This window comes from Falco cherrug, chromosome Z, assembly GCF_023634085.1.
Source record: "Falco cherrug isolate bFalChe1 chromosome Z, bFalChe1.pri, whole genome shotgun sequence".
Taxonomy (NCBI): Eukaryota; Metazoa; Chordata; class Aves; order Falconiformes; family Falconidae; genus Falco; species Falco cherrug.
In genome coordinates, this window is record NC_073720.1 from 68,253,329 (window position 1) to 68,539,291 (window position 285,963).

Sequence of the window (285,963 nt, forward strand, 5' to 3'; positions counted from 1 at the left end):
GTGTCACACGCTGCAAAATGGAGAGTCTGCACTCAGTCGCTGCCTCGAGGAAGCGAGGGGAGAAAGAAATGCCTGGGCCCCTCAAGGAGGACACCCTCCCGGCTCCCAAAGTCCCACCACCTGCCCCACAGCCGCCCTGGGGGACGGTTCCCCGCATGGCTCACCTGTGCTGCTGCAAGCACAACCCGCAGTGCGCAGTTGCCTGATCCAGGCAGGGCCGGGGAAACACAGGCGATGGCTCTGGGGTGGACACTGAGAGCTACCGGCAGAAACACCCGAAGCACCACCCAGCATCAGGAGAAGCCTCGCTCTACCTTCAGACCTCGCAGGCACGCACTTGGCAGGAGGCCAGGCACGAGCCAGACTGGCCCAGGCTCTGCCGGCGCCCAAAGATAAGCGGTGAGGGATGTGAGGTCACAAGGCCATCACTCGCTGATGTCACAGTGGGTGACGCTGGGTGACATCAGCTTCCAGAACACGGTGATGTCACAGTGGGCCTTCCACCCCCATAGGCGCGCAGCATGAGGAGAGAAAAGAAAATAGCGTTTATTGTTTTCATCTTCTACATTCCTGTGTTGCTCCAGCTTGGACCCCTGTGACCTGCACCCCTGGCTGTGTGTCTCGTCCTTGCTCCTGACGCCCTGCACGGGTCTCCTGCAAGGGGGAGCGTGGTGGGACCAGTCAGCGTGTATTGCACACAGCTGGATGACGCCTCCTGCAGCTGGCTGCCTTTCCCTGTGCAGTGCCAGGATTGCCAGGGAGGAGCTGGGCGCTCAGTGGCCAGCCTTGGGCAAAAGTCTCCCACCTGGCTGGGTTGTGCCCCCACCCACAGGGAGAAGCCTAAAGCAGCATTCTTCTCCAGCCGCATCCGCTCCCGCTGGCACTTGCCCACGGTGCCAGGTCCCTCTCTGCTTACCACGTTTGCCATGCTTCTGGTAGTTGTTGCTCCCGGCCAACTGTGGCATTGGTGGTCCCCAAAAGCACCAGCAATGGAGCCCGATCCGCTCTATGCCGCAAGGAGTTGTAGTCGCTGTCCCACCGGAGTACGGTAGAAGGGGTGCAGACACTCTGCTCAAAACCCCAGGGAGCCAGGACGTATCAGCGTGTGGGCCGTGCTGTCCCACCATCCCTTCTTGCCTGTGTCTTTCATGGTCACCTCTATCCGTTGGTCTAGGCAGTTCTGTTTTGTTTTGGAAGAGCATTGCCCGTTGGTTTTAAGTCTGACTGCGTGAGAGTGAAGGATGCTCTGCCAGTCAGCCCCGTGGCTCTGCCCATTAAAATCTCCTGAGGCGGCAGCCCGTCTCTTCTCCTCACAACGCTTCTCGTCTACACCAATGGGAGAGGCAAACGCATGCAGACATTTCAGGCCAGTGTGCTCTGCACCAACGTTTTGCCAGTTTGGTTTTAAAGCCAGAGGGTTTCCTCTCTGCAGCTCCACTGGACTGGGGGTGATGGGCACACGGACACATAGGTTCTCTTTTGCCGGCACTGCTTGCCCAGTGAAATGGGTGCCCTTGTTGCTGCCTAGCGGTAGGGGAAGACTAAAGCCAGGCAGGAGTTCTCTCTGCAATTTGTTTTTGCCGCGGCTGTTTCATCTGCATGTTTAGAGGGACAGGCCTCCATCCGGAGAGCCTACCTGAAATGACAAAGTTGTATGCACAATGACAGCATGGAGGTATCTGAATAAAGGAAATCTGCACCTTTACAAATGCTCCCCACGGTTCCGGTGTGTGGCTATACTTGCCTCCTCCTTCTGTCTTCCATCATTTTGTTGAAGAGTTGTCCTAACCATAGGAAGACGTAAGGATTTGAAGGGTACTGTGCTAGCAAGCTTTGGTCGTTGACACCTTTGTTGCTGACAAAGGAAGGCCCCTTCTCGATTCTTCAAGCTACAGAAGTATCTGAGGAACTAAAAGCGTGTCAGAACTATACAGATCCTCAATTTATGGGGACTGTTTCAGAAGACAAAAATGCTGTTTGAAGTTGCTTAACTTTCCCAGTTCAGCTGCATCTTCAGGCACACCACCATTTTAATGGCTTAGGCGTCAGGTCATTGACTTCCTTAAAGCCTTCCGTAGCTCTCATTGCATTCCAAAATCCTGTTGAGAATGGACAGGTGCCAGAGAAAGAGGTGCACAAGCAAAATGTTGAGCAAAACCATGAAAAAGGGGGAGCAAAGGTATCCTGCCATGCAGTCGTGCCCCCCTGTGCTGGTGTGGGCCACTGGCTGGCTACCCGAGCAAGGGCAGGTCTCCCTGTTCTTCTCCTCGCTGCTCGAAGCTCCCAAAGCTGCTTTGCGTGCTGTTTGCAAGGAGCTGTAAATCAGTGCAGCCAGGCCCATGGCAGGGTGTTGCCTGCCTCCTGGGGCTGCTGTAGTACAGTCAGTGGGAAGTGACCAAGTGAAGCGTCGCTTGAAAGTGGGCTGGGACAGAGGAGGGGCTGTGTGTTTAAGCTGTGGGAGGAGAGTTTCCCTACCTGTCCATTACCATCTTCTGAGGACTACCTCCGAGGGAGAAATCCCTGGGCACGTGTCAGGAGTCCGAACAAGCCCGCTTCCTTCAGCCTTCAGTACCTAGTCTCAGGCAGCGCTGACCGAGCAGGTAGTTTAGCTCGTATTCAGTACAAACTGGAACTTCTAAAGCCCGGCATCTCTGGCTCTGCAGCGGAGGGCTGCTCTGAATGCCGTCTCAGCTCTTTCCCTGCACTGAACCTCTTCAGTGCCCAAGACGGCACCCAAGCTGTCACCTGGCCCGTTTCTGTGCCCGCATTGTTGCCATTCTGAAGGGCAGGATCCCTTAAGCATCCCTAGAAGGGTTCTGGCTCCTTCGGGGAGGAAAAAGTTAACACACCACAGACCCCCCGAATCATATCTCTGCTTGGATCACAGACATACGTGAGCATCTTTGGAGATGAAGATCTCTTGTGCTGCTGGCAATGGGACTGGCTGAGCCTGGCTTGCCGTGCCCAGACACCTCGTGTTTATAAGCAGGATGGGTTGCGTTTCTCTAGGGAGATTTGCTTTTCCACTGGGGACATCATTTACAGAGCCCTGCCATGCTTGGTTCAACGACTTGTCTCTGTCAGGCCGACATCTCTGTAAGATGAGCCTACTCCTTTGCAGCTGTGCATTTCCCTTTCCTACATGATACGTCACAAATCTGGAAATCCAGGTTGTAGACAGCTTAGAATCACAGCACGATAGACTCATTTAGGTTGGGAAAGACTTGTAAAGCTATTGAGTGCAACTGTAAACCAAACACTGCCATGTCCACCACTAAGCCATGTCCTGCAGTGGCCCATCTCCACCTCTTTTAAACACCTCCAGGGATGGTGCTCAACCACATCCGTGGGCAGCCTGTTGCCATGCTTGAGAACCCTTACAGTGATAAAATTTTCCGGCCTTTTGCTCTGGTGTTTGGGGAACACTATACCACTAGGTGTCACAGAAGGATCTCAACCAGGGACAGAAAGAAGGGGCAAAGAGAGGGAGCAGGGAGAGGAGGGAAGAGAAGAAAAGTGGAGGAAGGACGGGGGGAAGGAAGGGGAGAAGGAAGGAAGGGGAGAGGGAAGCAAGGAAGGAATGAAGTGAGGAAGGGAAGAAGGAATGAAGAGAGGAAGGAGAGAGAGAGGGAGCAAGAAAGGATCGAGCAAGCAAGCAAGCAAGCAAGCAAGCAAGCAAGCAAGCAAGCAGGGGACAGAATGTGAGGTCTGGGAGTCTTGAGAGTGGCCAGCCTACTCCCCATGGACAAGAGGTGCTCCCTCTCCTGAGGTGCAGATGGCCTTAGGTGGCTGCTGTCCCCAGCACAGGTCCACAGTGCAATCTGCACATTGCAGCTGTGATTCACACCAGAAGCCACTCTCTCTAATGCATACTGGCACACTGGTAATGAGGGATTCAATGACACTTGCCCCATTTATGAGAAATGGGGAAATGAGAAGCAATATCTGTCAAAGGGCGGATGGAAGCGGGAAGACCAGTAGCCTGTTTTGGACAGGGAAGGTGAAGCACAGAGGTTGGTAATGCTCTAGGAGGTGCTGTCACCTGTGAAATACTCTGCCTGACATGAAGACGGCTTTTAATGGCACCGGTAGAAACTCAGCATGACGCGGCAGCTGCCAGTGCCATTGCTCATCTTGAGCTGACCTAAGATGGCCAGCAATAAACAAGGACACCAAGTCAGAGCGCAAATGTCACTTGAGTGGCACATGCCAAATCACGTGTTGGAGTAAGGGCAAAGCTCAGAGGTGCTGGCATGCCCACGGGCATCCTGGAGAGCTGGGCTAGGCAGGCTCAGTGGGATTCCATGTTGGCTGCCTGCCAGTTTGGTAGGAACGGTGCAATAAGGTGTTCAGGGGGCGCAACGGCACTCTGCGAGGAAGACCCTGGGAGCAGCAACTGCATCACAGCGATAGGGAACAAACCAGCGTCACAGGACCCATGGGCGGAAAGCAGAGACCGACAGCAAAACTGTCTTTTTCCACTGACCTCCTTGATCAGGAGCGAGCGATCAAGAAGTAGTAAGTAGGATTTGCAAAGCTGTGGATTTTGGTCAGGCAGTAATAGGGGGATTGCGACCCCTGGGTCAATGACTTCTCAAGAATGAAGTGCGGAGACGCCACCTCTGGGTGCAATGAACAACTGCTGCCTAAGACAACTAGTCCTAGAGCCCGCAGGAGAGGAGGCCATACAGCATTTGCTCTGGCGTGGTGCATCACATGCATGCCAGCTGAAGAGGTTTTCTTAGCAGGGCTCTTGTCCAACGAGAGCTAGCGTCCAACTGGATTCAGCTGCATAGCAGGGTGGACAGGCCAGATGAAGGCCACCTTCAGGTGTTCTGGTAGTCCTGCTCAAGAATGGGGGAGAACAGGGAAAGACGTCCTGCTGGGTGCTGTTGGAAGACGTCTAAAGAACAATGCAATCACTGTCGCCCTGTCTCTGGATCTACTGCCTCTGTCCTTATGGATGATCTGAGCTTCTCAGACATCGGCTGGGAATATCATGGAGTGGACACAAAGAGGCCTAGGAAATCCTGAAATGTGTTGAAGATAACTTCTGGGTGCAGTTACTAAGGGAGCCGAGTTGGAAAGGTGCCCTCCTAGAGCTGTTGTTTGCAAGCAGAGAGGGAGTTGTCGGCAAAGTGGTGATTGGTGCTGCCTTGGTCACAGTGACCCCCAAGGAGTTGAGTTTCACACTGTTGGTGAGTGGCCAAGAACTGCCAGCAAAACTTCGACCCTGGATATGCAGAGAGCAGAGCTGGGGTGCTGAAGGAGCGAGCTAGTAAGGTCCCCTGGGCATCTGCTTTTGAAGGTATGGGCATCCAGGGGTGCTGGTTGCTTTTTAAGAGTCACCTCTTACGAGCGCAGGGTCAGGCAATTCCAAAGTGTCAGAAGCCAAGCGAGCCGGGCAGAAGGCCAGCTTCTCTGAGCACAGATCTTCATCTGGGAGTGAGGCAGAAAAAGAAACCGTGGGGACACTGGAAGGAAGGAAAGGAGACATGGGAGGACTAGAGACGCTATTTGCCACCGTAGGGAGACAATCCACGTGGCCCAAACTCAATTAGAGTTGAAGCTGGCCAGCACTGTGAAGGACAAGAAAAAGGCCTTTTTAAAAGATGTGAACAGCAAAAGGAGAAAGAGAGATAACATTGGTCTGGATAAGGTCGGTCAGCTCGCTCACAGATTGGGATGCAGACAAAGCCGAGACATGTCATGCCTCTTTTTGCCGCTGCCTTCAACACCGATGGCGGGCCCTGGGAGCCCCACAGCCCGGTGCTGGAAGACCTTGACAGGGAGGGGCGATAATAAGCTCCCATCTGACCCTGAGCTTGCCTGAGACTTGCTGCTGGTGCTGGATGCGCGTAAATCTACAGGGCCCGATGGGATTCAGCCCAGGGTACTGAAAGAGCTGGCCGATGTCATTGTGGGACCTCTCCGCAGTGTTTTTCAACAGTCTTGGAAGTCTGGAGAGGTCCCAGTTGACTGCAATGCAGCATTATCAAGTCGAATGGAGTAGTATGCACCATTAGCAAGTTTGCCGATGGTCCCAAACTGGGAGGTGCTGTTGACTCTCTCGAGGGGCAAGAGGCCTTGCAGAGGAATCCAGACAGACTGGAGCATTGGGCAATCATCAGTGGCATGACATGCATCCAGAGGCGGGCAACGCCGCTGGGGAAAAGGCTGGGAGGCATGTCCCGTGAGCAGTATCTGAGGATTCTGGGTTTGTCTGGTTTTGAGAGAAGAGGGCTGAGGGACAACCTCACTGCTCTCTGCAGCTTCCTGAGGAGGGGAAGTGGAGAGGGAGGTGCTGATCTCTTCTCCCTGTCATGCAGCGATACGCTCCCAGAACCACAGGGTCATGGCATGGTCAGTGTTGCAAGTGACCTTTGGAGATCGCCAGCCCAGGCACCTGATATAGCACGGTGCACAGAATTGCGTCCAGGCAGGTTTTGAATGTCTGCAGAGAAGGACACTCCTCCATCTCTCTGGGCAGCCTGTTCCAGTGCTCTGTCACCCTCAAGGTAAAGATATTTTTCCTCCTATTCCGATAGAATTCCCTGGGTTTCCGTTTGTGCCCATTGCCCCTTGTACCTGGGGGGAATAGCACAGAGCTGTGCCAGGGGAGGTCCAGACTTGAGATGAGGAAGCATTTCTTTGCTGAGAGGGTGGTCAAACACTGGAACAGGCTTCCTAGAGAGCTGGTTGATGCCCAAGCCTGTCAGTGCTCAAAAGGCCTTTGGAGAGTGCCCCGAATAACACGCCTTAAGCTTTGCTCATCCCTGCAGGAGTCAGGCAGTGGGATGAGATGATCGTTTTACCTTCCTTCCAAAGGAAATATTCTGTTCTGTTCTGTTCTGTGCTATTCTATCCTCCACTAGGTGAGGCTAGGCATGAGTTTGCGTGCATTGATGGCATTGGAGTTTCACACAGCTCGTGTATCATCATCATCATTGACGTCATTATGCTGTTTTTTATGTCCAGAATATATGCATTAATTATTGTTTAGCAGGTTTTTTACTCACATTTTTGTTCCCCCTGCCACACACTACCACCACTCTCCCAACTCTTACAGTATCAAGAAAACCGTTTTGCTGCAAAATCTCTCTTCAAGCTTCTGTTTACCACCAGAGTGTCTTCAGAATGAGAAACCACGGTAAGATCAGTGTAACTCTGGCACTTAGTTTTTTTTCTTTTTATCAGTGAGCATAACAATACATTTTTGTAACCCAAAATGTTAATACTGTTAATCCTTTTGCCTAAAACCCCAACATACGGTTTATGCATATATCAGGTACATAAATGTGCTTCTAGTCACATAGATGAGATTTAAGCTCTCCTTGTTAGATTTGAAACAACACAAAGAACATTTTTAAAACTTATTTAACTAAAATTATTGAACAAATGTCTGCCTTGCCAGAAGCAAGGCATATGTGATGCTTTATAAATATGTAAGTCATGTTCCTTGTGTTACAGTATTTTAAATCCTTCTTCCCTTTTTTTTACTGCATGGATTTCAGGTATCAGTGTACATCAAATTTCACCATGTTACTGCCCTGTCAATCAGTCTCATAAAGTCCTGGCACAGTGCTCTTGACAGCCCACATCCTTACTAGCCTGTCTAACTTAGCATCACCAGCAAAGTCACTAGTGTCACTCTTCACCCCCTTTTTTCACAAGGTTACCTTTAGGAATGTACTGGGTAGCCTGGGTCCTGGCACTGCAAACCTATGTTGGCAACTTTCCTCCACTGCAGGAGTCAACTGTTAACTCAGATTCCCTTCCTCCATTTCCCACCTGTTAATTATTTAACAGACTTTACTATTAATTCATTCTTGTAGGCTGAAGGCTTCTTTTAAGGCTTAAAGTTTCTTTTAAAAGCCTTTTGGGGACTTGGTGAGAAGCCTTTTGGAAGTCCTGCATATTATATTAACTAGAACTTCGTTGCTCACTAACCCCTTTAAAGTAACATCAAAAGACTTAAAAGGCTTTAAAAAGCCTTTCCCAGGTGAAGTAAACAAAACCAAAGTTTGCAGTGCATTTTAAAAAATCGTGTGACATGAGACAACCAAGAAGCAAGTTGTTACCATGTATGGTATGTGACCCAAAAATCACTGTTCAGACAGATGGGTCACCTACACTATGTTAATTACCTCTAATAAAAGGTTTTGTGTCTTAACTAAGGCTTGACCATCCCAGATTAATTAATTTTGCAGGCCAGGTAATGATAGATCTACATAATAACTACACAGTTGATGGACAGCAGGAATTCGGTCTTCTGTGGAAGCAATCTGTAAATGTGTTATGGTAATGTGATAAACACTTTGAATACATATAAAGTGTTTTGGTATCTAAAATAATGTATCTTCTTTAGTAACTTGGGTGTATACCATTTCAAGCTTTAACTGAGAGGAACTTCAATGTGTTCTGTGGGTTATCATGTAGCTTACGTAGCGTTGAGTTCTGGGCACAAATCAGAAGATGGGCACAGGGGTATAAAATGTAATATTGATGGTAGCGATGTAAGAAAAGAATGTGTAGGGCTTGAATTAATGGTGGTGAACAAAGGCTATTACTGCCAGAAAATGAGCAAGCATCAGTGAAGGGGGAAGACTTGCATGGTGCGTGGGCAGTCTTTTCTACAGCAGTTTCTGTGCTGAGAGAGCAGGAAAAGTGGGATTTTTTTCCACAGTAACTTACCATTGCTGTAATAATTTTACAGGTTAAAGTTTGAAACTCATGCTGATAAAGATCCTGGAGTACCAGACTGACTCCAGCAGGTGGATCCTGCTGATGTGAGTGCTGTGGAGACAGCTGTGCAGATGGAGAAAAGCAAAACCAATGTAAATGAATGGGATGCATTCCCTCTCACTTCCAGCTGCTGCCGTGGAAATTAACTGCCTTGCAGTCAGCCTCTGCCAGCTGCAGCTCAAGCAATCATGGAGGAAGATGAATTAGAAATAGAAAAATAGGATGGTGGCTGAATGTAACAAACCATCAACTGGTAACCCACCACAATAGCTGAACATGCAACAATTGCTAAAGAAAGCACAGTCTGCACGAGAATAGTCCTTTAGCTACGGCGGTGGGCTAGCAGGCCAAGTCAGCATCAAGTTTCCTCAGCTTCCCCTTAACTTTGCAGGATCAGACCTGAGCTGAATACTAGGCCACAAGCCATTCCCTGCCTGTTCTGAGCCGTAAGAGCTAGCCATGTTTAGGAAAGGAGGCAAAAAGAAATTAAGACTAACAGATCAGAAAGAGACTGTAGATAGGTAATAGGTAATGCCACTCTTTCTTCTGAACACATTTTTATTTCCTTTGCATTTGTACAGCACGTTTCCAGAGCCCACGTTTGCTAACCTGTCAGTGTTAGAAGGTTTTATGAGAAACCATACTTTCCCAAAAAATGGCTGTTTGGAAGTGTGAACCTTCTGGGAGCACTGACTGAAGTGTCCACGTAAAGAAACTGACATCCCACACAAACGATGCGAGTAAAACTCCTCCCGCAGGAATGCTGCACGTACTCTGCCGCGGGCAGTTGATGTGAACCTAAAATATATAAAAAATAAAATATATTTTTACAATCTAAAAGATATTAACAAAATGTGCTAAGGGGACACAGGCTGCACAACAGATTTGTGCGGGCTCCTTTTTTTGCCACCGCCCCCCTCCCGTGTCGGGAAGGGCAGCGTCGGGCAGACGCCCCCCGCCCCGCCCTGCGGCAGCCACGCCGGTGCCGCTCTCCCCTCGCACCGCCTGCGCTGGGGGCCGTAGGCTCGCCCCGGCGGCACGGGGGCGGCGGGTGGGCTCGTCTGAGCCGCCCGCTCCTCCCCGCGGGGTCTCGCCGTGCCCGGGACGGCTCCACGCCGCCCGCTGCCACGAGGCACTGCGCTCCCCGGCGCCGCTCCGCCGCCGACCCGCAGCAGCGGACGGGGGAGCGGCCGGCCCCGCCCGCCGGCTCGCCGCGCCCGGCTCGGGCAGGCCCGCCCGCCCCGCCGGGGCTCGCCGGCCGGAAGCTCCCGCCGCCCCGGGCGAAGGCCGCTCGGCAGCCGCGGGTGAGGCCGCCCGGGCGGGGCGGCGCAGGTGCCCGTGCCGAGGGCGGCCGAGCGGCGAGCGGGGCCGGGCGCGCAGCGGAGCGCGGGCTGCTCTCGGGCCGGGCCTCCCCGTGCGCTCTGCGGCGGCAGCGCCCTGTTCCTCCGCCCGGCGCCGGCCTCTTCCCGCCAGGTGAAGGAGCGGCGGCCGAGCGGGGTGGGCAGCGCCTGATGCCGGGCCCGGCGCCAGGCATGTCGAGGAGCGCCGGCTCAGAGGGCGGGCGGCCCGGCAGGTCCCCGCCGCCCCGCGGGGCCGGGGCCGGCTCCCCGCTCGCCCGGGACGCGGAGCCGGGGTCCGCCGCCCCCCTGCCGCCGCCGCCGCTCCCCCTGCAGCCCCCGTTCGGCCCCGCCGCCAGCCCCGGGGAGGGCCGGCGCGACCCGAGCGGGCCGGCCGAGCTCAAGCCGGTCCGGCGGTTCATCCCGGACTCGTGGAAGAAGTTCTTCAGAGGGAGACGCCGCAACGGCTCCAGCTGGGACAGCACGGCCTCCGACATCAGATACGTCTCGGACGGGGCCGAGTGCTCGCCGCCGGCCTCCCCGCACCCACCGCCGCCGGAGCGCAGGTCGGTGCCCGGCTCCTTCAGGGACCCTTTCGGAGGATCGGGCGGGAGCTACAGCTTGCGGCAGGAGGCCGAAGCCATGCTGCCCGCGGACCTCTTCGGGTCACTGGAGCGCCGCGCTGGCACCGGCCAGACGTACAGCGAGCGGGTGGAGGCCTACAACCAGCGGTACGCCTACATGAAGTCCTGGGCCGGACTGCTCAGGATCCTCGGCGTGGCAGAGCTGCTGCTGGGCGCCGCCGTCTTCGCCTGTGTCACGGCCTACGTACACAAGGATAACGAGTGGTACAACATGTTCGGGTACTCGCAGCCCTACGGCTACGGGGCTAGCAGCATCTACGGAGGCTACTCCTACAGTGGACCCAAAACGCCTTTCATCCTGGTAGTGGCGGGAATGGCGTGGGTAGTCACGATAGTGCTGCTGGTGCTGGGCATGTCGATGTACTACCGGACTATCCTCCTTGATTCCAGCTGGTGGCCTCTGACCGAGTTTGGAATTAATGTGGCCTTGTTTTTTCTGTACATGTCAGCTGCCATAGTGTATGTAAACGACACCAACCGAGGCGGGCTGTGCTATTACCAGTTGTTTAAGACACCAATAAATGCATCTTTTTGCCGTGTAGAGGGAGGTCAGACAGCAGCAATCATCTTCTTGTTTGCCACAGTGATAATCTATCTAATTAGTGCGGTGATTTCTCTAAAGTTATGGAGGCATGAAGGAGCTAGGAGGCACAGGGAATTAATGGAACAGGAGGTAAGTAATTAGTTACCGTTTTGTATCTGCTGGGTATGGTGTGATGGGGAGCAGCTGTAAGATCTTTCCATGCCACAGACAGAGTCTTAGCAATTGTCGTCTCTGGCATTTTTAAGATGTCTGATCCAAAATTTTGGACTTTTTTTTATTTTTTTAATTCACTTGAGTAAGGAGCTAGCTCGGTTCTCTTTGTGTACTCAGCTTTCTTCCTGCGTCAGCTGATGGAACTATTTCCTGGTGTGTGTTTTCCAAACAGAGGAAGAAATGAACAATGCACTTGTTCAGCTGTTCAGTAGGGTTAGGCTTAAAACCACCAAGCATTTATTTGAAAACCGTGCTTTCAGCACATTAAGTGCTAGTGTGAATATAAACATGAAATACTTACTGTTACTTTGCAAGCAAAACTTCAAGCTGCTTCTTTATGTCTTTTCAGCTTTCCTTACAGTAGTTAGCAGAAATTAATAGTTGTAACAGAATTGGCAAGATCTTGGTGTCTTAGATTTCAGTCAGTTTCATCTTTTGCACATCAAGTATTTTGCATTTCTGCTGGGCTTGCCCTTAATAGAAGCATGCAGTACCCACCTAGTTAATGATAAACTGTAATGGTAGAGAATTGCCACTCTCAACTAGAGAGTTCAAAGGAATTTGTGTAAAACCTCCTTCACGTGAGAACACCAGAAAAACCTTTTAACAAATGAATGAAACATAATATAGCATAAAAATTAATGTATGTGAAGTCTACATATGCCTAACTTAAGGAAGGGTCAGCATTTAAGTGATTTTAGTAGGAGAGAGTGCGCTTAAAGTTGTATTTCCTCTGCTCTTTGACTGCAGTCTCATTTGCAGTATTTTCATTTAACACTGGTTTCTGTTCCACCATCTTGCATAAAACTGAGATCCCTTTTGAAAAGTACATTGCAGCTCATTGAGAAAAGTTTTTTAACCAACTTTTCAGTATGTCCTTCAAGAGTGAGGTGAGTGCTGAAATTATATAGAAGGTGTTCAATCACTCTTCCCTGTTGCTATCCATGTTTTTTTATTCCAATTACTTAATATTTCTAAAGGGAATACTTTTATAATATATGGATTAGGCTGTGGAGAGTACTGTGCAAAACAGCTGCTGGTGGAGCTGCGGGTTAGTGTACTGTTGTATTTTATAAACAATGAATTAGGCTGCAGGGTGTCAGTGTGGGCAGGATTGTGAAATAATAAAGGAGACTGAGAAGTGGATGGATTATTTCCTGCAAGCAGTTCCTTACAGCTATGATCTGGGAGATCCTGTTTTTCTGGGGTTTGGGTGGTTATTTTAGTTCCACAGTTCTTAAACAGTCTTTAAAAAATCAATTGATCTGAAAATATTCCTTATACTAATTTTCTTCATACCTGAATATAAATGTAATTCTCTGTACAGCGTGCTTTTGAGAAAGTTTAGGTTTTAAAGAGTCAGTGCTTTTGCATACTATTTTTGCTGAAAATAAAACTTACAGTTCTTTCCATTTTTTGACAGATGAAAACACAGTCCTCTTTTCCGGAAAAGAAGGTAGGCAATAGGAATTTATTTTTCTGCTTACTGGTATTTCCAAATGGTTGTCTTTTTCTTGGGACTGTTTTGATTGACCTATTTATTTATTTACTTATTTGGCTTGGAAGAGATTAGGTTTAATTCTTTAACATAGCACAGGCAACAGTCTTCTACTTAGAAGATTCGGAAGTTTGTAAAGACGCTACTACTAGGTAGGCTAGGTTGTAAAATTTACTTTAAATACCAAATCTGATGACAGCCTCTGTATGTGCTTTTACCCTCTTTTATGAGGTGACAAGTTCTGTAGCATTTATCACAAGAGTTTGGCAGACATGGCTAGAGCAGCAGGTCATCTGAGGTGTTAGAGATTTTCGAGACTCTTTCCTCCTAGCTGGCTGCTTAACTTGGAGGAGAGCGAGTGGAAGCACAATGGTGGGTGCTCTGTGAGTTGCTCCTTCCTGTGTCTGAGTGTGCTTCAAAGACATTGTTGCCAGTTTTGAAGTATCAGCAATGTTAGTGCTTCTGCCTCACAAAGATGCAGTTGCTTACATTGTAAAGATTGCTTAGGATCTTAACAGCAGATGTTGATAATTCCCAGAGAATTTATGGTGTATTTATTTCATCCTTAAATGTCTCCTGATACCGTGAATTTCCTACCACTGTTTTCTCTGTTGCTTCATTACTGGATCAGGATCCTTTTTTATGTGTTCCAACAAGACTCCGCATGTTTTTATTTCTGGATCAAGGGATAAATTGTGCAAGAGGAAAGAAGGGGGAAAAGGGAACTCCAGACAACTGAGTGATTCTGGTTCATTCACAAACTAGAATGATATCCAAGGAAACTTCCTTAATATTTTATTCTTTTTTTAAATATATAATAAAAATCTTTCCAAGCCCCAAGAAATACTTACCGATCACTGGTACTGCTGTTAGGACGGATTGAAGATGGATGCTGTGTGGGAAACATTACTGTAGATGTTTACTTACTTTCTAATTATAGTAAGTGTTGTAAGAAATATCTATGATTTGCTTCTACGCTGCTTGTCAGTACTTGTATCTCTTTCTTCAAATGAGTTGGGTATTTTGTGCTTTATGTATATTGCAGGTGATGTAAAACTGAGTACATTAAGTACTGGTTTTTTCCTTTTAAAACAGTATGAAAGTGATGACAGACCGAGAGAAGAAGTCACTGACAGGCAGCTTAAATCTGTGGAAAGAAAACCAGAACTGCGTAATGGTCATATACCTGCAGGTCACATTCCTAAACCTATAGTGATGCCAGATTACTTAGCGTAAGTGACTTAACTTTGATGAACAAATTTAACGGAGAATGCTTGAGTTATGTTTTTCACTCATCATTTCTCATGTATACACTCGTGGTTTCTCTGTCACACATGTGCTGTGGGAACTTACAATTCTTTATTAAGCTAATGTTAAAAATAGAGAGGATGAGGGCTGGTATCAGTGGCATAGAACCGATACTATAAATAAAGAATCTTAAATTTAAAAAAAAAAACCCACAACATCCAAACCTCAAATGTTAAAGCAGAATGTTAGAATCTAGCAGGTACAGTAACTGCCAAGGGAGCAGAAGACCAGCACATAGACAATTTAGGAAAAAATAAAATAGATGGGAAATTACTTGTCTTTTTAGCCCCTGAAATTTGACTACTCTTGTACTTTCTAATTGCTAAATCTGTAACATGGTCCCTTTTAAAGGGTAGGCCTTCTATGGTGAAGTATGAGATCATATATTAATTTTTACACTATTCGCCATAGACTAGGGCACAAGCTGAAACACAGGTTTCACCTGAATATTAGGAAAACCTTTTTTCACTGTGAGGGTTAGCACAGGTAGCCCAGAGAGATTATGGAGTCTCCATTTTTGGAGATACTCAAAAGCTGTCTGGACAGTCCTGGGCAACGAGCTGTAGATGGCCCTGCTTGAATAGGGTCATTGGACCTTCCAGCTGCAGCAATTCTGTCACTGAAATTACAGAATCACACAATGCTTTACAGACATGCAGATTTCAGCAGGTTATGAGATTAGCAAATAATACAGAAATACACTATCAAGATGAAGTGTCCAGGTGTTTGTTGAAGTCTTATCTTTAAAACTAGTCCTTGAAAACCGGGGTTTTTTTGGCTGTTTCTCTTTGGGGTTTTTAGGAAATACCCAGCAATTCAAACAAATGAAATGCGAGACCGATACAAAGCAGTATTCAATGATCAGTTTGCTGAGTATAAAGAACTGTCTGTGGAAGTTCATGCTGTATTAAAAAAGTTTGACGAGCTGGATGCATTGCTGAGACAGCTTCCTCACCATCCTGAATGCATATATGTAAGTACCTGTGAAATGGGCTCATGGAAAACAGGTGTGGTATTAGGCAATTTCTGGCTGCCTTTAGGTAGGGCACAATGCCTTGTAATGCTGGGGGTGAATTGGTGGAGGAGAAAGTTTCCCTGAATATGTTATTTCTTGTTTGGTCATCAGTCCAAGGATACTAAATTGCAGTTAAGTTGTATGCATGTTTTTTTCTGTTGGTTTTTTTTTTGGGGGGGGGGGGGGGCGGCGGGGTACATGCTAGTAGCTTTCAAGTTTGAGTGAGTTACAGTTCATATACTTTCACTGTTTCTCAAGTACAAGGTTTACATCTAAAATGTCACAACTGGAATGGATTGATCAAATGAGATTTTAACTTCTGCCAAGTATTTTGTAGAATTTAAGTGAAAATATGGAGCACACTGGAAGTGTTTAAAATACGGTCTGTCTCTCATTAGGAGCAGGAAAGACTATCAAAAGTTCTGCAAGAATACAAGAAGAAGAAAAATGTGAGTGTTTTCATCTTTATGTTGCTAGTAAATACATAATGAATAAAGAGAGTGTAAATAGCAAACATGTCTGACACGAGGGAGAATTTGCTAGGTCAGGGTATCTGTAGCTACTACAGGGCTTTGTATATTTTGTCTTTGACAACTTTGGCAAAGTTAGGACAGAATCCGCTGTGCTCATGCCAACAACCTGTTTTAAGAATAGTGATTCCATTAGCAAGATGTGGGGGTGGGGGGAAGAAAACCCCACAGCTAGGCATTTTCATCTTCTGAGAGTATGTCTAATCTCTTGGCATTCAGCATTCAGACAACTGGGGCTTTTTTGGGGCTCCAGTTTGTTTATATTCAGTGACTTACATGACCAACAGATAAGTAAGCTAACAACAGAAAACAAGTCTTATCCTTGAAAAGAAGTTTGTTGGGTTTTTTTGTGGCATGGAACTTAGACTCTGAAAAAAGTAATTTTCAGTGTAATCCAAGAGGTTTTACATTGTCATTTTTAAATGCAGACATGGAATGTGTACCTGTGTTCCATTAAAAACATAATACATTATAAATACTTTTTTTATCATGGAATTCAAATTTTGTGCCCATGTTACCACTTTTTTAGGGGGAGGGATTTATTAGACATACTACAACGCAGAATATAATGTATGTATATTACATAAATATAAATTATAAAATCTAAATTATGTAATAGTATGACTTATTTGCAGATTTCTGTTTAAAACCAGCTCTGTTTACTAAGTAACTGCAGCATATAAAAGCAGAATCTCTTTTTTCCAGCCTTTCATGAAGGAATGGGAAACGGGAAATAAGAAATTGTAGCCAGGGAAGAAGAGTGATTTTGGAGACTTATTTATATACTGTCCTTAATCAAGAACATAATTGATGATAATAGGCTATTCTTGGAAGAGTCTGAAAGTGTAATACATTAATGTAAAGGGTTTTATGTTTTTGGCAGGATCCTGCATTTCTGGAGAAAAAGGAGCGTTGTGAATATCTAAAGAATAAGCTTTCTCACATAAAACAACAGATTCAGCACTATGATAAAGTTATGAATTGGAATGTAGAAACTTAGCTATGCCTTTGTGTATACTATTTTCTATTTTTTAAATCGATATGTGCATTTTAAACTATTTATTTACTGTCAGAACAGTACACCTATGGGGATTGCTTTATCACTTTGTCACTTATTCAGATGTTGTACACTACTGGTAGTTTTGTATGCATATCCAATTTTAAATCATTGTTATGAAGTTATCAGGTAAGTTTAGAAAACCTGTGCTAACATTCTGTTTTTATTAAACAGTACACAGCCTGGCTTTTTAAATACAAATACTTTATTTGAAAATACTGTATTTGCAAACTTGCAAAGCCCATTAGAGAAAGTAGTTCTAAATACCATGTCAAAAGTTTGCACAGAAATGCCATTAACAATTTCAGATTTTATTTATAGGTGGCATCTTCATGATATCAGAAAGAGTTGAGCTGTTTTGTCTGGCTGGGGTTTGGTGGAGTGCTCAATCATATTGAATAATTCTGGCAGTTGAAAATTAGTTTAAGAAGACTTTTTATACTGGATTTCTAAATGCTTTGCTGTATGTCAGAAATTATCTGGAATTTCGCCTAACAAGATGCAAAATAACTTCCTATTTACACAACTGTAGTGGGGCCAGGGGTCGTGGTAGTGGTGTTTGGGTTTGGGTTTTTTTTTCTTTAGAGGTGATGCAATGAATTTATACATGGCCTTAAAGCAGAGGTCCTCAAACTGTTTAACCAGGGGGCCGGCGCGGATGCAGTGGCAGGCAGCCATCTGCGGCTGCTTGGTTTTCCCCCCCCAACCCCCGGCGGGGGGTTCTGTAAATACCAGGGGCCGGATTGAGGAACCTGGGGGGGGGCGTATCTGGCCCGCGGGCCGTAGTTTGAGGACCCCTGCCTTAAAACAATAGAGATATAGGATGAGACTCAAGTTACTGTTGCCGTAGGCCAGTATGCTCTGCATACCTTTTCTGGGTCATCTCAGTAGGAATCCATGGGTTTAAAGGCAAAACACTTTATTCTTCATCAGCAAGTAACAGGACTTTTTGTCTAGGCAGCAGTTGTTTGTGTTGGGATTTGGAGAGTAAGTAGAGCAAAATTTATTCTCATTCAACGTATAAATTATTAGTATCCTTTATAAGGCCAGGTAAAGTGTTTTAATAGACATGCTTTCCAGAGCATATTTGCATAAATGCAATATACATTTTTATATTTTATCTTGGGGATAGATTTGCATATTCAAATGTTCCAATATGCCAGTAAACTTTCTCTTTGTATCCTTTTCAACATCTTTGTTTACTATTTTTACTTACTAAAATTGTTATAAGCATTGATAGTTTCTTTGTACAGTTTTCTACAACTGCAATTTGTCTGTTCTGAAATACATTTTAATTTGGAAAAAAACCACCATGGGTGCAGCCACATTATTCTGTTGCTTATAAAGGCATTTTGTTAGAAGAAGGTGCTCTGATTAAGGTTATTTCAAATTTTTGTTAGCAATTATTTTTTCCTTAAAAGAAAGTTTTCAACTTTTGCCTTAACTTAAAGGAAAGACATCAGGAAAGCTGTTTCCAGTTTAGAACAGTGATGGTAATACCACCGCCGTTCTTCCATACTGGAAATGCATTAATATACCTCCCTCTGGCAGTTATATCCCTTCTGATTTTTGAGCTCTTGTCATTCACACTACAGTCCTGATGGCTACCGAACCTGCTTTCATATTTATAAAGTCGACATTCCAGTTTTATCACCAACTTAGTTCCAAGAGCTTTAGTGGATGAAGTAAACACAAGGCACCATGGGAACACAGAGAGTTTGAAAACTTAGCACCTCTTCATTTGAAAGCCTTCAGTCTCATCTACCTGGAAGACATCTCAGTATTTTCATTAGTCTGAACCAGAGGACAGTCGCTGCTACCCCTTCTTCTCCCTTTCTGTTCCAGGTGCCTCTCTGTCTCTGGTTCATGTTTCTATTATTTGCAAAGAAGTGGTAAACCTGTCTACCTTATAAAAGATCTGGGCCAAGTGTTTTGTATCTATTGTGCTGTATACTTGTTAAACTTTGCTTTGTAAGAGAGGTCCTTGTTCAAATCCCTGCAATCTAAATGACCTCTTGCTACACCCAGGTTTCTCATTTTTTTTCTCGGTGGGAGTTCTGGGCATTGCATCAGTACCAGGAGAAGAAGATGAATCCAAGTTTAAGGATAAACTGATGTTTATGAAGTGCTTAAAAGAAGCTGACTGATGTTTTCATTGGAACATCACACCCCTAGTAGGTATTCCTTCCATAGGACACTGAGACCCAGCTCCAGGCTCCCTTTGACAGTGGTCTGAGTTTCAGACCATGTTTAAAGTCTTCATCTTTGCCATGTATCATGTACAACAGGAATCTTAAGACAAAACGTCCCTTCTAAAGATAAACCAAGTAGCAGTCTGTACATCCATCATGTGACAATAAGGGTCCTTGGACATTTCCCGACTTTTACCTAAAGGATGATGCACCTATGTTTAGTTAAGCGGTGCAGCATTCACTATTCAGTGCCACAAGTGTGGCTGAGTGGATTTTTCAGAGCTGGGGAGAGAAGATAGGAATACCCCCTTCTGCCAGCCTTTTGGGTTTCAAATCAGATTAGTGCAGTGGATGGCAGTGAGCCATGCTGAGCATGGAGCCCAAGGAGAAGGCATTTATTTACCTTTGCAGCTTAGGAAGTCCGGCAGGGCAACACATGGTGACCATTACAGTAAATCACTTGCTCAGTCCTGGATCTGTTATGGACATCAACAGTGCCAAGCAGGCACTGTTGGTGTATACAATTGTTGAGCTGGTTTTGTTCTAATCATATCAATGGAGGACTGAAAAGGGTCTTGTCAGCAGTGCTCCTAACGTGCCAAAGGAAAATACTCGTCAAAGAAACATTTTTATCTCTCAGAGGAATTGAGATTAATGAACTAAGAATCAACAGCTGGGAGCTGAAGCCAGTCAAATGCAAGACAGAAATTAGGAGGAAATTGAGTGAGAATTAGTTAAAAACTCCTACAAGGGACATATATACTGGAAGGAAAGGAGTATAAAACCACGAACAAAGGAGGGTGTGGTGTGCGCCTACTTGTCGCTTGCTTTAATAAATCAAATCTCATTTAATTGGACAGGTAAACTATAACAGGTTTGCATGGCAAGGTTTTGGCAGTCAGGGGGCTACAGGGTTGGCTTCTGTGAGAAGCTGCTAGAAGCTTCCTCCATATTTGATAGAGCTGGCTCCAGCCAGCTGCAAGATGGACCCACCTACGGCCAAGGCCAAGCCCAAGCCCATCAGCAATGGTGGTGGCACCTCTGGACACCATATTGAGGGGGAAAAAATCTGTGCAGCAATTGCAGCAGGAGAGTGAGAACATGTGAGAGCAACAGCTGTAGTTCTCATTAGTACTACTCTGATGTGAACGGTAATAAATGAAACTGGTTTTCCTAAGTTGCATCTGTTTTGACGGTGATGTTAATTGCAGAGTGATTTCTCCTTGTCCTTATCTCGGCCCACGACGTATTTGTTGTGTTTTCTCGCCCCGGCCCATCTGAGGAGGGCGGCGCGGCCGCGGCGGGCAGTGCCCAGCGCCCAGCCAGCCCAGCCCGCCACGCGCGGCGGCACTTCCGGGCTCGGAAGCGCCGGCGGCCGCCGCTCACCGGGGCCGCTGACAGGCCCAACTCCCCCGCGACGGTCCATTTCCCGCCCGGGCTGGGCGGGGGCGGCCTCAGAGAATGCTAAAGCGCAGGGCCGGTCCGACCCGCCGCTATCGGTGACAGCCACCGGACCGCGCCTCGCTCCCTCCCGTGAGGGCATGTCAGTCCCCGGGCTGCTGGTGAGTGCCGCCCTTCCTCCCGGAACCACCGCTCCGCGGCCCATGCGGCACCCGGGAGGGGTTAGCGGCGCACCGAGACTGAACGGCGCGGCCGCTGGTGGTTCCGGGTCGTCGCGGCGGGACGCTTGGGCCTGACAGCAAGGGCGGGCGACGTGCCCGGCCGGGTCCCCTCAGCGCTCCCAGCCGTCGGCGGCCCGCCCGGGGCCGGTCCCGCCTCACAGGCCCCTCACCCGCCGCGCGGCACTGTAAGGGGGCTTTTCTGAAGGCAGGCGTCGCGCCTCCTGAGCCGGAGGCAGCCCCAGCCGCCCATCCCAGCAGCAGAGCGAAGCCGCGGAGATGGAGGACGAGCCCGAACGGACCAAGCGCTGGGAAGGCGGTTACGAAAGGACGTGGTATGCTTTCCTTTTCCCTTCTCACTTTCTTATTGACGGAAGACAAGAAAAAATCTCCCTTCTGCTCAGTAACAGTCTGTTTTGCGTAGGGAGATTTTGAAGGAAGATGAATCTGGCTCGCTGAAAGCGACCATCGAGGACCTTCTTTTCAAGGCAAAGAGGAAAAGGTATGTGTTGCCTCGAGCTTGCTAATAATACTGGTCTGGTCAGTTGTAAGGACTTAATCATTCTTAAAACTGCAAGCTCTAGCTTGAGTAAGCAGGCTGGCAATGTATTTTTGTGTCCTTACCCTGTCAGAGCAGCCAAGATGCACGCTTCTTGCCTGCTACTTACTAATTGTGCCAGAAAAAAAGCAGTAACATCTATTTTGATCTTGAATCTTAAGGTTTGATGCAGGCTAAATAATCCAGATGTAGACTAGCTAAAGAGATGAGGTCTTGATCTGAAGAAACATGGTGCAGAGCACTGCAGTTGCCAATTTGCACTTTTTAGAGAAAATCCTTAAACTTTTTTTAATATAAAAATTGTGCTTCAAGCTGGGTTTTGGTATCGTGGCACCACATTTGTGTTTCAGATTGTGACAAAAGTCGCTAGATAAATCTAGATTTGTTTTATTTGAGGTTATGTAAAAATACTCAAATTTGGGTAATATTTTTAAATTCCCTTAAATCAGGTAGTAAGCAGTAGATTTTTGTTTTCTGAGAGGCATGAAATATGCTTGTAATTCAGTTGTCTTTTTTTAGTGTGTCTGTGGTTTGTTATTGCTTCATATTTGTTAGAAGTTTAGTATTAGATTTAGTTTAGGGCTTTTTGGACTTATAGGACAATTGGACTTTTGTTTTAGGAACCATTCACTCATTTGTATCTTACTGAAATCCTATTTTGTTTTATTAGACTCTGTGAACACCATGGACAAGTTCGACTTGGAATGGTATGCTAATGTCTTAACGCTTGTCTGCTGTGTGTCTAAAACTACTTGAATAGAGGTGGTGTGCCTGGTCTGAAATACACTTTTGCGGACTTAATGTGCTTGAGACCAAAGCTCGCATTTTTCTACCAAACTTTTTTTTTTAAAAAAAAAACATTCTTTGTTCATTGGCAGTGTGGGATATGAAGAGTGTTCAGAGGTGGAGGTTTGGCATGTTCACTGTATCATGGTATGTTGTGCAACAGCAGTGAGATCATCCACACTGTGTGGACATGCACTGTCCTTTTTTCTTGATGTGAAAAATGGGCATAATTTAAAATTAGTTGTAAACAACAACGTGGTACAACACTGAGCTCTTCAGATGAAGAGGCGAACGTGTGAACTGTGCATATTTTGTAGCTTGTCGTGAGAGGAAAAGAACAGTGTGCATTTCTCAGTATAGCTTTTTTCTTTCATTTTCAAGGAGAAGAGGAAAAATTGCATTATTTTTTCAGCTGCTGTTGATTGTATAGCTCAGTGTACTGCATTTTGCCTGCTTGGGGGAGTAAGTAGTTGTTTTTTAAAGTAAATGGCATAGTGAGCAGTTCATCTAAATATCTGTTCTGTTAGTGATTATCACTTATGGTGAAAATGCAGATGCGTCACCTTTACGTGGTTGTTGATGGATCAAGAACAATGGAGGACCAAGATTTAAAACCAGACAGACTTACTTGCACTTTGAAGGTATTTCTGTACTCAAAAGTTGTATCTTACTAATCCATTGTTTCTCTGTAAACCAGTTCCATCTTGCATTTAAAAGAATGGCAGTCTCCTGTGATGAGATCACATTCATAGCCTCATCTCTCTAATCTATACCTTTTTCCCCCTTTATTTCTGTTGCTAGTCTGTAATTTTCCTGTTTCTGAATAGTAAAATCAATGTGACATTAATTTGCCTTGCACAAGTACTTCAGTACAGGAAAAGCACTTTGTAAGAACATACAATGGAAAGACACATTATGAAAATGTGGAAATTAAGTTAAAGTGTTTCCTGTAATAAAGGATAAAAGAACAAACGTGCTTTCATGACACATCTAGCTTTTTTTTTTTGCCTTTTTTTTTTAATCTTACAGTTGTGTTTTTATGAATTCTAGTTTGAAATGGATGCTAGACAGGAGTTGAATTAGATTGCTGCTTCAGACTGTGAAGGACTTGACCATATGGTACAAGATGTACAGTTCATCTCAACACACTAAACGTTGAAACCCTGGAGTTTGATGATTTTGTATGGATTTGTGCTTTTTGGTGTAGCATAAACCTCTGTTTGAACCAATAGTAGTCTGGAACTTTATATGTTAAAGTGAAGACTTAAAATACATGTAGATGTGGCACTCAGGGACATGGTTTAGTGGTGGACTTGGCAGTGTTGGGTTAACAGTTGGGCCTGATCTTAAGGGTCCTTTCCAACCTAAACGATTCTGGTATTCTATGAGTAAAATAAGGGGTGGCTAGTTTCTGAAATTTACGTTGCATTGGTAACATGGGAGGAAGGAGAAAGAGGAGTATGGAAGGGCAACACTGAGAGGAGAATGGAAAGGAGAGGCTTATTTCCCCCTATTTTTTTCCCCAACTTTGTTTGTTGGTGGGGGGTTTTTTGTGATACTGGATGCTTTGCAAGCAAGGACTACTTAATGCATGTGGAATGAAACTGTATTTAGTTTTTAATGGCCTTAACTTTTCTTTATAGTTACTGGAATATTTTGTTGAAGAGTATTTTGATCAAAATCCTATTAGTCAGGTATGTACAGCCATGCAATAAACAACTGAAAACTATATTAAGGGTTAGCTTTAGTTTTACCCCTATCTAGTAAACTCTTTTCAGTTGATGTGTTCTTCCCACCCCTACTGGTTCTTCTTTCCTTCCACTCTATCAGTCTAGTGAAATTCTTGTTTCTCTGCCTGAACTAATGAAAATAAGAACCCATATATTCTCTTTTTCCTAAACATAAATTCTAATACAGAAGACCTGATTATATGTTTCTTTCAGGCGTTTAGAATTTGAAGGGGGTTTTTTTGTGCCTTGTGGCAAAAGTACTGGAATGTATGTTGACGGATGCATAGTGTTCTGCTGCTGTTTTACTCTTAGAGGAAAATTTTTATTATTAAGTAATTTTATCATGAAGAAGTCTTGGGCAAAATATAGCAAAAATTTAAATCAACTCATTTTTAAACTTGGTAAGAAAAGTTTTGCCTTTTTTTTTTTTTCTTCTCCAGATTGGCTTAATTGTAACCAAGAGTAAAAGAGCTGAAAAAATGACAGAACTCTCAGGTAGGGAGGTAGTATATTTTCTTAAAATTGGAGATGTTTTCATCTATTGCATTGACGTTGTAAGTTCTGCCTGGATGATACTGCTGAAAGTGAAGTAGGGTTAACATAGTATTTTTAATGTAAAGAGAAGTTATTGCAAGTTACATGAAACCAGAGTCTTTATTTTGATCTGTTTTGATCTAGAATTGTTATTGTGTGCTTGTTCATGATGAAGTCTTATGCAGGTTGCAACTAAAGTATTGTTTTGTTTCCCCTTATAGTTAATTTCTTATCCTGTTTGTTAATTTTGTATTTTATGACATCTGTCTTCTGATCAGATGTTAAAAAGCAGAGTTTCTTCAGTTCCTGCCTCTCTCACTAGCAATCCATGTGGCTTCAGAGATGAAGTCATAATTTCTTCTGTTTATTCACCTGTAAGACTGGAGCAACTTTACAGAGGAATCTGAGGATCAGTCAGTCTTTGAACAGTACTTTGAGAATAACAGAGGAAACTAAAGTCTGGTTTTGCTGAAATACTTTGTGAGACACTTCACATTCATGTTAAGCGTTTATTGATATGCAACAGGGACCTTATTCTTTTTGACCTCCTAAAGTTTCTGACAATTGAGTGCCTGTGGAGGAGATGTGTTTCTGTTAACATATTGTTTCATCCTTTTCTAAATTCTGATCAAAAGGTCAGTTTCTAAGGAGAAACACAGAGTTACAAGTCACAGTTTGAAAACTGTTGTACATTTAATAAAATGTGTAGTTTAAGTATTTTAATTCTCTTAACTTGTAATTTCAGGTGAATTGTTTTTTTTTCACTTACAGGTAACTCAAAAAAGCACATAACTGCTCTGCAGAAAGCAGTGGATATGAACTGCAGTGGAGAGCCGTCTCTATATAATTCCCTAAATTTGGCCATGCAGACTTTAAAGTTAGTGTGTACATGGAAGTTTTTTGTTTTCTTTGTTTTCCATAATCAGTATAATGCTGATTGTGAATTTTTGGAGGGGTAGAGACTGTATTTTTTACAAGTAGCATCTTGCATTGTGCTGACTTGAGTCTTAAAAGGCAGCTTTATGTCTTCTTACAATACAAACTGCTAAGAAGATAAATATGCTAGTAGTGCAGAAGTTAGTTTTCTAATGCAAGATGCTTCTATTTAGAGGTGTGATGCTTGTAAAAGGCAATAGTATTTAAAAACAAAGTAGATAGTTGTATATTGTGTATGAATATGGTGATTAAAGACCCCACAATTATTTTTTGACTAGCAGGCTAAGGTATGAGAGAGGGCAGAGTTAGGGGTTAGTGATAAGAGAACGGGAAAAGAAAAATGATTGAATCACAATATTGTGGGCCTTCTGGCATACTTTAGAAAGGTAAATTTCGGGGTAGGATAAGTTTAAAAAACTTTCTTTCTCTGTGAGGTATTGAGATGGAATAAAAATTTGTGTAAGACTTAAGTAATTGTAGCTAGAAACAGTGACAGAACAAAGCTAGCAGTTAATGTCAGAAAAAATTATGTGACTGATGTTTGGAAGAGTTTTCCATTAAGAACTAAAAGACAGTAGTTAATAATAGTGGATTCACATTTATAAACTGGTTAGAGATCTTTATTTTAAGAAGTTAGGAAGACTTACTGCAGTGTTGCTAGTTTGAATGTGAATTTGACCTGTGAGAGTATGGATAAGGTACAGGGATAACTTAAGCATTGAAATAAACAATCAGATAACAACTGCATAATCAAAATACTGTATTTTAGATACTGGAAAGGTTTGGCTTTTGGAAGGTGAAATTCTAGAGCTTAGAGAAGGATCTTACCACAGTCTTCTATGATTTGTAGGGGACTTCATATCATGTCATCTTCTGACTTACTATGTTAAAAGTCCTTGGAAACTTTAGCATACAAGTAGCTTAATGTACAGAATTAAATTAATTGCATACTTTCTTTAGGCACATGCCAGGACATACAAGCAGAGAGGTTTTGGTAGTCTTCAGCAGTCTGACAACATGCGATCCAGCCAACATCTATGATCTAATTAAGGTATAGAAGTGAAGTTTGACTGTATAATAGCATTGAACATCCAAGCTATTAGACCAAACCCAGACAGTTGCAGTGTCATCAACAATTAATTTTCATTTAAAACTTTGAACATTTTTACTGTTTTCTATTCTGCATATGAATTTGAGTATGCTTTTTTTTTTTTCCATTTGAAGTGTTTAAAAGCAGTTAAGATCAGAGTATCTGTCATCGGCCTAAGTGCTGAAGTTCGAGTTTGTACAGTACTTGCCCGAGAAACTGGTGGTATGTATCCAGAGTTCAGTAGTTAACACTATTAATACAAGTTTAAAGTTGAAAATAAGTCACTAATTTTGTCATATATTCATTAATGCATTTTGATATTTTAGGATGAATATTCTGTTGTGCTGGCAGAAGATGTAATGGTTTGTAATCTACAAAATGCACAGTATTGAGAGAAATTATTATCAGCTAGTAGCTGCATCTCCAGAGAGAAGAAATATATATATTTTAAAACCTAGTGTTCCATATATAAAGCAATGTGATGTGGAGCTTAATTAATTTAACATGTTCATATCTATTACTACAGTGGTAACTCTTACAATATCATTACTACAATGTAATGTTGGAGAAAATGCTGTGGGCTATCATATCTAATTACATTCTGGTGTTATTAACTTGTAATTTTCAGTAGCATTAACAGGACTTCTCTTAGAACAGGATTGGCTAAATTACTTAAGTTGTTTTCTGTCATATGGAGAATATGTTTGTATTCTTACCTGCTCATAATGTGAAAGTAAGGCATCTCTTTCTTTGTGACAGGAACATACCATGTTATTTTAGATGAAAGTCATTATAAGGAACTGCTGATGCATCATGTTAGTCCTCCACCTGCCAATTCAAGTTCTGAGTGCTCCCTTATTCGAATGGGTAAGATATCGTTTTGTTAAACTCCTAGCACAAGATTTGCACATCTTGTCTTTTTCGTTGCGTCTTCTGTGTTAAAGCCATACAAATAATTAGAAGCATATTAAAGACATTGCACAATTGGGTTTTCTTTAACTTACATTTTGCTAAATAGATATCAATTTTCTTGATGTTTTTCCTGCAAAGTAAAGTTAAGAATTAAATAAGACAAATTACTTGACTGCAGTTGGAAACTATAAAATGGAATGATACTGCTTGTACAGTAATTGGTATAAATGTAATGCTCAGAAATGAAGGACAAAAAACTATTTTGTTTCTCCCTGTTTTTTTTCCCCTGCAGAAAGCAATTATTATAACCTTAATTGCTATAACCTTAATTGCTATCTGCTTGTCCATGTGTAGCACATGAGGAGCACTGTTGTGGTGTTCTTTCAACAAATGGATTAGGTACCTTTTCTTCTGCTGATGTATTTTGCAATAAATTTAAGCCTAGAGTTAAACCTGAAGTTAAATCACAAAAGAAACTCTAATGCCACAAATTAGATCACTGGTTTCTCACTTTCATCCACCCATTTTCACAGATAAGAATGTATGTATTTTTATGTATAGATTTAAATAACTGAAGAGATTTATTAAAGTCTGAGTAGCAGTCAGAAAAATTAACTGCCCACTGGACGTGAGCTGAAAAAATAAATGGTAAAAAGAATTTTATCTGTTGCAGCCTCTGTGAAGTGGTATAGTCTCATCTGTCATATACTGCACTTGGAAGGGGAATATAAGCTTGGTGTCTGCATATAAAAATATTTTCACCTTAATTAGAAACCATTGTTCAACTGAACATTTGTGTAGTGCTTTTTTTGCTTTTCTGCTATTGCACAGCTTTTTCTTTTTAGCTGTTCTTCACAAATGTGTTTCCAGTTAGCTTCAGTTAATATGAAGTCTGAAAAGACTTTTTTTCAGTTGGAGGAAGTACAATGAAGGATTTGTTGGTGGATGTAGGTAGAGATCTTTAGGAAGAGTTTGATACCTACTAGGAGTGTATTACTTTTCCTGTAATAAGAAACACAGGGGGGGGAAAAAGAGGTAGGCCTTAATGTTTAGAATAAAATTTGAACGTCTCCATTGAAGTAAGAAGCTGAAAGATTACTTGCATGTTTAAAATTGATAATACAGGATGTTTTTCTCCTTAGGTTTTCCTCAGCATACTATTGCTTCTCTATCAGATCAAGATGCAAAGCCATCCTTTAGTATGGTGTAAGTAGAGTTGATTAGAATTCAGTGAACTGATCAGAATTCAGTAATAATATGTCATATTTAGAAAACTTTGTCAGTGAAAATGTAAAATAACATGAAAAAAATAGTCACCTCTTGTGACTTCTCGGTAGAAATCAGTATTTTCATTTACACATTCAGTGTGTGGCTATAGTAACCTTTATTAAATACACTTTTTAAAATGTACATGGACATTTTTTTGAAGATAATAAGTGGCTTTTAGTTGAGTTCTGCAGTGATTAGAACACAAGGGAGCCACAAGGTATTAAAGTAATTCCCAGTTCTACTTGCATTTCTTGATTCAAGTATTATTATCACTATAAAGATAAAGATGAGGGTGAAGGATATTATCTGGAATAAAGTATGTATCTGTCTACTAATGTGACCTTAAAGGGAAGTTTGAAATAGGGACTTCATTTGATTAGTGTACGAGTGCTGCTCTTGATGAAAGGAATCATGGTTTTCAGAGATGATAGCGCAGTCTGAATTTTCAGAAGGGAACAGTGTCCGCTGCTTGAAAGAATAAGCACTAATGTGCATCTTGGAAGTCATAAAGAATATTTGTGTGTGTGTGAGTAGAAATACTAATACTGTTATCGTTCATAACTTTGTTTTTTAAAGATACATTGACTCCTTTATGTGGGAAAATTCAGTCTTCATTCTGTTTCTGTGGGAAAATGTCGTTACTGATACTGACCATATCAGTTACTTTCTGACACTTCCATACATGTGGAATTGTTACCTGGAAGCTACTGAAACATTTGAAACTATTTGCTGTGAGAACTATGTAGTATTTGTAATTACGTATTATAATGGTACTGTTATCTCTTGGGTATTAAATTGTCTCTCTCTGCCCTAGGCAACTGGAAAACAACAGTGAGCCAGGTCTTACACTGGGTGGATATTTCTGTCCCCAGTGCAGAGCCAAATACTGTGAACTTCCTGTGGAATGCAAAATCTGTGGTGAGTAGCAAGAAAAGGTGAATAGACGAATTATGAACTAGAGATAAGAGAGGTAAGGGGTAGAAAAATTCAGCTGTACTTAGGAATTGAAAGCCAGCTCTGCTTTAAGAAACCTGCACTCCTGTGTCCTGGGATGTCAGCTTTTTACAAGAGACTTTCAGAACTATATCTGTAACAGTAAAGCTGTATCATATTCACTAGTGTATAATGTTATAAACTAAAAGCCCTAAAACAAAGGGGAGAAGAAGGGTGATTCACATGTGAATGGTAATAATTACCTCAAGAATCCTGATTTAACAGACACACCAGTGTTTCATACTCCTCAGTGCAAGGCCATGAGGATAGAGAGTGGTTTGGAGTAAAAGGACAGAAGTACCCTCTCACCTCCTGGAATATGTGGATGAAAGGTTTCAAAGTTGAACCCAAGGGCAGGCTGCATTGTGACACATGGAAGGCTTTAGAATTGTAAATGGAAGCCCTTTGGTCTTGCATATGTTAAAGGATGTGCAACCAATGGTACCTCTGCCCCTTAATGAGGGTGGGAGGTAGAATTAGCATTTTTTTATAGTATTAATATTGTCTGAGTGGAAGCTGTCCTCCTGTTAGCTTCTACAGGCTTATGACTAAAACATGATAGGTATTTTCAAGATGCGTGTATTTGGCAAAAGAGTAAACTAATTCTAGTTACGGGTCACGCTGTGTTAGTTTCATGTCAAGGTTTTCGTCTCAGTTTGAATTTCATTTCAGGAAGGTAATAGTGTAACTGGAGAAATCCTGTATATCAGCAACAGATTCTCCACAGCTGCAGCTGTCAGCATAACAAGAGCTCGGAAGTATACACTGTACGTGAATGAACAATGAAGAAGTTTGTGCCAGCCCATGCCCCAGCTAACCTGTTGTCATGGTTTATCTCCAGCCAGCAGCTAAGCACCATGCAGCTGCTCACTCATTTCCCCACGGTGGGATGGGGAGGAGAATTGGAAGGGTAAAAGTGAGAAAACTTGTGGGTTTAGATGAAGACAATTTAATATGTAAAGCAAGAGTCATGTGCACAAGCCAAGCAAAGTAAGGAATAATTCACTACTTCCCATCAGCAGCCATCTCCAGGAAAGCAGGGCTCCATCATGGATAACAGTTAATTGAGAAGGCAGATGCCATAACTGTGAATGTCACCCCTCTTCCTTCTTCCCCCAGCTTTTATTGCAGACCATGACATCATATGGTGTGGAGTATCCCTTGGGTCAGCTGGGGTCAGCTGTCCCACTGTGTCCCCTCCCAGATCCCTGTACACCTCCAGTCTCCTCGGTGGTGGGGTGGGGTGAGAAGCAGAAAAGGCCTTGGCTCTGTTTAAGTGCTGCTCAACAAGAAGGAAAACATCCTTGTCTTGTAAATGCTGTTTGTAGCAAAACATAGCCTTGTAGTAGCTACTATGAACACAATTAACTCTGTCCCAGCCAAAACTAGCAGACCTGTGTTTGCTGAAACAGGGCTAAGATGTGGTTTCAGCAGTATTTTAGCAGGCTGCAGTAGACCTTTGTAGTTGGCCACCATTTTAACTGGTGATGTGAAGCAGCAGAACCATTGTTGTATTAGAACCATTTTGTATTAGAAAAGGTTTTCAGTGAGTCCTCTCTTGTGATAAATTTGATGTTTCTGGTTTTGCAGGTCTTACACTAGTGTCTGCACCTCACCTGGCTCGGTCTTACCATCACTTGTTTCCTTTGGATGCCTTTCAGGAAGTTCCTCTGGAAGAGTATCAGGGGGAACGGTATGCAAATTATATTTGTGATAATGAGTGTGCTTGTGGGCCCTGTGGGGTTTTTTTTTCACGGAAGAATAGCCAGCAGCAGCTTCTTTGCTGCTGGAGACACTGTTGAATGCTCAGGTGGTTTGCAGCACCTCAGGCAATAAGAAATACTTGTATTTCCCATTAATAGTTACCCTGTGTGTTTAGTTGAATAGTTGAAATAATTGCCATAAATTGTTACTACGTATGAGATTTTTTTAAATTTACACACTCTTGTTATATTTTTCAGTTAAAATACACAATTTTGCTTTTAGGTATTGTCAGGGCTGCCAGACAGAAATAAAAGATCAAAATGTAAGTATGTTGAACTGCATTGGAATTTGCATTGAAGGGTGTTAGAAGTGGAGATCATTCTTCAGTATGGTCTTCTAAAGAACAGAAAAATATTTGTGGAAGTTTATCTCATGGTTGACTGGAGTTCTCTGTTACAGAGTCCATGCCTTTTGGACTGCAAAGTCTATAAAAGGGATTTCCTAGAGTTGTATAAATAAGCTTCCACTCTTAGCCATTTGGAAGCATGTACAGTGACTTGAGCTCAGCCCTTTGGACATACTTGCTATTAGAAATGTTATTTCAGTTGGGTTTCTGTGATGTTAGCAATATAGTCTGCTTACATTGTCTTGAAGACACAATTGTTGCCCTACTGTGGTGCTATGATAATTACAATTTTTTTCTAATTTGACTTGTTTTTTTTATCTTTCCCACACAGGTTTACATATGTAAAGTGTGCCAGAATGCATTTTGTGTGGAGTGTGATGTGTTTGTTCATGATTCTCTTCACTGCTGTCCTGGCTGCATTCATGAACGCCCTGCTCCCATATCTGTATGACATCATCTCTGGTTTTTAGGAACTGTCATATCTATATCAATCTTGCATGAAGCTATTCTGTTTATTCAGCCATAGCTTTCACTGAGTCAAAACAAGAAGGACCTGGATGATAACAGAAGGATGAACATTGGCATAGGAACAAACTTTAATTTTCATCTAATGTATTAATGATTTTGCTAGTGTTAATATTCTTGAATTATCTGTATCTGATTTATTTTCTTTGTTCTTGTCTGAAAAGCTCTGGCTTTGTTACTGTGACTACCATATATATTTGTAAATGTGAAAGTGATAAAACTGGTTTCTGTGATAACGTGGTGGTTCATCTTTTTTTCAATATTTGTGAAAAAAATAAGCCCTGAAAATATGTATCGATTGTTATAAGCATGTGTTTTTGATGAATGGTGGAGTTCTGTAGGTCAAAATATTTTTTGTAAGAATTTAACAAAGATGTTGAGCAATTAGTCAGGGGACATTTGAAATATTAATGTCAAGTATTGTGGTTATTCACCTTGGCCTTCAGTAAAGCAACTCAAATACAGCTATTACAAATGTGCTGAAAACACATTTTAGGTTTTTATGGGACAACTCAAAGCTGACTGAATTCTATAACTGCTACTTCTGCAGGTGTGTTTAAGTTTCACTTTCTTTTAGGAGTTTAAGGTTACTGAAGGGCAGTGCATTTGCCGAGGTGTAAGACCTCGGTTTATACAAACTATTGCTTGATGATCACAGTATTGAAGACAGTGATAGTGTCTTGATTCTGAGGCTAGAATGAATAGACAGAATTGCAAGTCATATTTTCTCCTTGGCTAAACCCCCGGAGCAACAGACAGTGAGATGGGGGTAGAAAGGCAGGCATGTGTCCTGATCTGAATATTGAGGAATGGAAATTGAGACAAGTGCAAGACATTCTGCCATTTTACAGCGTCTGTTCAAAGTGTGATTGCAGTTTGAACTTGTGAGAATGTCACATGCTAGACCTCAGTAAAATGAGGTTGTGATGGTACCGTGTCCAGAGCAGTACATCGCACTGGGTTTCTGAAGCCATCTTGTGACATTTGTAGTACATCCAGAGTTACTCAGTTGCTGATGTATCTCAATTTTTAAAACTGTGAGCTTTGTTGTCAGATTAGGAACAACAATAACCTGACCTAATCACTGAATTTTAAAAGTGCAAACAAACAAAAAGAGCAAACCTCTATCTTAAGCTTGTTCCCTGTTTCTCACAGTCACCACATATAAACAATACATGCTGCTTTTCAGTTTTCACAGGCAGTTTTCATTTCCAGTCCTTGAAATATGCAAATTTAAAATTGTGAACATAGCTCCTTCTCTGCTTTTTCTACTATTTATGTATGCAGTCTGGATAGAATGTGGTAAACGTGAAAAATTAGGTTTGGCATCTGTATTTCATTTTGTCCCAAGCCAAACATCCCTATAAACCCTTTGTGCTATCAGGTGATTTCAGTGCCCATAATTGTAAAGTGTCCTGCAAACTAGCAGAAAAAGGACATATTCATGGCTTTTGGTATGGTTTAGTACACCATTCCAAGCCAAAGGAACACCCTAAGCATCTGGCTTCTAGATACTCTGATACTGATGACACTGTTGATGTTTTCTGATAATTCCATCTTGAAAATCGGCATTTCTTAATGGAAAACCAGGTCTGTCAAATCAGTTTCAATCTGTTCTAGCTCTTCCTCTTGCTAGGTACCAAAATAAATAGAAGCTGTATAGAAGTTGTGGCCATATACCTCAGTCGTCTGCTGGCAGTCTGGGTAATAATTCAGCTTTGTACTTTCACATCCTTCTCACTGGATAGGAAGAGCAGTTCTAACTAGGTCCTGAAAAATGGCTATTGGGGTAGCATTTTTCTGATATGCAAAGAACACAGAAGCTGTGGCCTTTGTTTTTAAAGCAGCATGGAGGAAATGCTTCCTTCCTCTGCACTCTTCGACTGGGATTCACTGGATCTCAAGTCTCCTTTGCTTGTGGGAATCTACAACCTGCTTAATTCTTGTATTTTGTCATTTACTGTATCTGCTACCAGATTAGTCAATCAGAGAGGTTATTAGCAGGCCTGTTAGAAGTTCTTACACTTCCTGAAAATACTGCGTAATACAGTGTGGATCTGAAGTGTTGAGAAAAGAGACAAAAACATCCTGTGGTGGGTTGAGGACACAGCTGTGGCAAGAACTTTGATGCCAAAAGGCACAGTAAGTCTAGAGAGCGCACTGCCTTGCAGAGTGAAGATTTCAGAAAGGTGAGTGCCCTTGCTTTCCTTCCACTTTCTTTATTTCTTTGTATATTTTTATATATAAAGTATTAGATTGATTAAATTAATGTTTATAAAATAAATCTATAAATTTATTAAAAAGGAAATATGTATTTCTTTATTCCTTGCAGGAATAAAAATTACTGTCTGTGTTAATGGTCCTAACTGATTTCCAAGACTGAAAGTGCTGAGAGTATGTTAATTAAAATCAGAGTAAAAGGCATGTCTGGTTTTAGTCTTGCATAACAACTGCAAGTCCTGAAGAGCTTTTATGGCATCCTTGTGTATCTCATGCAATATTAGGAACAGTTCTATTTCTAGACTGTTGTGATGTAGCTTACGGGTGAAAAAATGCCCTAAAGTACTAACTGATGCATTGCTGGATTGTGCAGACTCCTGGCTGAAGCAACGGGAGTAGATTAATTTTTACTTTAAAGGTCATCAAGTTTGAATTAGAGTCACATTTCCATATTCAGGAAAAATAAATGTGGTGCCCATAGTGCAATTCATGATGGTAGTTTTTCAGAATATAGAACCTGAAGACTTTTACAGCTTTTGTAGCACTTTTTGCCTTGGGATTTGAGAACACTTAAATTGCTGAGTGCACATTTACCTGTTAGAGGGGAATGTGATTTTTGTAGCCAGTGAAAAAGTAAAAACAACAGGTTGAAGATTCTGGATTTGGAATTACTTTCTTAAGGATTAATTTGTTTAGTAAATGTAAATCTCTTTAAGATCCCTCAATTACTTTGGGAAACAAAGCAAAGCTGTTTGAAAGCGAGGGGAGCAGAATTTGACTATATGGAGCTGAACTGTAGACAGGTTTGCTGCGTTCTGAACCATCACATAGCAAAATATTTCCTATGGTTGTCTTACCAGAGTACTAATAACAACAAAAAGTTATTACTTCTACAAGATAAACTATATTTAAAAGACTAGTCTAAATACCAAACATTTAATAAAACCACTTTATCAGAGAGAAGTGTTGACAATGAGTTTGGCAATAAATTTCACTGCCAAATTAATTTCATGTTGTGATGATGAAATCCCAGTTCCTTTTCCTTACAGAAAGATTATGCAAATCCTGCTAGTCACTACCTATATTGAAAACAGTGGACATTTTAAAATACTGTAATAAAACATCTTGCTTTGGGGTTTTTTCTGTTTCTTACTTCTACTTCCATTGGCATTGTACATTTTCCCGCTTGTTTTTCTCCTAAATAAGGAGAAATTAAAAATGTGCTAGCAACATTCAGTCATGACTTTGAGATGGAAGAATTGAGAAATTAGAGGCATACTGGTTTACTGGGGTCTTTCTAGGTTTTTAAGCTACGGGATGAATCTCTTAAGATCTGCCAGTCACCTGTGTCATCCTGCTCACAAATCTCACCTGTTTATGTCTCTTCTTTCCCTCCATTCTGACTGTAAAGTCTTCTGGATACTTGCTATTGTTGTTGTAAGGGCAGTGGTCAATCACGGTTTGCGGAAGTCTCAATTTAGCTGATCAGCTTTAATAATACACCTGTTTATACCAACTTTACAGTTACCTTATCTCTTCTTAGTAAGGTGAAATCAAATGTTAATAACCTGTAGAAACCACATTATTAAGGTAGCAGGGGTGATGACTGTTGTCTAAAAACTGCAGGTAATATAATTTGATAGTTGTCTTTGTTCTTTCACAGAATGTCTGCCAAAGAGGACCCTGCTGTGGAGACGAATGATGAAACATGACCTGAATCCTTCTGCATTGCAAGCTTGTTTCCCACAGGTAGCCTTTAAGTTCTGCAAGTTTGCCAAAGACATGGAGGCAGAATTCCAAGAAGTCCGTGAGCAGCTGCAGAAGAGTTACAACCCTACCATGAGAAATGAACACGATAGATTAAAGTCCTTCTTGTCCTACATATCTCATTCATCATGGTCTTTGACCGAAATGGTAGCTGCTGGGTTTTGTGGCATCCTTGTTAAATCCAGTGGTTTGGCTGTGGATTAGTTTTATTTATTATGAAGGTTAGGTGTATCTCATACAAACAGCACAAAAATTTTCTCCCACTTCTGACTTTGTCCTGGGCAAAGAGGTGGGTAATATTTCAAAGTATGACTTACGTGTTCAGAAGTTGGAGAAGAACCCAGCATGCCAACAGTGAGAGCACAGAGGATGTGAGGCTTCAGTCTGTCGATGGATGGCCGTTCTATGCCAGAGGAACAAAGCTTGATTTGCTTGCCAGAACTGGGTTTTTCTTTACAGGTAATCGGAAGTGATGTTTGGACAATTTCTGATTTGATTTATAATACAGTGTGAGTCTACTTACAATACTTGAATGGATATAACATCGGGGGTTTTGTGCTGCTCAGCATTTTATGATGTATTGTATGCCCCATAAACACTTTCTTTCCCAGGCTGAAGAACATAGGCAGCTCAACTATTCCTCACGCTGAAGGTGTTCCACATTTTGTATCATCCTTGCTCCTGTTCCCTGCATGGTTTTCTGGTCTAATACGGTGGTTTTTGAGCTGAAGGGAGCTCAGTCACATGCACCGTTTAAGATGTGGATTAATCATAGTTTGTACAATGGCATAATTACACTTTTTTCTGCTTAGTTTTCTGCAACAGATGCTAGTTTTACAGATCTGATGTCTCTTCCTCTCCCCTAAAGGTGCAGATTGCTTTTTAAAGATTAGCATTATGTTTTCCCCACTCAGCCATAATGTATTGCATAATTGCTTTGATTTTGGATCCACCTTCTGGTGTATTTCCCCTGATTTAGAAAATGGTAATCTCCCTGAATTCTTCTGCAGTGAACATTTAATGCAAATATTGTAGAGGACATCACTTTGAGTCCTCTGCAATTGCATTGTCCCCTTTGAATCATTCTTTTACAGCCTGGTTAGCAGCTGGCTCTACAAACTCCCTTCACTGGCTTTTTGTTCCTGCTGTCTGGAAGGTTTAGATTGCTTTAGCTTGTTACTCTTGGAAAATTTGTTTTCAGCCTGCCTGATTTTATTTTCATACTTTATCTGCCAGAGCTTTTGAGCCTTCTATTTGCTTTGCTCAAAAGTTTCAGCTTTTTGTTCTAGATCTTCTTAATTTTTGTAATCTGATTTATTTTCCTATCGGGCATACTCCTTTCCTGTAACTTTCCGTAAGTCTTTTCTAATAGGTAGCATTTGCTGGTGCTGCACTTTCAGTAAAATATCTTTCAGGAAATTCTCAAATGCCTGGAAGAGAGTTGTTGGGAGTTTTTTCGATTGGGTTTGGTGGTTTTTTTGGTTGGTTGGTTTTATTTAGTCACCCATTTCAGCTTCCTTACCTTTACATAGTTCCTGTTTTTAAGTTTTAGCACAGCCTTAGTAGGTTCCCTGTTTCTGTGGGGAATGTTGCATCTAAGTAAATTACAATCATGTTACACAGTGACACTTCACTATGAGATTTCGAGCTCTTCTCAATACCAATTACATCATCTTGTAGACTGGCTAACCAGCTGCCCCATGAAATTACAACTGATAGCCTCTTAAAAAATTAAGTCATCTCTACTTTGCATTTCAAGGTGGTATCTGTGCATTTAACTTGGGGGATAACTGGAGTCACTGGGTACAATTCTGTTTCTTGCCACAGTACCTGTCCCATTTCTTTGAGCATTACGTAGTCAGTTTTGTTGTCCTGGTTGGTTAGCTGGGTAATATGGACCAAGAACTGTATTATTCCAATAGAGGCCTGAAATTCCACTCTGCAGAAAATCTCTGCTTTTTGTTAGTTTGATTTTGTTCTAAGATACCTGAAGTTCTGATACTCATTTTCCTTCTACCACCGTGTACTCAGTTTTCCCTGAATATTTTGTACTGGCATTACAGCATTTGAGTGACCTGTCTTTCTTCCATCATGTTTATGCTGACTATCAATATGTTAACTTAGGGACAGAAATTCTAGTTCTACCATCTTATTCCATTGGTTACTAGAATTACTCATTTGCTTGGCTTTTACAAATAAACTGACTAGCCAAATGCTAATTAAATGCCAAATTAAATGCCAAATTTAAAAAACAGCCAACAAAAAAGACAAGTTTATTCCATCAAGCCTATACAATTTCTCAGGTATCTCTGAAGTTTTAATTTGATAGAAAGATCTAACTTACGTTTTCAGTTTTGTATCTTGAGTCAAGTTTAGACCCAGAGTGATCCAACTGAAATGAAATTGAAATCTAAGTTCTGTAAACCTTTTTAGTTTAATTTGCTATAATCTAAGGAGAAGGCTTCCCTGAGCTACTAGTTTTGGACCAATGATATACACTGGTGAACTCATGGTCACATGGCTATAGTGTGAACAAGTGAAATACACAAATGTGTAATTATGTCAAAGATCTGTAACTCTCTACATGCAGGAAAGAAAAGTGAGTATGGTGGGGTTTTTTGTGATAGCTGTCAGAGAAACAGATGGTGATGATCCTTGGCAAGAACATGATAAATGGTTTCCTGAGTATGTCAACTGACTGTCCTAAAAATATTTCTGTATGTACAAAAAGGTTGATTTGTTCTGATATCTCTTTTTTTCCTCAGCAACAGTGTTGGACAGTAAAAAAAAACCAAAAACAAAACAACAGAAAAAAAAACCCAAAAAACCAACCCCACCGCATTTTTGTCTTCAAGGTCGTTATATTCAGACAATTGATTTCAGTAAATCTTTATTTTTGAGAACTGAAAAGTGTAAGTCTGCTACCCCTAACCTTATAAGTATTCTATATTTATTGTTTTACATACTTTCTAGAGTTCTCCTATGGGCTTTTCGGGGCTCAGAAATCTCAAAAAATCTGGACGCTAAAGCCATTAGTTGATGTAAGATGGGAGGACTGCAAATCCTGCTTGGAAAACGCCCTATTAGGTATCTTAAGAACATCAGCGCTATCTTCCTTTAGAACCGCTACTGTCTGCGAAGAGCCATTTCTTCTCATTAATAGTAACCTGTCACTAGTCAATTCTGTTTCAGAGAATTCTTTCGAAGTATTTACAAAAGTTGATACTTAGTACTAGCCCTGCTTATATATTATAGTTATTTCTTTCATTTAGCTGAAGATTGAAATAAAAATAGAACACAGAAGTATTAATTTTTAATTTTCTGCTTAGGAGAGGCATTTCACAGCTTCCTTTATCAAGGAGAATTTACCTACTGCAACAGGTGAAAACCCAGACTAGCCTGACTGTTAGCTTTTCAGTAGAAAATACTGTCTTCATATTTCTATTGTACATCAACCTTAAAAATGAAAGCCACTCCAGACTGTTGCACTTTTTTTCTTTAAGCAAGATTACAGAAAAGCTTGTTGGTTCTGTATTTCTCAATTTTTTAGCACAAGTTAACATTTCTTCTTTATAGGAGATAATTATAAAATGTACTGCTTAAGTAAATCTATCTCACTTGTATTTGCCTGTGTAAGAGAGGTGAAAAATCAGTAAAACCTAAAGGCTTTGAAAGAAAACCAGATTTTCATTGGTACTATAAATCAATAATATATTTATAATTCTCTGAAAGATATGGTTCTGTAGTAGTGTTTCTGCTTTGCTTTACCTGAGGAATTCACAATCTAAATCTGTCCCTGCTTTGCAGAACCTGATAGCAGGCTAAAGCTTTCCTAGCTAATCAAGTATCTTTGGTTGCAAAAATGATCTCATCTTGAACATATTTGAGGATGAAGTTTGGCTAGACTCTTAATACTCAGCCAGCAGAATCCCATGTGGAAGCCACTGCTCTTGTGAAAACCAGGTTCTTCTATACATGTTTGAAACATGTTTGTTAGCTATATAAACACAAGGCAAGCAAAAGATCCACTCTAACCCATGCAGGTGGGACAGAGGTTCAAGGTAGTCCTGGTATCTAATCAAAATCTTGCTTTAGCTTTATCTTTCAGTCAGGAGTGTTATGCAGCTGCAAAATCAGAATGGATAGCAAAAGCTGGAGAGGGAATCGAAATGGAATGACCCTGTCTGATGTGAAAGCCAGAGCAAAGAGTTGGAAGGAGGGTATGTTTTTAGAAAGGAGAAACCATTTGTTTGGTGACAATTTGTATATTCATCTGGTGTTACTAAAAGGACAATAATAGCACATATCTCAATTCTGTGGCATTTTGTTTTCTTTGATTTAGTAAGCATGTAATTCCAGCAACAGATAGAGGCCACCAAAGTAAACTCATGAAGAAACTGCATTGTTGCAGTTTTTATGCAGCTGGCATGTCATTAAGGGAAAGAAAATTATGTACATGACCATTTTTGAGATGCATAATTTCTTGCTTGCAGGAGAACATGATAGGGTACAGTGCTTCAGCTGTGCAGGTTGCTTACGGGAATGGAAAGAAGGTGAAGATCCTATGGAAGAATGTGCAAAACGCTTCCCTGAATGAGTGATGTTATCTTAAGACAATTTCCTGCTGTGCAATGCTTTTGCTGGTTTTTTTATTTATAATTTTTTTTTATACTACTTCACATGTATATGTCTGTCATATCATTTTCCTTTATTTTTGACATACATTTTAGTATATATAGTGACTTGATGACAAGAGTCCCATCTTGTAAGTAGGCTGACCATAAGGCAACACTGAAGAGCATATGGGATGGTACAGAATCACGAAGAGATTGTTAAACTCAGTATCTTACATCTGTGCAAAGCTGATCTGGTGTCTGACCTACAGTGGTTGTGTAAACTGGCATTGTATTTGTTTTGGTCTGTAGGCGTAGTATTCAGAATTGTAAACACAGTGGTATCTTACTCTACTACCCATTAATGTGCTTGCTAAAGTACCCTCTTTTATCAGTCTTCTCAGTCTGAGTTACCAAAATGCTTAAATGAGTTCAAAGTTCTAAATAATTTTTTTTTTTAAATGTATGGTATGTCAGCTTCACTGTATTTTTGTTCATGTCTCGTATGGGTTTGGAGCATCTTTACAAATCTTTCCTCATGTCTTATTTTTGCAGCAAAGTTTGCAGACTGTGGAGGTTTCCTGAAGCTTGAAAAGCTCTCACTATTAATCACATTGCAGGAACTGGCTGGAAAAACTTCTTTAGGACACTTAATAACATGCCTGCTTTGAAAGAACATATGTTCACAAATCAGATCAAAGCCATTGGATCAGCAGTGATGCCCTTTTGTCCAGTGTGTTTCTCAATTGCCTGGTTTTCTGACAATAGTAATGGTGTGTCTCCTGCTTGATGCAGAAGATCTTAAAGTGTCTGATATCATGAAGGAGCAACACCCCCAGTCTAGGAGTTTAAAATTATCTTGGCAAGGGTCTTGCCACTTCAACCAATTTTTCAAGACTAGAAAAGTTTGAAAGTGTTAGGGTTTGTTGGTTGGGGTTTTTTTCCCTTTCTTCTTGTATTATGAATTACACACCTGCATTGCGCATAAACATATATTGTAACATTTTCATCAGGATGGAACATGCCAGTCTCTCCTACAGCACGGTTATATTAATGTATAATATATAATCAAGAAATAGAAGACAGGACTAACGTAACTCTGAAAACCTGACTTGCTTTCCAAATAGTTACAAGTTGTACCCAACTGGTATCTTCTAAAGAAAAATGTAAAATTTTATTTGAAACCTACTTAAAATAAATTGTTTCTATTCTGTTGTTTGGCTTGCAATGAAATCACTTATAAAAGTAATAAAACCCCTTTATGAGCAGGACTGCACTAAAAATAGTATTATATGCTACATTTTAGTGGTGTTACGAACTGATAAAGGCCACTTTTTGTAACATAGTGCCAGATACTAACACAGGACTAGGGGACTGGGGCAGATGGCAGCTGTGTCTCTTAAGCAATGAACAGTGGCTCTTCAGCAAATTTAGCAGCTTTGTATCACTGTAAGCAATCTTAATTTACTTCAGGTAGACAATTAAGAAAAAGCTTTCAAAGTGGCTTAGGGAAGTTAAGATTATCTCTTTGTCTTTTTGCTCAATTATTTGTGAGAAAAGTGAGTTTCTGACACTTGACCACAGTAGGAAAAGAAAGTGAGTGCAGCCAAGTTGAGGCCTGTATTTAGCTCGTTTCCCTGAAAAGCAAACGACTGGCATGGACTAAATTACTGTTTAGTTTTGTAGCTGCAGCCTCTGCTCTACAAGAGTTAAGACTGTAAGAGCTGAAATCTAAGACCACACTTGGCATTACCTTTCCAGCCTGGTTTTTTCTGATTTTAGTAATGGTACTCAGAAATAAGCCCACAGCAAACCTTTTTCAGCCATTCATCCAACAGACAGGTATCTACAGAAGCTAAAAATAAGAACCGCCCCAAAATAAACCACAACCCTAAAATTCCAAGTTTGGAAAGTAAATCTTTATTACCATAAACAAAAAATGAGCCTTTCTGAATCCAGCTGTCATATTCAGGATTCTAATCAGACCCACAACATATCTCTTAATACGATGCCGTACTGTTTCCCAGGCCATCGCCACCAGTGACCACTGTAACATGCATTGCTGCCATAGCTCTATTAAAAAGAGTACATTGTAATTGCTTGTTCTGGTGGTGTCATTCGGACAAAAAGTCAGAGGGAATACAAGAGGTGATAAAATGAGAGATAAATTAAATCTACCATGTGGGGTTAAAGACTTAAATCTATCATGAGGTAAGAAGACTTAGAATTGCTGCAGGGAATTGAAAAATATTTTATTGCTGCATTGCTTTCTAAATACATTTGACTAGAGGTCTTCAAGAAATAGCTCATTTCAATACACATATAGTTACTAGTCTCAAGTTGGGTTTTTGTTATCAAGGACAAGTCAATGTTTAAGAAAATGTCAGAATTCATTGTCTTCATAATGATCTTCACCATCTACCATCAGTGTGTGATATACACCTCTCAGTGGGAAAGATTTGTACCTGGCTTTAAAAAAGAAGCAAATATTAGTATACAAGAGCTTTTTGTTTTTAAACAAACAAGAATTTACTCAGCTGCACAGAAATTACATGTCACAGAAAATCAGAAAAAGAAGTCCCCAAAAGAACGTAGTTTAGTTCTGTAAGGAACTGAAAAATACACTGGAGAATTGTAAACAAAGGATTTAAAATAAAATTACAGGCACTGAAGTAATGAAAACAGAATTGCTCCACGACATAAAACTGAAATGTTCATCTTGTCCCGAAAACAAAGTTTAGGTGCGCATCCTGCTATCCCATCCGTATAAAGATGCAGTTGCTTCTGAAGATGTGTACACATATGAAAAAACTGCATTTCACTTAATCTTTTCTTTTCAAACTAGCCCATAAACAAATAAGGTTAACTCTCTAATAATTCAAGTAAGCTGCGCTGTTAATCCTGATGTAGAGAAATGCTGTATCTAAACCTTTCACCACAGCAATAAAATACTCTCCTTCCTTCTAGCCAAGAAAAACTATTCCATGGCTGCTAAGCAAAGAAAGGATTAATACTGGCAGAAGTGGTGTTTGTAGACAGCCGTTAGAGCGGGTGGAAGTCCTGAAGCTCACAGGTTTTGCACAGAATTCAGAACTTGTTGAGAGCTTGTACAATGAATTGTAGTTTCAAATTTGTCAAGCAACGCTGTATCTTCATTTAATACAAAATTATGATACTCACAATCCCTCAAAGCAATGATGGATATTCAATTATTTTGCATGTGTTTGTCTCTCCAGTGCTGCTTCCATTCGACTTTGTTTTAAACCCTACAGGACAGAATTTAGTAAAATCTTGTTTTTACTACCATGGAAATAAAAAGTTTAATTGCAGAACAAAAACCTTTTTTTTAGTCTTTTACAAATCAAGAATAGCTTTTAATAGCTCTTTGGGGAAATCAGAATAAGCAGTTTAAAAAGGACAAAGCCAACTACACGTCTTCTTTATAATCTGTGGCTCTACAGAATAATTTCAAATATAAGCTTCCTGTTCAATTAGAAGCAAATTAAAGCAATCCACAATCATATATAATCTGAAATAAAAAAATCCAAAACTAGTCTTTTGAAAACACCCTATGGCAAAAACCTCCCTGATGTAAAGAGTTTAATTCCTCTTGTAATTTTCTTTCTTCAAATCAATACTCCACATCACAGATTTTTCACAACTACGCTGATAACTCCTGCTGGACCTCCACAATCACCTGGAACAGTTACTAATGAATGGTCTCTGCAAAAATGCCAAATCTGATCCTAAACTGACACTAGCACTCATACTCGAATACATAAAAGACTACTGAATAATAAACATAATCAGATTTATTCCACCTGTCTACAAAGACAAAACTGGTTGTTTCAGAATAACTATAAAGCACTGGCTATAAAAGCACCTCATGGGACCTCTCCAGTGGAACAAAAAACTAAACATTGACTATACACATGTGCTGGCTCATGTGACTCCTACTTAAGGACAAGAACACTTATACAAAATACCCTTAAATTTCACTATCATAAATTAGAACAAAAGATCTAAAAAGCAGCCCTCCCTGTCTAACGTCTTGCAGAAAACAGCACCAACAACACAAAAGCAAAACTTAAAAAGACACTTCAAGAAAACAGTTGCACATACCAGATAATACCCAGTGTGATAACCACTCATGTACCAGGCTATCAACATGCTCCCCAATGCTTCATCATCCTCAGAAGAGTCTGGTGTCATAGGTGGTGGAGGAGGAATCAACTAAGAAACGACAAAGGAAATGTCTCTTTCAACAGGGTATACCCCAGATTAGATAGCAACCAATTCTAAAAGATCAAAATGTAAAACTGAAAAATAGGAACATATCTTCAATGCATTCTCTGAAAAGGTGTCAAATAAGATGGCATTTTCTGAAAAAAATCTAATTTCCAAAGCTTGGGAGAAACAGAATTCCAGTAGCTTGACTGTACACAAAAAACTTTTATTAGGGGAAAATACTGATCTGCATCAGTGGAATGCTGTTATTTAAATGTAAGGTGAGGTTTCTTGAAATTAATTTTTCTCTTGGTATTCTTACCAACAGCTTCACTGTCACAAAAATGAGTGCAGACCTGACCTTGTGCATTAGATTATTTTAGTATTTGTAACTGAATGTATTATCAAATACCCGGAAAACACAGACTTTAACACAGAAATGAGTTCTAAAAACACAAGCAGTGAGCACATTTATTCAGAAAAATTGAGATCACCAATACTCATCTCTGACACTTTCTTCCTCATTCTCCTGTTACTTACTGGTGGTCCTACTGGTAAGGGTGGGGGCCAGCAAGATAACAATGATGGAAGTGCCTTGAATTTTGATCCAGGCTACATTGAAAAAAATTGAATAGTGCAAATTAAAAAGAAATTTCAGGCATTAGGATTTTAAGAGATTTGAAGCAATTCACATACCTTAAACTAAGGACAATACAACCCAGCAAATTTAATGAGACTGCAATAACACACAGTAGCTATTTCTGTGGAGCATTTCACGGCCAGAAAAATAAAAGTTACATTAAGTGTGTCACTGAGGTAAACAGTGCTGAAACAGGGTTCCAGCTAATACAAGCATTTAAAAAAGTTTTTCCTAAACAGAAGTCAGTGGTTGTACTCTCACATGAAGAAATGTATCTAATATTTCCCAAAGGCAAACGGGTAATTGCTCTGCTCCTGTGTGGCTGGGGGCACATGCCGACTAAATTCCATTATGCTTGCAAATGTCTTTAGATCTTTACGTGTCTTTAAAAAGATACAAATCTTTTGATAAGAGAGAAAAAAAGACAAAAGAAAACCTTATAAAGAAATATTGCACAAACAGTAAGATTTAGAAAACATAATGGTGCATTCAACCGCACTATCATTTAGATGCCTACAAACCAGGAAAACAGAAGAGTGTATCAATACCCCAGCCCTCATAATTCCACAGAGAAGCTACAGCTGAGAGCTTCCATGACATCTGGACATCACTTTTGTTGCCTTCAATGTCCTGGGCAGTGAAATATATCTTAGCTAGAAAAAGTGCTAGAAAATAAAAAAGCTAGAAAATCTTAAAACATCAACAGTGCTATCATTAACAGCACTATCACAGTCCAGAGACCACCACTCTTCTTTTAAGTTACAAGGCAATTGCAAAGTTAAGTGTTGGCTACAGAAAAGGCTTTCCTCACTAGCTAGCACTGCAAAAGGGCTACACATAGTAACCTGTGACCAGATTATTCTAAAATGACATACCAACAACTTCCAACATGTGTATTTGTATGTTCACTCTCAAAATGCTGTTATTTGCTTTCTAGACAATGATTAAGTATCATCCTATTGTCTCAGAATTTATAATAACATCAGGCCTAACAACAGTATATGAATTATTTCAGATAAGGCTGAGCTTACCCTTCCCAGGCCTGGGGTTGATGGTGGTGAGAGAAAATGAAAATTTTGAGGGGAGAATCTTGCTTTTGTGCAGTTGTTTTTGATTCGAGGTAACTGAGAAGATTTTTCACTTTCATCTGTTGAATATGGTGTTTCATTTTCATTCTAGAAGACACAGGCATTTTTATGGGACGCCCTAAACAAGGGTTTACAGCAAGCAATTTTAGTCTGAAAAAGCCTGGAAAACCCCACCCACATCCTTCCCTCTCTCTAGATAACCCACTTCTACTGAGGAAAGATCTTATAACCTCATAATCTTAACTGCTCACCATTTTAGCTATGTTATCTCTCACTCGTGAATTTCTTGTTGTCCCCTCCCTTTTTTCCATTCAGAGTTCCAGAAGTAAGGGGACTCTTTCATTCCCTTCATCAGATTGTGTCCTTTCACAATGGAATCGGGTATCGATTCTCACTCTGAACAACACAGTGGTACCAGAAATACTGGAAAAGTTGATTCTCCCACTTTCCTTTTCAGACAAACGAAAAAGTGTCCCTCACCTCCCCAAAATTCCCCATCCCATTTACTGTTTCATCACTGGCTGGAGGAAGTAGATCAGACAGGTTCTGCTCCTCCTGATTTCCGTATCCCGTGTAAGTAACAACACATGTGCCTCTCTTCTGATTGATGGAGGCAATAGTTGCTAGGTACACATTACCATCCTCAGACCAAACAGCATTGCAGCTGTCACCAACTTTCCACTGCAACAGAAGAGGTAAGTAAATAGTGACACCAGTGATCAGAGAGAAAGATGCCTTTTTCTAAACGGCATTTTTTCCCCAACCACAAGAGCGACTACTTCCCCTGCACCACCACCCCCAGAAGTTTTTCTGTTGTATTTAGCAAAATCGCTAAATGTAAACTATAAATAAGGTTAATAAGATTACCACCACCACCCCAGAACGTTACTCTCAAGGTGATTAAAAAGCTGCTTTTGAGTACCACAGAGAAGTACAACACGCAATACAAACATTGCTAGCGTCTACAGGTGAGGTGACCTGTTTCCAAGGCACTGCGTTGCTCTTCTTCCTATTCCTGTTCTTTTTATTGTTTTTTCTTTTCATCCTCAGGCGCTGCTCCTGCTTGTCCGAAGGCTCCGAACACTCACCATTCTTTAAAGCGTTCTTCGGGAAGAGAGAGGAGGGAAGCAATGAAAGGCAACCCAGCGGCGCCAGCCCAGGCCCCAGCCTCGCGCGGGCCGCCCCTTACCCTGAAGGAGGCCACCGCCTTGTCGTACGCCTTGATGAGGGCCGTGTCGTCCCACACATCCGAGTCGTCGCTCTGCAGAGGCCACAGACCGCTTTACCGCCGCTCCCAAAGCCCCGCTGCCGCTGTCCCTGCCCCCGCCCCGGCCCCGGCCGGCGCCCACCTGCCCGGTCCCACGCCGGTACACCACCTGCCCCGCCATGGCCGGCCGCTGCCCCGCGCTCACGCCATCTGCGCACGCGCCGAATCGTCACTTCCGGCGCGCCGCGCCACCGCCCCGCGGCGTCAGGGACCCTCCCGCACGCCCTCGGCCGCGGCAGACATCCCTCGGCCGGGTGGATCGCCGTGTTCGACCGAAGCGTTGCCGCGCGGGCCTGGCAGCGCGCCGGCCGAGCGCCAGCAAAAACACTTGCTCAGCTCATGGCCAAGTGCAGGTGTTAGGTTGCCCAGCCAGCCGCGCTCTCCTTCAGGTTCCCCGGGGGCCTGTTAACATCGACTGTGCTCCAGTCCAGCTCAAGCAAAGACCCCAGGTGCTCTCCTCCGGAGAAGCAGCTCTGCCTCAGTCACTGCATGCACACTGAGCCATGCCTGTAAGTGACCCCTGTGTTTTCTCACCCAAAGTTCTTATTCTTGAGGCTAGTTTACGCATTTTAGGGACAATGCAATTTCAACACCTGCAACTCATTAACTTCAAGCCTGCAGCTTCTCTGAAGTTAGTATCAGCAGCAGATTCACCACCAGTGACATGCACCAATGAAGTCTGCAGCTTTGACAGGCATCTTTCTATAGTGCTGACTTACCACTTCCATTGCTTGTAATAGGCATTTAAAGTTTTATTTATACTTGTATTGCACTGCATTTCTCCATTTGTGCTCTTGGTAACTTGTTGGAAATCAACTGATGATCAAGCATAACCATTTCACATTAGGCAGTATTTCATGCAACATTTTATTATAAAAATAATTTAACATAAGATCTACAGTTTAGACCTCTGTAAGATTAAGCACATTTTACAAGTATGTTCCATTCTCAATGAAGCTGTACTTCAATAATTAAGACAAGAAAATCATATGACAAAAAAAGACAAGAACTGGTCTAACTGTAGATTCAGAAATTCATTGTTACTGGAACCACTAAGTTAAAACCAACAAATGCAGCAAAAGCTGCAGTAGAGCTGTCACTTGTACTTTTCATATACATGCAGAACAGTGTAGTCAGTTTTGAAATAGCACACCAGACAATTAAGCCTACATTAACCAGAAAATACTAAACAGAAAAAACTAATGCTAGCTGAAGAGCTCTGCAATACAGACATTTAATCATTTAATAGCCAGACACTTCTACAAATTATCTTCTAGGCCCTTCTGCTTCATTGGTGCATTCTTATTTTTGCCATACAGACAGCTCATTTTGCTCCTGTCTGCATAGACTTCCTTTCATTAGCTGCTTTTTGTTTTTGCTGCATAATTTCAGAGTCTCTGTAAAGAAAAGAAAAAAAAAGTAGGATTTCAGACACCGGCTCACTGTTTTTCTAAGTAGGGTCTCCTCCTGCTTGTTTTTGCCCTTTACCAACCCCCATTTCAAGGGGAAAAGATTCATATACAACTTTTTAAGTTAGCCATGAGCATACACTGTTTCTATTACCCTTTTTTTTCAGTACAGTACCCCTTGAGGTAAACAAGTTACTTCATTAGTAGACCTTACATAATTATTTTAGTTTTAGGACACAATAGATCAAACATCTTCAAGAAAGTACTACACAATCATTTCCTGTTTGTTCCAAACAAAAAGCTGCTCAAAAGAAATAAAAGCTTTATGGGTCTTATGAAAAGTATGTCTCTTTAACAGCAGATATAGTAAAACATACATCCATAGTTTATGCTCTGGCATGTGAATGGACTGTCAATCAAAGCAAAGTACTTAAATGCTGTTTCAGCTATGACAGTGGATTCTTTCTGACCCATTTCCCCCTCCTATTTTGCCCAGCCATTTCAGTCAACTTTACTAGGTCTTACCTCTGTTTTCTCTGAGAAGCAGACAAGCTATCTTCTTTCCTTTTCCCTTTGTGGATCTCCTGAGTCTTTTTCAGGTTCTTTTGGCGGGCAAGTTCACGCTGGTTTCCACCTGTAAGATATTATACAGTTAATACAGGTGCTACCACTTTTTTTTTTAAACCCAGTTTGCCTGTGTAGAAGTGTATTATAAACGTGGTAAGTTTGGCTCAATCTGGAGAGTGGCATGGCAGTATCTTCCTTCACAGTCTCCCCCTCCAGTGCACAATGGGAAGTATGAAAGCTTTTAGTTCTGACATTTATGTTGCTACAGGTCATGTCCAAGAGATGACCAAAATCCATTCCATCAATAGCCCAGGCAAAATCACAACAGTAACTCATCCGAAGAGGAGCGATCCTCTATCTCAAACATATTCTAGCATCCCAATATAGCTTACAAATTAATTTTAGACTGAAAGAACAGCATTAAAGTAAGGGCAGCCTGAAAGAGTTCAGAAACTTTCTCACACTCTTCCCAAAGCCCTCTTAAGAAATCAAAAAGCAAATGGCTGCCAAGTTTTCTCTAGAAATATCTACCTGCTTTCAGTCTGTAATGCTGTCACACAAAGTCACTAACAGATTCCATCACATCCCATGGTCAAGCACCACAAACTTCTGAAGTCTTGCTCATACTTAGTAGTAGCAATTAGGGGCTTCGCATCTATTTGTAGAAAAAATACATTTCTGCAGATGCTACTTAGAAGATGACCAGGATACCTAACACATATGAGAACTTCGGCTTTACTTTTTACTGTATGAAGTCCTCAAAACTACTTAACACAGGGTTCACAATGTATTACTGGGCACTTGTGCCCCAGAAGCCCAGCCAGCACTATCAAATGCTAGAGTTGCCTTAATCTGGGAATCAAGAAAGCAGAGAAGACCACATAGTACACAAGCAGATGTATGCAAGTTTAAATAATTTTGCTCCAAGGCAGCTCACATGCATGCAGTATAGAGTTACAGCAGCTATGGAGCTTCAGCCCAAGATTTTGTTTAGCCACCCTATGCCACAGAACCCCTTGCAAAAGAGGTGGGGGAGCTGACAATCTTACCTTATAGCACAACCAAAACTCCAGTTCTTCATCAAAACACCTTGCTCAGAATAAAACAGCCTACCCCCTTCCCAAGTCAGGTGCATGCATGTGTCCCTCTGCAGGGTGGACAACCCTAATGCTGTTCACATGCAAGAATATTTTCATGCTTTTGAAGGAATTAGCAAACAAACATTCAGGAAGGTTCCTTCTATGCACTGTTACAGATTTTCTGTTCACAGCTTTCTTCCCCATGCATGCTTTTTAGATTTCATTGTTAACCAACATCTGCATTTTTCAACCTTCCTCATTTTAGGTATTTCTCTGTGTAGGAGCTCCCTTAACTTGGCAGCAAGGGCACAGTTACATTTTTTCTATCTACTTTGCTTGTCAAGTCCATTCAATTAGTTATGCTCAAATACTATTAAAGAGGTGACAAGATATTTATCATTTGAAATCAAGGGCAGCTCTTAAGCATGGCCTTAGCAAGTGCTTAGCCTCACTCTCAACTAGACATACAAAGACACAAAACCACATTACTGTTGCCAGTATAGAGGACACGTCTTCAGGGTACAACCAGCTTTCCCCTGGAATACAAACCCCCTGAACTGCTGGCAAGTTAGGTATGCAATACTTTTGATCAGACAACATTCCTAAGGGCATGACATCAAATCCAGCACAACACAACTGCTGCTCAGAGCAGAAGCTACTCTGCATCTAAACACTCAGGGTCTTCCAGGTAATGGCCACAGCCATCACAGTTACAAACTCTTTTGCATTCGCTGGCAATCTTTCCTTAATATCCATCTCTTTATGGCAGTTCTAACCTGCTGTAACCTGCCAGAGCTGGTTCACTTGCTTGGTATTTCTTCTTGCCCTGCTTCTTTTGGACTCCACATGTTCCCAATATGCTAGGTGTAATCACTTGTGCTGTTGAACAAACATGATCACATTTTTCTATGCTCAAAAATGAAAGATCCATCTCCCCATAATTTCTGTAGTACCTCTTTTCAGATTCTCTCAAGTCTAAAGACTCCCTATGTCATCTTTCAATCTTGAAGACAGAGATCTCTCCAATCTTCAGGTGCCCGTACTTTCAAGTATATGGAAACAGTTTCAGACTAGGTCAATTTTAAACAGCAACCTGTTGACAGGATCCACAGCTTTGTACTCACCCTGTTTCTCTGATAAAGGTACTTGCCATATCAACAAGTAGACAAAAGCAACCCTAGAGAAGCCAGGGTTCTGTGCATTCTTCACACCAGCATGTGTACTGTCTGGCAAGAGGTGCCAGAAGCCCAAATGAAAACAGCAAATTATGACTGCTGCTTCCTAAGGGCTACTCCTGCCTTGGAAGATATATTTCATCTGTGACAGGATGTCAAGTACTACCTTTTGAAAAAACTAAAGAGAACTCCTTCTCCTTAGCGTTCAGTGAGATCCTGTCCCCAGCTTCCATACAGAAGAGCCACTGTTTGTTCAGAAACTGAATTATACCAGCTATCTATCTCTAGCAGTACTGGTGATTACAACCTGATGAGTCATGAGCAGATGATACATTCCAGGCTATAAATGGTTCTTGGGACTTGTGGTGCTCAGGAGGCATCAAGGTCATGTGAACAAGCTAGCAGCAATGAAAGAGCTCTTGTGCTTAAAGAAATAAAGTATGGAAGTCAAACCACACTGCTATAGTCAGAATTCATAGAGCATTTACCCTCTGCCCTTAGCCTTATGCACTTTCCAAGCAAACATCATGCAGGGTGTCTGCAGAGTTATTCCATACACAGTAAGATTGTAATCTTAAGAACCGAACTAAATGGCATTACTGAAAAGCTTGGCTGCCACTCCTGCACAGGAAAGAAGAGCACACAGAAAAGTAGAGCAATACAGTATGCACACAAGGCATACAGAGCCAAACAACTATTTGGAAAAAAAAAAACCCTTGTACTATCTCTATTTCCAAGTCAACGCTTTCAAGGACTGTTTGGCCCCAGTACCTCAACTGGGATGCTGAATGAGTATCCCTAGCTCCAAGTGAGATGGTGTTGCCTCCTATATTCTGTCACTTCAACCTACATCTTCCAGGAAGGGTGGTCCAGTCCTGACAAAAGACAGTTCAGCTTCCTGTAATGTGAAACTCAAGCATGAACTGCCACATAAAGGCAAGTGCACCCTTCCTGCAGATACCTATGCCTGAGCATCCCTCCCCATTCTTGCCTGACTCTGCAAGACATGTGCTTTAGTTCAAATGTCCCTGCTCTTCCACCTCCAAGATCTAGCTGTTCTTGAAAAGAAAGATAAGCAAAAGACCTCTGAATAGCACTGAAACAAGCAGTAATCATCTCTACTGTAAGGAAGTCAAATAGAACGGCTGTAGGGATTGCCTACTGAGGTCATCATCCCTAGAGTTCTTTCTGAGCAGCAAAGGATGTAATCATATCAAAACTTAAGAGAAGAAGAAAAGTGCCTGCCACCATGTCCCAAAAATGGAAAGCAAAATTAAACAGAGCCATTTAATGCTAGAACAAAGCAATAATGGAAGACGAGTGACAAAAAACCCCATCCAATTCATCCAGCCATCACCATCTTCACAAATTTACTCAGTTTTCAGCTACCCTGAAATCTGGCAATGCAACAAGTACCATAAATTTATGAACTCAGAAGCACAGTAAGTAGTTGATACTAAGTAATCCATTCTTATTCTATTTTGCTATATATCCATTTTAAATCACAGGGTCTAGTCTAGGTCTGACTGACAACAAAGCACTGAAACTCTGATAACATGTATTAAAGCTAGGGCGAGACTGCATGGTAGCACACCAGAACTTCCACATCTCTAGTACTTAAGATACGGCATTAAACTTGGTTGTTGTAAGGTGAAATGCTATGCTCAAGTGTGGGACACTGATTCTTTTTAACCTTAAGCTAGCTATATGTATTTTATCTTCACGCCGAGCAGGAGAAAAAAATACCTAAGCCCTAAACCTTCCTCTTCTTCACATTCAAAGTCTGACCTGTGCACAAATACTTTAACAATGCAAATATTCACCTGCACTTCCAGCAGTATAGTGGCTTCAAAGCTATATATTTTTAAGTGTGAATGTAAAAAACACCTCCTCAATCAGAGGCAGGTTCTGTATGGCCAAGAATATGCAGAAGCCAAAACAGCAACCCCACCAGTTAGGTCCGAATATTCTAGATGTGGTTCACAGTTCTCCACCATTTTAGAGTAGATATACCAATGTTACTTTTGCATACAGTGACGATTAGCAAGTTCTGTTCCCCTTTCAACGACAGCTCCAACAACCACCATTTAAGGAACATAGAATTCAGTCTTTGGCAGTGATACAAAAGCCACTTTGTGACCAGACGGTAGCTAGGACTGAAACTGAGCGTTACTGATCTTCTAGCATATGACCATCTTCCTTCCTCCTCTCCACACCCCCACCATCATCCACCCCCCCCAACACAGCTACGCCAGGGGACGAGGTGCGGATGTTTTTACCGCCAGCCTAGGCGGGCGGTGAGATGTCAGAAGCCTCAGCGGCCCACCCACCTGCCGCCGAGTTTTGCCACAGGGGACGCCAAGTCCACAAGGCCCAAGACCCGACAGCGGCCCCAGACCGACCACCGCGCTGCCCTCGGCGTCGCACCCAGGCCTCGCATCCCTGCCGGCCAGGAGGCAGCCGGGCCGCCGCCGGGCCGGTGGAGCGGTCCAAGGCCCACCGCCCACACCGCTCCCCGGACAGGGCCCCAAAGCAGTCCCCTTGAGGCCCGCTGGCACTCACGGGTCATCGCGAGACGCTAGGGCCGCGCAGCACCGTTACTGCCGCCGCCCACCGGGCACCGCTCCCCACCGCCTGCCAAATCTTCCCAGCTGCCGCTACCCGCCGCCGCCCCCTATAAAGCCTCGCCGGCCCCTGACGTCATTGCGGCGCGCGGGAGGCGGTACACCGCCCGGCGGCCTGGGCCAATCAGCGGGCGGGGCGTTGCTGCCGCGCACCTGTGGAGGGCGCGGCCGTTCCTCTCCTTCCGCCCGCCCCGCGAGGCGGGTGTCGGGGCTGCGGAGGCGCCGGTGCCGGTGCCGGGCTGTCTCGTGTGGCCGCGGGAGGCGCGCTGCCGGTGGCGGGCGGCCGCTCCCCACGGGCAGTTTTCGGAGAATCAAGCTCCCGTGAAGCGGCGAGAGCTAGGAACCCCGCGGCGGGCGGGCCTGGCACGCTCGCTGTCGGAACGAGCAACGGCGGCAGTGCGACAATCCCACTGAGCTGTGGTCGGGGCGAGAGATTGCAAAGGCGGCCGCATCCGCGCGAGTAGTAGTTCCCGTGACACAGCGCGCGGCTTTCGGCCAGCGATCAAGTGGAAAAAGGAATCACTACAGCTCCTTGTCATTTACAACCACCAAAGCATAGTCATGCGGCTCGGTATTAGATCAGGTCACACGTGGTTAACCGAAACGGTCTGCTGAGATTTAGACAAAACACGTAGGTATCTACAATGAAAAAGCAAAGAATTTTAAAAAACGGAGAAAGAATGTTATAAACAGTTAACGAATCAAGGCCTTGGGAGAAGAAACAGACACCATAAATACAGCTAGCTGGGGCACAAGATGAGGAGAACCAAAGGGTTAATGAGACCAAACAGAAAATTACTGTAATTACGAGTGAACTATCCAATTCGCATACTAAAAAGTCCACCGTGGCGCACAGGAAGCCCCCTGCTAACAGAGCCCCTAGCCACAGAATACGAAAGGAGAATGCTGTTCCTTTAAGTGGAGCCGAGGCTCGGAAGAGACAGTGAGAATTAAGTGTGACTAAACGTCATTGTACACCAACGTTCAAAGCGTGTACTATGTTTTACCGTGCGTTTAGAAGGTCGCTAGCTTTGTGCTAGCAGAGCACCCAGCTCTGCGCAGACGTGCGATACACGATGGTGTCCCGGTTCTGTGTGTGGATCGGCTCTCGCTCACCGGTAGGGCTAACGAAACAATTGTACCACGCTGGAATTTTCAATTTTGAACCGAGCGGTTTGTGAGACAACAAAAGATTAAACAAAAAACCGAACCCAAACACTCTGCTGTTTTCCTTGGGCGTTACTCGTCTTTTCTAGCTTTGCTCGCTGAGAGCAGCGGTGTATTCTTCCATTTAGAGAATGCTTTTTTTTTCCCCCCTAAACACCGCCCAAGCCTTCCCGAAGGAAAGCACTTGTTCCCAGCCGCAGGAATCTCCCTTCTGCGTTTCAAATCGATCGTCGCGGGCAGAACCAGCGCCTGGGAAGCTGTCCTCGGTTTGCCCGAGTTACGGCCGCCCACGCCTTCGGAGCCGCGGAAGCACTACGCGGCCGGCCCTGCCGCCCGACCCGCGCCCCCCGCGGGCGGTCCCGCCGGCGCTCCCGTCACGCCGCCGCGCCGCACCCCCGCCGCGGGCGCTGCCCCCTCCCGCCCCTCCCGCCGCAGTCTGATGACGTTGCCGGCCGCGCCGGCCGCGCCGGCCAGTGACATGCCGTGAGGCGACCGCGATCGCGGCCTGCACCGGGCCGCGCGCCGCCGGCGCTATGTTCCGCCGAGCCCGCCTCCATGTGCGGCCCAACGTGCGACCCGCGGGCAGGGGCGCCGGCGGCGCGGCGGACCCGGAGCCTCAAAGCTCGAGCTCCCCGGCGGCTGCCGGAGCAGAGGCGGCGGCGGGAGCGGCGACCGAGCCCCCGGCGACCGAGCCCCCGCCGGCCTCGCAGCGGGCTGGGAGGTGAGTCCCCGCCAGGCCCCGCGGGAGCCCGGTGTGTGGGCAGCGGGGAGGGCCGTGCCGCGGGGCTCCCCCCGCGGGGTCCTGCCTGGGCCGCAGCCGCCGCCCGGCCCTGGATCCCCGGGAGTGGGACGGGTCTGGGGAGGTGGGGGGACCCGCTCGCGCTGCCCTTCGGAAGCCTCTTGGAAAGGTAGCAGTGACTAGCTGTCCAGTAACGCTTGTTGTCACGGTCTGTCACCTCCTCGTTGTCCGTGCTTTAGTCTGAAGTTGTCCTGAAGACCTCCTGAAGTAAGAGATGCTGCACTGCTCCGTGCCTGCTGAGAGTTGTGTATGCGGTACTCGGGCCGCGGCCTGTGGGTGCTTGACACAATTTCAGCCTGAACAAACCCTGCATTTCTTTGCTGCAGTTGCACTGCAGGTGTTTGAAGTAATATGTAAGTTAAGACTGCAAAGCAGGGGCCGAGTGTGACACTCGTTTTTTCTGGCACTGCAGCACCAGGAAGCTTCTCCACTTTGCTGTGTTCAGCAAAAATTCTTTGCACTATACATAACTGAATGACTTTAGTTTTGCATTTTTATAGAACTTCTTGTTTTGTATTCACTTCCTTACACGTTAGCAAGAGAGAACTTTCTGGCTTTTTCCTTTTTGATTGTTGAACAGGTTTTTGCTGCAATGGAAATGTATTGTGAGGTTGGTTCTAGGACTAGTCCTTCAGGACCTCCCTATTGCAAGTTAGCCCCAGCTGGCTATTAAGCTCCACACAGCTGCTTGCTTGCTTGCTTCTTCCCCCCACCCCCCCCCCAGTCCCTAGGTCAGATGGGCAGAGAATCAAAGGGTAAAAGTGCGAAACACTCATTAGTTGAGATAAAGACAGTTTAATAGGTAAAGCAAAAGCCGCATCCACAAGCAGAGCAAAACTGGGAATTCATTCACTGCTTCCCATCAGCAGGCCAGTGTTCATCCATCTCCAGGAAAGCAGGGCTTCCTGCATGTAGTGGTTACTTGGGAACAAACACTATCGCTCCATATGTCCTCCTTTTGTCCTTCTTCCTTCAGCTTTTATGCAAAGCATGACACCAGCTAGTCTGCAGTATCCCTTTGGTCAATTGGGGTTGGCTGCCCTGGCTATGCCCCCTCCCAACTTCTTGTGCACCTTCAGCCTCACTGATGGGGTGGGGTGAGAAAAGGCCTTGACACTGTGTAAACACTGCTTAGTGGTAGCTGAAATACAGGTGTGCTATCAGCACCGTTTTGGTTGGAAATCTGAAACATAGCAGTGTGTGACCCACTGTGAAGAAAATTAACTGTACCTGCCAAAAGCAGTACAGCCCAGTTCTTCAGGACACTTTCCCAGTCTGATAATTGCTCTTCAGAACAACCTGCTCACTTCTTAGAACTAGTTGGTTTTGCATCTAGCATCAGTACCTCTGTTGTTTCAGTTGAAATTTGTCCTTTATGGCATAATACAAAATAATCTTACAGTTTTATGTTTCCTGTGACTAGAAATTTAGCTATCAGACTAGTTGGCACAGCTTGCTTTTAGTAAACCCATGCTGCCTTTTATTCAACTTGTAATATGCATCTTTTATACTTAAATTTGTTTTGTGTTATACTATTAGGAAGTTTTCCTTTCAGATTTTATTTATAAAATTTATGTGTTACAGAGATCAGGTTACTGAATCTTTTGTTATTATAGAATCACTTAGGTTGGAAAAAAACTTTGGGTTCATCAAGTCCAACCATTAACCCAGCAGTGCCAAGTCCATCACTAATCCATGTCCCTAAGTACCGCATCTACATGTTCTTTTAAACACCTCCAGGGATGGTTATTGCACCACCTCCCTGGGCAGCCTGTTCCAGTGCTTCACCACACTTTCAGTGAAGGAAGTTTTCCTAATCTCCAATCTAAACCTCTCCTGGTGCAACTTGAAAGCTGTTTGCTCTTCTCCTGTCGCTTGTTATCTGGGAGAAGAGACCAACCCCCACCTGCCCACAGCCTCCTGTCAGGCAGCTGTAGAGAGCAGCAAGGTCCCCCCTGAGCCTCCAGACTAAACACCCGCAGCCCCCTCAGCGGCTCCCCACAAGACCTGTGCCCCAGCCCCTTCCCCAGCCCCGCTGCCCGTCTCTGGACACGCTGCAGCCCCTCTACGTCCCTCTTGCAGAGAGGGGCCCAGACCTGAACACAGGGTTCGAGGGGCGGCCTCAGCAGTGCCCAGTGCAGGGGGACGGTCACTGCCCTGGTCCTGCTGGCCACACTGCTGGGGACACCAGCCAGGGTGCTGCTGGCCGCCTGGGCCCCCTGGGCACACTGCTGGCTCCTGCCCAGCCGGCCGTCACCCAGCACCCCCAGGCCCTTTCCCACCAGGCCCTTTCCAGCCGCTCTGCCCCAGCCTGTAGCGCTGCGTGGGGCTGGTGTGACCCAAGGGCAGGACACAGCACTCCAGTATTTTTTCTTAAATTAAGGTATAATTGCTATTTTTTTTAATTATGTGGTACTGTTGCTGTTACAGCAGATTTATTAAAGACTTCGTGTTTGTAATTTAATGGGTTCTTCAGTGTAATCTAACTGCACATTTCAAAACTAGATAACAATGCTGTTCTGAAAGGGAGAGTATTCTAAGGGGTCTATTCATGTAGCTTGAGTAATAAACCTTTGCTATGGAAGTAACAGGCTCATAAAATATTTTCCTCAATAAATGTGGAAAATACCCAAGTATACAAATTCACATCCCACTGTTTTAAAGAAAAAGTGGAGCATTTGTAGGAAGTTTAAGACTGTGGTGGAAGCTGTTCACATTGAATGTAGCGTACAAACCTCTTCAGTTTTCCAATGCAGTGAAATGTATGGGATGTAGCTAGGAAAGAGCTTCTTTGGAGGAGTTTGGAAAATGATGCACTTTTAAGAGATTTATTGCAGAATAGGCAGTATTAGCTTCCTGGGGAGCTTTCTCTCTAGATAGTGCATTTTAAAGATTGGCTGTCTGGGTGTCTCGGAAGATTCAGGAAAAGTGAGTTTGAGGAATGACACTGTATTTGATTTTCTGAGTGCAGTAATTGGTGACATACAGCCCTTTGTGTTTGTTGTATGGTCTGCAAGAAAAGTAAAGGCAAATGTGAAAATATATTGCATATTTATACTTCCAACCTAAGGCATTCCTTCATAGCTGCTCAAACCTGTATCTGTAGTGTCAGTTAGTTTCCTTTGATTTGTTTTCTAAATGCTGAATGGATTTTGTTGGTTATGAGGGAAGTGAAAATTCTCTGAGCCTAAGATAATACTTTTTTACATACAGTTTCTGCTGAATTGTATTTAACTCTTCAGAAATCTGATGTAACACTGATTAAAAACTTCACAAAACACAGGTGGTATGGAGAAGATGAACAAAAAGTTACTTTCCACTGTCTCTTGCTGTATGGACTCCAGATATTGTTGAAAGGAACTTGGAAGGATCTCATTCAAAACACACAGACAGGCACCATGTAGTCAGGCTGCTGAACTCCTTACTGAGGGATGTTCTGTGTACTGAAAATGTATATGAACTCACAGTGTGGGGCAAATTGATTCAGCCATTTAACAGAGGCTACTAAATAAAAAAACATCATATGTGGCATTTGCCTGAGTCACAGATAGTAGCTGAAGAGGATTTGCAAAAGTTTCACTGTATGTTAATGCTTTCCTTCCATTACTTTAAAGTAATTTGCTTCTGACTCTTTGAAGATGACAAAGTGAACTGTGGGTGTGGTTGTCCTTATGCACAGAAACAAGGCAAAGTTCCAATGTAAAATGAAAAAAACTCTTTATGACTCAGTTATAATTCTGCTGCAGTCTTACTGTGAGCCATAGCCAAAGAGCCAAACACTGGAGTCTGCAAATTTGGGAAGATTATAAAGGTTGGCAATTTTGCTTGCACTTTAAAAATTATTTCTGTGTAAGGGATGGAAAAAATACTTAGACAAGAAAGCTTTCCAGGGAAACTAAAAATTGTTGCCTTTAAGTGGCTCCTTTTGATGTGTTCAGTGTGAGCAGCAGAACAACAGCAGCCAGTTTGCTGAATTTTTTTGGAATTCACAGTTCACGTATCATCTACTTGCAAATGTGGAAGAGGAATGTTCAGATTTATTGGAATAAGAATCATCAGACAACTTGTGGCATATAGCTTTATGGAACTGCTTTTGCCGCCTATGTTATATGGGTTATTTTTTTATTTACTACATTGTATATTTGGGATTCTCAGCTGAAAGTAGAGAGCTTTGCCAAATAAGCTCGGAGGAGGGGAAGGAAAGGAAGATGTGGGTTTAGCACTGTTGGTCAACTAGTTTGTAACCAGTAACCTTAATTAATAGTAATTAATATTAGAAATTAGTATACCAGTTCTTGCAGGTGATTAGTTTATGAGGAAGTACCAACTACAGGTTGACTCTAGCGTGGCTTCTTGTATATACCTATCTTTTTCTGTAGCACTGCATTTATTCTGATTGGTGCATAAACTTGTCTTGAAAGTAAGAGTTACAAATATGTCACTGTAAAGTACTACAGGATATTCTTTTAAATTTTCCAGCGATGACAAGGCTGATAGTTCAATTGATGCTGGAGAGGCTAGTAAACCTGCAGAGATGCCTACACAGAGAAGAAAACGGATCTGCACCATGCCCAATCTTGTCAAACCCAGAGCTGGACCTTCGTCTGCTCAGCGTTCTACATCAAAACCACAAAGACGAGCATCACAGACTCCTGATGGCAGTGCTCCACTTCAGAAGGATTCCTCTCCATCAGAAAAGAGTAGTGTTGAAAGCTCTTCAAAGTCTCTCATGCTGCCTGAAAAGAAAACACCCGTGCCACAAGTGCCACAGTTTTCCCCGCTAAAAAAAATGGTGAACAAAGAGCAAACTATAGGTGTAGCTGCTCAAAAAAATGATGATACCTTGCAGAAGAACATACCCTCCCCACTCAAGGAGAGACCAACACAGGAAAGGTCGAGAACACAGGAGGAAAAGCCACCTACGAAACCTGCTCCTGTAAAAGAGAAACAAATGTGTTCTGACCGTGAAAGGATCCTCAAAGCTCAGAAGTTAAGAGAAATGCTTAAAGAAGAGCTGAAGAAGGAGCGGATGGTAGGCCTCTGTGTTGAGCAGTGCTGATCTGTGAAGGGCAAAGATGTGTGATTCACTTAACATACAGTATCTCTTTGCAGTAGTGTTTTCTGATGATCATAATTTGCTTACTGCTGATAGTCTGTGATATAACTCTGTTTACAAGCAGTAGTAGTGCTGTGTTCCTTCATAATACAGATTTCACAAGAAATTGTTTATCTTTTCATATGTATAGACCTAGAAGCCTTTTTGACATGAGACTTGCTATTATATTATAGTCAACATTCCAATTAAAAAAAGATCACAGTTGGTAATGGGAAAGTGTGTAGAAAGAAGCCTGTGATTTGGGGTTTCTCATATCTTTTCAGCTTGGTTGTTGACAGAGTTCTGTAGTTTTGAATAACTTCTCACTTTTACTTGTGCCAAGTATTGAATTTCTCTGAGAGGTTAAGTCACTTCAGGGTCTGTGACATCCTTTCTAACAAAGGGACACTTTCAATATAAACTTATTTCAGTTGTTGGGGAAGGTAGATGGAAACAACAAAATTCCCCCGAGGGGGTACTATATAAACAAATAAAAATACTAATTTGTGAAATATAAAGTACTTTCAGGGTGAATTTATGGATATATTTTTCTTTTTATATGGAAGCAGTTGAAACACAGACCTCCGATATTTGAAGGACGTTCTCCACCAGATCGTTCTAAAATGACCATGAGAGACTTGATATACTATCTGCCAGAAAACAATCCTATGAAGTAAGTTTGTCTCTTTTTCTCTTTTCTTAGTTTAAATGATTTTTCTTTTTCTACCAATTTAATAATTGTGGGGGAAAAAAAAAAGAGTTTTTAAATCTGGATTATTAGCACAGGTGCAGTATTGTTGCAATAGTAACAAAAGCTTCTAGACATTTTCACATCTACTCAATCTTCACACAGGAACAAGAACGGAGATTAGTGTACTTGTTGAAACATAAAAATTTGAACCCATTCCCAGTGTTGATTTATATCTGTACAAATGCAGAATAATAGAAATTTTTTTTCTTTTTTTACTAGCGGCTGTGAAATTTTTTGTTAGGGCTGCTGGGGATGTTTTGACTGCCTGCCAAATCTAGTGGACTACAGGAAGCTAAGCATTTCTCCTTCTGAGGTGCTGAAGGGCAAAATGCACTCCAAGACCCATGAGGTCTCTACACTCCAGCTGGATGGATGTAGCTGCTACCTTTGCCTTTACAGGTTTCACCAGTAGGGAGGCCGAGTGAGCATCCCAGAGGTGCACATACACAGGGAGCACTAAGGTAACTGGCTGCACAGACTACCACAGATAGAGCAGGGCCTTTTTCCTGCAATTACCAAAACCAATCTGCTCTGGTTTCAGCTGAGATGGACTTGATTTTCTTCTTAGTAGCTGGTGCAGTGCTGTGTTTTGGATTTGGTGTGAAAACAATGTTGATAGCACACTGATTTTTAGTTATTGCTGGGAGATGTTTGTACTAGGTCAAGGACTCTATAGTTCCTCAGGCTTTGCTAGTGAGAGGGCTAGAGGGGCACAAGAAATTGGGAGAAAACACAGCTGGGTCAGCTGACCTAAAGTAGCGAAAGCGGTATTCCATACCATGGGTTGTCATGCCTGGTATATAAACTGGGGGCACTTGGCTGGGGTGGGTGGATCGTTGCTTAGGGAGTGGTGGGGCATCAGCCAGCAGGTGGTGAGAAGTTTTATTGTGTGTCACTAGTTGTCTTTTCTCTCTTCTTTGAAACCTTTGGATTTCATTCCTCTCCCTTCCCCCTCCTTTGGATTATAACCATTATTATTATTAATATTGTTATTGTTTTTATTTCAATTATTAAACTGTTCTTATGTTTTACATTCCTTTCTGATTCTCCTCCCCACTCCTCTGGGTGAGGGGGGGTGAGCGAGTGGCTGCATGGTGCTTAATTACCAGCTGGGGTTAAACCATGACACAACCACATAAACATAAGTACAGCTATCCAAGTCTAAGATTCTTCCTCTCAGCAGTGGATGAGTTTTCTGTTACTGTCTGTTACTGCCTGGTTGTTAATGTTTGTGTGCTTGCATGTTTTATTTATCCTTTTCCTTGTTATTTTTTCTTTTACAAAAAATAGCCCTTAAGCAGGTAATGAACAGATACTCTCACGTTCCCTGTACCCTCACACTGGATTACTGCTTAAATATTTTTTTTGTCCTTGCTTATACAACAAGAAAAGCAAAACTCATTAAGCAGTGATGTTTGTTCAGGTAGACTCAAGTCTAGGTGTGGTACAGAAAATGGAAAACCAGCTCTGTGTTTCTTTGTCCATTATCCACTAAAAGCAGGTCTTGTGGAATGAAGCAGAAATGTATCTATGCAAGCATTCATCTCTAGCTTTTTATAAAATTTTAGGTCTTCACTGGCAGAAGAAAAGAGAACAGAAAAAAATTCTGCACTGGGTCAAATGAAAGAGTAAGTCCTGGTGATGGAAGTACTTCTAGTTAAAAAGTTTTCTGATGTTAAAAACCCATGTTTCTGTGGTAATGCTAACAGTGTAGGTGTATTTCTTTTTAGATACTTAGTTTCAATATCAGAGCCCTTATTTATAACAAAGTGTAGTCTGGGATGGGAGGGTGGTTAAAGGACGTTTTGCTTTCAGTATTATGGTTTTTGATTTGTCAGTTTAGAATGCAAAGCAGATTCCAGAGTTTATGTACTGACTAACTTGTTGGAGGGTTGCAGTGCTGGTTCATTAAATTGTTGAAAGTCTGGCATACAGAACAGCAACCCAAAACACTAACAAAAGTAGTATTTTTGCTTGGTCTCTTAACATTGTAGACAGGAAGAGAAAAGTAGTCCTGATCATGAAGATGAGGAGGAGGAAGAAGCAGAGAATGGGGAGGACAGTCAGGACGGTCCACTTCTAGTTCCTCGTGTAAAAGTAGCAGAAGATGGCTCCATTATTCTGGATGAAGAAAGGTAACAAATTCCATGCCTGACTCATGGACAATATATACTACATTGCTGCTTAGTTTGTGAATAGAGAACAGGTACTTTGGGTGGGGACAAATGTGAGTGTATTTGTATTAAAGAGTTTAGCTATCCTAACTTGGGAAACAGTGCAGATATGTGACAAAATATATGCAGCATTTATCTGCATCTCAGTAGTGGTAAACTTTATGAGAAATGTTTTTGGAGAAGAAGATAAAGTGTCATCTTTGGTTAGAGTGAATGTATACTGAATATCTGTCAAACTTCAAAATGTCTTCTGTTTAATTAACTACTTTGTTTCTCACAGTTATATGTGTCTACTTATTGTAATTCATTTGTCAATATGATTTGCTCCAGCTTTGGATCTTGCATGTTGCTGGTTTTTCAGCTGTCACTCTTTCCAGTAACTTTGCTTAGAATGTGTGTTTGTAAAGGAATTAGATTGTCAAATTACTGAGTTCCCTAAGTGTGTTATTAACATGAGATTTAGGCCAAGCTGTAAGGATAGAGCAGTCCTGGTAAAACAATTTGGAAGTATCCTAAAAGGATACAGACAGGCTCTTGTGGTTTTGCAAAGTAATTTTCTTGAATGTTAAAAAGACAATCTTATCTTTTTAAAGATATTTAATTATGTCTATCTGTACTATATCTTATAAAAAGCAAAAAGCAAATTTATTTGCACAGGCAGAGTAGCATAATGATTTCTTTCTGCATTCTCCCAATAAAATACATGTTAATGTAATTATTAAACCTGATTACACAGTACAAACTCTTGGCTTTTGGGAGGGAGGAAAAATCTGAATAGCTGGCTTATAAACACTACTATGTGTCTTAGCAATATTTTCAGGTAAGTCTCTTTGTGTGTTTGCTTTTCCAGTTTAACTGTAGAAGTTCTAAGAACAAAAGGTCCATGTGTTGTAGAAGAAAATGATCCCATCTTTGAGCGTGGCTCTACAACTACGTATTCTAGCTTCAGGAAAAGTTTTTACTCCAAACCATGGTCAAATAAAGGTGAGTATACTATGAGTTTCAAGTTTTGAGCCAACAGAAAAATCCTAATTTTCCATCTGTACTTTGTAGTCAACAATTTTTATTTCCAGTGGTGTAGATGGATCTAGTTACATGTGATGTAGTCTCAAACCTCCAAATGCTTTAAAACAAGCTGAGCTCTGGTTTAGTGTGAAAATTGGCATGTTTAAACAATCCAGTGCCTTATGATATGCAGGCTGCCTGGAAATTTTTTCTGTCATGGATGTTTAGATGCTGTGTGAATGCTAGTCTGCCTTATCAAAAGCGTAATTTTGGATTCTGGTGCCCATATATTTGAGCTCTATATTGGACAGTTAGCACTTCCTAAGAGCTTCTTTACTTGGTTCTTCCATCATGGACAGGAATAAATTATATTAGCCATCTCAATGTGGGCTAATTTCAGTGTACGTGGACAGCTGTGTTTTTGTGAGTGGGTGGGTTATTTTTGTACTACGCCTGTGAACTGATTATTGTCTCTAGGCTGACAACACTGTACAAGACTTCTTACAATTGGAAGTGGGTTTTTTTACAACTGTAGATGGAAAGATTAGCTTCAGAATTCACTGTGCTGCTTTCGGAATGCACCTGTTTCCTGTTAACAAATAATAATGGAGATGCTATTTTTACACATGCTTTTTTTCTGACTTCTATTTGTGGTTGTGTTCATAATAAAAATAAACGTTGACAATTTGGAGTTGGTTAGCTTTGATTTACTAGCTTTACATAACATATTTCACATTCTGCAGTTTTATCATAGATTAGACAGTTTTTTTCTGTTAATACTTCATTCAGGAAATGTTATTAGAGGTATGCAGGTAAAATAACACACATAGTCCAGCTCAGCTGAACTTGTGACCACAGTAGATAACCTTAAAATTACTGGTCTGGTTGCATTAAGTTTGAAAGGTATGTTTATTTTAGACACCAAGAAGGAGGGTTAACTAAATACTTGTGTGTATCTTTTTTCCCACCCCACTCTAGAAACAGACATGTTCTTTTTAGCTATCAGTATGGTAGGAACAGACTTCTCCTTGATTGGACGGCTGTTTCCTCATAGAGCCAGAGCAGAAATTAAGGTAAAAATTAAAGCGCTCAATAAAGCAATTAAATGTCCGTTTTGACTTTTCTGTTTCTCATGTGCTATTCCTATGCTTCCTCTATTAATATTGGTAATTCTGATGGTAATTGGCTCTGTAGCACTGTTTTTTTAATACTTACTACCTCTTGGAAAAAAGTACCTGAAACATCAATATGCTGCGTTGAATTCTGATCAACATAACTAGTAAATCTAGTGTACCTAGCCACAGTTTGTCTTGATTTTATTTTAACTGAAGAATGTGATAAGTGTAAGTGGATGTTTGGTGATGGTCTTCTGTGTTGCCTCTTTTGTGTTGCGCAGTTCTGAAAATCTTCGATATTTCAAACCCTGCTTAGATTGGAAGGATAAAGATGTTGAAAATAAATAATTATGACTGGTGATGTCTATTGGTGACCCATTTTATATTTGAAAATTAATTACAAACTTTGTGTCCTTTGAGTGTTCTTTTACAGTTTCTAAAACTATAATTGTTAAAAATTAGTTTTAACAACTATAATTGGTAGAAAATTTTGTTGGATTGAAGGCTTATCTTGATCTGCCATTTTTCTACAATGTATTGTTGCATTCTTGCTTACTGAAAAGACAAATACACCTTTGCTTTTAGAACAAGTTCAAACGTGAGGAAAAAACTAATGGATGGAGGATAGACAAAGCTTTCAGTAAGTAAATATACCACGCTATCCTACAATGAAGTCACGTGGTAGTCATCTTTTTTTCATGGTAATTTTTTGTGCTTTGCCTTGCTTGAATTAATTGTAAGAAAAGGTTTTTGCTTATAGGTGAGTTCAAAAGCTGGGGGAGCTTGGGCTTTTATAACAAGCGTGGTTCACTGTAAAGACCTTTAGGTTTAATTTCTGGCTTTTCTATATAATAAATGAGATAAATGTAAACTTTCATATATATATTTAGTTGAAGATTATTCTGATTCATGTGAATTTCTAGCACAGTTACTTACTGTAAACTGCTCTGAGAATCTGTAGCAGCTTTGTGTGTTATTTGGATGAGCTACCTAAGTCCTAGAGCAGCTTGTTAGTATATTATTTGATACTGTGGTACAATTTGTGGTTTTTTCACTCCTTGAATTTTCTAAACTATTAAGCACTGTAACCTTTTTACTCTTTTTTTTAAAACCAAACCACCATAACCCATATACATATATATGATACAGAAAGTATTTGAAAAAATAATTTTCTATTTGAATTAATATAACCATTGGTTTTGAACATCATAACATGTACCTCTGATTATTTTACAAAGCAGAAACTTGGAAAAATTATCACCTTTGAAATCTCTTCTCTTTACTTTATTCTCATAGAAGAAAGGCGGCCCTTTGATTTTGAGTTCTTTGCCCAGTTGCTTGAGAAGGTCTTAGCAGATGAGGAAAAGAGAAAGCAAAAGACTGTTAAAAGCCAGAAGCCAAAGGAAAAGAAGCCATCAAGGCCTCGGAAGAAGCCAAAAGGTACTTCAAAGACTGTCTGAGATAGCATTACAGAGCAGTGGTCAATAATATGTTGCTAGCAGAAGAAAAATCACAGGGAATCTTATCCTTCCCTGTTCCAGAGAGGGCAAGAAGAGCTTGTCTTCATGGCATAACTTTTTCAGATGTGGTTTACTGATGGGTGGCATGGTAATAATTAGTTGCAGCCAGTTTCCTGAGGTGCATTTTCTCTGGGCAGAGTATGAGATCACACTGAGATTAGTGCTGTTTCACAGTCTGAAGCACTGATGTTTTTGACAGGATATTCTAATTTAATAGTTGATAAGTATCTTCATGAGTTGCTAATGAATTTGCTTTTAGAATCCCTGGGCCAAAACTGTATTTTTGGCAAGCTCTTTAAATTTTTCTTACATTTAAAACCCTCTTCTTTTAATGGGCTATTTCTCCTCTAATTATAGTTTGACTTCCTCAGTCTGAAAGGTATGATTCTTTTCAGGGAGTCTTATAAAAGTTGCTTTAGTTTTTTGGTCTGTTCAAAATAAAGATTATGTTTACTTACTATTGATCACCATATAGTGTATTACTTCGGTACCTGTGAGAGGACCTTTCAGAGATATGCTTAAATTAAACAGTTATACTGAGACCATTTCATAAACTCCCTGCTAATTCTGTGGGGTCGTTCACTTGTATGTTCCACAAGGACCCATTTTCTTGTAAGTGGTATTGTGGATCAAACAAGTGAACAATCTTTTTAAAGCAATGCTATCTAGGAAGCAGCATCATTGGTTTAATTCTTAAAATCACCATAGTTGCTGCTTTTCTAGAGCCTTGATTTTGGATTTAAGTAAAATGTCCCACTTATTAGGACTTAACCACATACAGAAATTCTGTTCATAGGCTTTAATAGTAGATTAAAGGTACTTTATATGTAAAGCTATGTGAGTATGCTTTTCTACTTCTCTTGCATTTGGATTTCTTAATTACAGGGGAACAAGCTCATGTAAGAGTAATAGAAAGGACAGGGAAAGGTTCTTGGTGGTTGATGCTCTGCATAAATATAAGATGAAGACAAAATGCCCTGAAAAAGGGAGAGGGGATAATTTTAGAAACTTGTTAAACCAAGAAGAGAACTTGTGAATTATTAGCTAAATAATAATTCAGCTTTCTTATGTAAATAAGAATGGTTAACTACAGTCTATTTATTGATCAAAATTACTTTTTCATGGCATACTTCCTGCAACCATCATCACCTCTTTCCACAGAGATACGGGAATTCTTTTCAGGAATAGCAATGCCTATTTTTTCTGGATCCAAAAGGGACTGTAAAAAAGTATAGGAACAAGAACATTTACTAAATTGGCTTTACATCCTATGTTGACTTCATGCTGGTGAAGTGTTGTACCATGTGCAGAATGTATTTTGTGTTTAGTGTTGAAGTTAGTCTATGCTGAAGCTTTTCTGTTGTCAGTGACTGACTTCTCATGGTTGCTCATATGTCTGGCAGTATATTGACAGAGATGTATGAATTCACAGGATGTTGCTAGTGGAAATACCTTTGCAATTTATGGCTCCTAATACTTCACCAGTCTATTAACCAGGAACTGTATTTTCTCAGCAGCAAAAGCTGCCAGCACAGAAGCTGCTAATGATCAAGATGATCTTCAGGAAGCCAGAATTTCTGATGCAGAAACAGAAGGAGATGCTGTGATGGCTGAGAAGGAAAATGAGGAATCTTTGAGCCTCTCTAAACAGGCAGAAGAACAGGTTTCATTAGAGCCAGCACTGGCAAAAGAGAAGAGGAAGAAAAAGAGAAAAGATGATCTTGAACAGGAAGTGGAGAATCTTCCAGAAGAAATGTCTGTCCCTGCAAAAATTGCCAAGGAAGGGAAGTCTTCTGAGAGAAGTAAGATGCAAAAATGCTCACTTTCAAATGTTCAAAAATAATTTTTTTATATAAAGACATTGTCTCCTGGTTTTGACTGGAATTAAATTAATTTTCCTCTCAGTAGCTGCTACAGTGCTGTGTTTTGGCTTTAGTATGAGAGTATTGTTGACGGCACACTGGTGTTTTTGGCTGTTGCTGGGTGATGTTTATACTCAGTCAAGGGCTTTTCAGTTCCTTGGGCCCTGCCAGCGAGAGGGCTGGAGGGGGGCAGGGGAAATGGGGAGGGGACACAGCCAGGGCAGGTGACATGAACCAGCCAGAGGGATATTCCATACCATATGACGTCATGCTGAGTATATAAATTAGGGGGGGGGGGTTGGTTGGGGCTGGCCAGCCAGTCGCTGCTGGGGGACTGGTGGGGCATCAGTCAGCAGGTGGTGAGCAATTGTATTGAGCATCACTTTTTTTTTTTCTTCTTTCTTTTTTCCATTTGGATTTATTCCTCACTCTCTCCTTCTCATTACAGTTGTTGTTATTATAATGTTGTGTTTTAATTATTAAATTGCTCTTATCTCAACCCACAAGTTTTACCTTTTTCCCTGAATCTCCTCCCCATCCCTGTGCAGGTGGGGAGTGAGCAAGTGGCTGCATGGTACTTAGTTGCCAGCTGGGGTTAAACCACAACACATTGCAAACTTAAAAATGAGAACTTGGGTTTTGATTTCTGCTTTCATACTAGATCTAAGCATATATTATTTTAGCTAAGAATAGTTCTCTTAAATCTTAATACTTAGGCATTTCTACTGCGTTTTTTTTGTCTTAAGTTAACTCTTGCTTCACTGTGGCTAGGATTTGAGAATTGTAATTCTAGGATATTGCCCAAAATGTCCAAATTGATTTAATTCTTATTCGTTAGCAGAAAAAAATGTAGTATGTGATGTAAACGGTGATGGTCATACTACCTGTGGAGAAGAACTGGGTGGTGTTATTGAAGGAAAACAAGGTGAGACTGCTGTTCCAGAGGAAGAGAGATCAGACTCCTGTTTACTAGTGGATGACATAATGGAGAGAGAAAGTGATGTCAATTTATGCAGGTAATGTTTACAATGGAAAGCTTAGGCAAAATAAAAAGTAATTTAGAGTTTTAATGTTGGTTTTGTTTATTTGTGCTTCTCATCATGTTAACTGGCACAGTATAGGCAGGTTTTTGGTTTCTGAGGACTGTCCTTGGTTTTAGTAAGCTGTTTTTAATTTATATTCCCAATATATTCACTGCCCTGATGGGCTGCTTTTGCAAAATGAATTTACATTAATATTAAAACCCCATCCAAAACTGCTTTCACTTTTCTTAGTGTTCGTGAAGACTATCGGCTTATCCTAACTCCTAATATTTCTCTTAAAACACTCCTTAGTAATGTTGCTAAGTAGGGTTGCTATACATTTGGAATTTATATCTGTTCCTAATAAGATGGCCCTTGTGGGAAGGGAATATTGCTTGGACTTCATTTGTGCAGAACCAGGGTCGGAGGCAAGCTTTTGGTTTCAATTTGGACATTCTTTTACTGGAAAGAAGGTGGATGTTTATTAAACTTGTTATGTAAGGATGCGGTAAAACTAAAAAGTCATTATGAAGCTGTTAGTGCTACTTCAGAATTTTGCATGTTAATTGTTGTATTGAGCTGTATTGTAATTGTTTGTTGTTTCATACAGATTGTATGCCTTTAATAACTCAGTTGGAAGCATATGAAGGAACAGTATTTGTCTTTGAACTCAACATAGATTGTTAAAGAAGATCGGGGGGGAAAGCTCTGCATGCAGTGTTTATATTAGTAAAGTCTGTTTTAATAAACAATGTCTAGAATAATCAGGTGGGATTTTAGCATCTTATCCTTGCATCTAGCATTGCAAAAGTACAACAATTGTTCTAAAGCTCATATCCTGCAAATATCACTAAAACTTGTCAGATTCTTTGAAACACATGTGTTTAACATCAAAATCACATAATTTTTTGTACAACTTGATCTATTTGTAAACAATAATAGCTTTTTTATTAGAATACACTAATAAAATGTTTTTGTGTGCTTTTATTGATTTCAGCTTTGAAGATAGCAATGATGTTATATTAGAAACAGGATCTGCTGAACTAAGAACTCTAGGTACTAGGGATGATACATCACAGGAAAGCCAGATTTCAGAGTTACCAGTTTCAAAGATCAGAAGCAAAGAAAGACAATCTGAAGAGACTAGAGAAACAAAGGTATTTTTATTTTTTTATGTAGGTCTTACTTATTAAGATCTTCCTCTTTACCATTAAAATTGTTTTTGTAAATCAAAGCCATTTTTTGGTTGGTTTTGTGATGTTTTTACCACTAGGTGGAAAAAAGGCAATTATACTACATTTATTCAGAGAGTGTACTGCTCGTGCCTGGGTATTCTCATAGACAATTTAAATGGCTGAACAGTTTTATTATTCACAAGTGAACCAGTGAAATATCAACACTGAAACCCTGGAGCAAGATTTTGCTGGCACCATATTGGAAACTGGTTTGAGCAGGATGAGCATTGAGTTGTTTGTGCCTGCTCAGCACAATGAATGGAAACCTGTGTAAACTCTTGTCCACTATTACTGGCTGCCGTGAGGTGTTTCAGGAAAGATACAAGATACTGAACCAAGATTGAATGATCTTTTGGGTATGTTGTAATTGGGTCCATCAGTTTAAAACTTCCTTAGATGGTGCCTGGCTTCTTTTGAAGCCCATGATACACCTCTTGCTCGTCAGTTTGTCTAGCTGCTTTTTTGCATCTCTGTACCTCTGAGATGAATTGCATGCTGCAGCTGAGAGTTCATTCCTTTAATTATTTACTTAATAAAAGAAGTGGGGTTTTGGGATTGTTTTAAGCCTGATGCCTAGTAGTTTAATGTGCACTGCACTCCCATTGTTACATTCCTGTTCATCTTCTCCAAGCTATTCGTGTTTATAATGCCACTTTTTCCTCTCTCCAGCAACATTGTTTTCAAGCTGAAGAGTCCTAATCTTACATTTCTCATTGTATAGAGAAAGTTCCATTCCTCTGGTCATCCTTCTATCACTGCATCACTGTCATTTTCAGAACTTATTATCATACTGTTTAAGGATTTGTGCTGAGGGGGTATGAAGTACTTTCTCTCATGCTTTCTAAGGTGAAGAATGATCTTATGACTAAAGTCTGTGGTGAGACATCAGAAAAATCGAAGTGTTAGTTTTCCCCCAATGTAGTGTGCAAGTTCTTTGTCCTTTGTCCTTTATTTTAGAGTCTGTTACCTAAAAAAATGTCTTCATCTTAACAGAAAATCAGCTACTTAGGATCTTTGCAAATACTAAATGCCTGTAGTTGGAAATGTTGTAACAATACAATCTCCTGATATTAGTTGGAATAATATTTATAAAACCAATTAACTGAACAGGGCAATATGCTATACACACCAGCCTATTACAGTGATATCAGTAGCGGGAGTAGCTAAGCTTTCTGTCTCATTAGTTATGGCTGTTTGACATGAGAAAAAGTCATAATAATTTCTAAAACTGGTAATTTTAAAGGACCTTTTATATGAGTTCTAATTCTCTTGCCCTGCTGTGGTTAATTTACTTTAACTGTATATGAACATTATCACTGACATGAAACTAAAAAACCTGAGCCAACCAGTGATGTGAAACATAATTCCATTCATAATACTGAAGAGGTAAATGGACAAATACTGGTTTTATGCAGTAGCCTTTTACCTTTATTACCTAAATAGATTCCATAAAATCTTTGCTGTAATTGTGATTAGTTTTCTATGTTGTCAATTTTTATTTTTTGTTTTGTTCTTCATTTTCAGAGTGGTAGTCAGTACTCTTTAGGAAAATGATTTAAATACTGGACCTGGAAAGTAATGATAGCTGATACTGCCTAAGGGAGCCTGTTATCAGCTTCACCCAGTTAAAAGACAAAGCAATAGGCTGACAGGAACCTCATGGAATTTAACAAGAGGAAGTGCAAAGTCCTGTGCCTGGGGAGGAACAGCCTCAGGCACCAGTGTTTGCTGGGGGCCACCCAGATGAAAGCAGCTTTGTAGAAGAGAACCTGGGGTCCTGGTGGATGCCAAGATGAGCATAAGCCAGCAATATGTCCTGGCTGCAAGAAAAGGCTAATGGTATCCTAGGCTGCATTAGAAGTGTTGCCAGCATGTTGACGGAGGTGATACTTCCACCCTGTTCAGCACTGGTGAGGCCACACCTGGAGTACTGTGACCAGTTCTGGGCTCCCTGGTATGAGAGAGATAGACATACTAGAGATGGCCTCTGAAAGGGCCACAAAGACACTGAAGTGTCTCTGCTGTGATGAAAGGCTGAAAGAGTTGGGACAGTTCAGCATGGAGAACTAGGATTCTTAGGGCGATTTCTTCAATATCTATATAAAAAACGAAAGGGAGATTCCAAAGAGGACAGCGCTAGGCTCTTTCCAGTGGTGCCCAGTGACAGCAAGAGGCAACAGACATAAATGAAACAGAGGAGATTGCTTCTGAACATCAGGGAGTACTATTTCACTGTGAGGGTGAGCAAACACTGGGACAGGTTGCCCAGAGAGACTGTGGAGTCTCCGTCCTTGGCAATATTCAGAAGCTGCCTGGACATGGTATTGGGCAACCAGCTGTAGATGGCCCTGCTTCAGCTGGGGGGATGGACCAGATGACCTCCACAGGGGCCTTCTAACACTCAGCCATTCTGTGAATCTTGTTTCTGCTTTCATTTACATTATAGCAAAGAACTCTTCTATATTTATTGTTTCTTTTCTACAACGTTTTTTTTTCCTTACTCAGAACAAAGGTGTATGTGACTTACACAGACCAGATAAAAAACAGAATGTATCAGAAAGTGATTCTCAGTCTGAAGTCACGTAAGTAGAATTATTTTACCTTGCAGTGATACTTGAACTAATTCTACGTTTACTTATTTGGATATAATTTTGATTGACCATAGTAGGTTGAACTAGACAGTAGATCATGATAACTTTTTTCCATATTCAGTGAATTTTTTTGATAGAATTTTCATCAATGAGGAGCAATGCTTTGACTAAGATTTAAAATGTTACATGGAAATGAGGAGGAAGACTTAAGTAAGTTTGGAGAAATCTATCCCCTCTACAGTCAGCAAGAATGAGAGATAGAGGAAGTTTTAGCATATTGTGGGTGAACCTTGGTTGTAAAAATTGGTTGGCTTTTTTGTTGTGTTTTTTTTTAAGGGCTTCACAGTATTCTTTTAAATTCCCGGTTGTCTGTCAGAGCTTATGAGCTTACACACTGTGTGTATGGTGTATTCACACCTTCCTAATTGGAAACTGTTGCTCTTTGGAACTCAGTACAAGAGTCTAAGTTGTGGCGCACATCTCTAGAAGATAGTCCAAGCCGTGTCTGTCTTACTTGTGCTCCATTGTGAAGTTAATCTTTGTGACTATTTCTTATACTTGCTGCTGTAACTGAGCAGTGGTATTTAAACAGATCTGCCTAAAGTTTCTGGTTTTGTGTGATAAGTGACTTCCTAATTTGTGATACAATTTTTTAAAGGTGATTTAGGGATGGACTGCTAGTTAATGCTAAATTGTTTTTCATGCTTCTGTCTTTCCCTTATTGAAGGGCAGCTTGCTTTTATGGTAAAGACTGTCAAAGCTTTTATTTGTCCTGTCCTAGGAAGAATATAAGGTAGTAGTTCCCAATCTCAGGATTGATTGTAAGCTCTAAGACTCTGTCAAACTGTGTGTGAATCCCAGGACACACTATTGCAATCGTTAAGGACACGGAGGCTGATGTGTGTACCCCATTTTTCAATAATATGTGGGTGTTGACAGTAGGATGAGGTGTTTGAAAGCAGCAGTTCATAGTTCAGTGAGTGACATAGCTTTGAAAGGAGATGGAGGTACAGAAGAGGCAAATACAAAATCTTGCATATAAAGCAAAATTGCTTTACTTTGGAGCAGGTTTCTGTTGAAATCAGTAAGCCTGTTCACCTTGTCATCAATTGGGGATCCCTAGGAGAAGACATATTCCTATTTAGTTAACAGCAAGAAACACTTCTTCAAATAAATTTTAAGTCAGCAAAGTTGTTAACGTTTATTTGATACTCTTTGCATTAAATAATAGCATATTGTCTAATATCAGAAAGATCCAGTGTAATTGTTTTCACTTTATTGTCTTGCTGCATTACCCATGCACCCATGTGGTGCTCTTGAAGTACATCTTGGACCATATAAGAATTTAAGTTTCTCTTTGGTAATAATATATACCACCTCTTTTTACATCTTAAGGAAAACTGAAAAGCCAGCAGACAGAGGGCACTTGCAAAGACCTAAACCTACTTTTAGGAGATCATCTGGAAGGAGTGAAGCAGCAATCCAAAAGAAAATGGAGGCTGAAACTTCCACTCCAAACCTTGTGAATACAGATGAAAAGGTCAGAAGGGGGAATATTGTTTAACATGATATGGTCTTAACATATCTGTTTTGGTCAGTGCTGGTACTGTGGGCTAGCTACAGTCCAATATTCTGAGAATGGTTTCTGAGGTATCCACACTTGTCCAAGACAAATATGCCTTGCCTTAATTCCAGTACTCTGAGGAGGACAGTAGAAGAAACAGAAATGAAGCCACAGAAGCAGAGAACATGGATTTGGATACTAAATCTGAGTAAGCATTGAGATCGCTTTTCCAGTCTCCTAGAGTTAACTGACTATAATTGTTACTTTATTTTATGTAGTGCTCTTATAAAAAGACCACAATAATTGTGAAGTCTTAATATAAATCTTGAATTTTACTGTAGTATTTTCTTGGATGATATCAAGTGGTACTATGGTGTGTAAGGTATGTGCTTCTTTTCTGGGAGGCTGGCAAAAGCATTACTTCATGGTACAGTACCAGCTATGCTTGGAATTTGGGAGGGGGAAGAGGATGAAGTGCTGACTGTGGCTTTGCCTTCCTCAAGGTCTCAGTTGCCAGCTAATGGGTCTGCTTCTGACACTTGCAGAAACAGCTATGATATGCAGTCTAGTTAGGTTCCTCCCCTGTGTGATAAGTTAATATCTTTTTAATAGGTAGATAAATTGAGTTTCCACACTGTAAGACTAAACAGTTTGGTTCTCGTGTGAAGAAACTTACCTAAGTTTGTGCAAATCCTTTTGAAGCCAATCCATTTCCAGTAAAGAAAGCTGTGCAAGTCATTAACTATTACATAGGCTTGGGTATTATGGAGTAAATGTCACTGTTGTGGATCCTTTGTGCAGAGAACCTGAGAAAACTGTAACTGCAAAGGCAATAATTAGAGGATGTCGACAGAGATTTAAGCCTAATGTTACAAGAGCATCTGGAAGGAAAGAAGAGCCTCAAAAAGATGCAGGAAAGGATAAAATGTCCCATCCACAGCCTAAGGGGGAGACTGAAAAGGTATTTAATAAAGTAACTGGAGATGATCTGTTAGCTAAAAAGCTGCTGATGCCACAGCAATGTTACCTTTTTCTGCTTTTTCTTTTCCCCTAAGTATGACCAGGAATCAGGTACTTAACCTGCAGTGACAGTGTGATATTGCTTGGAGGCCACAGCTAAGCTGGGACCTTGTCACACAAACAGTAGATGCCAGTAGTCTTTCCTGTCCTGCAATTAATACAGCTTTAGTTGTTTGATCTAGATTTTACTGCACCTTTTTAGCTACGTGAAATGTACAATGTATAGACAATTGCCTGTTCTGTTAGGTAATGCTGTACTTCATATATCTAAGGGAGTTAATGTCTTCATGTTTTACTTCTATTCAGAATACTGACCAAAATAATAGTTCTGATGCTACCAGTGAAGAAGCTGCAGGAAAAGATGATAAAGTCCTGGAGACAGTGTCTCAGTAAGTATGTGAAAATTGAGAAGACGTGCTGCATTCCAGCCATTTGCCATCCCTCTTGCTTCTGGTACTATTACGTAGTGTGGCAATTATAGAAGTTTCTGAAGGAACAATTGCAATGAGACAGAAATTGAGGGAAGAATAGAATTTTATTTTTTTAATGCATGAAACAAATAGATGAAACATTTTTATTTTTAAAGCAGTGCTTTTAAATGATATTTCAGTCATGATAAATGCAAAAAACCCTGAAAAGTTAATCCTTTGCAAACTAAAACAAGCTTTCTCTGCAAGCTTTCTCTGCTAGCTTTGATACTGAAATGCATCAGTTTCAGTGGTTAAAGTGTAATTAAGTGTTAGGTGTCTGGTATTAGGAGAAAAAATTCCAATGTGTGGAAAATTTGATGCACATGTTAATCAAGAACTGTTTCTTTTTCTCTTCAATGGAGAAATGGCAGCTGTAGTGTAAAAGGAGGAATATATTTTACAGGAGATACTGTAAAAACAAACAAGTGAACAAAACTAAAAAAACACCTACAAAACAAAAAAAAGCACAACAGCAGCAACAAAAAACCCCACAAACTTCTGTTTTTAGAGGGGGATAGTTGAAGAGGATGGAGGAGGGTAAACTGGGTTTCATAACCTGCTAGGAAAATACTTCAGCAGTTGTTAAACAGCATGTTAATGAAAGAAACTTGGTGCTCAGGGAGAAAGGCATAGAAGCATCTGACAGTTTTAATAATGTGCATCTGATACTTTTATGTGAGTAAGATTATGAAGTTATTTATGTGTTTTCTGAATGTTGGTGATTTTTAACCCTACATTAAATGAGGTCCATCTGCCTGTAGACCAGATAGGAATACAAGAAAAGCCATTATGGGTCAGAAAAAGGTCTTTCTAGCGCAGTATCCTGTCTCCGGTGGAAAAAGATAAAGAACAGGGCAAACATAAGTTTAAACTTGTCAGGTACTTTTTCAGTCTCTAGCAGATACACTTCTGACTTTGTTGTTTCATGAAGTTAGTAATGCATAGCTCCATTTTAGATAAGTGTATGTTAAAAAAAAGAAAAATCACCACTTCTTCCAGACTCCTCCAACTTCCACATGTGCTATGTACTTAAGCATCTTATGTATTTTTCTAGGTCTAATGAAACAGCTGTTTTACAAGAAGACAGCAAACAGAGTGTGCTGAAACCAACACCTCTAGAGAGAGGCAGAGTGCAGAGACCAAAACCAAATCTAGGAAGAACTGCTGCAAGGCAAAAAGACGTGACAGATGAAAAAGATCCTGAAAAGCAGAAAACTGAAGGTGGAGAAGTAGAAGAACATGCGATACACCATAGGGATGAAAAGAACGACCCAGACCTCAAGAATGTAAGTTTCTCGAGCAGTTTTGTAGGTACACTGTCTTGCTGGCTTCTAAGTAGAAACCTTAAGTAACAAAGATCTAGGTACATACCACATAATTTGTAAGTGTAGCCTTTGCATGCTTTGTTTATTGTTTCAGAACAAACTGAATTGTCATAAAATTTCCTCATGCTTGGGTTCTGGTTTCCATGTTGTGGTATTTGTGATACCAGATCTGAAAAGAGAAGTGTAGAGAAAATGGTCTCTTGGAAGAGGACCACTTCAGGGAGAAAGTATATATAAAAATGGCAAATTTTTACTTTTTACTGTCTACTGGTATTAGTTGGATACACAGGAAGCAAGAGAGATCTTTTTGAGTGTTTTTGTAAGAGATGCTAGAATAAACTTTTTCTTTTCCTCCTGCTCTTCTAAAAGAGAGGTCAGGCAAATCTTTCATCTTAATAGAGTGAAATTTTTATTCCTCTTAGGATGTGACAATTCATGAAGACATTCAGCTGTGCAATGTCATGTTAGAAGGGGATGTTTCTACAGATTCTGAGATGAACTCAACACCTACAAGGCAGTGTTCCGAAGAAAAGTCCTCAGAAGCAGAAAGTTATGAAAGTGAAAAGGAATTGTCAGATGTCTTGAAACAGATGTCAGATTTCAGCACAGGGTATGGTTATTTTTTAAATAGAGAGACGGGAGGGTTCAAAATCATCAATATCTCTAGGTATTCTACACTTCTGCATTCAAATAAACATTAAAATCTGTAATGAGATGTTTATTCAAGACAATACTATACTTAAACAGACAAAACCCGAAGAGCTTGAAAGCACTAAATTAATATGCTGTTGGATGTTAATTTTAATTTTTAGACTGTGAACGCCGTTTTCAAATAAATACATTTTTCTGATGCTCACTTCCTGTGATTATCTTCTCCATGTTGGTCCTAACAGTGCATCCCTGTGTGCTTATGTAAATCCTTGATTACAGGGTTTGGTTTCCTATTAAAAGTGTCCTTTAAAAAAAAACAACCAGAAAACTGCTGTAAATCTACAGGGTAGTTTTAAAAATTACTAGACAAAGGCGTTTGTAAAATGTTTGTGTTCCTCTCAAAGTGTAACTGGAAGTTGCAGTTGCTCAGAAATGGCATCTTTTTTTAATTTATCTCTTTTACACCTGTTTATAAGATACACAGGTTTTTGGTGATGTTGGATGTGGATCTTTATTGGGTCTTTTTTCACACTGTCAGTAACTTTGTTATTGTTCTAAGAAAGCTAAGGATTTATACTTGGCTGCTGTATTGAAGAGAGCTACATACAATTATGTCATGCACGACTTGGAGAACCACTGTTGTCCCGTGCCTTTGATTGTTCTTTGTTTTGTTTTTTAGGGAGTCTGGTCCTCGGAAGGAAGAGGAGAAAACCGTTGCATCATCAGCTCCGCTGCTGAGGAGTCGAGTCCACAGACCAAAGCCAAATTTAAGAATGACAACTACTAGAAAGGAAGTGCTGGATGTAAATAATAAGAGTGTATCACAGAAAGATACCAACAAAGAAGAAAGTCTGACACAGTGTGACAGTGAATGTAGCATCCTTCCTGATACAGATGTAAGGCTTTTTTTTTTTTTTCCTTTAGTTATATTTGAGCTTTTCGATTTGTAAAATGAAATACTGATGATTTAAAAAAATACAAAGTTAATCTTTTTTGAAACAGTTTTTTCCAAAGCTAAAATCTTCTACATGAAAACTTTTTTCTGCTTGGTTGTGTGTGAGGAGAAAAACATCGCATCCATTCTGTATCTCTTGTTTTGTGTCCAGATGTCTTTCTGACCTGAAGTGGCGTTGTAGAGTTGACAGTGAAGAAAGCAAAGTATTAATAGAAGATGCCAAAGAAGAAATATAGTTGTAAAGTTATTTTGTTTAAAAGATACAACTGTGAGCTTTCCTGAAAATACTAGCAGATTATTAGTGAGCAGTTACAGAGGAGTTTTTGCAGGAAACACTTCACAGAGTGAATAGTACTGAAATTCACAGACATCATAATGTCTCCATTTGGTTTAGTATCATGACTTTTGCTGGTTCTTGCGTTTATATTTTTCAGAAAGCAGGAAAATATGAAGTAATGCAACCATTGGAATCCTTAGGAAAGGAGAAGTCACTTGGCACTCAGGAAGTTTCTGAGAGGCCAAGCTGTAAGTCACCAAAGACATTTTCAAGATCAGAGGATGGTGAACTCAAGTTTTGTCTCCCTGAAATTGTCCAAGATGACACCTCAACTACTAATGCAGAGTAAGAGCTTAGCTACTTTGTTTTCTTGACTGCAACAATGAAAGTATTTTAAAAACAAATTATTGTGCTCATGGATTGCTAACTGGCAAAGAAAATCTGATAAAAATACTGAATGAAATCTCAGTTCTTATAGTTTGATACTAGTGATACTAAAATTCCAGTTACTTCTATGCTAAGCGCTAGATTAATAAGCCTTCATTTTACAACTTTTTTGTCATCTGAAACACTAGATTAATTTAATGTAAGCAGAGGAATACTAGTTTGCCTATCAGAGAAACCATGTGAAAATTGATTTGGCATTATACTAATAAGCAGGACAGTAAGTTAATGCTTCCAGCAAGTTAGTTAATTGTGTTGTGGATGTAGTTATGAGACCAGTGCTTTGAAATTTTTGCTGAAAGTTTTGTGTTTGGGATTTAAATTTAGCAGAACTTTACATTTACATGGTTTCTTTTTAAAAACTCAGCTGTTTTTTTATATATAAATATAATTAACCTGTGTTTGCTAATGGCATGCTTTTGTATTAAGTTTCAGATTTTTTTTTTTCTGTCTGACTTTGCATTGATAGCAAAAATACCACTGAAGATGAAAGTAAGCAAACACCTCTTCAACCTGTCCAGCTAGTGAGGAGTAGATTTCAGAAGTACAAGCCAAGCTTCGTAAGAGCTGTTGGAAAGAAGGAGTTACAAATAGCAGAAAATGAGAGGGAGAAAAATCCTGAAGCAGAGCAGTTGGTATTGCAAAAAGATGAGTCCACCAATTCTGTCATAGTAAGTCTTATCAAGAATAAGCACTTCACCTTCAAAAGTATGGTTCCAAGTTGCGTGTTCTATTTTATGAAATTAAATTAGAACATTTAGTTGCATTCTCTGAAGCTGAGATGCCATACTAGATGAAAAAAAATTCCCTGAACCCTGATACGTTGAGGTATTGCAGATACGAAATCAATGAAGTCTATAACTTGTACTGTTAATGACTTCTGGAAAATCAGGATCTGATTTTGATTGGATTGCGTGATAGAAAAAAGGATTATGCACATTTAAGGTGAACTCTAGAATAAAAATGTGGTTTATATTGCAATACATAACAATTAGCTTTTTCGCTTATTTTATCTTTCCTGTTTGGATGTATCAAGTCTGTGTTGAGAAATCTGGTACAAAGTATCAAGAGAAGGCAGAGGAGATAGCTATTTTTCTGTTAAAAAAATAAGGTCTTATTAATCTGGTAAGTTTTGACTGGCTTCAACACTACATTGCCTGACACTCCTCTACTTTACACAGGTAAATTGAATCATTCACCCACACTGTGTATCCCCACAAATACTTTACTAGGCACTGTGAAAGGTATTGAAATCCTTGAAAGCCATTATAGTATGATGAACCTTGTAACCATTTTGTGGGGTGCTCATGATTCTCGTCATGGATGTAGGCATGTCTGCATAGACTTGCCTTAGATCCCAAACATAGCTAAGCTTCGTAAGAGTGACTCATTTTTTGGAGTGGTTATAGCTGGTTTTGTTCTTGAACCTGTGTAGAGCTAGCTGGGGTTACTTGTGTGCTGTGTTCCCTGAGAGGAGCAGGAGTGCACTGCGTCTGTAGTCTCCCTCAGTGCCACAGTGTCAGCTCACCCCAGCTGAGGTATTAGCTTGCGTTTCAGCTTTGGCTGTTCTAGACCCGTGGCACGCAGACCGTGCACGTGCATCTGCTCTGTGCTGTGCAAATCTGTAGAACCACAGCAGGCCTGATGCTCCTGTGTACTAATAAAGCTGTCACAGACCTGAGGTGATCAGGGGGTGTGTTTGCGTAGCTTCTTTGTGGAACCAGTGTGGCAAATACAGAAGTAAAACTAATAAGGCCTGGGTATGAGGTTATCTTTATAATGGCCTGGAGGTGCCTGTGGTATGCTTTACAACGTCCAGTTTTCAAAGGTTTTTCCATTTGAGAAAGTATTTTGTTTCGATTCTTTTCTTGATTGAGATTGGGAAAGATAGCACAGGGAGCTGTAGTTTAATTCTTTTTTTTATAAATCACACATCTGTTTTTAAAACTTGCTTGATTCTCTTCATGCTTTTTTTTATTGCAAATTAAAGGATGAAAATGAAGCTAGATTGTGTCAAGCAAATGTACTGAGCAAAGAGGAGCAGGAACAAGAAGTGCCTCAGGTGCCTTGTATCTCTGAAGACACACTGTGCAAACAAAACAGGTGAGGTTAGTTTAACAAAATCACATTTGAAAAGCTTTCATCTGGTGCATAATGAGATACCTTCGCAAGTGTCAATTCTTTTGTTCCTTGTTACTTGTCTTTCCTCAGTGTTTAATTTTCAGTGCCTACAGGCAGTTTCTTCCCATGTTTTCAGAGCACATTTTAAGTTGAGGTGAACTGCTTGTCATTGTTTATCTGGTACATAATTGAACTGTATGAACTTATAGCTCTTTTTGACCAAGGTTTTCTTTTATTGTGTTTGTATTTGCATATACAGTGATCATACCTGTAACACATAAATTTTGAAAATTGTCAGAGATCTGTCTTTCATTGATCCCACTGTGCTGTTATATTTTATTGCTACTTTTCTTAAGATAAGATCTTAAGTACATATTAGACTGCAGATACTTTGATGCTGGTATGGTTAGCAATACAAATTTTTTTATTGATGTTAAAAATACCTTGGCAATGAAATCTGTTAATCCTTCTCTCATGTTAAACCATAACTGCCCTGAATGAGAAACATATATTTGAGAAAAGACCATTTTGTTTACAATCAAGAAAATTATATCAGTCTCTAACCCTCTTGTGTAAGTGTTGATTCAGAACTTAATGAACGTAGAATTGCTTTTTTTCCCCTCCCAACGAAAGCGCAGTAACATAATTTTTTTGTTTGTGTTTTGTTTTTTGTTTGCTTTAAATTCACTAGCGCTGAAAAATCCATTTCCCAAGAAGGCAAACTGGGTGCTCTGAAACCAGGACAATTCATAAGGCATGGATGTCAGAGAACTAGACCAAACCTAGAAAGAGCATATAGTGAAAAATCTCTAGTGGCACAACATCTTGGTGCTTCAGTTGAAGAAGAAGCTAATAAAGGAGAGAATCTGCTTGTGGCTGAGGAATCTGAGGAGCCTCTTTCCTCAAAAGTAAGAATTCTGTTCAGATATTTCTGACTATACTTTCTGGTGCTTGGTCTACCACTGTTCTTAAGTCATCTAAACAAGCTTGTTTAAAATGCATAAAATAATTTTGGACTAGTAAGAATTACATTATTGTTTAATATGAGGTCTTCTAAAATTCTGTTTAATGACACATTGATAATATATAGACTTCTGTTAGCAAATCTAAAGACTTCACTTAAACTTTGAAATTTTAGTCATGCTCATGATACATTAATCGTTACCTGTATGCCATATTTCTGTTTCTGGGTTTCTTCTGAACGCCTTGGTGGTTGTTCGTGGAAGACTATATTGGTTACAGTATCTGTTTTTATTAGATAAATACCTTCTCTAAAGGAGCAAAGAACAGTGATGGGTGCCATAAACTACTTTGCAGTTTTTAAGTGATGTTTTGTCTCAGCTTTATTTAACAGGTGATGTATTTTGTGCTAATATTGTTGGGGTTTTTTTTCTCAAATCCTAGGAAGATACGGAAGTATTGTTTGTGGGGAATTTGGCCAAGAATGACAATATAGACATAAATCTAGAACAAGATCATCTATCTACAGATGCTGTAGGAGACATTCAGGATACCACAGAAAGGTAAAGCTAGCTGTTTACAAAGGAAAAAAAGCTCTTTAAAAACTTTGTGTATTTGTCCAGTTGTTTTCATACAGCACTTGCTTTTTGAAGTGTGGGCTCTGAGCCGTACTGGTTGTTATATGCTACATGTTGTGAAGGTCGCTAGGTGGCATGCTGAAGTAATGTAAGAGCAGAATTTTTCTCAAGGCTGTTTTCCATTATAGAAGATACTTTCCAGGTGAGAGCAGAAGAAAGTAGTTAGAGTTTAGCTGTCTGAATTTCTCAGTAATACATTATTAGGGTACCATGCACTACAAATGTGGACCATTGAAAGGAAGACTGAGCATTGTCATTTGCACTCACTTGTAATTGGGACATGGTAGGTACAGTAACATAAAATGAACTTGCTTTCTAAGAAGTATTCTGTGTCTTCACTTTTTCTTTTGAGCAGGAGAAATTCATGCAATGATGTGCAGTGTCCTGGTTCTTTGGTGGAGTGGATGCTGTTTATGTATGTCAGTGTGAGACAGAGATAGCGCCATTTACAATGTAATGGTTCTGGGTTATGTTGTAAGCTGACAAACAGCCTCAAATCAATTTACTTTTGCTCTTTTCTAAAATTAGCTTCTGGTTCCCATCTGTCTCTGCACCTGTGCTTAAAATGTCTTCCAAAACTTTCACTGAAATCCCAGAGTCTCTGTGCTAACAAGACAGGGGCATTCCCTTACAGTCATTTTAGTTTCTGTGATGGTGGAATTTCACAGAATGGCTGAGTGTTGGAAGGCCCCTGTGGAGGTCATCTGGTCCATCCCCCAGCTCAAGCAGGGCCATCTACAGCTGGTTGCCCAATACCATGTCCAGGGCAGCTTCTGAATATTGCCAAGGATGGAGACTCCACAGTCTCTCTGGGCAACCTGTCCCAGTGTTTGCTCACCCTCACAGTGAAATAGTACTCCCTGATGTTCAGAAGCAATCTCCTCTGTTTCATTTATGTCTGTTGCCTCTTGCTGTGTCACTGGGCACCACTAGAAAGAGCCTGACTCTGTCTACCTTTACATCTTCCCTTTAGGTGTTTATATACATTGGTGAGATTTCTTCATCCGTCCCCACCAGGCTTTCTGTTTCTCCGTGCTGAACTGTCCCAACTCTTTTCAGCCTTTCGTCATAGGAGAGATGCTTCAGTCTCTTTACTTTTGATAGTCCTTTTCTGGACTCTATCCAGTATGTCTGTGTCTCTTTTGTGACCAGTTCTTGGTGCTCCAGTACAGTACTCCAGGTGTGGCTTCACTGTCACTGAATAGAGGGGAAGTATCATGTCCCTCAACCTCTGGCTTCTCCTAATTAGGAGGCTTCTCCTAATGCAGCCCAGGATACCATTAGCTTTCTTTGATGAAGGCCACATTGCTGGCTCATGTTCATCTTTGTGTCCACCAGGATGTCCAGGTCCTTTTTGGCAAGCTGCTTTCCATCTGGGTGGCCCTCAACATGTACTGGTGCCTGAGGTTGTTCCTCCCCAAGTGCAGGACTTTGTACTTCCCTTTGTTGAACTTCATGAGGTTCCTGTCAGCCCATTTCTCTAGCCTGTCCAGGTCTCTCTGGTTGGCAGCGTGACCCTCTGGTGTCCCAGTGACCCACCCTCCTCCCAGTTCTGTCTCATCTGTGAATTTGCTGAGAGCGTACCTTGCCTCATCATCCAGATCATTATCATTAATGTTGAACAGGATTGGACACTCTATTGGCCCCATAGGGTACACTCCTAGTTACTGGCTTCCAGCTAGATTGTGCCACTGATCGCAGACCTCTGAGCGTGGCCATTCAGTCAGTTTACAGTGCATCTCCTTGTCTGCTCATCTAGCCTACACTTCATCAGCTCCCCTATGAGGCTGTTAGGGGAGACAGTCTTGGAAGCCTTCCTGAAGTAGAGGTAGACACTATCTACTGCTTTCCCTTCATCTGTTGAGCCAGTTGTTTCATTGTAAAAGGTAATCAAATTGGTTGTGACTTCTGCATGAGAATCCATGCTGACTATTCCAAGCCACCTTCTTGTTTTCCGTGTGTCTGGAAGTGGTTTCCAGGATTAGTTGTTCCATCACCTTTCCAGGGACTGAGGTGAGGCTGAGTGGCCTGTAGTTCCCTGGATCCTTCTTCTTGCCCTTTCCCACACATCAGTTTCAAAGCCCAAGATTTCAGTCTTACTGATCCTGAACGTGCTTGAACAGATCTAAGAATTTCATCCTGTTTAAAAGCGGTATCAAGTTAAGCACTAGAACTAATGATTATAATGTTCCTGTGGTTGCTTAATTTTGGGGACCTGTGGTGGTATTGCTGAAACTTTCTGCTATACCTGACTTAATGTTGTTTTCATTCCAAAAGACTTGTCCAAAAGTAATCAGAAATGTCTGCTACTGCAGAAAAGCAAAATTATCTCCTTTATGCATTGTTTTTTCTTCCTTTATGTTTTTTTAAACTTCATGAACTAAAAAGATAAAAATGCAGAACACTTAAGTTCATTTCTAGCTGGAAGTTACTAAATAGTTGATATAAGTCAAGGCTAAGTGTATTTTGTAGTTCCTGAGAAGTAAAAGTTGAAAACTATTTTCCTAGGTCCAATGTTAAATTAAGTTCTGGAGAAGAAAGTAAACAGAGTGACACAAAACATTTTTATGAAGCGGGAAAACCCCACTGGAACACAAGGCCAAACCTAGAGAGAGTTACTAGAAAAAGAGATTATCCTGAAGAAGGTGAAAACAGAGAAGAGGGCAATGCTGGCAACAGAAATGCAGAAGTGTGTTTGGTGTCAGAAAAAACAGGTTTATCCTTGGTAAGTACTGATCATGCGTTTTGAGCCACTTTATGCCTCAGTTCTTGAATTGAAGTTCTCTGAAACCATAGGTGGCAGCATAGAAACCCACTATATGGCTGAGAAAGGTTAATGTGGTTCTTTCTTTTTTTTTTTTTAATTCACTATTGCAAATGATGCTGAATAAATGGACTTGGAGTTTAAAAACTGGAATATTTAATATACACTGGTGTCTTACATTTAACAGTTTATATAGTCAGAAGTCTGCATTATCATGAACACGTACTAACACTTGTTACCAGTTAATTTAATGTCTATTATTCATTAAAAAATGAAAATTAAGGCAGCTCTCTAACATGAGATACTATGTAAAATCCATGTCAGTATACTTATAAGTCGAAAGGTATGTGAACAAAGTTCAGGCCTTTTTCTGCTTAAACTTGCTCAACAGACCTAACCTAGCCCAGACTACTTCCTTCTCTGTCTAAAGTTGTGACACCTCAACCAAGTTAGTCTGATGCTCCTTATTCTCTAGGTGGATCACTAAAATCTTTCAATTAACGTATTATTTTAGCCAGGTATCCATAGTTGACAGAACTGTGCTTGCTGATGTTTTTTATGTTCTGTAATACATTTCTCTGTGTATCTGTTTTTAATAATACTTAAACGCTGTTCTGTAAACTAGGGTAGTTTTTTCTTCCTAGTTTGTTCCCAGGGCATAAAAAATAATTTTCCCATCCCTTAAATTGTTCTTTAAATGAATAATTTTTTGAAACTACCTATTAATCTTTCCAGCTTCTGAAGAGTTGCTGTGCTTGATAAATTGAGCATGGCCTTAGTCTATTAACTAGCAGCAGCACCAGGAACTCAGGCATCATAGATAATACCATCTAATGATGCTTCTGCTGTCGAGCCTGAAATTAAAAAGGAGAAGAATGTTCTAAGCTATCAGAGATGACAGCTGAGCATGTTTTCAAGAACCTCAAATTTAGTCCTTTGAATCTTTTTGTTGCCAAAACCAGTTAAAAATGTTTGGGACTTAATATGGTAGTAATTGTCTTCTCTGTTCAGCAAAGCTCTAGTAACATAGTGGAAGCTGCATCCTTCTCAGAGGCTACAAGAAAACACAATTTTACAGACTCTGGTGAAGAAACATCTTGTAAAAGAATCAGGCAGGATAGTAGACTCCAGTCTTCAGAAAGATCAGCAGAGGGTGAGACTCAAATAGAACAAGAAGATGATTTTCAGCTTTCTACCTCTCAGAAAAAAGATTCAGACAATCTCACAAGGTAAAACAACTAATTTTGGCCTGTAAGCTCAACTGGTAGGCTTTGGTTTCTGTTTTAAAAACTTAATCATTAGCCATAGTTCTGCAATGTGTTATGTGACTGCATGCAGGATGTTAGTCCTTGTGTCTGCTATCTGAAAATATCTTACCGTGCCCTGCAGTCTCATAAAATGAACACAGCCAGCACTCCCACCAGCCCATCCCAGGGTTCACCTTTGGTTTCAACAGAAATTCCTGATTTTAAGGGAGGACCTTGAAGTACCGATGGCGGGGGGCACAGGGGTTGTGGAATTAACCTAAACAGAAACTTTGGGCTGGAAGTGTCCTCTGCTGCTGTTTGTTTCCCTCTCTGCCAGTTTATCAAGGAGAATGTTTTTTGGGGGAAGCTTAGAATAACTTTCGGTACCCAGAGTGGTCGTGCACATCATTTTGAGGAGGGAAGAGTAAGCCACTGATTATTGAAGTGATTGCTGTCTGAGAAACCGGGGCAGATAATTAGTTATCATCTAACAGTTCTAGTTTCTAGACAGTAGTCTGATCAACTAAACTATCATAGTTTGGGGGCTTCCGGTATAGCTGTAGCAAAAGAGAACTGGAAATGTTTCCATGATGCAAAAAGCATGTGATTTCCACATCCCTCCAAATTAAAGTTAATTCAGCCTAACCATTAGAATTAATTAATTCTAATCAAAGAATTCTGTATTTTGTAAATTTGATTGTGCAGTTTTCCAACACTCTGAAACTGCTCAATACACATTTACCATCAGTACTTTGTGCATACATGAAGAAATTAGGATTTCTGATTAAATGGCATGTGGATGCATTTTTGTCACTATACATTAGGAAGTAAATAGGTTGTATTGTTGGTCACAATGATCAGGTTTTATTCATTGATTTTTTTATTTTATTTTTGGAACACCTTGGACTTAATTGTTTTTTAATCATGCTTTTGTTCTGTTTTTTAGAAGGCAGTCCAAAAGGTCATCAAAATGGGTAGAGCTGCCAAAGCATGTCTCAGAGCTAAGAACTGCTGCTGCTTCTGCCTCTGAATGTGAGGCTGATTGCAGTGAGAAGGGGAATCAAAGGCAAGAAGTTAAACTGAGTGCTCCTAGAGGCAAAAGTTTGACAATTACACATAGAAAGAAATCTGGCAAGGAGCACAGAAGTTCAAAGACAACCTTGGTGACCCTCTGGGCTTCTCAAGAAGAAGAGGAGGAGGAGGAGGAGGCAGATGACTTTGAGCCTGAAAATGAAGATGAATGCTTTCCACCAGAGGAAGTAAACAAAGCTCCAGTATTTGTTCCTATAAGTCTTCGATCTCCAGAACCTGTTCCTGTTCAGATAGAGGAAACCATGGAGGAGGTATCATGTAGCTGGGTTCTGCATACGTACCTTTGTTTTGTTTGTTTATACAGCTTTTACCATAATTGCATCTCCAAGTACTTGAATTTTGTCACAATTTAGTCTGATCCATTAAGAATGGTGTTGAGAGTAGCAGGGATGTTACTTGGCACATATATTTGGTTTTGAATAGAACAGTACCTCAGTTGAAGGTCCAGTTATGTTTACAAACTGTATATAGGTCTGCAGGGTGCTCACCAGTTTGTTTATTGGGAGTGGATGTAGGCATAGATTACCACGCTTACTACATGTTTTAAGGCCCAGTGTGGAACAAATGGAGCATTTCAGTTTTACATTTGAGTGTTAGGAAATGAGAGAATAAGGGAGATGTTTATGTGTGTGGAGTACCCCTCGCTAAGAAGCTTCAGCTGTGTGGTGGGCTGACCTGAGCAGCAGCCAGGCATACGTGCAGCCACTTGCTCACTTTCCTGTCCTGTGAGACAAGGAGGAAATAGAAGGAGGGTAAGACTCATGGTTTAATACAAAGACAGTTTAACAGGTGAAGCAAAAGCTGCCTGTGAAAGCAAAGCAAAATAAGGAATCATATTATAGGGAATATCCGTTTGTTCAGTTTGAGTCAACTGTGCCAGCTGTGTGCTCTCTTGTCCTCTTGCACAGCCCAGCCTACTTGCTGGGGCAAAGAGTAGGAAAACACAAGCTTTGGCATTGTTGTTGCTGAACGCTGCTTGTACAAAAACACTGGTTTGATATCAACAGTGTTGTAGTCATAAATCCAAAACACAGCAGCATGTAGGCTACTATGAAGAAAATTATCTTCATCCTAGCCACACCCAGTACAATCTTCACCCTTTATTTCATACCATTTGTAACATGCTCATGTCCTACACTATACAGTGCATCCTTATTAACCACAACTTCTCCTCCTGTCCTTTGATATATACATGGATATTATTCCCTTGGTCTGTGAGCCACCCCCTTAAAATGTCTGTCAAATGTCCTTTGAGCGATTTAGTCCATGGCTTGGGCTCTGTATATTACGTGGTTGCTCAGGAGAGGCAGCATGTTGTGTTGAGTTTTTGGGCACCAAAGCCAGCTCAAGTTGATCACTGCTGCACTTGCCTGGTTTCTTGTGAGGCTTGTCTTCCCTCAATTCGTGTTGTACTTACTAGAGCATACAACTCAGATAACGGGTTTAAAAAAATTTAAATGTATATCCATTAAAATCTCCAGCCCTTGTCCTTTTGATTCAGGCTGTAGAGTTTGATATGGCAACACACTCCACTCCTTTTCAGTGTTCCAGGGTGGGTCCTCCATGGGCTGCAGTCCAATTGGGGATGTTCCTACTTTGCTAAGTCTATGGGCCTCAGTCCCTGCTGCTGTCCATGAGAGACCATCCATACTTTTGTCAGGGGTTTTTTTGTGTTATTTTTTTTCTCCCGCAAAAGCTATGCATTTTGACTCTTCCATAGACCTCTTGCAGAGTTGGAAACTTTAAGCCTAGGGTACAGGCCTATGTTTTAATTGTATTCTTAGACTAGTATAAAACTTGAGACTATAAGACTATAACAAGACCTGGTATCATATCTATTAAGACCAGTCACTAGAGAGGAAATGGCACACTTTTCTGTCATCAGGGAACTGTTGAGCTTTGGTATCAGTGGACTCTGTTCAAGGCCTTGAAAGGCGTTGTGCTTAAAGGTTTAGACATTTTTCTGGTCCCCCCCCCCCCCCCCTCCATGTTGTTCAGTGTGACAACTTTGGGGGTTTTTGTCCCTTCTAGCCTGTTTTATCTCAGTGCTGTGTCTTCACAGCTCTTTTTTCTTACACCTTCCCCCCCTCCCCCCCCCCCCCCCCCCCCCCCCGTTCCAAATCTGTTTATCTGACCTGTTCCATTCATGCCTCAGATCTTTGTCTCATGCCTCAGATCTTTGTCACTACCTCTTTCCATTCACTCCAGTTCTTTCTTGATACTACTAGTCATCTTCCTCTTTTCTCCCATTGAAATTCTGCTTTTTTGTCTACTGAATTAATCACACTGTCTCTCTTCTATGGGTGAAACAGCAATAGAATTGAAAGCTCAGTCAAAACACTAGATGGAGGCTCTAGACCAGGGGTCCTCAAACTGTTTAACCAGGGGGCCGGCGCGGATGCAGTGGCAGGCAGCCATCTGCGGCTGCTTGGTTTCCCCCCTCAACCCCTGGGGGGGGTGGGGGGGGGTGGGGTGCAGGGGGGTCTGTAAATACCAGGGGCCGGATTGAGGAACCTGGGGGGCCGTATCCAGCCTGCGGGCCATAGTTTGAGGACCCCTGCTCTAGAACAATAATGGACAGCTAAGTTGCTTCACAGAAAGTTTTGCTGAATCCCTTAATTTCAAAGATGTGGAATATGTTATGTGTGGGGACGATCCTCATGTTTCCTGCTTTAACGCACAGGAGCCATGAGTACTACTAAGGGATATGGTTAGATACCTGAGGACTCAGCTGTTACCAAATTTAAATAGATCAGTTGGAAAGTATCTGTAAAAGTGCAAGCCTTTGAAAGCTACCCAGATTGAGCAGTGCTTTTCCTAAGAACCTCATCAGTAATATTGTAACCTTTCTGCCAAATTTCAAGTCCTTGTTTCTGAAAATGTCAAGTGTCTGAAGTTCTAAATGAAAGGACGGTGTTAAAGAAGAAAAAAAAATTACAGGTAAAATGGTGGATGGGTAGGTGTCTTTGTGTGGGAGTGTGTATTCCCTCCTCTTACTTTGGTAAAAGGCTGAACTGTTTTTCCTTCCTGCAGACTTAAAAAGCAGAAAAAGTGTGAAAATTTAACAAAACCCAGTTGAGGTAAATAGCCACCATGAAAGATCTCAGCCACATAACTTAGTCTGGTAGAGTAGTAACCAACTAGAAACAAGGTCTTAGGTTGTCTCATGCTTCTATTTAGTTAGAAGCAGCACTACTATTTCTGCCTCCAGTTCATACAACTGCTGCCGCCTTAAAGCAGAAAGTATGTAATATAAGACTTGATTTTGGGTAAGTGTTCAAGATCTGATAAGTATGTGTGACTTACAAAAATTTGCATTTGACAGATTTTCTTTTGGGGCTGATGAACTTACATACTTTTTAAATTATTTTTACAGCTGGAAATATCTGTGAATATACCAGATGTGCAGGTGGCTACTGATGTTGAAAGTCTCTCTCATGCATCTGTCCAGCCAATGGTACAGAGGGAGGAAAAAGTAAACACCTTAACATCAGTAAGAATTTTGTTTGTTTGTTTCATGGCACATACAAAGCTATGTCAACAGTGTCTGCCATTTCTGCTTCTAACAGTATAGCTTAATAGGCTCTTACTTGTCCCACACAGATATGAGGGACACAGCTATGGGAAAACTATGTGAGTAAATATTGCTAGCCTTTAAAATGCTCTTTCAAAGCCAGGGTAACCTTTGGGCAGAGCACTTGCCCACAAGAATTAAGTTAAAATTTTGGAGTCATTTTATATGGAACTTTGATATTGTTTTTCTTTTTATTTAAGGAAACAACCATACATGAAAATCCAGAGGTGGACAAAGGTAGATATGAAACAATCTTGTTCATATCTTTCCCGTTAACTTGCTACCAATATGTAGTTATTCTTGCTAGAAGTTTATATACCTTATAAAAAACACCTGCTCTTGCGATGCTGGATGCTTTTATGTTTGGAGAAAGTTAAACAATTTTTTTTCGTACTGTTCTCTATCAGTAGTCTTCTACTGCTCTCTGTCAAGTATTGCAAGGTTCTGTTTCCCAGGGTCAGAATGTGTCTTTTGTATAGCCTATCGCTTTCCTATGGTGGTTAGTTGTACCAGAAGAGGAAACTTTGCAAGTGCTTTCTTGATGTGTGACTGTGTGATACAGAGAGTGGGCAGATTCACAGCTTTGTCAGCAATGTGGTCTCCGACTTAGATATCTTCAACTGGTAAAAAAGCAGGTGTGACAGACTGTGATCCCAGTTTTACAGAAGCAAATATTCCTTCCATGTGAGATGGTACAATTACAGGTCTACTAATTTTTAGAATAACTTTCATTTCTAAATTTAAATACATCTTCCTAGGATGTAGCCCACTGAAAATTGAGTGAGATACTGTCTCAGATGAAGGAGGGGAAGTCTGCTTTGTTCTTTCAGTTTATTTCAGTACAGTAGCTTTGGAGACTGGAAATGTTTTGTTGGATGTGACTAGTTAGTGATAGGCAAAGGGATGTATTCTGGATAAAGATTAGCAAGCAGGAGTCTAAACTTGGGATATGGATCAACACTATATAGGTTATGGATTTCTGTGATTAAACTGTTAGCTCTTTCTTTCCCATTTATGGTGGGCTGACCTTGACTAGCTGTGAGATGCCCACCCAGCTGCTCTCCCACTCCTCTTCCTCATCAGGATGAAGGGAGAAAACAAAACGGAAAAGCTCCTGGGTTGAGATAAAGATAAGGAGATCACGAATCAAAACAGGCTCAACTTGGGGAAAACTCTATTTAATCTTTTGCTAAACAAAATAGAGTAGGATGGTGAGAAACAAAGACAAAAATCCCTCCCCATCTTTGCAGGCTCAACTTCATGCCTTTGTTTCCCACGCCTCTGCCTCCACCCCACAAGTGGTGCAGGGGGGTGGGGAGTAGCAGTTGTGGTCACTTCCTAACGCTTCATCTCTGCTGCTTCTTCTTGCTCATGCTTTTCCCCTGTTCCACTGTGGGGCCCTTCCTATGGGGTACAATCCTTCAGGATAATTCTGCTCCACCATGAGTCCTCTACAGGGTGCAGTTGCTTTAGGGAGTATCTACCTGCTCCACCAAGGTGTCCTTCATAGGTTGCAGGGGAATCTCCGCTCCTGCACATGGAGCACCTCTTCCTCCTCCTTCCTTATCAACCTTGGTGTTTGCAGGGTTGTTTCTGACACTTTTTCCCCTCACCTTTCACTGCTCTGCAACATTCTTCCCTTTCTTAAATACATTTCCCAAAGGTGACACTTTCTTGGCTGACAGGCTCAGCTGTGTCCTGTGATGGGTCAGTTGGAGCTGGCTGTGTCCAAGGTAGCCCCTGCTGCTGCCAACACCTTGCCACCTTACCCAGTACACAATTAGAGGGAATAATGTTGCTGCTCAGTGTTTTTACATAGTTTTTGTAGTTTGTATTTAGTGGATGAAAGTTGCTGTCTTGTCAACAAGCATCTTGATCTATGAATGGCAACGATTTAAAAAATACATACTCCACTGTATTGATGATAGTGCCAAATGCTTTTTGGATATCAGTAAGTGGATTTCTTGTTAACGTGGTTTTGACTTTTAATGTTTGTTAACAACTTTGCAGGAGCTAATGATGGAAGCGCTGAAGCTGCCATGACTTTACTTGCAATGGGTGATCCAATGTTCCAGTTAAAAACAAGCACTGAAGGTATGATCTGATTTATGGGACAAAGCTTTGCTTGTACTTTCTGGGCCCACCTAAGAAGGGATGGAGCAGTGGCTGCAAAACTCTTCCATATGCTGCTGCGTAGTAGGAGGTCAAAAGACTTTTATGCTTTTAGTCCTGCTGATGGTAATGCATAGTCAAACTAGGCGGTGCAGGTTGGCTGGAAAAAGTAAGGCACCTTACTTGGTGCTGCCAACTGCATCACTGTGCTAGAAAGATGTTTCTGAGACCGGTTTTAGGATGGACATGTTTGAATTAACCTAGTCACATAAATTGGACAGAAGAAAGGAATTGGGCTTAAATAACCGTAACTCAGGCCTTTAATGTGAAGCATAGCTTTTTATCACCTAACTAGCTACAACCTGAAATTACCTGGGTTTAGTTTAGGTTTTAATGGACTTTTATTTAGAATTTATTATCTGCTTTCATTGGCTGAATGTTACATTCTTACTATCAAAAGTGTGATCCTAGGACTGCATTTACCTGGGTTTGAGTTTGCATCGTTGGAGAACACAGACTTTGTGAAATGAGGTTTGAAGCTGAACACGTGTAAAATAGCTTTATGTACATGCCAAACTGAGTCTTTTAAATTATGCTTTTCTATTCTGTTTATTGTTCTAACCAGAATGGACACACATCTTACCCACTCAAGATGAGTTGGACATGGCCAGTAGCCTTATAACCCATGCCTACTCCAAACAAAATACAACTTCTAGTCAGTATTTACTGTCTTCAGACTCTTCTACCAAGGAATTGGTCCCATCTGAGAATGGAAGCAGCATTAATCTAGAGGATCAAAGCACTGGCACAAGAATAGATGTTGAAGAATATTTTGAGAAAAATGCTACAGATAACAGGTTAAATAACTACTTCATTTTCTTTAGGGAGAGAGATCCTCCTACACTGCTTAGTTTTGCTAGGTTATTTCCGGTATTTTTATTGAATTGCAAGCAGTCTTGCTTTACCAAACGTTTCTCAGTTTATGTAATTTTGTATGTAATCTGGAAAACCCCTCTTATCTTTCTTTTATGACTTTTGTGAAGTGTTGGTGTATAATATTGGGGATGTAGAACTTGTTCTTCACTCCTGAAGTTGTTTACCCTGGTGAGGGAGAAAGTGATATTCAGACTTAGTTGGTATGGATCACTGTTAATTACCAAGCTGATTTTCCCAAAGTACTTTACAGCTAATTAAGCCAAGGCAAATTGCTTAAGTGTCACTGCTACTGTGGGATGCAGATCAAAGATTCAGAACAAAGGAACTGGTTGATCTATCATTATGGTTTTTAACTCTCGGAAAAAATTATAGTCAAAGATACCTTAATTTAAGTCCAGTGGTTCTTTTATTATATTATTAACCAGAACTTGTTACCATGTGATGAGTGTTAAATTTCTGATCTTCTTGTACATCTTCAATATTTCAATTACTCATTTTTTTCTGTAGATAAGGAATATCCTAGTTTGCAGTATCCCTGGCTGTTCCAGTTCCCAGATGTTTTTTATTTTTGCTCTGCCAAATAGTGTTCTGTCTCTTCTATCAGCTGCAGCCTGTATTTCAGCTTTTTGTCGTCTCATCTACTCCATCTCTCTTGCCTCTTCTGCACCAACTGTCAAAAATCAAGAATATTGATGGCATTTTTCCTTTTTTACTTGCAGTGATAGCTCTTTGCCTATGGTGAATAGTATGAGACTGACAAAAGACGGACACCTGAAGCTTGAGCCAGCCTTTGGAGTATTGAGGTCAGATGAAAATGTAATTCAGAAGCCATTTAATACAAATGTACTTGTGGAACAACTAGAGCAAGTTCAAAGTGGTAAGCCTGTTTCTTATCCTAGGGTTCTGAAAATGGTTTCTTCTGATGGATTTACATTTCATCAAGAAATGAAACTAAGCTGAAAGCCTTCACTTTCTGTTCATATTCACTAATTATGCATCATCACTGTAATGTAGGGCATCCATTTATGATACAAATAAGCATACCTTTCAGTATAAAATTAAATGTAATCTGAGTAGCATGTTCTCAGTGCAGGTCTTAAATTCCCTGGAAAGCCATAAAATTACTGGACTGCCAATTACAAAAATACAGTATAATATAGTGTACTTTTTTTTTCTATTATTATTGTCTTTCCCTTTTATTAAAACCAGAATGGGAGGTATACAGAATTGTTTTAGCATTCTTTAAAACAGTTATAAAAAAATATGGTCTTCAAACTCTTAGTTACCTTCAAGTCATTGGCAAAATGCACAACATACCAAAGGCAAGATGAGATATGTGTATATTTCCTACTTATGTAAGGCATAAATATGCATGTCTATATGTAAAGCAATATTGTTAGTAATTTTGTAGTGTGTTTATATATACACATCTACATATATATGCATTTTAATATAAAAAATTTCTATGTAAAAATAATATACATATGTATATGCATACACACAAAATGCTATTGTGATTTTTATTCTTACATATCTTAGAGTATACAACCCTGAGAGGTACCGCAGAAATGCAGAAGGTGGAACTAGAACAGGTCAGACCAGCTGCAGGTGATTCTTCAGTTCTTCATGATTTTGCCACTAGAAGTATGGAACTTACCGTGCAAGTAGATGAAACTGAGAGGTAGGAAGAATCATCAGTTAATATTGACTTCATTCCTAAAGTCTCTTAAAATATGCAGCTGAAGTGCATGTGTAGTACATGTCTGTGATGGAAACAGTGTGCTTACAGGTAGTGTGTGTTTATGCACAGAAGTGTACGGTTTAGACTTTTTATTTTTAAGGTTTTTCTCCTTGCATGTTGTCCTACAGCTTTTGGAGGTAAAACATCAACTTATGTTTGCTGGTTCAGAATTTAGTAATCCCTATGCTGCTTAATTGTCTCCCATGAAATTGTATGTGAAACAAAATGTTAAGGAGTTGAACAACTTGGAAATGTTAATGAGCTTGCAAGGCTTCCTGCTTGGTCATGCTTTTAGTAGTAAAGTCTCAATTAGTGGTGTTAGGGAGGCTTTTTCCTGAAATATTTTATGTAGACTTGTTCTAAAATTATGCATTCTATTTAGTAGAATGATGCAGTTTTTAAACAGGTGCCCTGTTTCTCTGCAGCTATATAACTGTCATATTAAAAAAATAATCTTACAAAATGTAGCCCATGCACAGGGTACCTTCAATTGGTTTCAAATTAACTAGATATATACCTTACAGAACAGAAAAAAGGATGAGAAATGCTTGTGGAAATTCAGGAGATTTAAGACCTGTAACTGCGTCACCAAAACCTGAAAAATCTCACCTTCATCTAGAGGACCATCCAGGTCAGAGTTCTGTGGATGGACTTCCTGAGCAAAATCTTTGTTCTTCTGAGCACGATAGAGCCACAATTGACTTTACTCAGGTAAAGAACTTAATTTAGTTATAGTCTAGAGTGCCCAGTTTTTGAAATTTTGTAAAGGAAGAGGTTTTTAATGCAAATGTACTCACCCATTTTAAAGACCTCGTACTTCAACCAGTGAGTGAAACTTTCTTTTTTGCAAAGATATAACCAAACTTGGTATTTCAGACAATCTTATCATTGCAAGCCTCAGTTTATAGCATTTCAGCAATGTATTGGCAAATTTTTGAGACATTTTTTAAAGTTGTAATTGAAGAAGTAACCGAGGACTCATCATCTTGGTTTTGGCTGGGATAGAGTTGATTTTCTTTTCAGTAGCCGGTGTAATACTGTGTAATGCTTTAATATGAGAACAATGTTGGTAACACACTGATGTTTCAGTTGCTAAGTAATGTTTCTACTAAGTGAAGGACTTTCAGTCTCTTAGGCCTGGCCAGCAGGAAGGCTGGAGGGGCAGAAGAAATTGGGAGGGGACACAGCCAGGACAGGTGACCCAAACTAGCCAAAGGGATATTCCGTACCATAGAACATCATGCTGAATGTACAAATTAGGGGTGGTTCGTTGGGGCTGGCCAGTCACTGCTGGGGGACTGGTGGGGCATCAGTCAGCAGGTGGTGAACAATTTTATTGTGCACCACTCGTTTAGATTTTTTTCCTTTTGTATTTTATTCCTCTCTTCCTTTTCTTTTCATTACATTTTTTTCGTTGCTAGTTTATTTTATTTCAGTTATTACATTGTTCTTATCTCAACCCATGAATTTTAATACGCACACCACACCATCCCCTGATTCTTCTTCCCATCCCACTGCAGGGGGGAGTGAGCAAGCAGCTGTGTGGTACTTAGTTCCTTGCTGGGGTTAAACCACGACACTTGTGTATTTATTCAGTCTGACCTCTTACTGTGTTATATTTATTTAGATTAAAGTTGTTAAAATGTCACTGCTGGACACAGCATTTTCACTGCTGCCTTCATTTGCTTTGTTTAAAACAAATTACATCCTTGGCTATGCTCTTTCCCTTTTATTTCAAAACCCAGTTAAGTGTCTTACATGTATGTTATTATGGACAAACAGTATGTCTTTCACATCTGTTTCTTTGCTGTGTTTTGTGTATCCCTGTTCTAGTATAAACAAGAAGTATTTTTTTAATACTTTAAATTTTAATAAAATAATTTAAAAAATTAATAAGATAATAATTAAACAAACTTTTTAATACTTTAAAAGTATTATTTCTTCATGAAAGAAAGGTTCATTCTCACTTCCCTTAGGTTTTCTAGTGTTGCCTGAGATCAGTGTATGCGCAGTTACGGTGGGCGGCTGAGAGGTAGTAGCTCATTTCCCCAGTGCAACCTGTTGATGTGTCAAGGCTGATCTCATGTTAGAATAAGGTACAAGACTGATTTGGCTTGTACAGGACTGACAGAGAGTATGAGAAGAGGCAGCTTGCAGTAAGAGTATTCCTGTTTTTAGCAAAGGTACGTGCCACAAAAGGGAAGGGGTAGATGAGTTGCAGAGCTTAATGTTTTTCTTTGGCACTCGGTGGTTTTGTGATGGTTGGGGGAATTTGTTCTCTTAGTGCCACTGAGCAATTTATGGTGTGAGTCATCTCTGACAGAGTTGTGCTGTGGGAAGTATAAATTTATTTTGACAAACCATCAGTACAGACAATGAACTGTATATAAATTTTACATTGCTCAAGTGTTTCTTGTCTTTGTCAGGTTAATGTCCTTCAGCCTAGAACAGCTAGAAGTAAAAGCTGACAAATGCAATTATGATGATGTCATTAGATACTTTTTTTGGCCCTTCAGCATTTGACATGGTTTGTTTCTTACCTGTTTTCTAGAGTTATTTCTCAGATTTATTAACTAATTTTATTTCAAATGTGTTATTTCTAGAGTGAAGCTTGTGCTCAGGATGCTCAACAACCATGCGTGAGCAGCACAGAAGAGACTTCAGGTATAATGTGCTAATTATTTTAAGTTAGCAAAAGCCCACACTCACTTGTGTAGTTTGTGGTTATGCAAAGACAAACTTAAAAAGTTTTTTAAATGTTTTCATTGACATGATTGATCAATCTATTTCATTAACAAACATAATGACCTACAACAAAGTACATTCCCTTCCCTAGCCTCTTAGCATTACATTTAAGTAACACAAACTAGATGAGAACTTCCTGAATGACACTTCCTTAAGTTTAAATATCAGTGGAAGGGAAACTTCTTGCTCTCTTCTCCATCCTGCGAGCTTCTGCTGCTTACCTTGTGCTATGCTTAGTAGCGGTTAGAGCCCTTTGTGAGCCTCTGACTCACTTATCCATCAAAAGTTGAACATGACAGAGGGAGAGAACAGGTGTAGTTTTCCACAGGCTTAGTAAGCTATAGTGGCTCTTGAAGTTGTCAAGCGAATGCCAGTGTGAAGAGCTGTGTGAGTGGGAAGGCTGGACTGTGCAAGTGTGGAGCAGGGGAGAAAAGAAGAAGGGAAGACGAGGGGAGATGACAATTAGGCTTTTCTCTGTAGCTGTAGTGAGTCAGCAGATTAATGCCTAACTGATTAGACATGTTGAAAGGTATGAAGGTGATGGCAGCTTTTCCTTAAAACAAATTGAAATGGAACTGGTTTGGAACCAATACTTGGCCAAAGCGTAGGGAAAATCACTGTGTCAGAAGCCCAGAATACTTAGTTTACATGGAAATTGCAGTCCGAAGTTGTAACTCCTGAGCATGTGCAAAAGATAGATCTCTAAGAAGTATTGGTCCTGTTGTTATGCTCTGTTATTGCAAGGATCTTGGGGTGAAGCATCTTAAATCATCTTTGATTAGATAAAGAATCGAAGTGAGTTGAGATTGGAATAACAGCAGCTTTACATCATCAAGAACAAGAGCTGTCCTAAGTAATGGAGCAGCACTGTTGTTTTCCATCTTCTGAAAACTTTACAAATATTCTCTCCTTAAATTCATTCTAATGGATAGCAGTTGGAGTTATCTGTTAATGTCTATCTGTTGACTAAATTATTTATATTTTTCATTTATTAAATTCAAGACTATGCTTCTTAGGTCCTGTTTGACAAGTCTGCAGTGAAGGGAAAAATCCTTGGGTTCCCTGTCAAAACAGCAGATTCCTGCCATTTAAAGAAGTAACTCTTAATACCTGACAGTTGCAATTAAAGACAGAGGGCCATTTGATTACCACTTACACAAGTTTAATTAAACTGCAGATTGTTCTTTAATGCTAGAACACCCATTTAAAAAACTTCATTCCAGCTAGGCATTTTTAATATTCTTCACTCTGACGGTAATCAGGACTCCACTGCAATGAGTAGGCTCCAGGGGGTGACGATGCATATCTCTTCTAAGAAGAAAGGAAGCATATTGTCTCAAGACTCTCCCCAGTGCCTTTTTCCATGGAGAAATGATTGCTAAAATTTAATTACTTAAGGTAGGAAGGGCGTGAAGAGAACAATGTACTTTCAAACTTGAATAATAGACTTCTGTTATTTCTTTATTTCCTTGAAAAAATTACAGTAGTGAACAATGATCATAGATGTCCAGAGGAGGAACAGACATTCATTTTAACATTGGTGGAAATCCCAGCTGACTCAAAAGAGTTTGATGCATCTGCTTTGCTGGAACAAACTTCAGAACCCTTACTACCAGCCCCAATACTTATCAGCCCAATAAACGCAAGTGAAACAAGTGTGACTGAAGTGGACAGGTAAATGCTTTTATTTTTGAGCAAAATGAAACACTTTTTGTGAACCTTGATAGTTTCCTGAATGTGAATTACAGAATCTCTCAAAAGAAGAAAGGCAAGAGGGAATAATTTGGCAAACTGGTCAGAGAATTAAGAAAGTGAAAAGGGTTTTAATCAGATTTGATGAAGATTTCATTGGTGGTTTAAAGTTAGTGTTTCAGCTAGCTGGGATTTTTTTGTCAGCCTTAACTCTGATTTTTCTGTAGAGCAAGTCTTCCTCTTTAATAGAAGTCGTTTGTCCAGCCTGGGTATTCAGCCGTAGATACTTAAAATGAAAAGTAACTGAAATGAAAAGTTGAAGCATGTTTGCTTTTTTACAGTACTGCAACAGTTGTGTGAAGTAGCTGTTAATTCATTTTTAGTATAGATGGTCTTCTGGAGAACATGATAAACTGGACATAAATTCAGATACCATTCTCTTGAGTTAATGCATGTTCAAAAGTCAGAAATGCTGAGAAAGCAAACAAATTGATTACTCCATAGAATAATAGCTGGTTTGCAATACTGTGATACAAAGGGTTTGAGTTTCTTTTACAAGGAGTGCTCTTCCATGCAATGTAACAAAATTATTTCAACATTAGAGTTGAACTAATTCTCCTGGTCAGTTTGGGAGAAAAAATCCATCATCAAAGGAAAAAGACATTCTGAAGAATAGGAAGTGTTACAAAGTTGTAAAAAAAATTATATTAATGTAAGTCTTCAGATCATAACTAGGGGTGTGATGCAATTCCACATCATTGTGGTGGACCTTGCCCTGTGATGTCAGATGTTAGTGTTATTCCCTTAGTTATTGAAAGGATAGGTCTTTCAGTGAGTTTTGGCTGCACAATGAGTTTTGGCTACACAGTGTAAGCATTCAAACTTCTGTGGAACTACTGATGATCAGATTGCTGACAGGCAGAGTTAGGGTTACAGCAGTTGGACTCAATGATCTTAAAGGTCTTCTCCAACCTAAACGATTGTATGATTCTATGATCTTCTGTCTCACTGTTCCCTTACTATTTTACCCTATTTCCCTAGTCTCTGCTGCTTCCCTAGATGTCTTGCTGCCTTTTGAGATCATACTGGGGGAGGTGTGGATTGGGGGGATGGAAGGGTGTGGGGGCATGGGGATGAAGATACAACTGCGTATATAAATAATATGATATTTTAGGGTTTTCTAGGGCAGTTAATCAGTTGTCATGGTTTTACATTTTATGAAAATAACAAGTGGAGTCAAACAGAACAGCTTCTGAAGTAACTAGATTCAATTAGACTAGAAAAAGTCAATTCTCTAACTCAAGATAGCACAGCAAAATGTTTCTTGGTAGTAAATAGTGCATTTGAAGTTAATATTGACATTAAGCAAGGAAGAGTATCACCATAGATCCATGTGTAATTTCTATACAGAAATGTTACACAAAGTAAATTTTGGCTTCTTGTACAGTCACAATAATGACTTTATGTATTAACAGCATTGGATCCTTGACAACTGCAGCTGACGAATTTGCTGCACCTTTAAACAGCAGTAGTGAAACCAAACACCTGGAGAGTGCATCACCAGAGCCCATTTCAAATTTGAAGACAACTCAAAAAAGGACATCTGCTGAGCTTGAAGATGATGATTTTCCTCCTGCCAAAAAAACATCTGCTGTTGTACTAGAAGGTAACTCGGAAACCATTTATAAGGTGAGGTCATAATTTGGTAAGTGAGTATGCATAGTGTAGATGCATAACACATAATAGAGCATTTTAATTATGTTTTTAGTTCAACAGTGTAGCTTAAAAATGTACTGCCTGGAGAACTTAAAAGGAAAATCAACACCCATAGACTGCTTTTCATTTTGAACTCTGAAACAGTTTTTGGGCTGTTGATTTAGTATTAATTTTTGGAGAATCTGTAGGCTCTCAGGGTTTTTTATTAGACTTCCTAGTAGACAGACTGGTAATATGTCTTATTTGGCTCATTCACCACGGCCTTTTCAACAATGACATGGCAGGAGGGGAAACTGGAAATATACTGAATGACTGGCAGACTGTCTAGGTTCATTGAACACTGTTATGATTTGTCACGGTATGTGTTACATGAAAAAGTGGTTAGATATGTTCCTACCATTTTTCAAGGTAGCAGGTATTGGTTAAAAAGAACAAGCTGCAAACAAAAACTGGCCAGCACTTTCCAGCTTCCCTCTGTGCTTTTAGAATATGACCAAGCTCGTGGCAGTGACTATCACTGATTTTTGTGAGTAGGCTAAGATTGTGTGGTGTGTCTGGGCTGAGGGGAGGTGAATGGCAGATGAGGGAATAGGTGGTAATTCCCGACATGATTCAAAGAGCTTTTCTAGGAAGGACTGGATAACAGTCCTCTTCCTTCTTTGATCTGTTATCTTGACATCCTTGTCTTGGGTAATTTATCATAAGAACACCTTCAAAAGCCTGCTCAGGAAATGAGTTAAGTGATGAATGATACTGTACTGAAAAAGTAGTCTTCTGTATCGCTCCTGTTTAGAAATGTAAACATGTGATTTGACTTCTTATCAACTTTCATTGTGTCTTCTATATTGAGAGAAATAGAGAAAACAACTTCGGTTTTTCTTTTTAAAATACAGGGTTATTCAATTACATCAACAAATGCTCCAATGATAGTTTCAGGTAGGTAAACTTAAATTTGTAAAACAAAGTATATTGGATGTAAATGCTTAGTACATTGCAGTTTAATAGTGGTTGTTGTGTGAAATAGTCCTGTCTGAGGCTGTCTAACATAAAAGTAGAAACACGTTTTCCCAGTAATACCCTAATACCACCATTTCTTGCCTTCTGCTATGTTGGATTATGTAACTGGCTATTAATTTAATAGTGGTTCTAAAACCATTACTGTAGCTAGTCTATTTGTGAAATTTGGTAGGTGTTTTGGAAAAAATGTAACTTTTTCTCTTAAGCAAATATGTCTACCTGTTGGAGAGTGCTAATTACCAGAGGTATTAAATGGTGTTTTAACCATACTATGTCGAAATCATTTATTTTTATCTTATTTTGTATTTACCTTAAAAAAAAAAAAATACATGCACAGTGTAATTGCTTGAAAGCTTAATCTGCTTCTGAAGGATCAGAGGGAAGGCAGAATTGCTGACAATGCAATCTTCAATGATCTGAGCCTGTGAAGGGTTTGGAAAACTACTTTTTGGCCCTGCAAAAGACTTCAAAGGGAAATTGTAGAAGCTGAAACAGCCAGATGACTTGACTAAGTTGTTGAGGGGCAGCATGGGGAGGGGGAAGTGCTGTAAAACCACATTTCTACCAGCTTTTCCAGCTTTCCCCCATAACATCTGTAAGATCTTACAGACTTTTAAAGTAGACCATGAAGTTTTAATTCTTAGTCGTGACTTCAAAAAAAATAAAATGACAAAAAAAACTCAATAAAAACTCAGCCCTTCTTTTGTAACGGTGCAAGCCATCTTAACATCACACATGTTTTTTGGGCTGTTTTGTAATCACTGAAGTTAACTAAAATCTTTGAATGACTCCCAACTGCTTTTACAGGGAATCCTTTTCAAAAAGCAGAGGCTTCAGCAAATGAAAAAGTACTTACCTCTATGTTGGTGTCTGAATCTATGTCACAACTGCCTGAGAGAAGCCAGCCTGAGACTTTGGAGAACTTAGGGGAAGCACCACTTGAGAATTCGGCATCCAAACAGGAAGAGGAGGTGATGTCTAGATTAACCTCTAACAGTAAAGCAGATGCAAGTGGACAAGGAAAGCAGGGGGATATGTATGAATCTGGACAGTTGGAACATACTGGAAGCCTAGCATCATCTTCAAAAACTCCGTTAGTCAGGTATTTATGCAATAATGTTTTGTCAGCCTTTTCGTAAAAAAAGACCTCTTGTCCGTATTGAGGGTTTTATATCCTTTTTCCACTTAGTCTTACAAAAGGGCAGTACCATTGTTTGTGACCTACATGGCCAAGGGTTACAGTGTCTATGCTTTTCAGCAGATTGGGAAGGATCAACCTGTCAGCTTTGAAATTTGAATTATTTTGTCCATTAAATGAGCAGATAGACCAAGGGACACTGCTGACGTATGTTATGTTTATTTAGACATTGATGCCTCTTTGTATCATAGCCAGTGGATGTCTGCCTCACAGATTTAGGATAATTGTTGTTTTCCTTAGCTCAGTCTAATATTGTGATATATATGCCCATCCACTTGCTTTGATTTTTGTCCTTCTGTCCATAAGATTTATTACTGGTATAGTACTCAGCACACTGGATTTTTAGGACTGCCTTCATATGTGTCATTTCCCAAAAGGAGTTTCAATCTTGACAGCTCAGAGGATAATCCTCTTATCTATCCATCTGACTATTGATTATTTTTTAATACACCTTTCTATAAAGTTTATTTAAGTGGTTGAGTTCCTGCTTTCTATTGCTCTTGCATTCACTGATTCCCATTGTGGTGCTCCACTGGTCTTTTCTGATCCTGTCATCTACTCTTTTGTTGTGCTTGTGTGAGTACTAGAACAGGTTATCTGTACCGGGGCCATCCACAGCAACTGGGTAATGATGCATTAACATCAAAATCCTTGTCTTAAAGTTTACTTTCTAAGTTGTAAACTCTTTAACAACATGAAAAGTTGATATTCTGTATACCCCCCCATCACTGTGACTTCTGCAAGTTCACTGTACTAGGTACGATGCCGTTAATAGGCTGCAATCCTGCAGCAGATAGTTGTCTTTCTGGTGTTCAAGATAGTCTGCTGTGACCCCATCCCTGGGAGTCAGGTTTCTCTTTCCATTGATTACATGAAGAATGCTCTTTTCAGTTTGTTCTTTAGCAGTATGCCTCCGTTCCTCTTTGAATCTCTTTCTGAAGATCTGGTACCTTGTTACAGGCTCGGATTTAGTAGCAAATAGTAGGTTCCTGTTCTCAGTGTTGAAAGTTGTCAAAAGTCTGTCTAACCCTTCAGAAAAACCCTTGTGCCAGAATTTTCATAATACAAAAGTCTTTCTCAGAATGACTTTTTGGGTTTTTTTCTTAGCATTTTCGTAGATCTCGGAGATGTGTGTTTGTTTCCTGTGTAATGAATTGGACTTCTGTAAGGCTACTTACATCTTTTATGGAACAATCCTATGACACCCTGACTGTATTTGTATTAAACAGGGGTGGACGAAAACCGTTGGGATTTTTATCTTTAATTTGCAAAAAAAGTAGTTCTGAATCTATAGAAGATACCAGACGTAATAAAGGAAAGATGCAAAAACCTCGGATTGTGACTCCAAAGCTAAGTCTAAAGAAGCCCACTCCATCCACTAAGGATGATAGGGAATCTTCCTCCCTTCCCTCTACAAGCACATCATCTGTGGAGTATGAGAATGTAGCTGCTGATGCTGCAGTTATGGTATGTGTTTTATTTTTGAACGCCCTTGCATTTTTGAGAGGTAAAGAACAGTGCTTTAGTTGTTTCAGGAGTGGGTAGGTGGGTGGGCACGTAGAGTTCATGTTTTGGGAGGGGTACCTGCTCCAGTGATAAATTCTGATTTGTGCATGTCTAGGAAACTTAAAAGGGAACTAAGCTGTTTTTTCTCTGTACATACATCTACTTGTTTCCCATTTTCAGCAAACTCTTTAATTGTTTGTCTAAAATTCCTGTCTAAATTGGAAGTGCAAGTTCATATATATACACACACACAAAAACAGATTAAGACTGTTAAGAGCAGACTTTTCTTTTTCTGTTAGGTTCCAAGTAACAAGCCATCTGAGAAGCCACCCCCTGGTGCTAAAGATCAAGAGAAGGAGGAAGAGCCAACCAGAATCTCTGAGTATTTTTTCAGTGACATTTTTATGGAAGTGGATGATTCAGAATAGCAAATTTGCTTTATAAAAACCTGGGATCTAAGAGTATAATGCAACAAGAAGAGTATTTTTTAAAAGTTCTGATTTGTTCTGATGTTCATTATGCCACACTTACTGTCAGCCAAGCTGCTGTTAACAAATTCCATAAAGATGAAATGGATTGCTTCTAAAGCAACCTGGATACTTTCAAAATTTGACATAATCTAAACCATTATACTGATATCATTGAACCAGACTAGTGGCTGGTGGCTTACAGTTTCACTTGTTTAGATGCTTCATAATGGGTGCATGACTATCTTCCAGAAAAGTGCAATGAAAATATGCTTAATCTTGTGACAAGTATCCTTTTGAATTTTAATGCTAAAGCTTGTGATACTGTCTATACAAGTTCTTTACTTCTTTTTGTGAAGTATGGTATGTCAGTATGTTAGAAGGAGGAATGAACCTATTATGTATAGTGTAATCTTTCTAGATCAGGATGCAAATACTGGAAGTAGTGTAGTAAATACATACATATGTTCAGCACTGCAGATATTTTTGTTAGCATCTCCAAAATACATATTTTTGTAAGAGTTTTTAAACATGAATTAAAAGATCCTAAGCTGAAAAGCCAAACAGGTTTAGTTCCTTAAAAATATATTGAGAGCAACCAGAAAAACACCATTTACTAAAAGATGCTATACAATGTTAATCTTTGCAACTGTTCTGTTGGAGTGGGAGGAAGAGGTTAATGGTTTCTAGTATAAATGCCAACTCCCTTCTAAATTTGAAAAAAGGAGAAAAAAAAATTCTCTTCCTTAGTTTTACATGTAGGTGTTTGTATATTTGCTGACTGCCTTGGCTTCCCTTGTGCAAGGTAGAACAAACAGACTGGATTTAAACCATGACTATACAATGTGGTTGCTTTGGGGGTTTGCTGCTTTGAAGCAGTTAAATTTGAATAGTTTTCCTCATGTTGCATGTCTTCTTGTACTGTAACTTGCCATACAGTGATGTTGTAGCTTTAGATATGAGTCTGATTTTTTTACTTGCCTCATCAAGGAGGTTGTCTTGATGAGGTAACAACGTTCATGCAGTCTCAAAGTCAGGTGGTAACTGAAAGATTCAATATTTATTCTGAAACTCCTTCTTACACAAAAATGAGTGTGTAGATTTAAGTAGTCTAAATTTTTCTCCTGTTTCTTAATACCTGCAGGTACTTTTGGAAAACAAATTATTTATTATAAAAGTGAAACCAATGTGTAAATGGTATTGTTATGCTCTCGAGACACCTGTCTTTGGTCTAGAGAGTCATTTACTGGGAAATCTTTTCATGTAACTATCTAGTTACCAATTCTGAAGTACTTCATGAGGTTTGAGAATGTCTTTTTCAAGTTGTTGATGAGGCTTCTGAAGGAACCTTTAAAATTTTGTCAGCATCTTTTTGAGGTGGCGCAAAAGGGACCAACAGTCCCAGTGTAAGGTAACTTACTTGAAAGCATACTGTCACCACCACACACACCCAAAAAAACCTCGCAAACCAAACCAAAACCCCACTACCACCAACAGTTTCTGTTCAGACAGTATACTTACGCTTTGCCTAATCTATTTAACTTGAAATGTTGATCTCAGTGTTGTCTTAACTGTAAACATGAGGAAATGGATTAATCTGTACATAAAACTCCATGTGTTATATATATCTTGTAGATATTATTTTATATGTGCCGGTGTTTAGTTCCTGATCCATGTGGCATGTTTAAATCACTTGCACTGATAGAGCCTAAAAATAGATGTTTGGGGAGTCTATAAAATAATTGCCCTAAGTACTTTCTGAGGTGATAACCATTCTGTATTTAGTTGGGTACATTTTAGCTTGCATTTGTATTACAAGGGGGGAAAAAAGCCAGAACAACTATTTCGTTACTAAGATTGTAGGTGCCTTATCTACCTTGTTAATTGGGGCTACACATTTTTTTCCCTGCAGTAAATCGCATGCACTTTGTTAGTGGTTTGCTGTTGTTTTTTTTTAAAGAACAAGTTTAATTTGCATAGAAATAAGACAACTTTGTGTTGTGTTTTATGTATGAAAGTTTTATAATGGTGAAGGATGTAAGAAAAGATTGGTAAAATCTCAGTGCGTATTACTTCAGCATTTCTACAAAAATGTGGTGTAAGATTGCTTTGCTTAGGGCTGTCTTGACACCTTGTATCATTGCATATAAAGGAAGTAGCCATACTGCTGTATGTAAATTATGTGAATAAATTATTTTATATTACCTGTGGGTTTTCAGTTTCTTGGAAATGTTACAGTTTTCAAATGCTCGTAGGCTGTATGGTAAGTTCATGAAGGTGTAGGCTGAATGGACTGGCCGTAGCACTGGGATACCGGCCCGCTGGTGCAGGTGGCACAGACCGAGTGCACAGAGCAGGCTTTGTCATCGTGGTTTGCGTGGTTGTGTTTTAGAGGAGACTTGCTGTACTTGGTGTCAGACTTCCCCGTGTTCTCCCTCTGTAAATGCTACAGCCTTGTTTAAAACCCAGGCTGGAATGCTGGAACACCGCAAGGCTTGCCAACGGGGAAACAACTCGCGCACACAAGTTAGGGTTTAAAGAAACAGTATTAAAAATCTGCCACTGTTGCTGTAGCGTTTTAGCAGCTCTACGGCGAGGAACGGCGGGGGGGTGTCCGGGTCGGGCGGGCCCGTCCTGCCCGAGACGCGAAGGTGCAAGCAGGCCTGTTTCTGGGAGCGCTGCCGGCGGGCCTGCTCCGGGGCACGGCGGCCGGGTGGCGCACGCAGCCGTGCTGCGCTGACGCCGACCCGCCAGGGGAAAGGCGCTTCGGCCTTTCGCGGCTTCAGTCCCAAAGCCGCGGCGGGACGGGACGGGACGGCCCTGCGCGGCTGCGGGCGGCTCGGCCCGGCCCGGCCGCGGGGCCCCGCTCTGCCCATTGGCTGCGGCGGGGGGAGTGGCGGCGGCCGCGGGCCTGGCACGGCCGGCTCGGCTCGGCTCGGCTCGGCCGCCATGCTGCTGCTGGGCCCCTGGCGGCTGCTGGGTCGCCGGCGGCTACCGCGCTGGGCGGCCGCTGCCCCGCCCGCCCGTGCCTACCGCGGCGAGGCCGTGGCGGCGGTGGGTTCGCACCCCGACGCGGGCTCCGCGCTCTACCAGGTACAGGCCGGGCCCCTGCGCCCGCTAGGCCGCGGAGGGGAGGCCGGCGGCGGCCGAACACCGCCTCCCCCTGCGGCGGGGGCCGGGGGCGGGCAACGGTGCCGAGCGCTGGGGGCGGGCGGGCGGCGCACAGCCCTCTCGCCAAGCCACGGCGGGGCTTTGCCTGCGCCAGCCCACGGCGGCCGGGCTGGGAGCGGCCCGCGGCGCTGCCGGTGCCGACCCTCCCTTCCGCGCCTTGGCGGTGGAGGGGCGGCCCCGGGCTGCGGGAGGTGGGGGTGTGCCCCGGCCCGGGACCGTCCGCGGGCGGACAGAGGCGGGGGGGGCGTGGGCTCGGAGTGAGGGTGCAGCGGTGGCCATTTCATAGCTGGTGCTGCGGTGGCCGTTCGGTACGCGGGTGAGGCCGCCCGAGGCCGCCCTGCGCGCCCGCCGTGCCGCTCCCCGCCTTCGTCCGGCCCGAGGGCCGCCTCCCCGGCCTCGTTCGGGCTGAGCCTGGAGGTACCATGGAAAGAACGTGGGCTTGTACCATGGTCTGCCTCATCACAGATTTTTTTACGCTTTTTCTAAAAAAAAAAAAAAAAAAAAAAAAACAAACAAAACAACCCAAACAAAATACCAGTTCTTACTGCAGTTTCGGTGCCGAAGGGCTGATCGATACCGTGGTATGAAGAGCAGAGACGGGGAGTCTGTAGGCGGGCTTAGGTGGTGTCTTGACGATTTCAAAGCTGTAAATTCTCTTGTGTTTGCAGATTGAGTCCTGAGTTAAAGTCAGGTGGAATAGTTCTACAAAGTCACGGGCATGCCTCCAGAGCATAGGATACCAGCAGAAAAAAGTCATCCTTTGAGAAAGAGGAAGGGAGATAGGTCTTTATGAAGAGAACAGCACTTGTATCTGGTGTTAATTGTTTCAATTTTGTTGGAGTGTTATTAACATCATATTCGAGATAAAAATAGTGTTTATAGTTAGGCTGAGAAAAACGTAGTTTTGGGTGTGGATCAAAACTGGTAGGAGGGCATGAATTTGTCTTCAAATTTGTTCCAAGTAAAATACCGAACAGCAAGTGAAGTAACAACTATGTGTATACGCAAAGCTTGTGTATATGAGGATGTGTGTACATGTATTTTTTTTCATATTTTGCATACCAAAAAATCCAAAGATTAGTATTTTAATAAATGTGTTTACTCAGCTGAGCTGTCGCTAGATTTGCATTTGTGTGTTCGTACCTTTTGATCTCAAAAACAAAGCCTGGTAAATTGCTAATAGCGTTAGTATCTGGTAGAAATAATTTATAGAGCACTGTAAACACATGTACTGCTTTACAAACATGAAGAGCTGAGGTCCCTGCTGTGAAGCACTTAACCACCTGAATAGAAGTAATACAGAGAAGAACAATGCAAACACAAGAAGGCGTAATGATACGTGATAAAGGTCTTGCCTTCTTTAGCTAATGTTTGCCTTTCTGGCTGTGAATTCAGCTAGGCAGGCTGGCCTTCATAATGTAAATGTCTCAAAGCAGACAGGTGAAAATGTAATTTAAAAATGGGTGAGTCTAAATTCTGGAAATTAAGGGAAAACCTGTGGAAAGATTGCAAGGGTTAGCTCTTACAGCCACTTTGCTTGGGTAGCAGTAATTCAGTTAGCTCATGCGGTAACTGTCGGATTAATCTGTAGGGTTTGCCTCTTGATTTTGCACAGAAGCCCTCATATTAGCAGTGGAATTTTATAGAACTTACTGGTGCAAGGGCCAGTTTCCAATGAGGACTTGTGTCACTTCGCTAGCCTTTGTGCCATTAATTAACAAAAAGCCCACAAATATGTTGTAGAATTAGTATGTTTGGTTCTGAGAGGAGCCTTTTCTATGTGTATTCAAAACCTACAGTAAGGTTTCAAGGCACCTTTTTCTTTGTAAAGTATAATGATGATGTGTTCTGGTTAAAGGTGTGAAAGATAAGGAATTAAGTGAATTTAAGTAACTCAAATGTTTGAATGCAATATTTTTTAATAGATTATCTTAGAAGTCCTTTCACAGTTTTTCACGTAGGGTAGCTAGAGTAGCTACAGTGAGTTGTTAATTCAGAGTCTAATAAGCAAGCCTATGATTGTGATTGTTTTTCCCCTTTTAATTTCCTCTACGATTTTTAGCTACTTTTCCCCCCTATATTAAAAGTGAGTTTTTAAGCTCAGTACTTTGTGCAAAAGGGGAGTGTATTTAGAAAAAACAGGCAGACTGAACAAGGAGAAACGAGAATATTTTATGTGTAACACTGCAAAATAAGCCAAGCTGAACACACACATACAATAAAACTGGTTGTTACAACAACTGCATATTTTAAAAGTATGGAATTACAATGGCCGGTTTACAGATTTTTCACGGGGAAAAAAGTTAACTTGTGAGCAGTCTTTTGGAAAGGATTAAAAGCAGGTTTTGTTTTCTTCAGTGCTGCACGTGTTGTGTGAGCGCAGTTGCTGTGTGTGGCTGCACTTACTGTCCATAGCGTCTCCTAGGAGCCGCAGAGTGAAATCACCAAGGCGCAGCTTCCTTGTTTCTTGGTTTGGGGATGCTGTGACAGTGGTAAAACTGCACAGTTGGGATATTGCAGTGTGATTTCCCAGGTTAGGAGGAAGAACAGTTGTAGGGGTAGGTGTTGGAGCTGTGCTGTGGGTGGGGCAGGGAGAGGGACGATTAAAGCATCAAAAGAGATAGACTGAAAGGGGAATAATCTGGTGGGCATACTGATAGAGCCTTGCAAGGGAGGGAGGAGATGCAGAAGTCTGGTGGCCTCCCATGTCCTCCGTAGTCAGGGGGGGCTGCAGGGTGGCACCATGCATCAGAAAGATTATGTTAACTGAAGCTGGTATCTTGAGATGGGTGAGGTGTTGCCTAGTGATTGGGTGGTACAAAATTTGCACAAGTGCAGGCTGTGAGCCATATCGCAGGTAGCACTTTGATAGTGCATGGCGAGTCCTTCCCCAGAGCCAGCAGAGGCACAAGAGCTGGACTTCAGTGTTATAGTACCTCACCTTGATGTTGCTGGACAACCTCTAAATGCTGACCTTATGTATTATCTGTCTATAGGAGCTGATAATATTGCTTAGGCTTGTTTTCACCTGATAAATTTTAACCTTTCAATAGAGTATTTTTAATCTATTTGTAGCAATTACAAAGGATGCCTTTCAGTGATGAAGAGCTGAACAAATTTCACTGCAACACTTGTTGCTTCTAGGGAAAACCTTAATTCTGAGTGTTAAGTCCAAATCTAAAGAACCACCACATTATTTTTTTTTTTCTGTCACAGTAGACTAACATCTTCTAAATGAGAATTAGACAAGGCAGTGTAACTTTTTTATGCAGCAGTTATGTTCTTTTAATACACTTACACTTTTTTAAGAGGTAACATAGCTCAATATGTCTGAAAAAAAACTTAAGCCTGACTAATACCTTTTAATTCCTAAGAAATGGTAAAAAACTGTTGTAATGAGCACACAGAGTTTGGAATAATTCTGATAGAAATGGTGAGTTCAGCACTGATCATTAATAGTCAAAACTACAGTCTTTGTTTTTCTAAGAGGGATATTGACAAGAAGACCAGACTTCTTTTAAAAGCTTTTTTAATCTTTATGTTCTACTTAAGTTTTATCTTTGTATTCTACTTAAACCACAGGAATGAAAAAAGTATTTACCAAATTCTGTTTGACCTAGGTCATTCATCTTTTGGTACAAGAGATATAGCAGCACTTAATTTGAATCCACTTGACATTTTTTTACAGAATTAGATTAAAAAAGCAAATGAAAAAATAGCAAAACCTGAAAAACAGAACTTAAACTCTGTAATGACTAATCCTGTTTTTGTATGTAAAAGACTAGTTCCAAATTTAATAATCCTAATGCGCTCAGAGTTCTTGTGAAGCACGTTTATTAAATGCTAAGGGTGCTTGTGGGAAGCCAGTACACCGGAGGAGTGTTACTACTTTAAAGACAGTACAGAGCCAGTATTTAATAAGGTAAAACGAAGTTTGAAAGAGAAATTAATCTTGTACATTTTGTGTTTGGTTATTAAAAAATAATACTGTCACTCTTGGGTAAACCTAAAATGCTTTTTTGTTCCCCACTTAGGAAAACTATGAACGAATGAAAGCACTGGTGACTGAACTCCAGGTGCAAGCAGAAAGAATCAAATTAGGTAAGTATGGTAGTCTAGCTTTTAGAACACTTGTATAATTTGATCCAAAACCCAGTTTTGCTCTTTGGGTTTTTTTCACCTATTAATGAACTGTATGTTAAGTTCATTTAGATATGACGTACTTGCAGGATTATATAAGTCATACTGAAATTTTAGGTCCTCTGTTTAAATCTAGATTTACCATCTTCTGTCTATTGAAAATCTTGAAAGGTTTACGTCCAAACTAACTTGGTTCAAAATTTAGGGTGTATTTTTAAGTAACTCAGGCTAGCTAAGAAAAATGCCTGTACCATTTAGCACTTTTTTTCCACAGTATCTAGTGTGTTTAACATTTTTTTGTTTGCCAGTTGAATAGGCTGATTTAGTCAAACAGAAAATTAATTTAATTGCCATTAATTTTCATTGCCAGAAAGGCAAAAAGATAGTGAAAAATGGATATTAAAAGTTGGTTAATTTTTAATCAGTTAAGATCTTAGTAATCAATGGAATGTACCTTTCTAATGGCAAATATTATTTTTTTTTAGAATAGATAGGATAATTAATAAAAGGCTTCTACTGATACACCTTTTACTTCACCTGCTTCCTTGCTTCATCCACTGCTGCCAGCTTTTATAACAAATTGGTCTGGCAAGTGTGCTGCTGTTTAAGTGGTACATGCGAAGAGGGTTTCAAAGACCCTAGCTGTAGTTCTGCTGGCAAACAAAAGTAAGTCTGTAATAATTTAAAAGACTGAAATCTGTGTTTCATCTTCTTGACTTGTAAGACTAGCTGAATTAATTACAGTTGACTATAATTAATGGGGATGATAAAATGAAAATTGTTTATAAATGCTTAACTGTACTGCCAGAGGTTGAGCATGCAACTTTAATTCTCCCTTTCTTGTGTCCATCATGATGCTCTTTGTCTTGTCATATACTGTTCCTTACATAATGCAGTTTCTTTTACAGCTTTGGAATGGAGCACAGTTAAGATTTTGTGCTCAGTATTTTTCTTTCTTCGTGTGAAACAAAGCTCCAGGATTTCCTGAGGAAATGCTGGAGCCCATGGGCTACCTGTGTCTTCTGTGGGTGTAGAGACTGTTCAGCAATTTCCTGCCTGGTTCGTGAACTGATGGTCATAGCCTTCTTCACTGCTGCACATTTTCCTGTTCTTGCTTGTTACATGGTAACAGGACAAGAACATGGCCGTCATCTTTCCTCCATCTCAGGGAGCTCTAAATACACCATTTTGAGAGGCATCAATTGAGATTGCTTTGCCTCTCACTTCAGTGTTCGAGAAGAATTAGGTACTCATACTGAAAACTTTTGAAGGATAATTGCAACATCTTTTTTCTTTCTAGGACCTGTCTTTTAGAGGACATGGTTTTGCTTGAGGTCTTTGTAATGAATATTTCATTCTTTATCTGTTACTTCAGTGGGTAGGGCTTCTGTGAACCCCTGTCTCATTCTGCTAGGTAATCCCCAGCTGTGCAACAGGAAGATGGTCCTTGCCCCACAGAATTTACAGGCTGTGATAAATTATAACAGATGAATTTCTGATAGCAAGTACAAGAAACAACTGAGATACTCTTAGTCTCTGACTGGCAGCAGTCATAGCATATCAGCAGTCACAGTGAAGTTTTTATAGACATTACTGTAAAAGAGAAATTAAAGTAGGGATTTAAAATTAAATGCCTCCAAGTTTGTTTCATCGTCAGCGATGCTGCTGCTCACAGTCTATAGAATGGAGGCAAACATCTTGATCTTTGAAGAGAAATGTTCAATAGTATGGCTACAGGGCCTGGAAGGCAGGCATTTCTGATTAGGTTGTGAAGAGGGGGAGTTCACAGAGATAATTAAAGTCACAGGATGAAAAATTATTTTTGCAGCATTACTTTGGGTGTAAATGAGAAAGGAGGTCAGAGAAAATGTAATAATTATGAAGCTAGGGTCTTCAGAAATCGGATGAAAGCTCTGTGGGTGGATATGAGAGGTTGTATCTTAAGAAGCTTGTACAGAAAGAGTTTACAAGATCTAGGCTTAGGCTGGATATACAGACCTAATTAACAGGAATCAGAAATAAATTGTCGGCTTTGTGTCTTGCCTAACAGGTAGGAAATTATGTGCATAGTGACCAAGGAAGGAGGTGAGAGAAAGGGCTTGAAGGGGAGGCTTAAAAGCTCTGTTTTCAGTGATGCTTAGCTGACAAAGGAGTCTGGAAGTCTCGGGAGAAGTGTTAGCAAAATAGGACCTTCTTTATTTTGGATGGGGGAGACAATTTTAGAGTGATGAGGTGGATCAGCTATCTGTCTACATAGAGAGACAATGTTTGTGTAAGCTATTATAAAGAGGCTGAGATGTGTCAACAAATCTTAAATATTGAATGACACGAAGCTCGAGAGCAAAAGATATGATTTAGCATGACCTCAAGTAAAGGGCTGAAATGAAGCAAAGATAAACCTGATATTAAATGGTGTGTGTCTGAACTCTGTTTACAGTTTTGGAGTAATGTAAGGAAATGAATCCAGATGGTGTTTGGTCTTTCAAGATTGGATTCAGCGCAGCTAATTTGAAGCAATTTTGGGAGTAGTATTTTTTATAGTTCTTAGTGCCATGCTTTTGTCTTTGTGTTTCTCTTTTCAGCCTTTCTGTTCATTGCCAAGCTGTGGGGAAAAGTTTCAGACAGTTATGTTTATTAAAATCTTTACCTCAAGACTAACTATAAAAAATGAGAGGGGAAATAGAGTAGATTCTGAAAGACGAGCATTTTTATAAATAACTTAAATCTGTTTGAAGTGGAAATGATTATTTATTAAATGCATTGTTAAGGCTGGTACTTCAAAAAACTGGAAATTCATCAGTGCTTCCTTTCTAAGTTTTAATGTGAGTGGTGATTTATCTATCTGTGTCCACAGTAAATCTAACAGTTTACTATTGTATCACAGGAGGTGGAGAAAAAGCACGTAAGCTTCACACATCAAGAGGAAAGCTGTTACCTAGAGAGAGAATTGACAGGCTTATCGATCCTGGGTAGGTACTTTCTTTTCTGTTGCACTGTAACAGGCTTGTTTTCTTTTTAGATTCCATAAATGCTGGCAAATAACAAGCTGAAATTTTACAGAAGGATTCCTTGAAATACTCATCTCATCTTTTAAAAAAAACACCTAATTTTTAGAAATGTAACCTTTTAAGTGAGATTCAATGGCAAATATGACCAATTAATTTTAAAAAATGTGTTATATTTGTTGTTATTCAGGTCTCCGTTCTTGGAGTTCTCCCAGTTTGCGGGTTACCAGTTGTATGGTAATGAAGAGGTGCCGGCAGGAGGCATTATCACAGGCATTGGACGAGTATCTGGGTGAGAGATAGCAGTGATCTACATTATTGATGATATGAAAAGGAAGAAGGTATAATTTTGTTCAGTTTGCAGTATTAAGCTATTAGCATTTTTAGTGTTTTGTGTCTTGACACCCAAAAATCAACAAAGTTGGTATCTTAATGTGTTCAGTCTTAGCTAAAAGGAAGTGATTTTTTTTTCTTCTAGTTAGTGTAGCCCATATTAAAGCAGAACACACTTCAGAGTTTCTGGTGTCCAATGAACGGAAGAGATTAGTGCATCACTAAGGCGATTTTCAAAAAATAGGGTGGTATTCCAGGCTAAGAATTAGTTTTGCTCACTAAGCGTACCTCAAGGAATATTGCTGAAATTAAGTATGATGCTATACAGCATTATTTTAGGGAGGTAAAGGACTGTGAAACAACATCATAGTGCTGAAACTGCTGTTACAATGTGCATTTGAGAGAATGCAGGTGAGGAGGGCTGTTTTTGAGCATGTTGCAGTTCTTAACCAACAAATATACTTCCTCATTAAAATATTTTTCTCTCTCATAAACTTGTTTTATTTTTAGGGTGGAATGCTTGATTGTGGCTAATGATGCAACTGTCAAAGGTGGTACCTATTATCCCATCACTGTTAAGAAACATTTACGTGCTCAAGAAATTGCAATGCAAAATCATCTCCCTTGCCTATATTTGGGTAAGTCCCATTGCAGAAATAGCAAAAAAATTCATTGTTAAGGGCAGCTCAGAATCTAGGTAAGACACCACTTCTTCAAATACATGTTGTTGAGACAATGTGTCCCCAGGTTTGGCTAACCAGACATGTCTCTTAGACAGACATATTAAAATGTTTTCTCACTGATACTGTGTTACCTCTACAGACTGGTTGCAAGTCTTAACTGGAGGGTACCCATAGCTTCTCAGCACTATCTTCTGCACTGCTGTAGGGCTGGGTTCATAAGATACAGGTGTGACTGTGCCATTGTATTACTTTCTTATTCCCTTCTGTTCTGTCATGCTTGAACAACCTATCCTATAGTCTCATCCAGTCTTAATTCAAATTACAGTTTAAAAAAAAGAAAAGTTACTTTGCCTTTTGGTAGAGCATGTAGTTGTATGAGATGATATACCAAAGAAATAAAGCAAGTCTCAGTGCCAAAAGTGTCAATAATAGTTTGGATCAACATATAATTACAATTTGAAATTAATTTTACTGAAGCAAAAATGTCATTGTATATTATTTTGCATTTCAAGTTTAGGCTATTAAATCAGTATTTAGCCAAACCTCTATGTAAGTTTTACTTAAGTATACTTTTACTAAAGATAAAGATCAGAGTGCTAGATGTCTTTAGTATATCACAGGGAGTATTTTCTTAGCCTGGTTTTATACAAATATAAGTGCTTTCTGCTAGTGTCTGTCTTTCAGCCCCAATTCCCAGTGTATAACTTTTGAGCCCATTAGCCAATTTCAGCCAAATTTGACAGAGATATGTAAGAGTGTGTATTCCTATGGATTTTGTGTATGTCAGTATCAGCGGAGGAAGATCTTTCTACTGTCTCCATTTGGAAAGCGGGGTGGGTTAGTCCTTGTCCATTCTGTTTGGCTTAGCAGCTTACGTAGATGTGAGAGGCATTAATTGGTTTGCCAGTCAGGAGAGTTTTACTTGGCAAATAGTCAACATAAATGTCGGTCCTGGCTAGCATAAGCATTTGTAATTTCTTGCCCTGCTAACAGAGCAAACATGCAAAGAATACCAAGAGAAGGATTAGGAGAAATAAGAACTTGAAAGTATTGGTGGGGTGGATGCAGGGTCAGCGTTGGTGGGGACTTTGTGGGGTTGTCATACAGCAATGGGAAGTCTTGGAGGCAAGGGGAGTGCTAAATTTTATCCTAGTTATGAAAAACAGAAGAAACCTAGCTTTTCTGTTTGCAAAACTGATTATTTTTTTTAGTCTGAATTAATGAATTCTATCTGTTCAGGCAACTCATTTTTTTAGTGAGTTATCAGTGAGAAATTATGTGTTATTCTACTGTTTCAGGATCTTATGGAATCAGGAACCGTGGGACATACATATGCCTTTGGAACAAAAGTTTAATTTTTTTGTTCCAACTTTGGGATGTGTAGTCCGTGTATATATACTGCTTGTCAATCAGACCTGATGAGTTGTTTTACCTTCGCAATTTCTGTACCCAGGCTTGTTTCAGTTTATTTCAGTTGTGTGATCGAGAGGGAGTGCTTTGTAGTCAATCAGCACTTTGCTGACCATGTAATTTTCATGCCATTTAAACTGCCTTTTCTCTTGGTGGTAGTTGCCTAGGTGTTGATTCCGGTGTGGACACCATATGCCCTTTGTCAGCGAGTCAGTCACTGGGTGTGAGCATTTTCTTTTGTGTTCAGGGATGTCCCATTTCACAACATTGGTGTTTTGGCAGGGTTGGAGTTTGTCTAGTTGTCAGAGTTGATGCTGGTTTGGGAGAGTGGTTCTGCGGGAGTGGGGAAAGAATCAAACCCCTGCTTCACAGTAAAGCTGAATGCAGGGCACTACTTGCTGCAGTGAGGGAAAATGAGAATGTGCCTATGTGCTGTTGTTCGTAGTTAAAAGTTAATTACCAGGGGCCAGAGTTCTCAGAGAGGCTTGGCCTTCCTGTGCATTTCCTTCTAGTCTTCTATCCTTCTTTGCAGTCTTACGACATGACGTTATTTTCATTATTTGGGAGTGGAGAGGTAGCTGCAGTTGGAGACCTGTAAGCTGGAAGGTGCGTCGTGAGGGAAGGACATGTAGTAAATAAAGGTTCCTAAAGATAGTAGAAGGTCTTTGGTATGTCTGTGTAATCAAAGTATGAAAGTACACACACTATACCTCTTGGACTCAGTGGTGGTTAGTCTCGTCCTTTTGTGGAACTTGTGACAAAGTTGCAATACAATAATGGAGTTGAATTGTACATTGAAAGTATTCTTAGTTTAAATGTTTTGGAGTAAGTAAGTTTGTATAGGGAGGTACGATTGCATCTCTAAGCACATCTGAATTTATTTTCCATTGGAATGATAGGGACAGATGTTTGGGGCGGGGGGAATTCAGGGTTTTTTTCAGGAATAATATCCTAATATACCTAGATTCACGGAAATACATATAGTGTTGGTGATAGTAATTGCTGTATATTTTAAGTAACATGTAGATACTTTACCAACAACTTAAGTATGTAACACTGTTCAAAGACAATATATTTTCATTCACTCTAGTTGATTCAGGAGGAGCAAATTTACCTCGGCAAGCAGAAGTATTTCCAGATCGAGACCATTTTGGCCGTATTTTCTATAATCAGGCAGTCATGTCCTCACAAGGAATTCCACAGGTAATTTGCTTTTACTTAAGAATGAAGTGTATTAATTAGTTTTCACACTTGCTGCCTTTATTTGGTTTCAAGGCTTGTACCCATGCTTTGTTTTCGACAGCACTGTGTTGTGCTGACCTGATGACCCAGTCTGGGGGTTGGGGGCACTGTAAACACAGTAATTGTCCATTACAGTTTTGAAGAAGGTGTTGTCTTTGTTGGCCTTAGAGTTAATAACATGACCTACCTGCTCCTATGTTGGAGTGGGAGAAGAAGGGACTTGACAACATGGTACATAGTGCCATGTGAGGAAGCATTAGGAAATCTCTTGCAACAGTTGATTATTCTGCAGCAACTCTGTAAAGGTGAAGACTCCTTTGATGATGGCTAGTCAATGAGACATACCTCCTACTAACAGGGGTATGTGTGTATTTATATATCCATTTTACATGCTGTTGTGCTGTGTGAGAAAGCTGCTGTAATGATGAGGTTATTTTCTAATGTATTAATGATATATAGAATTACTGTTAGTCACAGTTCCTGGATTTAGAAGTGTTCTTGTGTCATAGGTGGTTCAGGAGTGCATTGTGGTCAGTTTTTTGATGCAGGTGGCATGCTAAGGGCGGTGCACTTCTGGAGCTATTACTCATGAAGAATGTAGAACCATCTGAGGATGTGATTGCTGATGACAGCCTTGGCTGCAGTGAAAGCGGAGGGCAGAGTATAAGGTCCTGATGGAGGTGAGGAAGGCAGGTAGCAGATTAAAGACCCTGGACTTCAGGAGAGCAGTCTTGGGCTTAAGAGAATTGTCAGCAGGGTCCTGTGAGAGGCTTCCAGGGAGGGCAGAGGAGTCCATGGTCTTTGAAGATAACCTCCTCCAAATAAAGAAAGTCTCCAGGAAAGCAGTCAGGTCATTCCTACAGAGCTGCTGTCTAATCAGTCAACTCCCAGCATCTTCATATGGTTGTGTAGCCCTCATACCTGCCTTGTACTCCCCTTTGCAGGCTAAAAGATTCAAGTTTACTTAGCCATTACTCCTACAGAAAGTGTTCCACAGCTTTGATGGTCCTAGTTTGTCTGCTGTAAACTTTTCCCCAGGTTCATTATCTTTTTTGAGATGGAGGAGCCAGACTGCATTACTCGATAGAACAACTCATGATAGATTTGTATATATATATATATATATATATACACTGATAAACACTACTTTTCTTTTCTATTCCTTTGCCAGTAGTTCCTAACATCTTTGGGCTTTTTTTGTCTGCTGAGCAGTAAGCTGGCAGTTTCACTGAATTATCTTAATGTCACTTTATATTGGCTGAATGAAAGAAGGTGAAGGAAATTTTCAGGATATTCCATCTGAGAAGAAAAATTGTTTTGGAACATTAGGCTTAGAAATAGGTGTTGGAACCTCAAGCAGAGTAAATGTTTAGCTAACTTGCTGTTTCATCTGAGTACTGTCATGATATATTTCACCACCATATTGTTTTAACATTAATTGTTGAACTCATCATTGATGTAAAGTGGAAATAGGACTTTATTTTTTTCATTCTTACCAACACCTGTCATTGAGAGGCATAGTTGGGCTGGCACCATTTTCATTTGTTCTCTGTGAGAATCTGTGCTTGTTTGACTCTCCTAGTCCAAAAGGAGGAAGTAGAAGCTAATAGTTCCTTTCAGTGTGAAGTAGATGCACCAGTCAAAGATACAGTATCTCATCTGACAACTCCTTACATGGCAGACGTTGGCTTTGCCTGATTTCTGAGGAACTACATATGTTACTTTGACACCTTTTTGGCATTTTGGAACTAAGTCAGACTTCAGATCTTCAACCATCTTTTCCTCTACCTGAAATCCTTTTCCTCAGAGAAATCCAAGGCTGAAGATTCCAACAATGCACTAAATCTCTTTGGAAAGCCTGACATAATTTAAATTCTGCAGTTCTCTTCTTTCTAACAATAAAAGTGGAGCAATTGTAGTGATCAGCTAGGTCTTCAGAAGAAAAGCACTGTTCAGTTAGAACAAAAATATTTAGGAGAAAAGACAGTTTACAAGCTGGCCATTCTGCAGAATCACTGATAGGTCTAGATTGTACTTTAGATTTATATGTGTGAATTAAATTCGTCCTGGCACTTTTGTGGAACAGCAAATGTCAAAGAAGACAGTCACAGGGCTGTTTTACCAAGTTAAGTTTTTAGGAGAAGTTTGGTAAATCTTATTTATGCTGGGGACTAATCATTATCTGATATGGGAGTAGTGACTTTTAGATTTTTTGTTAAAGATTAATATGTTAGCAGGGCTCAAAGTACTGATGTTAGGCAGGACCTTTCTAGAAATGCCTGGCCCTAAAGTCATGCTGGCATTTTCCTGAATATCTTGAAACAACCTTAAGGTATTTTGTAGAGTTCCTTATAAAATTGAATTTGTTTTTATTTTGATTACCTTATAGTGTTATATTAAGAGTAGCGCTGTACTCCTATACAATAAAAACTAAATGTAGGAAAGATTTACCTTTTGCTGAAACACATTTTTGTTTGGTATGATTCTGATGAAAGTTTAACTTCCTTAAAATATTTATGGAAGGCTGGGAGAAATGTTTCATGTAAAGGACGTAATGTGGGTGGATTTTGTTTGGGAGATGGTTCTATCCTTCATTTCATTCCAAAAAGGCACTATTAACACTTGTAAAGCTGGTATTGATTCTCTGCTACCATATTGTGGTAGCTAGAATCATCTTCCCTGTGTGAGTGGGTGTTTCATTAGGAAATGGTGTAAGGAAATTATGCTCCCTCTGATTTCCATTCTGGTTAATTCTTCTGACCTGGTGATCTGGGTTTTGTTAGTTTTCTACCTGCACTTCTTTATTGTGGCCTACCTGAAGGTCTGTTTCATCAGTTCATCAGCCCTTTTCAATTTTGCCCTTACAGTGCTTGCTTCCCCAGCCCACCCCAACCCCGTTGCCTATGGGCCTTTTAATTTCCCCCTCCACTTTTTCCTGTGACTAATCTGTTATACTCCTAATGTAGCTTTAAATTGTGATGATGTCTGTATGGCTGTGAATCAGAAAGGTGTGATTAGCTTCTCATTAGCAGGTTCCTAAGCTTGCTCTCACTCACACGCTGCATGGATACAATGGGAAGTTGATCAGTGGGTATGAAATACTGTATGTGCATTTAGAACTGTTGATTTTTATTCTGCTCTTAAGTAATTTCCTATGCAGTAATTCAAAGAATGAAGTCAGGAAGTAGCACATTAGTTGGGAATTCAAAGCTGTGCTATTTGACAAGCAGATTCTATTTTTTCCAATATATACATTTTCCAATTTATCTATTGGAAAAAGTAATACCCGAGTTAAAGTTTAAATGCAGGCACATTTTTCAGCATAATGCACAGCAAAATTAAGAGTAGGGAAGAAAACCAAAAATTCTGGGGGAAAACTCAAATGAATGAACTTTTTCCCATTTCTAGAGGCTTATGTTATCTTCGTATTTATCAGGAGGTATTTATTAAATGCACAACAGAAATACTTATGATGAAATGTGACTGAATATAGTTTAAAATACTGAAAATAATATGGTGAAAAAGCTGTTTGATTTGGTGGTAGCAGTTTGACATAGTTCATCTACTCCTGCTTTAGATACAGGTAATAAGATATGAAAGTTTTATTTCTGTGTGCTGTTTTCTTTTAAGAGCAAACATTAAATTATCATTTAACACAGAACACTGCTTGATGTTGCTTTAGAAATACTTCCAAACAAAGTTAACACAAAATAACATTATTGTTGTGTGACTGTGAAAGAAAGTGTTTCTTTTTGTCTGTCTTTTCCGTGAGAGTATTCAATTTGTTCTGCTTTACAAGCTGTTCTGAAACTGTCTTTGGAGGAGCTCCCCTGAAGGAGAAGAGAGAAACTTCATTTTCATGATCATATACTGCTTCATATCTGGGGTCAAGTCAGTTTTGTAAAATTGTCACCAAAATATTACTGGTGGAAAGTGTTCATTGTGTAGATGTTCACCTCAAAATTAGGCAAAAGGATGAAGCAGAGATTATTCATGCTAAAGCCTATAACATTGAGATACTCAACACACCTTGAAGATGCAGAGTTAATTGGTTGATGCATTGGAGAACTGAAGTTACATACTAGTAGATGAGAAGGATTTTCTTCAAAGAATGTTAACATTGGTGAAATTATGCCCATAAGCAACAACTGATGCTCTGACAAGCACAAATAATGGGAGCAACCTGTAGGTTTCAACCTTTTACCGTTCATCAGTAAAAACAAATTCCATGGTAGAACATGCACCTTTTCAAATGTTTCACATACATAGCTCATGGTACTTCATATATGAATTTTCCTGCAAGCTAGCCTGAAGATCATAGAGAGACTGTGGAAAACTAGAGATTCCCCATTTTTTTTTAAGAAAAGCAAAAACATAAATAAGAAGTTTGTTCTGTCAGTCAAAAATAATCTTGCTGTGCTGTCCTGGAACCTGTATTAAAATCAGTACAATATGTAATAGTAGTGTGAGCACTAGCTATTTTGAAGCGTTGGACAATTCATTAATTTGTGATTTTTGTTTTCCCAATAGATAGCAGTAGTAATGGGATCGTGTACAGCAGGAGGAGCATATGTACCTGCAATGGCTGATGAAAGTATTATTGTTGGCAAACAGGGAACAATATTCCTGGGAGGGCCACCACTGGTAAGAATACAGAAGTTTCTAGTAACAAAGTGTGCTGCTGACAATTGTACAGATTAAACTATTGAGATCTTTCTTTGTGAGATATTTCCAGATATTCTGTAGATTAAATGCAAACTAATCTACATTTTTAAAGTATATCTGAATGTTTATATCCTAAATTAATCTTTTTCTTTTAGAAGTGTACATATAAATCAGACTTCATTCAAATGTCGTTATAGCACTGCTTTTAGATTGCTGTGCACATTTTGGATGATAAAAATGCTTTCCGTATTCAATTATGTAGCCTCTAGGTTTGACAAGACATAAATTACAAGCATGTGTATTATATCTCAGAGTCAAGATAAGAGAACTTCAGACAATCTGCTATGTTTTATGGCAGTTTACAGACAAAGGAGACACACTGATGATGGAGTTTGTCATCATTTCCTTACTTTCTTAGTAAGGATTTTTTTTCTAAGAAAACTGACCTGAAGAATTCCTGTGAATTAAAACTTGCCTTATTGTGGAACTCATAGTGGAATTTGTGATTGTGCAAAGTATTGCAGCATAAAATAGCTTTAAAATTAACAGTAGTGTGGCTCCAACAGGAAAGGGAGTCCTTGAGTAGGGTTTATTTTTTTAGAAACAGATGTACCAGTGTATGTTCTCCTGTAGGCTCAGTTCTATACTGATACAAATAATAATCTTTGCTGACAAGGATAATTTTACTTAACCACAAGATTTATGAGAAGAAAGGAATTTCCAGTAGTAAATGTTATGTTAGTGCTAGAGCAGCATCCAGCACAGTTGTTCTAGTCTCGGTGAAGTCTGACTTGCTTTTTTTGAAACAGTCAAATATTTGTCTCATTGAACAAACTGGTCTGAGACAGCATGTTGGCTCTGTTTTGGTTGTAGTCTTTTGGGAACTTTAGGCGAGCTTCCTGTGACAAAGTCAAGTACAAATCAAATGTCCCTCAAAAAGTCCTTCCAACCTGGGCAGGCCTAAATGGAGAAATCACTTTGTAACAGCATTGTTAATGAACATACTGCTCTGCTCAATTCCTGTAGTAATGGAGGAGGTGAAGTCTGCTGGAAGCCACTTCTTTTCACCACTTAAGATTCTGGGAAAATTTAGGAGGTCCCATAAGCTATGGGAAGACAACCACTGACAGAAATTTTTTTTGTTGACCAGTTGCTAAGCCATGAATGTGTTAATTTCCTTAAAAGCATACATAAAAGAACCTACCCTGTGATGTCATTTTGTGTTGACATGTATAGCACTGCTCTCATTTCCACAGTATGTTTTTGCATTTCGGTCTTTTCCTTTACTTTAGGGTGTTTTTTTTCCCCACTGTGTCATCTTCATGCTGAAGGTAGATTTAGCATTTTATACCCTTTTTGATTCCAAAATTCATTGTATAGGTTGATTTAAAATTCTTGAGCAGCTTAAAAAAAAAAAAAAGTCTTATCATTTAGGCAGACATACTTTTCTGTGGCTGGTAAAGGCTAATTACTATTCCAGAACATCTTAAATAAATTTAAAATGTAGCTGGCATACCAAAAGCAGCAGCAGGGGACACACAGCTGTAAGACAAGGATACTTTGTTGTCTACCATAATAAAATAAGCATTTAACTTGAAGTATCTCATTGTTTCAGTGGAGGCTTTCCAGGCTGGCAAGAAGAACAAAGTAATCAGCAAAAGCAGATGAAGTAATTTATAGCAGCTATGTCTTTGAACATTAATTTATTAACTTCTCATTAGAATTTAGAATTCTACAATTTCTTTGTTGGAATTTCTTTGGCAGTAATTGTTTTAAACATCTTACCTAGGTCTCTGTCCCTTTTTTTCTTGTGTTAGTTTCTTTCAGCTTGTTGTTTATAGGTGAACAAAGACAAATCCTCCCTTAAAATTAAGCAATTTTTCTGTAAATGTATCACTGTCATTTAGATATTAGGAGTTTCTTGGTGAAAAGTGCCTTAAATATGAATAAAGATATTAGTTGAGAATAATATTAGTTGAGTGAGTAACATTTGGTGATTCATACATCTTTTTATTGGGAAGGAAATCAGCACAATGAAAGAAATGAACTTTTCCATCAGACTGTTATTAGCTTGCTTATTGTGTTACAAATAATTGCCCTGGTTGCAGGAACACCTGAGCTGTCTTAAGTACAAACCCCTTCCAGGTCCAGCAGAGTTTATTAGCTTAGAACCAGTGACACTTAAAGTGGCAGTACCGCCTCTGGGGCTTGCTCAGGTTCAGAGTAATTTTTTGCAGAAGCTCAGCTAGTAAATCTGAAAGGCCTGAGCAAATTCAGCTCTTCTGACATGGCATTTCCATTGGCTAGAGTGCTGGGGAGTGCTCTGCACTCTGCGTGATTCTGCTTGGAGCTGTTAGAGCTGGAAAGTTTCATCAGACTCTGGGAGAACCCTTGGATGCACTGAGTAATGTGTTCTGGAGAGCTTGCTCAGAAACAGTTTCTTTCAAGCTCCAGCATTAAGCAGGTACAAAATAAGACAGCTAATACCCCATGCTACCCAGGAAGCTCATTAGGAAGCTGAAAAAAAGGGAACCAGACTTTCTTGTATTGAAAGGGCAGTAATCATTAATATCACAAGGGAATTTAGGTCACACGTGTATATAATTGGAGACGTAGTGCAAGAGAGTATCGCCAGGGTAGGCAGCTGGAAAAAGATGGCCTAAGTCAGGTCTCCAAGGGAAGACTTGGCTAGGGAAGCCAGTGACTGCAAGGAGGTTGTGAAGGTCCAAAGGATGAAAACTTTTCACCACTTCCAGAGGAAGATGTCACAACTCTCCTTCAATTTAATTTGTTCCTTAGCAACCTGCAGATGTAACGATCCCTATCTTTGTGAGTATAGATCAAACTTTGATATCACTACCTGTCAGCTTTTCTGTTCAGTAGAGCTTTTCATATTCTCACTGAAAATATTTTACTTGCCTTTCTCTAAACATCAAAATTACTTCAGACTCCCATAGAAACTTACATTCCATGTTGTAGCAGATATTGTAGCCATTATTGTGTTGCTCTGTTCCCAAAAATGTCTGTCCAGTATGAAAAAAATTGTTTAGGTAGGTGAATGATAAAATCCAATCCAAAGCATCCTAAGGAAGCAAAAGAAAATCCCTGTTGTTAGTTATAATTAGTTTTGGGATGTGTATGGTAAAAGAAAAAGTGAAGTGCAGTTACAGTCCAAAATCTGAAGTGCAAGTTTCCTTGGTCTTCTTTTCAGAAAGGTGAGGAGTAGTGACTTCATGAACAGATAAATGTCAATAGTAACAGAAGTGTCACAGTAGTAGTAATACGTAAGGCCTTTCTTCTGCACTCCCCCAAGCTGCGAAATCTGTATGCTCACCACTGGCAGTACTGCTTGGTAGCTCAGCGTGGCGTGTTGACCTGTGGGCTTTTCCATCCCATTTCAGAGACTTCCAATTCTTCTTCCCCAGGGAAAATTTGGTATTCTCTGTGCTCAGTAGTGAAGGAAAGCCTGGTAAAAAGGGATAGGTTTGTCAAAGTCATGTATATTTATGTTCTGGGGACTGAGCTACACGACTGCCTCATCTGTTGTGGGAAATGCACATTTTATCCAAAGTCTGTATTCATTTATCCTGGTGATTGCTAGCTGAAGTAGCTTGAACAGAGGTTTCCTTGAAAATGCCCACATATCTTGTCAAGGCTCTACTTGCAGTCTGTTAGAATGCAGTAGAATGCTCTACTGCACTGTAGTACCTGGGAAGGTGATGGAGCAAATAATCCTGGAAGCTATTTCCAAAAACACTACAGACAAGAAGGTGACTGTGAGTGGTCAGCACGGAAATCATGGCCTGACCAAACTGATAGCACTCTGTGCTGGGATGACTGATTCAGTGGAAGCAGAGAGCAGTAGATGTTGTTTATGTTGATTTTTGACAAGGCTTTTAACACCATCTTCCATAACATCCTTCACAAACTGATGAAGTACGAACTGGGTAAATGGGCAGTGAGGTGGTCTGAGAACTGGCCGAACTGCTCAGCTCAAGCTGGAGGCTAGTCATTAGTGGTGTATCCCAGATGTCAGTACTGGGACAAATACTGTATAATATTTTCACTGATGACCTTGGCAGTGGTCCGAAGTTCATTGTCAGCAAATCTGCAGATGATAAAAACCTGTGAGGAGTGGTTAATGGAGCAGATGATTGGGCCTTTCAGAGGGACCTCAGCGGGCTGGAGAGAGGGGCTGAATGGAACCTTTGGAAGTTAAATACAGCAGGCAAATGCTCCTTGGAAGGAATAACCCTGGGCACCAGAACAGGCTGGGGACCAACCAGTTGGGAAGATGCAGAAAAGGCACTCTAGGTCCCAGTGGAAACCCAAGCTGAACATGACCCAGCAATGTACCCTTGCAGCAAAGGCAGCCAGCAACATCCTGGGCATGCATTAGGGAGACTGTTTCCAGCAGGTCAAGGGTGGTGATCCTTCCCATCTACTAAGCCCTCATAACACACATTTGAGGTGCTAGGTCCAGGTATGGGCTGTCCAGACCAAGAAGAATGTGGACATACTCAAGTGAGTCAGTGAAGGTCCATGAAGATGTTGAAGGAACTGGAGTATCTGTGATATGAGGAGAGGCTAAGAGAGCTGGGACTGTTCAGCCTGGTGAAGAGATGGCTCAGGGGGAATCTGTCCCATGTGTATGAATACCTTGCAGGGGGAGTAAAGACAGTAGAGCCAGATGTCTTACTAGCACCCAGTGACAGGTCAAGACGCTGCAGGGCACAAACTGAAGTATAGGAAATTCTGTTTAGATGGAAGAAGACACTTCTTTATTGCAAGAGTGGTCATGCCAAACCCAGTGGTCCAGGCAGGTTGTGGAGTCTTCATCGTTGGAGATACTCAAAACTCAACTGTACACGGTCATGAGCAACCTCCTCTGCTTGACCCTGCTTTGTTTTTAAACTAGACAGTCTCCCAGGGTGGCTGACAGACCCCACAACTCTGATCTTGTGATTTGAAGAATAAAAACTTCAGCTCTGTGAAAGAGGGAAAAATCCTTTTTTGTAAAGTTTATTAGAATGAGTGTCTGGATTCCTGTGCTAATAGGAACCAGTGCTGTATTCAGATTTGTTAAAAGTTTTGCAGTAATCACAGAATCACAGTACGTTATAACTGCATACTGTGTCAGATGTGTAAAGAGAGATGTGTGGAATTATTCCGTAGAATCATAAGAGTAAAATCATAGCATTTTTTAGGGTGGAAAAGAACCTTAGGATCATTGAGTCCAATTTTAAACCTAACACCCAAGTCCACCACTAAACCATGTCCTAAGTGGCACACCTACATGTCCTTTAAGTGCCTCCAAGGATGGTGACTCAGCCAATTCCTTTGGCAGCCTGTTCCAATGCTTTCAACCCTTTTGGTGAATAATTTTTTCCTAATTTTACTTAGAAGTATGTTCTTCTGTTTGTTGTTCAATGAAGGCTCAAGTTAATTAGTCTCTGACAGAAACTTTTCGTTAATTAGTATTGGAATGCCACACCTTTGTATTAAATGGGTAGCTGTTCAATTTAAAAGCAAAAATCCTATTAGTAAAGAAATATCTATAATTTTACAAACTTGACAGTTTCGAAGCATGTGTGTTATGTATTTACATATTTAGTGTGCTTTGGTTTTAGACATGGAGCTTGGAAACTGAAATCTCTTTTGGAGGTGATGCTAGTTGTCTCTTCGCTTGCCTCTTGCACTACCTCTGTAATCTCCATCCATGATGAATAATGGTTTCACCATCTTGCAAGGAATCCTTTTCCAAAGTAGTTACAGTAGACTGGAAGTGCATCAAGAAGTTATGGTTGGTTTTTTTACCATGCAGTAAATGATACTGCTTTGTTTTAGGACGGAGTTTACTCACTCTCAAATTATCTTGTCAGGTGTAAGATCTGACAGTTAAGAGGATTTAGAATTATGCATTCCAGGTATTTTTATGGACATATCATACTTGATCTGAACAGTTTTATGCCACTAATATGCTTTGTTAAAGAAAACTGTTCATACTAAATTACTGTGTGTTTAATGAAAGATTTATAAAATAAAAACTTCTAGTGATTGTTTTATAGTTAATATTTTAAAAACTAAGAATTCACAGAATAAGAATTTGTGTAAAGAAGGCAATGTTGAAGAGTGCTGAGTTTCAACTGATGTATTGTTAGAAGCAATGCAGGAACATATGTTTGAAATACTTGCTACGTGCTAAAATTTTTTTTGTGAAAATGCATAAATCTAAAGAATGTGTACGTAAATGCACACTAATAATGGACACAGCAATAAATACAACAGTTATTGGAGAATCTTTCTCAATTAAGCCTATATATTAATGCTAGTAGAAGGATACAAGTCAGAGAAATTAAGTACTTTTGACAAGTTTCTGTGTCATCACATTTAAATGCTCTGCGGGAGAGTAACCAATGAAATATTATTCATGAAGAAACATTTTGCAAAGATCTCTCTTACTGCTATAACTAAGCCAGTATATATATTAATGCAAGACAAGTGTCAACTCTAAAGCTTATTTTCCTTTTCCTGCGGTAGGTTAAAGCAGCAACTGGTGAAGAGGTATCAGCAGAGGATCTTGGAGGGGCAGATCTTCACTGCAGGTTTAAAGAATTTTTTTCCCAGAGTTCATTTATTCTATCCTTTAGACTTTAGTAGGGTGTATTTTATTTTATTTATTTAATATATGTATTATAAGTATTTTTTTAAACTCCATTTAGATTTTGAAAATTAAGGTTTTCTATATACTTAATCTGGTGCTTGATGAATCGCTTTATTGTTAGACTAGCATAGTTACCTTATGCTACTCTAGTTAGGAACTTGTTTCCTTCATTTAATACTTTAAAATACTTTTGTGTCAAATGTACTGCAGCATCATGCATAATATGGAGGACTTTTCTATAGTGTTTCATACTGAGTGTTCATAGAAGAATGCACATTGAGAAGGATAATGTATTTTGCAGATTGTATCTTTCATACTGTCCATTAGAACTTACTACAAATAAGATCAAAATAGCTTTTTTTTTTTTTGTAAGAGAATACTTGTTATCAAAACAAAGAACTCTGCACTTTCTAGTTCTAAAATGAATAGTAACAAATTCAGGTATTACTGTAAAATGTTAGATATTACAGTGCAATAAATGCATAATTTTTAACTCAGTTTACTGATGTGAATAAATTATTTTTAAGGCCAGTTCAAAACATTTTCGTAAACAGAAGTTTTATTTATAATTTCAAACAAATTTTGATTTTTATTTGAACAATAATTGTCATCTTTTATATTGTCATCTAGATTCTTTTACTTGCTACAGTTACTGTTTTATGTCATGTCTGATAACTTTAATGTACTGCTTCAAAGAACAGTTCAGGCATGGGTTTTATTTTGAAAATAATTTCATAACGAATCATGGAAAGCTGTATTGTAGCATCTGTATTTTAAAGATAAATATAAAGCTTAAAGTCTTAAAAAAATTTAAATCTCAAATTTTCACTGTCAATTTTTTTTTAAAGTCTTCATATTGTACATAACTGTTGTTATTTATATACAGAAAATCTGGTGTAACAGATCATTATGCTTTGGATGACAATCATGCACTTCATCTAGCAAGGAAAGTTGTAAGAAGTTTAAATCTCCAAAAGAAAGTAGACGTAAGTGTATAGAATCTGAAAACACTGCATTGTTGAAGTTAGGAATGCTTTTCTTCGCCTGATTTATACAACATTTTTTGTCTCTGACTTTAGACACTTTAAAAATGGAAGTTATGGTTCTTGTCTTGAAAGATTTCTCTAATGGTTCAGTTCTGCAATTACATTAACTGGTGCATTATTCCCAATAAAATTACTAGGATTACATGCATGAGTGAAGCAACTAGAACAGTGCTTCAGAATCACAGAACTGCACTTAAAGATTAACCTAGTCCTGCAAGGTGCTTGATTTGATTTTAAGCCCACGTGATCATTCCTCTGGACTAAAAATTAGATACCTACTAAAGCATCTTTTTTGAATACACATTTTTGATGATTATTAATGAAAGGTATAAAACTGAGGGAATAGACCTAAATCATGTCATTGTATTGATTTAAAAATTCCTTGTAGAAAACAAGATGGATAGCATATGGAGGAGGAATTGCCTTAACTTATTTTGGCAGGAGACATGAAAGGTTGAAGATTAAAGCTCAGCAGCTGAAGGAATGCAAGATTTTGTTTTCAGTTGTGTGGCAAAAATTTTCATTATTTTTTCAGAATACTATGTGCCTAATAGGGCACAGAGGAAAGCAAATGGAGGACATGCTTTATTTTTAATAGCATGGAAAAAATGTGGAGTACATATGGAGGTATATGCAGGAGTAGAAACAAAGATAGCAGTAAGTAAGTGAGAAAGTATTACCAGTCTTCAAAACTACCAGTCTGAGAAACTTAACCTTTGTGCAAAATGAGAACAAGCCAATACAGGCTTTTGTTGTGGTGGTTGAAGAGGAGACTGTTTTCAAAGCAGTTGGCAAATTAATTGTTGTTTATTTTTTTAAGTCATAATGTGTACTAATAATTCCTTTGCTGTGTAAATTATTTTCTTTAATTGCTTCAGGTGGCTATAGAACCATCAGAAGAGCCTTTGTTTCCTGCTGATGAAATATATGGAATAGTCGGTGACCAGCTAAAAAGAAACTTTGATGTCAAAGAGGTATGAATGTAAATGCAAGATCCACATGCCTATACATACATGCAATCAGTTTTCTTGCAGGAAATCACTTTTTATGTCATTATAATTTGTCTACAGCAATCTGATTTGGGGTATATAGAGAATATTTACATTTCATAAAATCTTTTAACGTATTTTTTGTATTTTTGTTCAGCAGATCCATTACAATGGCTATGGCATGTTGAAATAAAGTGCTTTTTGGTTATACTTCTAAGAAGGATGAGAGATTGATAATATTCTGAAAAAACTGCCAGGACTTTGTGCTGCAAAGCATTTTACAGACTTGCTGAGTGACATGATAGCTTTATTTAAAGATTTATGGAGTATAACACCCCAAACAATTCAGTGGTCTTCCAACCACATATGGAAACTTACTGTACTTTACTGCAGGTCTAGTGTAATTATTTGCCTTGGTACCTTCAGCCACAACCAGAGCTTTTCTCATACTTTGCGTAGATCCCATCTTCAGCCTTTTTCACTACCAACCAAGTATTTATTTTAGAAAAAGTCTTAGTGTGTGCCTTTCTTTAAATACTTTGTCAGAAATTATTAGGATTTGCTTTGCATCAAGGGAAGAAAAGATGAACACTTATTATTGAGTCTCACATTGCACCCTTGAAAGTTGTAATACCTTGGTTTTGTTTCTTTTAAAGTTGAAGTAAGTATTTTCTGGCAAATGTCTTGCTAGCAATGAATCTATATTTATATGAAATGGCTCCTTTGCATCTCAGAGAAACCTCAGAACAGATCTTTATTTTTGTACGTCACAAACTTAAGCAAAGCTGAAAATAAACTTACTGTTTTTCTCTTTATGATTGTGAGTCTGTTGATTAATGTTTAATATAACCAGAGCTAGCAGTTTTTCTTTGAAATGTAACTAATCAGGAAAACTTTGTTCCTGCATAATTTAAACTGTTTGGTTAGAAGTTAGATTTTTTGTAAACATGTAGATAAATCATACTTAAAAAAGTAAATAAGCTTTCCCTGACATCCAGACTATTTATATGGTAGGCTGCTTGATGTTCTCTGGAAAGTATTTAAGTTGTATGTTAGTGTGGTCTTTCTTTCTAAACAAATTTAAAACTATGAAGGATTAGGATTTTCATTTTCTTTTTCTATTTTTTCTTAAGGTCATTGCTAGGATTGTAGATGGAAGTAAATTTGATGAATTCAAAGCCTTGTATGGAGATACTTTAATTACAGGTATTTAGAAATATATTATAATTATTCTTTATATGTTCCATCTGGTTTTATAGTTGGATTCATTCTGTTTGGCTCACCTGTTGATATTTTTAATAATGTTTTTCTTTGGAGGAGTAGCAGTTTCTATTACCAAGAGAAGGTATTACATTTATATGCTATGGTAAAATAAATATATATGCAAATTTACAGATTTATCTTTCTTCTTTAGGATTTGCGAGAATATTTGGTTATCCAGTAGGAATTATTGGAAACAATGGAGTGCTTTTCTCAGAGTCAGCAAAAAAGGTAAATAAATAGATTATTAGCATGTTTGCAATTGAGAAAACTTCTGGTGGACAACTTGATCTTGAAATGAGGAACTTTTTTAAAGTGGACTGGCTCCATGTTTTTCATGTAAACATGAAATAGCTTCATAATGTAAAAATATTTGACCATATTTTAATAACAGTGTTTGATAGATTTTTCTGGTATGAAGTACATAGGTCAATATGGAAGTACAGTTAGAAAAAACACATAGACAAAAACATTGTTGTGTGACTACAACACAGTTGAAATAGTGTATCTTGAAACTTGCAGCTATTACAAGAAAAGTCCTTGCTGACTGCATAAAATACCCTAGTAGTTATAATTTCTAGCCTATAAACTGTGAAGTACAACAATAAATCACATACTTTTTTTTTTTTTAATAACTGGAAGCATTCAACCTGGATTCCAGTACTCAGTTCATTGGTTTGCCAGAGGTTTAATTTTCGTACTTGGCTGTGGCAGCCTCCTGTCTTAGACTGATGAGTGAAAACATGTGCCATCTCATAAAATCTGTGAATTGAAATATCTGTTTTGTGAATTAAAGGGCATCTTTGATGGAATATTGTGATTGCATTAAACACACACTTATTAAGATTGCTTTACAGATTAGTCTTGAGGAATTGGTGGTGATGAGGAGTGTCTAAGTATGGCAGAGTGGTTACTTATTTTGTTCTGTGTTGTTTGTTTTTTTCAAGGAGCTACTGTCAGTTGAATCTTTTTTTGTAATAGCAATTGTATATGGTAGTTTTGTTCTAGCAGACCCCTCAAACTAATGGTGAGCAAATCTGTACTAAAAATCGATAGGAAAAAGGAAGCCATGATGAGAGACTTGAAGAAAGGAAGTAATTTTACTGATTATTGCTGTAAAAAAAAATATATATGAAATTTAGTTTCATGTACTGAAGGAATACTTTCAACTTGGAACACTGCAGTAAGTTACATTGGTTTTGGCTAGTGTTTGTTTTAACACAAGTATTTCCAAGTTGAAAATAACTCTTTCAGTATTTCTAATATTTTTGGTATATTTGTGATAATTGAGTGCTGCAAATTTTGCCTAACAATGAAAAAGTGTGTAAGGAATCTTCCTGTGCTGACTTCTGCCAGTGTATCAGTACTGTAAAAGAAGATGGTCAAGTTTTACTTTTTTCACTTCTAGAGAGACCTTTGTCCAGATGTTGCTTTTGTAAGCACCATAATCTAACAACGTTCCTTTTTTTTTCTTTTGCGTTTTTGTAATGAGTTGTGACATGTCTTTTTCCCATGATCATCACTATGCTTTTCTAGTGCTTCTCTAAAAAAGCTAGCTAAGGATTATGCTTTATGATTTTTCTCTCCTTTTTTTTGGTTTTTTTTTGTAAATTTTCTGGTTTTCTGTTGTGAAGAGGTTAGAGGTTTTTTCAGTTGCTGTGCTACATACTTTTCTTTTCATCAGCAGTGTGTAAATAATGTGAGGAACTTTATTGATCTAGATTATTTCTAGCTGAAACGGAAGCTTGGAATCTACTATCTTTATCTTTCTTATGAAATTGATCTTTTCCTAGAAAATCGGGAGAGGGCATCTGCCCTGAGAAAAAGGAAAGAGCGTTAACAGCAGCTGGCACAGCCATGAGCTAATAATGTGTGTGGACCTTTCCCAACTTCAGAGAATAGTTTTCTTTCATGCCGGAAATGGGGAGATATTTTTTTGCTGACTGGTTGTCTTAATTTCCATGACACAGTCTTACAAAACTCCATGTTGGGTGTCACACTGTGAAACTGTCTGTTGTTTAACTGCCTCTTGGGCTGAGTCAAAACAGTTGGGTTTTTCAGTATCAGCAGTAATGCTTTTTGGGGTGTATTTCTGCTTTACACTTGGACTAATGCATTTTTGATATTTTCTTTCTTCTGCTAGAGTGAAAGCATGTTTTGCAGTTGACTTTGGATGAAGCAGTAATAGTACAGCACTTCCTGATGGAAATACTCCCAGGAACCAGTGGAAGGAGACTTCAGAGTGCTGATAGCGGTAGCTTCACTGATCCAACTTGTAATGACTTACTCTTTTCTTTCTCTCTCTTTTTTTCTTTTTTTTCCCCATCTCCACAGGGTACACATTTTATCCAGTTGTGTTGCCAGAGGAATATTCCCATTGTGTTTTTGCAGAATATTACAGGTGAATAAGCTCAATATTTTGAAGTTGTACTATGTGGTGAGCTTTGCTGTTAAATGTTGAGGTTATGACTTTTAGACAGCTTCTTGTGTTCTTTGTTGTACCTACATCTCCAGACTGTTCTGAAATCATTTTGTCAGCAGCTAGTGAAGGCCTTGCCTTATGATTTGTTCTTCAGGTTTTTTCTGCATGTGCCATAAAGCATAGTGTGACATATAGTACCATATAATAATATAAATTTAGTAAGCCATTTTTTCATGTTGGAATTCTTTAGGTTTCATGGTTGGTAAAGAATATGAAGCTGGAGGGATAGCAAAAGATGGTGCCAAGATGGTAACTGCTGTAGCTTGTGCCAATGTACCTAAAATAACAGTGATTATCGGTGGTTCTTACGGAGCTGGAAACTATGGAATGTGTGGAAGAGCATATAGGTGAGTGTTACTTCCAATATGGCAGAAGATAAGACTTAAGTTAAGAGGCCATGACCTTGAAATATCATTCAAAAAAAACTGTCTAAACTCTTGCAGAAGTTGTGCTATTATGAAAATAAAGCAGTTCTCAATTAATATGGTCATAAGTAATAACAACCTGAGAAACCTGTAGAGATTGATAGGCTCATGATTAACCTTCATTTAGGTGAAGGAGGTCATCTAACGTGTAAACATGCTCACTTGCTTTTCTCCCTTTTTAACTCTTGGAGGAAAAATTGTATACTCCTAAACAATCATTATGCCGTATGGGCTGATCCTTTATTCTGCATTGATAGAAAAAATACCAGCTTGTGTAAAAAAGAATCCTTATTCACTTTAATGAGCCTGTTTTTATGAGTAATGTTTGCAGAACTCCTAAGGATTATTTTTTTTGACCCTTTGTACATGACTCACATACATGTTCTTTTCTTTTTTTCAAGGTCCCTGATACTTTTGAAGTTGTTGATATTTTTAAAGAGAAAAATCCCTGGGGGGAGGGAGGTGTAAGATGAAGAGACTCAAGAAAGAGAGAACTAAGTTTTTAAGGTGCTTAAATATAGGAAATGAGCAGAATTTTTGCATTTTCAAACATAATGCTGCAAGTATTGAAGTGCATTGATTTGCATTCTTTAAAACCCAATACATTTACGATTGTCATACATAAAAATGAATTCTTAGCTGAGTGAGAATTATTTCTTTACTAGGAAATAAGGCAGTCTTATTGTAATATTTAATACGTATTTTTTCAGTCCAAGATTTCTATATGTGTGGCCAAATGCTCGTATATCGGTGATGGGAGGGGAACAAGCTGCAACTGTTCTAGCTACAATAGCCAAGGACCAAAAAGCAAGGGAGGGAAAACAGGTACATCTTTCTTCTTTCATTTGCAGTAACGTCATTCTCATTTACTCTTTCACTGGAGTTGCTCACTTCATGATCTAGGAAGGGATCAATGAAGTGATCCCTAGAGTGAGACATCAATGAACTATTGTTCTCCCAATGCCACCTAGTGCACTGAGAAACATGAAGCATTTGTGAAATGTTGTTGTTTACATCTTCTAAATGTGAAGATCATTCATGACATTTCTTGTCTTTGCTTAAAGAGTAGTATTTCTCATATCATCATCTTTTTGTACTTCATGCCGCAGCTTATTAGTTCCGCCTAAGAGAAGCAGCCACAGATCCACCCTGGTTTGGGAGTATGAGGAGGAATATGTGAGAATCAAAAGTGTCTTTCCAGTTATTTTTGAAGACAGCATTTTAATAGATAGCTGATCTTCAAATTATTCAGTGACTAAGATTTATGAAACTTTTAACAGCAGAAGTCTGTGGAGGTGTGGAAAAGAGTTTGACTCATTTCAACATTTTAATTGAAAATTAGTGGCATTTTGTTTAATAATCTTGTCTAGTTTCTCTGCACTCTTCTGATGTGTTTTTTAAATTACACGGTTTATGTTTATACTGGTGCCTTGATCCCATAAGAAGTGATTTTATTGTGATGTCTGAAAATGTCTGGTATTTATCATTAGTAGCTATTCAGAATAATGAAGCGGTATGTATGTGTTATCTCAATGTGGGGTTTTTTTTCAATACTTTACTTGGGCTTTCTACTGATAGAATATATGCACCCTGATCTCTCTCTTAATTTCCTAAATCCCTAAGACAGACAGGATGACTCCTAGAAAGAAGTTTGAGAAAAATAATTGTAGTTAATGTCATTAGAATGTGTTAGAAACTTGAAAACTTTTGGACCAGTCTGGATCATAGACCAGTCTGGATCATAGAGAAACCCAGTGTTAGAATAGCACACTTGTTTTATTAAAAAAATCTTGCTAAAGGCAACTCAGAATGGGGTTTATTCAGTACAGTAGTTTCAGTAATTTTTCAGATGCTAATCCCCAGTAATTCTGATACTCAGTTAAATATATATTTTACTCTTCCACCCACCCATTTTGAAAAGAGTTATTTTAATTTCCTTGTCAAATATGCTAAATAGGCAATTCTGTGTAAAAATGGGGGGATCTTTGAGGAGATCATCATTTAGGCAGTTTCTTTGGGTTTGATGCTGCATACAAACCTCTGCTGTCATTGTGGAAGAAAATATTAAAGAATATCTTATCTGTATTTGTTTATTTGCCTGGGTTTTTTAGTTATCTGAGGCAGATGAAGCAGCTTTGAAGGAGCCAATCATTAGGAGATTCGAGGAGGAAGGAAACCCTTATTATTCCAGTGCAAGGTAACGTATAAATGATCTTCCCAAAACTTATTTGTAATCACAGGACGTAACAGTAACACCTAAATCCTGGTACTGAAGAACAGCAGAACAGAGCAATGTGAAACAAAGTGTGTTTGATGTGCAGGCATACAACACAACAGGCTTCAAATAAATGTTTTGTCTGTCTTGTCTCTGTAGTATGTACTGTTTCAGGAGAAGGCATGCACTCACAGGAATTATTTTGCTGGTTCTGTAAGTAATTATATGATAACATGGAGTTTATATTCTCTGTATTTTATTCTGGGTAAGTTTCATATCATTCTCCCCAGTGTAGTATCTTGTAACCTTTCTTAAGACTATTGAGTAGTGTAATGAGTGGCTGCATGTGAAGAATTCATTTTAGTGGGGTTATGAAAGTAGAAGAGGCCAGTGTCAAAGAAGTTTCAACAAGACCTGAAGTCATTTGCAAGTTTCAGGTCATGATCATGGTAGGTGACTATACTGGATGATAGCAATTTGGATAGGGCATTAGCTGATGAGTGCAGCATGTTTATGTTTGTTGAGAAGTTCTTTGCAGCATTTTATGCTCAGGTTAATAGAACATTAGTAAATGCCTAGGAAGCAAGGTCACATCATGGAGTGTTACCTCTGGCAACTAGCTTGGAAGTCTTCTCGATCTCTGATTGTGACTTTACATTAGTTCCATCCTGTCTGTACTGGTTTTCCTGGACATTTTTCTGCTTACAGTATCCAAAAGCTAATTCTCCACAGGCTCTCAGCTGCTAATGATGGTAGAGGGCAGCATATAGTAATGGGACTTCAGTGTGCCTCTACGGCTTCTCATTTTGCAGAAAGAGTATTAGTCTTATACAACTGTGGAGTCTTCTGTATGTATGTTTTTGTTTAGCTGAATTAGGATTACTGATGGTTTTCTTACCTGCAAGCTGGGAAGTTTAGAAACAAGCTGAGTACCAAGTGTTTGAGATACAATAAATTTTGATGGGGGCATCATAGGCAGAAATCAGTGTGAACAGGGGGGTGCAAGATACTCTTGCCAATGTCATAGGGATGCCAGTAAGAGAGGGAGTTTGGGAGCCTTTTTGTCTAACTTGATACCTGCTTAATCTCACATCTGACAATTCTGATGCAGTGGTAACAGCATCAGCATAGCATCAGCAAGCTCCTTTATGCATAGTTTATCACAGTCTGAAGGAACATACAAAATTAATGGTAGCTTTTTACTGTTTTCTGTTGAGATGGTGGAATGAACTTAGCTGAAAGAAATCGTAACTGGGGGATTCATATTCATTTTAGTGTTTAATCAAATGAGTGTCTTCATTAAATGGAACCTCTTGCCATTTACCCTGGCTGGTGCTGTAATGGGATAAGTATTCTCAGTAGAATACGTAGCACAGGGTTTGTGGTGTCATCTAGGCAGATTTCAGTGGTGCAGTTTTATAGCATGTGGGTCATGGATTTAGGGAGGGTTTTAGTGTCATCACTGTTTGGTCTCTGCTTGTGGCAGAGGCCTATGTGGTAACGTTGCAGAGTTTCATATGTATTCTCAGCTTCTGGAGGTTTTATGCATGTGTACAACCCTCATTGCTACTAAGTTACAGTTTATGGGGGTGTTTATGTATAATCAATGAGGATACTTTTGTGAAATCCTGAATTGTTATTGATAGGGGCTTTCTGATGGCACACTGGTTTTGATATTTGTTTTTAATAGCTCCAGTCTGTTTAAATTTCATAGTGTTTTCCCCAGACTGAAAGAAGTTGTCAGCTGTTAAAAACTTCTGGCTATCTCTTCTAGTACCCATCAATAATCAAGCCTAGTACTTGTGTCGCAAAACCTTGTGCCCTGAGGCAGGAAAGAAAAATGTAAACACATATTGTCATCTTTTATAACTGGATTTTAAGAAGAATTTTTCACTGATACAATAATAAGTAAAAAAACGAGTCAAAACTATCTGTATCTAAACTTAATCCCTACCATGGAGGAAGAGATGAATGGTTGTGGGTTTTTTTAATTTGCTTTTTTTATGTGTTCACTGGTAACACAGTCATAGTCTCTTTGTACTCAAGATTGAAAATAATTGCATTTAACATTCAATATATTCAGTATATTAGCGATACGAAAACTTGTCCTCTTCCAGAAACCAATGGACCATTGTCAGTATTTACAACAGTAAGTTACTAATCTGCAAGAAAGTAGTTTTACATGTAAGATTAAGGTTAGAATCAAAACAGATTCTAAATTTATAATAATGTCCAGTGATTTTGAGACTTGAAGGTTGAGTAACACCAGCTTTGTGGTCTCTACTGAGCAACTTTTATCTTTCTATGCTTCCAGAATATATGGCCATTTTGTGAAGTTAGGCTGCAAATCCAGAAAGCACCTCAATAAACAGTTTAAGTTTGCCTAGCCTAGGAAGTGCTCTTAATGCTGGTGTCCTGTCCTTCATTTAAAAAAGTAGGGCAGTTACGTACTTCTTACTGTGCCTGTAGCTTGGAAGGGAAACTTAATATGCACAGATGTGAGCTGGCTGAGAAGCTAATAAGCCCAGCTGAGACAGGGAGTCAAATGTCAGAGCTGGAATCCCTCAGAGGTTCATCTGACTAAAAGCAATGAAAGTAAAACGCCCCTTTTCACTGAGGAGCGCTTGCGAGAACAGTGTGTGACTGGCTCAAGTCAAGACAGTCCAGGCTGTTTTCTCTCTCTGTTTGATCCGTGTAGGTACAGTCTGCATTGTCTAGGAGCATTCAATTGCTCTCTGCTGTCTTGTAGAGATAACTGGGTGTAGTGGTAGATGCTTTTGCGTTTTTCTGCCCTGATTGTGTGCCTTCCTGCCACTATTATCGTGTGTGCCTTGTTCCTTCGTTTATTGCTAGTTCCTAAGCAAGATGTCAGACCAATAGCCCAAAAGTTTTCATTACTGGGGAGTAGGCTGCCCAAGCAGAAACAATGAGATGAAGTAGGATTACAGTCTTCGCAGCAAGTAATGTACTTGAGGGAGGAGGGATTTAGCCACTGTCCACCTTGGAACCAACCCATTTGTCAGCCAACATCAGCAGCTGCTTATTGGCAAGTGTTCACTTTAGGTCAGGAAAAAGTAGTAACCTGTTCCCTGTGCTCTAAGGGATGCTTCCTGTCTGGTCCCAAGCACGGTAGAAAAGCCAGCTGACCATCAACCAAAGGTCAGGGTGCTGAAACTGAATCTGGACAGCCTTCGTTGTGTCAGATGCTAACTAGATTCCTCCGCCAAGGAGACCAACAAGAAAAGTCCAACAAACAGCTTTGCGTTACTGACAGGAAAGAATGATAGATGGGCAGGAAGACTGCTGTCCATGTGGCTGCTTGGATGCAGCCAGTTTGGAGGCTCCCTCACGCTGTCCTCTTGCTAAGGACCGGTCTGCCTCACTCCTAACGTCCCTTGAGATTGCTGTGACTCTTCCAGTTGGCTTCATTAGGCTTTGAATCAAACTTTTAGCGGTAATAATGAGAGGGAAGGAAAATGTCCTAATGATCTTAAAATACAAGCAAATTTCCCTATTTACTCCGCTTATATAATTTTTCTTATAAAATATAACTTTCATGTACAGGATGTCAATACTGTTCCCTGCAGTTGTATTTTCTAATCAAAGTTTAATCAGCTATTTGATTAGAACCTTTCACAGAGAGCCATCTTAATTAACATGAGTCATTAGGCAGCACCCTCTTTAATGAGTTATATTAATCTGCTTCCAGGTTTCTAAAAGGATTTTAGCAGTTTGCATCTTTACAAATTACATGAGCATTTTATTTTTCGGAACTTTATTTCTTTTACTCACAAGATCTCAGTTACAAATATTTTATGAGTGTGGTTGTGACTCATGTTCTAGCAATGGTGTTTTAATAGATAATTTAATTATTAATGTTACATCCCAGTAGAGAATGTAGTTTTCTTTAAACAAAGAGAAGCAGAAGCCAGGGGTGACTGTATGAAAGCAGCTTGACTTGCACAAACATAAAATCTTTGTGATTGTCAATATAGGCTAATTGAGCATTTACAAAAAAAACCAATCTGCCAATAAAATGTACTTCATGCTTGGAAGTTTTTGTTACAGTTGTAGTCACTAGAAAGTTGCAGCTTGGAAGGTACCCCATTAAACTGGTAATTCTTTTGGATTCAGTTCATCCCTGCCCTCCCCAGGTCCTTAGCAAATTTATTAAATGCTTTTAAGAAATATGAATTCTTTCATTCAGTTTCGATGTGTTTCATAATTAAAGAAGTTAATGGCAAGTGTTTATTAAAAAAAGTCGATATGCAGAGCCAGGTCAGTGAGTGCCACAGCTACCACGGTGTCAAAATTTCTTCAGTCAAACTTCTATATTCAGTCCCAAAAAAGAAACAGCATAATTTTGCCCAATTAACAATGAATTCTTCCCTCCTCCAAACCCCTTTCTCCTTTTGCATTTCAGTGTTGCTCTTGTGCCCTGTTTAGGGTAACAGTCTCCTTTACTTGGGGAGCTGTACTATGATAAGGTGTATTTATAGTAGAATATTCTTTCTGAGTTGGGTATCTTTTTTCTCTCTGCTAGTTGGAGAGCAGGCTCTTAAGGTGAGTCTGATCTTTTGTGCCTCATCGTGTTAAGGTGTCCCTTATTGTGGTTCCACTTTGTGCATCCTAGGATAGATATGTGTACTTGTTGGAAAATAAAAAGCACACAATGTCAATCCCTTCATATTTTTATTATTTTATGTGTTATTTATATCTGTGACTTTCATAGCAAATGGTGAAATACAGGAAAGATTGAAAACACTTAAAAGTGTCTGCTACTGCCTTGAGTTTATCAGCATGTATTTATGTACAGTTTGCAGTCCTTTTTTCCTTTTGGGGGTGAGGTTGGCACATTTAGTGTTGAAAGAAGAGTGCAAAATATATCATCTCCTGTCTAACAGATTGTTTTCAATTAATCCTCAAACAATAGGAAATTGGCAGCTAGAAACTTCAAATAGAAAGGAATGGCTGTGCTATCTCTTGGTAGAGTCAGTCTTAGCTGCATATTCATGACCCTTTCTTGCATTTTTAAATACTTTTTCTGTGGAAAATTTAACCTTAGCCAACACTGAAGTTCAAAAAATAATGCAAAATAAGTATCTCTGGGAAAAGATGGGATGGAAGAGGAGCATCACTGTCTTAACCAGAGACACTGTGCATAATTTGTCCAGACCCTGATTAAAATGCATGCTTATTTAAGTGAGACTGGGTTGTGAATGAGCAATGTGGTATCTTGTTTATCTTGCTGGGGAGGTAGTAGTTATACAGTATTTTCAGTTTTGTGGCTTACTGGGGGTTTTGACATAGATTTTGTTTTGGGTAGGATGGAGCTGTCATTGAGAACTGAAGCCACAAATACTTTAATTTTTTTATAATATCAAAGAGACTCTTTACAAGTGTTTGTGATTTTGGGGACTTGGGAATTTGGTAATTGCGCATTCATAATTTAATTGCCTTTAGGGCTGGGTTAAGGAGGGTATTTTCTTACAGTTGTTTAGAAATGGACTTCAGAAAAAAGTAAACACAACCAACACTGGAAATACTTGAAATTTACTCTGGGTCTTTAAATGATGAAAGAATAAGCACTTGTATCATCCTCATCTGGCAGCTGAACTAACCTGAATAATGTAAATAATGATGTGACATAATCCTTAAAATACTAGCATTCTTGATAGAAGAATATAGGTCATGGACAAAAGGTCATTTGCCATGTGAATATTAAAAAAAGAAAGAGGGTCTCTTCTATCTAAGGCAATGATTTCACACTGAAAGTATGAAGAATCTCATCTAAAATATGTAGACATGACATTCTTAATTTATCCAAAATTTATACTTTGTTCCAGAAGACAAATTCCACAGAGTAATACAATTGCATTGATGGTTAAGGTGAATTAACTCCATGGCTTCAAGTATAATTTAGCTCTGTAGTCCACTCTCTCTAGTACCACTATTTCCAGTTTCATGTGCTTTAAAATCTACCCTTTGTATATGTTAATTTCCTTATTACTACTGATTGGGTTTGTTGTTTCTTTTTCCTAGACTATGGGATGACGGAATTATTGATCCAGCTGACACAAGACTAGTTTTGGGCCTCAGTCTCAGTGCAGCATTAAATGCACCTACGAAGAAGACAGAATTTGGAGTTTTCAGGATGTAAACTTAAATGCACATTTATCAGAATTACCTCTGTATATTTTAATTGGGGCTGGAGAACAAACTAACTACAATGCTGAGGTGGTTAAAAAATAAAGATTTGTACAATGCTATTTTTAATGGAAAAGTGGTAATTATTTGTTTTCAGTGCTTCAACGGTTGTTAGTGATTTGAGATCAGTCACTTAAAGTACTTGTATAACTCTGCATTGCATGAATAAGCTGCAACTTCTAGCATTATATTTAATGTTTGACAAGAAACCACTGATACTATTTCTTATATAAAAGAATCTTCAAAATAAGCTACGTATTTTTGCTTATCAGCTCCTTTATTTCTTTTAATTCTTCTATGTCTCCTATAAATGCAAAACATTTTTGCAATCCAAGAAAGAAAAAAAATCCACATTTGCTAGTAAATAATTTTTGCAGAAGTTAAGTGCTGTAAGGGCAGCCAGGGAGTTCAAGACAGCATGAAATTACAGATTTCATGCCATTGGGGGCATTTTGGCCTTTCTCTAGCTTTCATCCAAAAAAACATTGCTCTTCTGTGTGGTTCCCTGAAGTCAAAACAACAAGAGAATCTGATGGATGCATAGTGTTTTCTGGAAGAGCTGGGGAACATATGCTGATATCTGTGGGAGCTGGAGGTTGCGGAGAGCGCTTCTGAGGACGGGGCTTGGATACAAAGGTGTTTCAACATCATGCTGTGTGATCCCTGTGGCAATTACAGTTTCAGAAAGACACAGCATTCTTCCCACATGGATCAATGCTTCACCTGGAGCACATGCCTGAACCTCACTCACTTTAGGGCTATTGAGATACTGAAGTGCTTTTGTTAATCTTACTTATTTATCATAGTTTTTTGCAGTGTAATATTTGTCAAGAATTCAGTGTCTGCCATTTCATTTGTTCTCTTTAGAAACATTGCACTGTATAGAAACTAAATGCTTGGCATGTAGTGTGCCTAGAATAAGGAGGCAAATACTGTCCTAGCTGGGACTAGGAAGTGATTTTAGCTAGTTTTGCCCTAAAGATGCCCAGATAACCATTGGTAGAAATATTCTTCACTGAGAATCACATCCAAGAAGAGTTAATATACATGGATGGAGGTCCTATCCTGTGCTGGTCTGTGGAGAGAGGAAAGATTGCTAGTATGAGTAGTTATCCTGGAAGATATGCTAGCTGTAGTCTTCCTAGACTTGTGGGGCAAAGGAGTTACCCTCGGACTCGGCAGGTGGAAGGAAGGTCTGCTAGCTACTAGCCCTCTCACTTGTGTCACAGGCAGATGTAAAAGTGAAAATGAAGTAAATCTTTGGAATGTGGATTTGCAATGCAGAATACAGACAGCCCAGCATATGTTAAGCTGTGGGGTCTCTGGTACACCTCTACATTGCACCTAAAAGACCAGTTTTCTCTCTCACTTTATTGAGAAGAAACCTATCCAAAATCTGGTGTGCTTTGCACCACTAGAAACGTTATTTCTGTAGGTCTGCACACATGTATTCTCACTGTCATACTCACATGCATGTTCTTGGTACATTAAATATATATTTAGCAGAGAGCAGTAGTTTAAAATACCACAGTAAATGGCAACTAGGGACAGAGCTGTGTTTTTGTGCCACTGATTCTTGTTCTTGTCTCACTACATGAATTTGTAAACACGTTGGGCATGGCCCTGGGATTTCTTTATCCCAAAAGAACAGCAACATTATTTATGGTTGCTGGACTTCTGAAATACCTTTAAAAATACCCTACTTTTGAATAGGTATGTATAAAATATACCCAGGGAGAAAAAAGGTTTCAGACCCTGAAATGATTGCTATGGTTTCCAGTAAAAAGAAACAGTCAGTATTGAGTTGATCAGTTCAGGCACCTGCTGTCCTTCTGCTCTAAATTATGTGGGGTGATTTTCCCCATTCTGTTACTCCCAAAGCTGTAAGGACTACTGCCTTTTTCTGCTAAGAAAACTGATCAAAATAATATTTACTTGGAATATACTCTTTCAGTGAGACTGGCAATGAAATCATTCTGAGTTGAAGACTGTAACAGATAATCTTGGGCTACAGATAATGGAAGTAGGTTTGGGAAGGTTCATGCTTCCGAGAATGGTAACTCCCTATTGCTTGTTGTGTCTGAAAGGACAGTTATTTGCGGTTGTCAAAATTTCTTCCACTAAGTATGTGTGTAAGCCAAGTCAAGATGCATCTCTGAATAAGTAAGAACATTCTGCCTTAATAGTATTTACCTTTTCTAAACTTCTTAAAAGAAATTAATCAGCACAGGATTGGCATCCTGTCGACACACTCTGCTTAGAGGAGGTTACAGCGTGGGACCTTGACTGCAGAGGAACAATTCAAGGAACCACTAGTGATTTATTCCCCCACTGCATAGCAGACCGACTATTTTGGAAAAGCTTTTGCAGGTTAACGTGCTGTGCCTCATATGTAGGCACTGACTGTGCAATGCCTGTTGTGCGTGATGTCACTCTGATGGCAGAGATGGCCTCTTGCCACCAAGAAGTTTACTTGAAACGCCTCGTTCTCTGCAGACCCACCAGGAGTGAGGAGTTGAACCCTGTGCTCATACCATTTGGTGATGTTGGTAGATAACATTTATACTGTCCTGAAACAGTCACCCCACAGCTCAGGTTGCCTCTGCTGTCAGGATTCTTACGCCCTTGCAGTGGCAGCTACACTGCTACACTTTCATTTGGGTTTATATAGCATGGACTGCATTGCATATTCTTTCTCACTTCCCATTGCCATTTCTCTACCAGCAGGATGTCTTTTGGATGTTTGATGAAAAGAAATCTTACATAAATGTAAATAAAAGGTAGCTGCCACTGCAAAGGCCGAAGATTCCTGATGGGAGAAGCAATGTAAGAGCTGTGGGTGTCTTACTTTGAGATTTGTCCTACCTGTCTCCATTACATGTTGCCTATTCACTGTAGTATTGGAGCAGTTCACAACCATTAACCTCTTTACCTAGCAGAAAGGATGATACTTGGGGTGACACTGACTTTTCATGCAGAAGTTGAGGAACAAGGAAAAAGGTTTTGCCATATTGAGTGTACAAGCTGTGGTGGACCAGCTCTTTGAACTTGGTGCTCTAGGCTGCCAGGGGTCCTTTCTTCTCCCATCTGCTCTCACCTCAGTGATTGCTCTTTCAGCTGTATGCCTCCCTCCTGCCTCAGAGCCGTGGCAAGGCTAAGAGGTTACCTAGTTCCAGCTCTTTTTGGTAGCTCGACATGGCCTATTTAAAAGAGATCAACATTTGAGTACAAGGAGTTAAAAAAGGATGATACTGTGACCTTGAGGGTGTTTTCCAAGGCTTTGATAGAGGAAGTGGAAAGCTGTGAATGAGGTAGGCTAAGCTGCTCATCCTGTTGCTAGGACCTGCTGCAGCAGGACCAAGGGTGCTTCCCAAATTACCTGGGCTGAGATGGTGAATTCAGAATGGATCATGAAAACCTACCTATTGGCCTTTGTGTTTATTCTCATGGCACTAGAAAGGTGCTGGGAACCACTGAGAGCCACAATCCAGCCACCAACCAAAACTGGTGGCAGTTTGTGTAACAAACATCAAGGGCAGAGCCTCTGGTACACGATCATTGTGACGCTTGCATGCCTGCTTCCAAGGCTGAAATGTGGCTATGAACAGCCTCTGGCAATAGCCTGCCGGGCTGCAGAAATGGTGAGCCTATAAAGGTAATTTCGGAGAAGCCACTGGGCGCCTGCTCCCACTCTTCTTCCACCCATTCTGGGGTTAGTTTAATGGGGATTTGTAGCCTCAGTGTTTGTGTTGACATCTGTGTATGTGCTGTTCTTGTAAGAACCCATCTTTTATTTAGATGGCATTTTTCCAACCTGTTACTCATCAGGATGATTTGGTATCTCCTGCTGAAACAGATGATACCTTTCAAGTATGCCTCTGGACTCTATTATTGCTTCAAATGTGGCAGAACCCTGATTTATCTCAGATTTTCTTCACTGTTCTAAATTTCAGCCAAAGAAATGTCTTGATTCGGAAAACTAATGATGGTATACTATATTAACTTTTTTTTTCTAAACTGAGGTTTATAAATTAAGGCAATTCAACAAAGCACTTATAAAAGCCTGCTGCTTTTCAGCAAAGCCTTAAAGTATCCACTTAAAGCCGGATGTCCACTTTCATGTCTCTGATTCAGTAGAGCACTTGAACAAATGTTTCACACTAATCTCTGTGGTCTAGTAGTCATAAAATCCTGCCGACCCTATGTCTACATCAAGCCAAAACTAGAACACATAAATGCATCAAAACTGCTCAATGGATACTCCATTATTTTGATATCAGCACCAACAGAAACCCCCATTATTTTCCTGCTTTTAGAAGTACATTCAATTAATTGATTGTGGTGGAAGAGCAGGGTGTGATTACGAGACGTATATACCATGTACACATTCAAAAATTACCCATTTGATGTACAGATGTTAATGCACATTGGCTGTGTCTTGTTCATACCTCATCTGCACTAACATTTTTATGGAAAAAGTTAGTTAACTTTGACAAGCTTGAATTAATGCATAGCTACAACAGACTGTCTGAGGTCTGACGGCATTTTGTGTAGATTTATCTGGACATGAGCTCTGTACTGGCACAGACCCCTAATTTCATAGCCAGATGCCTTGTGACTGGCTACTGATGCTGTCAAAAAGCACCTGCCTTTCTGTAGTGATAAACAGTGATTTTGCATTTTTATACCTTGACCCTGTTCTGCTCCTTGACATGGTAGCTTCTGACACTTTTATTTAGTATTCAGCTATCCTGCATCCTATGACTTTTTTTACCCTCTAGTGCTGGAGACAAAGAACAGCTGAATACGCAGCAGGGGACAGTGATATTTGTGGAGACAGTGTGACACAGGCAGTAAAAGCCACAGAAACACATGGTTCTCAGAGTGTCTGTAGCCAAGTACAATGACTTTTGGAAACAGAAATGTGTGATTGCCTCCACATTCAACAATAATTTTACTGGGAAAGTGACAAATTCAGCTTTCTAGTAGAAGTGCAAATTGGAAAGAAAACAGTGATGTTTTCTGAGCATCTCTGTGGTGTTTTCAACACTGCATGAGTAATCCTTGTACTATAAAATACAGCTTGAATTTTTGGTCAGGCTTCACAGATGCTGCTATATATCTGCCTCTCCGTATGAAGTGTTGTGCTTTTCTTAGCCCACGTTATTTCTCTGCTCTAAGAAACTTCACTCCGGCAAGCCCATCCTTTCCAGTACTTCACATAGCTGCATTTTTTGCTCCAGCCTGGGATGTGGGATTCACTATGAGTGGTTTGCCACCAGCTTGGTGTCTGACATGTTAGTCTTCCCTGTGGCAAAATGAGGCTGGAGGATTCGTACAAACACACAGAGGATCTCTACTCTGAGTGGCAATTACAAATGAGACCTTTGCTGGATGTGATGATCATTAGGCATGTGTGGGAGACATAAGAGCAAGAAGTGAACGTGTAGCTCTGGAGGCAAGCAACATGATCATTGAAGACACTGGAGTCTTTTTCTTGCCTCAAACAAAATGGTGCCATTGAAAATTACTTGTTAAGCCACAGTCCTCTCGGTCCCTTTAAACACTGCCTACCTGTTTGGAACAGTACGTCCCTGAGACTTTTTAATTTTCTTTAAACAGTTCTTTTTCTTTTTTGCTCACATTGATTTGCCTTTTCAGGCTGCTTCTAGCTCCCTTACAAACAACCTGCTAGAAAGGTTTTGTTAACAAGGTTTTCCAAATTACTCTTTCTCCAGACGATCCAGCCTTCACCTAGGGAGACACAGCCCAGCTCCTGGTGCCATTGGCTGGAGGTCAGGAACATCCCTGTGCCACTGCAGAGCTGAGAGCTGAGCCTCCTTACAGGGACCCTGCTCACTGCCTCCTTGTCCCCACAATTGTCATGTCAGGGAACCAAAGGTCTCGTGCCAGCGAAGTGGCTGCTCAGCTCCCCCTGTTTCACCCCATCCTTGGCCCAGAGGCAGGAGCCTGGAGAGGGCTGAGCGCTGCCCCTCATCCATGCTCTCCTTGGCATGCTGTTGCTTTTCTTAGTAGGGGAAGATGCTCCTGTCTTCCTCCTGTCCCCACCATAACCATGAGCCTTGGACAGGTTTGTGCCTGCCAGGGAGCTTTTCATCCACGGTGCTGATAAACATGAGGCCACCAAGCTTGCAGACCCAAGCATCAGTAGGAAAGGCTGAATGGAGATGAGTGCACTGATGCTAGGTCTCCTTTTGGCAACTGTGCTTTTTCTCTCCCCAAAAGGAGGTGGCCTCATTTCACAAGCAGGCTAGATGATGCTCACTGAACACCTCCTCAGTAATACGGTATTTGGCCTCAAGCACCATTTCACAGTTCTGCTCCAAGTACCAGCAATTACTTTCATCCTGGCCCTTTACCAAACTTCTCACCCTGCTCTGGGTGGCCCTGAGCCTTCCTGCACTGTTGGCCATCCCACCTGTCCTCATTCAAGCATTTCACCCTCATCAGATGGTTGCTCACCATCTGTATCTCTCCCTGTCCCTGAATCCTTCAGGTTAATCCTCCCATCCTGGCTCTTCCTCCCATCACACTGTGCTATCCCTCAGCCCACAGGCTACGAACTCTCCCTCCTCTCAGATCCCTGCGTTGATTTCCAAGCCTGGTCTCCATGTCCCAACCTCCGCTTGCTTCTCGGGTGCCAACCGGCCCCCCTCTCCCTCCTCCTTCCCGACCCCCACGGGCGAGGGAAGACCCTCCCACCCCCCTCCCACGACAGGAGGGCGGCCCGGGCCTTCGCCATGGTGGGGGACATAGCGCGGGCGGGTGGGCGGCTTTCGGGGACGGCTCCTCCGTTTGTGCAGGACAGAGGGACGCCGCGCCGGGCTAGAATGGCGCTGGGGCACTCACTTCGGCGGGCAGCAGCGGGGGCGCTGCGCGGTGCCAGGCCGGAGCCGTGAGGAATATTGCCGAGCCCAGGCCGCCGAGCCGGGCCCAGCCGAGCCCAGCCGAGCCGGGCCGAGCCCAGCCACGCGGAGCCGGGCCCAGCCGAGCCCAGCCGAGCCGGGCCGAGCCCAGCCACGCGGAGCCGGGCCCAGCCGAGCCCAGCCGAGCCGGGCCGAGCCCAGCCACGCGGAGCCGGGCCCAGCCGAGCCCAGCCGAGCCGGCCCGAGCCCAGCCACGCGGAGCCGGGCCCAGCCGAGCCGGGCCGGGCCGGGCCGGGCCGGGCCGGGCCGGGCCCAGCCACGCGGAGCCGAGGCGCAGCGCGGCGGCGGGGGGCACTGACGCACGGCGGGGCGGGCGCGGCGCTATAAAGGCGGCGGCGGCGGCGGGGCGGAGGCGGCGGGGCGGCAGCACCATGGAGAGCTGCCGGGCGCTGGCGCTCTGCGCCGTGGCGGCCGCGCTGCTGCTGGGCGCCCGCGGGCAGGGGCCGACCCCGCCGCGCCGCGCCCGCGACCTGGGGCCCCCCGGCGGCGGCGGCGCCTCCCGAGAGAAGGAGCTGGTGTGCCGGGGGGCCGGGGCCGGGGCCGGGGCAGGGGGGGCGCCGGCCGGCCGGCCGGGCGCGGCCTGACGGGGGCTGTGGGGTGTCTCGGCAGATTGAGGCGCTGCAGGAGGTGCTGGAGAAGCTGAAGAGCAAGCGGGTCCCGCACTACGAGAAGAAGTTCGGGCAGGTGCCCATGGTGAGTGCCCCGGCGGGACGTCGCGGCCGGCGGCGGCGGGACGGGACGGGACGGGACCGGGCGGGACGGGGCGGCCGGCGGCGACTGGCCTCTCACCGCCTGCCGCCGCCCGCAGTGCGACGCCGGGGAGCAATGCGCCGTGAGGAAGGGGGCCCGCATCGGGAAGCTCTGCGACTGCCCCCGGGGGACTTCGTGCAATTCCTTCCTCCTCAAGTGCCTGTAGGCGGGGCCGCCCCGGGACAGGCCGCCGGGAGCGCAGGCACTGGCGTCTCCCCGCCTCGACGTGCCGGCCCGGGGCGGTGGCGGAGAGTTCCCGTGGCTCGTCCGCCCGAGAAACGCAGCGAGGAGCCCCCGCGTCGCCCGTGTAACGCCGTCCGTGACATCCAACATCCGTGGAGCTGTTTTCTTTCTCTCTTCCCCACACCCCTTCCCCTCCCTCCCCTCCTTCCCAATCTGATTTTGTCCATGCAGGGAAAGCCCAGACCGTGCCTTCCCCAGTAGAGGTGCCGGCACCGGGAGCTGCAGTGCCATACCGGCGCAGAGTCGGGTCGTGCCGAGCCGTGCTCGGGAGCGGGGCTAGCCCCGCCGGGATGCCCGACTCCTTCCTGTGGCGGGGAGCAACGTCCCACTGCCGGCCGGCGGGGCTGGCCCGGGGGGATCCCCTGGGTGGTTGCAGGGGTGGGCTGTATGTGTTCAAAGCACCCTGACCCCCTCTTTCTTGCCCCGCAGCTGAGAGGGCTCAACTCGGCTCACCCCGGAGGGAGCAGTACCCAGCCACCAGCAGTATCCACCCGCACCGCCGGTTTCCAGCCGCGCTCACCCTGCGCTGGAGAAAGCCCCGCAGGGGATACGGGTGGCGTTCAGGGGTCCGGCACTAGCCTGGCTGGGGTGGGGCTGGCGGGGGAAATCGGTTGCTTCACTGGAGCCACCACGGAGAGGAAGCTGTCTGGATCCGTTGCAAACTACCAGGGGATATCCTAGTCATGTAGACCAAATTGCTCATGTTTCTACAATGAACTGATGTATATAAATGTCTGTCCCCCACAGGTACACTGTGTGTTTCCTCAAACTCATAACATGTTTTAATCCTTTGTTTGTCTCCGTTAATAAAGTCACTGTTCTGATGACAGTGTTTTGGAAGAAGTTTTAATTTCACACACTGGAATCTCTAGCACTCGGAGGGACAGGCTGAGGGTTACTCCAAAATAACTGCAAGCACCTGCATTACTGTGTACTTTAGTCAAGCTGTCAGCCAGGTCAGGACAGGGCTGGAAACTGAAGTTCGTGTCTTCTGGCGCTGGCTCTGCCGCTGGCTGCTCCCTGCCCCATGAGCATCCAGAGGGACCATGACAAGCCCAGATGCTTCAGCAGACCTCAGGTTTTCCCTTGGGAGAGGGCAGGGTCCATCCCAGCTGCAGGGACCAGGCTGGGGAGGCAATGCAGGGGAGGGCAACCACTGTGGGCTGGATCATCTTTGCTGCTCTGTGTTTTGTTCCCATAAAAGAGGGACCACTGAAGGAACTTCTTGCTTCTCCCTGCGTGTCTGTGCCAGAATCGGCTTTCATTTTTACCAGCAGGGAGATGATGGGCTGCATGGGTTAAGGCAGACATGGGGGAAAAGCACTCCTTCAAACAGATTTCTATTTGGTGCTGAAGAGAGCACAAATTTAGATGAGAAACCCAGAGACTTGTGAGGAAAAAGAGATTTCTATAAGGCGCTTACTTTACTCCTGAAGAGTAAGAGCACATGAGCAGACCTAGCTGAAACAGGTACAGAAAAACTGACTGTAAAAGGAGACATGCCACTGTTTATTATGATTATTACTATTATTGTCATTACTATTATTGCTGTTGTTGTGTTGTTGTTGTTATTATTTTTGTTTTCCAGGACACGGATGAGCTTTTCTTAGCCCAGAGAAAGAGAAAATAAACAGCAGCTGGCAACATCCAGAGAGAGTGTGAAGGCTGGTGGATCGGATGAGGCCACAGGGCTGGGGGATACCCTGCACAGGGAAGGTAGTACTGATCTGGGGGCTGTGCATGTTGGGGACAGGGGCAGGAGGGGAATGTTACAGTAGGGCAGGAGCCATGGTGCAAATGGTGGGAACACTGTCGAGGGAGGACTTTACAAAGAGAAAAGGGTATGAAGTGAGCAGGGATGGAGCAGTGGGATTTTCCAGGCAGAGGTGGCGACCAGCTGTGACTGCAATTTTTGTGCCTGTGGGTGGGTGCTGGCCTGCGGGGGAGAGGTGTGATCGTGCATTCGCAGGGCTGGAGGTGTGCTAGGTCTTGCAGATTGGTAACTGTGCTTGTGGATGTCTTTCTAGTATTTCCCAGAGATACTGCAGAGGCAGTTACTCTAGATTTCTTGTGGAATAATGAGATAATTTTTGTAACATCTAGGTTTGGTGTGTATCCCCACTACATACATGCAATAGAAAGGACTTCCATTTAGGTGCTGGATGCTTTCAGACATGGAGCATGTAGGCTGGTTGCCCAGTGGTCCCCTCAGCGCTCAGTCCAGCCCCAGATACTGTGGCCATCTTAATAAACTGAGTTATGTGTAGATTGTCTCAACACGTAACATTTTTACTGAAGGTTTATTTACACAAAATAGGAGTGAAACATTAAATACTAAAATGTATCAAGAATGATTCAGCTTGCGTGTTAATTTATAGTTCTTGTCTTGCCTGATGACAGTGCTCAAAATTACAAATGTGCTTTAAATAAAGATCAAAATTCTAAATATAAAACCTAACTTAAAGAAACTGGGATTTATGGTTCACTTGCATGATGCTGTCATTATGAGAATACTCTGCAATATTGTGTGCACCAGCCTGAAGGCTGTTATCACGTTGATTATGCTCATGATCACTTATATTACAGTCCAGTTATTTCTCTTGTACAGATGGAAAGAAGCAGGTGAGGAGGGTAACCTGTGCTGTAACAGTCAGGATAGAGTTTGCATTTGATTATTTTTCACTCCTAAAATCAATGATGTGAGATTACATGATTTTTCAGTTAAAAACCCATTTGATTTCACCTTCCCTTTTGAAGGGTTTGGGCACACTGACATGGTGTTTTAGAAGCAGGGGAGTGCCTATACCTCTGTGAGTCACCAGTATCCTTTGAACAAGAGGTTGTAATGTCCCCAAGGGCAACAACGGGCCTCATGGGCCATTCCTGCCCACACACACCCCCCCGCCCCCTGCCTTAAGTCTTCTTCTCCCCTTGCCCATCACCCAGGACCCCATTTCAGTCCTGGATGGGGCCCTCAGCTCATGTTCCACTGGTCCTACAGGGTGCTGGTCTCCAACTTCCCACAGCACTGTCCTGCTCAGCTGTGGGCCCTGTGGGCTGATGTGCCAGCTTGGTCCTGGCCCTGGCCCATCCCCATCCCCATCCCTGGGGAGGTGCCTGATGCCCCCTGGTGTGCCCGGCTCCCTCTGTGAGGGGTGGGATGGGTCTGGCTGTCAGGCTTTGGCCCTGCCACCCCGGAGGGCAGCCCATAATGGTGCCAGCCCACCGCAGTCCCTGCAGGATGTACCCCAGTGCCTGCCAGGATGCACCCACTAGAGCTGTGGGAGGTGGACAGCTGGAGGCCAGTTGTCAGTGGTGTACCTTAGGGGCAACACTGGTGTCAATACCATTTAACATCCTCATTAATAACTTGGACAATGGCCAAAGTGAACAATCCAATTCGACACAGGGCAATGCCTCAGGGGAGGAGTACCCACACACACCAGGACAGGTTCTGTTGGCCCACATGGAAGGGTTGGGTCCTATCACACAGCTGAGGACCACGCCACTCAAGAGGAACTTAACATGGCCTTGTATTAGCCTCAGCTTCACATCTTTGCAAAGAGTCTGGGTTCTGCAGATGTCCTTTTTTACCCACCAAAAGGAGAGAAGGGGCAGAGCAGCTCCTGCCCAGTTCTCTGTGTGCATTGATCCAGAGTGTGAGGTTACTGATGAGATCAACATCAAGGACACATTCCTCAACAGACTGCTGGATGAAACAGAAGTACAGTCTTGCAGATGGCAGGAAGGGGGACAGCCTTCCAGAGCAGCCTGTGGAGAGACCAAATGCTTACTTAGCATGGTTCTGGTCTGTCATGGAAAGACTATTCAGGAATAACTCTTCTTGTACTATCCTGTGCCTCTGCTGACTCTAGAGACTGCAGAAAAGCTAATAGAGACCTGTGGCTGGATTGGGGCACCTATGAGAACAGAAAGCAAGGCTGTCTTAGTCAACATCAGTGAAAGGGCCAGGGAACACACCAACAGGCCCTACACACAGCTTAGCTGAGCACCCAAAACAAGCACTGCAGCTTTCGAGAGTTTGCCTTGGGCTTAGATAGCAAGAGGGTTGAGAAACAGTTTGACAGTCCTATGGTTCAGAAATAGTGTGTTTATTCAGCATGAAGTAAAAAGCCCAGCTGCCTCAAGTGTCAGCCCATTAGGACTCAACCATGGTGAATCTGACTGCCTGCTGGCAACTCCATTTCAAGATCATAACTTTCTTTTTGATTGGATCTTCCACCTGGAAAGATATGTGAAGAGAAAACTATTCCTGAAAAACTGGCTGGAAGGTCCTTTCTCTCTGTGCAGTGGGCTGACCAGCAGCTTCTGCTGGCCCTGCTGCCCAGGGGGTCACTGCTGTGGGCCTGGGCTCCTCACCAGCTTCTGGGGCTTCTGGCAGCTATCAAGCATCTGGGTCTGGCTAAATACATTACACCCCTTTTCAACTACTGTACACACCAAGACTGAAACACAAAGGGGCATAATGAGAAGGGCATAGAAAAAAGTGTTAAATCAAGACGGTGTTATGATCCACCTGAAAGAAAAAAAAATGAAATATAGTGCTAGAACTCAAGGAACCCATGCACAAAACCCATCTCTGTCACTAGTCTAACTGCAACCGAATGAACTAGTGGCATGGCAAGCAGCCGGACAAAAGGGGTATAGCTGGATTTTGCTGTTTGTCTCTTCTCCTTGCTTTCTGTGGGATTTCCCTGTGTTGTATCTGTTGTATCTCCTAGCACAGAGTTTGATCCACCATCTTCTGGATCACCTTCTTCTAGGGCATGCTGAACCTCTTCCTAGAAACCACCTAGTCAGAAACTCAGACAAAGATGATCAACTTCACTGCTTATCTGCAGTCAAGTCTTCTCTGGGATGTTTCCACATAATTCACAGACTTGGTGTCCCTGGTGGAGGCAACACAGGCACTGCTCTTCATTAAGCAGCATCACAAAAATACATGCTTTTGGGTGGCAGCCTCTGGGGTAGAAGATGGGGCAAGTACTGAGAGGACAATTGAGATTCACATCAGGAGAAGTCACAGAACTTGAAAATAAAGTTGCATGGCACAGTACATTTCACACTCTGGAAAAGTCCCATGATATTTTCTGCTCGGTGGTCGGTTTTGCTGTTGCTTGGGTTTTGGGTGTTTTTGTTGTGGTTTGCTCCGCCCCGCCCCCCCCCTTCCCCCCCCCCCCCCCCCCCCCTTGTTTCAGTACCTCATTCTTTTGAGTTACCAGAGAAAAGAGTTACCTATCAGTCAACACTGATACATGTTTGTGGCTGTTTTCACGCTTTCTGCTTCTTTGTAACTTGTGTGGAAGTACATGCTGTTGCATCTACTCAGTTGCTATTCCTTGTAAGGTTTCAGTGTAACCGAAGTGGTGAGGTCTGTGTCTTTGGGCTGGTGGTGAATCCACCACAGGCTGGAGCCGGGCAAAATAAAACGCGCAGATGAACAAGAGGTGGCAGTGTTGGTTGGAATAAAAATTCTCAGCGCGCAGCTGTTGCTTGTCTACATGGTGTGTTAGCTTAACCGTAATAAATGGCATTTTTGCGATTGATTCCCCCCCTCTTTTTTTTTTTTTCTTTCAAATAAAGCTAGCTGGAGCACACAGCTATACTTTGCCTGGCTAGAGGATCTGTGATCCTTTACAGCCCCCAGCAAGTCACCTCTAGATCTCTGCATGGTGTCACAACACCCCTTGCTGGAAAGGGAGGGTGCACAAAAAGGGACTTGGGGACCTAAGCAGACTTACTTGGGGCCTTCGCTCCCCACTCCGATCCCTCACTCCACCTGTGTCACCCCCATTTCAACTCAGACATGCGCCTTCAGACCCCAGCCTTGTCTCCTGGAGGCAGCTTGGACCTGTGCTGTAGGCATCTTGTCTCCTGCATGGAGCCCTTGTCCAGATGTTGTAGCTTGGCTCCATTTCCATCTCCTTCGACTGCACTCACCGCACGTCATGCAAACCGCATGTCAACCAAAAGAACCAGCTGGTGGGTCTGTGAACTCCAAATTACATTTCAAAGTGTGGCACAGAGAGGGCAGATGGTGGCAGGGAGCATCCTTTGCCTGTGGTTCTGCTGGATCTTACATGAACCTGTAAGACCATGACAGGGTGCAAGCTGGTGCTATGTGTGCTTCCTATAAGGTCTATAAGATACACAACCCTACTGAACACTTTAAAAAACTCTGGCTGGCAGTCTGAGCATGTGAAACTGAAGTGTGCTGTGACCTCCTGGTGTTCCTGTCCAAACCAGAAGCAGCCAAAGAAAGAGGTATGGAAGTGACAGTGGTATTCAGTGGCAGAAAAGTAAAAAGCCTGGAGAAGCCTGACGGGCAATCAACTCCTCCCACACCCTGTTAATAAACATTCTCCGTATTTGTGTTACAGTCCAGTGTTGTATTTTGTACATGTGTTTAGTAGTGGTGCGTCAGCAGGCATGTCTACAACACCACTTCTGTTAAAAGACATTTATGATGCTCTTGAGGAGGTAGGAAGCTGTGGGGGTATAAACACCCTTTTTGAAGCTGCTAAAAGGCAAACTGCCAATTTGAAGAGAGGCCTGTCTTGCAAATTAGGACTCTCACAGCTTACACAAAGCAACAAGAAAACACTTTGAAAGAATTAAGGCGATTGTGGCAAAGGCAGATGCACAGTGGCAGGCAGATTTGGTGGACATGCAACAGTCTTCCAAACACAATGGCAGTGCAACTTATGGTGACAGACATGATCCAAGCATGCCTGGGCATTGGTCTACAAGGCAAAACAGGTTATGAAATAGCCAAGGCTTTTACAACAATTTTTATGAGGGAGTGCTAGCCTCAGAAATTATGGACCAACCCAACACAAGAATTTTTAAACTAACCTTTAAATAAGCTATTAGAGCAGTGTAAATGTTCACCATATTTTTTGAAAATAATGAAGCAAAAGCCTCTGTCACAGAGCATTTTAACAAAGACCTAAAAACCAAGAAGTGGAGATATTTTGCAGCACACAACAGTTTTTGCTGCATTCATGTGTTGTCAGCATTTGTAATGAATGACAGTCATAACTTTTGCAGAGTGATCAGAGCCCAACATGTGGACACAAACCCTTCAAACCCTGTGAGGATCTGGAAAACTCTATGGGTGTATGTGTTTAAAATTAAAGAATCTGTGCCTCTGTTGAAAAAGAGAGACTACATCAGAATGAAAGAGAGATCTGAGCAAGGTTTTGACCCTTCCATGCACATGGATTGTTACACAGCCCAGGTTGGTAGTGGTGTGACTGGTTTTCAAGGTGTCCTGTGGTGTATGGTACAGATGCTGGAGGTACATTCTGTAGCTTGTGTCAAAATTATCAAAAAAGAATGTGGGGTGCCCAGGCAGGTCTTGCTTTATTTTGTTGATGAAAAGACAGACGCTAGTAATATGACAGCAAAATAACTTTTCATCAGGGGCTGCTTTGTAACACAGACAAATAGCTTTTATGCTGCTGCCAAAAAGCACATCTCCCATGATCAACAGTATAGGCAGTTTGGTCCTGGCTAAGCATTCTGCAAGCTTCCCATGTCATTTTGTCATAGTGACCCACTCATGTGCCCATAAATGTGTTAAAACACATTCTCTTTAGGTGGTCCTTTTGGGTAGTTTTGAAAAAATGGGGTAAATAACCTTTGCAGCTTCCAATATCCAAAGCATGGGGGAGACTGCTTGTGGGTAAAAATTGTAAAGACTCTATGAAACATATATGCAGGCTGGGTACATGTATATGCATGAGTTTACAATCTTGGGTGACTAATTTCTTCAGAAAACGACTAACAGTAAAGTAGACTTCAAAGCCTTTAGCATTGTGTGCTAGGAGAGTGTAGCCCTGGACTCTGTCAGTAAAGAAGTGAATAAAATGTGAGATGTCCCTTTAACTTCTCATTTTCGTTCAGTTTTCTTTTCTGCCCCCTCTTCAGCCAAAGGGTCATCCAGGGCTATCTTCACATAAAAAATGTTGTTCGGGAAATACATTGCACTTTGCTGTGTATATTCCATGTCATAGTCAATATAACCCTGCCCCGCCCCTGGATTTTCGATCATGGGCATGATTTACAGTTGGGCTCAATGATCTTTAAAGGTCTTTTCCAACCCCAATGATGCTATGATTCTGTGATTCTGTGATTCTATGATTTTTGATCCCTGTTTCTTGTTTACATTATAGATTTGTTCTTAGCATGTTGCACACTTCAGCCCTTACACCCATGACGCTTTTTTACAGACCTTTCGTGTCTCACAGAAAATCACAGCCAGGTTTTTAACAACCAGGGCCTTGTGCCTTTGTAAAAAGTCCCCAGCACAGCACAGCGGCCTGCAGCCAGGACACCTTATCCTTGCCCCCACGTTAACTGCACAGATGTGTGGTAACAGAGCGAGCAGTAACATTTACAGCTCAGTGTTTGATGAAGCCCACAAAGCTTTCTTGCCCAAAATATTTCCTGATACCCTTAACATCATAATAATGTTCATTGTGTAAAAGGAGGAAACCGCTCTTGGCATATCTAAGAGTGCTGTTTGGCTTAAAGACACCTCAGCCCTTTTCCCCTTTGGATAGGAGGGTGATGCACATGTTAAATCCTGGGATCACCTTCTGCCCCAATGTGAGATATTCACTGGCCCAACATGTGGAGCAGTCTGCAGTTAAGGGCCTTTTTGTCCCTTAAACCCATTGCTAACAAGATGCTTAAACTGGTGCAGAATTCATTTACCTTTCCTAATTAGCACTTGTTGTAACAGTCCTTCCTCTTTTGTTGGCTTGTAAGACAAGGCCACAGGCATAAAAGCCCCACCAGCACCGTTACCACCATCATCCTGCCTGCTGCTTTTCTTTGCCTTAAAATAATCGTGTCCTGAGCTGAAAAGCTCTGCAACACCCCGGTGCTCCTACCGATCCACAGGGCTGCCTTGGCCGGCTCCTTGGAGGGTTCCACGTTCCCCGTCCTGGTGTCCCTGATGCGCTGCTGCTGTTTCTGCAGCCAGATGGTGTGCGTGCAGGGAGGGCAAACCTGCCTTCTACTTTAACTACTTTTTATTCACATTAAAGCTTCATTATTTGTCCCATTAGCTGTCAGTAAAAGATGTTTTCGCTACTTCATACCTATGCATTTACAGATGTGTATTTAATTTCTGTATCTTTACACATGCACAGACATTGGCCAATACTTGAGTATATAACTGTAGACGTATAAATCTATATGAACTAGTTTGTCTATGTGTAAAGAAATAAAATATGTATTTATACATATTTTTATGCTCTTCTATGTATCTACTTCGATATTGCAAGCACTGTACATGACTGCACATGTTTCCCTATCTTAGTGTTCCCTGCTCCAGAGGAAGCAGTGAGCTGGTCAGAGGGAGACCAAGAGACACATGAGTAGAACAGGAGCCAGCCAGCCACAGGGCAAGGCAGTGGCAATTCCTTGCCATAAAATGGTGGCTGAAACAAAACGGCAGCTCCCAGTGCACAGAGGGAAGAGACTTCCTGTTCTGGTGGGTGAACTGGAAGCAGCGGCTGGTCTTGGTGGCCATTCACAACAGAACTTGTGTGGGGTGTGAGGGGGCCTGGGGCTCCGGGCTGGCCCCAGGAAGCCTCTGTGCTCCCACCCTCCCTCAGGCAGGTTCCTGCCTGGCAGAGGCTGCTCACTGGTGGCCCTTTCTGCTGAGAGGCTGCACCATAACCATCATGTGCTTCTTGCAGGCTGGCACCACGCTGTGTACCCTGCTGGGCCCCTCTGGCACGAAAGTGGTTCCTGCCAGAAGAGGTTAAAAGGAACCTAAGGAATGGCCATCTTTCCTCCCCTTCAGCTGAACTCATGCTACCTGCCGCCTATCACACAGAGCAAGTAACAGCCCTCCACATGTGGCAGAGAGAGCAAGCTGAGGGCAGAGAGAGGACCTCTGAGGGTCCCTCCCATCCAGACATGCTCTCCCCTGTGCTTAGTGGCAGAGAGGACAGTGCTAGGAACCACAGGTAGGGTGTCCCTCTGCTCTGGTCCTCAGAGCCAGGTGGGTCCATGCTCCTCAACAGCAGGAGCTGTGCTTTCTTCTCTCAGGAGTGTTGCAACAGAGGTCTGGCACCCCAAGCAAGGACGTTTCCTGCAAGAGCAAGGAAACTTCCTTGGCAGCTGTGGCTGAACTTGTTTCACCAAGCACACACAGCTGCTGTCAGCATCCTGGGGAAAAGCATCAGCAGGGCAGGGTGCGATGTGGGACAGTGTGATGGCATATGCCCTTTAAGGAGCCACAGACACCACTGAGTCTGAGCTGCAGCATCCTGGGTTTGGCTAGGATAGAGTTAATTTTCTTCATAGTAGCTGATGCAGTGCTGTGTGTTAGATTTAGTATGAGAATGATGTTGATAACACACTGATGTTTTCAGTTGTTGCTAACTAGTCCTTACCCTAAGTCAAGGACTTCTCAGGTTCCCATGCTCTGCTAGAGGAGGTGCACAAGAATCTGGGAGAGAGCAGAGCCAGGGCAGGTGACCCAAACTAGCCAAAGGGGTGTTCCATACCACAGAATGTCATGCTCAGTATATGATCTGGGAGGAGCTGCCCCGTCCAGCTGATCACTGCTAAGGGGCTGGCTGAATGTCAGTCAGCAGGTGGTGAGTGATTGTATTATGCATCACTTGGTTTTTTTCCCTTTGGGTTTTATTATTTTTTCCTTTTTCTCTCCTTTTCATCACAGTTGTTGTTGTTGTTGTTGTTATCATATTTTACTTTATTTCAATTACTGAATTGTTCTTATCTCAGCCCGCAAGTTTTACATTCTTCCAGTTCTCCTTCCCATCCCACCAGGGCAGAGGGGGTGGTGGGGAGTGAGTGGCTTCACGGTACTTAGTTACAAGCTGAGGTTAAACCACAACATGTGGTTTCACTTTCTTGGCCCCTGCTTTTCCTGCTGCACTGCTTAGAACTGCGTGGCACACAGGAGAGGGTAGGAGAGCATTCACCTGCTTTTTCTAAACTGATTTTTCTTTTCATTTGCAGCAGGTGAAATATCAAAGTGACGTGCGGAATTAGACTCTATAACTCGAAAGTTATAAAGTAGGTATGTTTATTGCGCGCAGATGCACGGGGGATCGCTCCTCCACAAGCGTGCTTGCCCGAAGTGACCAACCATCTCACATTTAGACAATGAAACAAATGAATATTCAATTAACGCCTATACATATTCGTTACCTAAACCCCGCTTCGTATGTTAATTAGCTTATCAGTCCTTTGCCTGGAATGTGGTGGTCTTGCAGGTTTGTAGGTGATTCATGTTCTTGTGACCATCCGATCTTCTTCAGGTGATTCATGTCCTTGTGACCATCCAATCTTCTCCAGCAAGGAGACTTAGCACTCCCTCCCTCTAGATAGCATTTGAATGTCTCTCATCTTTTTCTCATTCTCTTTTAAATAGCCCCTTTGTTAGAGAAAGAAGGGCAGCGTCTCCCCGTCTCCCCTTTGTTAGAGGAAGAGGGGCAGGCGTCTCCTCAAAACTGTAGTTGTCTCCTCAGAGCTGTGTGCCTATGAGACCAGACACCGCAGCCATGACCAGTCACCATACCCACATTCCTCGAGCAGACACATACAGTCACAATCGATGTCCATTGTCCCCATTTCACACTATTTCTCCATATCAAAAGAGAAGGAAAGTGCTACACTGTCCCTTTGCTCTGCGGCAGACCTCTACTGCCGCATGTGCCAGGGCAGTTGGGATTTGCCTGCAGAAGAGCATCTGCAGGAGGGGGCCTGTAAATCAGGACCATAAAGTGGCAATCAGTTAACTGAAAGGAATGTGCTCGAGCTTGTAGGCCACAAACCCTGGGAGGACAAGGAATGTGAATAGATAACAATTACCAGGATGAGTCATGCTGGGAATGAGGAATGGATGGGCCAAGGAGAGGTAACACCTTGCTGTTAATTGATGAAAGTGCCCTTTGTTTGTAGTTAACCACCAATCAGGGATTGCCTAGTGTGTAATGCTTAGCTTAAAGAACCAATCTGTTTAAAGCACACAGCTTCTGAAAACATATATAAACTCGTGATGGCGTACAATAAATCGACGTCTTGCTTGCATCAAGCTGCGGCCCGTCTCTTCATTCGCAGCAAATTGGTGACCCCGACGTGATCCGTTTAAGGATCCGACGTGAAGGGCTCTCGAATCGCCTGAGCGACTTGCAGCGAATCCCACAGAACTTTGAATGGAGCGCTGGAAGGGAGCGGGAGCCGGCCTGAAACCCCTCCGGAGCTGAGGTGAGCTGTGGGAAATCCGTAACGGGGAGTCGGGCTTCGTCCCCAGAAAGAGACGTATATGGACTCATGAAGGGTCTTCTAGTCAGATCCGGGAGTCCGTGCCTCAGTCTCCTCAAATGGTGACCCCTGTGGTGGTGTCCTGAAGCCTTGGAAGAATAAGGACGGAACTGGTCGATACAAAAGACAGCTCGTGGAAGAGGGCTGCGTTCCGGAGGAGACGTCTTGGCTCAACGATAGTCTTGCTGGCTGGACCAGGCGGACAACCTAAACCCCGAGGATAACACCTGTATGCATCGAGACAGGTGAGCAGCCAAGAAACTTTAGAGATTTTAAATATTTGAAGAAATTTTAAGAAGCTTTAGAAATCTGTACTCATTGAGACAGGCGAGCAGTCAATAAACTTTAGAGACTTTGAAAGAAATGAAGGTGGTCAGCAGACAATTGTATGATGCTGCCGCGGAGGGGGACTACGCGTCGAGAATGCATTTAGCACCTTGGTGGCAAATTTTGACTATTCTTTGCCAAGTGTGGACTAATTCTACTAACGGTGCTAAACCAGAGGAAACTGTAAATTCCACCAAGAGTGTAAGCACTGAACTAGAGGAGGCTGTAAATTCCACCGACAGCGCGACTCTTCTCAACACACTGTCAACGATGGCGATTCTGTCCACACCTCCTCTGCCCCCCAAAAGCTTCTGTCACTGATTGCAGCTACCCTCACAGCACAGGACCAAGCACGGGAACAGGATAACTCGGACAATGATTCCATTGTCACTGATAAACCTTTTGATCCAGGTCCTATAGATCTGGAAAAGGAGCTAGACCTTCCCCCCGGCCTCCGTCGATGCATTGACTGTATTTTCAGGGAGGGTGAAAGGGGGTCTGAGGGATTGGTGGCAGGAGTGCAAGTGGGAAACGCTTAAGTGAGGGGTTTTGGGAGTCGTTATGACATGTTCAGTATTTTGTCAGACAAATCAACCTCGAGAGTGGCAGTCTGTGCAATACGAGGCTGTTAAAGAGTTAAGCAAAGCAGTGTGCGGGAAGGGAGGATTCATAATACATTTGTTATGTCCCTTCTTGAAGTGATGGCAGAGCCTTATACACTCACACTGCATGATTGGAAGTTATTGCGTTGTATGGTACTAACTCTGATACAGTATATGTTGTGGTTATCTGATTTTTGTGAGCTATGTGTAGTGGCCTTGATTGAAAACCTTAACCGGGGAATTGCTGTTAACTATGAGCAGTTAGCTGGAGCAATTAACTGAGCCGATTCTGTGACTCAGGCAAGGTATCCCAGGGACAACTGTTTGCAAATGAAGGAATGGCTATTAAAGCAGTCAGGATGCGGGAGTCTTGCCACAGTCTTGCAGGGTCCTATAGAGTCACTAACTTTAATACTAACTTTATTGGTTAGCTTCAGAATGTTTTGCAACAAGTCGAACATCAGGAAGCTCAAGGGTTGCTTTTAAAACAACTAGCTGTGATAATGTCAATGAAAATTGTAAACGGGCAACTTTCACAATCGCAACCCCAACATGTGTCAAATGATTGTAACGCAGAACTCACGGCAGACTGTAACTCTCAGGCTGAGTTCTGGAATGCAGAATAACACATTTTTGCTTCTCTATTCTGTAAGAATAGTACACGCTCTTAAATTGCTCAGTAAATTAGGCTGCTAGCTTGCTAAACAAAGTAATACTACAAATACTATTTTTTTTTTTCTGGCTTATTAACAGATGTTGATTCTGTCCGTCATATGTTGCTACAGAACCGAGTTGCTATTGATTTTTATTATTAGCACAGGGACATGCATGTGAAAACTTTGATAGGATGTGTTATGTGAATCTGAGTGACCACTCTGAATTAATTTACAAAAGTATACAAAACTTAAAAGCCCTAAAACAAAGATCTGCAGCAAAGCCAGGGGTGGGATGCCTTTGGTCTCTTCTCACAGCTGGGAAACTTTGGGCCATGACTCAAAAGTATTACAGGATTTATTATAATTATCTTTAACCACCTTATTGATGTTTGCCTTATGTCTCCCATACCTTTTTTTCCTGTATTCAGTGTTTAGTTGATTGTAACATAAATCAGGTCATGGTCACCCAGCTACACACAACCTTTGCCTTGTCGCAATTAACAAGCAAAAAAGAGGAGAATAGAGAATGTCTGAAGAGAGGTATAGGAGAGGAAGCTGGAGAATATTTGACCTAACAAGAGATGAGAGAACAGCTGGGTATTGTGAAGGAGACTAGGAAAGATAAACATGGTTATCTAGTGTTTAATAGGTGTCTGCACGCTTGTAGAGATATATAGCTATGTAACTGCATGAATGATTCCTGCCCTGAGGCTGGTGGCGCATGCAGCTGCGGTTTGTGTCTGGGCTCAGAGGTGTAAATATGGGTTTCTCTGTTAATGGTAAAGTGTCTCTGGTTGGGTAAAAAAAAGAGAGGGAATGAAGGGAATGACCCCAGAGACACGTTCAGAGAAAGCATGCTATGTTTTGAACTTTTTGACTGAACCAGTTCTTGTTTGGTGTGCCCTTCCTTGAAACTGACTTGCAGACATTGCAAAAAAGTGAATGTATGTGGGGAATGAAGAATCTTACTGAAAGCCTTGATATTTGGGATAATCGATTACCTCTGTATAATGTTAATTCAAAAGAAGTAGATATTGTTTACACTTTTGTGATAAACGCAGTCATGATTCATGTCAAAAATGGAATGTACTGTGATAAGTGTAATTGTTGTACCCCGTGTAAATCTGGGACCTGTATCGCAGTTGTGGTGAGTGGGCGTGTGTGGTTCTCCTTTAAGACAATGTGATGCCCCCGCCCCCCCCCCCCCCAGGCAATCGCGGCCTGGCAAAGCCCGCCGGCCGAAGGAGATGAGGAAAGCGAAACCACGCCAGGGAAAGCCCGACGAAGGGGACAAAGACCTTGAGATTTGAAAAAGCGCGCCAAAGGAGAGCCAGTAGGAGGAGAAGGCGTACCCTAACGGCCCGGTGGGGAAAGAGCGGGACGAACAGCCGGCGAGAAGGGATTGGTCAAGATCCGGGGATAAAAGACGCTGCTTTTAGGACTCAGGTGTGCGCGTGGTGGAACTAATTGAGTTCTCCGCGCACCCAGCGCTGTTTTTGCTTGTTGCTTCTCAATCTAAATTGATTGAACCCAAAATAAAATTGTTTTAATTGTTATCGTTTATAACACTTTGAATGTCGATAATTTTCTTTCTGTAGATGCTAATGTAGTAGGAGGCTATGATGGGAACGTATTGCAGTGGTTCTTCTCTTATCCGGAGTAACAGCAGGGAAAGCATTAAAGAGTTAAATCACCTTGTTTGGTAGGCAGTTAAGAATGTGAGTCAAAATTGCCACTGCTTTTTGTTGTTGGCTCAAGGACACGGCTGTGAGGATTTGGATGGTATGTGCTGAACGGATTTTAGGCACCCCACTGCAGCAACATGTTATCAAAATCTGAGAAAATGTCAGCCTTTTTGGCATCCATTCACTCAATTGGCAGTACTGTTTATTTGCTGTTACCTTGGTTGCTGTCATGGTTGCAAGGGCCCTGCAGAACATGGCAAACCTGGTACTAGCTGTTCAAAAACAAAAAGGGGAGATTGTAAAATTGTACGGAACAGACAGCGTGTTGTTTTGACATTGATGTGCAGTTTTAGCCTTGCTTTGATGAAGTGCAGCTGTGATCCTGCAGCAATGAGTTAAATAACTTTGAGGGAGTATAAGAAGAAACTAGGGTGAGACAGAAACAAAGGAGGAATGTGATCTCACCTCTAGAATATAACGAAACAGCATGAACAGTAGAGAGTAGCCTACAGTGAACAGCACTAAGGAAAGTGTTTTATGAATGTGACTGATCACTTGAACTCTATTCATAAGCAGCTTGCTGAGTTAAGAAAAAATGTACAGGCTGTAAAGATTGAGAATGGGTTAACGGACTGGCTTTCAAGCCTTGGGTTAGGGGGCTGGTTACAAAATATAATCAAAGGAGCATTGATGGCATTGACAGTATTGTTGGTTTTAGTATTATGTGTTCCTTGTTTGTTTCAATGCTTACAATGAGAACACATGTTTAAAAAAAACGGGATTTCAATTGCTCAAAAAAAAGAAGGGAGAGATGCAGGAGGGGGCCTGTAAATCAGGACCATAAGTAACAGTTAGCTGAAAGGAATGTGCTCGAGCTTGTAGGCCACAAACCCTGGGAGGACAAGGAATGTGAATAGATAACAATTACCAGGATGAGTCATGCTGGGAATGAGGAATGGATGGGCCAAGGAGAGGTAACACCTTGCTGTTAATTGATGAAAGTGCCCTTTGTTTGTAGTTAACCACCAATCAGGGATTGCCTAGTGTGTAATGCTTAGCTTAAAGAACCAATCTGTTTAAAGCACACAGCTTCTGAAAACATATATAAACTCGTGATGGCGATACAATAAATCGACATCTTGCTTGCATCAAGCTACATCCCATCTCTTCATTCGCCACAAGCATCCTTTGTCCAGCCTCTGGTGGCTGTGGGGAATTGTCCCAGCTGACCCAGGCAAGAAAGCCTGGCAAAGGAGTACCCATTCCTCACCTTTTTTCTGAACAGCAGCATTACTAGGAAAGACACCATAGACCTCAGGAGATGGGTGATTTGGGTGTTTTCCTCCCTGCACACACTTCTGACAGCCATGGCCTGCAAGTTAGGTCACAGCCTAAACATGACAGAAGCCACATCTGGGGGTTGGTCTGGCCCAGACCCCTTCTGTTGGAAGAAAGCTCCAGGGGAGAAAGCCCAGAGCTGTGAATAAGAGAATCAGATGTGGTGTTTTGCACAAATCTTTGTGGTTTAACAGAAATTATTCAAAGAACTCTTGTCAGCATCAGAAGCTTCCAGGGATTTCTGTGTTTCCAGAAAAAAAAAAAAAATCCTCAGCAATGGGTTAGCACTGACTGTAGCTAAACACTGTCTTTGGGATCACAAGTGTCAGTGACAGTTTCCCCACAGGGAATTTTTCCAAAAGACAAGCTGTTTTCCCCTTTTAAACAGTCTTTGTGGGGGACACATCCTGGCTTGGTTGAGCAGGAAGGGACAGGGAGATATTTGCACATGAAGACTTGATCTGTATCCTGTTTCCCTCTAGGAAGGGAATGGGACTATCTTCATGGCAGTGGGAGGAGTTCACCAGCACGAAGTGACATCTGTGCTGGCAGAAGGTGAGGCTTCTCCCAACACCATCTCCCTGGAGCAACATCTAGATCCCATCATAGTGAAAGCAGAGTACTCCTCCCTGTCCAAATTTGCTTCTGTCTCTAAGAGAGGTTTACATGGCATAAGGCCTCTCTTCATCAAAGTCCTCATTCTCCCATGTTTCCCGCAGAATTCCTGGATATATTGTACATCAGCTGAGTGAGAGCCATCAGCTGAGGGGATACTTGGACCAGCTGCCAGCAAGAAAGCACACCGGGAGCTGAAGGAAGCTCTAGACACAGGAGCAGATGTTAACTGGGAAAGCCAAAATGCACACCTGCTAGCAGTGATTCGAAGGTGAACTCTTGATTTCAGGCTGTAAGAGCTCACTGCTATGCTGCAGGTCCCACCTCAGTGACTGGCTTTGACTTAGCTGGGAGCACACACTAAAGCCACAATGTACCTCTGTTTTTCAGACCTACACTTCCAAGTTTGGTGTTTTCCTTCTCTGTCTCCTTTGTTGTTCCTCTTGTTCTGCCCCTGGTTTCTGGTGTGCCCGTAGGAAACTCACTTCATGGTGGTCCTGAGTGTTCTCCTCAGGGAGTCACGCAGGGACAGCAGAGGGCAGAGAAGAGTGGAGAGCCCTGTTACCAGGCTAGTGCAAGTTTGCTTGGCTCCATGCTCCAGCAGCTGCCTGCTCTGTCAAAGCTGATGTATAGCTCTGACAGAATCGACCTGCCTCCTCCAAGCAAGGGTCACCGGGATGTTCCCTGTGGTATCACAGGGAACACTCACAGCCTTATTTAAAACTCTTGGCCTTGCAGGACTTCTTTCAAAACATCCCCTTGATTCTTTTGCTGGCTGACCTCTATCAAGGACTGGATGTGACCTTTGGAGAAGCTGAGTGAGGAGGGAAGACTGGAAGAAGTTAAAGTTTTGCAAGTACTCTGGTATGGAGAGACTGCTAGAAGCCTGGGATTTCCCTGCAAATTGACAGTTTCCTGTAAAATCCCGTTGGTTCTGACAGCTGTTTATTGCTGCTATAGAGGGGGATTTAGGGGGAAAGTGGCACAGTAAAGCATTTCTTTTGTCAGACCACTTCCTTAAGGCACTTGAGATTGCTCCACATAATGAGTCTTGTAAGGAGTGGTCAGCGGTCCTAGTGTCTTAGTGAAAGTAGTCCCCCTGCTGTCAATCAGACATGGACAAGTAGTCTTCCTTTGAGGGGGCTTGAGTGAAACCAGGAGCTGACAACTACCATACTTCCTTCCTGACCAGTAGATTTGAAAGCTGGCTTACAGGACCTGGAAAGCTACACGACACAACTGTGGGCCTTCATCTGGTTTAGCAAAGCCTGCAGTGATTTCTCTTGACAACATATGATTTATTAATGTTGCTGATCTCCTTAAAGACATGGGCTTCAGTAATGCTAGCATGTCAGTGCAGATTTTGCAGTTAACCCACTACTGAACTGCTAGTGGTGATTTTTGCACGGTACTGCTGCTAAGTCATAGAAAAAGCACATGCCTTCCTCTCTTTAGAAGTTATGTCATTTCTATGAGTTTAATGAAATACATGCTTTTAAAGAAATAGCAGCCACTGAAGTGGTTCTACATGATGTTCATGTTCCCTTAGGGTGGCCAACAAATTGCCTAGAGCCAATCTTCTCATCCTCAAGCAGTTGCTGTCTCTGCTGCACCACATCAACAAGCAGGATAGACTCCAGCAATCTTGCCATCTACATTTGACCAATGTTGAGTGTGGAGAACATGCTCCCACTGGAGGTACAGATGGAGGTAAAAGACAAGCTATGGCTATGCTGAATGTACCAACCAGCTACACCAGTCTGGGCCAGTCATAGCATTCCTCTTGAGAGGTATCTTGACGTCTTCTCTCTTGAAAGTTTGTGGAGGAGCTTTTCAAAGGGAAGTGACCCAGATGCAGCTTTCTGCACATAAGAAAGGGCTAGGAATCAGAAAGGCTGTTTGATGTACCTCTGCCCCTTCGATTAAAATCAGTGGGTTTATGTGTACAGGTGAAAGTGCTGCTAGAGTTCATTATTAACAACTGCATGGAAGTATTTGGGAAGGAGATCATTTGCGTTCCTTATCCCTCAGTTGAGGAATCACCAGTGCCCATAGACAGCTCCACAGTTATGGAGATGGACAGAGAATCATCACAGGCTGGGACTGCTGATCCTTTTCGCTTAATGTGTTACTGCATCTGTGAAAAGCCAAAGAGTTTCTAAGTGTCCAAGATACTACAGCAGTGTTTTCCTAATGGAAGACTGCCCAAAAGTTCAGTGACAAAATTCACAAAATAAAACTGCAGATGTTAACCATCTGGCCTTCACATGTACATTAGGTGGGGCTGGAGACAAAGCATTGCTCACTCAACCCAGCTTATCCTGCAGTCCGTGTTTTGCCGTGGCCTCTCAGGACAAATATGCAATGAAGAAAAATGGTTTTTTCTAACACCTGATAGTGATAACAGTTGTTTTGAACTTGTGTTATCACAGTTAGCTCTGTTTACTCTTGAAGGTGATCTGAAACCTGATGGTCTAGACTCTGATTTCTGAAAAATGCTGACTGAGATATCATTTTCCAAAGCATTTCCCATCAGTGCAGCAGACATTACAGAGAACAGGGCATCAGAACAGGGCCTAGAAGAAAACTGATACAGGGTTTAAGGTAGGTTTTGCTTCTGATTTTATTACTTCTGATCAGAAGTCACTCCATTGCACATGCTTTTGCTTCCTAGAGCTGTGTTCAGAAGACCATGGTGACTACAGAATAGAGGTAGATACAAAGTGTCTGACAGACCTTTGTCAAAGAGGTAGATACAAAGTGTCTGGACAGACCACCCTCTGCTCTTACTCCTCCTAGACTCAGGGGCAGATATGCAGTGAAGTGTGTCATGTATGAAGGAGTGTCCTGATGCAAAACTGAAGACAAATATGTGTAAGGTCATCATCTCACAAGGAGAGAATGAATGTCCAGTCTCTACTGTGAGGTTAACTGTGAAATGAAGGCAGGTTCTCTCTTCTCTATAAGCTGTGGTTCTCCCTTCTTTCAGCTGCTGATTTCCTTGTTGAGAAATAGCTTCCCACTGCAGACACAGGATCAAGCCCAGGAGAGGTGAGGAACATGGACGTGAGCATGGACTACGCAGGCTGAGAAAGTTGTGGCTGTTCAGCCCAGAGAAAAGAAGGCTCACCTTGTTGTGACCTTTGAGTACTTAGAAAGAGCTCATAAGAAAGTTGAGGACAGATTTTTTAGTAGGGCCTGTTATGATAGGACAAGAGGTAATGGATTGAAATTGAAAAAGGGTAGATTTAGGTTGGACATAAGGAAGGAATTTTTTACGATTAAGGTGGTGGAACCCTGGAACAAATTACCCAGAGAGGTGGTAGATGCCCATCCCCAGAAACTTTCAAGGCCAGGCTGAACAGGGCTCTGAGCAACCTGATCTAGTTGCAGATGTCCCTGCTCACTGGAGAGAGATTGTACTAGATGACCTTTAAAGGTCGCTTCCAACCCAAACAATTGATTCTATGATTTTATGAAAATACATTATACCCTACCATTCTTCACCACAGTCTTACTCGCACCAGAGGTCACACTAGATGTGCTGATTGTCCCCCTTCTGGAGCTGGAATTCTGGCATGACTCTTGGCACTGATCTGGTCAAAGTGATTTCCCCTGACTGAATTTCCAGAGTATTTAGAGTTAATTAATGGCACAAGATTTTCAGGTACACTCTTTTGTGTCATATCAGCTACAAACTTACCTGCTTTTTCCAAAAAGATCTGTAGAACAATTGTGCATTTATTCAGCTTTTTGTTTTACCTTCAGAAAAGTCAGTGAGTTTAGGAATATTTGCAGTAAGATTTTAGAACTCTACAGATTTTCCACTTCTTTTCTTATTGCCTTTTCATACACCTATAAGGAATTAAAGGAACCACCCCCCAGAGTCAATTGATAAATACAATAACTAAGCATTAAAAGGTCTGTCTCAGTATCTTCCAAGCCAAGATAAAGCCTTCTTTAATCTACAGAGTTGGTTAATGTTTGATTGAACTCTGATTGCGAATTTGGGAGACAGCACTGGCAGTTGCATCTGCTTGCATTTATCCATAAAACATGTAACAAACACTTCAGACCAATATGCACATCCTTGCCAAACACAGATCACTGACATGAGACTAACGATGACAGTGGTCTGATGTATTAAACCAAATGCAAAAAAGATGAAGAGTATAATGAAAAGCATAAAGGCAAATGAGAGATTATAACTTTTTGTGCGCCATATTCATGGAGGATGCTGTACAAGCTGTAGTTCTATTATAACTTCACCTCTTGTTTGTATGCCTGAAATTAACATCTTTACAAAGTCCAGCAGGGGGGGATATTCTTCTGCATTTGAGCATAGAGTATTAAAAAAAACAACACCTGTATTACCAAACTCACTTGAAAAGCAGAGTAATACTGTCTCGGTGTTGTTATTCAAGCTACTTTTTGTAGGCAAAAGATGGCAATTCTAAGTCTCTTTAAATTGCAGAATCAAAGATGGATTAGCTCATTTATTTGTAGCAGTAGACACCAAAAGAAAGTGGGATTTTTTTTCTCCTGACTATATTACAAACACTAGTGGTACAACTAGTGCTCCATAATGCACCAATGGAGGCTAGTGAATGTGAAAACATACCACCCAAGGAGAGTGCGCTGCAGCCCACCTAGTCTGCAAGGGCAGGCTGCCAGCTGCTCATCCCGTCATATCCATACATTGCTGTATTCCTGATAGACATTAGACAACAGAAATCTGGAATATGTCATGCCCTCATTTGAGCTGATCTAGCAGGTTTTAGTATGTAATATTTCACCCTTATTATATACCTAAAGAACACTGCGGTTCAGGAGACAAAGCTGTTTTTTTGAGGTACTTTAATTACTTACGATGGTAATAGTGAGACAGTGCCAGGCCCAGAAGTTTCATTAAAGTCTTTTCCTCAGTGCTGAATGAATTGCTGTGGCCAGAAGTATTTTCTTCTTTAAATATATCTTCATGAGTGCATACTACAGCAATATTATTGCTTCTCATATTCTTCGAATACATTTTGCATGTATTCAACTCACCTGCTACAAACTCTTAAACATCTTTCTGTATCTTGCACCTTGTGATTTTAAATTGGATTCAAATTTACCTAGTTTTACTAATATCCTTATGTGGAAAAGTTATTCAAGACTCAGCTACCAAAGATGACAAAAATCTATGTATATAAACACTAATACAAGCCTGATACAATATGGTTGTATTCATATGCAAAATACGTCAACCGACTTCTTTGTTCATAGAGAAACCCATAGAATTCAACCAAAAATGGAGATCATACTGGAGGATCCATGGAGAATCATTGCTGTGCAATAAGGACAGTATACGCTACAAAATTTTGTAGAAGGATTTTGAAAAGCTGAAAAAATATGTAGCTCTCTATTAAACTCTAGAGCTGTTGAGTATCTACAGAGAACTGTTGACAAACTATGTGCAATTCTGATTTTCTGTATGAAGTAATCCAAACAGGAAAAGATCTTTATGAACAGTTTAGGGGATGGCAGTCCTCTTCATTTTTTAAATAAGAGAACTGATCCACTGGTAGTTGCATCAATTGTGCCTTTACTTAAGTACCAGTGCTATAACTTAGCTAAACCATGTATTTGATCTGCTCTGGATCTACTTCGGTCATTTAATTGCTATTGCACCATTTCTCGTGTGATTGCACCATTTCTCGTGTGATTTACACCTCGTATGTTCTAAAGTACTGGAGATTTGAAAAGCATTTTGAGGACTTTCTGCCCTCTGTTGATGACATAGTGTAAACTCTTTTTTTAGGGAAACATCCATGCTTCCTGGAAATTTAGTGGCAGCTCCAAAGAAATACTGCAGCAAAAGTTGTTCAGACTGAAGATTTCTCATGGTATTTGTGCTAATTAACATGTGAGGTACCTTTAGCTGTGCTTATTGCTGCTTTCCTGTCTGGGCAATAGCCAGCTATTGAAGAAACACGTGTGAGTCTCCAGGTTCCTGCTGTCACATCAGAATTAGGGCAGGAGAAGGTGCACTGAGCAATGAATGAAGCTTTGGAGTCACCTAGTGCAGTTTAGCCTCTGTGCACCATGAACACAAGAGGATCCTGGTTATTCTGTGGAGACTTCTGCTTTTGTTAATAACTTTGTTGCAGTTTTCAAATGGAAAAGCTAGAAGTACAGTGCCCTAAAGAGCTGTATGTTGGGAACTGAAGAAACATGATCAAAGTAAGCAGTATGCATGAAATCACAGTCGCTCAAATAAACTTCCTTAACAGCACTGAAGTAAGGGGTATTATATCTCTATTGTTTGCATCCTTCTTCATCCTTTCTCGACCCAGTCTGAAGTACAAGATAGTATTTAAAAAGGATCTTGTAGCATCATTACAGCAGGTCTGGACATTTGGATAAAGGAGCTGCAGAGCTCCTCCAGATGAGGCTTTTGCAAAGTTACCTCTACTCAGAAGTAACATTTCAGTTGAGACCTTTCATGCTACCCAGATTCTGGATGGGCTTTTCTACTCCCTTTTGACCTGCTTTACCACCTCATTATGAGAATGCTCATCCAAGCACTTTTAAATATATATACAGATGAATTATTACATCCTATTTTATAACCTCAGTGGAAGATGGAAGCAGTGGAGTGCATAGTGTTTGTTGGGATATTGCTGGAGAACAGTTTAGCAGTTGGTAGAGAAATGATCACATCAATTTGCTGCATTATGTGTATTACATCTGAAAATGTGATATCTGCATTAGTGAGTAGTCAGGAGCCCAGGTTAGCAACCATCCGCTGGTGTTACTTCAGCAATCTCAGTATACTGCCTGAACAGATACCACCTTAATTAAAATTAGGCCAGATACACGCTTCGAGAACAATAGGCATTTAGAGATAGACATGAGCAATTTCTTGTGCTCCTAATGATGATTTCTTACGAACAATATGAATTTATTTACCCGCTTTTTGACAGTAAAACAGGGGTGTAAGAAATGTTGACTTTATTCAAGAAATTGCAAGTACTCCTTTTTGTGCTGTGTAAAGGAATGAAAGATGAGTTTATTTGTGTTTGTGGTTGTGGGGTTTTTTTTGTTTATTGTGGTTCAGCAAAGACTGATTTTGAGGTCAGGGAGGTAACTAAAGAATGAATTGGTGCTGTGTTAATTTTAAAATACCTTAAGTAGAACATTACCAAGATATTTCAAAATTGCTACAGTGCACACACATACATACTTACCTACCTATGAATCAAACACTAAAGCTTTCTGTATACACTTATGCACACAGGTCAGCAGCAGATATAAGCAAGTTTCATCAGGTGATGCAAAAAGAGAAAAGAGCTTTGAAATACTTTTCCTTCTGTACATGCCAACTTCCCTTCAGTTCCTTCTTGTTCTTGAGCAAACTACTACTTTCTTTAGTACCATTATAAAACTTGTCTGGCCTTTCCTAAGTAAGCATACTTTTTTCTCCTTAAATGCAATAAGTGGACAGTTTCATTCCATTTCCTACTCAGTTATGTCCATTTTCCTTTTCCATACTCTCCAGTTAGGGATGTATTTCAGCACTGGAAAACTTTTCAGGTCTAGAAGAACAGAAATGCAGCAGTGAATATAAAAAGTGAGCTCCCACAACTTAAATAGGTAACTAATCTTAATATTATTAGTTAATAGTGTAGAAACTATCTATCAGAAGTAATGCAATTTATCCCTGAAAGACTCAAGATTGTACCTGCTCTAAAGAGCTGGCAGAAGCCATGAATAAAACTGCTTCTAAGCACATCCAAAATACTTAATGCTAGGGAACATTTGTGAATCGAGCTATTGAACTGAGTATTCTGAAAGTACTATCATGAGTATGCTCTTGGTTATGAAAGAGGATATTTTAAGAAACTGTTATCAACAGCCAACCTAGATTCAAATTGATTTATGTAATCAAGGTGTAACTTCACCGTGTCATCTTCTATACTTGCAATTACACTCACTATGGCAGGCCAGCAAAATCTTTGTCACTTACTGACAAAATTTACAAGGTAAGAAGCAAACAATGGTTGACAAATGGCTTTTAATACAGTGCTTTGTTTGAGGACCATTTCTTTATGGTCTTTGTGTGCTATGAGAGAGCAACTGTAATCTCCTTCTCTCCTTCTGGAAAAGAAGGTTTGCACTTGATCTGGATGAGGATAGGCCTTTGTCTTCCAGAACAATTTTCACAGCTACTCTTCAGACAAGTCAACAGACTGAAATAAGCAGGTTTTTTTCACTTGTGCCATGATCATAAAAGTACGAAACAGCAAAAACCTTTGTTCTGTACCTTTTCTTGCCTCACTGCATGTCTCAATTGGGGTAGCAATTATCAGGCAACAGGTGAGAGTAAAGTCAATGCTATATGCAACATGTAGTCACCTGAAATCAAATATAGATTCTAAGCGCCGAATCTACTCCAGAGGATAAGGGGACCACTGGAGACAGAAAGTCTCTTTGCATCCTCTTCCACTTATTTCTGAAGATAATTTATGTTACTAGTTTTCAATTACCCCCACTCCCTGCATGTTCTTGTCCTATCTTGGACAACCTTTGTGCTATATTTACGCTATATCTGCATGATTGCAGGAGCTGAGCTTACCAGCTGCTGTTGAATCTTGATGACTAATGAAGGTCACTCACTGATCTGCCTGGTGAAGCGCTTATGTGTTGCATTCCTCAGCTGTCTCCTGGATAAATTCTCTCCTCTGGCAAGACACAGGCCTCCAAGTTCTGTCTGCTGCTGTGTCAAAGGGTGAGCAGGGTAAATAAGCACTAGTTACAAGGAATACTTGTTAGGACGGTAAGTGAAGCACAATACCTGAGCATTTTTAATGATTGTAGTTCCTAAGAGAGAAATTTCTGAAACAGACCTCATTAACATGGCTATATCTTCATCCTAAACAAGGATGGAACCGTAGTTATGCTGACAGCAGCAAGGCCAGAATCTCACCCCAAGCCCTTGCCTTCCCTTTCCTTATAATTCTGCCCAGTCTTGTATTTGGCAAGAAAGATATAATTTTCTTTGTTCTTGTTCAGCTCTTTTCTGCACTGTTTATCATTCTTTGGAACTATCAGACCACCTTTAACATAAATTTTAAATCTGTGCACACACAAAACAAGTAAACCAGTTATCCTTTACTTGAAGTGCACTTATTGAGAATGTTTGCTTCTTATGATATAGTAGATATGATTTACAGTATCTAAAATATAGTAGACACCTTGTTTCAACAGCACAGTTGTTTCCTACAGAAATAAAAAAGTTTTGTCATAATTTATCTCTCTTCACAGAATATGCTTATTTCTATGTAGTTTGTTGAGAATAAGGCTCAGTATTGTTTAGGCTCTTCAGATTCTAAAAATGTATTACTAAAACACTGCATTGTGTAAAGTTGGAGCTGAAACAAAATGTTTCAGTGCAGCTGAAATGCAATTTTTCAGAAATGCCAAGCCAAAACTTTTCATAATGTTTAAAAATTTTAACTTCTTATCCCAGTCTGGCAAACCTCAAAAAATCCTGAATGCTTTACAAGATGAGAATTCTGGTTTCCAATCCATTCTTACTTGAATGAAATCCAATTTAAAGCAGCAGACAAAAGGAAATGCCTAACACACTAAAATAAATACCCAAACAGCTGCTGCTTCTGACAAACTGGGAATTTACAATATTATATAATGTCAGATTATTGTCAAAAGCATCCTATAACATGCTGTCTTTTGCAATGAATGCTGCTACATTCCATCTAGTTAACTGGTTAAGGCTTTAGTCAGTTCAGTCAATACCCACTCCAAAACTTCTTCATAATCTGCTGTTGAAACGCCTTATTTTTCAGAGTGAAAGGTATAAGCAAGCTATAGTCTCCATGTTAGTACAGTTCCAAGTATGTCTTGCCTGGTTGTTTTACCTGGAATCATTTTTTTTAACATCTTGAAGTTATGAGACAGGAGTAACATGCTTGCATTATGACAGTGACATTTATTTGGGAGGAGAGTCAGACAAAGCATGTTTGATTCATGGAGTGTTTTGGGTTTTTTTTTCAAAAGTGACTCCAAATTTTAAAAGAAAAAGCTCATCTATTACTAAACATTTGAGGATTCTCAAATGGAACTAAATTGATTTTTTCCTTTTAAATTTGGAGTTGCTCTTTTCTGGGGTTTTGGGTTTAGCTGGGGTTTTTTGAGACCTATTCTAATTTAATGGGTTCAGGAGGTGGCACATAGCAGACTTCAAGCTCTGAGGTGAAAGAAGGCTGCTTGCCCACAACTGCAAAACTATTCTAAGCATCACCACTCTGTAACACAGACTATACAATTCAGCATTCAAAATTAAATTTTGTGTAATTAAGTATGTAAAAATACAATTCAGAGCTCAAAATTAAAGAGCTGTCATGAAACACCTATGAAATACCAGTACGCAAATGTAAAATAACTCTTCTTTCTTAATAAACACAAAGGGGAAAAAAAGCAACTACCTCCTTAAATTGTGCTATCATTTTTAAAGAGTCTTATCTGCACCAAAATTGAGAGAAAAAATACAGAAACAATTCCAATGTGACTTGTTTAGTAAACATAAGTTGAAAAAAAGACAAATAGCTTTAGAAAATTTTGTGAGTTTCCAGGAGAGGAGGGAAAGGAAAAATATTGTAACTGTATGTCACACTCATGAATTGTGACTAAAAGTGTCTTAGGACATGTAAACTGCCCTTTAGACAGAAACTTTTATTTTGCAAGACCCAGGACCTGTTATTTAGGTGGTTACTCAAAAACTGGATTTTCCTGGTACTTTTATAGCATTCTATATCCACAGCTTATTAGGAACAAACCCAAAAAGCTATTGCCTAGAAACTCATCAGTAAGGAAGTACATTCCCTGCAAGCCTGCTAGAAACACAGATAGGCATACCCTGGCTTAAGACAGGAGTCAACAGCACTGTGTCGGGTTAATATGCTACTCTGTGGAAAGCACAGAAAAAGTTTTTTCTAAACAAAGAAGCATATTACTTTGATGAATGCTAGAAAAATGAGTTTATGTTTTAAATTTTAGAAACTTAAGCATTAGCAAAGCTACAAAAAATATCAGAATTTTTGGTTTTGATGATAAAATACCAAGCCTAAATTCTATTGAATCTATTGAAGACAGCAGGAGTGCAATGTTATTAAGTTCAAAGTACACACTGTCTGTTTAATAACCTCCTTTAAATTTAGGATAATGCAGTCTTCAAATGGGTGTATTTTACCTGAACTTGAAACAATTTCTGTACAAAGTAAGACAATACGTAGACAGCAGGACTCTGGTATTGGATAAGCAAGTAAAACTTGCGTCAGTAAGTACAAAGTACAGTCCATTCTGTTATTTTCAGAGTTCAGATGATCCTGAGGCAATGAAAGGGAAATGCAGACACCAGTTCCATTGCTAGCATTCACACATTGATCATGCTAGTGGTATAATTTGTATAGGACTGGAATATTGTGTACACATACTTTAAACTTGTTCCCTTGAAAGTAATGAACAATGGTACTCTGGCAGATGTCACTAAGCTCCAGCCAAAATACAGTATTTAGAAGTCAGTAATACAGAGGTCTGAGTTTTCTTTTAAGGTTTGAGAGAGAAGAGCTGTTACTTTGCAGAAACAAGCATTCTGCCATCTCTGCTTATGGGGTGCTATATATAATGTTGGTTCTATAGCAGTTACTTGAAGACTTGATTGCCACTAAAATGAGGACCAGATCATTATGTTTTCCTGTATCACCTTTCTCCATTTCTCTTTAATTCATTCTAACAGGTTAGATAGCCTCCCACCATTTTTTCCTTTCAGAAAACCAAGTAGGGTTTATTTTATTATTAGAGCAGTAGCACCGATAAAAGGTCCAGTAACAACAGGCTAGGCACTTAAATAATGGGGTGCTACTTGTTGTTAGAGAGTGAGAAGTCAACTTGCAACAAGAAAGATGACAGCTGCTCTGTGGACCCATGGTAGGCTTGGGGGAGGAGAGGGAGCTGAATTATTAGTTGTGTCTGCATCCTGCTTTAAGAACCAAATTAATGTGTTTTGTTCTTCAGACCTTATTGTTTATACACCAGATTAGTTTCAGCATGGATCAGGAGAGGAGAATTCTATATGTTTGCAAGAATGATAGAATTTTCTACAACTGTATTTAGTGTGCTGCTCTATGTTTGTGATCATGAGTACATTAGAATACTAAAATGAAACATTCATAATTACCTGCTTGACCTCTCAGTGTACATACATGGCTTAAGTGTAGATATCAAATAAAACTGAATACTAGATAGCTGAAAGTACAGGAACATTTAACTTGTAATCCTTTTGTTATTGTGGGTGCAGATACTAAACCCAAGTTAGGTTTGACAATGACAGAGCCTAGTCAAAACAGATTTATGGGTTTTTTTTCATATGCAAGTCAAACTCAATACTTGAGTGACAGGAGTAATTATGAGTATAAAAGGACTACTGCAAATGTACATAACCTGGTATCAAGTTCTGTTTCATTGTGTTTTTATTTTAAGTGGCACTACTACTCCTGATCAGAACTGTAATTTTAGATTTTTTAAGCAAAACTCAAAATTTGTGAAGTAACCTCTTATGTAGAATAAGTACATGTAGCATTTTCATAATTGATGCCATTTACATTTTATTGAGGTTCTTTGTACAACAATCATGACAACTTTTCCAAGACCAAGTTTTACTGTCTTTTTATTGTTATTTAAGCATTGGAAACAGATCAGTGAAATGCAGCTACAACATTTCTTTAGTGGGTGCTCATGCGTTGTTTTACCAGCACTGTACTCACATTGCTCAAAGCCCTTTACTACAAGACTTTTAACAGAAAGTACAAGCATTAAAAGTACATAGAGAAGAATTATATAATCAGAATTAGGGAAAAAAAAATGTAAACAGAATTATTGTTATGCAGGCTGCTAACTTACAACTCAGTCTCTCCACAAACATGTACAGTTCAGGCAGTGAAACATCCATTTCTTGTCCTGTCCCCTGACAGCCTCCCCAAGACTCCCCAGCCCCTTCCCTACTGCATCTCTACACTAATATTTTCAGAGCAAGTAAAGCTGTTTGTCATTTGAGTAACAAAAAAACCAATTTTTCAGATTCTGTCCCTCCTTTGGTAGTTGTACAACTAATAAACACTTGCTGAATTCATTCAAAAGTGGGGCCACAGAACTGGCATTTCAAGTTATCTATAAAGACTAAAGCTGTTCCAAATGCCCATTACAATGTAGAATTTTCCTCTGCCGCAAACAGACAGGAAAGATGACAATATGTTGGCATAGCAGGTTTTTAGGTCAACAGCTATGCCAACATCTTGCCTCCCCTCCAGCTCTGCATAAAGGAACTTTTTGAAAGGCATCTGTGGGAATTGTATAATCTTTTACTGTGATTTGTTTGATCTGAAATAGAAAACCAAAATTTAGGTAGAAGCTTCACACTGTTATGCAAAACATCTGAATATCAATCTCACAGTACCGTGTACAGTAACTCTAATGTGAGTTGTCTTTTACCTCTTAGGCTTTGAGATCTAAAATAAAACACTGACAAAGGGCCCAGTTGTTAATTCTGTGCCTAGTTGTAGAGAAGAGACAGTGTTCGCTTAACTATTTTTCATAAAACAATAATGTATTCAGGACTTTCCTTACCAACGTATCAACAAAATCAAAGAGAGGGGATGGTTGATCTAGAGATGTATTCTATACACCACAGTAGAAGCATATTCTCAGGTGCCTTTATTTTAAATACTCATTTTCTGGATATGGTCAGGCTCTTTGTCCTAGGCTCATCGAAACAAAACAATGATGCCAAAGGAAGAGATTTAAAACACTGACATTTGCTATTATAAAGATATATCAGCAGCTTCATTCATACTTAGAAATCACACAACTATCTTCCTGTAATCTATTTCCATTTGCACAAATATTTGCAGAGCCAGGGGGTGGTGGTGGGGTGGGCATCAGATTTGCAAAGGAGACAGATTTTCGGGAGGGAAGTGGTACTCGTTACAAAACTGGAGACAACCTCATGCAATTTACTTTGCTCACAGTGCCACAATTCGGCTGTTTGGAGGTCGGTTTGTGTTTTTTTCATTTCTTTTAAGCAAAAGATGAGCTGGGGGTGGTGGGGGTGGGGGTGTATTTGAATATATTTCTGTTACCATGTACCTGGTGCTGTACAGTAGCCAAAACAGCAAGACTGAAATATAAGAGTCTAATAAGCTTAAAGACATTTAATAACTGTATCTAGAACACATTGACTAGCTCAGGCATTTGCAACACCAAACATATGCATTACTGAACAGACAAAGTTGTCAGCTGTGGGAACTGTCAACTGCAACTTTAATTTCCATTTCCAAACTCTGTACTCAAACCTGATGACTTAATGTTATATCAGCACTGGGGCTTTTTCCCAGATTGGGGATGAGGAGAAAAGCAAAGGAAAAGTTATTTATTTACATCGGCTACAATATCTTTAACAAAAGACAAGTGTATTCATGGTAGCACAACATTTTGTAAGGAATCCTTGAAGAAGCTGTGTTCCTGTAAACCCTTCTAAAGCTGTGGTTGTTGCACAATGTAGTCTCCTTCAGGTGTTACTGTGCTAACAATGATCGAGTCACTTAACAATACACAACCCAGAACTGCCCCAAAAGAGGAGTGAAGACAAGGCACAGGTTTCCATACTACATAAATAGAATAGAAAGCATTATGGAACTAAGCACTTCAAAATACAAGAGCATCTTTTGTTGTCTTTGTTAACACTTGTGCCTTTAATTAACATTACAACTAGCATGTAAGCTGTTGATGTCTTACACAACTGAAAGTGTGGTTTTCCACCAGTTATTCTCTTGTAAGAAAACAGTGCAGAGTTGAAGATATGTGAATGACATCACACTCTGGAGTACCTTCGGAATTATTTTAAAATCCAGTTTAAGGAAAAGCTTTTAAATCTACCATTTGGAAATATTACCAGTGAATTCCACTAGAATCTTACATTTGCATTACTGTATCTCAGGATGGAAAAAAGTTTTAATTCTTCAAAATAGGAAGCAATTTGTAAGTTCAAAAGACTTCTTTTGTTTAAATTGTGGATACATAGAAAAAACGCTTACTTGCCCGTTTTGTGTTTGCTAAGCCTTTTGGCCTTTAGAGTTTAGGTTATAAATATATTCAAAGCATGTATGTTGATATACAACTTTTCTTTACCATTACTTTATAGATCTCTTATAAATGAGTACAGTTATGTTAAAACTTCTGTAGTATCTCTGCATTTGCTTAAGCTAACAAATTTTCCAAAACTTTTTTTGAATTGAGAACTGCCTGTATTTCGGATTGATTCTGCAGAATGTTGTGTGTCATTGTACTCACATCAGTAGGGGGGTTTTATACACTGACATGACATATAATAAACAAGAATTAAACTAAACAGCAGTGTCAGCAGACAAGATCAGGGTGTGTTAACATTGATGTTCTCTGACCTGCCAATCTGATGTCTCATACAATCACTTCTGTCCTAACAAAGCCTGTTGTTTTGGAGGGCAGTGTATGAACTGCAGCTTAGTCTGGACTTAGGCCAAGGGAGATATTATTTCAAAGCTGCATATCCTAGCTGTGCCACTAACCCAGAGTCCGGATTTGGCATGCTGTGATAACCCAAAATTTAATCAGTTCAAACTGCTGGCAAGGCTATGCTTTGCAGCAGTAACAGGCTGCCACTGGAAGTTAACATCCCATTTGAAAAATCCATCACTAAAACTGAAAGCAGAGCTGTGTAAAGCTTGCAGAACTACCATAAGCAGCTTGCAGGACAGGGCAATTCTGTCAATCTGGTGATAAAGTACCGTTGCTGCCACAACTCATTTTAGACAAAGTTTATTGTTAAAGGAAGCTGTAAATAATGTAATATAAGTAATGGGGTTTTTTGTAGATTTTGCAGATTTCTCCACAGACCCTAGCAGCTAACAAGACAAACAGGTTAACTACCTGGCAATACATCAAATGCTACCAAATGCGAAAAGCAAATCAGCTGTTGAAAAAAACATGTTCTGATTAAGTAGAAAATTTAATTGGAACCGATAAAACCAGAGGTGGGATGGGGGAATGCAGACTGTGCATTTTTCTTAACGATTTGCCAACTTCGTCTGTTCTCTTTGCTAAAAAGTTCAGTAGCAGTGCACAACTTCTCTTCAGTACAGCCAGATAAGAATATAAACAAGAAAGAAACAGCTACAGGCTGATTTCATTTGATGCACTGGAGACTTTCCCACTCTCAGACTGTTCTTCACAGTTTTCAGACATGCTGCAACAGGGGAGCAGGGAAGAGAAGACAGTAAAAGAAGGTATAACACACACAGAAGGGAGGGGGTCAATAATGCAGCAGAATGGAAGCTTGCAATGGCAAGGACCTGCAGGAGGAAGAGGCTTCCGCTAAAGCCTGAGGTGCCCTTGCAGAACTGCTTCACCACTCTGCACACTGAAGAGGAAAATCCTGTCACATCAGGAGACACTGGAGCCGAGTAAGGCAGCCCAGTCTGCTCCTCATATAACAACCAGTGCAACTAAGAAAAGGTGGCAGGTGATAGCAGTAGGCGACTCTCCTCTGAGAGGTACAGAGGCACCCATCTGCTGGCCTGACGTGCTCTCTAGAGAGGTGTGGTGCTTACTGAGTGCTTGTATCAGGGATGTCACTGAGAGACAACCAAGCCTCATACAGTCTGCTGACTGGTATCTGCTGCTGTTTCATGTGGGCATCAGTGATACAGCCAGGAGCAGTCTGAGGAGCATCAAGAAGGATTACAGAGCCCTAGGAGTGGCAGTAAGGGACTCTGCAGCACAGTTAGTTTTCCCATTAATCCCTCCAGTTAAAGGGAAGGGTTTTGAAAGGCCCAGTTCAATCCAGCAAACAAAGTGATTACAGGGCTAGTGCCACAGCCAGAGGTTCAGTTACCTGGACCAAGGGACACACTTTGAGAAACCTGGGCTGATGGCGTCCATCTGTCAGAGAAGAAGAGCATCTTCGGTCACAGGCCTGCCAAGCTGGTGAAGGTTTTAAACTAAAGTTGTGGGGAGGGGAACCTCAGTCCATCCCACTCCTGTGATTTTGATGCCAGTGCCAGGACGAGATGCCCAGAGCCTGGAGAGGGATTGCAGATCAGCAGGAGAGAACCTCAAGAGCTGAACAAAGGAATTCCAGCCAATAAGTAGACTTTATCGGGGACCAAACTTAAATGCCTCAATGCAAATGCATGTAGCATGGGGAATAAATAGACACACTGATGAGGGGACACCATCCAGAAAGAACTTTGCAGGCTTGAGAGGTGAGGCCATGCAAACCTCATGAAGTTCAACAAGACCAAGTGCAAGGTCCTGCACATGGGTTGGGGCAATCCCAAGCACAAATACAGGCTGGGCAGAGAATGCATTGAGAGCAGCCCTGAGGAGGATTTAGGGGTGCTGGTGGACAAGAAGCTCAGCACGATCTGGCAATGTGTGTTCACAGCCCAGAAAACCAACCAAATCCTGGGCTGCATCAAAAGAAGTGTGACCAGCAGACTGAGGGAGGTGATTCTCCCCCTCTACTCAGCCCTGGTGAGACCCCACCTGAGTGCTGTGTTCAGCTCTGGGGCTCCCAGCATAAGAAGGATGTGGATCTGTTGGAGCAAGTCCAAAGGAGGAACACAAAGATTATCAGGGGGCTGGAGCACCTCTCCTAAAAGGAAAGGCTGAGAGAGCTGGGGTTGTTCAGCTTGGAGAAGAGAAGGCTCTGGGGAGAACTTATAGCGGCCTTCCAGTACCTACAGGGGGCCTACAAGAAAGCTGGACAGGGACTTTTTACAAGGGCATGTAGTGATAGGACAAGGGGGAATGGTTTAAAACTGAAAGAGAGTAGATTTAGATTAGATATAAGGAAGAAACTATTCCCTGTGTGAGGCACCAGAACAGGTTGCCCAGAGAGGTTGTGGATGCCCCCTCCCTGGCAGTGCTCAAGGCCAGGCTGGATGGGGCTTTGAGCAACCTGGTCTAGTGCAAGGTGTCACTGCCCATGGCAGTGGAGGTTGGAACTAGCTTATCTTTAAGGTCCCTTCCAACTCAAACCATTCTATGATTCTGTGAAAAGTGGTTGAATCAGATGAAGAATCAGCACCCCACAGAAGCGAAGCCATAGGTATAAAAGGATCTTGAAACAAAGGTCAAACTCCACATGAACATTGCAGACTAAGCTTTTGCAAGGGGAGAAAGGAAGGGGGAAATAACCATTGTTAATACTGATTCACTGGGAACCTTGCACTAGCGAACACAAAGATGTCTTCCTACCCCCAGCATCACCTGCTTATTGTGTATAGACCTGCTCTGAGCAGGTTTAGACAACCAATAATTAAAGTGCTGGCAGCTGCCTGGAGCTTCTTCTATGATAGAGCTCCCACTATCAGAACCAGTAGCTGCACTGGCATTAGCAGTGTGTGTGTGTGAGGGAAAGCATCAGGAGAAAACCAGGAGCCTTATGGGCATAGTTTAATCCCTATAATTATGCAAGCCTGGTAATGTAAAGGTCTGCAAACAAATTCTGAAAGTTCATAAAACTGGGAGTTTGGGACATTCCCTGAAGGATCTTTATTTTAAAAACAAGTATTTTGGCAGCCTCTGACATGCATTATCCATTTCAGTATATTTACTTACTAATTATAGAGACTATGCCTAATTTCCTCAAAATAATAGCCTGAAATTTCTAAAGATAAGAGTCTGTCATAAATTGACTTAATCTCATTTTAATTAATTTTCACTTATTGCACTGGCTGAAGTATTTTTTCCCAGTAAACACAAAATAAGTACATTTTTGAAAGAAAGAAATACTTCAAGACCAACTCAATGTTTTCACACACAACACTGCTGAGGAGTCACACAATCCTACAGGACTAGTGAATAACCAAGAGGTACTACAAATTGTAGGAGACCAAGACCAAAGACATGGCAGCTCTACTGTGGACTGTGTTACCAAAGAATGTGTAGTAGATGTCTGAAAATCTGAAAACACTGCACCAGGAAGATAAGAAGAATGAGCAGGCAACCATTTTCTAGTAGATTCTGCAATCACAGTTTGCATGGGAAGTTTTCAGCTGGGAATGCATCGACAAGAAAAAAGCAGCAGCTGGAAACAGAAAAACATGCAGCTGATGCAAATACTTTCTGCAGAAAAAATTAAATGTTGTCATATTTGTTTAAAAAAGATTCATATATATTCATCCCTCACATCAAATTACTTGGCAATGGACAGTTTTATAAATTCTTCATCCAGAAATATTTATTCACTTTCTGCAGCATAAAACATTGTTAGTTCTAACTGGATTTGACTGAATAGAACTGTCCTCTTCCTTCAATTGCAGGATTCTTCCATACTAGGTTTTTCAGGGTATTCTTCAGGCTAAATTAAAAAGTTCCTGCTTTCTCTCCCCAGGTCCCAACACCTATAAGAGTACTCCAGAGCCTAATTCATATAATTTTCATGCACAATCTCAAAAGACACACCAGATTACAAAGCCTGCTGTAAAGATTCCAGTTAATTTCTGTGGGTTTTGAATTGAGCCCATTAGGCCTACACGTCGGTTTTTTTATTTTGTCTTTTTATTTTTTTTAAGGTACGTCCTGATTTTGCATCTCTGAACATTAAAAAATTAAAATTGATTATGCAAATTTTTGTGGATCTTTACACCTCCATGTTGAAGTTGGCTAAGTTATAACTGATTCTTATCTTCCCCCACAAATTAATATATTCATCCCTCTGATAACTTTTTAGCTCAAGCTAAAAAATTTAAAAATTACTTTGAAAAAATTTAGCCAGAGCGCCTTTGATCTTTGCAATGGACATTATTTCAAGAGCTGAACTAATCTTCTTTAAATTGTTTTTAAATATTTTAAAAATACCTTTTTGCAGGCAGCTGTGGGAATAACAGAGATACATAGTATAGACTATGTCTTTTGAGAAACCACAAAATCCCAGAACAGTCAGGGCTGGAAGGGACCTCTGGAGATCATCTACTCCAACCTCCTACTAAAGCAGGTTCACCTAGAGCAGGTTGCACAGGATGATGTCCAGGTGGGTTTTGAATGTCTCTAGGAGAGGAGACCCCACAGCCTCTCTGGGCAGCCTGTTCCAGTGCTCTGTCACCCTCAAGGTAAATTAGTTCTTCCTCATGTTCAGATGGAACTTCTTGTGTTGCAGTTTGTACCTGTTGCCCCTTGTCCTGTCGCTGGGCACCGCTGAAAAGAGCCTGGCCCCATAGTTTTGACACTTGCCCTTAAGAGATTTGTAGTCTTGGTAAGATCCCCTCTTAGTCTTCTCCAGGCAAAACAGGACAGGCTCTCTCAGCCTTTCCTCATAACGGAGATGCTCCAGTCCCCTCATCAGCTTCGCAGCCTAATGTGTTATCTGTCTTTGGATACTGAAAAGTGTAGTTTCAAAATAACAGATTATTTGGAAGATCCCAGATTGAAGCATCCCATGGAGGCCTGTTTTCTCAGATTTTGCTGAATTCTAAGCCTCTGGGGCAATCAGCAATCTTAAAAGGTGACCCCAGAACCAAGGAACTGAGGTATGTGATTTGGATGGGTTTGTCTGAGTATTTAACTACGCAGCACTGAACATTGACAGCCCTGACCTCACCCGATAATCAATAAGCTGACCCTTAGGTATCAGATTCTAACTATTCACTTTCAAAAAATACTGATCTGTAAGTTTGTTTAAAGACAGTGTTCATTCATTTACATCTATATTTACGTAGATATAAATAAAATACCCATTTTACCAATATTTGAATTAAGCAATACACTTGGCATGTTCCAGTGGTAAAGTCTGCAGCATAAAGAACAGCTGTGAACCACATGGCTTATGAGTTAGAAAGAAAAATAATTTCAGTGGAATCAGCTAGAACCAGATAGCAATGTAAGTAACTAGCCAAAAAAATCTGATTCTACAGACACATCACAACTCCTGTAGTCCATATTTATGAAAGAAATTCCTGTGTTTTTAACGTCAGCCCTTCCTTGCATTAAAAAATATTTGGACTAAAGACATGGGGTTTCAACTTCCCTGCAGGTGATGGACCCAGCTCCTCAAATAACTTTTAAAGTTATCTATAAAGTCCATTTATTATGTCAACTATTAGATGTTAAAAGTGATACTACACTATCAGATATTTAATTTTGTTTACGTAGAAAGTCATCATACCTGTTATACAAAATTGAACTACAAACTTATAGGAGGTACCAGTAAAGTAAGTCACATGACTAAGCAGGAAAATAGGCATAACAGTATATTCCTAAAAAATTTAAACAGTAATTTTTTAAGATCAAACACAGTGGTGTCCACCATCAGTAAATCTGGTAAAGATGTTTATCAAAATTATGTTAAACCTCTTACCTGACTTTAAGATTAAAAATTGGATACAGTAAGGATAGTTTTGGAACACAGGGTGGTCCTTAGATTTCTCAACCCTATATTTGAATTCCGAATCAGTTATGTGAACACGTCTCCTCCTTACTGGATGTGAAAACTCCAAAATACAAATTATTTGGCAGCTGACAACTCAGCCTTCTTGATAAAGGGGATTTTGCCACTGAATGGGTGGAAGCAAGGATAGACTAATGCCTATGTTTGGAAGTCAGAATGTGAATGAAACCAGAATCACGTAACAGTATCCCACTCCCCTGTATGATTTCTGTCCTTTCAGCACACTCTATGAGGCATTAGTATGTCAGGGGAAATTACTATGTTCCCCTCCGCACACACACACCCACCCCAAAAAAAAAAAAAAAAAAGAAACATGAAGTAGCTCAGATTCCCTGAATATTTCTCTTTCTCCAGTGAGAACCGATTAAGTCAGTTCGCTAATGTGCAGCCAGATGCAGTAAGATGTGTCTTCAATAAATTGCTAGGACTGAGGTCAGTGATGATGGGAAATTCTACAATCTCTAAATAGGAACAGAGTATTCTTTAAGCTCATATTAAATTAGCTTTGTCCCTGGAAGACTCATTTTAATAGTATTTTAATAATGAAAATAATGGGTGTGATTTTTTTTCAGGAAATTCTTGTATACTGCTAGTATGTAATTCCACAGTGAAGGGTAGCTTCTCCACCCATTGCTTAACAAGACAATCATCTTGCCTTTCAGCTCAGAACAAGGTTTGATATAAATGACAATCTGAAGTGAAGCAACAAGGGTAAATGTGGTTGTGTGAAAATGTAAGCCAACCACATACTTGTATATTCTCTATTGGCAAAGAAAAGGCCTTGGCTGCTTCCTTTATTTGCTCAAGTAGACTAAAGTGAAGCAGCTCTCAAGGCACAATGGAAAAATTCGTAGCAACATGGAAGTGTTATCGACATTATCCTGTTCATCCAAACAACTTTGTTACTACTGCTGTCCTAAATGGAAAAACCCCACTTTGTATGTGATTGGTGTAGGATGCATATGCTGAACAGCCACAGGATATAGTAAGATATTGACAATGGCTTTGGTGTGTAAAACTGTACTTAACTGCACCATAATGCATCTAAGGGCTCAGCTGGGTCAGAACAACAAATCAAACATGTAACCAAATCACCCTGTCATCAATAGGTTATGGTAACTAACAAAAGACATACAGAGCCAATAAACAGAACACAGTGATCTGTTAAGAATGTCTAAGCCTTTTGTTATTTCTACCTGTGGGTTTCATCTGGACTGCACAGTAAGGCTTATATAAGAGACGTGCATGCATATCGTGGCATTAGTTATTGACCTCTGCTCTTCCCCAGTTTAATAAATGAACCACTAAATCTGGAAATAAATGATGTACATCAACATGAGGTATACATTGTTCCACACCTCACAGTCTGTCAGTTGTCCAAATTATTCAGCCCATTTTTTCCACTTGGTGTATGTAGCAACTAGAAACTGATTCCTGAACATAGGAAAGCACTGAAGTTGTCAGGAAAGTTACTGCGGTGCAGTCCTCAGGCAGGTATACATGCTAATTATTAACATTTATGAAACATGTTTGTATTACCCACCATATAAATGATTGTTGTCACCTTTTCTAGTTCACTGACTGAATTCCAAAACTGCACCTGGTTACAAATGAATGCAGAGATAGTGCAGACTATCTATCTGTCTTACAAGGAGCTGGAGATGTGAAATTTTAGTGATTTTGCAATCAACATTTTTTTTTAATTTAATCTAATTATGGAATCCATTATTCCGTGTTTTCTGCTGTTTTGTTTTACTGTTCCTGACCCTATCTATCTGAAATTCTCAGTTGCACAAGTTGTTAATTACTATTCCTGGGTAAATTCTTACAGGGGCAGGTGTCTTGCAAATGTGTTCTTGCAACTTAAAATGTTCTTAAAATAGCTTACTGTGAGCAGCATGTTCCTAAGTAGGTCTAAGAAACACTGATTAAGTAAAGCTCCCTACTGTGTCAAGAACATCTTTATTGGAAAGAAATTTGCAAATTAAGTGGGGTTGATCTGGATTTTTGGTTTTACGTATGGGTTAAACCTGCTCCAGGCCAATCCATGAAAATTTTGTTTTTCAATTTGGGGCTCAGACCTTTTCAGTTCACTGCATAGAAAGCTGTCCAATGTCTACAGCAGCACTGCCTTTCTCCCCACTCATCCCATGATCTACATTTCAGATGCTGCTGGTAAAGATAGGACTGGTTATTGGAAGTTTAGGTGAATCAGTGATGATATGCTGGGGACACAGAAATTGTTGCAGGAATTGTGCATTTTCTTGTATTTTCTGCTTCTTTAATGTGTAGTTTTTAAAGGTAATAGATACAGTTTAATAACTTGGCAATTCCGAAGCAGAATCATAGGGAAAAGGTATACCATTGATTAGCCAATAAAAATTGTTTGGATAGCACACAGGAATTACTCTTTTTCATGCAGAATAGGTTAAAGGAGCAATCCCTCTGTACAACTGGTTAAAACCAGCAGCCTTTAAAGAATGTGTTTCTGGGGGCACACAAGTAGTGTGGCTGGTGGGTATATACACTGCATCCTATCTATGATGCAACAGGCATCACTACAAAAGAATTTCCAGAGGGAATGATCGTTTCTGCTGCAGGATTCCTTGGGCAGTCATTGCTGAGAAGACCCACTAAACTGCTCTCTGGGAGGTGAGTGATGTCAAGACCAGAAAAAAACCCTCTTTTTTTTTCCCTGCGCTGTTCATAAACATGGCAAGAATTTTATGTTCAATAAGTGTTTTCCAGATATCTGAGCATGACTAATTTTGCCAGAATAAAGCTTTAGCATAAAGTCTGCAGTTAATTTATTGCTTTATTTGTTGCACCCCGTAACAGAAAGATTCACTGAAAACACTTATCCCATTGGAGAAAGTCTACATAACTATTGTCAGGGATATGTTAACCTCTAAGTGGATTTTGAAAATAATCCCATGGTGTTCCACTGCTTATATGGAGCTACCTTCTCTTTTTAGGTCTACTTGAGTAAAGCTACAGAAAACATATCAACTTTGTCCTTGTTCGGTTCTTTGGAAATTAAGGGAGTTATTATCTTCATTTTTAAATTCTAAGATAACAGAATGAAACCTTCAGAAGAGTCATTTTAGGTGCATATTTTATATTTTAAAAAACCCCCTACAATGGATTGACATTTTCTCATTAGTTTTATCATGTATTGAAGTGGGTTATACATACACGTGTACACAGTCACAGGCAGAAACAGCTTTTTTTCCCTAAATCATACTAATTAAACCAGGATTTGGTCATCTTAAGATCTCTATCAACAGATTTCTAAACCACCCTTTTGTGCTGTACTTATGCATTAAGTAAAAAAAGGCACCTTACAAATAACCATCAATACTGTGTCTGTTTAAGAGAGAATAAATATTGACATTAGACTCTAGTCTTATGGGTTTGATTTTTTTTCTTTTTTAATCATTTTTACTAATTTTAGGTGTCAACGTGTTTGTTGGCTTGTGCAAAGCTTTAAAATGCATTCAGAGAGTAACAGTTTGCTGGTCATTTGCTCCATTTTAAAAATCTGTCCTTACATATTTTACCGTCAGTAATTTTCATCTGTTTAACTTGAGTATTTGTGAATACTATTTGTAAGAATGATGGCTTCTTGTATTTTACTACATGAAGTATTGGGTCAAGTCCTCTAAATAGCAGGTCTTATTTTAATAACGAAGTCTGTGGAAATGACTGGTGTATAGTACTTCACCAGATCAGATCTCAACAGATAATTATTTATTTACTGCCAAATATGAACTTAGTTTTTATTTCACATTCAGAAATAAATTTGCATTTGTATTAACAATAGTTCATAGCTATACGCTCATACAGTATCTTCTTCTAAAGTCTTCTACCTTGTACAGTCCATGCAAAAAACTATGTTCTGAGAAGTCAATAAGCCTGGTAAATGAAAGGACAGGCTTTGCTCTGTGTGTTGCAGAAGTTGCAGGGTATATGTGAATTAAGTGTAAGGGCGGGAGAAAGGAAAAAAGTGATCCTGCCGTACAGTCACTGAAAGCCCCCCTGGCAAAGTGAATTCCTTCTCAAGTCTACATTTCCTGTGCAAAGCTGAAACTTGACTTCTTTCAAAGTTTTCGCAAATGCCTACTAATTGTTAGCACTTTGGTTTCTGAATAGCCAGGATGAAATACACAGAAGCAGAGCAACAAATGTGAGGAGACACTCTCTGCTTTGCTGCAGAAACAGCCGCCGCCGAGAATTTCAAATCCAGCCAGGATACCCAGAACTAGCAGGCATCTAAATCGTATTTGCCCTAGCATCTATGCAAGATTTGCAGGTCTTGCAAAATTCAGTTAGTTTTTTATGAGACACTCAGAAATCACACACAATACTTGCGTTAAATGCACATTCAGGAAGAAATTTTAAAAATGGTCTTTGGTGCCCAATGGATAAAATTAAATAAATCCATGATCTGACTAAATAAATCAGATGAAGGATATAAAAAAAGTAGAGAACAATTATTTCACCAAATGATGTTTGGACTTTAATAGGCGGACAAAAGTCAATCTGTAGTAATGTCAAACTTGTCAACACATATACAAGCTTATAATGCATGTATACAAATTCAGGGCAGGAAGACCACGAGTCTGCTTAACAAGAGTTCTTGTCTTTGCAAATAATAAATTTCTGTATTTTTTCTTTTCTTTTCTTTTGTCACTACATAGAAATGTAATCTTGTCTAAAACAGAATGGCATCTCACATTATTTTAAAACTCGTACCAACACATCTGCTAACACTGAAAACAGGCAGCAAAAGTCAAAATCCAGAGAAGGAAAATTTACAGACTGTACAGTAGGACAGCACTATACTATCTCTCAGCATTATGACTCTCTTAAAAACAAATGGCAGACTTTATGAACTCATTCGTCTGCCCTATTCTCAAACTTTCCATAGCTCCTTCACACAGAGGCATTCCTCCTACCACTAACCTTTAAATTCTCAAAGCATCTGTTCATCTGCCAACTGAGCAGCATCACTAACAAGTGAGGGAAGACCAAGACACAAAAGAGGTTGCCAGAGTTATTCTGAGCTGAGCCTGCCATTAAATTCACCTATAATGTACAGGCAAATTCCTTTGTCTCCTTCCCCCAACCCCCTCAAAGAACAACCAAACCCACAGTATTATTTTTCACTGAACTGTACTTTTATTGTGGGTTTGGAGTTGCAAAGAATAAAACTTTGCTTAGATTCTGTACTTCTGCCCATCCTGTAACTCTTCTACCCTCCAGACATGTTAGTTCTTACATCATGGGAGGGGATGAAGTGCCTTGTTGCTCTGGCCAGAACTTGACTGTCCTTCCTCCCTACGCATTTTTAGGGAAAAGTAGTACTGCTTTAGCCAGTGGTTTCCTGAGGAAACACAATGATAGCCACATGGATTACTGAGATAAATGGACATAGCACAAGAAAAGGAACCCCTAACTAAGACAGCAATTAGGATTTGCATAAGGATTTCTTTTTATTCATAAATATAATCTCTTTCATTTTTTCCAGCCCTGTGCTTTCTCCTTCTGTTCACAGCTCTTGCACACAATACTTTTGCATTAAGAAACAGAAAAATAAAACTGCACATACTAGAACAAACCACTCCTGTATATGACATTTTAAAGTTTTAAGAAGCCTCAAAAAGAGAACAGCTTCCTTAATTTCTTGGAATAATTTTGGTCAAACACAAATTGAAACGTCAAGACAACAGACTGCTCAAAACTAAGCACAGACAGGGCTGCTTCTTGTAGCTCAGGACACCACTAGCTCGCTCTTTGCCAAGCATCTCAATTACACTGACAGGCACCACCTTGAAGCAAAAATCCTGTTCCTATTCCCAGGCTAGACACTCTTCTGTAACTGCAGTGTGCTGGAAATATTTAAAGCTGCTTGTTTGCTATTCAAAGTTAAAGAAGCACAAAATCCCTGCCACAACTACTTTGCTCAAAAGTCCAAAATCTGAGGTCAATTGTTGTGCTAATCAACTTCCTCTCAACTTTAAGGTTGTAGCTGCGATAAAGTTGGATACAAAGATTCTACACAGTTAAGCTATTCCCTACCAGGAGTGAGCTACTGCCTTGCAAACACCACTTAATCTTGTTTCACTTGATAGCAAAAATCCACTCTTGACTTCACAGGTATAAAACTCATTCCCTATGAACCAAAGTCTTAATTGAAATTGAGGATTCAGTCATAAACTAGGCTAATTATAAAAGCCTATCTAACTTTTCTTTACTCCTCCCCAGACCAGATGCAAGAAGGGTTAAAAAAAAATCCATAGCTACACACAACCATGATACCTGGTTTAGAGTCAAGACATCAAATACCAAGGAATTATGCCTGTTCAGAATAGACTTTGCCTAGTCAGGTGGTGTATGATTTTTTTTTCTCCTCCTCCTTGTTACTAATTCTATTGCAAATGGGCTCAGATGCTCCTCCGCATTAAAAGTTACAAAAATCTTTCCTTTTTAGAAATGAATAAGGTATTTTATTCATTACTATTACAAGGTCTATCTTCAAATAACCTGTAACTAAATCCCCTCTTAAAATGATGTGTCCCTGAGTACATGTGCAGGGCAAACACTTAATTCTGTCTTAGCAGTACCGTTTTCATTTAAGAAGTTTTCTGAAAAACTAAGGTAAGTGGACTTAAACTGATGTACCATCAAAGGGAAGTCGATTGATGAGACTGCACTGCAATAGCTTTCAGGGTTTCCTTCTTATTACAAAATTGAAAACCAAAGATTTCAGCAAACCATGGGCTGCAGGTCCACGGTCTCTGCCACTGTTTTGCTCAATTAAGAGACCTCATCTGATGAAGATGTCAGTGGCAGTCTGTAACAGAAATGTCTCAAACACAGTAGCACAGAATAATGACTGGCTTGCAAAAAAAAATAATTACTAAAATAGCTCATGAAACAAAACCGAAGTGTATATACAGAGAACAGCAGCGAAGTGCAGTTTTGTAGTGTTTATGAGGTTTTGCTTAGTAAAAGCACGGCCTTCAGAAATGTATTGCACTGTGGCCTCAGGTCCTGTCACAAGAATGAAAGGATCGGGTTAAACGTGACGGACGACCACTCGTGCAAGTAAAAAGCAGTATCTCTAGGAAGAGATACCCGGGAGATCTGCACAGAGCTAAGGACAAGAATGAGATGCAGCAGCACATCTTACGAGTAGCTAGCAGCTAGCCGTAAAATGCTGCAGTTGGCCTATGAAAGCATTTACCTTTAGCCACAGCTGAGAATCACCATGGCCCGGTCTGGCTATGGCTTCATCCCTTTCCCCATTATTTAGGTAAGAGAAATTCATTCTTCCATCCTTACCGTCCGCTCCTTGAGCACATTCCAGCCAGCCCGACACCCGTCTGACGTTAGCGCAATCAGTGCGTACCACGAAAGCGGCTGTCAGCACTTCGACGCTCCAGCCGACGGGAGGATCCACCCGCCGCGGCCCGGGATCGCGGCACCAGGGGGCCGGGAGCCGCCGCCTGCGGGCCGGGGGGGCCCGCTCCTTCCCCACGCACCTCCACCCCGCCGGGGAAGGGGCTGTGGGGCAGCAACCTCCTGCCGGCTCCCCGCGCCCACTCGGAGCCTGCGGGACAGGGACACGGCGCTCCGCGCCGCCCCCGGCCACAGGTGCTGGCAAGGGGCGCTCGGGTGCCAGCCGCCGCCGGGGTCCTCCTCCGGGGGACGCCGCGCTCCTCGGCCTCCCAAACAAAGCGGCCCCCGGCGGGGCCGCCCGACGGGAGGGCTCCCCGCCACGGCTCCCTCCGGCCGCGGAAAGCCGGGGCCGGCCCCGCCCGAGGCGCTGCGGACCCCGCGCGGCCCGCGGCCCCTCAGGAGACCCCAACGGTCGCCCCGCGCGGGCAGCGCCGCCCGCCCCGCCGCGCCGCGGCCCTGTTCGTACCTTCAGCGGCGGGCGGGAGCGCGGGGCGGGCCGCGGGGCGGCGGGGCGGGCGGCTGTCCCCCGCCGCCGCACACCTGCCGCCCGCCGAGGAGCGGCCACCGGCCCCGCCGGCTGCCCGCGCCCGCGGGGGGACACGCCTCGCCCTGCCGGGGCGGGAGCTCGCCGCCGCCGTCAGGCGGGAAGGGGCGGGGGCGCGGCGGGCGGCGCTGCCGGCGGGGTCGCGGGCTCTGCCCCGACGGCGGGGGCCTCCCCGGCCTCCCGCGCTGCCCCGCCGCGCCGCCGCCGCGCCTGCCCCGTGTCCTGCCTGCCCCGCTCGGGCCCTCCCGCCGGTGCGTTCGCTCTGCAGGCGCACCGCCGCCCAGCTGGCAGTTCTCGCCCGCGGTGCCAGGTCCCCCGCGCCGCCGAAGCGGGATGCGGCGGGGCCTCGCTTTGCACGCATATCCCCGAGAGCCGGCGGCCGCCCGGCGCCCGGCCCCCGCCCGGCAGCGTTTGCTCCCGCAGGTCCCGGCCGCAGACGCGTCCCTCGCTCCCGACCCCCGCCGGCAGCCCCGGGGGGCTCGGCCCGCAGCGGCCCTGCCTGCGGGACCGCGCAAACCCACCGCCTTAAGCGCTCGGACCTCCGCCGCTGCGCCGGGGCCGGGTGTTGCGCGCCGGCCGCTGGCAACGGAGAGAGCAGATTTCCCGGTGTGGGTTTATAGACTGTTCGTATGGGCGGTACTCACATGCACACGCGAAAGAATATGTAGACTGTCAACTGCATGCACCATTTCAAACACACACACCTCGAACGCAGTCTTTCCAACGTTGGGTGTTGACCAGCTTTTGCCACTTTCAGTTAGTTTTAGGGTAACCGGCAAGATACTGCAGCCTACGTACGATATCAGCACCACTGCTCCTTTCTACAGTTCTTACCACAGTAAAGGCAACCACATCCTAACTACTTTTAATTTCTTTATACTCAAATGTCTTAGGTTTCGTGTGTGTAGAAAACACATTGCTCATCAGACCTGCCAATACGGTTGGGAAACACAGACAAATTTTTGGACCTACTTCCTTGCAGTGGCTGAAAAGAAGCAGCAAAATGCAATATTAAAAATAAAGAAAAGGCCAGATAAAAATGTTTAAGTGATCCATTGGGCTGCTGGAGAGTGAAAGTAGCGAACACCTGTGGAGCAGAGCAGGGAGACAGGCAAGCTTTCTATCCTGTTACAGAAATGTGATTTCTCTCTTTTGCTCTTTTGCTCACAGTCTGAGTGGAAAGTTTGGGCTACAAGCTGCAGTACAGAAAAGTTAAAAAAAATATGTTTAAAGTGTGACTTTCAAAATAACACTTCTGTATCAGATAGTCAACTCAGCCTTTGTTCCAAGACACAGGCATACACCATAAGGAAGCATGCTGCTAATTAAAAATCGTGCTACTTTCTAAATTTAACTACATTTACTTCCAATACACGCTATTATAAAGCAACTATTAAGCAACTACATTTTTCTTTATTCCAGTTCTGTTTTGTGCTCTTATCAAATCTTTGTACATAGTAATTTTTGATATTTCCTTCTATGCTCAGCTAATTGTGTAGCACCATGCTCTTTTGTACAGTGTTGTCACAGCAATTTGAAGCATTCTTTTGAAATTAAAAGAGGGCAATTGTAAACCTGCAAAACAGACAGAGCAGCTAATGAGATAAAATCTTCATGTGCCTTGGTAAGAGGATTTTCAGTTGTGCCATGTATGGACTGCTTTTCCTTCACGGCTTCCGTAAGAGATGGCTCAAAGGTCTTCCAGAAGAAAGTCTGCTGACTCAGAACAGCCATTAGTTCCCCACTTTCTGTCTTGCAAAACAACTGGCTATATATTTTTTACCAGGTGTGAAGTGTGCCAGTTTTAACCACCTTCTACTTGGTGAGGGAGGGAAGCAAGCCATCCCTCACTGATTTACTCCATGACCAAGCAAGGCTTGCATAGATTGCGCAGCACATACACAATCTCTGCCGGTGTCAGTGCATTACAACTCAGCTCAGTCTGGTTTGAGACTACTGCTGACATTTCATGCTGTGGGAGCTGATGTGCAGGTGTTTTCTGTGGCATGGGCAATATTCACATGTGTTGAGCAGGCTTCCTCTGCTCCTAATTATGTTTAACACCACCTAACTTTGTGAGAAACAGCAATTGTTTGTTTGAAAAGTAACATTAAAGAAGTATTCTGTAAATATCCTGGTCATAGGTGTAGGGCTGCAGCTGCAGTGTCCTTCAGGAAAATCTGTCTTTGTTTTTTTTTGTTTGTTTGTTTGTTTGTTTTAATAATTAAGAGTAGGAACAACTGAAGATGACAGCTGGAGAAAGGGACCACGAAAGCTAACTGTTTTCCTTCCAGCTCTCTGCTGACTATGCAGCGCTTCTGCAGTGCTTACCAGTGCCAGTCTTCCAGCCTTAACAGTAGTTAGCTTCTGTGAAGACAGTTGAGTGTACTCAGATTATTGTGGAGTCAGGCCCCTAGCAGCAGCAGCATTATAATTATTTTAATGATTAAATTGTAGTCGAACCTTTTAGATATCAGTAGGATTATTCAGAAGAGGAATGCAACGACAACCACACAAGGCTGAAAAATGGTATGTATCAAGTTGTTTTTAATCACTTCCCATGGGTTTGTTTATGCTTTATGGTTTGGAATATATCAGGAACTGACTGTAGATTCCACAGGTTTACAAAGTAGTGTGTGTGTTAATTTAACACTTTAGATTGTCCATGCATACTGTGATACTGACGTTTAGTCTAGCCAAACCTACTCCTTATCTTGTAGTAAAATTAGAGCTATGCATGCTTATTGATTCACAGCATATGATGATGTGTTAAGGTTTATAAAGTGCTTTGCAGACATCAGCTACGCTTTTGGTTTTTTGTTTAGTAGTTATTCTGACATCATTGGGATTTGTTTCAGAAGCTGGTGACAGCTTTCTCACCTTCCAAATGCCTTTAAGATGCACCTTAAATGAAATCTCAAACTACAACTACTCAGTTCATCTGGCAAAACCTGAAAGCTTTCAGACTACATACAACTGTAGATGAAATGAGAAAGAAGAAAAGGGATATAACTAAAAGGATAACTATTTTTGTGCTGAAAACCTGCATTTGATTTCAACAAATGTCAATAAACTGAATGCCATGTATGGTATGTCTGTCTATCTAACGTTTAAAACTGCAATTGTCCAAACCACTTTATCTTCAGAAGCACCTACAAACACACTGCCAGAAGCTTTTGTCTTGGTATACGTTGCATGGCTTTAAATAGTACACATAGTTCCTTCTGCCTGTTTCTGTGGAATGTTAAATCTCAAACTTAAATTCCAGTCTCTAGGTTTGGTGGCTGTGTATTAATGCAGCTTTCTCACACCCATATAACTGTTTTTACTCAAGAATGTAACCACTGAAGCAAATAGTTCTTTGAAATGCTGTTACCTGTTAGCTGTGTTTTGCAGGTAGAAAACAGGGCTCAGTGAGCTGCCCAAAGATGTGTATCAAGTCTGGGGTGCAGCTGGGCAAGGGACACCAAAGAGAAGATCCTGTGGTTGCTTGCCATAAACAAAGCAGAGCTGCCCAGGAGAAGGGGACAGCTCAACTCAGATAGCTGTGTTCGCTGGATGTTGACCTCCTTTGAAGACAGAAAAGTCCTCTGGTAGATTTTGGAAACTTACGGTTGGTGAGAACAGTGGAGGGGATGGTATCTTAATTTACAGCGCTCTCCCTCTGCAGCATACCATCTCCTGTGCATCAAGATCTGAGATGGTCTAGGGGAAGCCACTTGCATGGTCAGCCATATCTATCTTGTCTTCTCAGGCAAAACTGGGAGTTTTACACAGATCTGGCCCTTCACATCAACATTATAATGTGACAACAGAAGTAAGGACCTCACTCAGAATTCATAAATTCTATGTATTGTTCCAGCGCAAGCAAATGTAGAGGAGGTAGGAAAACTTCTCCAGTTGCTTTTCTGGCAGTTTGTAAATAGTTGTTTTACTAACATGTTACACAAAGTAACTTTTGCTCTGACTGTATTTTATGTAGTCCCTTGAAAGAAAAAAGGCAGCCCAGAGTGGTACAGAAAGCTTATAAAAAGTTTAGTAGCTCCATGACATGCTTGTCTCTCCCAGTTTTATCCTCTCTGTTCAGGGCTGACTTCACCTTAAAATTTGATAGAAAATTCAGTATGTGATTAAATTGTATTTTTCATAAAAATTATCTGTTTGTCTGGAACATTTGATTAGTTTTATCAGAGAATCAAAAATTCCTATTGGTTTAGAGTCCAGGTTTTTTAAGAGCATCTTTCTTCTTCTTTTGACCTGAAGATTCTACCATTTTTCTAGCTAACTGTGCTCCTATGTTAAAGGATTTTTAAAGCACTAATCTCTGGGAACTAAAAATTACTGGGAACTTTTCTTCAGAATTAAAAGACAGTGTTTCTTTAATCTTGTATAAGCTCTTTTAACCTTACACTGTGATTTGGAGGAAGGAAAGAAAAATGGCTTAGGATTTTTGAAAGCCTTGGGTTAGCAAAAATGTGGAGGACAGGGGTCCTCAAACTACGGCCCGCAGGCCAGATACGGCCCCCCAGGGTCCTCAGTCCGGCCCCCGGTATTTACAGAACCCCCCCATCCGCCCCCACCAGGGGTTGGGGTGGGAAACCAAGCAGCTGCAGATGACTGCCTGCCACTGCATCCGCGCCGGCCCCCTGGTTAAACAGTTTGAGGACCCTGGTGTAGGAGATGGTATGTTTAAAATTCTTGGTTTATGGAAAGTAACTTTCTAAGATCTCACTTTTTTTTCCTATTTGTTGGGAAGAATAGTAAGTGATAAAAAACACAGTATGGACAGGACATTAGTAAGATGCAGAGTGTCTCAGATCTATACCAGAAATCCTGAGTTCTGGGGAAATGCTAGTCCAGCTTGAGGCAATAGTAGGTCTTTTTGAGTGATAAGAAACAGCATGAAGCATCCTGTCTGCCAGCTTACCTGCCCTGTTCCTTTGCCCCAACCCACCTCCCTTCTTCACTACTTTCAGACAGACAACGGGGGCTGCAGACATGCCAAAAAGGAGAAGTGAATTCAAAGGAAAGCGTGTGGCTTTCAAACTCCCAACCTTCATGAGGAAATCTAGAAGATGCATGCAGAGATGCAGAGAGCATGAAAGAGCTTCACAACCCTGTATGGTCTGTTTTGGTAAAACATTTGTTTGGCGGTAGCTTTTTGATACTCTTTTGTCCTTCCTTTCTGGATAAAAGAGACATTCTTTGTGAAATTAGTTTTCTCACCTGTAAGACAGAGGCATTAATAGCACATACCAGCTACCTATCAATGACCAATGTTGCAGTTGATTAATTATCACAGTAACAGTATTTAAAAAAATGAAAAATTGAAATGAACCTGCTGCTAGCCTGCAGAGTGGCAAGTGATTTCTTAAAGGTTTCTGAAAAGTTTTCAATAAAATTGAAGAGCCTCTTACCTGAGGAACAGGTAATTGAACCAATTTTCCACGGTGTCTCTTTAATATGCAAGCAATTCATTATGTTGCATGTACAAGTTCACATAGGTTTAGGGTGCAACAGCACTTCCCCTGTTCTCTCCAAGCTCAAAGTAAGCTCTGCTTATTTATTGTCAGTACAAAAGGCAGCTCAACAGCTTCACATTGAACTTACTAAACACAGAGCAATTTGCTGCTCTTTCTGCCACCCTGCCCCATCTTTAAATGTAAGGCAGTTCTCTTGTCAACAGCTAGACACCTTTAACGGTCAGACTACTGGATTGTGCACAGCAGAAGAAACACAGTTAAGCATTTCCTCTTTTTTTTTTAAGTGGATACCTGAAATGGAGAAAACTTGTAGTGCTTTAAAACAATACAAGACCTGGAAAGCCATGTGGATAAAAGAACAGAAGTTTCTAAAATACAAGTATTTCTGTCATGTAGGAAATAAATTCCTAAAAAATGCACTCCAAACCTGATTAGCAACCTGTGGATTCTGGAATTTAGGGTCTTTCCAGAAACGTGAATGAATACTGTGTTTGCTTTGCATGCGTTCTTGCTTGACACAGAGGACCAAATCCAGCCCAGGCTATGGCTCATATGGACCTGTCTCATCCCTCAAGTGGGCCACTAAGCTGCCCTGAACAGGTATCAGCACTTTCCCAGTGTGAGCACACCACTGCATGGAGCAGCTGCCAGCTCTCTGTAGATGGCCAGAGAGGGACAGGCACTTTCTTAGTGGGTAGCAATTCCCTCTCTAGAGTGGCTGGCAGGCACTGCTGGCTGACCCAAAGGAGGAGACAAGCACCTGGTCTGGCATTTTTTACCTCCATGAAGTCAAAAAAATAACCATTTTCCAGTTGGGCTTTGTGGAAGAAATGGCAGTGTTAGTGGTCGGGGGGGAGCAGGAGGCAAGACCAGGGGGCAGGGTGGCTGCTTGTCTGCTCTTTACACCCATTTCTGTGTTCAGAGGGGAGCTGCAGACTTTGTGTCATTTGAAGTCTAGATGAAGTCCCGTAGATATTACTCTGCTAATATACTTACTGATTAATGCCCTTCACTAGATGCTTTGCCTCTTGTGACGGTTGCAGTTTAGCATTCATTGGTTTTACCCTGCTTTACATTAAAAGGTGAAGGACTTCTGTGAGGTCAAGACAGGCTGTGTTGTTATTCATATTAATAGTGGCAGGTGTTCTTCCTTCACAACTACCAGCTAGCTCTTCATTAGGAGTTTAAACCCCTCATAAATACGTATTTCATTGTACCACTGCAGAAGCATTACGAGAGTCTGCAGATGTGTCAAATGTAATAACAGTCTGTATGAGGCTGACCACTAAAAAAGGCAATTCTCCCACAAAGCAAGACTAGAATATGTATTAGCTTCCTCACACACTTCAGATAGGAACTTGTGGGTTACCGTTTCCACAGACCTACTTCATCAGAAGAGCACCAGCTCTGTGCTTACTTATTTTTTAAGACCATTGTTTGATAAATTGTGGTACGTTGCATGTAGAATAGGTATGTAAGTTAAAACACAGTAGATAATGAAAGAAATAAACCTGTATAAGTGCATGTATATGTATGTAAATACCTCTTCATATGGGCTTGATGTGAATAGCTATTGAAGTACTGGACCGATAATCAAACAGCTCCTTCTACGTAAGTGTTCATTATCCAGCTCTTCATAAAAATCTGATATCAGATTTCTGCAGTTTTTGAAAATTAAGTTGCTCTAACTTCCAATACACAGAGTGTGAAGGTAGAAATCGGAAGCAATAGTGTTTCTCTTTCACCTGTATTACTGACTGGCCTTAGCATTTTGCACCAGAAAGTGCTTGGTAGGTGTCATTAAGTTGGTATTATGGCCTCATATTATCAATGAGGAGGCTTGGGGTCAGAGAACACAGCTAATTTGGGTGAGGACATACATTGCCATAAAAAAGTCTTTTCTATCTTCTGCATTAAAACAGAGATCCCAGTCTTGTTCTCTTAAGGGACAGAAGTTTCAGGGTGGGATTTGCCATATTTTATCCTGCTGTGAATAGTGTGCTGCTCTGAGCTTGGATCTGCACTCAACAATCACTGAAGACGATAGGGTAAGAATGATGACTGAATAAGACTCATGGGTCCATGATTTTTGATATTGTATGGAAGTGAAACTGATGTTTAGAAAAGACATCCCTTACTTGAGCAATGCTGTTGTGTGGGTTACACAGAGGGAATTTTAGGAAGCCCCTAATCGTGTCAGGCAAGCTGTAATACTGGAGATGTTTACCAAATTCCTCTGATTTGTGCATGGGCTTCACCAGCCTGTAACACCACTGATTTGGGAAATCTTTGTGTTTAATCAGGAAAAAAACTTCCTAGAAGGATATCACACAAGATTCTCCTGTTTCTTCTATCAAAACTATTACAGAGTAAAATTACCATCTCTGCTCGTGTTAGGTTTTGTTTGCTTTTAAAGGTCTGAGCACAGTATCCACGCTTTATTGGTCTCCCTTTTCCCTCCATATCTGTGCAGCGAGTGTCTGACAGGCTAAAAGCTGTTCATCTTTCTTTGGATCTCATGGCTGATTCTCCTTGGAGCTTTCTGCAGATGGTGTCAGAGGAAGCAGCAAGGTCAGAAAGGAATGAAGAGGGCCAGGCTTTACACCACAGCTGCTGCTGGTCTGCTGGTGTGATGGAGCTGTGGAATAGCAGCTTGTCTTGTGTGGGATCCACACGTTGTAGAAAGAAGGGAGTAGAATGATGGCACGGCTGTTAGATCTGGCACATGGTTGCCCGTGGATGCAGGGGTGATTGCTTCTGGGATTCCCCTGGGCTTGTAGAGCTGGCATCATTTATCCCTTCCCTCTTAACTCTCTCCTGAAAGCAGCCATGAAAGGGGACATCCATGAGAAGTAACACACAGGGTTGCATTTACCTCTGTGTTTTGTGGGTTGCACAGAAGCAGGGGAGATGCTTGGCAGCATTGGATGGGAAATTCTGTTGCCTTTCTGTCATGTTTGAATAACTATTGTGTGATTCCAGAGCTCTCTTTTTTCAGTCTGAAGTGGAAAGGATGTGTGATTTAAATTAAAAGCATGAAAGCTAATTAAGCCCAAGTTAATGTTCTGTCGCTAGCTGTCTTTGGTAGGTTGGAGTGGTAATTTTTTGATCCCTAAACTTGCAGTGTGTCTTGTATAGTTCTACCTAATTGGTTTTAGCTTAGATCTGTTTCCTTGGAACCCTTGCTTTAAGACATTGAGTTAACTCTCATCTTTTGAGGAGAATTTTCTTTAGTCATGTATTAGCCATTCCTAGTGAAGCAGAGGTGGTTTATTGTGGTACAGAAAGGCTGTGCAAACAGCAAGCATCCAATGAAAATACATTTAGAAATTGCTGTTTACTTGCTATGACTGAACTAAATTTGTACAGAGAGGGATGTTTGAAGACCACCTACTATAATAAACAAAATCCTCATTTTATATGGAGTTGGAATGTGCTAAATTTGTTATCTATCTTATAAATGTATTATACATTTACACATTCAATTTATAAGGCTGTTTTTGAAAACTCGGTCTAAGTTGTATCTGTTTAATACAGGTATTGCATCTGATTGATAAAACAACTTGAGATATATAAAGTTTCTAGTCACATGCATCTGAGGAATAGCTGAAACACACCTTTTGGAGAACAACGCCCTGTAATATGCAAATCAGTTAAAAATATTTAGAAAGAATCTTCAACACTCAATACCTCTAGGTGCTGGGGAGATGAGTAGGAAAGGGGCATTTTACTGTACTCTACTGTTGTGTGAAGTTCGTACAAAAGCACCATTTGAATTTAATTGAATATGGGTTAGGCTTTCTGAATGCAATTCATGACCATTTACTAGCCACTTCATAATTTCATTAATGTCGAGGTCCCCTTTCCACCAAGATCTTTTTATTGCTGTTGATAGGAATGACTCATTTCCAAATAGCTGAGGTGACTTCGCTTGGCCCTAGGTGAAGCAAACAGAGCAGGGCCTGTGAGGTCCCAGGCCTACTGTCAGTAACAAACTGCCCAGTTCTTGGGTGGACTCCACCAGATGGAAATGAAAGAGACAAAACTTTTTCTATGTTTGTACTAAATTTTCCTTGATAGGTTTTTGAAACAGAAGTAATATTTTTTTTGCTTTGAAACAACCTTTTATCTTGCATGTTCCAAGCATCAAATAAAGAAACATGAAAAGGATAAAGAACCTGTTTGGTTGAGAATATGTCAATAGTTTGAAGTGAACATCAGGCTTGTCTGTAAGGTCGAATAAAAGAAAATAATCTGAGATCCAAGCACTGTGTCATCTAAAGCAGATTCCTTTTGTCAGTGTCAAAATCTGGGATCCATGAATATACAGGATTATTCTCAACGGTATCTCTATGTATCTGTATCCACGTGTAAAGTATGTATAAAAAATGGAGTGTGTGTATGTGTATATCATTTTTTGTCATTTGATTTATCATCATTTCAAAGGATCATTCAGCATGCAATTTGGCTTGCTTCAGATTGAGCTTGTCAATTAGCTCAGTGAATATGGAATTTTTAGAAGGACTGACGGGTGTGATTATACCATGGTCACTGCGGCTTCTATGGACACACCTGAGTTAAGTTCCTAACTGGATGCTGCTGGCAGCACTGAGTGTGGTGCCGGCCACTGCATGAATATTTATGCAGCTGTTGGAGACCAAGATTTGCAGTCTGCTGAGTTTCATGTTACTACTGCGGCTGGTACGCAAATATTTTAAGGGATGTGAATGCACAAACCCTGTCCAACACAACTGTTCTTGGTCTCCTTTGGAGACCAAGGAGAGGCTGAAACAGTGCATTAAAATGAGTTGCAAAGATCCTCCGGTGGCACTGGATGAATGAGTTTCAGAACCCATCAAGCACAGAGCCCCCTCCGTGGGGCACAGCACCTTTGACAACTACTCTGAGATGTCTTAGCTGAACATAGCAATGGTAAACAGAGTAATATGGCTGCTGAGATCTGAGTCACTGTCTAATCTCAAGGACTAATTATACTACTGAGCTGACTGGTTAGCTTGCTTCCCATGTGGCTTCCCATGACAGCCACAAAGTCGTGAAAATGATGCCTTTATAACTTTTTGAAATTGGCTACTTTTCCATAGTGGTAACATCTGTCAAGCAGAATTTCAATCATAGTGAAACTTACCAGATTTAAATTTTTCCTGTGAAGTTGATCAAAATTTCTACCACTTTTTCATAGTCTTCAACATGACTCTAAAAGACAATAGTATTTTGCAATCTCTTTTAATAGGCATCTACTGACCTCATGATGTCCACGCCCATTGTGGGAGCAAGTAAATTCGATTTTTCATTATCAAAGTAGCATCCACAGGTAAGTGCCAAAATAAATATCCATAGAACATGTATCACTGAATGGTGAGATTATATCTGTAGGATTGTAACCACTCCCAAGTTTGGTGGTAGAAATAATTGGTAGTGTGCCACATACGCACCTCTTATTCTTTGAATAGTTTTGGTTTTGTTTTTAAAGCATTGCAGAGGTGTGAGGAAAGCAGAACTGCTTGTCATAGCAGGATCAGCCCTGCATCACTGGTACTTAGGTAAAGTGTATCTGTTTTCTTTATCAATAGCCCTTATGAAGTCTGAGATCTGTTTCAACTGATTAAGGTATCACTTTATTCTGAAATACTTCTTGGACATCTTTTGTCTGAATTCTGTGTTATCAGTATACAGCTTAGGATTCTCAGCTGCAGTGTGGAAGAAATAAAAGACCACATTTACTGAGGGGTCTGTTTACAAAGGTACATGGTGGATGAAGGTCTGGTGCATAAACATCAGCCAGCTTGCTTTCAGGACTTGTTTCAAATAGTGACCCAGGTCTGAGACAAAAGTGGGTGACATTCTAAGAATACAACAAAGAAACTAATTCAATAGTAGTCAAGATGTATCTCAAATGTGACTATGTTGGAGACACCTAGGCACATTTTGTAAGATAGAAAGTATTTTGTTTTACCTTTGTTTCATAGTGGCTATGAGAATTGAATAGCTGGACTTCACAGATCAATTGGAGAGATCACTGGAGTATACTATATAGAAATACAGGACAATTGCTGTGAACATACCTTTTCCTTTATGATTTGTTTTCATTTGTAGATCTTGGAAGATGGGGGCAACTAGTATTTTGTTCCTTCCACAATGTGTCATTTAGGAACCAAAGGACCCTTGGTTAAAATAGTCATGGTTTATTCTAATTGAAGTAAATATGTGTGAACCTCCTAGAGAAAATTCAAGTCTGGCTGCATCCTGTATATTTGTTGCCACTGACCTGCTTTAATTTAAATGCAGATGAAAGGAGCCCATGCCAAGTGTCAGATTTCTCTTAGATAAGCAGAACTAAAGTAGCAAGGTTTTTATTTGGAGAGGTATTGTAGTTTTATTTTGACATTCTTGCTGTAGTAGGTGTTCAGGGACTATCAGAGGTACACTAATCCATCATGAGCATTGTTTAACGTAGTTCTGATGACAAATCAGCTCAGGGTTTCTTTTGTATTAAAAAGTACAGAAAAGCCTGTGTGAAACAGCACATTAATTTGTTTAATCAGAAAGCCTGTACGATGTAGATCAAATTATTTCAAAGAAAACAAGCCAGAAGTACTATCTGAAAGCATGAAAGCCAACATTAATATAAAAGCATGCGTGTAACATTATTCTAGAAATTTTCATGATTTGTGTGGCCCATTCTCTGCTTCTAAATAACATGATTTTTCTCTTTTACCTAATTTTCCTGCCTTTTTAACCAACCACCAACTCTGATACTAATCACAAATAACCTCTTCTTCATTGATGATTGCTGTGATCCGATTTTGGATGGAATGACTAAAACCCCAGGTATGCCTCCTCCTGCCTGGCTGCTTCTTATTTTAAAGCCCCACTGGATATTTCTAACTGCATGTTGATTCCTTCACAGTTTTATCTTCAGTGTCCCATGATCTCCCATTATTAGAGATCAAAATGAAAAGTAAACACAGTTTTGTATTATCGGTAGCAGTGAAGGTGTAATGATTTGCAGATTAGAGAAAATAAATCAAAAGAATGTATCAATTCACAATTTATTGTTTATTTCCTGTGATAAGCAGTTGCTGGATGTGTTTGTGAGTGTGATCAGGGGTTGCAATAAATTGCTGCTGTCTGCTGTTGAGAGTTGATTATTTATTAATGTAGCTCTAGGCTTGCAGCTTCCTATAAAAAGCAGCTTTTAACAAGAAAATTAGATTTTTGAGGTTTGGACATTTACAGACCTGAGCAATGCTACTCTGGGTCTCTCCCTGTGTTTTCTAAGCATTATTGTAGTTTGAAGACAGTCAGTGATGGAAGTGGGATTTATTGTCTGTAATCATCCCAGTAAAGAGTCCTGAAAGACCACAGTGGTCATTACTGTGGTTCCTCTCACTCTGGCTTTTTTTGCACCGTATCTGTTGTCTGCTTACAAACCTCTGTGAGCAGATGGTCAAAGTTCAGAATATTTTCTCAAAATCAGGGAGAAAACCCCTTAACGCTTTTCTCCTTATGCAATTGTAAAGGTGTATGAGGAAGTTTGAACAAGTTTTGGAGTGCAAAGCCACGAAGCAAGAGAAAGTAGTGAAGCAGAGCAGTCTGGACCTGAAGAGGACTCTAGCATTTAGCAGCAGATGAATTGCATGGAAGAAAGGCAGCCAGCTTCTTCAATCCATTTCTTGGAGAGATTGCAATGTAGAGTAAACGGGGTCAGGGGTCCAGTTTTGACCTTCTTCTACGGAACAGTTTTTTCCCTACTAGCTGCCCACAAGGGCACCCATTAGTTTCCTTTTGTAAGCCCACTGTAGTGGTGGGCTGAGCTAAACCTTACTGAGACCGGTTCCAGAGTAAATTGGTAGGAAAACAATCAGGTATGTGCAGAGTGCACCCTACTTTATTTTGTAATATGTTCCTCATGTAGGCAAGCTGTTACCTGCATTTCCAAACAGCCCACACAGCCAAGCCCTCTAGGGTGGCTTCAGTTGGTGGCGGCATGCGTCGTCTGTGCTCTTATCAGTGTGGCTCTGCTCTCACGCTCCTTTGTGTGGAGGAATGGAGTTGTCTCATTTACAGGTTTTTGCTCCTTCTAGTTAGCTTTCTGATAGCAACTAATAAGAAAGCTCACTGTCTTTTTCTTCTGGTGACATTGAAGTATCAGACACAATTAGAGGTAATAAACAGTCTCCTGTGCTTCCAGGGAGATAGGTTTTCCCGTGGAATATTTTAAATATGTATTTACTACTTATTCAAGTATCTGTTGTCCCAACTCTCAGTTTGATTCTCACCTTATGTAAAGCATGGCAATTAGTAGGAAGACCAGATTCTCTCTTCTACCTTACTTAAGTCCTTACTTCTGTATTATCTAAAGTGAGTGAAGCATATAGTTATCTTCTTGGTTCTGTATTATATATGGGTTACAGCACACACATTCTTCCAGAAAGCATAGCATAGTTCTTGCTTTTCCCTAACTTGCTGTCATTTTTCCTTTTATAACCCAGATTTTGTTGATTTTTATGGTAACAAATATGGTTGCTAGTTGTTCAAATACTGTTGAAGGACATAATCACCCCTTCATTTATGGTAGCTATGAGAAAAGTCTTGTTTAGACGTGATTTTTTAACATACCAAGTTTATGCTTAAAATCTTCTGGAAAAAGATCTATCTGCACATCTGTTGGTGTGTTTACCCTTCATAATAACAAACATTGTATATTTGCTAACTTGTTATCAGAGGGACTTTCAGTTTGGGCTTTTCTGTTTCCTTCCTGCTTTCTCTAGAGGCAAGTATATCTGAGATTTAAGGTTATTGTTAATAACATTCTTAAGAATTTTTCCTGTGGGATATGATATCCAGTAGTCTCTGAAAGATTTCTGCATTGGAGAAACAGATCAAGTCCTGCTTATATTTCCCCTGTAACTACTTATTCCCAGACTGTCTAGATCTGTCAACGAATGTTAAGGAATAGTCTCATAAAGGCTACAGAATTAGGATCCATATATTTTAAGTGTGTAGATACCACTTCTAGGTGATTTAAATTACTTGAAGAAAGTGGATGATTTTGTTCCCACCTGTGCAACAGTAATGCGTTTTCTTACTAATACAAATCATACAGGAAAGGACTTATTTTTGATGCTATGTTAAACCCCTAGATTTGTTTCTTTCTCTGAAAGACGTGGTTCAGCTTGGATGGGTTGTTATGGAGTGCTTGGTTCAGCTGTGTGCCCAGCCAAAGGCTTTGTCTTGGGGCACTTCGATACAGCAGCCTTTATCTGCAGTTACTTTGCTGTCAAGTTTAATGAAATTGAACAGATTTCAAAATTAGTATCAGGCTCACAAAGTATTAAAGTTTGTCTGTTATTTTCAAATATTTTTGTTATGAGCTGGCACTTATGGGTCTTTGTGAAAATATGTAAACTTTAACCATCATCTGAAATGAAAATATACTCTGCAGGGATGCAGTCCTCATCACTGTCTCATGGTTATTAACAGCTTATTATGTACACCTGGGAAATGCTTTCATCACACAATCCATGAAATCATGTCCAATGCTGAAAGGTAACAGCTGCTTTTGGCTGGATGTTGAACACCTTCAATCCTTAAAAATTTTTGCAGGACAAAAGAAGGCTTAGGGCCAACAGGAGATGCTTAATATTTTACAAGGTCAGACTGAATGAATTTAAAATGGAAGAAATACCTAACATAACCCCGCGCTATTGCATGCAGTATCTCTTGGATGTATTTTGGTCTCTACTTAACAAACTCAAGGATGACAAACAAGTCAACTTTATGCCTGAATGAACTGAGATCAGTGGTTCCTGTGTTATTTGTTTCTTTTACTTGTGCCTAGAATTTACCCTGCATGTCAATAAATGTTCTGAGGTATACACAGTCAGTGCCATACAATTTGTGTGTCCTTTAGAAATGATACAAGTCCTACCCTGGAAGCAGAGGTTAGTGGATCGATAGGAAGGCTGCCTTTGCTGTTTGGTTTAGCTTTTACTCTCTATTATAATTCTCAGCAGTACAGCAGTAAATTCCTTTATGTAGCATCTAACAAAATGGTTCAGTAGTGATTTTCAGATTACACTACATAAAGATTTTTAAAGCTGTCTAGACACACTTTTGCATTGGAAATAATGAAGTAATTTAGTGTGTTTTTTAATTAAGTGTAGTGTGTCTAAATCCCATAGATTGCCCTGAAAATCATATTAAATTTGATTTATTATTTGGCATCAAGGATTTTTTATTTAGTCCTTAGTTTGAGTTAGATGTGGGGTTTGTTCTGTCTACAACAAAATTCCTCTGTACTTCTCTGAACACAGAAAAGGACATAAAAGTAACAGCAAATTAATATTGTGAAAACTCCCCATAACTCCTAAGCATAATATGTAGAGCAGAATTGTATTTATAGAGGATGCATAAAGCAGAAATGGATTTGTAGAGGTTGTTGTGATTATAACTGAGAGTTCTTGTGTACAAAGACCTTTTCCCAAGTCTTTTGGGCATATTTTGTGCTTTTCTGTCAAATAAATGGTTGGTCAAATCTGATATTTTAATAGTGATCTCATTCTTGTGATTTAATTTAAATGCTTCAACTTGTTAGACTTCTACACATCACTGCTCAGGACTTGGGGAATACAAATGAAGAAATTCTCTGCTTAGGAAAGCTAGGGGAAATGTGGTCATAGATAAGTGAATACTGAGATCTCTGAGAAAATTTTGTAGACAAATGGAGAACTTAAAGCTTCAGAGGAAACAACACAGATAATAAAGGCCTGACAATGCTTTTACAGTCCTTCTGGAAAGAAATATTTGCTCCAAGGTATTAGTTAATGATTAATCTGTACTCTGGGAATTGAATTTCACCATTTTGAGCGTGGAGAGGTAGTTGGCCAACAATTTGGGTTTTTTTTCTTTGGAAAGCCTAGACCAGATATTTGGGCCATCCACACATCTAAAAAGATGATTCCTCTGAGACATGCTCACATTTTATTTGAGGGAAAAGTCCACAGGTTTCCTCAAAATCAGTCTCCTAAATGGATCTTGCCCATTTGGAACAGAAGCATCTGGGAAGTCACCTATCCTGTGGGAACTCTGGCTGAGTTTGCAAGTATTTCTGTGCCATCATCAGTGCACTTTTCTGTACAGAATGGATGTTCTAATGGCTTGCTTTTATGAACCTCTGACTGAAAGCACATTGAAGAGACAAATCCATACAATCCAGGGTACTAGATTACTAACGCTTGTCATTCCTCTGCCCTCCCAAAACACGGTGTTGTTTTGTTCTATATGGCTAAGAGAACAAAAGTAGTGTTTTACCATATAACTGTATTTCAGAAAGTGGCTTGAGTGGCCAAATATTTTGAAAACATTACTTCTCATGTCAGCAATCTAATAAAAAGCATTTGGACAGTTGTGGAGCTGCTCAGGCTGATCAGTGAGTGATATGCTTCTGTTAAAACACATCAGTCAAGAAAGACACTGCTGGCCAGTAAGACTCCTCATCCCAAATAGGTGCTGAGTTTCCCCTTCTCTCCTGGTTCCTCCCAATGCTTCAAGTCTGATCACAGGCTGTGCCTGAGTTTTCTCAGTGGAAGAAGGTTAAAATCAATGAATAAACTGCAGTTTGTAGTGCCTGTTGCACAAATTTGATACTAACTTGAATGGTTTTGACATTTTAGCTGTTTGTACTGTTATATGGGGCTCTGCTTTGTTTCTTCTTACTCTTAGCAGCAAGCCCTGGATTAAGCTATCTATTGCCTGCAACTAATATAACTAATATTTTCTTGCTTTAAGAGTGGAGGAAGCAAGGTTCCTGGTGTAGTCTGCTTCCTGCATTTGCCAATACACTTTCTCAAGATCCTTCTGATGAAAGTCTCATCTAGCTTTAACACTATTGCTGCAAGGCAGATGTCAACTTCTCCTGCTTTTTTTGTTTTGTATTTTATTAATTTCCCTTTGATAAGTCCCTCTATGCTAGACAGGCAATAATCTTTATGGCACGGCTGCTTCTCCTTTCACCCTGCAGCAGGAGAAATGCACTTTAGAGTCAGTGGTGTCCTCAAGGTAGATTTTTCTTACTATTAATATTTCAAGATTCTGCCTTTAGAGGAAATTTGGGAAGTACCATGTTCTTGGTGGAGCTGTAGGAGAGGAGCAAGGGTTTCTTCTAGCTTCAGCTGCAGTATGATTGACACAGACGCTGGAATAGCAATTACCACAGTGAGTTACCCTAGGGTTGAGCACCTGGACTATTTAAAAACACCCAAAACCTCTAAAACAACCTTTTAATAGATGCAGGCTACATTGGCCTATTTATCTATTTTTTAAATCTGAATGCTGTAGTGAACATATATTGCTCAGTTCCAGTTTTAAGCCTGCTTTGAACAGCTACTTATTGTGGCTTTCCATTGCAGATATCTGCTGTGATTTCTACATTTTCCATAAAATTGATTGTAATTGCAGGGTGTTTTCTAAAGACATGAAGAGTATCGAGGTGTCACTGTTCCAACTAACTTAAGACTTACTTCATTGACGTGCTGTTAAAATGCACATGACTGTCATAAGAAAAGTCCCCTTAAGACTGGAGGTGACTATAAGCTGTATAAAGTCTCTAAACAGATCTTTTATTATGTCTTTACTGGTTTCCTGATTATTGCTATCTGGAGCATGACAGTGACCCAACCTGTCTGCCATTTCACTGGTAAAGCCTGACAGGAGAAGGTGGCACATTTGTGCATCCATTACCAAAAGCAAAGAAAAGCTTGCATTACACACCTAGATCTGTGGTGCAGACACTGTATGAGCAACTATACAAACTCAGGCTTAATAGAGAAAAATGGTAGTGTCCTGAAATTCAAAGGTGAAGCAGAGGTCTACAGTAGTACCTAATTATTAGTAATCTTAATTACTGTAATTAAGTTACTTGCATCTATAAGCTGAATAAGAATATTTTTGAAGTTGCGTGGAGTGTTTTGAAAAATACCATTTGCTAAACTGATAAATCAGGGTGTAATTTAGGTCAAGTAAAAGCACTGCATTAACAGAGAAAGACATTTTCCTATTTTTCTTACTGAAGTTTTAAAATAGCTTTGCAACTCTTTCAAATGTTTGCATTCTTTTGTATTATTATTTTTGTGATATTTTTGTAGAAAAAATGCAATCTTTCAAATATTTAGAGTGTTAATAGCTTTTCTAAAGACTGGTATGAAATTATGCTTTTCAGAACACGTAGCATACTGCAATACTTCCTTTATGTGTATTCAAGAGTCTGTTGCAAACATAAAAGTAAAAATTTCTAAAAATGCAATACATGAACAGTTGTGCAGTTTTCCTTTTCACATTATTTTTCTCCAGAAAAGGCATCAACTGCTGGATAGAAAACTTGTACTACATGTGCTGCTCAGTGCAGAAAAAAGAGTGGCTTTTTCCAGGTAAATTTTTCATTCTTCAGGTGTTGCAGCTAGTTTCTACTGTACTATTAATGTTAGTTTATTTTGAAGTTTCATTTAAAAACAAGGTGTGTTTCCCCCTTTCATTAAGCAGCCTTTGACCGTTGAAAGATTTCTGCAAGCAGTAACTTCCTACATGTGAATACTCCAGCTGACAGGGAACAACGCTCATGCTTTATGTAAAGCACTTCATTCTTTTTAGAAAAGGGATTCAAAGGATCCATAGTAGGTTTAAATGTGCGAGTTGGCGTTACTTCAAAGATAAATGCCAGAATAATTTCCAAAGCCAGCAGTAAAATTGTAAAAGTCCTTGCTGGTGCATATATGAAGTCCACATCAGAGATACGAAGGTTCAGCTGGGGCTGAACAAGCATGAAGTATGCATCACAACACACACAGGCATTTATTAGCAAAGTGAGTCATCTGTATTGTTAAATTCAGCAGCATTTAAACTACGTGACCAACAGCAGTAAACAGTGTTTTAAAAGCACCTATTTTAATTTGTAGCCAGATTCACATTATACGCAAACCATGCGATATTCCTGAAGAAATTTTTCTAAATGTGGGAAACCTTGCATTAGAAGTGAGATTGCAAGCTAACTGTATCATTGGACCATATTACAAAAGCTAATATCCTACCTAAAAAGGAAATATTTCTAGTATGCATTTTAAACCAAAGGGAGGGGGTGAAATGATGGGTGGGGAAAAAAAATTAATCATTCTAAATGTGTTTACAAATCTGATGTTTTCTGGATGGCATCCTGGCCTCTGGTTGTAAACCTGGTTTAAGAGGTAAAGGAGATAGATCTTACATCCTGTAGTTGGCATGAATGGGCAAGGGGAGGAAGTTGCTATCATCCTTTAAAAAAATAGAGGACGAAGAGTATTCACTGTCAAGTGATACCAATTTTCATACTAACCTGATGTAAGTTTTTTTAATCTCTGCTGTTCAGTTGGCCTGTTCAAACTTCATAAGGACTCATTGGCCAGTAACCTAGTGTGTTACATGAGGATGAAGTGAGAGTGGACTGGCCTATAGCACTGTGTTTTAGAAAAATCCACCACAAAAGGCTTGGAAGTGTGGCTAAATGAATGGATAATTAGAAATTAATTTACAATGTGTTTTCCCATGTCATAGAAGTTTTGAAAGCGATAGCATGATATATATTAAATTTTGCTGAAATAAAAATCCATTCTTCCTAACATGGCTGTAATCTCTGAATGTTTACTAGTACTGTCCAGAATCTTTTTATCTCCAGACATACTCACATAAAGACAACAGTGATGCCCACATGCAAATACATGCAATATCAATATTTTAGAGCTGCACAGAATGCCCATCAGAACTCCAGTTGAGAAAAATAAAAATAAAAAACCCCACTGAAACGTTGCCCTTACCTTCTAGTGTCTGGCATCTGAGTGTCTTTTTAGAGCTGCGCAGAATGCCCATCAGAACTCCAGCTGAGAAAAATAAAAATAAAAAACTCCACTGAAACGTTGCCCTTACCTTCTAGTGCCTGGCATCTGAGTGTCTTTCAAAGTGATGGCATTAATGCTGGTAGTTCCTAAAACATGCAAAAGACGTACTCCTCTGCTTTGTTTCTCTTTTGTGCTCACATTTTGGTTGGCCAGACAAATACGAACCACATATAGATCTGTCCATGTAGGTCTGAAATTGAGAAGAATGAGTCCTGCCATCCACAGGGAGAACTTTTGAGCCATGGTCTTCAGAGACACGTAATTCTTAGTCAACAAATTGTCCTCTCACTGGTGATTGATTTACTGTGCTCCTTCTCCCTAATCCTTTTTGTGATTCTTCTAATTGACTGATGAGCGAGATTAGCCCAAGTGATTATGGACAAAGGGAAAACCCAGCCTTAAGGGAATATATTTCCACTGTTTTCTGCTACCCTTTCTTTTTTTCCTCTTTTTCATGTAATTACTACGTAGGAAGAAAATATTGCAAATATCGGCTAGAATGACTCATATCCTGGGTTTGCCAGGTACACCTCACTGTTGTGGTTTTTTACACCTACATCCAAACGTGATATTAAGAATGACAAATTCTGAACCTACTGTCTAAAGAGGCAGAGATGTTTTCATGTCAATGTGTCATTAGGTCCAGTTGAAACACAATCAGACACAGAACAGCCAAATGCCTTTGGAAGTACTCATGAGCCTTTCTCCCTGTTCCAAGGTGTTTGGATATACTCCTATAATCATTCTAGAGTTGATCCCAATATTCTTGGGCACACAACTGCTTTTCTGTGGGACTGCTACTCAATACAGTGAGTATATCAGCTTTATGCATCTTTGATGATTCTTGACTGCGTATAAAATTAGAATTGTGCAGATTGACTATACTTGATTTTGGGTGAAATCTTTCATACAAAAATAAAACTTCAAAGTTTTCTGAACTAATTTGAACCACCAAAATGACTTTATACTAGATCAGCACTTTGCCACATGTGACTGAAGTGTTTTTCATGTGGTAGGAGAAACCCTAAAGGCAAATTTATTTCTTTACAAAACCAGTCTTAAATGAAGCTGTTGCATATGTTTTTGTCAAAGAGAGAAACTTCAGCTTACAAAATATGTAGTTTATAACAGTTCTTATAGTAAATCCACCTCCACAGCCTTTGAACACTTTACAGACTTACTACAGTGATTACAAAAGCTCTTTTTCATTCTGTGAATGTTTTCTGTAACTTCCTGTATTTATAACTCCTGTATAAAGTTTCTCATTTTGCAGGCTAAAAATGGAGTATTTTTGGAAATAGATTAACAAAAGCTGTGGTCTTTAAAGTTAATATGCTAACTAGGAAAGGAGAAGAAGCCATTTTTTAGTATTTATTTTCTGTTAAGAAGTAACTTTTTATGGGTTACAGTATCTCAAAGAAGTAGCTCTACTCTCCTTAAAGCTGAAGCATTTTTTGTTTAAGAAAAGACTTTTCTACACTTCAGCTCTTTCCAGGACTCTGAGATCTGCTGGTGTGCCTCATACGGTCACATGCTATTTTGCATATTCCCAATGCAGAGTAATATGAGCAAAAGTTGGTCTGTCTTCCCAAAACCAACACAACAGGAACAAATTTTCTTAACATATATTTTGCTACCATTTTGGCCTTTGCCAGGGGAGAAATTGCAGGCAGTGGCTTCAACAGTATGATATTCAATTTGTGCTACCAAGAATCTCTTCAGTAAGAGGCAGACTGAAGATTTATCTAAAAATCACTGATTATTGCATGTGGCTTTGAATCCAGTGTTCCCAAGCCCAGAAGATAATGTGGTGGTATATGTGTGGGCACCACCACCATACCAGAAGTAGATGAAGGAAGGGAATTGAATGACATGGCTGGGATGAGGTTGTTGAACCTGTCGAGGAGGCAAGAGGGAAGAAACAGGGAAATATGGTACCAGAAGTGAAGAAGATAACATTCCAAGCCCTCCTATTTTGAACTGGTTTGTTGTTTGTTTGTTGGTTTGTTTTTGTAGATGCTCAAAACTTCAGCTTTTAAGTATATTTTCGACAGCTTTTCCTGTCTAAGAGGAGGCTGGGTTGTTCATTGCTCTGAACTAATTTTATAAATTAATATTAATATATTATTCAATATAGCTGTATATAAAAATTTAAAACTGTCATCTCATGTAAGAGACACAATGAGACTTCTGGCTGTAAATATTTCTGCTGCTTTATTACTTATATCCTTATTGTTTACAACTTTACAAAGAAAGCTATACCTCTAACCTTGCAAGCAAATGTAAAAGAATGGATTTATTCTTGGTGCTGCCAGATGGAAAACATGTAGTCACCTGAGAAGAAAATAACTTCAAGCATAGCAATTTATGGTGAAATTATGATATTTTAACTGCTTCAGAGTAGATGAGAAAGTCGTTAAGCAAAACTTGAGATGTCATATATTTTTCTGCCAAAATCAAGGTTCTAAATGGAATATCCAACAATAGGGAAATAGCAGAGAAATTTGACTTTGCTTTCTCAGTCACAGTCTTTATGACCATGGCATGCTGTCACCCTTAGTGCAAACCAAAAGAATGACAGCATCGTGAAAGAGTCATCCAATTTACTTGCCCTTTTTACTGTGGGATAATTTGTATAGCTCTGTTTCTGACAATTTTGACACCTTTTCTTATTTGATGGTTATGGAATTCAAACTGGAGCCAAAAATAGAGGCATGACAACCAACTGAGATATGCAACAAATAGAAATGCACTGAATTTCCTAGGAAAGCTGAGTTGGAATTAGTCTGAACCAAAGCTACTTCATAACAAGGTATATGAAAGGAGTAAAAATGCTGCCAAGGGAAGAGACCAAAGCCAGAAAGGCATGGATTCACTTTGCATACTGAACATTTGTCTCCTCCCCTCGAGGTAATGAATTGAAATTAATTTCCTACCACCTTATACCTTATTTAGTCAGTAGTTCCGGATGAAGTGTTATCTCCTGCAGTTTAGGGTTGTGAAATATACTCATTAACATGCATTAATACAGGTGATTACTCTGATACTGTCACTGCCCTCAAGTGTTTGCCTTAAGCCCCTGTTACATTCAAAAGGAAGCTTATAACTTTTTAAGGGTATTAATCATCCCTTAGTCAGATGTTCCCCTGTGAGTGCAGGTGAGCTGGGTCCAGGGGGTATCGCCCTCAGTGAAGAAGGTGTTGCCTCACAAGTGTGTGCCAGTCGTGCCAGTGCTAGATCTGAAAGCAGCAGGTAAAGACAAGGCTTAACACTGAGCCCTGCCTGTATTAAAGACTCTTTGCGTTAATGTAGGATTGGAATTAAGGAATTAGTTATTCAGTGAGGGATGATGTCTCTCAGCAATTAGGGTGGAAAAAGAGTTGCGTTATCCATACAAGGGCTGACATGCAGTTGGGGTCTGTCTGCTTGCCTCTTGGGTTTGATGCCTTTGTGAACCTCCTTATTGCTACTGTCAGGTGATCAAGATGATGTCCATGACTTGCAGATGAGTTTTCTTTCATGGACTGCTGTGTGAAGAATAATTTGTATGTAGTTAGTGAGGCTGAGTGACTTCTAAAGAAAACTCCTTGTAAGGTGTCTGAATTGCCCTGTGGAAGAGGCTGTCTGTGCCCATTCACTACGGATTAGTGGGCCAATTACATTTCTAAATTTTGAAGAAGCGTTAACGCTTTTCAGTCAGTTTCCATATCGTGTAGGGGTATTTTTGCTTTCTTTCATTCTACAAATAATTTTTTTCTCATTTTCAACGCCCATATTTATTATTACAGGTATTTATAGCACTGATTTTACATTTGAGTCATGTTCTCTTTGGTCTCATCAATAGAAAGACCATTTGGGACACTTTGTCTTTGCAGCAATATTTGAATCCTAGCAAAATCATGGTCCTGAAAGGTTATTTTCAACAGGGCACATGAGATCCGGAAAGTCAGGACCAGCAGAGATATCATACTCACTCAGCAAGATGAGTGCTCACACTAAATACAGTGATCCTCAGAGCTTGACATCACCATCGCTATTCATGATGTGGGAAGAACTGGATCTGAAAAGTTCAGCTGTAGATCATGTCCTTTCAAAGCATAGAGATTTTTGGGAATTCCCTACCAAAATGTGCAGTGGTGACAGAAAAATCAGACAGTTGTGTGATCAGCAGATATCAGGAATCCTGTTTTCATGTGAGCTTGTACATCAAGACTGAGTCTTTTAAGGAATAAACTCTAGCCCTGAAAGGCACAAACAGTTGTGGGTTTTTTTTCCTGTCCTTGGCTGCAGTGTTTCTGAAGCCCCTGTTCTTCTGTCCCATTTGGTTTAATTTGGCCCACTGATTCAAATATAGTTTGTCAGGGGAGTCAGGCCCTTTGGCCATCTTCCAATATTCAACCAAATTCCATGTTCTCAGTGCTCTAGTTTTACCACAGACTGCACTGAAAGCTGATGATTTTTTGCTTTGTATCCATCTTTCCTGTTTGGAAAATGAGAGGAATGGTTTCCCTTCATCATGAAGGACCATAAGATCTTCATCCATGTTCATGAACCTTGTTTGAGATCTTTATAAATGAAAATCAAAGGGAATTTTTCAATTTTTGTCCAGCAACATTTCTTAAAAGGTGGCATTAGCACTGTATATTAGGGTGACATTCCCCAGTATGGTTTCCTGGTGATAAATCTGGTTTAAAGCTTTTCATCAGATCACCATCCTTAGTAGCTTGTGGGGAGTGTGCACTATGCCAATAAGTGAAATGAACTGAGTTGCAAATAGCCTTCTGAAATGTGGAACAGTGACTTGGGCAACTCAATCTGTAATGTTCTCAATGAGTGACTTGCCCTGCATCACAGAGGGATTCTCTGGTAGTAAAGTGTGTTTTCTAAGTCATAAGATAGCTCTACTACCATTTTTTGTTTGTTTGTTTTCTTCTTGCTCTAAGTAAAGGTTTGTTGTGTATGAATTTTTTAGTTCCTTTTATTTCTGGACAGTTACAAAGTTCTGACCCTCTCTGGAAAATGGATTTTTGTATCCATATATAGTTACTTTATATACAATATAACAAGTTTGCTCTGTAGATGATTTTGCTGTCTGGACTGTCCAAAGCAGTAGAAAATCTTACAAATCCTACAATGGTACGGTGATAGCATAAAATCTTACAGATATGGGATCTCATAAATTCATTGTCTTTGCTCCCTTCCTTGTGATCTTTCAACAGTACCACACGAAACACAATATGGAAATTATGTAGACTGTAGTCTTTGAAGCACTTAATAATAACATAAGGACAGGAGTAAGGTAATGGGTTGTGTAAAGGTATGCAAGCTGGTCATCTCATACTAAATAAATAGTTGTGAGAAACAAATTATTTCTAGTCACTTTCATGATTCCTCCTCCATGTCTTCAAACTATTTTCCCTTAAATATTACCAGTGGAAATAGCATGAAAGCATAAAAAAAGAGAGATAAACAGAACTTCAGTGTCACAAAGAGAAAATGGACACATTTGGCAATGGATGCCATGTCTCCTCTATCAGAAGTGCCAGAGAATCCCTGACCAGTGATACACGTGTGATACCTTCTCCAAGAGACCATAGCAGATAGTGCCATGGCAAAATGAAATCAGGAACTCTCCCTGCTGGAAAATCACAGACCTGTTTCTTGTGAAAAAGGGTCCAACCATCCTAGGATATATAGGTTTTCTGTAGGTGCTGTGGTCCTTGAGTTTGTTTTTGGGGGCAGATGTGGGACATTGCCACTGGATATAGTGAAAGCACAAATGGTTCCTTTCTGTCCTTCACGTGTTGATTTGTTTCACTGTATAGCTTTTGTGTGAAGGGTTTACGGTGTTCAGAATATCTTCCTTGTATTGCTGGGGCAAGCCTAAGGCAGAAGTTTCAAAACTGTGTCCAGGGAGGGCCAGATAGGGAATGGGGCTTTGTGCTGGGGAGTAGGCAGCAAAATGTATCTGCCGTGTGACTTGGGATGGTGAAGATTTATAAAGTACCTTTCTGAGCTGCTTGCAAAAGTTGTGCAGGCCATGTTTGGGAATCCCTGCTCTCTGTCACCCTGAAGAAAGCAATTACATTGTGACAGTTTTCACTCAAGGGCATCTGTGTCAAAATCATTAATCAGATAAAACACTTCTATGAACAGAGACTGCAGGTTCAAGCATCAAACGTAATATAACTGTATCTTCCGACAACTGGAAAAAGGCACTTAAGTTTTAACGTTGGATGGGTGTTGTCATTTTTGACGACAGCAGAGCTCCAGAATTTGTATTAATTGTAAAAAATGTGATGACTGTACTGTTTTAGCAGTTGGCATAAGGAAGACCTCATTGAGAACAAATGAGTCATAAAAAGAACTAGGTTTACACACAGTAATTAACTTCTCTTTGTCCTGTTGTATGATATGTTAGATGCTGGCACTGGGCCATTATGATAAAGGAGATCAAGATACCTGTTAAGAAAAACTGCCTACTTCTCCTTTTTAATTCTTCTCTACAAAACAGAAATTCTACATCTCCTTAAAATGCAAAGTTTGGAGATTTAGTAACAAATTGTATTAGTTATGAAACTATAATGAAAATAACAGCAGAAGTGCAATGCAGTATATATATAGGGTTGTGCATATGTGGTGATATGTATGTGGTTTTGTAAACCTTAACATATAAGCAAGTTTTGCACACTGTGATCATCTTGAGTCACCCTCCTGGCAGCAATTTCATTTGCTTCTGTGAAATGTCTGTATGGGTGAGGAGTTAAAAAACTTGCAGAACTGTGTTGGTAAATTGAAGTTTGCAAGATCAAGGCAGTAAAGCATGAAAATTATACTTCATTATAGATTGTTCTGTGTCCTTATGTTTATTTTAGTTTTATTTACAGTACAAATCATTTACCGAAACTCAAACCCTTGAAAGGTACACTAACAAGATACAATACCAAAGCTTCATAGAGCGGTTGCTTTTTTCTGATCGGCTGTCTTCATCTGAGTTGCGGTTGTGCTTTTAAACACAAACTTTATTTATTAATGGATATATTTGGCATTGGTTTAGTAACCAAAATTTCTCAACTGACTATATTTAGCACAACTGGGGGGCTCTGTTGGAGAGAGAGAGAGAAAAGGAACATCTGTGAAATAGCCATGTAGGTTTTAATTTATGACCATAATATTAATATACGTTTTCATACCAGTGAAATGCAAATACTTTAGAATTCCTGTTCATTGTTAGCAAGTGAAAACTAAACACATATTAGCATTAAAATGATGAGAACATATGTGACTAATACAATTTTGCTGTCAAACATAACACCAAAAGAAAAAAAAAAACATAAAATCACTTAAATTGTAATCATTTGTCTTAATTTTATACATTATGCTTAGTGCCAAGAGCTATATGCTTGTGTGCTCGAAATCACATTTTTACCTATATGGTGTACCTTGGTGTTTTCATTGTACTTATTTGTTGAGTTCAAAAGTAATAACGTGCTCCACTTAATGATTTTTTTGAAAGCAAAATCCTATCACTGTACTTTGATTTGTATTTGTGACCTATCTTAACATGCTGGGAACAGGCAGGTGAGGAAGGTAGGCCTGGGAGCATTCATGGGACTAGAATAGTGTCCATGCTGGAACAGTGGTTGACGTGTGACCCAAGCTGGCAGTAACTACAGAAGTATCTGGTAGCTAATGCTGTTCTAGATGAAATCAGGTTAACTCTTCTCAGATCCTCCTGGCCAAATGAAGAGCCATATTAATCACTAGCTGGGACTGCAGTCTGAGACTTTAGGGCTTCCTGGCAGGTATTTGTTTAAAGCAGGTCCTGCTGCCAGCAGCCTTGGCAGCACAGCAGCAGGACCTCACTGGGGACTGGCCACTTAAAAAAATGGACACGGTGTAAATTTAGTGCTTGGCTGGGAGAAAGCAGAAAGACAGCATCACCCTGTTCCCACCACAAGTCACACTGCTTTGGGTTTTAACAAGTGTCCCTACCGATTTTCAAATAGAGGTTGATTTGGTTTCTGTTTGTTACTTTTTTCTTGGCAAAGGGTCCCTGTGTAAGAAGGTTGTATAAAGAAATAAATGGCATAGTAATTTTCTTTGCAGGTGTAAGTTTTTCAGTATGCAACTGAAATGCGTCCAGCAAAGCTTGAAGCATGTCCATAACTCTGCATATGGCTTCTGTGGTGAATCAGGCTGCTGTTGTCCCTGGAGTTATGCACAAATTTAAGTGCTTTGCTGGATCAGGGCCTAATTTTAGAATAATTTCCAGTTCTTTCAGCTCTCAGCCTTCTAATGTTGGTAATGCTGTGTAGGAAAAATAGCTTTACTATGATTATGTTAAATGAGCTGCACCGCAGGCATGAACTTTTTGGAGTAGGCAGTATGCTTTTCTAGATGGCAGTCTGTATTTTGTCTTACTTCTTACACATGTTCTCCTTTCCACTCAAAGCAGAAATACAATATTATTTCTTAGCCTGAATACAGAAATATCTTCCTCATCCCTGAATACACAAATGCACTGTAGCAGAATTAGACCTCAGTGATTTCTCTTTCTTATTTTCATTAATCCTTTTTTATAAGCATTTCTGTTCCTGGGTTTGGACTTTCCCCCCTTTTGTTAGAAATGTTTCTTTCTAACTATTAAAAATAATAGCACTGCTTCTAGTTGATCCTTTACTTTCTGCTTCTTTCAGCTTGGATATTTAACTACATAGACACCCAGTCTACATTTTTATCTACAGTTTCTAGATTATTGACTTCATGGTTTTTTTATGCATTTGTGGCAATTTTTGAATTGTAAATGCTCTGAGGGAGTATTTACCTGTAAATAATATTCTGCTTTAAACCACAGATTTTTACTTGTCTTAGGCATTGTGTGATTTGTGTATATTAGCTGTTATTTTTATACAGTCGTAAGCAATCATCCTATTTCAAGGACCACGTAAACAGAGCTTTTTGATATTTTTTTCTGCCTCAAAGGGGAAAAGCCTAAGAATGTAAGAAAAAAATAACCTTTAATAGATTAGAGGTGAGAAAATTCTACTGAAATGCATGTGAAATACATATATAAAGGATAAGTTGGTAGAATTTATGAACATAATCCATGTGAGGCACCAATATACTTTTACCGTGAAAGTCAGTATATGCTTTTTTATTTGTGCTCTAAATTTTGAGCACATGTAAGAAACTAAGATCTCACCAAAGTCAAGGACAAAACTGCTTTGGCTTCACTGGACTCAGGGCTTCACCAACATAGGGAATCGTTGTCTAGGAATTACTCTCTGGAGTGAAAAAGTACTGGGTGGTCACAGAGAACTGGCAGATTGATGTATCCCCTTCACTTTAAGCTTATGACTAATCTCATTGAAACTAACATAAAGCAACCTTAACACTATCTCATTTATGTTTGAGCTTAGGCCCACATGTGAAGCTTTAATCTGTGTTTTGTGCAGCATTCTTTCCAAAAAATACAAGATTGGGTTTATTTGTGATTTTGTTGTTTAGTGCTACTTATGCATCCCTAATAGTGTTAGTAACTTGATGACAATAAAGCTATCTTGTGACAGTTCTCTTCCCATAAAAATAGGTACCTGGCACCAAGTGCCAAGTCAGATACCCATTGCCTGAGAGCAGTTTGTACTCATCCCATGCTATGCTAAGGCATAAGAAATGAATCAGTGCAATACCTAAAGCGAGCTGCTTGTGCTATGCAGACTATCATCTCTTACTGAGGATTTGCTGATTTATTCTGCAGAACATTTGTGTTCTTTACTAAAATATAGGCAAAAATAATTTTTTTCCATACAAACAGTCTGCAAGCAGAACAGACACTGTCTTGCTGTGATGTTATTTCTCATTGCTGACTCAAAGCGCTTATGTGGTAAAGTGCTGTTGTGCAAATTGCAAATGGGAGTGAGTCGGACCTCTAGGTAGCAATATTCATATGGATTACAGAATTCAGCATTTTCTTTGAAGTTTGCCCTTGTGCAGAGCAGGCCTACTTAACATGTTACCTACCACGCTTGTTGAAGGCATATATGGAAGTGCAAATATTGCATAAATGAAATGCTGGACGCTGCTCAGGCTTGTATTTTACTCATAGTTAGTATTCCAGCATTGGAATTTAATATTTGCTTTTCTTCAACAGCTTTCAACATTTCAACAGCTCAGAAGTGAATATACAATTAAAAGATTACTTAAATTCAAATGTGTTGAAGTGGTCACTTTCACTGAGCCCTATCTCAATTCTTCTCTTTCTTCAGCAGAATTATTTCTTCTTTTGTACAAAGCCTTTTCTTTTGTGACCAGATAGAAATTTTTTGATGTTATTTTGCTGTGTTTTCTTGCCAAGTAAGTGTACTAGTAGCATTCCTTATCATAATAGAGATGCCTGTTCTCAAGTGCTACCTAATGTTCTTAAGAAAAATTATGGATCTATGCATTTGACTTCAATTCCCTAGTTCTTTTCAGCCATTTTATTTTAGTCAGAACAGGATTAATACATTTCCATGTGGTGAATGAGAGTATGAAGGAGCTTCAAGGGCTGTTAATGTACAAATTCTTTTTTTCTGTGCCTATTCCTCAAGAAGTGAAGTGCAAGTTCTTCCTTTTGGCAGGATGGTGTTTGACAGAAAGTGGTTACCTCCAAATGCATGGTATTCATATGATAATCCAGATTGTTGCACAACTATACTGTTTTCTGTACCTTGGAATGTACCAGTTCAAAGGACTTGATTTCAGAGGTTGCCCTAACTCCTACAAGTCAGCAGTAACTAATTTTAGAAACCTCAGGAATCATCTGAGGGGTGATGCCAGTTCAAAGCAGGGACATGGTGGTTGTCCAGTGTTCTTCACGGGGAAGCCTTATTGGTGTGTTGTCTTCCCCTGGAAAACCCCCAGGAATCCTTTGCTTAGGAACTTGCAGGAGTGGGCTCTTGATTGTACTAAATAAGATGAATCACAGCAGTGACAGATGGTTCATTGTGGCACTCATTCTGAACCCCTAATTTCCTGGATATAGAAAGATAGCATTTCCACACAACAGAAGGTTTTCCAATATTGATGGAAAATGACAGGAGCATTGAAAGTCAGGAAAAACTAAATTTCAAGTGAACTATTTGATACTATTATTCATCAAATGAGTCGTCTATCTAATAGCACTTGGATACATAAACTAAAAATGGTAATATACCTAATTTTAAACAGGTGAAAAATAATCAGATACAAGTATTCAATAAAATTCAGCTCTAAATTAGGTTCCTTAAAGTGAGATGGGGTTATCTCAGATTGTCATTCCAAAGTGTGAGAAGGGCAGTTGTCTAGTATTTCTGGTTCACACCCATCATTTAGCAGGAGAAGCAGGAGGTGATACCTAACAAGAACTCCCACAGGGTCAGGCTATAAGCAGCATTTCTAAGAGCAAAGGAGATGCAGGGGCTCTGATTTCTTTCTTTGTCCTCCTTCTCTTGCAGTGCAACTTCATCAGCTAATGCAGTGGGGCTGTGCCATAGTCGACACACATTGTGATAATCTCAAAACACTGGTACGTGTTCAGACAAGGAGTTTGCTTTGCAGTTTCTTCTATTTCGACATAGAGCCAGTTGCAATCTCTCCTTTAATATGGTCCAGTGTTGTTCTGCTCTTTAACCAAACTGTAGGTGGGTGTAAACAGCCAACGGCTTTTCCTTTTGCTTACAAGATCATCATTACTTCTCCAGTTCATTCCCATCTGTTTGTCTGTAACTAGGAGAGAACAGTGCATATACTGAGTACATATACATATATCTCATATGCAGAGAATAAAAGGTTATAAAACATCAAGGTTTTGTCTTTGTGTAATGACTTGTGATGGAAGTTTTCTCTTTCTTTCTTTTAAGACTGTAGTGGTCAGCCCTAGGATGCACTGTACTAATGAACATTGTCCAGGAGGATTTTCCCCTTATTCATGAACGTTTAGTATGTTGATTTGATGGAAACCTATTTTTTGGGGGGTTCTCTGTGGGGTCTTAACTGAAACTTTGATGTAGCTGTTGTCTCAGGTGCTACCTACACTCAGCAGTGAGGGACACAAGCCTTCAGAGGATGACTTAGAGGTTACAAAATCTGAATTTTCAGTAATTTCAACAATGCCACCCACAGATCTCCTAAATCTTTTATCTTGTTCACGTCAGACAAGCTCTTCTTTCCAGATTGCCTCCCTGCACCGGAGTTCTTGATCTTCCCCCCCTTTCCCCTAGGAGAAAATCTGCCTTTTCTCTGACTCACTGCCATGTTTAGCCCCCTTACACCACTGAGTGTTTGTCCCACAGATCCAAGGTTGTTTCCTTACTCCATCCCTTGATTTGTGACTGTACCCTGTCTATTCCTTGTATTTAACCTCGTTTTCAGAGGTCTTCCCATACCTCATTGAAGATTACCCATTATTAAAAGTCATAATTAACATAAATGATAAAATATGCAGGAGTAGGAGGCAAAGTACATACTCCTAAGTGCTGTTCCATACTAACTATGTATCTCAGTTTTCAGGTTTCTCCTGCAAGTCCAAGCAAGCAACTCAGTAAGCTCAAAGTATTTAATATAGTATACGGTGTTCTTTGCCTTGGTTTGTATTATTTGACAACTAGTTTTCAGGTTTATTTATATGAATCTTTCAGTAGTGCCAAGTTGTCTTCAAAACTCACTATGCTTCAGTGAAGTATTTTCAGGTATGTGTCTGTGCATGTATGAATATATACATAAAAATACTATATATACACACATGCACACATATTTATCCCTCCAGTATGTTGAGATTTTTACTATTTCCTTGTCTAAGCTAACTGGTGCAACTACTCAGACCATTGACAGGGTAAATTGAGCAGCTGAAAAAGCATTCATTTTCGGAGTGGTTACCCATAGACGTCAAACAGTTTATGTGGTGACTAACATCTTAGAATGAGGAATTATCAACTGGATATCTGGTGAGAAATGGGAAAAAGTTGACCAGTTGCAGTCATGACCATTAAGTTGCAGGCTCCTATGTGTTACAACACTAGCAAAAGCTGCAAACTGGAATACAGCTTTCATTACAGAACTTTTTTTTCAGATAATCTTTCTCAGTTATCATTTGGAATAAAACCTTCAATACCAGGGGCAAGCTCCTTCCTTGTTTCCCTTCTAAAAGGCACGGTTCAGTACTTGCTGTCAGTGAGGCACGGGGCTTTGGGAATTTTTTCACTCTATTTTGTGTGTTGGTGCTGGGCAGGGGACAGTGGAAGGTTTTTCTCTAGGCCAAATTTGAGCTTAAGGGAGTATTCTGGCTTACTGGCAATCTTTGTAAGATACCCTATGGACTTTAGGTTCTTGTAGTACCTTCACAATACTATATGCTATTGTGCAGCTTCTGACGCACCTTTCAAAGCTTTTGATGGCATGTTAATCTGGGTTTGCAATAAAGTCCTCAAGGTGGTCAGGCAGAACTGCCCTCCTTGTTTCCTTTCCTTTCATTGCTCACTCATGCTGTTGTGAAATTTTTGCCGAAACAAGACCCATCCCAGCCTTTGCAGAGCACCACTTTATTTTTAAGAATGATTCAGTTGAAACAACCTCATTCTTTTTGTTTTCTGTCTCCTCCAGCTGGTCTTTCACATACCTTCCCCAAGTGTTGTGCTTGTGTAACTCAGCATAAGTTAAGTGGATTCAGTCGAAGCTCAGCTCCTTTTGTATATCTCCTTACAATCTAAGGGAGAGACTTGTTTTTTAAAAAAATCATTTTATTAGCTTTGCATTCATGAACAGTGAATTTATCTTACCTGCAGGCAGAAAGTGCAGCTTGCTTTCTACCTGTGGTTGGTTTCTGGTTCATATTTATGTGCTGTATTTTGGTGCTACCTGGTAACAGTCACCAGTGTCAAAAAAAAGTAGCCATGGGCTAGTGAATTTAACACCCACTGCCTGTGGCCCCAAGGGACTAGTGAAAGACTAGTTGGACACTGTGGATGTCCCATACCACACTCCCTGTCACTGGCCCTGCCTCTTACACAAAAGCCCAGGAAGGAATGTTTAAAGATTGACTCCTGGGGATTTCCTTATGCCAAAGGCATCATTTGATGGGCAGCTGAGGTAGGTTTTGAACTGTGTAACACCACTGGAACTGGTGCAAAGCAGGTGGAACAGACCCAAGCTCAGCCCACAGACTTTAATTGCATGATGACTCAGATAATGCTTCTTAAAGTTAGGGGGTTTTCTCCTCCTCCCCCCTCCCTCTTCTTGAAAAAAAATTATGCCCCATATTTTTATTTATTTACCAAGCTCCAATTGCCTGCATTGGGCCATTTCAAGCTCTGCTTAATTCCATTTATATTTTTATTTCATTTTTATTTCTTTTATGCTGGGCATTTGTCTAAAGGCATATTGAATGTAAGATGGGGTAGATGTGTAGTGATGCAATTAAATTACTTAGGCCTGACTTCTAGAAGATCTTCAACTTAGTAGTGTCACTTGCAATGATACAAAAGTTATATTTGTGTCTTCACTCTTTAAGAGGCAGACCTACCTCCCCTCCCCCAAACATTTTCTAGCCAAAGCATCAGGAGTATAGCTGGCAAATGAGCTAAATAGCACTTAATTCCTACCAAAAGTTAAACATATAAATTTATTTTAATAACAAACACTGAAAACCAATAATGGTTTGTATCATTTGAGGTGTTTTGATAGCACTGAAACTCTTCATATAGGTTTTGAACACTCACACATAAAAGATGTTTAAATGTAAATAAATTCATTTTAGTTTTACTTACAATATAGGTTTTTCTTCAAGCTAAATAAAATATTTTTAGTTACAAATGTTTAAACCGAATGTTATGGAAAGCTGGGTGAAAACTGTGTGAACAGACTGTCCTCAAACTTGCCCTTTTCCTGGCAAATATTTGTTTCTAATGAACTGTCATTTTCTGATGAAAAAAGCAGCATCTTGAAAAATTCTGAGCTTGGCCCCCTCCTGATCAGCCTGCATCACAAATATGTGTAAGATGTATATTTTTTGAAGCCATCCTTTATCACCTGGAACTCCAGATTCCCCTTCCTTCAGCTAATAGCCATCTAGCTATTGTAACCATATCATGAAACACTTCCCCTGGAGATGTCATGATATCATCCCATCCTATAAGTCTGCTGCTTATCACACCTGGACCATTTCTATGGGCCTCCCCCTGCTTTGTAAAGATGCTGGTTTTCTTACCCACCCTCCAGCAGGATTCAGGCTTCCCACTAGGCTGCTTTTCCTTGCACAGCTGGTCTAGCTAACAACATCATAAAAGTCATAGCTTTTCCTGTGTCCTATGGAAGGAAGCTAGTAAAATCTCACCTGCTTCCCCATGTCCACATGCTGCTACACATGACTCTTCTGTTGGACTCTCAGCTCTCCCCCTTGACAACACCATGACCAAGCTCATTTGAGGATTTACTCATTAGATATTGCATGTCAGGAATTTTCATGGATATGAGTCACCAGAAAACCTTGCTGTTACTGGGTATGTGACTTGTCAGCAGTGAGCACAGGGCCTGGGACAGAAGGAGAAGGCTTGAAGCACATTCAGCTCTTTAGATTTAGATTTCAGACTGGTAATCAAGCTGGTTCTTCCATCTTGGGCAAACTCATTTATCTGTTCCTAGTAATCACAGTTGAGAGGGGTTTTCTTTCTCCTTTTTATGTAATTTCTGTCTTCTGACAGTCATCAGAGGACACATGCAATGGCAGTGGAGCAGTCGACATGTTATGTGTTGCCAGTCAGTAACTTGCGTATCAAGTGGAAAGGCAATGGGTTTCTTAAACTCAGTGCCGTCGAAAAGTGAGTCATGTCAAGAATATTTCTGCCTCTAGATCTCATTTACTCATCAGTGGAGTTGTACTGACGTGCCATAGGAAGAGCTGAACAGTCTTATTTTGCAATGAAGTAGTTATGTGACAGCCTGAAAGCACTGAAGAGAAAGCCTAGTAATCTGATAGAAAGCACCAGCGCTTACTGAATGTTGTTCACTGAGGGATGCTGATAGAGATAGTTAAGGGATGTCAGGGGCCTATATCTGGCTTGCTAGGTTTTTTACAAATAGAGTTGTCTGACTGTCCTGGCATATCCTGGAATAGCCAGAACATTTGCTACAAGCAAGATTCAGCTGCCAAAGACAAGTTTTTGCCATGATGGAGCTCTCAGCTGATTGAGAGAGGCCTGGAGACCAACAAGCCTTTCAGATCTTCCTCTCCACATAGCAGTTTTGAAGGCAACTTGTGGACAGCCTATCTAAGTGAATCTGATGGCCTCCAGAAAGCACAAAAGCATCTGTCACATAGCAGGCAGACTCAAGGAAAGCAGTTCTTGGCTGGATTTGAGATGCACTGGCAGTCTGCTGTCTGTATGGGTAACTGACCTGGCTCTGAGAGTGGCCTTGGAGCATTCTTGAGGAGACAGCCCATATGTATTCACCAGGTCCAAATCAGAATTTGTGCTGCTCCTTCACAGCTGGGGAGCTACACATGGTTGATTTTGGTACTTATGATTCAGAAAGAATCATCTGGGCAGTGCCGGTGACATAAGGAATCCCTGAGACTATGATCCTATGAAACACTTAATGCCACCTCTGTGCACTGGCTTGTCTCCTCACATGAGATGTGGCTTCAGGCACATGTGAGCACCTCCAGAACAATGGATACATGCCATGGTGTTCTTTGGGGAGTGGAATTTATCCCATCTGTGGTTTTGTGTGTGTGTATATAGATATGTGTATAGTATGTACTTCTTTTAAACAGTAGATTCATCAGAGAGGCAATATTTCCAGTGCCCTGGATGTAAGGAGATAATTCTGTCTTCAGTTAAGTCAGAAATCTCCAAAAATCATTATGTACAGTAAACACACTTCTGAAAATTCCAGCATGTGCAAAATTTCCTCCTTGCTTTCTTCCCAGAACAGCTGCTAATCAAATGAGGGGAATAAAAATTAATATAAAAAATATTTAGACTTGGCTCCCTGCCATCATTTAGTAATGGCTGGCCCTTATGGCAAAAAAAAACCCAACCAAAAACAAACAAAGAAAAAAACGTGCAGGTCATATGAGGCAGCAAAGACTGTGCAATTTTAAGGGAAATTATAAGAGGAGGCCCAACAGAAAAGATTCTGGTTTTGCCTACCACTGGAATGATAGCATTTTTGTCTCCTTATCAATGAAAACTTTTTAAAGGAAGAAAAGGAAATCATCAGAGTACTAAGGCCTGAAGGGGCTATAAGAGAAAAAATTCATAAATTAGATGACATGATGATCCACATGCAGACTTCACACTGCCAGTGACATTTGCATTTCTATAAGCAAATAAATATGATGGTACATAAAATAGGAGACAGTAAGTACAAAAGTGGCAAGATAGCTCTAAAAAATCCAGCAGAAAACAGTATATTACTCTCCTTTGTAGAAATATGTGGAAGCCCCAGCTGGTTCTCCCAGGGTCTACGCAGACATTGTAAAAATGGAATCCCAGCCCACAGAAGGTATAAATACTTGAAAAAGGAGGGGAGAGAAGATGCACAAGGATTTATTGATAAAGCACAAATAAAACCCAGCTCTTCTGTTAGGGATGTCTGCAGGGGGCTCATCACTGTGCACTGGCTTTGGCTTCACGATCAGTTCCAGGAGCACCTCTAAGCACTAGAGTACAGCAGTAGACTTTGTTCAGAGCAGAGAGGAACCCAGGGCCTTTCAATATCCACTACATATGGTCATTTTGATGAGGTAAATTGTAATTGAAATAGGATGTGTTTAGAGCAAACCTCCTCACCGATGCTGGGACCTGTGACAGTCAGCCGAGCACCAAGTTGACAGTGATGCATGAGGGGTACCTGAGGAACAAATGGGCTGCTCAGAGTGTGCAGTAGGGGCTGAGGGAGGCTCCTCTCCAGCTGTGTGCTGCTGAGGGACTGAAACACAGAAAGATGTTCCCCAATAACCAACATTTCTGCTCTGTACGTTTGAATGGAAACATCTATGGTTAGCGGTGCTGCTCTGATGGACTGCCTTAATTTTGACCATTCCTAAAGCATGGAAGCTTTATTCCCCACTTCCATTCCTTAAGGATTGCTCCCTCCAACTGATGGCTCTACCTGGGGACTCTGTGTGCAAAGGTGAGTTTATTTGCACCCAGCTGAGTCTGGATCTCTGCATGTTTAAACTGAAGTCCTGCAGTTAGAAATACTGATTGGAAGGTTGTATTTCATATCTTGACAACTCTACTGGACCTATAATCTAGCTAACAGGCTCCTAATCAAAATGTCAGAGGCATCAATGGACCTTAGCTGTTGATTGAAGTACTATGACAGGAGACAACAAGCATCTACTTGATCTAAGAAAGATCTAAATAAGACCTGAAAATCACTTTTTCATGAAGGAAAATTGAACTGGATTATGCCTGAAGGGCAGGACCACATTCAGGAGGTGGCACTGTCCGTAAGGAGGCCAGGAAAGGAGCTGTGACTGCCCTGTTTCCACACAAGCAAAAACGCATAATACCCTTACCACCCTGCACTGCTGCCCAACACCAGCTGCTCTTGAAGAGGGACCAGCCTCCAGCTATGCTACACAAGGGAAAAGATCCAAATAAATTTATTTTAGCCTGGCTGCAAGGTCAGTATGTTTCCTTCAGGTTTGCTATCTTGAGTTAAATTTTGGTATTTCTTTGGTGCACTGAAACCTGTTCCCATTGAAACCGCAGAGCTCTGTGCTACCCTTTCCTCTTTCTATGCTGTTGTGGAGGTGCTAGGTTGTGAAATTTAACTCTCCTTATGCCACAGGACATGCTAACCTCAAACCTCCATCTGGACGGTGGTGCAGGCACCCCTGCATTGTAGCAACCCATTGTGGCATCCCATAACTACTCTGTGCTTCTAACTACTTCAGAAAGGCTTTCAGTCCTCAGGGATGCCACACCAGAATGTCCTCCTGCAGAGTTTCTTCTATTGATGTCCTATGGCTGGGAACTGAAAATGGTTTAAAGTTCACTTGCACCCCAAGGAAAGCCTATGTGTGTTGCTGTGCAGGCAGCTAGGACCATAATCTCCTCTTGGAAGAGTCTGATCTTCTTCGTGTATACTTTTACTCTCTGCATACTATCTTTAGCATTCTTTCTTCTTAGATTTGCCTGTTGTAATGTTTTTTTGGAAAATGTGACAGCTTAGTTTGTGCTCTGTTTCTGTGTGATTGTTGTCTGCTGTAACATGTTTCTATGATAAGAACATGTAGCTGCTCAGTGTTTGGCACTGCCTTTCCCTTAAAATCCATTAGCAGCAGGAGCAAACCCCAGAACATAGCATTCACGTTCTCAGCAGGTCAGAATTTATTTTAATTTTCTTTTTATAGAGTCCTGTAAAGTACTGTGTACAATTCAGTACATCGTAATCCTTTTTTATTTCTTTAATGCTTTTTAAAGGGATTTGCTAATTAAAGGAAAAATAATAATATGGCAATTGTAGTTATCAGTTGGGTTTGGTATCTTAAGACAGCATTGAATGTTCCAGACTCAAAGAAGAGCCACTTCACAGCCAGGAATCTGATTTTTCTAAAGATGCAAATATCCTCCTAACTTGAGAGTAGCATTTGAATATCCACATTGTAGACTGGAGTGGGCAAATAACAGGCTTTTGGTTTTAGAGGAAAGTGCAGCATTGGGACACAGCGGCTTTGGACCTTACATTTAGTTTGAAGTAATTCAATTACTTGCAATAAAAGGGCTATTTCCTTTTATGAGTATTTTTAACCTCTGCCTGCAATATGTATCAGAAAGATGTTAAAATATCTAAACATCTCTAAGTATTTCTTATATTCTGGGTTAATCAAAGCAATTTAAAACACTTTGTAGAAGATAAAGCCATAATACATAAATATTACAGTATGCATAGTGGGGCAAGTAAACATCTAATTCAGACCGTATTTCATGTTGCTTTTACCTATAAGTGTCATAGTCATCATTGCTCAGACTGTATTTATAGAGCACATGGAGAGCAAGACCACCAAATTTGCCTAGGTGAATGTGACCAGGTTTATGTTTTTGCTACATTTGTATAAGGCAGACATGGTATCTAGGCTTTGATTTGTATTTCCTGTTATAAGTTTGTGAAGAAACATCCTGTTACTTGTGTATTGCAGGAAGCCTGCACTCCAGCTGGTCATTATGCCTGTGCTAAAAAAGCATATAAACATTCTAATTTGCAGCACATTTGTTTTAAAAAATGTGATACTACTATTTCAGTCATTCTCCAATTTCTTTTTCCTTTACTTGTGTAGATCAGAAAGTAAAGTCTGCTGCTAACATTTTTACTTTCTTTGCTTCGTGTTCAATAGTCACTGATTTTTACCAAGGAATTTTGGAATCATTTACAGCAGTTACCTACTAAAAGATCCTGAGCTGTGTTATTTGTGTTGCTCCTATTTTTTTGTGAACTCCTATCCACAAAAAGGTTCCAGATGCATTTATTTTCAGGCAGTTAATTATCGCCAGAGATCAGATGTTTGGCTGATTCATAGAGAAACTTACAGCCTTCCTCACGGTTGTGGTTTTTCGAGTAGGAACTAGCTTCCAGATTTCAACGTCTTCCCTTTTGTGATCTGATTCTCACTGTAAGGGCTTCATCTTCATTCTTGTATGACTGCAAGATTTTCATCATAGGTAAGGCTGGGGTTTATTTTTTTATATATAAATTTATATATATGTGTGTATATACTTTATATATATCTGTAGAGAGAGAGATAAACTTCTATTAAAATATGTTACTGACTTGTGCTCTCTGTAGAATTTTTAAAAATCAGTTTACTTTTCCTTTTAAGGTAGGATGGTACAAAGCTGTCATGATCCTTATAATTGTGACGGTATTTTTTCAGAGAATTCATTTTAGCAAAAGGCACTGTGCTCCTTTTCATAGTAACACTCAGGAGTGCATAGCTGACAAGATAGAATTTTATAGCTATTAACTAAAAAACTGCAATTTTCCAACTGTTTCATTTTTTTCTGCTTTTCATATTATTTTCAAATATTGACCAAAGCTGACATGATACTTGTTGCTAGAAGAGTAAGCAAGCACTGCATCTTCTTCAAAGGAAGTCTGGATTAAAATGGCTTGTGAGAGGATCGCTGCCTGCATTGAAGGGATTTAGGATGTGTCCTCTGATCAGATCTATTCTTAAATAATGAGTTTTCAAAGTGATAATCTGCAAAAGGGTATTTGATAATTTGAAAAATATAGTGCTTTGTTCTCAATTTGTACAACCCCAGCAATTATGCAGGGAACATATGTAGGACATAACATGAAGAGTCTGGAGGACACAGGGAGATCTACAGCTAGGCACATTCACCCCATTCCACATGGACAAAATGGGACTACCTCCCTAAACCTCACAGGGTAATCTCTATACATCGTTGCTGTAATGGCTAACTTTTTTTATCTTACTTGTTTTCATCTTACTTGCCATCATTCAGAAGTTTCTGCCCCACCTACCAGTGATTCAAAATTGTTCATAATAGGCATATGCAGAATCCCCTGCAGTGCTGTGTGTGTATCCAATTGTTTTAATATCACTTTGCAGGAGGTTTGTCCTTTGGCATTTTTTTTGGAAAACTGCAGCAGACTTTTCAGACTTCAGCAGAACTGTGAGTTAATTGCAGGCATATTATTGTTGATAAGTGATATGGAGCACACTTGGAACACCTCAGCCTTCTGTAGGTGGCATAAACAGCTTTTGGCCTGGTGATTTTCATATTCAGAAACTCTCACATTAAATAAGGGGTGGAGTGCTTTGTGGCAGCTTTGCATTTGTTGTAGCAAGAAAAAGAGACATAACCTCTCTCTTTGACACCCAGGGCTGGTGGTTTAAATGTTATTGGTATTTCTTTCTTCATCCAAAGCAATTTTTTCTTGTACTTTTCCAAGTACAAAAAAAAGTAAGTGAAGAACAGTAGTGTGTCCAGTTCCCAAGGAGCCTCAAAGCTTCTTTGAAGAGATCTTTTAAATTAAGCAAATCAAAATAAATTTCATAGGCTCATTCTGGATATACAAATGGCTGGTGTGCTCAGAGGATTACGTTTGCTCAGTTCATGCAAACTGGCAACTGGCAAAGCTCTGCAAGTTTTCTGTTAGCAGTGAGGCTTGGTGCAGCTCTGAATTTGGTGAATGATCATCTGATGCTTCTCCACATTGTGCAACCAGTCTTGCTTCCTGCAGTCTCCCTCCTGTCCTCATCTTCAGTCCTTCCCTGGAACAAACCCTGCATACCACCCATTCCTCTCTCTTCAATTCTGTCCCCTCCCATCCAACCCTTCCTGCCATGAGTTACTTCTGTGTCACGCTGTCCCTTCATGCAAGCATTATCTCTTCAGGAGGGACGAAAAAAAATACCTGCTTACTAATCACACTGTCATTAACCAACTTTCTTGCCCCTCTAGAAATTAAGGCTAGAATGATCTTCCCTCTGTTGTCTATGGAGACTTTGCTTTCCACTTGAGAAGGTTTTAGCCAGGACAATTAGGACAATCGTGCATTTGTGGGCCTCGTCCAAAACAATGTGTTTTCTGAGGGTTTTTGAATTTCAGCATGAATGTTCAGAAAGGAATCAGAAAGTTGGATATTGGGGACATTTTTTATGGTAGCTGTAACACTTTGCCCTCCCTACTTTTATATAAACATTCTTTCTCCAGTAGAGGTTTTTTCACACCCAGACAAATTAAATCTTTATAGTAAAATGGGAGTTTATGTCTTGTACTTTTTGTTTACTCCATGGGGAGATGAGGTTCCCTTGGTAATATTTCTGATACTTTTTATTCTGTGTCACTGATGAAAAATTTATGTATCTACTGATGGGCATCAGTAAAAAAAATTACTTTTTTCCAACCTAAAATGGAAATAATTGGACATCTGTGGATTTCTACACCCAGATGAGAAAGCCAAATATTAAATTAATGTATTAACAATGTTTATAGTTTTATTACCCTGTAATTATATCATACCTCCTGATTGTTTTTCTTTTCATCCCAGTCTATAAAATGTAGCTGCCTGAACCTGTTTTGAATGCCTACACTTCTAGTGTTACACCTAGTGAAGTTTTGCCTGGTTCAGTGGAAGAAAAGGCAGTGGTAGGGATGGAACTGTTTCTCTAGAGTCTCACTGCCTGCCAGCCATCAGAAGGTGAACTAGACACAGCTGGAGACTTGATTTGGGCAAATAGCTCTCTCACATCCTTCCTGCCAAGCTGCGTGGAAGAGGCAACTAAATGTAGCCCTGAGTTGCGGTGTGGTAAAGTTACAGCAGGGCTAAGTTGTGTAGTTTCAGGGATTTAAAGGGCACTAGTTGTGAAAACACAGAGAGGAGGGAATTGTTTGTCAACTAAGCCACCAAAGGAAGCAGTTGTGAGTATGGTCCTCCCTGAGCACGCTGTTGGCTGAAATTTTCTGCTGTTGTTCATTTCTTTTAGATTCCAGGAAAAACAGTTTTATGTATGTAAGTTTTTATTAAATAAATACCCAGAAAAATGAAAATTATTTATATTATCTGCTCATCTTCCATAGAGAAAAAAAGACAGGTCATTGTCATAGGAGACTCTCCTGAGGGGAACAGAAAGCCCACTGTGCAGACCAGCCCCACTTCTTAGGGAAGTCTGCTGCCTCCCTGGGGCCCGAGTTGAAGATGCGAAGAGAACCTGCCCTGGTATGGCCCTCAGATTATTGTGCATTATTGATTTTTCATGTAGGCAGCGATGAAGTTACAAGAAGAAGTCCAAGGGAAATCAAGAGAGACTTTAGGGCCTTGGGACATCTGTTTAAGGGATCAGGAGCACAAGTGGTGTTCTCCTCTATCCTTCCAGTTGCAGGGAGTGATCAGGGAAGAAACAGGAGGAGTCAGCAGATCAATACCTGGCTCCAAGCCTGGTATCATGGCCAGAATTTGGGGTGGTTTGATGTATGAAGCCCCGTATGTTAGGAAGTGTTTTGACTGTCTAGAGCTGAATGACGGGATGAAAGGGTTGAGTGGTTATGGGTAAGGATCAAGGGAAGGGCCAACAAGGTGGATACCCTGGTGGGAGTCTGTTATAGACCACCCAACCAGGATGAAGAGGCAGATGAAACACTCTACAAGCAGCTGGGAGAAGTCTTACGACTGCTAATCCTTGTTCTTGTGGGGGACTTCAACCTACCAGGTATCCACTGGCAACACAACAGCAGAAAGGAAACAGTCTGGGGGGTTCCTGGAGTGTGTGGAAGACAACTTACTGGCATAGCTGGGCAGGGAGCCAGCCAGGGAGATGCCCCGCTGGACCTGCTGTTTGTGAACAGGGAAGGACTGGTGGGCAATGTGGTGGTCAGAGGACATCTTGGGCATAGCGATCATGAGATGTTTGTTTTCAGTTCTTTGAGAAATAAGGAGGGGGTCAGCAGGACCACTGCCTTGGACTTCTGGAGGGCCAGCTTTGAACTGTTTAGGAACCTGATTGACAGAGGCCCTTGGGAGACAGTCCCAAAGGGCCAAGAGGTCCAGGAAGGTTGGAAATTCTTCTTCAAGACAGAAGTCTTAAAGGAGCAGGATCAGGCCATCCATGTGCTGACAGATGAGCCGGTGGGGGAGAAGGCCGGCCTGGCTGAACAGAGAGCTTTGGCTGGGACTTGAGCAGTGGGGGAAAAGGAGAGTTTAGCACCTTTGGAAGAAGGGGCAGGCAACTCTGGAGGACCACAAGGATGTTGTGAGATTATGCAGGGCAAAGATCAGAGAGGTGTAAGCCCAGCTAGAGCTCAGGCTGGCCACTGCTGTAAAAGGTAACAAAAAATCTTTTTATGAATATGTTAGAAACACAAGGAGAACCAAGGACAATCTTCATCCTTTATTGGATACAGGGGGGGAACATTGCTAAAAGAGTGAGGAGAAGGCTGAGGTACTTAATGCTCAGCTTCCCTCTGGGTCTCAGCCCCCTGAGCTGGAGGACAGAGATGAGGAGGAGCAGGATAAATTCCTCACAGCCCAGGAGGAAACCTGCTGCTCCACTCACACACAAGTCTATGTGGCCGTGTGAGATCCACCTGAGGGTACTGAGGGAGCTGGTTGGGGAACTCGCCAGGCCACTCGCCATCATTTATCAGTAGCCCTGGCTACCAGGGAGGTCCCAGAAGGCTGAAGGTTAGCCAACATGATGCCCACCTACAAGAAGGGCAGGAAGGAGGATCTGGGTAACTACAGGCCTGTCAGCCTGACCTCAGTGCTGGGGAAGGTTATGGAGCAGATCATCCTGAGTGCCATCATGTGGCATGTGCAGAACAACAGCTGGGGGATCAGGCCCAGCCAACATGGGGCAGGGTCTGGAGCACAAGTCTTATGAGGAGCAGCTGAGGGAACTGGGGGTGTTTAGTCTGGAGGACACTCAGTGGGACCTTGTTGCTCTCTACAGCTGCCTGACAGGAGGCTGTAGGCAGGTGGGGTTGGTCTCTTCTCCCAGGTAAGAGGTGATAGGACAAGAAGAAATGGCTTCAAATTGCACCAGGGGAGCTTTAGATTGGATATTAGGAAAAATGTCTTCACTGGAAAGGTTGTCAAATGTTTGAACAGGCTGCCCAGGGAGGTGATTGAGCCACCATCTCTGGAGGTATTTAAAAGAGGTGTAGCTGTTACATTTAGAGACATGGTCTAGTGATGTACTTGGCAGTCCTGGGTTAACATTTGGACCCAATGACCTTAAAGGTCTTTTTCAACCTAAATGATTCTATGATTCCTTGATTCTAATTGAAGTAAGTCTACAAAAGCCAGTATATTGGCCAGTTACTGAAGCCCAGGATGAAACATCATCATTACTTAATCATAGAAAGAGAGTTCTTCTGATAGTATGATGGCCTATTGTGACGGGGCTTGGCTTTGTTCACTCTTGTGGTGCAATGGCTATTTCATCCTAAAGGTCTACAATCACGCCATGGAATGTCTTTTATTTTAGTTATTGGTTATTTATCAATTTTAAATGCTACCACACTTTTAATTTTTATTTTATGATTGAATTTAAATGCTAGTAAATATTAAAATAGAGGTTATGCACTGATTACACTGGACTACTTTCATTAACAGTCTGATTTCCTTCTGTTGATTTCGGACAGCAGGTTCTGCAATGAATGTCCCAAAGAGCTTCATGGAAAACAATCTCATTATCCACTTAACTTCAATAAAGCAAGGAGCATTTTGCCATTGCTACATCTATCTGCTGTAACTGTCTGTGGGGTACAAAATGGGAGGGGTCTGGCACCAAAACAATTGTGTGGTAATTTTTAGGAGGAGTAGAAAACAATGTTTTCAGTTGATAATACACAAGGTAGTTGGCCTAGTGAAATAACAGAGAGACACCTCCTCTTTAGAAGAAAATTGCAAGGCTTTCAATAATTACTTGTAAACAAGATTTTGTTTTTATATGCCACCTGATGATCCCTGGGTAAGTCTTATAACCCATGCTACACAGTTAATAGCAAAAGTGCAAAGCATTGTCCTACCAATACACCTGCCTTCAGTGAGGACAACTGCCTTCAAGTGGGCAGTTCAACAGAACTAGAAGATAAATATCTCAGTTCTGGTTGAAGTACTATGACATTCCTGCAGGTGTAGGCTACCTAGCTTTCTGGAATTAACATGATATTAGAGATCCAGGGTGGAAACTACAAAAAACCATGCAAATAGATAAAAAGTCTTCCTCCTCAGCTTCAGCTAACTTTAGATGTTTTCCACACTACGGTTATCAGTTCAGTTTTTCTACTAGTGCTCTGAAAACCACCTCATCATCAGCTGACTTGCATTGTAAGGGAGCCTATGGCTGAATTTAGTGGGAGAACCTGACTCACTGGAGAATTGGATAGAGTTTTATCTAATGACTGGAGAGGGGCAGCATCTGATATACTCCCATAAGCCTGAGTTGCTGATGCTTAACTATAGGAGCACTGACCCAAGTTGTCTGTCATTTTTGGCTTACCATAGATCAGAAAGCTCATCCCCACCATGTTGGCCACAGAACTGTCACCTTCAACTGCTTAGCAGTGCATTTTTCCTGCCGCATATTTGTAAATTACCCACTTGGCATTTAAGAATGGCAAAAAACAAATGTCAAGCATTGGACAAAGCTTCTGTTCAGTGACTTGGCTATGAGTGTAGAGGCATGGTTAGGAAGGAGGGTCGGTAAGCTACTATATAAACTGTGTCAAGGGAGGGAGACCACATTTTTCTTTTTGCTTTGTCCCCAGTTCCCCAAATACTCCACTGGGGGCTCTCTATCTAGGACACAATGCAGAGCAGTATGAAGATGCTTGTATTCATTCTCTTAGAAGACTCAGCTCTGACCTCATGTGAATGGCAGAGCTGTGCAGAGCTTAAGGTAAAATTTCCACAGCTAGCTGTGGGAGTTTTACCACAGGAAAGAGTACAGGTCTGGGCCAGGCATGTGAGATTGGTCTGTGTTTGCCAGGGGTTTTGTTGACACTGAAGTTCCTGAAGAGAGATAACCATTATGATGCCCAATTGATACTTAGCGGTGTTCTGTCTGGACTTGCCTGGATGTATGATTCACTTGAAATGCTTTTTGCTTTGAGTCAATCAAATGGCTTCTGGCACGGGAATTTTTAGCAAAGAGAAACATTTGCTGATTTTGAAATCTTTTGAACATGCAAGCATTGGACTAATTTTTGGGCGTGCAAACATAGCCTTGGCTTCCTGTGGTGGTGCAAATTTGGCACTGTCTTCTTGGAGGCGTTTTTCTTCAGCCCTTAATCCTATGTGAAATGGACTTGGGACCAAACAATAAGTTTAAATGGTGCAGCTCAGGGCTGTGGTTCAGAAAGCGGCTGCTGCTTTGGCAGCTCTACCCTTCTGACTGTGCTCCAGTCATTATTGTGGAATTTCCTCTCTTTCCTCTCTTATACATGTAATTCTTGGCCTCAGATCCAGCTACATATTTTGCAGTATTGAATTTGCTCCCACTGGACTACTCACATGCTTAGAGAAATGGTGGAGGCTTTGAGCCCCCAAGACTGAAATCCTCATAAGATAGGTACATTACATTATGAATCAGAAGAACTTGAAAGCTGCCAAGCAATGTGACTGATGTACCGCTAGTCGTGATTTTCAAAGCACTGAGTTTAGGGAGCTTTCTTCCCTGAAAATGAAACAGACCATTGACAGAACAATGTGGGCAAACTCCATTAGACAGTTGGGATATTACACATTCTGGCTGATCCTTTGATCCACCTTTCAATTGCCATGTTAAATACATTTATGCTGAATACAAAGATGTGAGATCTGCTATCTATTTCTTTGTTGTTTCAGGAAGGGCATGTCTTTCTCCCATATATTCAGCAATTTCGGTTCCTCCTGTATCAAAGTCTGGAATGATTGCTCATTTAGTAGGTTGGTTTGCCAGACTCTAGTCATAAATTACTTATTGTCTGACTTAATATATTAAGGACAAGAAAATGACATGTCATTTAGATTGAGGTGTATATCTAAGTGGAGGCATAATTCTGGTTTGGGTTTTTTTTTTTCCAAAACCTAACCCCCCCCAAATTTCGTACATGTTTATATATTAAAATTGAATTGATAAATTAGCATGAATGAAATACAGTATTTATAAACTAATTATACATGACTTTTATTGCAATCCAATTTTTTTAAATTGTCAGCTGTATTCCAGCTTCTGCATTTTTAAAATTTTATAGAGTACTTTGTAGTAAAATCCCCTTTGTGTTATAACAAGCACGAAAGAAGGTGCCTTTCAGTTCTTTTATTCAGAATGTAGTCCTAGATCCTGATCTTTGAAAATGTTTGCTTGTGGGTTTTCACTCATACAGAAGTACCACTTGAAATTAGTAAGACCTTAGGGGACTGAGGATTATCCACAGAAGTACAGATTTGTAGGACTTAAGCTTTACTGTGCCTCAGTTGAAAAGCAAACCAAAACTGTTTGAGACCAATTTTCCCCATACGGGAGGGCTGACTAAAATAACTTCTCCATAAATGAAGAGATGTCTTTACAGTCATTAACCGGGTTTTAAAAAAAAAGTGTTTTGAGAGAGGGTGAAGAGGGAAAATGCCACAAAACAAAGCTCATTTTTAATCTTTATTGGGCAATGACTACATGGCTTTGGACCCGCAGCTTAATTTTCATTGCTTTAATCCTTAGACTGAAATCCTCAGAAGGGAAAGCTTTAGAAATACTTCCTTTTTACTCTGAATTGATTCTGTTTCACTGATTTGGTAAAACAAACAGCATGAACAAAAAGTATTTCTCCCTGCTAGGTGCTTAAAACCACACATACCCTGTCTTCTTGCATTCAGATCGTGAGCCTAAATTAACTGAAGCCTAAGGCAAGGTTCACATTTTCTTGACTGGATTTTTCTCAGATTTATCACTGCAACACAGATTTAATTTTAGAAATCTTGCAAATTATGTGTAGCCTAAGTTGTGCTGCTGTAACTGTACTGGTCCCCAGTGCATCCTCAGAATCTCCCCAAAGAAAAAGATTTAAGATGCAGTGACAGAAATGTAAACCTGAAAGTCCCTATAAGAAACCATGCTTGTTTATATTGCTGTTGAAAGCCTCTATGATGGGTGATTGCACACCGCCTTAGAAAGCCTGTTTGACTGTCTCCACTAGCACTTCTTTTTTTCTAATGTTTCATCCAAATTTTTATGTTGCTAAAGTGAATCTCTTCTTTCCTGTACATGAAGAGTAATTGATCATATCATTAAAATCTTTTTTACATAACCTCCCATCTCTGTCTTTTTATATCCAAGTTAAACGTATTCACTGGTCTTACTTTTTACTCTATAGATCATGTTTCCCCAGTCTGTTATTATCCTTTTTTTCTCAGTGCTTCGTAATTTATCTGTCTTAAAAAGTCAGACCCAAGAAAGAATACAGCACTTAAACTGTAAGAATGTTAGAATAATTAGCTCCCAAGTCTACTATATACCATGCCTCTGAATAAAATCCTGGGATAAGTTTTTATTCCTGATTCTTTCTGAGGAGCTTATGTTGCACCCTATCTCATTCTGTATCTGCCAGTTTTCCTGAACCAATGTTTTATATAGTGGTCTATTTCAACCAAATTTGACAGAAGAATGCATGAGCAACCATAGTTGTCATGAGTTTTGTGCAAACCAATGGCTGGGCAGGTAACAGAGAGCTCAGCTACCCTCCTAGAGATACCTGACTGGTTGGAGGATTGGCTGTATGTCCTGTCCACTCTGTCATTAAAATTCACATATGGCTTGCTCTTGCCCAGGCATGCAAGGCAGAAAAGGGAGCACAAAGAGGGGGATTTGAAAAATGTGTGAGTGTACTGCAAGTAGTTTTGGGAGAAGATGAAACTTGGGAGGAAGTAGCTGCAGCTGTTGGTTTGAAAGAGAATAAATGCAATTTCACATTTCATTAGTTCCGCCATTGACAGCAATTTGGAGGGGATTTTTGTTTGTTTTGCCTGTGCATTTGTTTGTTTGCTGTCAAAAGCTTTGACCTGCTGGCTAATTTTGAGACTGTCATCCACTGTAATCCCTATTTGATTTCCTTCAATTATACTACCGGACTGCCTGGTGTTTTAAGTCCTCTTCCTAAGTGCAATTTGCACTTCAAAGAATATACTCTCAAAAAAAAAAAGTTTGCAGGCATTACATGAGTTACTGAAATGCAGCATTTGGATGCACTTGCTGGGAAGTGTTACTTACTGTACATTATGGACAGAAAATAAAAATGTTGCAAAAAATTGTCTTCCTACACCCTCACTTCACTTGTTCCTGGAGGACATTTGGACATCCTTTCAGCGGGCTGGATTTACTTTGACTGTGCTTTTGCAAAGTATTGTACCAAAATAACATACAAAACCATTTCTTATTCACCCCAAAAGCTACGTTTACTGTATTACAACTCTTCTGTAATATGAATAGATTAGGTCAGTCTGCTGAGATTCCTGTTGCCTTGAGAAGTGGAACAAACTGAGCAGGGAGAGAGACCAACAATATTCTCACTACTGTTACAATGATCCCCTTTAACTCCAAGGTTACCCATGCACTTGGCATGCTGGTGAAAAGAGTTATATTCTGTTGCCTGGGAGGGCATGTTGTTTGGATAAAGAATTTCAGCCTGCAGAACTTCATACTTCAAAAAAGTAGGGATAATTCAAGTGTTAACACCAAAAACTATGAAGAAGACTAAAGTCAACTAATATAACAGTTTAGTTTTTCAGGATTTATTTAAATTAACTGCTGCTTCTTGCCTGTACTCTTCCTCATTCACTCTTATCAATCTGATGCTGTACTCATAATTCAGAGAAACTATAATAAGATAAACATGACAAATTCAAACTGTAAATATTAACATGTGCAAATGTCGTAGACAGCTGCAATATTTGCATTTACAGTGCTTACAAAATTTGCCAGAGTAGACAAAAGGTGCACAGTTGTTCTATTCATGGCTTAATTTTGGAATTATAACAGAATGTTTATTCATTTTTTTTATGAGCTGTGTTGTAGAAAATTAAACCTTTGCCCTAAATACTGGCAGGCAAGAAATCAGTTGAAGAGGAACAGAATCATAACTTTTTTGGTATGACTTGAAACAGACTATCTGATTATATTAATTGCTCAATGTGGTGGGAAAATAGCTGCACTTTTCCTTTTCTTTTTAATATCAGAGATAAATTTGAAGCATGTTTTAAAAGAACGAACATTTATCTGAAAAGCTCATTTTGAAACCAGGATCATTGCACATCCTGTCTACATTGAGAATGAAATCGGGAGCATGTAAGCTGAGGTACCCAGTGCTAAAAACAAGGTCTTGCACATGTGTAGTGTCACAATAATTCACAGGATTTTCTCTTTGCTTGCTGGTTATGGTGGACAGAAGTGCAGTAAAAATATGTGATCACCTGAGACTCACGTAAGCCATCAAAATAGATATTAGTGTTTTGGAAATAAGTAGATCAGGTGTGCTGACCATTGCTCCGAGGTCAAATTTCCTCTTGAGCAGGGAATCACGAGGATAAGAATGTTCCCTCTTCTTTATATAAGCATGTGCATGCATGCATGCATATGTAGTTATATATACGTATAAATTATACGTAAAAAACAGTGCAAGAGCTGGTCCACACACAGAGCGGAGATGCTCACTTGTTGCATGTCTGCGCAGAGATGGGCCCTGGGTGGTACATCCACAAAGCCAGCACATCTCTTAATGCATGGCAAAACACTTTACACACTTTGACCAGCTGCTTACATTTACGCTTAGTCACACAATTCCCATTGGTTCTTACAAGCCTCAGCTCCCTTTAAAGGTACAGCGCTCTTCCTTTTCACTAGCATGTTCTGTGGGGAGGGGCCTTTGTTAGTAGGGGGCTTCCTTTGCTCCAGGGTGGATCTTTTGGTGTGCTAATTAGAATAGTTCATACATAGTTCCAGTAATTTTCTGTTTGGTCACATAAGCCATTTGGTTATCCTTGAGATAAATCTTGTTATGACCCAGCCTGATAGATTTATTGTGTCTTGTTCCTTCTCTTAAGGCCATGTTTTGTTAACTGTTTGTAACATCCTCTGTTTTTCAAATTCTTTCTTGTTTGTCATTAGAGATATTTACATGTTTTGTCTAAATTTCAAGTTAATAACAGACTGGTCTTCTATTAATCACATATTTGTGAGCTGGTCAGATATAGTCTTGTGAATTTGTTGGCTGTGTGCCACAGCTGATGGTCTTTTGCTTTTTCCATGTATACCAGTGTCCTTATAAATCTGATCTACTTGAAGCAGATGATTCTGTTCTTGCCCCTTCTTGTCTCGAATTCAGGACACTGGATCCTGGAAGAACTTTGTTTTAGATGGTATTTTTGTTGGGTTTTTTTTTAAAAATTATCTATTTGTTGCTTGCTTTGTCCATATAGATTATTCAGATTCAAAGACAGCAATGCAGACGTGTGAATGCACTTACACGGGAGGTCAAAGGCTTTGCAAAAATAATTGTAACCTCTTCTTTCCTGACATATTTAGGAAATTTTTTCATTTGTACACTAGGTCTCCCTTATTTCGCTGTTTTCTGCTGTCATAGGAAGTACAGCATTTATTATTTTACAGCCTTTGTTGTAATGAGGGTGTTCCTGCGTTGGAGTAAAGGTGATCCGCTGAGCAATCAATGGAGATTGTTTGGTTTGACAGATCTCCCATAATTGTCCATAAGACTATGCAATACTGTGATTGAACTTCATATTCCTGCTCTAATTTATATCTTAAGGCATATTCCCTCTCACCCAACAAGTAGGTACATGGTAAGCAAGATAGTAATTTTATTAAAAAAAATAAAAATCCGAAGAGGTACAATTGCAGTGCATGAGTCTACCACCCCTTTACACTGAAAACAGGTTGCTTGGATGAGTAAGAATGACTCATGAAAGCTTACTAATGCTTAAAAAACCTGACATTAATTTTAACCTAAATTTTGAGCAATATTAAGAGAAATTTCAGCAATAAATTAAGTAGCTATGGGGTCTGATATAAAAGGAGCCATGATATGCAATGCCTGGGACTGTCTTAGATCTGGGTTACACAACTAACAAGTCTCTTTTTTTTTGGCCTTTCTTGGGGAGCTTGTTCATACTTTCTCGTTACTCTGTGTGTGTGAATGTAACGTGACCTGTACACATAATGTTGTTTACATAGCCCACTATGACATCACCACCTTATTTCATTTTTCACTGAAATTCTAAGGAAGCTTGAAATTGAGATATGGTCTCTTTAATAAATTATTTTTATCACATATGATGGTTATGTCATGTGGCTTTTGAAGACTTCTGTGCCAATGGATTAATTCTTTTTCACAATGATTACATTTTTTCTTAAGCATCGAAATAATTTTTTTTAAAAAAGAAGGCATTTTGACTGCCCTGTGATTGTGACTTATTTTGGGACAGAATGAAAACAACATGATACAAGTTAAAAAATACAGGATTGAAAAAAATGTGAAACACATACTTGTACATCTGCTTGGAAAGAAAATAGGGTGTATTTGAATCAGCCCTAAAACCATAAATCAGTAAGAATATTGCAGAAAGCTGAGTTTTGACATGCAAAGTGTAAGCCCCAGGAACCACACTTTTATTTTAGGGCATGTAAGGAAAATAACTCTTTAATTTCTGGAGGAAAACATTTAGTGGCTTTACTCCATCTCTGAGCTTCCTACTAGTATCTTGCCAGCAAACGTCCCTCTTGGCTGAGAGATTTGCAAAAGAATCAATAACATGCTAATAGAAATACAGTTTAATATCAATCCTGCTTGAAGTCAGCAAGATTGATCTCTGATGTTAGTCAACACATAACAGAATCAGGCCCTTTGTGCCACAGTGCTTTGATGCTGCACATATTTGTCTTTGAGACTGTTTCTAAATAACAATAATTAAAAATCATAATAGCAAACTTCCCTCTAGTTAGGTAAAATGTACTGTATATACTGTATAACAGGTGGGTTAGAATTCCATAAATACACTAACATGAAAAGGAAATAATTCTTCTTATACTGTTACAGATTTTTCCACTGGTGTCTGGAAAGAGCAATTTGCAGCGTGCCTCTGCCCAGGCATGCATTCAGAAAGGTAATTTTCAACAAGCCAAAGAATTCTTTCTTCTCCTTCATGAGTGAATTTGCTTTGCCCTCACTAGGGACAGTAAAAATTCAAGTACTCTGAAATTTCACGGATGAGACATTTTCAGGACCAAGACTATCATCTTTGCAAAGAGGCTTTATGTAAACCTCAAAACCTGAAAAAAGCAAAAAGTTCTCATTCAACCTTACATGATCATTACTGTTAAACATCACTCAAAAGCATACAAAGATGGGGAAAGCTGGTTTTGTAAAATTTCAGAATCAACTAAAAAAATGTTTTCTGCACTTACCAAGCCTGGTTCTGCCAATATGTGCATTCTGGACAATTAAAAAATAGGTAGGTATACTCTGGAGGTGATTGAGATCAAGGGTATTTTTTCTTTGTTTATGATCCATTTTAATAAGTTACAATAGTGTTGTGCTTCAGACATCAAATATATGACTTGAGCTTGTTTAAGAATCTCAGATTTAGTGGTAGGGAGACAATTTGTACCATCGTATCTCAGTCCAGTAATGCCTTCAAGCAGTTCCTTGCTCTTAGCATGTGCAGAGCTGCATGCAGTACATACTTGCACATTCGTTTGGCTCTGTAGCTTTTTGCTGTTCTTACTTTAGAACAATTTGCAGCTACTTATTACAAAGCATTGTGCAGCTGATACAGATAAGAGTCTATTCCAGACTAAGTCTTACCTTCTTATTTGACACTGCCAACAAGAACAAAGTTTACCATGAAGATGGTTGAAGGAAATCTTGATAATCACTATAGGTTTTAAAATGCTCAGTAGTCACTAGGTTCTCAGGCAGCAATACACCTACTGGTAAAAATGCTATTAAAAGCTATTCAATAGAAATCCAGACAAATTAAATGTAAAGATGTCAATTTAGTGTTTAGTGCCCGAGGTGCTCACAACAACTTTAAAAAAGCTTCTAGTCAAAAATTGGAGACTTTTTTCTTTTTCCCCCTTTTCTCTCTCCCTGGGTCACACGGAACTGACAGTCACAAGAGACATCCTTTGAGCCCGTCCCTGGCTGTGCATCAGGTAGGTGCCTTCACCTGAAGGCCAAGTGAACAGTGGACATTTTTGGTCTCCAGCAAGCTTGGCAACCCACCTTGGGGACTGCTGTTTGCAGCAGCAGGGAACATGCCAGCTTTCACAGATCCGTACTTGCAGGAGGAGCGCTAGATCTGCGAGGCAGCACCCTGCCATCCAGCTCCTGGCTAGCACCCGGGTGTTGTGAGTAATCCTCCAGTGGGAACCATGTTCCAGCTGAAGGAAGCCATCTGTCGTCCCTCAGGCTGCCAGAAATACCCAAAATGAGCAACTGTTTCCACGGGAAGAAGTAGGGTCTCCCCAGGCACATGGGGACCTGGAGACTAGGAGGTTTTTGTGGAGCAGTGGTACCCCATATGCTTAGGTAAAGATAGGAGGTATTCCTCTTGGGTGGAGGAACCAGGACTGTGGATCTGCTGTCCCCTCTTGGCTTGCTGGACCCTGAGCTGATTTCAAGTCCCAGCAGGATGCAAAAGGCATATTCCCATTTCTCCTCAGCATCAGGTCAACAGCACAGAAGTGTAGACAGCTATGCTAATTCCCAGAGAGTGGGAAAACCAGCTTTCTGGTGCTCACCAGCAGTGCCACCTCAGTGGTCCATGGGCAAGGTGGATGACCAAAGGGGGAGTCAGCAGTGGTCATGGTGTCCCCGCATCACCCACAGTCAAGCCCAACACCTGAGAGGTACCTGGGGCAAACACAGAGCTGCGGGTGTATCAGGCAGGGCTCAAAAGGTGAGCAAGCAGTTCAGCCATGTCATCACTCATCCTTATGCCTGCAAGCAAAACTCATTTTCCACATATTCTTTATTCTACTGCCAGTCCTCTGAATCACCATGTCCTTCCCTGCTTCCCCCTCACTTGTATGCACACTTAGCTTGCATGATATTTTTTAAATGAAGAAAATAAATCAAAGTTTGCTGCCTACAGATGTTTTGGGATATTCCTTGTATAACCCTGCCTTTGCCTTCATTGGGCAAGGCATACAGTACAGCAGAAACGAAAACGTGTGACACTTTTCTTGACCTTCATGCTAAGACCTTCATACTAACTTAGCAGGAATAATTTCAAAAATACCAGGAAAGCAATTAAAAGAAAAAAGAAAAAAACCCAAATTTGACATGTAATAAATAATTAAACACCTCACCCTAACGCGAAATTTTTCAGTCACATTATGGATGTATACTCATCAGGTTTTGTGGTGTTTTGCATAAATTTCATTAGTAGGAACAGAGTAATATTAAAACACACATACACACAATTTTCTGGCTTTTCAGTTCCTTATGAAATACTTCACCTCTGGGCAGATGACTAATGAGCTATTAAACTGCTCTATCTTTGAGTTGTGTTGTAGCCAAAAAAGGGGTGCAGTCATTCACAATCTTTATTAAATTAGCTGAATACACCAACTCAGGGAAACTGCTGTTGTATGACTTTAATGTGTCCTACGGCAGCATTAACATGCTTTTGGGTCATTTAGCTCCACGTTGTGAAGGTACAATACTAACACCATAGTGAAAACTGTGGGAAATTTCCATTATAACCATGTGCTGAGTAGTCTGAGAGGCGTTACCCAAAAGTTTTAAATTTCCAATTAACAGAAGGAAAACTGTATGCAGGATTGTGGCAGCTCGTGTTTGGACCTTGGGCGGCCCTACAGTCTAGTACAGATTACAGTTGTTCACTGTCATGAAAAGGTAGTTGCTTTTGTTCATGGAAAAAAGGGAGGTGTGGACAGTCGTATCCCAATGCTAGCCAAATTTGAGTGATCCCAGTTCAGATCCTCTCTCTGCCAAAGACTCCTCATATAACCTTCCTTATTTTCCTGGATCTTCGGTGTCTTAAACGTAAACTAGGATAATGAAACTGCTTTTTTGCTGCTTTGGCTTGCAGCGAGTTGTGTAGCTTGATCTGCAGAGGCTGGTGTGCTGGGGCTGTGCCTGCCAGTGGAGAGTTTGATTGCTAATGAGGTGTTGAGGTGCTGCAGCACTGCAGCTAATTCCTTTTACATTGCAGCTTAATCGAGGCATAAAACCAGTGCTGAGTGTTTGGTATAGCAGGTTGCTGCTCCAAACTACTGAGGTTGTGTAGCAGGGGATACAGTGAACTTGCATGGAGTGATACAATGCTGAAGAAATTTTTAGTTTCAATTTTTGTGTTACGGAATTGTAATCTTCTTATGGGTTAATCTTTAATAGAATAGATATTGAACTTGAACTATTTCCTATTGATGTTATTATTAATTCTGTCTAGAACTGAAGATAAACTCCTCTCTTTTTCTTTTAAGCCAAAACATTCAGGAAGAGGCAAAAACATGCAACCATTGTGAATGGTGAATAGAAAATCCAAATGTGTTATATAGTATACAATCTCAGAAAACCTTTTGTGAACATAATTTGGTGTAGAACCAGCCTATTTTCAAGGGGGGATAGGAGACAGACACTTCACCTTTCTGCCCATTAAAATTTCTTTATAAAATACTAGATGAAATAAGCTAATAATTTCAACAGGAACCAGTTTTCTCTGGTAACCTGGGTTTAAGAAATTGCTTCTTTGTCACTGTAACTTCTTTGTCTGCCCTTAAAGCTGGCCCTATTAAATGTTGCATGAGAGTGATTCAAAGGCATTTAGAAGAACACTTTAATTGCCCATACAGGACCAAACTTGACAGAAAATTTGGGATATCGTTTTGGCAGTAGCTGACAGTGACGACACTGAACAGTAAACTCACCTTATGAACAAATGCATTCAGTATGTTATTACGAATGGAGGATCATCTGATTTGCTTGTGTTTAAGACTGTATTTTTATTTGGGTAGGCAAATTATTTTTTAATTAAAGAAGTGAGATTCAGGAAGTTTTTTCTAATGTTTTTGGGGTTTTCCAAGCTTGCACTTCTTGAAACAAACTTGGAATACTGCAGGTATTTAATTTTGTAAATTAAGAGATTCCTTGTCCTCTCATTGGAGCATATCCTAGTGATAATGCTGTAAATTCTAGGAATTCTAGTAAATCCTAGTTACTGTAGTAATGCTAGTGACACAGTGGTGTAAATGCTAGTAATTCTATTGCAGTAAGAGAACAATATGGAAGATAAATTTTAAACCTTCCCAAGCAAGAAAAAGCAAAACCTATTTATTTCTCTACATAACTTCATCAGTAAGAACTCTTTCCTTTACGCTTACTTATTTTGTGTGTTGCACTGCTATGGGAGTACCTGAACTGAAAGCAGTTTGATAAACTATTACTCAGGATGAATAAAGGAAAAATTGTCAGGATAATAATGAATCAAGGGCCTTTTTTATGCTTTTCAAGACTTGTATTTAATGTGAATGCTACAGCTTTACAACTCTAACCTTTAGCTTTTCAGTGCTATGCAATAGATCCTAAATTTTGTGTGACAACATTTCTCATCTAATTCCTGGGACATGAACTGCCTAATGTTGATCTTTAAAGAACTTCTAAGGTGTCTAAACACTTACTGGAAAAGATAAAGCAGTATGACTGTGATCAGAATTCCACTGAGATAAAGGTTCCTAGATTGCCGCAACTACTCTGCTACCGAAAGGCAAAACCCATTTTGATCTCATTATGATTGTCACCATAGTAAAAGTTCTTACTGTGTAACTATTTTAATGTGTTTTTCTGGTTTTCTATAACTTGCAGCTTGTATCAAAACAGACACAATCAGAAATAAAATACCACATGGCCCAAAACAAAGTAAGTACTTCAAATCCTTTTTTGTGAAAATCATTTGGTTTTAAGGATTATTAGTTCATCTAAGGGATTACAAATTACAGTCCTATGTACTAACTGTTATTTGTAAAGCCAGGCTAAAGATTAAGACAACAGGAGTGCAGCCATACAATGGTATGGTTATCATTAAAATAAAAAATTAACAACTCATAAGCACATTAGCAAAAAGATAAATAAATTAGACATCAAGATGACACATATTGAACTAACTTCCTTCCTCCTTAAAATTCATAAGTCTATACAGGTCTCATAGCATGATTCAGATCTCATAATTTAATGAAACAAACTGAATCAGAGGTGTTCATTAAATAACAATTCTGATAGGGAGATAATTTAGAATGACTAATTAAAGGCCTACTTTCTTTTCCTCTATGATTCTGTGAAAAGTTCTACAAAGGTGTAATTTGCTAATTAAATCATGAGATCCAAATCAATGTTTCAGGCACTTAATTGCTCAGTGTTGTGCTCTTCTCTAAGAAATCATGGAAATTTCCATGAGAATTGAGGATGTACCTTTTTTTTATTACTTTTTAAAACTATTTTTTCAGTTGAGATGCTGATAACCATCTTTTTCTTTACAGTCTTAAAAAGAAATGGACTAAAGCCAGGAGAGGCTTTGAATTCAGAATATATTGAAGTTGAGTGGGCTTGAAGTTGTGCATTTGCAAGCATGTCTCAGGAGCAAGCTGGTCTTTAGGTAAAGTATGGCAAAGCACTTAAGTGAACATTTATTTTTGTCCTTTTTCATCAAAGGACAGAATTTTTTCATCAAATACATCTACCTGAAGGATGTATTTCTGTAATTTTGCATAACTAATTTCTTCTTTGTTTTACTCTCCTTCCTTGTTTCTAGGTGCAAAATTAATGCCTTAAAAATCAGTGAAAACTCAGCATAGACTTTTTCCTTGTTCACTCCTGATGTAGATAATTTTTGCAACCATGTCAAGAATGAAAAATTATTTCATATTGGATGCAGTGTGAATGTGGCTCCTGTCTATCTTTCAGAAGCTACATCATCAAAAGGTTAGATGATAACTTGATAGGTTAAAAAATGCTGAATATATTAAACATCTTTTCAGTTACAAATAAAGTATTTGTCTTTGGAAAATGTCCAGCAGTGTTCTGAATTTCCAGGTAGTATACTGATTTCCATGTGGGTGATGACCACATGATAAGAACTAATACCAAAATTCCTTCTGAAGTATTCAAGGCTGCCAACTGGGCTTGAGTGCAGCACCTAGTTATTAATAATAAGGAAAATTATAAACTGGAAACATACATTCTTGTAGGAATCACAATTCTATTTTTAGAACAGTTTTTAAGGGATTTCCCTTAGGCTTTCTAGTTTTCTTAAGAACACAGATTGATTTCTTGCTTAAATAGTGCAAGTTTCTTAGATTTAATTCACTTCTTTTCTGTTTGACTGTTGCAAATTTTTGCAGGTTTCTGGTATTATTTTCATTAGAGGAACTCAAACAGGGTCTAGAGTAAGTGTGTGAAATGCTTAAGAGCCAACCTTTTCCATGGGAACTTCAGTGAGTTAGCCTTTTCCCAGCAGTGGGATTTCGGTTCTGTGTGAGGGGGTTTCTGCAGATTTTCCAGTTTTCAGAAAAGTTTTTCAGAGGCGATACTGCTATGGGCTGCAGGGGTTCAAGACTGACTGATCCTCAGCCTTGCAGCTGTTTGGGTGCTGTGTTGATTTCACACCCTGCGTGCCCACGACTCAGAGACATTTAGCACCTACCCATCACAGCTGTTAGGCCAGGATTACTACTATTTCTCTAGTCTGGACAGAAGCTAAAGTCATCATTTTCATACCTGTGTTTCTGTGTTGTATTGGGGCTGCTCTTTCTGGCTGCTTTAATGTGTTTTGGTGGCTTTGGTGAGCACCTGAAGCTCAGGAGCAATGGGTCAGCAGTGCCTGGATATGCTCTCCTCCATGCCTGTTCTCTTGGCAGTCTAAACCTGTGGTTGCTAAGCCAGCATCAGCATGGTGTGGAGATATTAAACTGGAAACCCACAAAACTAGGATATCTTCCAATAGCCATTCTGACAGCTTTACAGTTTTGCATTTTTCTTTATGCTTCTTAGCTAAAGGATATGGACAAAACCAGGAACATTAACTTCTTATATCAGTTCCTCCATTACCCTTACAAGAGAGGTGATGTGAAGACATGCTAGCAAGGAGTCATTAAGATACTGCCATCATGGAAAATCCCAAGAATCTTGAGTCATGACAGAATGAGTATACACAGCTCTGCATAAGACAACCACTTTAGTACCCATTTGCGAAGTTATCCTACTTGAAAATGTTTAAGCATGGTACCATGCCCTGAAAAAAAATCTCTCCCAACTACCTCTGAAATTGCTAGGGTTAATATGAAGATGGCAGGATTAACTCTATCAAACCATCTCCTGTTTTGTATGAACAGTGATAAACTCTTAAGTAGTACTGGAGAACCACCTTTATTAGACATGACCTGACCAGACTTGCTCTTCTATTGTAGCTCAAGATTAAAGCATTTCTTACCACCACATCTTTCTAACTAATCCTCTCTCTGGCTGACTCATAACAGCTGTTAAATAATTAGATACTTAGCTAAAGATGAACCAAACCTATAAATTTAAACATGTGATATAATAACCAACTCCTTTATGCATAGCAAACTGCTTCTGTCATCATTTGAATGCCTTATGCTGACCTCACTGTCTGCATCTGATTGAACTGATATAATGTCATAGTTGACAAAAGATAACAATGGTGATTAGATATTTCTAATGCATTATGGAGGAGGACAGAGACCACATAGGAGCACAAGGCATTGCGTGGTGGGAGATGGAAAGGCTAACATGATGTTTTTGAAACATCAGCAAAGGTTGGTGAAGTTTGTTCCTGAGTGTTTCAAGAACAACATGTGGAAAAGTTCACATGCCTTGTTTTTACTTATTTTCTTTACCCCTTTACCAGTTATCTGATAGACTGTCTTTCTTCCCACATGACTGTGCAGTTAAGTCATAGCCTTGTTATGGATGTAATGGTACGTTCACCATTTTTCTCTGCCTTCTTAGAGGTTCTGATTTGTCATAAACTTGCTAATGGTAATACTAACTGGTGCTCCTGCAGCAGTTCATCCTCTCTAGATCACAGTGCCTTGCAAGAGCTGACATTTTCTGGTGGGAGAGACCTATAGAAGTAAAATGACTTGCCCAAATTCATATAGGACAGATCCAGACTTTTTACTCATAGTTCCCTCCTGTCTTATATCACACAGAGCCCCCATGCCTTTTTTTCAGAATGAAGAGACGACGTGCACATAAAGGCTTTTATTAAAACAAATCTATGTAAAAACCCAGCCAGAAGAAAAAAAGTGCTTTTTTTTCTCTTGTTGGCAAAAGTAACTTGCTTACTTTTTACATATTCCTTTGGGTCAATTTGCACTGGTTCTAAAGTCCCCTTTAAATAAGACCTTCGTAGTGATGTTTTAAAAGAAATCATCTATCATTGGAATTAAGTCTAGAAAATGTGAATTTGTTCTACGCGAACAACTTCCATGAAAACTAAAGTACAGTGGCAATTTTAAAGATTACAGGCACATTCCCGAAACCTTTTAAAAACACCTGCAACTTTAAGCTTGTGAAAAGTGCCTTAGGACTTAAAGGTTAATTATGTGAGTAATGTGTCACCTTGGTGCAGATCTGAATTTGTAAGGTAGTAATTCATACCCAGAAGTGAAAATACTCATTTTTGTTCTTTCCACAGTAAACATGGTAGCACCAGTGGTTGTGAGCACCAATGGTGAAAACTTTAGGAGATATGAGTTCCTTCTGTTCTGAGTTGTATTTGCATTGCTGGGGAGCGTAAGAGAGCTTAGATGTGCTGTAGTCTGTGCAAACATGTAACAAAGCCTTTTTAAGAGCTAATAAAGGACAGAAAGGCAATTACACAGAAGCAGCTATCATACTACTAGTGTGAGACAGGTGACAGTACATCTCACTGATGTGGTTTGCCAATCTCTGCTGGCAATGAGAGAGAAAGTCCAAAAATGTTGACCTGAAAATTAAATGGAGCAAAGTCTGGCACTGTGAATTACTCTGCAGTATCAATTGCCTTAATGATACAAAAAAAAAGAGAGAAAGGTAGAGACTGGAACATGATAAATCTTAACATTGAGAAGTCGTCACCTGTATCTGGTGAGAAGGAAGAAGAGGGAAGCAGTGTTGTGGTACAAAAAGTGAGGTTGTTTAAGCTGCTATCTAAGAAAGTGATCTTTTGCAGCAGCAAAAAGGAATGGTTAATCTAAGCCCCTGTTTGCCAAAGTCATGGATGATGAAGACATGGGATTTAGAGAGTGGAAGAAAATAAATGTGTTATGTGAAATGGCTGTATCCTTGAGAAAGAAAAAATTATGCACATCACAAGTGCCCAAGATGTATAAGAGCAAACACTGAGACTGTCAATTTAATATTACAGTGGCAGGTAAGCATAAAGAAAAAGGAAGGTAGGGAAAGACTGCCAAGACAGAGGGATGGCTCAAAACCTTGTTGAACTTGAGTCAGCAGCCAGTCATACAGAAAGAAATGTGAGAGAGACACAAGAAGACTTCATTTTTGAGAATGAAACTGACCTGGTGTAGTCTGTGGTTGCCTTGTGTCTTTCAGGTAACCTCGTCTTTGTAAAACCTTGAGGGTTAAATAGGAATCTCTCTTGTAACATTAACAACAACAACAGCAAAATTTGTACAGGTGACTATCAGCTCAAGTGTTCCTAATCAGACATAGCATCTTTTTACTCATTTGAGGACATATGTGTGAAGTAACCCAATACAGGAACCCAGTGATGACAAGTGGAAGGTGCTCAGTGATGTTTTAACCAGGGAAAGATTAACCTGAATGCTACTGGAAGCAAAACGCTTTAACGCAAGATGTGGCCAAAGCAGTAGCAGGGACAGAGAATTCCACCCTGTCCTTGTTCACAGGAGGCCATGCATACACAGAGCTGGAGCGGTCTGCAGGGACACTGCAGGCCTCTAACCTCTTTCCCTCCTCAGCCTCATTTGTTCTGGCAATGCAGGCACGGCTTCTGTATGTACAGCTGGGTTTCCTTCAGGGAACAGAGCCGAAGCCACACTGCTTAATAATAACTGTATTAATTCCTCTCTTCGCCTGTTCCTTAATAACTTGTTGACCAAATCTGAGATGATACAGCAGGGTTCATAGATGTGTTTGACATAGGCAGTGGGAGGAGGCTGATGGTGATGCCGCAGAGGGGGCTGCAGACACCAGCCATTACTTGCGGTTGTGCCAGTGATGCACCAGGGGCCTCCTGGCCAAACACTGTCTTCTGCCCAGGGACGGAGCGAGGCTTCCATCAGAACTGGGGATCTCCCCTCCTGGGAGAGGATGGGGTGCGAGGAGAGGGGGAAAAGAGAACGTAGCACCCCACACCATGCAAAACTGGCCTTGATTAGCTGTGCTGCTCACAGGGCAACTACTCCAAAGCAGTAGTTTTACAGCAAGGGTGAGGATCCCCAGGGAGCTTGGGCTCTGCTTCATGGCTGATGAGAACGGTGCAGTGGCCATGTGTGGGATCTTCAGTTAGCCATCAGGAGAAATAAATAGTCCATACAGAATAGTGTCCAAAGGCTTCCAGAAGAAGGGGAACAGTTTTCTTACAGTCATAAGTCTTCCCATCTTTTGCCTTCTCCTTCTCTGCCTCTTCCTGTACTGCCAAGTATTCCCTCTTTAAACAGATCCATATCTATGTCCCAGACTTAATTCCTGTCATGAGCTTCACTTATCTGCAGTCATCATGCTATCAAACTCACACTCTCAGAAGAATCTAGTAAAATGTACAAAGTTCTGGTCAAAATAAGTTTTACAGCCAGACACTCACCCAGATGGCTTATAAACAAGAAGGCTTGAAAAGAGGAATTTTTCAGCCCATTAGTGTCTGACATTTTTGCTGTGCACAGCAGCTGTGCTGACATCACAGGCACTTGTGGCTTTGGAAGATCTGACATAGCTAGATTATTGATATCAGAAACACAGGAGTGACTGTCTCAGAGGGCTGAGCCAGGCTGGATGCTGCCAGCCACTCACCTGGTTCAGGAGGTGGTGTTCACTTCTGGCTGCTGCTCTCCCTCCACCTATTTGGAAAATTCAGCACCCTTCCCCAGACATAGAGCCATGGAAAAACAAATACCATTTTTTTTATTTCAAACATCGTTATGGATCACATTCACACAGATTTGAGACGTCAGGACTACCTCCAGTGTCCCTCCTCAAAGCCACACCACTTTGTGTACTCACCGAACCGCACTTTGTACCTGTTTTCCAGCAGACACACAGGAGCTTTATATACTATGGATATACAGCTGGTGATGGGAGAGCCAGGTAAGTGAACAGGAGCAACCTGAGCACGTGCATGAACTTGTTGTGGAGGTGGCTGTAATCGTTCTTCAGAACAGAAAATTTAATACTCATCTTGCTTCTCCCTGGAGGACTTTCTCCCAAGAGAGCCAGTAAATACTGGCAGGCAGCGAGGTGGGGAAGGAATATGTTATGGGATGAAGAAACCAGAGGACACTGGTGGCTGTGGAGCTTTCAGTAGGCAGCAGACCACAGTACAAGCTATACCCCTTTAGTGTGTAGAAACCCAGAAGCATTTCTTGCCCCTTCTCTCTGTTAAGGTAATGTCAAAAAGGTCCAGTCTGGAGGACAAGAAAAGAAAAGAAATACACTTCAGTTCTTGGCTTATACCCTAGGGTATGCCAGTGGCTGAGAGACATGGTTACTGGGGAAAATGGGTGGTTTAGAGGAAGAAAATAGCTGTGGGTGTGCCACGCATGATACTACAGGCCAGCTGATCACAATATGAGTTTTGAACCCATGCATACCAAGATAACTCCCCACCTAGAGATGATCGTTTGGTCCGTATGCATTGACACAGATACACATATATGCTGATGTGTGTACACTTGGCCATCAGGCAGTGTTAGGAGGACTACAGAGCAAACTTCCTAAATGAGTGAAGGTATGTATTCTGGGCTCTGCTCCTGTCACCCTTTCTACTTATCTGTAGTCATCATGCTGTCATTATCATTCACTCCAAAGTAGCCCTAACACTTCCTCTGAACTGGAAATACATCTCCAGGATAAGCAGGGTATAGAATTTAAGTTGATTACAGTTACTAAATTTAATCCAGCTGATAAATACAATTACTGATGATTTTTATTTATGATATACAACAGTGGTGAACTGATGCACAAATAAAAATCACAGAAAGTTAGACACATGGAGCCAGACACGTGGTGAATATGCAGACATGTATTGGGTTTTATATAACATGTTTTGTAAAGTAAGAGGACACTAATATTTTCAGTATTCAAGAGAGAAACTCTGTATCACCAATTCATAGACCCTCAGCCATTTCAGTCTGAAAATAACTTTTTTACAGATCAAAAGGTCCTTACTGCTGCTGTTAAATACTTTGGCCTAGCTTCTCTTTACACTATGCCCTAGCCATTTTTGTTACTCTGGCATTGCCAAGCTCCCCTGAAGTTGGTGGTTTGCTGAGAGGAAGTGGATATGGCAATGGTATTGCTATTGCTGTGCCCTGGTAGTGCTTCACTGGACTACTGGAATGTCCCTTGGAAAGACGGACACAGAGAGGTGAAGCCACCCTCTGTTTTGCAGCTGCTGATCATGATGCCAAGCCTCCCTTCCCTCACTGTAGCAGACACAGCCTGTATATGGGTGAGAAGCTGGGCCTTTTCTTAAGGGTCCTGTGTTCATGATAAATGAGTTCTGTGCATGCAAACATATTTGCAAAATGAAACAGTAATTATACTTAAAATGTTTGTGGTTTGATTTACTTTTTTAATCTGTCTGGCAGGAATAAATGTAATATCCAGCTCCAGATGGCTCAGAATCTTCATCTCTCTTCCACCCCCGCCTTTTTCTTCTGTAAGCAGAGTTCTGTTTTGTGTTTTTTAGATTCCTTTGTATTCTTTTTTGGCTTCCTTTATCTCTGGGTGAGAATTCTTCTGGCAGGAATTTCTACAATTGCATCTGTGCATGATTATTTTTGTCTAAATTTTTATATTGTTTACAAAAAACCCCAAAAGCCATAACCATGCAGGGAATCCTAAAGAGCTGAGTCCTTCAGTGTCCTCTGAGGAACTGGAGAGATTATCCAACTGTTAATAAGACACCTTATGTATCCAGAAGAAGTGCAAGGGAACACTTGCTAAAACAAGGGGTTTCCATGTTTCTCATCAGATAGATTTTTCTCAAGCACTCAAAACTGTCAGGAAATTTTTCTCCCTTCTTTTACCATTTAAGAGGAGATGAGAACATCCCAAATGTCAAATTGTCTCTATGAAGGCAGGGAATGAGGGGTTTCTCATATCTTCAGCACCTCAGTACTCCATTATCATGTTGAAGATAAAGCCAAAATTTCATGCCAAGTGTCAGAGATTTCTCAGTTGTGGAACAATTTGAATGTTGGCATTACTCTAGGAAACAGTCTGTGGTTAGCTTTACTTATCCCTTCCCTTCTGATCTGTATCAGTGCTGGAATGGGAATGGTTTCATCCAGATGTCCTTGGATTTTAATATCTCTCAGGCAAGCACAAAACTCTGTACAGACAATTTTGTTGCTGGACTCAGAACGATACATCAGTGTAAAAATGTCTGTTTGCTACTCAGTGAGCTGTGCTACAAAGCCAATGTATTAGCCCCCAAATAGCTGCCCCAGAAAATAGTTGGGTTAAGAATGATTTAGTCAAGCCACCAGAACTGTTAAAATTTCTACCTGGTACAGAGAAAATTTTCCATATTATTGCAAATTTTTAAGTTATCTTTATGCATCAAGAGTCTGTCTTCATAGATTAGAGCAAATAACGCAGTTGTCCAGAGAAGAAGCATTTGAGAGTTGCACTCATGTCAGTATTTGCAACTCCTCCATCAAAACAACTTTCACTAGTTATTTAGAATTAATTTGTAAGTTTAATATACCATGAAACAAAATAGTAGGTGCATCCCAAGTTCTCACAGCATATCTTCTTCTATTAGTCTTTTCACTTCATAAATTTATTTATTTATTTTACTTTGATGGGCTTATATCTTCCTTTTTAGACCACCTGGGGGATTTTGGAAAGGCAGACCTTTTTCACAAACTGTCTGCCCACTCTTGCATGTTGAAATGTCACTGCACATGCTGACACAGTATAGGGGATAAAATTTACAGACGCCTCTAGGTGTGGGTGGAGGAGGCACAGGCAGAAATTTTTACACAGCTTGTCCTGGAAATCAACTATGTTGTAAAGGCAGCAAAAGGAGCTCTGGTAGCAGGGAGGCTTGAGCACACTGAAAAGAGCAGCAAAAGAAGTGACTGTGACTATGTCAGGACTATATAATGATATTTAATAACATCCAGGCCCTACAAGGTCTGCTTTTGTCCATGAGCATCCACATCTATAGCATGGGGCCTCAGGGTGTCACATGTGGTCAGGGTGATCTGGAAAAAAGGACAGCCACCATAACAGCTGATGCTTATGACCCGATGTCACCATGCCAGCTTTATTCTGTCAACCCCACCCTTGTCATCCTCAGTTTGTCCATTTAGCTTCTTAAGACACCATGTCCCTCTGGCCTTCATTTCCTCCATTTTCTGGACAAATTAAGCATTACTGAGTCACTGGCTGAGCCAATCAAAAAGTGACCAGTCGCAGCATCCTCCTATTACTGTGCCTTCATCCTGCAGCTCGCCCCCAGGGCAATGTGTTTCCTGAAACAGGTTCACAGGTGACCACTGCTTTCATCATTGCCCTGGGCATCCTAACCATGCCATTATTGTACTTGTCCTACATTCTGCAAATTATGTGAAAAGAGCTGGACCTTTTCATAACAATGAGCATGTCAGCAACTTCATTGTGGTGTTGTAAATACATTAAGGCTTTAAAGTTAGGCTGGGCCAATTTACATTACTATGCTAGACTTTCAACACAAACAATGCTAAACCTATTTGTTATGTTTGTTATGTAATATAAGTGAAGTTACTTTAAGGTCTTATCATGGATCAGTGGTTCCCTCTCCCCTGCTTTGGACTGAGACCCCCTATAGCCATTGGGTTTCCTCTTGCAAATTTATACAAGGATTGTACCTTTGCTTTAGTTCTTTGTCTGTATCGTTTGCAATTTACAAGGTATGCATTGCCTTATGTGCTGTGTGACACAGCAAGGAAACTTTGAAGCGGGCTGAGCTTCTTCTTTCCTGGGTAAGTGTGGATAATGAATCAGACATATCTGATTCTCCCTGACAGGTAGCAGCAGAATTTTGTAGTTCATATTAGTTTCTTCATCACAGTGCCATTACTCCTCCCATCAAATGTTGAGAATTATTTTTGATGTGTGAAGGAAAAGGTCTTGTCTTGTGACTTTCAGGAAAAATATACTATGAATTAATTTTTTTACAGTGTTATCCCAGTGGTCTTATTTATAAAACACTCAAAACAAAACTTCGGGAGGTTTTCAAATCATCCATAATATCTGCCTGTGCAAATTCACCAGCCAAGGTTGGAAGCATGAAGAAATTACTAAGTAGGTTACCTCTGCCCTGATGTATGCACTATACAGAATTGGGCACATGTCCAAGCTGCTTATTTGTTCCTGTTGTTCTTAGGCAGGCTAACTGTATTTGCTATAAATTGCCATCATCTGGGATTTGCTGAGTTGTGGCTAAGCAGGGCAAAATGTCTACAACAGTTATGACTTATCAGCTTGGTTTTGTTATGACAAGAGATGGTTATTATTGAAGGCTGAGGGAAGGACAGCTCAGGGTGCAGGACCCCCATTCCCATCACCCCCTCAGGACACAGCTGATTGAATTCACTGGTGTTTATCTTCCCCCTCACTTTACCTAAACTCAGCAAGGCCCATAGGACTTCAAGCTTGATTTCACCTACCTTTAAGTTGTGTTTTGTAGGCACATCGATATTATCTAACAACAGCAAAGAAACCCTCATCTGAATGGAAAATGCCTCCCAGGTGGTGTTACTTGGAAGCAACTTGAGCAACTAGTTTCTGGTACACAATCTTCCAGCTTTCCCATATTATTTTTCTTGCTCTTCCCAGGCTCCAGAAATTAATATCTTTCCAAGTTGTAGTTAGTAACAATCCCTGTGTGAAGCTAAATACAATTTCTAGGAGACTAGCTGCATATTTGATACCTACCTTGTGCCTAAGGATACATCTTTTTCTCCAAGTGCCTCTTAACTTGTGGTTTAAATCAATAAGAAATGAGATTTCCAGACTTTCCAAGACTTTCCATTTCCTTTTATGTTGTTCCATCATTACATCCTGCAGACATGAAAAAAATTACCAATGTTGAGAAAGGGTAAAGAGAGTTCAGACTGGAAGCATCCCTCTAAAACTGAACCTGACCCAACAGGTCCACCCTCTCAAAGCAGTTACCCCTCTTTTTAACAATGAGCATGCGTGTACTGCTGTTGACTTCAGTGTAGTATGTTTTAACTCAGTTGCACACTTACATGTGAATTTTAAAAATATGTCTTGGTACCCAGTTGTTTCTTTGCTTGGAATGTAACTAAAAAATAAAAGTAGCCACCTGAGTAGCAGAAACACTGAAGGCTGGTTTCCAGTACCTTTCAGAAATATTTTCTGTTTAACAATAAAAGGACAGGTTTTTAGTCTTTTTCTTTGGAAGAAGAGGTGGGAAAGGGGGGATTATTAACTGAGTCTCCCTCTTTGAGACTTCTTTCTCTCTTAGATTGAATTATCATTGGACAGTAATGTCAAAAGTTAATGCGAGGGGGTAAGAAAAGAGGGTGCAGATACACACAGAGACAGAATGGTTGAAAATGTCCGATTCTCCCTAGGAAGGTCCTCTAAAATGACTATGTGAAGCACTACTTAAAATTTTTCTGTCCTCACCTCCCTCCGCTTTTCTTTGTAGAGGAATATAAAGGCCAAAAGCTATTAAATGGCTATATGTGTCTGCAAGGATCACAAGCTTCTTTCTTTTCTCCCTCTGTGCATGGTGCAAAGATCCTTTCACAAGGAACCAGCATGCAGTCTCTTTCCATTGGCCTTGTCATCTTCTATTGTGGTCCAGGACATCAGAGCACAAACAGCGCAGAGCATCAATTCATGGCAAGAATACTTTGTTTACTTCTTTTCTGTTCCTTACTGACATAGAGAGATAACTGAATAGAAATTTCTCCTAACAAGTGTATCAGCTAAAACGTAGATTATCAGGCAAAGCAGCTAGACACATTAGCTGTGTATTCTAGTTTGTTGCTTGGTTTTTTTCCTTCCTTAGCCATTATTTTCTGTGTCTTATATAAAAAAGCTATTATCATGAGGCTAACTTCACTCAAAAGTCTGGATGACACATCTGTTAATAATACCAAAGATAAAGGAGCACATACTGCTGGCTTTCAGGTGGGTTTGAAGTAATTCTGTTCCTACTAAGTCAGTAGATCTTTGCCAAGGGCTTTTGAAATCCCCCACTTCTGTCCTGCCGTCTTTTTTAAACTAGCACCTTTTTCACAATAGTAAGCAGCGCATTCTGTTATTCTGCCAACCTTTCTTTATTCTCTCAGTTAATCTTCCTTTCCACAATTCAAATGAGTCATGGGATCACACACTCTGTTGTAGTGAAAGCAGTTTTCCTACATACTTGTTGATAATTATTTCCTTAGAGTCCCACCAAAGGCAGTGACTTTAAGTACTTTCTGAACAGGGCACTGAGAATTACTTCTTCACTTAGCAGCTGAAGTACCCAAGCTCCATAATGTGTCCTCCAGCAATATTTTTGTCTTTTAGCTCCTACCTAAAACCATAAAATGCAGTATACCCTGTTTCAGGGCTGCCAAGAAATGCTTTTCAGCCATGTGGTCTCTCAGACTGTATGGCTCTGTATTGGGTCTGGCTGAGATGGAGTTAATTTTCCCTATAGCAGCCCTCATAGTGCTGTGCTGTGTATTGGTAGCTAGGAAGGTGTTGATAACACACTGATGTTTTGGCTGAGCAGCCTTGCATAGCTTTAAGGCTGTCTCTCCAACATTGCCCCTATCATCAGCAGGCTGCGGTTGGGCAAGATCTTGGGAGGAGACATAGCCGGGACAGCCGACCAAATATGACCAAAGGGATATTCCATACCATAGGACATCTGTTCTGCAATAAAAGATAAAAGAAATAAGCAGGGTGGGGACATTAGTTATTACAAGATTTGTCTTCTGGAGCAACTGCTATGTATACTGAAACTGTTTCTCAGGAAGTGGCTGGACATTGCCTGCTGATGGGAAGTAGGCAGTAGATCTTTTGTTTTCTGCTGCTTCTGCACATGGCCTTTGCTTTTGCTTTATTAAACTGTCTTTATCTTGATGCATGAGGGTTTTTTCATCTGAATTTCTCCACCCTGTCCTGCTGAAGAGGGGAGTCATAGAGCAGCTTGGTGGGTATCTGGCATCCAGCCATGGTCAACCCACCACAAACTCTTAATTTTGCACAAATCCTTATCACAGGCACACTGTGAGCATCCCTACAGCATGCTGTGCAGTGCATTGTTTCCTCTAGCCCTCTGCTTTTTCTTCATGGCAGGACTATCAACAGATGAAGCCTCTTTATGGCTGCAAGGTTTTACACTGGTAACAGCTTTTGACAGTTTGCTAAAGCCTGCTAAACTCAAATGATTTTGATAATGCATTATAGTAACAAGACAAGTCAGTTAACCCAGTACAACCCTTCCCCCTTCATTAATATAAATCATCCAAAGATTTATATTAATTGCTTAGAAAAAGAAGATGATCTTGTTAAACAAATCTACTCAGTGGTACACAGTGGTGCTTCTAAACCACAGGGCTCACAAACTTGTTAAACAGTTCATTCTATCCATGTGGTATTTTAGGCTCCTGGAACTATTCCTATTTAATTTAATTCAGGCCCATTAACTCTAGAGACAGTCATAGTCTTCTGCTGCTTTCCTTCTGCTTTCCACAGTTGTCTGAGAATGCTCTGAAGTCATTATAATTTAAATCTGTTCTTGGGGAAGCTTTGACAAAGTCCTTTTCTTAAGCTGGGAGGGGTGCTGATGGCTGAGCTGTTAGAAGGGTGGAAGGACAATGAGTGCACAGCAGCATCAGGATGAATTCTTCATGTAAGTGAACTCAAAACTAGGATTTGCACTACTACAACTTGTCATTGCTTGAAGAACTTTGGTGGCTATAACTTAGTCTAGCTCAGTGGAAGAAGTATGGGATTGGCACTAGGACACCTGAATTTTGTTTCTGTATTTTCATTGTTCAAGTAGCTTCAGCTGCTTCTTTTTCTGTCTTATGTCTTCTCTGCCAGTTTGGATATCTATAAATGTAAGTTATTTGAAGCACAGACCATCTCAATACACACTGTGCAGTTGCAAAGCAACTTTTGATTTTCAATTGCATATTAATTATGATTTGCAGTTGCAAATCATAATTAATAGCACTTTTGCTTGTCTGCACTAAAGATTTTTCCTTGCAAAGGTATGCCGGTGGCTACAGCAAACCATAGTTTCAGAAGACACACCCTGCACAATTCATGTTCTACTTATTACAGCAGCTAAAAAACAGCAGCAAAGGGTGCTGATTCCAAGAACTCTGATTTTTACTTTATAGCTATCTCTTAAAACTTTCTCAAAGGCAAATAGTAGAAATTAGTCTTCTCTTCATAGGCAAAATCTCAGCTTCTGAAAACTCCTTCTGCCGTATGAGCATCTGACGCAAATTACCTGTCACAATCAAGGAGCTGTTTTCCTTGTGCCTGAATCTGGGTGAGACTCAGATGCTGGGGAAGCGATGTCTCAGAACACACCTTTGTGTTCACTTGAGACCCAGAAAATTCTCCTGGAAAAGGCTTTTTGGGAAATTCTTTCCCTTCTTTTTGTAGACACTACCATGGCAGAACTAGTCGCTGTGATTGCACTGCCCTTGTGCTCGGGTTTGCCAAAAGACTCAGCCTGTAGCAGGGACAACACAGGAGTTACTCCACAAGCTCTGGGTCATGTATCTCTTGGCATTTGGGATCTTTGATCTCATTATGAGGTCTCTCCATTAACTGATCACCTACACAGAGACCTGAGCATCAGCTGAGGTCTCCAGTAGTTCAACACCCTGACCTCTTTCTTTATCAAGCCTTTAGCATATCATCTGTAAGTAGTTTTCCCATTTCATTTGGGTATTGTTAGGAGAAATACACTTAAAATATTGCAAGTTTCTCAGCTACAGTAAGATGAATACCATACACATAATGGATACTAGCAGACATGAACTCTGTTCAAAGCATTGTTCCTTTACTAAGTTGGAAAGTGGTATGTCCTTTGATTTAAGGGTTTTATTTTACTCCTCTTACTACATTATGTTAGTCATCCTATAATGTGATCAACTAAAATATCAGGTATAAGTTTTTAAATACCTCTTTAACTTCAAATAGTCTACTGAATTAAACGTTTTTTTCAGTTGTCACCTTCTTATCTCAAACCTCTTTCATTATTTTGGAAGATGGCAATAAAAAGGTGGCATATAAAACTCCTCTTTTTCAGGTAACATGGATGCACCTAATTTTTAATTGCTATTGAAATCTGGATGATGAGGTAGAAGATGACATCTACATCAAGGCTTAACCAGTGTTGCCAGACAGGCTACATTAGCAAAGAAGCTGCTCACACAAGGAAAAGGACCTATTCTGCTGCTAGAGCTAAATCATTTTGCTGAAGGACATAAGCTCTACCTGCAATGAACTCACATGAAAGAGTGATGTGGGTTTTATTTGGCACAGCATAGCCAGCTGTGGGCTAGAAGCATCAGCAAACCTCAGAACAAAGTGCAAAGTGCCCATGTACCTGTTCACCAACACAGAGGACCTGCCAGACCAGGGGTATAACCACAGAGAAACAGTACTGTGAGGCCAGTTAAAGGGAACAGGTAGAGGCATGAATGAGGTGATGATCCAGCCCCACTTCTACTACTGACCATCCACAGCAGGCTGTATGGGATGGGCATGTAATAACTGAAGGATGATTTAGGCCACCAGTGAGTACCTGCACGCCCGCGGCCAGGAGGAAGTGGGGAGGCAGTCTGCGTCAAACGCCTCTGAGTCACCATGCTCCCTGGCCAGTCCCCTGGGGTGCAGTTTACAATCATCAGGACCTAACATTTAATCATCAAAGTCATACAGAAGTAACGCCTGAGCAGAGCCAAGGAAGGCACCTGAAGTCAAGACACAGTCAAAGTGGAGTTATCGATAAACAGAATCCAGCTGGGGTTCAGATAATGACATCTCAGCATAAACCAGTGGAAAATTTATACCAGTCTTTTTCATACTTCCTCTTTTAATATTTTCATCATGGATGTAAAGCTAAGCTGATATGCATGTTAAAAAAATACTGGAAGTAGAAGCATGTGGTAGTTAAGCAAGTTCCAGCAGAGCCACCAGGGAAGGCAGCTCATACAATAGCTACCTAGATTAATTTTTTGAGCACTTCTATGCACAGGTGATGTGGACGCACTCATGTAGTTCATGCACAAAAAATAATTAACTGGAATGGGGGCAGTATGAATGAGAAGGACACACCTCTAATTCTAACAGACCAGTGCAGCTATTAATCGAAATAAAGACCATCTTCTGGAATAATTTCCTACATGATTTGGAGCTCCTTTTTCCCTGTGGCATCACTGAAGAGAATGGGGGCTTTGAGGCAGGACACTACAATCAAGAATAAAAATTTGAGTGCTTAATTGCATGAATTGTATGGATTTTATTTTCTGAAGTAACTTGTGTGAGGAAAGTCAAATGTCAAGGTCCTGGTCCTGCCTATCTTATCTTGTAGTAGATACCTGATCTCACCTGATCTCACAGTGTGTGTTTCATTGCATGGAAGCTTTCCAAAATATACCATCAATAAATTACCTGTAATCTGAAAAATTCTCCTTCCACCTGCAATTAGCAGAGTTGCAGTCTGAGGACTGTGCAATCTTCACCTCATTAAGGTTATTCAGTGCTCAAGGAGCGCATCAAACCTTCTAAGCTGATAGAATCATAGAATTCTTTAAGTTGGAAAAGACCTTTAAAATCATGGAGTCGAGCTGTTAATGTAGCACTGCCAAGTCCGATGAGGTCAGCTTGTTGATGGCTTCTCCCTGAGAAAAAATCATGCTGGGGAAGGGGTTTTCTGGTATGTCTGTGTTGCTAAAATGGTCCCTTGAAGATACTTTCACTTGTTGCAAATTAGAGAAAAGCCAACTGTTCATTTTGCATATGGATGGACCAATGTGTCCCATAGCAGGGTCAATGCAAAGACAGCCATCTTCACTTCAGCTATTGGTAGAAGTTGCTTGAACTTCCCCAGTTAGCCTTTTGCTGGCATGCTTTTGAGAGTTCACAGGACTTTCTGCTCCACAAGAGAGCTGTAGAAACAATAAACTCTAGGTAGAGGATTGTCATGAACAGCTCGAAATCTAGGTTTTCAAATATTCCTGAATGTGACAATTAAATGCTTCCATACAGTAGCCTTGAAGTTTATTTATGCTAAAAATAATTTGTCCTAACACAAACACAGACATTAATTTTTATTTTCAGTAAGTTGAAATCTTAAATTATTACTTTGGGAACAGAATTCAACAATTTTTTTTCCAGTATACAGGAGAAAACATGAAAATTACATGGAATGTACAAAAGAAAGCTAATTTCATAGTAAGCACACACAGTAAAAATGGGCTTCCTCTTTGGATCAAGTGTTGGCCGATAAAGGACACAGATGCTCTTCTTTTAACATGTGCAATATTCCATCACTATTGAAATAAATTTTGTGGATTTGTAGGACAGAAACAATAAAGTCTACAAGTAGTACAGCATAATGGGAACTCAACACTGAGATCTGCATGAATGAATGCAGAAGGTAAACTTGACTGAGCCTTTATTTTCCCCTCTTCAATGCCAATGTTGTTTCTCTGAAGTAACATTAGCAAAAGCAATTCAGCTATGTGTACACAGTACTGTTATTTCTGTACGGCAACTTTTGTTGCAATACAAAAAATTAACACCTTTTACCTTGATACAGTGCTTTTCATCTTCAAAGCATTTTCACAAATACACTCTAGCTAATTTGAACACCCCTTTAACATAGTTAAGGTTGATTATCATTATGATTATGACTTCACAGGAGGGACAGAGTTTAAATTACTTAAATGCACAGAAGTATTTCATGTCAGAAGAGGGATTAAAACTCAAGGGCCACTATGTCCTAATTATCTGCCCACATTAGACCCTCTTCTCCCAAACTCAGTTTGCACTGTGAAGAATTATCTTCTTATACATAGTCTGTTTTCTATATTTAACTAAAAATATACTATTTGTATAATTAAAGTGCTTCTTACACAAACAAGAACATTTCAGTTCATTTAGCCAAGATTTCAGGCGTAGGCCAAAACTGTTAAGATAGTTGCAGAGACCTTAAATTGTCAGACTTTCCCATCAGTACTTCTAAGAAGGACAGGGTTTTCAGGCATTGGCTACATGTGGACTTTCACCAAGATTCTCTCAAGGCATAAAAAATGACACTTTACATTTAAGTTTGAAGGGTGTTAGTCTGGTATATAAATTACTTATTTTCATCTAAAAGTTCTTTTGTATTTTTTGAATGATGTAAGGTGTAAATAAGACTTAGTTCTTACACATTATTCTAACTTAAGGCAAGGACACACTGCCCATGAGACACAGACACCCAAAATAGTGAGAAATCAAAGCAGAGAGACTCCAAATCATTGTGCATTTATTTTATTTTTGAAAAAGTGAAATGAAACTCCACTAAATGACTCATTTTTATTGAGATAAATGTACTTACATTTCAGCATTTAGAATATACAAGTACAAAGATAACACAAGGAAAACAGAAAGTTATTTCAAGGTTTTCTGTAATGTCATAAATGAAATTGTGAACTGAAATTGCAGTCTCTCTAGTAATCCAGTAACCATGTCTTTTTAATAGCGTATGTTCATCCTGAACATCCATGTTCATGATGTTTTCCTGAGTATTATGGTGGTGGTTTTGCTCTGGTGGTGTTTGATTACTTGCTTTAAATTTCAAATGGCTGCTGTAGAAAGCTGACTACTTACAATGATAAATGCTGTATTAAAGATTTCCAGATCATGTTTTACTGATGAACAGTCACTGAACTGGATCCTGTCTCTCAGTCCTATAAGAGGATTTTGATTTTAAGCTATTCAAAACTGAGTTACCAAAAGCATATTATCTACATTTTTAAAAGTCTATTTCACAAAGTATTATTTCTTACCTGCTATTGAACAGTGAAATGCTTTTGAAGGCTTAAATGCATGTATAGGTCAATCTAGGTTATAAGCTGCTGTTAAGTAATGGGAATTAACTAGCTGTTGATAAACAGTGAGCTCACTTGAAGAAGTGCAAAATTTCATATTGATACAGGTTTTCCATACTAGTTAACTGCTAAATTGAAATTAGCATGGTATTAAATTTGCAAAGGAACTTAGTTTGTTTGCAAGAATACAGTTTTTCACCTTCTTTTTCTGATTCTGAGTATAAGCTGTTCACCCCCTGTGCCAAAACCGTGTCTCAGACTCAACATCTTTGGAAACCCTATCTGATGAAACTTCTGAGCTTCCAGCTCAATGTCTCGAAGTGTCTAGATCATTAACAATTCACCATGACCAGGCTTTTCTGCTTGTTCTGTGTGTAGATTTACCCTGGATATACAGAGAGCTTTATACAGAGTTAATACTCCCTCAAAATACGTACACAGAGAGCCCATAAGCATGACGTTGGAAAGCTGGTACCTCTCTGGACAGCTACAGTATCAGATTCTCATGGGAACAGCCTGAGCAGGACCAGCTAGGACAAGTTTTAAATGGGAGTAAGAACAGACTCTTAACTTATGACCCCTGAGAACTCAAATAGCTAATATTTTCACACTATGTAAACAATGTGAGCTCTCATATTCAAAACCAAGCAAAAAAACAGAACCAGAAAAGTAAATGGATTGCACATAGTTGTGGTAAAAGATGAATACTGCAACACAACTGACACAGCTTTTTTAAGCGGTTTAGTGGAGAAAAATTGTAGTAGAAATTAAACAGAAGGAATTACCAAAAATTGTTCACTAAAAGATTCTGTGCAGTGAAAGCACAAGTGAAGTGTTAATAAGGTACTATGGTTATACTGCACCCCACTGAAGAAGTTAACATGTAACTTCAGCTTTTTCTCCCTTTATTAATCTATGATTTTCTGAAGTCTATCTCTCATCAGTATAGTCTCACATTTTAAACTGCAGCAAGAAGCCTTCAGCCTCTATGACAAACATCCCAGCTGTGTATGAAGATCTCCAACATGCACTGAAGACAAGAGGATAAAATGTTTAAAGCTGCACAGAGAGCAATTCCAGCTGAAAGACATTCAGCACTAGCTGCTACTGCCTTAAGTTATCAGGAATATCCCTTTTCTGGTATACAAATGAGGCAATTCACCTTGCCAATTTCAGCAGATTTCTCAGCTGTGATAAAATACAGGACGTATGTTCAGTGATGAATCTGAGTCTGCATTTACTATCGGATATGTGACATTTTTTAATAGACAGGTAGCACGGAGTGGCACATGAGAATGACACGTCTGGATGGCTGAGGTCTCTCTGATAGATAAAGTTGTTTTAAAGGAAATCTACAACAAATACTTCTAAAAAGAAGTACTTCCAACTAGCAAGTTACTGGTTATTTTTGAAAGATCTACATTTTATATTTGTATCTATCTATGGTAATAGAACATATAAATATATCAAAACTATTAATGTTTCCAAAATGTAAGATCATGTTATGGTAAGACCAATGTCCTGCTTAAGTGTATGGACTTGTGGCAACAAGAAAAACACCACAAAGAGGAAACTTGTAATTAGTCATATGTAATGATACAGTGTTTACCTTTTCATATCACTTGAAGCAATATTTAGCTTGGATAGCTAAATATATGTACTTTCTATATAGGCGTACTTCAGAAAGAAAATAAAACTCCCCATTTTTTTTTCCCCCAAAACATGCTCCAGTTCATTCTCAGAATAATTTTTGGATATTAAAAAGACTACCCTTAATTTAAACCACATTAAACCTATAAATTAATCCGGTTTTTAATAGAAAACAAACCTCTTCCACAAATACTATAAAATTAGGAATTTTATTTATAGAAATAGATAGGATTTTATATTCCGGTTAGAGCTGAATTTTGGTTTCATTTTGCCATTTCTGTTAATCCAGGACTAATCAGCACTTTTTGCATCATGCCACTGTTTTACAGGGTGCATCTGGGACTTTGTAGTGCTGTTCAGTTCTACCCTCTGTTGACAAATTCAGAATTTGAGGAGGAAGTCAAATAAACCACGGTGTGTCCAGCAGTATGGTTGGTGGTCCAGCCAAAATATGGACCATCCGAAAGTTAGTTTTCAGAAAGACTAAGCCAATGTTTAGCATTTTTCACACATGCTTACACACTGAAGTAGACAAATTATTTCTATTATACCACGAGATTTGTGGAATACTGTTTTCTGGAACTGCAGCATAATTTACAAGAGTATCTAGGTATCAACAGCTGCAGTGTTGCTTTCTTTACATGCA

At 40.6% G+C, this 285,963-nt stretch overlaps 7 protein-coding genes across 21 annotated transcripts; 5 read left to right on the forward strand and 2 right to left on the reverse strand.

Moving 5' to 3' along the window:
* The first annotated feature begins 9,996 nt into the window (after window positions 1-9,996).
* MARVELD2 (MARVEL domain containing 2) lies at window positions 9,997-18,914 on the forward strand. Its single transcript, XM_027811891.2, has 6 exons — window positions 9,997-11,399; window positions 12,907-12,939; window positions 14,077-14,213; window positions 15,091-15,262; window positions 15,703-15,753; window positions 16,718-18,914. Exons 1-6 carry the CDS (start codon window positions 10,257-10,259, stop codon window positions 16,832-16,834), a joined length of 1,653 nt encoding a protein of 550 aa, XP_027667692.2. The 5' UTR covers window positions 9,997-10,256; the 3' UTR covers window positions 16,835-18,914.
* Window positions 18,915-20,428: 1,514 nt separating this feature from the next.
* GTF2H2 (general transcription factor IIH subunit 2) lies at window positions 20,429-32,382 on the forward strand. 5 transcript variants are annotated; one of them, XM_055698963.1, is made up of 16 exons: window positions 20,429-20,645; window positions 20,911-21,037; window positions 21,127-21,204; window positions 21,932-21,968; window positions 22,602-22,688; window positions 23,691-23,741; window positions 24,218-24,272; window positions 25,083-25,188; window positions 26,208-26,298; window positions 26,472-26,559; window positions 27,097-27,204; window positions 28,392-28,455; window positions 29,333-29,436; window positions 31,102-31,204; window positions 31,498-31,537; window positions 31,953-32,382. In XM_055698963.1, the coding sequence occupies exons 2-16, from the start codon at window positions 20,982-20,984 to the stop codon at window positions 32,070-32,072; spliced, it is 1,188 nt and encodes a 395-aa protein (XP_055554938.1). In that variant the 5' UTR covers window positions 20,429-20,645; window positions 20,911-20,981; the 3' UTR covers window positions 32,073-32,382. The 5 variants fall into 5 exon arrangements, with proteins under 5 accessions (XP_055554938.1, XP_055554937.1, XP_014139104.1 ...); XM_055698962.1 differs by having other exon boundaries at window positions 20,915-21,037; XM_014283629.3 differs by lacking the exons at window positions 20,429-20,645; window positions 23,691-23,741 and having other exon boundaries at window positions 20,694-21,037.
* A 10,595-nt stretch (window positions 32,383-42,977) lies between these two features.
* Window positions 42,978-48,201, reverse strand: LOC102048176 (survival motor neuron protein). Of its 7 annotated transcripts, none has more exons than XM_055698968.1 (9): window positions 48,051-48,201; window positions 47,891-47,962; window positions 47,680-47,805; window positions 47,182-47,382; window positions 46,645-46,788; window positions 45,514-45,585; window positions 44,869-44,979; window positions 43,927-44,012; window positions 42,978-43,215 (listed from the first exon to the last, which is right to left on the reverse strand). In XM_055698968.1, the coding sequence occupies exons 1-8, from the start codon at window positions 48,087-48,089 to the stop codon at window positions 43,956-43,958; spliced, it is 822 nt and encodes a 273-aa protein (XP_055554943.1). In that variant the 5' UTR covers window positions 48,090-48,201; the 3' UTR covers window positions 42,978-43,215; window positions 43,927-43,955. The 7 variants fall into 7 exon arrangements, with proteins under 7 accessions (XP_055554943.1, XP_055554944.1, XP_055554942.1 ...); XM_055698969.1 differs by having other exon boundaries at window positions 47,209-47,382; window positions 47,653-47,805; XM_055698967.1 differs by having other exon boundaries at window positions 42,978-43,211; window positions 47,653-47,805.
* A 985-nt stretch (window positions 48,202-49,186) lies between these two features.
* On the reverse strand, window positions 49,187-54,902 carry SERF1B (small EDRK-rich factor 1B). The gene is made up of 3 exons (XM_055698974.1): window positions 54,761-54,902; window positions 49,903-50,011; window positions 49,187-49,365 (listed from the first exon to the last, which is right to left on the reverse strand). Exons 1-3 carry the CDS (start codon window positions 54,765-54,767, stop codon window positions 49,293-49,295), a joined length of 189 nt encoding a protein of 62 aa, XP_055554949.1. The 5' UTR covers window positions 54,768-54,902; the 3' UTR covers window positions 49,187-49,292.
* Window positions 54,903-56,461: 1,559 nt separating this feature from the next.
* On the forward strand, window positions 56,462-111,594 carry BDP1 (B double prime 1, subunit of RNA polymerase III transcription initiation factor IIIB). 5 transcript variants are annotated; one of them, XM_055698955.1, is made up of 42 exons: window positions 56,462-56,710; window positions 61,268-61,820; window positions 62,450-62,556; window positions 64,203-64,262; window positions 64,629-64,769; window positions 65,659-65,792; window positions 66,792-66,886; window positions 67,514-67,568; window positions 68,225-68,368; window positions 69,963-70,250; window positions 71,149-71,326; window positions 72,330-72,489; window positions 75,073-75,149; window positions 76,554-76,698; window positions 76,854-76,930; window positions 77,524-77,683; window positions 78,049-78,131; window positions 79,267-79,498; window positions 79,960-80,147; window positions 80,868-81,084; window positions 81,578-81,765; window positions 82,334-82,535; window positions 83,855-83,967; window positions 84,677-84,893; window positions 85,390-85,508; window positions 88,092-88,308; window positions 89,359-89,576; window positions 90,541-90,937; window positions 94,063-94,179; window positions 94,461-94,497; window positions 96,271-96,354; window positions 96,998-97,229; window positions 98,028-98,185; window positions 98,848-98,989; window positions 99,574-99,760; window positions 101,653-101,713; window positions 103,279-103,468; window positions 104,962-105,175; window positions 106,096-106,138; window positions 107,027-107,321; window positions 108,647-108,884; window positions 109,223-111,594. In XM_055698955.1, the coding sequence occupies exons 1-42, from the start codon at window positions 56,523-56,525 to the stop codon at window positions 109,349-109,351; spliced, it is 7,080 nt and encodes a 2,359-aa protein (XP_055554930.1). In that variant the 5' UTR covers window positions 56,462-56,522; the 3' UTR covers window positions 109,352-111,594. The 5 variants fall into 5 exon arrangements, with proteins under 5 accessions (XP_055554930.1, XP_055554933.1, XP_055554931.1 ...); XM_055698958.1 differs by having other exon boundaries at window positions 71,152-71,326; XM_055698956.1 differs by having other exon boundaries at window positions 69,966-70,250.
* A 409-nt stretch (window positions 111,595-112,003) lies between these two features.
* Window positions 112,004-149,389, forward strand: MCCC2 (methylcrotonyl-CoA carboxylase subunit 2). Its single transcript, XM_055698961.1, has 17 exons — window positions 112,004-112,483; window positions 116,596-116,662; window positions 119,586-119,670; window positions 119,897-119,998; window positions 120,550-120,677; window positions 123,223-123,335; window positions 127,905-128,018; window positions 134,580-134,644; window positions 135,590-135,689; window positions 136,628-136,723; window positions 137,872-137,944; window positions 138,153-138,229; window positions 140,333-140,399; window positions 140,671-140,827; window positions 141,616-141,730; window positions 143,017-143,102; window positions 149,163-149,389. Exons 1-17 carry the CDS (start codon window positions 112,340-112,342, stop codon window positions 149,278-149,280), a joined length of 1,707 nt encoding a protein of 568 aa, XP_055554936.1. The 5' UTR covers window positions 112,004-112,339; the 3' UTR covers window positions 149,281-149,389.
* Window positions 149,390-156,611: 7,222 nt separating this feature from the next.
* On the forward strand, window positions 156,612-158,076 carry CARTPT (CART prepropeptide). Its single transcript, XM_055699567.1, has 3 exons — window positions 156,612-156,789; window positions 156,884-156,967; window positions 157,083-158,076. Exons 1-3 carry the CDS (start codon window positions 156,646-156,648, stop codon window positions 157,188-157,190), a joined length of 336 nt encoding a protein of 111 aa, XP_055555542.1. The 5' UTR covers window positions 156,612-156,645; the 3' UTR covers window positions 157,191-158,076.
* The last annotated feature ends 127,887 nt before the right edge of the window (window positions 158,077-285,963 follow it).

Excerpts from the sequence above, each read along its gene's own strand:
- MARVELD2 (XM_027811891.2), top strand. The coding sequence starts at position 10,257 with ATGCCGGGCCCGGCGCCAGGCATGTCGAGGAGCGCCGGCTCAGAGGGC. Across the intron at positions 11,400-12,906 it reads GGGAATTAATGGAACAGGAG|ATGAAAACACAGTCCTCTTT; the intron begins GTAAGTAATTAG and ends ATTTTTTGACAG. Across the intron at positions 12,940-14,076 it reads CCTCTTTTCCGGAAAAGAAG|TATGAAAGTGATGACAGACC; the intron begins GTAGGCAATAGG and ends CTTTTAAAACAG.
- GTF2H2 (XM_055698963.1), top strand. The coding sequence starts at position 20,982 with ATGGAGGACGAGCCCGAACGGACCAAGCGCTGGGAAGGCGGTTACGAA. Across the intron at positions 24,273-25,082 it reads AAAAATGACAGAACTCTCAG|GTAACTCAAAAAAGCACATA; the intron begins GTAGGGAGGTAG and ends TTTCACTTACAG. Across the intron at positions 25,189-26,207 it reads TTGGCCATGCAGACTTTAAA|GCACATGCCAGGACATACAA; the intron begins GTTAGTGTGTAC and ends TACTTTCTTTAG.
- LOC102048176 (XM_055698967.1), bottom strand. The coding sequence starts at position 48,089 with ATGGCGGGGCAGGTGGTGTACCGGCGTGGGACCGGGCAG. Across the intron at positions 47,806-47,890 it reads AGGCGGTGGCCTCCTTCAGG|AACGCTTTAAAGAATGGTGA; the intron begins GTAAGGGGCGGC and ends CTCTTCCCGAAG. Across the intron at positions 44,013-44,868 it reads ATCACACTGGGTATTATCTG|GGTTTAAAACAAAGTCGAAT; the intron begins GTATGTGCAACT and ends TCTGTCCTGTAG.
- SERF1B (XM_055698974.1), bottom strand. Across the intron at positions 49,366-49,902 it reads GCTTCTCAGAGAAAACAGAG|AGACTCTGAAATTATGCAGC; the intron begins GTAAGACCTAGT and ends TTTTCTTTACAG.
- BDP1 (XM_055698955.1), top strand. The coding sequence starts at position 56,523 with ATGTTCCGCCGAGCCCGCCTCCATGTGCGGCCCAACGTGCGACCCGCG. Across the intron at positions 56,711-61,267 it reads GCCTCGCAGCGGGCTGGGAG|CGATGACAAGGCTGATAGTT; the intron begins GTGAGTCCCCGC and ends TAAATTTTCCAG. Across the intron at positions 76,931-77,523 it reads GATTTGGATACTAAATCTGA|AGAACCTGAGAAAACTGTAA; the intron begins GTAAGCATTGAG and ends TCCTTTGTGCAG.
- MCCC2 (XM_055698961.1), top strand. The coding sequence starts at position 112,340 with ATGCTGCTGCTGGGCCCCTGGCGGCTGCTGGGTCGCCGGCGGCTACCG. Across the intron at positions 134,645-135,589 it reads GGGGCAGATCTTCACTGCAG|AAAATCTGGTGTAACAGATC; the intron begins GTTTAAAGAATT and ends ATTTATATACAG. Across the intron at positions 140,828-141,615 it reads ATGTGTGGAAGAGCATATAG|TCCAAGATTTCTATATGTGT; the intron begins GTGAGTGTTACT and ends GTATTTTTTCAG.
- CARTPT (XM_055699567.1), top strand. The coding sequence starts at position 156,646 with ATGGAGAGCTGCCGGGCGCTGGCGCTCTGCGCCGTGGCGGCCGCGCTG. Across the intron at positions 156,790-156,883 it reads CCTCCCGAGAGAAGGAGCTG|ATTGAGGCGCTGCAGGAGGT; the intron begins GTGTGCCGGGGG and ends GTGTCTCGGCAG. Across the intron at positions 156,968-157,082 it reads AGTTCGGGCAGGTGCCCATG|TGCGACGCCGGGGAGCAATG; the intron begins GTGAGTGCCCCG and ends CGCCGCCCGCAG.